Raw genomic sequence first — 214,282 nt, 5'->3', positions numbered from 1 at the left:
GTTTGTAAATAAGTTATAAGCAAAAGGGGCTTATAGGCTCTTGGGGAGCATGGCTAACAGGTTAGGAGGAAGGAGGAAAGAGAAGGGAGGAAGGAGGAGGCAGAGCAGGAGAGCTTGCAGAATGTGATAACTCTAGGCTGAGCATGCCAGGGGAAGGGAGAGGCTTGTGACCCACTGCTAGAGGACAGCTCAGCCTGGGGGGCTGGAGGCCTGGAGGCATCCAGATGATTTAACTGGCTGGAGGTGGTGTTTCCAGGGCCTCCTCCTTTGGGTCTCTGCTCTCGCCACTCCTAGCCCAAAGCCCCCTGGCCACTCGGAATATCACACAATTAGCCAGGTACTAGAAAAAATACCTTTTTATTAATTATTAGGAATAATCCATTCATTTAATGCAGAGTGTGTGGTGGGGAAGGTTGAGTGCTGTCGTGTGGATGAGGGGAAACGTGCACGAGGAGCAGTGGTGGGGAGGGGCTGGTCCCCCACTTTCCACAAACTACAAACAGCAACACGAACATAGAGAATGACTAATGAAAGGGTCCTCCCTCGGGGCTCTTTCCGTCCTGTTCCTCCAGCAGGAGTCCTAGGTAGTCCCTAGAGGTGCCAGGGCATCTGGAAATTCTGGGCTGGGAGTGGGGTGCAGTGTGTGGCCTCAAAGTTGTGCAGATACTTCCGGGCCTAGAGGAAGGGAGGGAGGCAGACAAGTTCAGGGCTGTGGTGACCAAGGCTGCTGGACAGCGCTCTCCACCCATCACTCTTTCCACCTGCCCACTCCCTGTAGGAAAGCTGTCGCTTCACCAAGCCCTGCATCAGCCCCCTGCCAGCCAGGCCTCCGCTCCCACCCCGCTTCCCACTCCTGCGCTCACCAGAAACAACGCCAGCTGTCGCCGTCCATCTGCGCTCATGTCCTCCCCTGCAGAGAGATGGCACTCACACACACAGCCCCGTCTGTCTGCGTATCCATCCCATTCCTGGCTCTTCCCAGCCTCCCTCCTGCCCAGGCTGTCCTTACCCACGCTCCAGGGAAAGTCAGGCCCGTGTTCTGCTTGGTAGGACCGGAGGACAGACAGACACCAGTCCTCCTCTACCTCCCATCGGCTGTAAATCGAGGCTGGTCAGGGAGAGGGATGAGGGCCTATCAGTGCCCTGGCTTTGACAGGCCCCTGTCCATAAGCCTCACCCGTTAACCTCTCACCTTCCTCTAGCTGGGAGGAGGCCTCTAGCCACTGTCTTACCACTCGAAGACCCTCCTCTGCCATCACGCGAGGATACCTACAGAGGGACCCAGGGGTAGGGCAGGATTGATTTCACTCTTCAGCCACGAGCCTCCCGCCGTCGCTGAGCCCACCGCCTCCGCCCCCAACTCCCCAGCTCTCACCGAAACTGCAGGAGCTTCAGCAGGAGGTCGTTGCCTCTGTTGGACATGATGTCCTCAGGAACCCTGGCGGTGAGAAGCAGTATGCAGGGAGAGGGCAAGTTGGGAAGGGTCTAGAAACCTGGGTAATTTCCTAGGCAGACTCTAGAATGCAGGAGAGGTAGAGGCCCTGGGCACTCACGTGGTGGTGATGATCTCATCCTTGGTTCTCCGGATCAGGAGCACAGGGCCCTGGAACCTTCAGGACAGAGCAGTGAGGAGGGAAGACTCCAGGGGAAGACAGGTGACAAGTGGCCCGCCCCCAGCCCTGCTACAGGGGCCCCTCATCTAGCCCTTCATATATAGGAGTGAGTCAGTCTAGGAATGGACATGGCTCAGTCTGGCCCAGGGGTGAGCTGGGGAGGTGGGGGTGGGGTGGAGATCCTTGCTGTTCCTGACCCTTTGGTTGCCAGATCACAAGGCTCAGAGTCTCAGAGGACCTAGGAAGGCCAGCTGGTCACTAGAGGGTGATAGGGTCACTCAGGGGATGTAAAGTAGTAGCCATTTACCAACTGAAGCACAGCAATACTAAGTGCAGTATGTAATGCCCGGTGGAGCTGGAGGGGCTGGCAGGGGTGAGACACTGGGCTGCCCTCACCTGCACAGCTGCTCTGAGTTGTTTAGATTGAGATGCTCCCTCACCGTCCTGGTCACCAGGCCCCCTACAGCGGGATAAAGGTGAAGGGATGGCAGAGACAGAGCCTTAACCCAACATAAAGGTCCCACTGTTCCTGGAGAGAGAAACTGAGGCACAGGCTAGAGGAACCCGATTCTCAACAATGACCTACAACCCACCCAAAGACAAGAAGAAGCACTTCCAGTTAGAACAGCCCTTAACTCCACACCACCCCTTCCCTGGTGGGCCTGGGAACTGCACTCACTCCAGCTGTCTGGCATGACCTTCAACGCCAAGGGCACCAGGTCATCAAAGGAGGCATCCAGAATCACAGCACTGATGTCTGGGTAGGACATGGCTGCCCACGTGGCTGGCACCAGGACAAGGGAAAGGAGGAAGACTGAGATGGCATCCTGCTGTTACCTCCGACCTGATCCTTCTTACTGTGTGATCCTGGGGGTCTCTCCTTAATCACTGCCCTCTACCCACACCCTGCCCCCAACCATCCAAAGAATGGAGAAAGAATGTGGAAGTGTATAGAGGACAGCAAGCAGAAAACATTTCCATTCCCCTGACCTCCCCACCCCAGGACACCAGTCTACTTTTCTTTCTCTCTTTTTAGGTCGGAGTCTAGGACTCAAACTCAGCATCCTGCTGCTTTTGTTTACTGGCTAGAGCTCTACCAACTGAGCCACTCATCCAGCCCCTCTGGTCTTTTTTTTTGTCCATTGTGGGGCTTGAACTCTGGGCTTGGGCACTATCCCTGCACAGTTCAGCTTCTCTCTTCCATAAGCCTTTCCTCCATCTCCCCCACCCTCTCCCGGAGCCATCAGTGTAGGTCCCCATCTCTCCTGGGCAGGGTCACGAATGTGTCTACGGTGGGGAGTGGGAGGGAGGCTGGTACCAGTGAATCCGCCAATGGACCAGGCGTAGACGACAATGTCCTGGGGCTGGAAGCCCAGGCGGTGAATGGCAAACTGGACCACCACATCCATGGCATTGGCCTCATTTTGTGGAAATGGCACCCCCTGCAGGAGGAAGGGCAAAGGCAGGAGAGGGGGGTCACCATAAGGCCAGCTCACCTGTCACCTGTGTCCTGGAATGGCCTCTTCCTGTAGCCATCATGCAACACACACACAAAGGAGGTATGGGAAAAGCATGGCAGGGCAGGCGGTCCACTCCAGAAGACAAGTGTGTACAGTGAGGCCCACTGCGCCCTCTGCCAGCCCTACTGTGAAGGAGGGGCTAAAGCTCCCAGACTGCCTTCCCACCCTCAATACCGACGGCATGTGAGTGGGGGAGCCCCACAGAGACAGACAACTCATTTGCTCCCTCCAGTGGCCAAGCAGAGGAAGAGAACCAGGATTCTGGAAAAGGAAGGGATACCAGAGAGGGTCTCACCGTGCTTCCAGCAAAGCCTGGATGATTCCAGCCCAGGACGGAATATCCAGCTGTAACACGGGGAGAAGGGAATGAAACTTCATGGCCCATGCTCCTTTCTGTCCATAGGGAAAGGACAGCAGAAGGTCTCTCTAGCTCAAGAGGCAATTAACTTCTGGCAGTCTCAAGATAACAGAGACAATGCCAAAGGAGAGACGTGTGAGTGTGGAGGGCAGGGGACGGAATAGGAGTGGGCGTAATAAAGTTAGGGACACAGCCCAGAGCAGGAATGTATGGCTCACAAAACAAATGGGGAGTGAACTTTTCCCTAGACCTTGCGTCGAGAAGAAATGGCTAAGGGAGGTCAAAGCACTCGTGCAGGACACCTTCAAAGAACATTCCAGTCCAAGGGGCAGAGATCGGAAGGCTGGGGGCCAGGGCCTACCTTCCAGGGGTGTGGAGACACAGCCCACCTCATAGAAACCTGCATTTCCTTCACAGCAGATCACCTAGGAAGGAAGCAAACAGAGAGGCTGAGGAGGTGCCAGGTCTGGGCTGAAACCCTCATGTGAGCAGCAGTGGAGGGCGCTATGAGAAGAGTTTGCAGGAGAGAGGAAGGGGAATAAGGGCTTCTGGTTCCATGGGTCATTAAGGTAAGAGGCAAAGTGGTCACAAATGCTCAGGAAACCCCACCCTCAGAGGAAGACCCCAAGTCAAACTGTTCCCCCACCCAGCATATGTCTCTTCTTCCTTGGGAGACCTCCAAGGAGATATCTCTCAGGATGTGACTACAGATTTTTTGGGGGGGGAATGGGGAAATGGGGAGAGGCGGAGCCCTGGGTCTTAGATTTGTTTTCTCTACACTTTCAGACCTGTGACTGTTTCTGTTGTATGGAATACTCATTGTTTTCCTTCTCGCTTTTGGGGCTCCAGTCTTATAGTCAGATAATTTCATGGTCTCCCAAGCTGAACTCCCATAGGAGAGGGCAGAGCTGGTACTAGAACCTAACCCCCTGGATGCTTGGCTCAGAGTTCTTTCCAGGACCATCTCAGGAGACTGCCTGGATCCAAGGACCAGCTCTGGGAAAGCTGTGATATGCCTTAGTTTTTTTGTTTGTTTATATTTGCCAGTCCTGGTGCTTGAACTCAGGGCCTAGACAATGTCCCTGAACTTTTTTTTTTTTTCTCAAGGCTAGCACTCTACCACTTGAGCCACAGCACCACTTCTGTTTTTTTTCTGTTTAGGAATCGAACCCAGGGCTTCATGCATGCTAGGCAAGCACTACCACTAAACAACATTCCCAGCCTTGTACCTCAGTTTTATCATCTGTAAAGTGGGATGACATAATGGCACCTTTCTTGAAAGATGGTTGTGAGGATTAAATATATCTTACAAATAGCAAATACTGCTCTGAGTGGTGACATTATTCTTTTTTGATCCTTGAAATGCCAACTTCTACTTCAGCTATTTCCCTATCTCAGGGTTTGTTTGTTGTTGTTGGTGGTGGTGGTTGTAGGGCTTGAAATTGGGGCCTAGGCTATGTCCCTGAGTTCTGTTTGCTCAAGGTAGCACTCTACCCACTTGAGCCACAGCTCCACTTCTGGTTTTCTGATGGTTTAATTGGAGATAAGAGTCTCATGAATTTTCCTGTCTGGGCTGACCTTGAACTACAATCTTCAGATCTCAACCTCCTGAGTCACTAGGATCATAGGTGTGAACCACCAGCACCTGACTTCTCAGGGTTTATCTACATAAAATGTCTTTAGGGTAGTGCTGGGAGATGGGGTCGTCCCCTTCTGTGGCTCCATACAAAAGGGAAGATTGGGATCTCCAGCCCCTCTATTGTCCTTTCTCCCCATGATCCATCTTTGGGCCCCCCTAGTCCCTCTCACCAGCTTTTGTCCCTGAGGCTCAGCGGTCCCCCGCCGGTCCACAAACATGGTGTCGATTTCATTGCCATCACAAGCCAGCAGCTTCGCTCGGCGACCGTTACACTGAGCAAGGGAGAGGCAAAGGCCAGGTGGTGAGGGGCAAGGGCCATATCTCTCGGGGAGATTGGGCCGGCAGAGGGGAGGCAGGGGGAAAATCTCACCTCTTCCACCAGACGAGCCTGGCCCTGCAGCAGTACGGGCATGAGTGCCTTCTGGAGCAGGTACACGGAGCCTGGGTACAGCATGCGGCGCCCCAGGGTATGAGCTACCAGGTAGCTGTGGGGAACACGGTTAGTGAATCCCCAATCCTCTGCTTTCCCCTTTAGGGATTTGCTGAAATAATACATATGCTAGTGCTTTTCAAACTTTTTGTTTTTAATTGCAAACTTTGTAGCTCACACCTATAAATCCTAGCTACTTACTCAGGAAGCTGAGATCTGAGCCAAATTCCAGAGACTCTCCTCTCCACTTAACCAGCAAAAAGGCAGAAGTGGAGGTGTGCTAGAGGTGTGGGGGACTGGGAGGATGGGGGGCAAGAATTCAAGGCCTAAGAGTTCAAGGCCCATTCAAACACCAATACATACATACACACAGAAAGAATTTGTAAGATGCCATCTTGTGGCTGAGGATGTAGCTGAGTGGCTTGCCTAGTATATGTGAGGCCCTGAGTTCAACCTTTAGTATGTCAAAAAAAATTATATTGTAGCCTGGTATGCAGATATGTACATGTATGTACACAGATGCTCCTTGGCTGATAAAGGGTTTATATTTTTATTTGTTTTGGTCATGGGACTTGAACTCAGAGCCTGGGCACTGTCCCTGAGTCTCTTTGTGCTCAAGATTAGTGTTTTACCACTCTGAGCCACACTCCACTTCCAGGTTTCTGGTGGTTCATTGGAGATAAGTCTCCCAGACTTTGCTGCTCAGGCTGGCTTTAAGCCTTGATCTTCAGATATTAGCCTCCCCAGCAGCTAGGGTTATAGGCATGAGCCACCAGCACCCGGCTAGGTTTATGTATTGATAAACCATACACTTAACACAACTAATCTACTGCACATCGTAGCTTAAGCATATAACACCATGTGCAGCACCAGTGGTTTGCCCTGGTGACCCCAGGAGCTAACTAGGAGCTACAAAGAGCACGGAGAGTACCATGATGTACACATCACTACCCCAGAAAAAAAAAATCAAAATCCATTTTTTTCCCTAAGTAGTGGTCCTAACCATGATCCTAGCCTCAAAATCCAAATTTCAAGCTGGGTGCCAGTGGCTCATGCCTGTAATCCTAACTACTCAAGAGGCTGAGATCTGAGGATCATGGTTCAAAGCCAGCCTGGGCAGAAAAGTCCGGGAGACATTTATCTCCAATAAACTACTAGAAAACCAGAAGTGGCGCTGTGGCTCAAGTGGTAGAGCGCTCGCCTTGAGCTGAAGAGCGCAGGGACAGCACCCAAGCCCAGAGTTCAAGTCCCACGACCGACCAAAAAAAAAAAATCCAAATTTCAAGTACAGTTTCCACTGTAGGCCTATTGCTATAGAAACTAAATAAGACTGTCATATAATTTTCAAAGTTTTATGAGATAATGCCTTGGTTTTTTGTTTGTGGGGTCCCCCCCTCCAAGTACTAGAGATTAAACACAGGGATCTTGGCACTTGCTAGACAGCACTCTGCCCCCTGAGCCACCATGCCAAGTCCTAAGATCCATAGTTTGAAAGACACCAGAGTAGACAAATTCTTGTCAGGGCAGAGACCTGGATGTAATGGGTTTGTTTGTTTGGTTTGCGTTTTTTGTTTTATTTTGTTTTGTTTTTTTTTGCTGGCCCTGGGACTTGAACTTGGAACACAGGCACTGTCCTTGAGCTTCTTGGCTGCCACTTTACAACCTGAGCCACAGCTCTACTACTTCTGGAGTTTTGGGTAATTTATTGGAGATGAGAGTCTTACAGAATTTCCTGCCTGGGCTATCTTTGAGCTGTGATACTCATATCTTAGGCTCCTGAGAAGCTAGGATTACAGGCATGAGCCACTGGTATCCAGCACGCACGTGTGTGTGTGTGTGTGTGTGTGTGTGTGTGTGTGTGTGTGTGTGTGTTTCATTTTTGTTTTGTTTTGAATGTTTTGATTTTGTTTAGTTTGAGTTTTTCTTTAGTGGTACTGGGGATTGAACTCAGAGTCTCATGCTTATTAGGCAAGCACTCTACCACTTGAGCCACACCTCTAGCCCCTGGCTGTTTTATTCACTCTTGTAGCTGCCACATAGGAGGTACTAAGAACATTATGTAAAGTAGGAGCTAATAAACACAGAGTGATTTGCATTACTAATCTAGTCAGATAAGACATAGTAGATATTGCCCTGAAAAAGATGATCAACCATGTCAGATAACCTAAGTAGACTTCATCTCTAGAACAGCATCCTCTCTCCAAATCCTCAAATCTGGCTTGCCCCTAGGACAAATCGCACACAACCAACCACTGAATCTTCCCCCTTCCTTGGTATCGTGTGTGTGTGTGTGTGTGTGTGTGTGTGTGTGTGTGTGTGTGTGTGTGTGTGTGTGTGTGTGTGTGTGTGTGTGTGTGTGTGTGTGTGTGTGTGTGTGTGTGTGTGTGTGTGTGTGTGTGTGTGTGTACCAACCACTGAATCTTCCCCCTTCCTTGGTATCGTGTGTGTGTGTGTGTGTGTGTGTGTGTGTGTGTTCTGGGGTTTGAACTCAGGGCCCAAGTGCTGTCAAAGCACTTCTTTTGCTCAAGGCCAGGTCACAGCACAGATCTACTTCTGGTGTTTTGATGGTTAATTGGAGATGAGTCTCATGGACTTTCCTGCCCAGGCTAACTTGGAACCACGATCTCAGATCTCAGTTTCCTGAGTTGCTAGGATTACAGGCCTGAGCCACCAGTGCCCAGGTCCTTCCTTGGTATTCTTCTACTTTTTTTTAGATAAGAGGCTGAGATTCAGTACTTGCCACTTTTACACATTGGCTAGTACTCTACCAACTGAGCGAAGCCTCCAACCCCCTTCCTTGGTACTTTTTTTTTTTTTGTCATGGAGCTTAAACTCTGGGCACTGTCCCTCAGCTCTTCAGCTCAAGGTAAGTGCTCTACCACTTGAGCCACAGTGCTACGTCAGGTTTTCTGAGTGGTTTATTGGAGATTAGAGTCTCACAGACTTTTCCTGCCCAGGCTGGCTTTGAACCAAAATCCTCAGAACTCAGCCTCATGAGTAGCAAGGATTACAGGCGTGAGCCACCAGCACCCGGCTCTTCCTTGGTACTTTTGAACCTGCTGTCTATTTGCCAGCAATTAAAAAAATCCAAGAACCAGACACTGGTGGCTCATACCTGTAATCCTAGCTAGGATCTAAGCTGAGATCTGAGGGTGGCAGTTCAAAGCCAGCCTGGGCAGGAAAGTCTGTGAGACTCTTATCTCCAATAAACCACTCACAAAACCAAAAGTGGACGCCGTTTGCGATGGCTCACGCCTGTAATCCTAGCTCTACTCAGGAGGCTGAGATCTGAGGATCTCAGGTCCAAGCCAGCCCGAGAAGTCTGTGAGGCTCTTATCTCCAATAAACCACTAGAAAACCAGAAGTGGCACTGTGGCTCCAGCGGCAGAGCGTTCGCTTTGAGCTGAAGAGCTGAGGACAGCACCCAGGCCCAGAGTTCAAGCCCCACGACTGAAAAAAAAAAAATTTTTTTTTTTAAATCCAAGAGCGTCTGATCCACTGTTAGGAAAGTCAGTACTGTCCTCGCTGAGACTATCAGTACCCATGACTAAGATTTAGCTGGCTTACCATGTGCTCTCAGGCCCCCAGGCAAAATGGGAGTCCTTCAGAAATGTCACCCTACTTCATCTCCTCAACAGTCCTATAAGGGAGTCTATTCACAGATATAGAAATAGAGGTACAGCATGGCCAAAAGCCAAGGTGGAGGAACCACAGAGCTGGAGGACCAGAGCCAGGATAGTTACACAGAGGTGCCCTAGACCCTGCATCAGCTGTAGAGATAATTCCTCCCCGCCCCAATGCACTGCTCCCTTTCAGCCTTGCTGGGGAAGCTTCTGCATCGGAAATGTTAAGTGTCCCAGTGCTTCACTTACTATCTGTGAGTCTCTTCTCTCCACACACAAATGTTTCTTCACCACAAACCATACACACAAAGCACACGACAGTAAGCCCAATAAGTGACAGCTATTTGACAATGAAGCACCTAGTCTCCAGGGGCCTGGTCGCATATCCCCTCCTCCCCAGCCGTGTCCCACCTGGTGATCTGACAAGGCAGCTTCTTAGCTCGGTTGAGGAGGGTGTCTGCTGTTCCCCGATGGAGGGGCTCTGGGCGAAGCAGGGCTACACCCCGGCGGGAAGGACCTCCTCGGGACTCCTTCCTGAGGAAGGGCAAAAAGTGAGAGATAGGGTTAGGAGCAGTGGGCTGGTTGGGTCTAAGGAGAAGGTGACACTGAAAGGTAGGCCTGGGGGCCTCTGAGAGGATGGAAGCAGAAGGACAGGATGGTGCAGAGATGATCAGACACAGTTCCAAGGGTGGGGAAGAGCTGAGAATGTGGCTTAGTGGTAGAGTGCTTGCCTAGCATGCATGAAGCCCTGGGTTCGATTCCTCAAAATCATATACACAGAAAAAGCCAGAAGTGGTGCTCTGGCTCAAGTGGTAGCCTTGAGCAAAAGAAGCTCAGGGACAGTGCCCAGGCCCAGTGGTCAAGCATCAGAACTGACAACAACAACCACAAAAAAAAACAAGGGAGGCGGAGAGCAAATATACTCACCGGCTGCTGGCTTCTTCCCAGTGGAAGTCCACTGGCCAGCTCCTGAAGTCAAAGTTGTAGTTGGCCAGCTGCTTCTGTGGTAGGCAGAGAAAGAAGAGGGAGGAAAAGGAATTGAGGACTGAAGAGGGATGCCCACCTCGCTCCTTAACACTTTGATCATCCAGAGGCCTGACCCTCCTCCCACATCATGGAAGACCAAGCAGAAGTCAGCCTGCCAGGGGCTGGGAACGTAGCTTAGTGGTAGAGTGCATGCCTTGCAAGCATGAGGCCCTGGGTTCGATTCCTCAGCACCACATAAACAGAAAAAGCCAGAAGTGGTGCTGTGGCTCCAGTGGTAGAGCGCTAGCCTTGAGCTGAAGAGCTGAGGGACAGTGCCCAGACCCAGAGTTCAGGCCCCATGACGGGCAAAAAAAAAAAAAAGAAGTCAGCCTGCCAGGTCTCACGTGGAAAGCTCTAGCACATCAGGAGCAATCTGTCAAGATAGAACTTTACTGTCTTCCCTCTTCCAGACAACAATCCTAATTTGGCTCTTCCAAAAATTGAAGGCTGAACTAGGTGCCCGTGGCTTAGCCTGTAATCCTAACTACTCAGGAGGCTGAGATCTAAGGATCACAGTTCAAAATCAGCTGAGGCAGGAAAGTCTGTGAAAGACATCTCCAATAAACCACTCACAAAACCAGAAGTGGAGCTGTGGCTCAAGTGGTAAAGCGCTAGCCTTCAGCTGAAGAGCTGAGGGACAGACAGCACCCAGGCCCAGAGTTCAAGCCCCATGACAGACCAAAAAAAAAAAAAAAATGAAGGCTGAGCCAACCCATGATGAGAACTGGTGCTTCTGAGCCAGGGGATTGGTCCACTGGCTGCTCACTATTCCTTCTTTACTGGGGTTCTCTACAGGGCACCATCTTAGAAACTCACAAGTTCCCTCAGCTGCTCCAACCAACAGTCCCCCAGCTGGCTGAGAGATGTCTGGCTCACAGTTGGCGTCTATAATACCCAGGCTTTCCTCCAGAATAAAACCTTGACTCTTCCTTCCAGCCTCAGAGCCACTTCTTTCCTGTGGCCAGGGACCAGCGTTGCCACACAGACCATCTGTGCCTCGGGTCACCCTCCAGAGTTGGTCCACATGCTTTCTGCATGTGGAGCTGTATCTTCATTCTGCTAGATTCCTCCCCCATCCCCACAGCTCCCAGCTCTCTATTTTGAGGTTGAGTTTTTTTGGTTGTTTTTTTTTTTAACTGCAAGAGAAAAATAAATTTGTTTTACATTTTCAAAAATAACTTGACTGAAAGAGAGCAATACAAAAACTATACAAAAATGAGCTGGGCATTGGTCTCTCATGCCCATAATCCTAACTGCCTAAGAATCTGCCAAGATCTAAAGATTGTGGTTCAAAAGCCAGCCTGGGTAGACAACTCTGAGAGGTTCTTATCTCCAATTAACCAGCAAAAAGCTGAAAGAGGAGGTATGACTCTACTGGTGGTAAAGAGGCAGACTTGAAAAAGTCTAGTGAGAACAGAAAGCCCAAGTTCACGAATTTGCACATGAAGTTCAAGTTCCAGTGTAGCCACCAAAATAAACAAGCAAAAAAACCTATACAAAAGTGTAAATAACAAAACAAAAGGAAGAAAAGCAAACTTAAGCCAGGCTTTATTCAGACTTATGGCCTTGCTCTGTAACTCTGCCAGGGCCACTCTTGCCTATTCCCTCAGGCATATAGATGAGGGTAATCATGCTACCTCATGTGGCATACGCGACATTCAAAATGCTTCCGATGGCGCAGGACGGACCATCATTACACAGCTCCATAAATGGTGTAGAATAGCCATTAATGCAATGATGGTGGCCTTAGCTGTTTGATCCCAGAAACCCCTTTATACTGGGAAGGAGCTTTATGGGCCCCTGTGCCCCCTTTTCAAAGATAATCACACTCCAGCACCGCAGGCCTGGCACAACTTAAAGGAAACTGTGCCCTGGCTTTTCTCCCTGCTGGCGCCACGCTGTGTTCCAGGCCAGGAGTGGACATACCTGTCCATCTTGTTTTGTCCCCAAACAAAGCTGGCATGGTGTTCCATTTGCAGCGCTAAACAAACTTTTATAGAACTGAGCTGCTGTGAAAGGGAGGAGAAAATGCTCTCCTAAGAAACGCTGTGGATGTTTCTATGTTTAGACACTTCTTGAGGCTGAAAGGTAGAGGAGGAAGAGAACTGTTCTAGAAGTGGTAAGGGAGGACAGATCACTCAGTGTGCAGGCAAAGGCCAACAAAGCATATTTTGCCCTAGCAGAAGCTGGTGTCTTGTATCCTAGGGTAGCAGAGAAGCTGCTCTTGGGGAGGGGGGAGCAATGTCTAGAACCTTCCACCTTTCACCCAACTTCTTACCTTGTTTTCTGCAGACTGGTTCCGATGTGTCGCTTCTAAGATGGTGATGAATTGCCGGTACTGAGGGTTGGTCCAGCGACCGATGCCTGGTAGAGAAGACAGTAAACGGCATTAGGAAAACTGGGAAGCTGGCTGCTAAGTCTTAGGAAAATAATTGGAGATGTGGAAGAAGGGCCTGGAAGAAGTAAGACACAAAGGAACTGAAGGCCTGCAGTTGGGGTGGGGCTAGATCCTCCTACCAACTAGCTAGACGATTCTTCTCCTTAGCTTCTTCAGGTTGTTATGTTTTTTTCTTTTTTGGGGGGGGGGGTACGGGAAGGGGTTGATCGTGGGGCCTGAACTCTGGGCCTGGTGCTACCCCTCAGCTCTATAGCTCAAGGCTAACACTGCCATTTGAGCCACAGCGCCACTTCCAGCTTTTTTTCTTTTTGCTTATGTGGTGCTGAGGAATCGAACCCAGGGCCTCATGCATGCAAGGCAAGCACTCTACACTGAGCCACCTTCCCAGCCCTCTTTTTTGTTTTTGCAAGTCCTTTTGCTTAAGGCTAGCACTCTACCACTTGAGCCACAGCGATGCTAAGGAATTGAACCTAGGGCTTCATGCATGATGGGCAAGCACTCTGCCACTAAGCCACATTCCCAACCCATTTGTTTGTTTTAAATAGACTAACAGCCTTCTACCTTGCAAAATGTTCACTTTCCTCAGGCTTAAAATGTTTTACAACCTTCCTACCTCCCCTGGCTGACACTGGATTTCTCTTTTCCCAGCCAGCCCCCTCCATGCTTTTTCTAACCCCTGCCATCTAGCTTCAATCTCTTGCCCTTGCCCATAATTACTTCCTCACTGAATCTGTCTTCCCTGAGTCTCTTCAATAGCTCCACTTTATGCTTCCTATAGCTCAAGATGACTCTATCTTCCTTGGCTTTCTGGACTCATCTTTGCCTCCTTCCAATCTGTGGGCTGTTTCTCTCCTACCCCCTTTCCCTTTCCTAAAGGCAGCAATTCTCAGTGCTGAGTCTTCTCTTCTTCCCCAAGATGGCATCCATTCTCCCTTGACTGTTGAGAAGGCTCAAAGGCTAACTTCATTCCTCACTGGCCTCACAGGTGTTCTGTGCCCAGCACTGTGCTATCACAGAGACATCAGGAAATAAGATACACAACTCCAGGTCCATAGAAAGCTTGAATTGTGACTGAGGCTGAGGTAGGACTGAGAAAAAACAATCCATAAGAGCTACAAGCAAAATAAAACCAGGATGAATTAGAATACTGTACTGTCAAGGGTACTGCCCAAATATATGATCATGAGAAAATGAAGCAAACTGCATAATGATTTGCAGTGATGCTGTTTATGCCAAAAATGTGAAATGCACAAGATAGCACTATATTGTTAATGGATTTGTACCATATTTCATAGATCCTAAGAATTTTTTTTCTTTTGTCGGTCATGGGGCTTGAACTCTGGGCCTGGGTGCTGTCCCTGAGCTCTTCAGCTCAAGGCTAGAGCTCTACCACTTGAGCCACAGAGCCACTTCCAGTTTTCTAGTGGTTTACTGGAGTTAAGAGTCTCACAGACTTTCCTGACCAGGCTGGCTTTGAATCACTATCTTTAGAGCTCAGCCTCCTGAGTAGCTAGGATTATAGGCATGAGCCACCAGAGCCCGGCTAGAAATAGTTTTCAATATTTAAATTACTATGCATCTTAGTATGCATGTTACAATGGTAGTTTAGCTCTCAAAAATTAGGTATCTAGCAAGTTACAAGGTCCTCCTTTTTTTTTTTTTTGGTTCTCGGCACCACCAATAAATAAATAAATAAATAAACAAGTTGGGGGGGGGGCTCACACCTATAATCCTAGCTACTCAGGAGGCTGAGATCTGAGGATTGCAATTTGAAGCCAGCCTGGGCAAGAAAGTCTGTGAGACACTCATCTCTAATTAACTGCCAAAAAAGACAGAAGTGGACCTGTGGTTCAACTGGGCTACTATACTCAGGGACAGTGCTCAGGCCCTGAGTTCAAGCTCCAGGACTCACACCAAAATAAAATAACAAACAAAACCCACTAACTTAGGTATATATTTCATAAAAGTAAAAAAATATGCATAGGAAAAAATCAGAGGATAACAGGAGAAGAGGAATAGAATGTGACACTGGGAGGAATCCAGTGGCAATTCTTTTTTTTTTTTTCCAGTTGTGGGGCCTGAACTCTGGGCCTGGGCGCTGTCCCTCAGCTCTTCAGCTCAAGGCTAGTGCTCTACCACTTGAGCCACAGCGCCACTTCTGGCTTTTTTTCTTTTTTTTGTTTATGTGGTGCTGAGGAATCGAACCCAGTGCCTCATGCATTGCAAGGCAAGTACTCTACCACTGAGCCACCTTCCCAGCCTCTCCAGTGGCAACTCTTAACTCCACTGTAATGTGTTATTGATAAAGGCATCAGAAGCAAGTATCACAAAGCAGTAGTACAGCAGGTCTTTTGATATTTGTTCTCTGGACTTTGCTGCACTTTTTTCTTTTTCTTTCTTTTTTTTTTTTTTGTGCCGGTCGTGGGGCCTGAACTCTGGGCCTGGGCGCTGTCCCTCAGCTCTTCAGCTCAAGGCTAGCTAGCGCTCTAGCACTTGAGCCACAGTGCCACTTCTGGCTATTTCTGCTTATGTGGTGCTGAGCACTCTACCACTGAGCCACCTTCCCAGCCTTTTCTTTCTTTTTTAAGCACCCAGCTATATGCTGTTTTTTTTTTTGTTTTTTTTTTTTGGTTGGTTGTGGGGCTTGGGTGCTGTCCCTGCACTCTTCAGCTCAAGGAGAGCGCTCTACCACTGAGCCACAGCACCACTTCCAGTTTTCTAGTGGTTTTTATTGGAGATAAGAGTCTCACGGACTTTCCTGCCTGGGCTGGCTTTGACCCACGATCCTCAGATCTCAGCCTCCTGAGTAGCTAGGATTACAGGCATGAACCACGGGCACCCGGCTGTATGCTATATTTTTGTACCTAAGTATTATTTATTCATGTGTAGGAATTTCTCTAGTGTAAATACATACATATGTTCATGGAATTGTTGTGGGGCATATTCATAGCATTTTATTAATTATTTTTTACTCATTATTACTTTTATGTTATTTTATTTTGTCAGTCATGGAGCTTGAGCTCAGGGGCTGGGTGCTTTCCCTGAGCTCTGAGTGGGGTGTGGGGTGTGCTCAAGGCTAGCACTCTACTACTTTAAGCCATAGTGCCACTTCTGGTTTTCTGATGGTTAACTGAAGATAAGGAGTCTCACCAACTTTTCTGCCTTGGATAGCTACCTCCTGTGTAGTTAGGATAAGCCACCAGCACCTGGCTACATCACTGTTTTTATTAATTTTTTTTTTTTTTTTTGTCGGCCGTGGGGCTTGAACTCTGGGCCTGGGCGCTGTCCCTCAGCTCTTCAGCTCAAGGCGAGCGCTCTACCACTTGAGCTACAGCGCCACTTCCGGTTTTCTGGTGGTTTTATTGGAGATAGGAGTCTCACGGTCTCTCCTGCCCGGGCTGGCTTTGAACCGCGATCCTCAGATCTCAGCCTCCTGAGTAGCTAGGATTACAGGCGTGAGCCACCAGCGCCCGGCTTATTAATTATTTTTTAACTAAGCCCTTCAAGGAAAAAAATCATGCCTTACATCAGTCACAACTGATTGAGCTTCAAACTATATTTGCAGAAAATAATATTTGCACAGGGGCTGGGAAAGTGGCTCAGTGGTAGAGTGCTTGCCTTGCTTACATGAAGCCCTGGGTTCAATTCCTCAGCACCACATAAGCAGAAAAAGCTGAATGTGGCACTGTGGCTCAAAGTGGTAGAGCACTAGCCTTGAGCTGAAGACCTAAGGGACAGTGCCCAGGCCCAGAGTTCAGGCCCCATGACCAGCAAAAACCAACAAACAAACAAACAGACAGACAAATAATATTTGCACAGCAATGGACAGATCCAAACCAGGATTTCTCTCCACCTACCTCGGAGACAGGCTACACCTGCCAGTAGCAGCAGCAATGTCCCAGCATAGTGAGAAAACGGCACCACTTTGGACAAACTCAAGTAACCTGGGAGGAGAGACAGATGATATGAGATTCTCTCCACAGCACTTCTCAGCTCTTCTTCCCCAGCTTGGCCCCAACCTCCATCCTAAACCCTCTCGTTGGAGTTTTCCCACCCTCAGAGGAAATGCCTGGGGAAAGGAGAAAGCCAAGCCATACTCATAGATCTCCCATTCTCTTTACAGAGAGGTTTGGCTCATCTGCGACAACATGCCCACTTCTGCCCCACCACCTTTGAAACACACTGACCTTTCCTGTACAAGTAGAAGAAGGCGAAGGGAGAGGAGTAATAAGAGATGGACCAGAAGACTGAAGCCTGCAGCAGAGACAGAGACAGGCAATCAATACACGCATACACACCAGTCCGCCATTTCCAGGCCTAGGCTCTGAGCAAGGTGAATGACCTGAGGAATATCACATTGAGTTCTACCGTGTGCATGACAGGACACACACAGCAGGTACTCAAGTATTTTTCAAAAATAATGTATCGGAATATAACAGAGGCTGGAAAAAATGGGTGCAGGTTCTATTTTATTCTTCAAATCATCTCTGGACATAATTCCATTACATTTACAGGCCCAGCCTCTCTGTCTATGCAAGTTAAACAAGCCTTTTCAATTGGCCCTGCTCAGGATAGCCCCTGGCCTGGTCCCCAAGAGATGCATGAACGTCACCATAGGAACTCTGCCAGAGAGAACAGCTGTCTCTGCAGCCAAAGAGGTTAGTTGCCAGGGAGGACAGGTCACTGGGGACTACAGGACTTAGCACCTGCAGATGGTCCCAAGAGTAAACATGTTTTCCACGGGACTCAGGCTGCCCCAGAGAAAGTTAGGCTGCATACATACCAAAGGGGAGTACCAAGCATGTTGTGTGTGCATGCCTCTGTGTGTGTGTGCGTGTGGTGTGTGTTGGGAAGGTCTACTTCAGAACCCCTAGCATCCCTCACCCTCCCAGGGGTGCTATATTCTCCCAGGCTGGGAGGGTTAAGCTCACGAGGGCAGCTGGGTCTGAAAAGATGCAGTGACTTGCAGATGCTGGGGAAGACTTACCAGTGCCAGGATGCTGTCAGCATGTTTCTCCAGGGCACGCGGCTGATAGTATGTATCCTGCCAACACAGATGGTCCGTTAGGACCCTGCCCATTGATTGACTAGCCCTTCCCCATCACTTTCCAAAGCCCTAGTGTTGGTCCTCTGGCTCTAGCCTCCTTGGCTCTCTCGCATGGGATATCTCTGGCCTCCACAGAAACCTCTCTTTCCTACCTTGACTCTGAACCTGATTTCCCATCCCTAACCATGAGAACAAACAGGGTGCTGGACTTGGAAGGAAAAGTGAAAGCAGCACTGGGTGACTCTGGCCCGTTTGTGGGCGTGTGCACATGGAGAGAAGGGTGAGGAAGAAAGCTTCCATGACAATGCTGAAGCAGAGCAATAGAAATGAGTAGGTTAATCAGAAAGAATATGGCTAGGGGTGGGCAGTTTGTAGAGGTTATTAAATCTAATTTGAAACTACCAGTAAAAAGGAAGAGAATGTTTAGGTGAACAGGCTATCACCACCCACTGTTTCGGGGAATGCAATAACCCTGGGGTGTCCAGACTAGATTTGGGGAGTGAGGGTCAGGGGATACATGCTGTGCAGATGTCATTTTGATATTCAAGATAATTAAAAGGAAGATACACTGAACTAGGAGAAGAAGAAAGGTACTAGGAAGTATGACAGCAAAATCCACCGGTTCCCTACACCCTGTGGGGTCTCTTATAGGACTTCAGACTCAATGGGGACCGGTATGAACCATGACCGACAGGGTGGGGGGTACACGCCAAGGAACGAGCAAGCACTGGTGGAATGAGAAGGAGGTGCTCCAACGGAAGTGAAGAGAGGAGGCGGTCAGACCACAGGCGTGACTTGAACCCAGGAAACAAACAACGCAGACTTTTCAGACAACTGGCTTGACAATCGGTCTCCCCTGATTTCCAATAATGGGCGCTTCTGGAGAGCAAAGGCCGTAAAAGGTTTGGACCGTACCATGTTCTTAACCAGGGGGGGAACCCGACTCACCCAGGAGCTGGAATGGGAGTTAGTGACTGAAGTTGGAGTTTCAGGGACGCTGGACGGTGACCGTTCGGAGTCCCTCTCCCGATAGATTTTGTAGAGCCGGGGGCCTAGGACACAGCTCAGCAGCTTCGCCATGGCCCCGGGTAGGGCCGCTGCTCTTCCAGCAGCAGGTCCCCCCCACTTTCCTGGCCCCGCCCTCCCCGGCTCGGAGGTGTTGCGTGCCAGTGACGTCAACACGTACCGGCTCCGCCTCGCGCCCCCGGAGACACTGTCTACGCTTCTTAAAGGAGGATTTTCGTGCAGTTGGAGCTACGGGTACAGCAATGGTCAGAAACTAGGTGTTTGGAACGTGGAGAGTTAGAAAAATTAGCAGGACACAGTGGCTTTTTTTTAAAGCCCTTAATATCAGCACATTCTGGAATGATAGTGAGAATGCTAAGTAAGATTAGAAGCAGCTACAAAAGAGAGGCATTTAGAGATCTCTGATTTTTTTTTTTAAGTGCAAGATTTTTAAATTCTTCTTTTGCTGGTCCTGAGTTTGAATCAGCTCGAGGCTAGTGCATTGTGTGTGAATGTGTGTGTGTGTGTGTGTGTGTGTGTGTGTGTGTGTGTGTGTGTGTAATTGGATACCTCAGTCCCATGGACTTTCCAGCTCCGGCTGGCTTTGAACCCTATTCCTCAGATTACAGCCTCCTGAGCAGGTAGGATTACAGGCGTGCACCATCAGCACCCGACTAAGAAGTGCAAGAGTTTTATAAAAGAAGACTAAAAAGCCAAGCACCAGAGACTCTTATCTCCAATTAATTACAGAAAAAGCTGGAAGTAGAGCTATGGCTCAAGTGGTAGTGTGCTAGTCTTGATGTAAAGAAGCTCAGGGACAGTACCTAGGCCTCAAATTCAAGCCCCAGGACTAGCAAGACAGTATTGGGATAGTGATACTTAAAGTCACAAACACATCCTAACCTTCATGAGGCAAATTTTCTTTATCATAGTCTATAAAGTTGATGAGTTCTATGAATTTTGACAATACAGTTAGAGAAATAGCAAATTTATAACATTGATTACACAGCATAAAGGACCTTGACCAAGATAGTAATCTTATGTCTTAACATATAGAGGTTTTGTTTTACTTTTGTTTTTTTTTGGGGGGGTCCGGTTGTGGGGCCTGAACTCTGGGCTTGGGCGCTGTCCCTCAGCTCTTCACCTCAAGGCTAGTGCTCTACCACTTGAGCCATAGCACCACTTCCAGCTTTTTTTTTTTTCCTGCTTATGTGGTGCTGAGGAATCGAACCCAGGGCCTCATGCATGCAAGGCAAGCGCTCTACCACTGAGCCACCTTCCCAGCCCCCCCCCTTTTTTTTTTGGTCAGTTGTGGGGCTTGAACTCAGAGCCTGCAAGCTGTCCCTGAGCTCTTTTAGCTCAAGGCTAGCACTCTACTGCCACACCGACTCCAGTGGAGTCTGCTTAGCATGGGAAACCATCTATCAGACCTAAGAAAGGGGCTTCAGAGACCTATCTCCGAGTTTTGGGACTTCACCGAAGTCTACCTCGGAGAATAGGGTTTCCAAGAGGCCTACTCCTGGAAAGGCTGACAAACCCCTGGGAAAGATGTGTTTCTGTTCTTGCTTTTCTTTTCCTCACTGTATAAGAGTGCCTATTAATCTTTTACTGTTTCTACTGCTCTTTGTACTTACTCATTGTCAACGTTCCCTTATTCAAAGCTCTTTCTTAAGAGTGTTGACAACTCCAATATCTGATTAGTGTCTTAAAAATATGACTAACTCACCAAAGTGCTACCCTGAAAGCCCTCTTATGGAGGCTAGTAGACAAATATAAGCAAATATAAAAGTATTGGGGGTTTCACGAAGTCATTTCAGCAGAAGGAATTGTTTGTAAGAGAGTTGCAAGAAGCTCTAGGCGCGGCTAGAACAGAAAGAATGTATGGCAATTGCTGAGATAACTACTTAGGAGAAAGAACTTCCTGTTACTCTCTTTCATTTACTAAGAGACTTGCTAGATCTAGGCCTCCGTGACCTTACTATTAGAGAAGGAACAGGAAAGATCTTATGGGACAATTAAGGCCTCTATAGAAATAAGGTAAAGGTTAGAAGGTGACAAACGTCGAAACCCATTATATTTCTTAGAGATAAGCCGGAAACAAGTAACTTTTAGGCGACCAGCTAGTGACTGCCCAAGAATGAAGCCCTGCAGCAAGATTATGTAACCTTTTGCCCTTTCTCATGGAGACTTTTGCTATAAAAGTTTGTTATCCTCTGCATTAAATCGCACTCAGCATCCACTCCTCTTGTATGTGAGTTGTCTGTTTGCCATCTCCCCACCTATTCCAGTTCCTCCCCTAGGTGTCCTCCGGTCATCCCGACAGAACCCGGCCCGAGGCACTCTACCACTTTGAGGCTTCCAGTTTTGTAATTGGAGATAAGAGTCTCAAGGATTTTCCTCCCTGGGATGGTTTGAACCTTGATCCTCAGATCTCAACCTCCTGAGTAGCCAGTATTAGAGAGAGAGAGATGAGCCACTGGTGCCTGGCTTTGTTTTACTTTTTTTTTTGGTCAGTTGTGGGGCTTGAACTCAGGGCCTGGGTGCTGACTTTGCATGATCTTAATTGTATAAAGCCACACCTTTCTACACAAGAACAACCTAGACCAGGTCCTTCCCTGCCCTCAGGACAGAACAATATTGGTCACTTTTTTCCCCAGTAGACGAGCCACTGAGTTTTATCACCCCAGCACTCCCATCCCCTCCGGAGGCCCATGTGACTCTAGGCTGGGGAGTGTGGGTCTTTATCTGTGCTGTGCTTCCTCCCTGAGAACACCAGGTCTTTAAGCAAACAGAGCTTAGCAGGCTCTTCCCATGGCAGTCTTATTCCTCCTCGTTCTGTACCTATCTGGGCTACCACTGGCTGATGCAGGTAAGGGTCGGGATGGGGATTCTCCAGCTATTAAAAAGGTTGAGGAGAAGGGACACCTTGTCTTCTCACTAGGAGCCTGGAGAGGCATCTTGACTCAAGAAGACAGACTTTCCTCATTTGACCTTTTCTGCCTGTAGTACTTGAAAAGACATAAAGGCACCCAGGGTCCAAGTTATATCATTTCTCTCTTCCTTTATTTGTTCATTGATTCATAAATTCATGCCAGGGACTCACTATATAGTCCAGGCTGGCCTTGAACTCCTGGATTCCAGTGCCATTTGAGCTCACCACCAGCCCATTCTCATTCATTTATTTATTCATGCATTCATTCATGCTGTTTCTGGGGTTTGAACTCAGGGCTTGGGTGCTGTCTTTAGTTTTTTTGCTCTAGGCTTGCACTCTACCACTTGAGCTACAGCTCTGCTTCTGGCTTTTTTGAAGAAGTACTTAATTGGAGATAAGAGTCACAGACTTTGCTGCTCAGGTTGGCTTTGAACCATGATCCAGTGATCTTAGCCTCCTGAGTAGCTAGGATTACAGGCATGAGCCAGCAGCTCCCAGATGCTTCCATTATTTTTCACATAGACTCTCTTCATGTTTTGCCCAGGCTGGCTGGACCATGCATGATCTTAATTGTATAAAACCATACCTGACCTTTTTTTTCTTTTGTCGGTAGTGAGGTTTGAACTCAGGACCTGGATACTGTCCCTAAGCTCTTTTGTTCAAGGCTAGTGCTGTATGACTTTGAGCCACAGTGCCATTTCTGTTTTTCTGGTGATTAATTAGCGATAAGAGTCTCACGGACTTCCCTGCCTGGGCTGGCTTTGAACCATGATCCTCAGATCTTAGCCTCCTGAGCAGCTAGGATTACAAGTGTGAGTCACCAGCACCCAGCCACACTTTTTTTTTTTTTTTTTGGTCAATTGTGGGGCTTGAATTCTGAGCCTGGGCTCAGTCCCTGAGCTCTTCAGCTCAAGGTGAGCGCTCTACCACTTAAGCAACAGCACTACTTCCAGTTTTCTGAGTGGTTTATTGGAGATAAGAGTCTCCTGGAGTTTCTAAGCCTGGGCTGGCTTTGAACTGTGATCCTCAGATCTCAGCCTCCTGAGTAGCTAGGATTTAGGGCATGAGCTATCAGTGCCCAGCCACACCTGACTTTTTTTTTTGGGGGGGGGTCTGGTCATGGGGCCTGAACTCTGGGCCTGGGCGCTGTCCCTCAGCTCTTCAGCTCAAGGCTAGCGCTCTACGCACACCTGACTTTTTAAGATAAGTCTCTAGAACTTTTTTGCCAGGACTGGTCTCAAACTGTGATCCTCCTGATCTCTGCCTCCTGTGGGATTACAGGTGTGAGCCCAACATCAGTCTTTTCTCTTTTGCCCTCAGATTATTTCACTGGCTTGGAGGGGGAAGGAAGGCCTTTATATTCTCTCTATCTCCCTTTCTTTGTAACTGTCCCCTCAGTAATGGGCTCCCCAGTCAAACTAGTACTGAGAGATCTAGAAGGAGAGAAAAATAGAGGTTTGAGGACAAGTGGAGGCTTGTTGATGTGAGGCCTTCTCTATCCTTATACAACCATCTCCTCACAGACAGCATCCAGGCCATCTACGTGACCTTGGGGGAGGCGATGGAGCTGCCATGTCCTTCTCCACCCACCCAACATGGGGACGAACTCCTGTCTTGGTTCTACAGCCCTGCGGCAGGTTCTTCCACAATTCAGGTGGCCCAAGTTCAAGTGGCCAAGTCAGGCCTAGATCTTGGGAAATCTGGAAGAGAATCCAGGCTCAAACTCTTGGGAAACTATTCTTTATGGCTGGAAGGATCCAAGGATGGAGATGCTGGGCGGTACTGGTGCATGGTGGTCCATCAGCAGCATCAGAGGTACCAGAATTGGAGGGTGTATGATGTCTCTGTGCTCAAAGGTAGGTGTGGAGATGAAGATGAAGGGTCACTGGGGGCTAGGGAAGCCCACACCAAGCCCTGAGAGGTCTCTCTCTCTCTCCCCAGGATCCCAGTTCTCTGCAAAGGCCTCCAACGGATCCTCCTGCTCTGTTCTCCTCTGCTCTGTGGTCCCTGCCAGGCGTCTGGACTCTGTGACCTGGCAGGAGGGGAAGGGTCCCGTGAGAGGACATGTTCAGTACTTTTGGGGTGATGGAGCAGCCCTGCTCTTGGTGTGTCCTTCGGAGGGGCTTCCTGGGCACAGAGGCCGGAGACCAAGAATCATTCGCTGTCTCTTGCCTCAAAACAAAGCAATCAATTTTAGCCTGGCAGGTAAACTGAGGGAGGAGATGGGAAAGGATGGTCCCTGTGGCACACCCATATGGTTAGGAGAAGAGGTGAAATAGGAGGCAAATCAGGCCAGGTTTGGGGGGAGAGGGGACACTGCTGGTGGAGTACATCAATGTTTAGAGCAGAAGGCCATTTTTTTTTTCATTGACCAAATTTATTACAGAGAAAGGAGGTTTTTGTTTTGTTTTTGTTGATCATGAGGCTTGAACTCTAGACCTGGATACTGTCCCTGAGCTCTTCAGCTCAAGGCAAGCACACTTCAACTTGAGCCACAGTTCTACTTCTGGTTTTCTGGTCGTTAATTGGAGATACGAGTCTCACAGACTTTCTTGCCTGGGTTGGCTTTGAACCTTGATACTCAGATCTCAGCCTCCTGAGTAGCTAGGATTACAGCCATGAGTCATTGGCACCTGGCTGAGAAAGGAATTTGTTAAGCCAGTTTTCTGAAGCAATTGACCAGCAGCTGAAATCTATGCTTCAGTATAGAAATATTCTATAGTTCTTTCCTTCCTTCCTTCCTTCCTTCCTTCCTTCCTTTCTCTTTTGTCCAGGACTCAAACTTTGTACCTGATGCTTTCGATTATTGGCTAGCACTCTAGGGGCTGGGAAGATGGCTCAGAGGTAGAGCGCTTGCCTTGCATGCATGAGGCCCTGGGTTCAATTCCCCAGCACCACATAAGCAAAAAGAAAAAAAAAAGCTGGAAGTGGCACTGTGGCTCAAGTGGTAGAGCTCTAGCCTTGAGCTGAAGAGCTGAGGGCGCCCAGGCCCAGAGTTCAGGCCCCACGACCAGACTCCCCTCCCAATAAAAGAAATGGGTAATCAGAGACTTTTGGGGTTATGTGTGGAATTCCCATATCAAAGAGTAAGAAAATAGAAATTACTGCTGGGGGAATTGTCTTTTAAAGAAAGGATTTATGACCTAGGTATAAGAATGGCCCCATTGATGGTGAAGGCAGAAGAAAATAATATGTAATTGTTCTGCAACCGAAGGCCACTGTAGAGGCAGGCATGGTGGCAAATGCCTGTCATCCCATGATCCTCAGATCTCAGCCTCCTGAGTAACTAGGATTACAGGTGTAAGCCACTGGTACTCGGCCTCCCTGTCTTTTTTGTCTTCCTTTCCTATAGCCTCCATGGATGTTTCTCCCAGCCTCTGTGTCCCTTCCTCGAGTTGGGATGTGTCCTGGGTCCTCATGCTCCTGTTCACAGTGGGCCAGGGATTTGCCAACTTGGCCCTGGGCATCATGCTCTGTAGACAGAGAGTCCAAGTGACTCAAGACAGAGGTAAGTCCTTCACTTGGATACCAGGGAAAAGGTCGGACTTCCCTCTGATCTCTAATGGAGGGGTGGGCTTGAACTCAGGGAATGGGCATCCCTGAGCTTGTTTTGCTCAAGGATAGTGCTCTTCCACTTGAGCCACAGCTCCACTTCGGCTTTTTCTTAGTAGTTTTGTTGGAGATAAGTCTCCTGGCCTTTCTCTGCGCGGGCTGGCTTTGAACCTCCATCCTCAAATCTCAGCCTCCTGAGTAGTTAGGATTACAGGCCACCAGTGCCCACCTATCTGAATTAATTCCATACCATCTGGCTGCTTTTCCCTAGAGGCCTCCATTCCTCACTTCAAGCCTGAGGTCCAGGTATATGAGAACATCCACTTGGCCCATCTCAGGTGAGGAACAGCTGTAGAGCAGAGGCTTAACTCTGGGACTGAGAAAGGAAGCCCTGGGGTGAGATTGGGGCTGGGGTTCCGGTGCCTGGGAAATGAATGGAGTTATCGTTTTAAAAATCTGACTCTGGGCTTTGCAAATCCCGCAGCCCACCGACCCATAAGACCAGGTGATCTTGGTGACATCAACTGCTGGGATGTGTGACCTGCTGTCTCCTGTGGCCTTCTGACACCTGAAAGATTCCCTGAAAAAAAACCTTGTCAAGCGAGGGAGGGGCAGTGTTGCCAGCGTGACTTTACAGCCCATCTGGCGGCCAGCAGTCACCCATCTTTGTGGGGGAGGGGATGGGAGAGGATTAGTCCATGATGTCACCCCAAAAAGGTGTGGTCTCCTGTCTTGAAGCAGCCAGTGGAGGGGTGGCCTTGAGCACCACTAACTACTATGGAATTGAGAGGCGCCTGGGGGAGCTGTTGAGGGTGAGAAGGGGTGGGTGTGTGCGTATGCACGTGTGTGTGTGTGTGTGCGCGCGCGCGCATGCATGTGTGTGTGCGTGCACATGCGTGCGCACCCACAGGGAGAAATTAGAACAAGCCAGAGATTTGAGCAATGGTAAGGGTATCAGTAATGGTGGGGAGATTGAGAGAGGAGGAAGGGGACTTGAGTCACAGGAAGAAAAACAATGTAGAAGGAGAGAAAAAGATAGAAGCATAAGCAGGAGGACTGAGGAATACTGAACATAGGAAGAAGATTCAACCTGTCTCTAAATTAAGCCAGATCTCCTCTCTTTCCGCCCTAAGTGTGATCCTCATAAAGAAAAAAAAATTGAGAGGGAACAAGCTCCTTTTTATTATTATTTTTTTTGTCAGCCATGGGGCTTGAACTCAGGGCCAGGGTGCTGTCTCTGAGCTCTTGCCCTCAAGGATAGCATTCTACCACTTTGAGCCACAGCACCACTTCTGATTTTCTGGTGGTTAATTGGAGATAAGAGTTCTATGGACTTTCTTGCCTGAATTGACTTTGAACCATGATCCTCAGATCTCAGCCTCCTGAGTAGCTAGGATTATAGGCATGAGCCACCGACACCCAGCTAACAAGCTCCTTTAACCAGCCTCAGACTTCTCTAGATGGGAGGAGGGAGAACTCAGTGAGAATGGGGGTGCTTGTGTTTGCCCCCCACTCCCACTGTAACACCCTCCTTATCCTAAGCACACAGGCTTCCTGTGGTTCTCCATTGGTGTGAATAGCTTATCGCCTGGGATTCCCTGGGAGCAGTGTCTCCTTGCATCCTGGTGTCACAGCCTCTCTCCCTGGGCAGAGGGAACATTCACAGGGCTGGCTATGAGGCTCCCCACTAGGGTCAATAATGCTGGACAAACCTAAGCTGGTGATGGGGGGAGGGCATCTCTGGAGACATGAGCAGGGTGCCTGGCCCCATCCTAGCCAGCAACTACACCAAGTATGCCTTGGAGTCTTGGCTCGAGCTTGGGCCTTTCTGCAGAATCACTTTTGAAAAATGTTGCCTACAACGTTCACACCAAGCGGCTTAAGCTCAGTTATTGGCAGGAAAGATGAGAATGATGCAGATGGAAAAAAGAGGGGAAAATGGTTCTTATTCCAGCACTCCATTCCAACCCATTAAGTAGCTACAGTTCATTCTTAGAGTGCACACCCATGCACACTTGAATGATAAACACACACACACACACACACACACACACACACACACACATACACAAAACATCCTGCACATACTACAACATTATCAGGTTCCTAGCCCTTTTATTAAATTTTTTTGTTTTCTCCTGTAATGGGGATTGAACTCAAGGCCTCTCATTCTTGCCTAACTTTTGTTCTTTCTTTTCTTTCTTCTTTCCTTTCTTTCTTTCTTTCTTTCTTTCTTTCTTTCTTTCTTTCTTTCTTTCTTTCTTTCTTTCTCTCTTTCTCTCTTTCTCTCTGTCTTTCTTTCTCTGTGGGGCTTAAACTCAAGGCCTGGGCACTGTCCCTGAGCTCTTTTGCTAAAGGTTAGTGCTCTACCACTTTGACCCACAGCTTCAATTCTGGTTTTTGAATGGTTAATTGGAGATAAGAGTCCCGAGGAACTTTTCTGCCTGGGCTGGCTTCTAACCACAATCCTCAGATCTCAGCCTCCTGAATAGCCACCAATACCTGGCCCAAATTACATCTTTTCTAGCAAGATTCTGTTCATAGTGCCCCTTCAATCCCCATGTTTGAGACCAACAGCTCCTTCAAAATGGCTATCCTGACAGAGTTCTGGGGCTGAGGCTGAGAGGGAGCAGCAGCACTTAGTTCTAGAAGAGGCAAAAAGACACAGAGCAGGTGTTCCTGAATGGATACCTGCAGGGGCTAGAATAATACCTATAGGACCCAGCTCTCAGGAGGGCTCTGGACAAAATCATGTCCATGCAGGTCTTTCCAGGGTTGTGGTGATGGAAAGGCTGGGGATCCATACAAGGCTAGTGGAAAAGGTGTCCTCCCCAGGTGAAGCTGACTGCAAGGAGGAGCAGGGTGGTGAGGAGGAGGCTGGGAGGCCACTGCAGCGAGGTGGCCGCATTGCACAGATCCTGCTCACAGCAGTGATGCGTCAACGTGTAGGAGCGAAGCCAGTAGGTGGTATGGCCCGGCAGAGGGCACTGGGCCCTTGGAAGGCAAGCTTTCCTCTCGATGACCTCATCATTCTGGTCTGTGGGACAAAGGAGGAATAGAGAGACAGAGGCAGCAGGAAGGGAAGGAAGGAGGAAGTAAGGAGGCACCCAGAGAAGGGTCATGGGATCAGAGTCCTACCTGAGATGCCAATGCTGGTGCCACAGACCTCGTCGTCCTGACACTCAGTGGGAACAGGGTAGCAGGGTTTGGCAAAGGTGCAAGTGTAACAGTGGAGCCGACCTCGGGCAGGGGAGGTGGTGAGACCTGTTAAGTCAGCAGAGAGGAGGGCAGGGAGGAGAAGGTGAAGGGTAGGTCCCAGATCCTACAGAGGAACACCCAGAGAAAGTTGACACACAAAGGAGGAAGAGAGGAGACATGAAATAAATGGAGGCAGGGATGGGAAAGTGGCTCTGTGGTAGAGTGCTTGCCTCACATGAGTAAGGCCCTGGGTTCAATTCCTCAGCACTACATAAGCAGAAAAAGCTGGAAGTGGCGCTGTGGCTCAAGTGGTAGAGTGCTCACCTTGAGCTGAAGAGCTGAGGGACAGTGTCCAGGCCCAGAGTTCAGGCCCCATGACCGACAAAAAAATAAAGAAAGAAAGAAAAAGAAAGAAATGGAGGCAGGCAGAAGTAGAAAAAAAAAGAGAGAGACAGAAAGGTGGGGAGAGAACATGCAGGGAAATAAAGGCGAGACAAGAGAGAGACACAGAATTGAAAAACATCCAGATATGAACAGAAGCCAAGAGAATATGTAAGAATGACACACAAAAGCCAGACCCTTAATGAAGTAGAGAGAGGACGTGAACAAAGTGGATGTCAACAGAGATAAGAAAATAGGAATGGACAAGGATCAAGGGACCCAGCACCAAGCAAGAGATGAGATAAAGGAGAGCAGAAAAACAGATCAAAGAAGCAGCAAGGGATGATTTGGAAAGCAAATTTCTCTTCCACCTTACCAGGCAGGCCTGAGGCCAACCCAAAGTTGATCTGCCCCCAAGTCCCTGGCTTTTCTCTTGGCCTTCTTGCCAGCTTACTCTCCCTTCCAGCCCTCAGACTCCTCCTCAAGCCCCAGCCCCAGTGCCGCTCTCCCTCATCCCCTAAGATTTCCCCAGACCACGTTTACCCAGTGCTCCACAGAGGAACAGGATACAGAGGAAGATGCTGGAGGTGCCCATGATGGAACTCGGGCGCAGGAAATCTGCGAGAATGTGATCAGCATTCAATGTGTGCAGCGTTTAAGCAAGATAGGGAGGAACCAATAAACAAACACTCCTAGAGAGAGAATCTGGGGGTGGCACGGTGACAATTCATCAGCCTGATACAGCAGGGCCCCAGCCCTCTGTTCTTGGCACCCAAAATCTCTCGCCCCTCCCTGTCCTTGCCTTGAGGGTCTTTTCTGTTCTCTCAGCGTTGGTAACTCAACTCTGTCTGCCGCTCCTGAGTTGCGTCTGTCGCCTTCTCTCCTGTACCCCACCCTCCTTCCCGCAAACTGTTCTCGGTTCTCTCTGCTCCCTGTTTTCCCTGTCTGTCCCTTCAGAATATGTCTGCTTCTCAAGGTCATACTCCTAAACAACCTTGGCCTAGATGGTTAGTGTGTGTGGTGCTTGAGTACCGCATCAATAATGCCCACTCACCCACCCCCACACCCCACTCACAAAGCCCAGCTGTGAAGGGGTGGCCACACCCTGCTGGCATCCCTTTGATCCCCCCCAAGCCTCAACATTCCTACCCCTCTCTAATTATCCCTCCCAGCTTTACTGCCTTGGAGGAAAGAATTAATCATGAGTGGAACTAGAGGGACAGATGCTTTTCCACTGGGGAGGAAGCAGAAGGACCAGGAAGGAAGCTCAGGTAGGATTCAGGAGGAGGGGAATATGGCAGGCTGGCAGACTGGGGTTGAAAAGATTGAGGACAGGGATGTCGCTCAGTTGTGGAGAGCTTGCCTAGCAGGTTTGAGGCCCTGGCTTCTATCCCCAGCTCCAAGGGAAGTACCTTAAAAGGGTAGGTGCAAAGTGGGGAGGCTAGAGGAGAAGAAGGGGGAGGACTTGGGTCTCTTGATATTCTCTCTCTCTCTCTCTCTCTCTCTCTCTCTCTCTCTCTCTCTCTCTCTCTCTCTCTCTCTCTCTCTCTCTCTGTCTCTGTCAGTCATGGGGCTTGAACTCAGGACCTGAGTGCTTTCCTTGAGGTTTTTTGTTTTTGTTTTGTTTTTTTCTTTGTTCAAGGCTAATGCTCTGCTCCTTTGAGCCACAGCTCCACTTCTGGTTTTGAGTGGTTAATTGGAAATAAGATTCTCTCAGACATTCCTGTGCAGGCTGGCTTTGAACTACAATTCTCAGATCTGAGCCTGCTGAGTACTTAGGACAACAAGAATGAGCCACCAGCACCTGACTTCTCTTAGTATTCTTAAAAATTACTGAAGACTCCAAAGAGCTTTTCCTTATGTGGGTTATATCAATATTTACTGTATCAGAACTGAAAACAGGACATTTAAAATAGCTGTTGGTTGATTCATTGAACAAATAAACAATTAAATGATTACACATGAACAAAACATAGTTTTGTGGAAAATAATTTTGAGTTTCCAACCTCATAGTGGCATTGCTGCGTTTTTGTGAATCTATTTAATGGCAGGTTTAATAGATGATGACTAGTTTTCTTTCCACTCCCTGTCCCTTTTTAAAGATAAACCAGTAAGATAAGTCATTTATTATCATTATCGGGTCTTACATATTGTACAAAATTATGTATACTATCCTTTTTATAAGTTTTTGGAACAAGGTCTCATTATATAGCCCAGGCTGGCCTAAAACTTTGACCCAACTGCCTCAACCTTTTTTTAAATGCTGGAATTACAGGTGTGTAAAACCATGCCCACTTCATGCCTTCCCCTTTTTTTTTTGCCAGTCCTAGGGCTTGAACTCAGGGCCTAGGCACTATCCCTGAGCTTCTTTTGTTCAAGGCTAGCACTCTACCACTTGAGCCACAGCACCATTTCCAACTTTTTCTGTGTTTGTGGTACTGAGGAATCGAACCCAGGGCTTTATGCATGCTAGGCAAGTACTCTACCACTAAGTTACATCCCAGCCTTTATTTCCTTCTTTTTGGTTAGTTGTGGGGCTAACTCAGGACCTACCTGCTATCCCTAAGCTTTTTCACTCAAGGCTAGTGCTCTACCACTTTGAGCCACAGCTGTACTTCTAGTTTTCTGGTGGTTAATTAGAGATAAGAATCTCATGGAGTTTCCAGCCCAGGCTGGCTTTGAACCTTGCTCCTCAGATCTTAGCCTCCTGAGTCACTAGGATTATAGGCATGAGCCACTAGTGCCCAGCTCCTTTCTTTTCTCTTTTTCTTTTTTTTTTTTTTTGGCAGTCCTGGGGCCTGAATTCAGGACCTGGTCACTGTCCCTGACTTTTTGCTCAAGGCTAGCAACTCTACCACTTAAGCCACAGCACCACTTCCAGATTTTTCTGTTTATGTGGTACTGAGGGATGAACCTAGGGCTTTTTCTGTTTATGTAGTACTGAGGCATGAACTCAGGGCTTCATGCATGCTAAGAAAGCACTCTACCTCTAAGCCACATTCCCAGCCCCTGCCCAGCTCCTTTTTAAAATTGAAGTTTTTATTTCAAAAAATTTGAAACAGGGCTGGGAAGGTGACTCAGTGATAAAGTGCTTGCCTCGAATGCATGAGGCCCTGGGTTTGATTCCTAGTCTTGAGCTGAAGAGCTGAGGGATAGCGCCCAGGCCTAGAGCTCAAGCCCCATGACTGACAAAAAAAAAAAATTGAAACATTTACAAAAATGCAGAGAATTAAACAGTACATATCCCCCAAAATCAATAATCATATACTCACGGTAAGTCATGGTTCATACATATCAAATTCCACACTCTTCATTTTGTATTAACTTACAGCATTGGATAATTTCAACAATAATTATTTCAGTACATATTTTTCAAAGATATATAAGCAAACCAACCTCATTTTATCTAAGCAAAGTGTCTTCCAAAACATTTAACCAAAACACCATTATTACATGTGTTTTTTTTTTTTTTTTTGGCTTGTCATGGGATTTTAACTCAGAGCTTGGGCGCTGTCCCTGAGCTTCTTTGCTCAAGGCTAGCACTCTACCACATTGAGCCACAGTCCTGCTTCCATTTTTCTGGCAGTTAGTTGGATATGAGTCTCATATTCTGGGCTAGTTTCTAATGGCGACCCTCAGATCTAAGCCTCCTGAGTAGCTAGGAATACAGGATTAAGCCACTAGTGCCTAGTTTATAGGTTTTAAATTAACTTTTTTATTAGTATTGTTTTTGTTGGTGGTGGTGGGGTTGTTTTGTTATTTTTATTTTTATTTTTTGGTCAGTTATGGGGCTTGAACTCTGGGCTTAGGCCCTGTCTCTGTGCTCTTCAGCTCAAGGCAAGCACTCTACTACTTGAGCCACAGTGCCACTTCCGGTTTTTTAGTAGTTTATTGGACTTAAGAGTCTCACAGACTTTCTTGTCTGGGCTGGCTTTGAACTGGGATCCTCAGATCTCAGCCTTCTGAGTAGCTAGGATTACAGGTATGAGCCACCAGAGCCTGGCTAGCCTCAGTTGTGTACAGGGGTGTTTCACTGTGACATTTCCACATGTATACAATGTATCAGCCTCAGTCTGGGCTGGCTACATTTCCCTTCTCCATTCCATCTGTAAGGATGCACTGATTTCCATTGCAGTGTATGCAAAACAGCCAGCCTCACACAGATCTAGAACTGCAATAAGGAAGCCCCTGAGTACCATTTGAAAGACAATTAGGGATCCCTAGGAATCCTTAAGCCACAATTTTAGAACTGCCACTAAGCATGGGGGAATTTGAGACTTCAGAAGATGCAAAGAGCTCCTCCCTGTACCCTGGAGCCCCAATGCCTGCTGGGGAAAGACTCTTCGCTACCATTTTATAGCCCTATAAAGCTCAAGGCAAGGGGGATATAAAGCTGACACAGCCGGACCTTGGAGGGGGGTGGGTGGGAGGGAGAGGTGTCACCCATACAAGCAGACAAGATGAAGCTTCCATGTGTCGGGGTCCTGTTCAGCACCCTTCTGGGGGCTGCTTTGGGTAAGGAAGAGGTCAATTCACCTCATTCACTGACTGGGCCTTGTCTTTGTCCTCTGCCAGCTGCTCTGCCACTCCCCCGCTCCCCCCCAACCAGGGCCTGGATCCAATGCCTTTTCTCTTCTGCCAGGAAACCGCATGCGATGCTATGACTGTGGTAGTGGCCCCAGTAACTCCTGCAAAGAGGCAGTGATCACCTGTGGCGAGGGAGAGCGCTGTGGCTTTCTGGATCGCAAACCCCAAGCAAGCCTGGCGCAGAGCAAGCTGTCTGGGAACCGTGAGTCCTCACTTCTTCCTTCTCCCCTCTTCCCTTCCCTGCTTCCAGACCTCACGGCAATCCTTCTGGCTTCCAGAACCTTTCAGGCTCAGTCTTGCTCTGAGCAGATGGTGCCACTGTTGGAGTAGGGCAGTCTGTACCCCTTCTGGCTCCTGGCACTTCAGCCCTGAGCAGCCTGTGGTCCTGGGCTCCCATCTCCCTCCTCTTTACTCTCTTCAAACCGTATCATAGTCTTCACTCACAAAGGAAAAAGCTCTTTGTCAATTAAGGCAGGGTCATACTGTTAAACCAAACTTCAACTTTTAGGCATTGGCTAAGGATCAGGGAAGTGTGTGTGTGTGTGTGTGTGTGTGTGTGTGTGTGTGTGTGTGTGTGTGTGTGTGTGTGTGAATTTTTTATTCTTTTGAATTAACAGAGAAGTTGCAAAAGTGGTTAGAGTTGCTATATATCTTCCACCCAACATCCACTAATTTGAACATCTCATATAGTGCAATTAGCAGAATCAGAAAGTAAGGGGCAGATACGGTGACAGACACTTATAATCCCAGCTACATAGGACCTGTAGGTAGGAAGATTGTAATCAAAGGTCAACTCTAGGCAAAAAGCACCAGATCATATCTAAAAAACAACTAAAGCAAAAAACAGGCTGAGGACTTAGTGGTAGAATACCAGAATACAAACACCAGTACAACCACACACACACACACACACACACACACACACACACAGACCACCACGATTCTACATTGCACTTATATCTCTAGTCCTTTTAGTCTTCTCCATTTTGTCTTTCATGGTCTTCACTTTTTGGAAGAGTTCTAATAGGTTTTTTAATGCTTTGAAATTTGTGTGTGCATGTGCGTGTACATGTGGAGTGTGTGTGTGTGTGTGTGTGTGTGTGTGTGTGTGTGTGTGTGTTGGTACTGGGGCTTGAACTCTGGGCCTCATGCATGGTGGTTTGTTTTTTTTGCTCAAGGCTGGTTCACTACCACTTGTGCCACATCTCCAATTCTGGCTTTTTGCTCTCTAATTGGAGTAGTCTCAGAGGTTGTCTGCCTAGATTGGTTTCAAACCATGATCCTCAGATCTCAACCTCCTGAATGGCTAAGATTATAGGTATGAACCACCAACACCTGACTGAAAATGTTTTTTTTTTTTTTGGTCAGTCATGGGGCTTGAACTCAGGGCCTGCGCACTGTCCCCTGAGCATTTGTGCTCAAGGATAGCACTCTACCACTTTGAGCCACAGCTCCACTTCTAGTTTTCTGGTGATTAACTGGAGATCAGAGTCTCACAGACTTTCCTGTCCAGACTGGCTTCAAACTGTGCTCCTCAGATCTGTCTCCTGAGAAGCTAGGATTACAGGTGTGAGCTACTAGAACATGGCTCTGGCTAAAATTTTTAAATTTGCTTTTTTGGTAGGTTATTCTAAAGACTGTCCCTCAGTTTGAATTTAGCTGCTGTTTCTTCATGGTAAGATTGAGGTCATATGATTGAGGTCATAAGAAATTGCACAGAAGTGATAACTTCAAGGATTAATAATACTTCAAGGAAGTGATTTTTGAGGGGGCAGAGAACCTCTTTGAGCTCCTTGAAAATACATCTCTGCCCCACAAAGGCAAATCCTAAAGCTAGGAGTCCAACATCCCAGTCTTATTCTCTCTCCCAGCCTCAGTGCCCCTGAGTCACCATCCAGCCTGTGTGGCCATCCATCATTGCAATCAAGTGGAAACAGAGTCAGTGGGAGACGTGACTTACACAACACAGAAGAACTGCTGCTTTGGAGACCTGTGCAACAGCGCTGTGGCAAGCACCGGAAGTCCCGCCTGCATCTTGGCTGTAGCAGCCACCACCCTGACCTGGCTCTTGCCAGGACTGTGGAGTGGGTAATGGGAGCAGGGTAGGGAAGGGAATGAGGGAGCTCTGAACATCCAAGGTGAGAAGTCAAACACTCCTCTGTGAGCCATTAAAATCTATTGACCATTCTAGAGCTGACTGAAAAATTCTTTTGTTGATGGAAAGTTGGAAGGAGTAATATGGGAGCATCCGGCTTATAGTTTTGAAGGGTTAAAGTACTTGAGGCAGTGACCATTTGTTGCTTGTTTCAGAGCAGAGCAACACGTGGTACTAAGCCACCTGATTGTGAGCCTTTATAAGACCTGCAAATCCTTAGCTCGGGGCTCTCCTCCTGGGCTCCACTGTGTTGGGGTATAGGACGAGGCCCGGGCTGCAGCCCATTTAAATAAAACAGCTGTACAGTCTGACTCTGGGTGGTCTTCTTGGTGGGGGTGCTGTGACCTTGGCATAACAGTTTATACGTTTCCAGTACACTGGTAGACTTAATCCCAAAGCTATATTCCTTATGTCAGGTGCCAGTGGCTCACACCTGTAATGCAAGCTACTCAGGAGGCTGAGATCTGAGAATCATGGTTCAAAACCAGCCCATGCAGGAAACTCTGTGAGACTTTTTTTTTTTTTTTTTGGTTGGTCATGGGCCTGAACTCTGGGCCTGGGCGCTGTCTCTCAGCAATTCAGCTCAAGGCTAGTTCTCTACCACTTGAGCCACAGCACCACTTCTGGCTTTTTTCTGCTTATGTGGTGCTGAGGAATCGAACTGGGCCTCGTTCGTGCAAGGCAAGCACTCTACCACTGAGTTACCTTCCCAACCCCGATGTGAGACTCTTATCTCCAATTAACCACCAGAAAACCAGAATGTGTTGTGGCTCAAAGTGGAAGAGTGCTAGAATTGTTTGAAAAAGCTCAGGGACAGTACTCAGTCCCTGATTTCAAGCAAAAAAGAAAGAAAGATTGGGGCTGGGAAGGTGGCATTTATTACTCAAAATGGAAAGAGGTGATAGAGGGTTTGGAGAATCAGCCCCATGCAGAGAGATCATCGGGTTCTTTCTGGGGACAGGAACAAAGCCCCATTCCACAGGCCCAGATTCCCAGTCCTTCCTTGAAGAGGGCACAGTAGAGTGCTGGAGACAAAGTGGGAGTGCTTGCCTTGCATGCATGAGGCCCTGGGTTCGATTTCTCAGCACCACATGAGCAGAAAAAGATGGAAGTGGTGCTGTGGCCCAAGTGGTAGAGTGCTAGCCTTGGGCTGAAGAGCTAAGGGACATGCCCAGGCCCAGAGTTCAGGCCTCGTGACCGACAAAAAGAGAAATACTACCTAAAAGAATGACACCTGGAGCAGGGGGGTGGGGGGAGATGAGAAGGGATGGGAAGGGGAAACAAAGAGGCAACAATGCTTGATAAGAAATGTACTCATGGGGCTGGGAAGGTGGCTCAGTGGTAGAGTGCTTGCCTTGCATGCATGAGGCCCTGAGTTCGATTCCTCAGCACCACATAAGCAGAAAAAAGCTGGAAGTGGTGCTGTGGCTCAAGTGGTAGAGCACTAGCCTTGAGCTGAAGAGCTGAGGGACAGTGCCCAAGCCCAGAGTTCAGGCACCATGACTGGCAAAAAAAAAAAAAAAAGAAATGTACTCATGGGGCTGGGAAGGTGGCTCAGTGGTAGAGCCCTTGCCTTGAATGGCAGAGGCCCTGGGTTCCATTCCTCAGCACCACATAAGCAAAAAGAAAAAAGCCGGAAGTGGTGCTGTGGCTCAAGTGGTAGAGCGCTAGCCTTGAGCTGAAGAGCTGAAGGGCAGTGCCCAGGCCGAGTTCAGGCCCCACGACCAGACCCCCCCAAAAAAAGAAATGTACTCATGGGCTGGGAAGGTGGCTCAGTGGTAGAGTGCTTGCCTCGCAAGCATGAGGCCCTGGGTTCGATTCCTCAGTACCACATAAGCAGAAAAAGCTAGAAGTGGCGCTGTGGCTCAAGTGGTAGGGTGCTAGCCTTGAGCTGAAGAGCTCAGGGACAGTGCCCAGGTCCAGAGTTCAGGCCCACGACCAACCAAAAAAAAAAAAAAAAAAAAGAAATGTACTCATTACCTTGCCCATGTAATTGTAACCCCTCTGTACAGTATTTTCAAAATTTAAAAAAAAAATGACACCTCCAAAGATAATAAAAAAAAAATCTGCCCTCAGCAATTCTTGGAAGATGTTAGTAGGGTTAGGCAGGAGACTCTTCCTTTGCAATGAGAATCTCTGAGAGAGGTAAACAGGACTTTATGAGACTGGCTGACTAGGTTTTTCCCCCTTTCCTCCATTTGCTACTTGGCTCCTGAAAGGATTATTTTGAGTCATGCAAAAGGAATTGTAAATTGTATAATAGGAGAGAGGATTGAATACACCAGTTAGCATCCAGGCTGGGTGAGACCTGACAAACTGAGAACAAAAGGCCCAGGACCTCCCTCCCCATACACTCCTCCCCTTCTTTGCCCCCCCCCCCCCGCCCCGCCCCCAAGAACTCTCAAGCTAGACTGACTGCATCTTCTTCCTGGCAGTACACCAGGGTGTGGCCCTAAATTTAGGATAAGGGTTGTTTCTTCAAACACTGGGGCCTGTGTGCCACCCTCGGATACTGGGAGAACCGAGGCCTGAAAAACCTGTTTCTCCTCTTACCCCAGCCTTCTATGGAAACTCCCTGAGGATTCCTTGGTAAGGGGAGAGAGGGCTGGAAGGGACCCTGACACTTCGGTCTGACAGTAAATACACAACTTGTCATACACAGACATTTATTACTCAAAATGGAAAGAGGTGATAGAGGGTTTGGAGAATCAGCCCTTTGCAGAGAGATCATCGGGTTCTTTCTGGGGACAGGATCAAAGCCCCATACCACAGGCCCAGATTCCCAGTCCTTCCTTGAAGAGGGCACAGTAGAGTGCTGGAGACAAAGTGGGAGCCCATTACGGCCAGGGGAGAATGTGAAGTGGTTTAGAGGGAAATGGGTAAGGACTCAGGAAAAACAGGAATGGAGGTTTCCACAGAGGTGGGAGGGATGGCCAGGGAGACCGCTTTGGGCTCTGTTGTCATTGAAGAAATGGGAAGGGACTTGGGAAATGCTTCAGGGGTGGGGAAGCCAGGCTCTGGGGACACTGGGAAAAAGGCTCAGACGAAGGCAAGTAGGAGGAGGCCCAGTCATGGAATAAGCCTCAGTGCAGCAACCAGAAGCCCAGGCCTGCGAAGGAAGTGAGGAAGACCAGGGCCAGGCCAGGAGTGGCGCGAGGGGCCAGGCTGTTGCAACTGTCCTTGGTGCAGCATGTGGTGTTATAGTTCAGGCCCAGCTTGTGGATGGTTCCATTGAAGGCTTCCATACAAGGCTCTTCTCGTGTGCCACAGCGCAATTTGCTGTAAAGCCACATCTTCCCTGGAGATAGGAGGGATAGGTAGGTAAGCAAGGATAGGTACTTGGCAAATCTATGTCCCTTCCACATTCTGGACACCCACCCACTTTATTCTTGTCCTTTAAAAAAGATGAGTCTAATCCTTTTTTTTTTTTTTTTTTTTTTTTTTTTTTTTTTTTTAATACTGATGTTGAGCTTGATTCCAGGGCCTGGGCACTGTTCCTTAGCTTTTTCCACTCAAGACTAGCACTCTACTACTTGAGCCACAGCTCCACTTTTGGATTCTTGTTATTCATTGAGGATAAACGAGTCTCAGGACTTTCCTATCTGAGCTGGCTTCGTAATTCTCTGATCTCAGCCTCCTGAGTAGCTAAGATTACAGGTGTGAACCATTGGTTCCTGGCAACCTATCTTCCTCTTGTACTTCCTTATCCCAAACCCCAATCTTGCTTCTAGCAATTACCAGCAACATGGCTATGGGTCTGTTACTGGTTTTGTTTTTCTTTAGTCTATCTTCTCAGTATAATACTGGCATTTATATTATAGGGCAATCGTGACCATTTACTGAAACAGTACATGTAAAGACATAGGTCAGTGACTGGCACACAATCATCTTTGGCCATATCACTACTGTAATTCTCTGTTGTGTCTCCATCTTTTTTTGTTGTTGGTTGTGGGGCTTGAACTCTGGGCCTGGGCACTGTCCCTCAGCTCTTCAGCTCAAGGCTAGTGCTCTACCACTTGAGCCACAGCACCACTTCCAGCTTTTTCTGCTTATGTGGTGCTAAGGAATTGAACCCAGGGCCTCATGCATGCAAGGCAAGCGCTCTACCACTGAGCCACCTTCCCAGCCCATTGTCTCAATCTTAACCTCAGTTTCAGACATCTAGTCTCCCACCTGCTCCCTTCAAATAAGGGTATGTTACCTAGGTACACATTTGTTGTTACACATTGATGTCCTTGTTCCAGGAGACAGGATTTCCGGTCAACACAGCCTAGCACAGGGACCTTGTAGCAGTGGTGACAGCGAATATCAGCTGGGGAGACACAAGTCAGGCTAAGGTTGATGGGGAATCTGAGCCACCTGGGGAGATGCTGAGCTGGGAGCGGGAGTGGAGCAGAGCTCAGGTACTCTGACTTGTTTGGTAGGACCTAGGGACAACGCAGGTGAGTGAGGCGGTGAAAGTGCAAAGTGGGCAGCAGGGGAGGGTGGAGTTGTGAAAAGCTCACACTGCAAATATCTTCTCTGCGCCATCTCATTTGGGATGAGTCAACAGGAGCACAGATACCAACAAAAACAGGAGGCTGGAGATAAGCTGGAGTGTGAGGAAATCGTGGTGAAAGAATAGGGGAGAGGTGTGTATGGTGGGGGGTGGAGTTCTGCAACAGAAGAAAAATCAAAAGCATGAGAGGAGGTTTACGGGAGTTACAAGGCTTTCAGAAACGGTTTAGAATGGAAGCTTCAAGAAAGCCCCTGGTGGCCAGGCTCGGCAATTGACTCCTCACCCCGTAGGGCTGCCAGGAGTGTGGGAAGAGACCAGTCCTGAATGTGCTCTGTTACCGCTCCCCAGGATGAAGGCATAAATGGGAGACATATCATCAGATTCTTAGTGCTCACACCCAAGTAGAAAGGAGAAATAGCGAAGATGATACCCTCAGGGTTCCTGCTTCCATGAATTCAAGATTTAAGCAGACGAAGTTGGGTAAAAAGGTCAGTCCAAGGGTGAAGAGGCCTGGTGGGTGCCACCCCAGAAAACCCCCCTCCCTCTAGAATCTCCTCTCTAGAAGCCTCAGGAAAACTCACTGGTTCCCTGGAAAGCTCTTAAGGTTACTGGAACCATCCAGAAGGCTTTGTATCCATAGTAAGAGTGAGGGTATGCCAGCCACAGAGCAGCAGGGATGCACTAGAAGGACCACTGTTGAATGTGTAAGTCCACGATGAAGTATGTGGAGTCCAAGGGGAGCTTGGACTTGAATGTTTATGTCTCAGAGGACACCCTGGAGAGTGTAAGAGACTGGAGGAGAGGTCAGGTAAGTGGAGCCCGGAGAAAGAGCTACCTATTGAAATGGGACTTGTTGGGGAATTAGCTGCCAATTTCCAGAAAAGGAGGCCCTTCAAGTAGAAAATAAGAGCTCTAATGAGTAAGGAAAGCAGGTCCTTCTTGGGAGTGAGAAGCAATGTGACATGGAGACCCTAGGTTTTTAAGAAATGGAGCAAGGAGCCTGTTGCAGAGTGTGTTGGTCCTGGAGGCACCAGAGAACTGAGAAAGGTGGGGCTGAAAGATGGTTCGGGATCTTAAGCAGTGGGTAGGTAGCATGGCAGAATGGGTAAGGCAGAGGATCAAGGTCTGACAGACAACCAGGTCCTTGGAGCTCCCAGGTACTCACCTGAGACCCAGCAGAACAGAGCAGACAAGGTGAGCAGCAGAAAGCCTTTCATGATGAAGGTCCTGAGAATGGTGGCACCCCCGGCAGCTAGCAGAGTAGATTTTCAGGGATCCAGCTCTGGGAGTTGAGTGGCCTTTTTGGAATTTATAATCCCAAAGGCCCCTCCCTTCCCTGCCTCTGCTGACACCTCCCTCCACATTTACACAGAGCTGACCAGAGAGAAAAAAGACAAGAGGTAGGGAGGGGCTGATCAGGCCGGGGTGGGAAGTAGGGTTGGGAGGGATGGAGGAGGGCCACTTCCATTTTGGTTCTTGGTTTCAGGACCACCCAGCTGAGAGCCCCAACTACCCAGTCCTCCAAAGGAGCATCAACAAAGGCCTCTGTGATTTAAATGACTATAGGAGTAGCGTCTGTTGATTCCTAGGAAATGGGCAATGGGATGAGGCTCAGGTTAACTGCCAACTTTGGGTCTCAGGGGGGGCCCTGATAAGATCCTTCAGGCAGAAATTGAGGATGGAAGAAGCCAAATTAATCTCGATTCAGTCTAAACTCGGCCTTCCCAATCCTTGATCAGCCACTAGATGAAGGTTTTGTGACTTCATGGAGGGTTTCTGTGATATCATAGAAGAAGGGGGCAACAACTATGCTGTACCTCTAGGAGGATCACACCTGCTGCCTCAGGCCCACAGAAGATTCTTTCTTGGGACCTCATCCTACTCAACTTGGGTGTGGCTCCCTGGGTGGGGAGGGACAAGTGTGGGCATGAAGATGAGGTAGAAGCTAAAATAAGAATGGGAGTAGTAATCATTGTAGCACTTAAATAACATTCCTATAAGCCAGCTATTGTTCCAGGCATTTTACATTATTTTATTCTCACAATGCCCTATGAAATAGATGTTTTTATCTCTATATTACTGAGGTTAAACAATTTGTCCCTCTCCCACAGCAAGTTCAGGAATTGAATTCAAGCAGCTGATCTCCAGAATTCGTGGTGCCCTCAGTCACGGCCACAGTGCAGGAGTTAAGGCCAAAGTGCTCGTGCAAGTGGCCCAGGGACGCTGTTTGAAGGCTGTGGGTTTTGCTTGTGAGGATTTCCAGAGGGATGGGACTGGTGGCCATGCCCCTGCTCTTATCTGAGCCCCCAGTCCCGAGAACTCCCACCCCCGACACCCCCAGTTTCCCTCCGGTTTCCCCAGCTGATTCACGCTCCCTCTCCCCACTACCTCTTGTCATGGCCTTGGCTCTGCAGCTGCTGCCTCTGCTGTTATGGAAGGCCAACGGGGACCCATTGGGTAAGCTATCCCTGAGAAAGTTGGAATGGGAGGAGAAAGACCAAGACAGGGTAGCAGCCCCCCCCCTCCGTGTGTGTGTGTGTGTGTGTGTGTGTGTGTGTGTGTGTGAAATGATCCGGGCAGAGTAAGGAAATGTCGTCTAACTAACCATGTCTGTCTCCCCCACCCTCCCCACCAGCTTCTCTGCAAGGCCACCCAGGGGACCGGGTGAATCTCTCCTGCGTGGGGGTCTTGCACCCCACCCGCTGGGCTTGGGCGCCTAGCTTCCCGGCCTGCAAAGGCCTGTCCAAAGGTCGCCGCCCTATCTTGTGGAACTCCTCCAGTGGGACCCCAACAGTGTCCCCTCTGCAGCATTTTGCTGGCCGCCTCCGCCCCCTAGGCACTAGTATTCGGCGGCTGGAACTGCTCTTGAGCGCTGGGGACTCGGGCACTTTTTACTGCAAGGGTCGCCAAGAGAATGAGAGCCGGACCGTGCTTCAAGTCCTGGGGGACAGGGCCTATTGCAAGGCCTTGAGGCCTTCCCACGGTAGGTGTACATACCACCAGGGGATTTAATTTGCTTGTACTTAACCTGATCGTGCCCCTGACCCCGATTCCCGCCCCAGGGTCTGTGTATCCCCAGGTTCTGATCCCGCTGATGGGCGCAGGGCTGGTGCTGGGACTGGGAGCGCTGGGCGTGGTCTGGTGGAGGCGCAGGTGAGCACGTGGGGCGGGGGCGGGTTGAGTCGGGGCGAAACCGGAGGTGGGAGGGGCAGGCCCCAAACCTTCGCAAAGGAAAGAACTAGCTAGATCTGGAGGCCCGAGCATGTGGACTTGGAACATGTGGAACGCTGGCTGGAGAACTAAAAACTAGAGGCTCCGAGAGGATCAGAGCGAGGGCGTGGGCAGGACTTTCTGTCTGGGAGGAGCCTAAGTTGTTTTGCTGGTCAGAGCCGGCAAGTGGCAGAATTGTCGTTGGCGCCGCCTGCGGCCGAGGAGAACCAGCGCAACAAGATGGGTGACTCTCAAAAGACTCCTACTCCCTTACAGGCGTTGCCCCCCGCATCCGCCTGGACCACTCTCCACATCTGGTGAGACTAACTTTCCCCCATCTCCCCTCTCCTACCCAAACATTGCCTGCCCTTTCATTCTCCAGTCAGAGTCCTGGCTGGAAGCAGATGTGTTGGTCACCTTCTCTCCGTCCCTCAGCTCTATCCCTCCCACATAGCTCTGTACGTGAATGTTGAGCCCCAGAGGCCCAGACTGGAGGGAGAACCCAAGATTCCAGGAAACCTGGAGCAGGAACCGGTAAGGGACTGGAGATTTTAAGGGGTTTGGCTAGAATCCTTGAGGAAAGTGGATCAAGAAAAAAAAAGCACCGAGGGGACTTTTGAGGCAGGACTCAAAGTTCTAAGCCAGCCGGTGTGACATGGTTTTGGAAACACTGGGCTCCAATGGGCTGGGCTGCTGAGATGGTTCTGCCTTCCTCCCCTGCTCTGCCCCCTTCAGAGCCTGCACTATGCCAATCTGGACCAAATGGCCCTCAGAAGACCCCGACGGCTGTCCGAAGTGGTCTCTGCTGATGCTGCCACTATCTATGCAGTTGTCGTTTGAAAGGAAGGCCTGGTTCTAAGGTTTCTAAGCTGGAATCTCCCAGCTCTCCACAACTCCCAGCCCCTTCTTGGATTGTCACCTAGAAGAAGGCACTGTGGAACAGAAACAATCTGGGAGTCTGGAACCTAGGCATCCTGGGTTCCCTGCTATCTTTACCATCACTCTTGTTCTTCAGTTAGTCCCCTCTCTCCTGTTAACTTTTCAGTCTCTCTCACCATGGATGTCCTCTCTAAGCCTGATGGAGCTCTGTCCATATCCCCATTTTTAAGACATCAATAACTCCAGATTGTTGCTCTTTCTTTTCCCTTCCCTTCTGGGTCAAGCTTTTTGAATGCCTCATTGGCTGAAATTGCTCATTTACTCTTCATAAGATTGCCAGTGGTGTCCTAATTGACATTATTATGGTTCTTTTTTGGAGGGAGGTCCAGTCGTGTGGCCTGAACTCTGGGCCTGGAGCGCTGTCCCTCAGCCCTTCAGCTCAAGGCTAGCGCTCTATCACTTGAGCCACAGAAACACTTGCGGCTTTTTTCTTTTTGTTTATGTGGTGCTGAGGAATTGAACCCACGGCCTCAGGCATGCAAGGCAAGTGCTCTACCACTGAGCCACCTACCCAGCCCTATTATGGTTCTTGTTTTTGCACTCATTTGGCTTGGCTTTTGATTATTCTTTTTTTTTTTTTTTTTTTTGAGACAGGTCTTTGCTATGTAGTCCATAGTCCATGCTAGCCCCAAACTTACTCTGTTGCCCAGGATAGCCTCTAATTCTTTTTTTTTTTTTTTTTTTTTTTGTGGGTCGTGGGGCTTGAACTCTGGGCCTGGGCGCTGTCCCTCAGCTCTTCAGCTCAAGGCGAGCGCTCTACCACTTGAGCTACAGCGCCACTTCAGGTTTTCTGGTGGTTTATTGGAGATAGGAGTCTCACGGTCTCTCCTGCCTGGGCTGGCTTTGAACCGCGATCCTCAGATCTCAGCCTCCTGAGTAGCTAGGATTACAGGCGTGAGCCACCAGCGCCCGGCTAGCCTCTAATTCTTGATCCTCTTGTCTCTGCATCATGAGGGCTGGGAATACAGGCATGTGACACCATTTCCTGCTGGCCACTACATTAAACTTTTGTTATCAGTATCTTCCTATTGCAATCCTTGTCCTTGCTCCCTGTCCCAACTCTATTCTAGCCAATCTAGATTTTGTTGTTGTTGTTGTTGTTTTTTTTTGCGTCCGGTCCTGGGGCCTGAACTCTGGGCCTGGGCGCTGTCCCTCAGCTCTTCAGCTCAAGGCTAGCGCTCTACCACTTGAGTCACAGCACCACTTCCGACTTTTTTCTTTTTGCTTATGTGGTGCTGAGGAATTGAACCCAGTGCCTCAGGCATGCAAGGCAAGCACTCTACCACTGAGCTACCTTCCCAGCCCCCCAATCTAGACTTTTTTCCTTTTTCTCTCTTACTCATTTTCTGGAGTTAACTCCTCTTCTGAAGTGCCTATTCACAACCAATCCTTAGCCAGAACTCTCTCCAGTCCATCTGGACCGTGACATCTGTCAGATCTAGGACATCTTGTCCAAATGGCTCTAGGCATTTTGCACATGGCAGGTCAAACCTAACTCAAAGTCATCAACCAAGACACTCCCTCTGCATTCTCTCTTGATCAAACCAATTGCTCAAGTCAGAAACAAGGACTCATGCAGACCTCTATCTCTTACCCCACACAATGAGCCATCAAGTTTTGTCACTGTATCTTAATGTCACTATTAAATATACACCTTTGCCCATGTACAGTACTGCCACCAGAATGTACTTCCCTCATTTCCTTTGTGGGTGATCCATAGCTCCACTTCATCCTCTTGTCTTTGCCCTCCTCTCTAAAGCCAGAAATACCCTCCCCGTGTACTAACCTGTTCCACACATGCCCTTATTTCAGAACCATAGTATTTCTTTCCTTAATCTTCAGCTCTGAGTGAAGATGCTAAAGAACTTTTCTTTTTCTTTCCTCTCTCTCTCTCTCTCTCTCTCTCTCTCTCTTTTTGGTCAGTCATGGGGCTTGAACTCTGGGCCTGGGTGCTATCCCTCAGCCCTTCAGCTCAAGGTAAATGCTCTACCACTTCAGCCACAGTGCCACTTCCTGCTATTCAAAGCAGGGCTCCAGTGGCTCACGCCTGTAATCGTAGCTAATCAGGAGGCTGAGATCTGAGGATCGAGGTTCAAAGCCAGCCTGGGCAGGGAAGTCCGTGACTCTTATCTCAAATAAATCACTAGAAAACCAGAAGTGGCACTGTGGTTCAAGCGGTAGAGCACTTGCCTGAGCTGAAGAGTGCAAGGACAGCGCCCAAGCCCAGAGTTCAAACCCTACAACTGACCAAAAAAAAAAAAAAAAAAAAAGAACTCTGTCCACTCTCCAAGTTTACCTCTGTTGTTCCATATGCACACCTATCAGCTTTGAATAGTCTCTCCCTTTCCAAAATATGCCTTTGCTCGGTGTAATTCCTTTTTCTAGAATTGCTTTCTCCTTCCCTCCTACCTACCTGCTTGGCTAATTCTTATTTATGCTTAGGACTCAGTTCAAATGTAATCTTTTCTTGGAAGTTATACCTGACCTCCTTTGCCTGCTCTTGCGTAAAGTTTGATGCTCCAGTGAACCTACTTCTTTTCTCATCAAAACAAGCTTCCTGTGAATTATTCCATCACAGCCTGTATTTCAGTCTGTAAGACATTTTCATGTGAGTTCCCTGACACCAGGGGGGCTGACTTTTTTTTTTTTAATATATTATCAAGCCTCAGTAAATGAGTGGATGAAAATGAATGTCCCTGGAAACATCATTTCTTCTCTTTCAAATAAAAAACTGGTAACTTAACAGTCCCTGAATTATCTGACATTTAGATACATTCAGAAAGTGACCCAACCCATGTTTTTCTTCCCTGGACATGCTTTCCATAATAGAGGGTACATCTTGTAACCTGTGACAGGGCTGGGCAATGAGTCACTAGGTGCCTACTAAGAGTTTTTTGAGCTCCTTCCTCGCACCGGCTCCACTACCACTTCAGTTTTCAGCCCCACCCCATCCCTTTGCTCCTTAAGACATCAATCACAGTCCAGTCTAAAAGGCCAATTCCATTTTATTGATTCTGATAGTCCAGAGGACTCATCCTATCCTTTGTCCCCCACTATGCCCTCCCCCTTCCTGGGGACCTCTCCCACTACTATCTACTCACTATCGTCTAACCCTTCTTCGTCTTCTATATGCTATGTTGCTATACTTCTGGCCAGAGAGAACTTCAGTGCTGGCCCTTCAACTGTGGGGGCGTGTGCTGAGAACTAGGCAGAGGGAGCTGAGCCCAGCACCAGCCTTCTCCAGTTCTGAACAGGACACAGGTACCAGGGTGACATCAGAGAGCTTCTGCAATGCCTGCAGAGATGACCGGGAAAGGGGAGTGAGACTCTGAGGTCAGAACCACACCCTCCCAAGCCAGCTCATAGTAGCTCCACCCAGGCATCTAGAGAAGGTATCATTCCTTCCTCCCACAGGGAAAGACGGAAACTTCTTTCTCAAGTTGGTGGTGATAGTGATAGAGAGTTTTGCCCTCTCTCACCTCCTGGCTATTGGGCAGGTCCCCACCTCCACGATGCAAGAGAAAAGGGGATGCACCAGGCAATCCAGGGCGTAGAAATAGACAGTCAGCAGCTGCATCATCTGGGAGGGTCAGAGAGGCATAGGGGTGATCTGTCAGCGCTGCCATTGCCTGGGAGAGAGGAAAGAGGATAAGCTTAAGTCTATACAATTGAGTTTGCCAGTCTTACCACAAACTAAGGGGCCTACTAAGAACCTGGGACAGTTACACTTGTGGAATGACAACAAACACATGCTACTGTCAGATGGTGTCTTTAGGTAAAAAGGGCATTACTTAGCTGGGTGCTGGAGGCTCAAGCCTGTAATCCAAGCTTCTCAGAAGGCTGAGATCTGAGGATCACAGTTCAAAGCCAGCCCAGGCAGGAAAGTCTGTGAGTCTCTTATCTCTAATAAACCACTCACATAACTGGAAGTGGCGCTTTGGCTCAAGTGGTAGAGCACTAGCCTTGAGCTGAAGAGCGCAGGGACAGAGCCCAGGCCCAGAGTTCAAGCCCCACGACAGAAAAAAAAAAAAAAAAAAAAGGACTTTGCTTCTGCTAATTTCTTCCTTGTGTTCATATATAGTTCTTCTCACCTGCAACCCTCTTCGCCCCCTTTCCAGTTTCCACCGGTCTATCCCATTCATTCTACAAGTCATAACTTAGATACTAATTCCCTTTGAGAAGTTTCTGGAAACTTCCGAACAAATTCCTCACCTTTGTTCTCAACTCTCCGAGTTCTCCGTCCCCTTACTTATCCTATTGTTTGCCAGGAATGCTCTTGTTTACTAAGGAGGTCTTTCACTCCAGACAGCTCCGTGAGATCTAGGGCTAGAGCTTATTTCCTGAGCCCCAGTTCCCCAGGGAACCACGCCCATTTTCATTGGCCCCACCCTTCTCCATCCCAGCCCCGCCCCTCCTCACCCTGACAGCCTTTTGCGAAGCCTCGCTGCTACCAGCCACCACCGTGCGGGGTCCCCCCATGCCGCAGAGGCCGCGCAAGTGGGAGGGGCCGGAGACGGGCACAGTGGAGACAGCAAAGTCCTAGAAAGAGCAAGAGGAGGCATTCAGGGCTAGGAGAGGGGCGAGGGGGTACCCCTCAAACACAGGCTGCTGACTCGCAGCTCTTCCTCCCCAGAAGGTCCCCCAGGCCGCCCCTACTTGCACCTGCGCCGCCCCCCGCCCCCAGCCGGCTCCCTTCCAAGGTTTTTCACGCTCCTTACCCGAAACGTGTCGGCCACGATCTCAGCTCCTCGATGATTGGTCCACTTGGAAAGGCCTACGAAAAACTCCCGGCCTGAGCCAGGAGAGACCAGAGGTTTGAGGGCTGGCTTGAGTTTGGAAACAATGGCTTGGACCGCCTGTTTTCCAAAACATGCTTTCTGGTGCCCAGCCCCCAGGGGTGCTGACCGCCCGCAGCCTCACCGGTGAAGAGAACGTCGGTGCCATCCAGCGTCGCGTTCTCATCTCCCATCTCTACGATTCGGAGCCCCAAATCCTGAAGGGCTTTGCGGACTCCATCAACCTTAGGGCAGGAGAATAGAGGACACGACTGAAAACCCAACTTCCAAATCTCCCCCCAAACTCGAGACATCCGTCTCCTCCGGTCTTTGCTCACCACGCCCGGTGCCCTGGCACTCACCTCAGGCCTCCGGGCCGGGCTCCAGGGCCGTGTGATTAGGGCCGTGTCCCCTTGGATCACCGCCGTGTCACCAAGCAGCGGTCCCAGCGGCAGCGATTCTTCAGGGGGCAGTTCTACCAGCTGCAGCCCTAGTCGCTGCCTCAGTTTACCCCCTAACACCCCATGTTCCCTTTGAGCTTTGGCTAGATCCAGAGCCGGAAGACCTGCCCCTGCACCTTCCCCCGACGCCAGGCTCTCGGGGACACCCCGGATCAGGGCATGGGAGCAGCGACCCAGCCCCTCCCCTGGCGTCCCCATCCCATCCACACAGACGCCCCTTCCGGCAAGGCTGATTACTCTCTTCTTTTTCACTTCACCCTGTCTTGGAGAGGAGACGAGAAGGAAGGGTAGCAGGGGAGGAGACGTTCAGAGAAGGGCGTGGGGGTCGTCTTCCTGCTCTCTCCAGGCGCCCCTCCCACTCGGCCCCACCCCCTCCAGACCTGGCTTTGGGGTCGACCCCGCTCCACCCGGCACTCTCGTGGATCAGCTTCTTTAAGAAGAGCCCAAGAAAACAGGACTGGGATCCCTAATCTCCAAAACACCTGTTGCCCCTGCGGCGGGGCCGGGAGAGGGGATGGTGGGAGAGGGAGGGAGGGCTCGGTGAGGTTCCCTGCCGGGCGCCCCTCTTGGCAGCCGCTAGGATGCGCTCACTCCCCAAAAATGCGGCGGCCCCGCCCCCTTAACCCTCAGCTGCTCGCTGCTGGAGGGACCCGAAGTCCGGCCAGGGACCCACCGGGGGCTCCGGCACAAGAGGAGAAAACTGGGGGACAGAATCGGAGCTTGGGAGACGGAAGTCCTGAATCCCCGAAGGAGAAGAGGAGATGGGACAGGGAGGGCGGAATTAGAGCCTAAGGAGTTAAGCATCCTCTTCACCTCCCGGGCTAGTTACGCTGCCCCTGGCGCGACCCAGTATAAACCAGACTTGAGTCCCGGAGGACTGGGAGAGGTCTAAACGGAACCCGAGGGGCGGAGAAACGGGGGGGGCGTGGTTCTGGGGTGCGGGCACCACTCTGGGCTCCTGGATCTGGTACTCCAGATGTCCATCTTCCACCAAAGTCCACCGCACCCAGCTCCGCACCCAAACAACGGGTTCCCTGCACACTTCAGTACAAGCGTGGGCCCAGCATATCCAAACTCCAGCCCCGATTTGGTCCCAGGGTCAGACTCACCTCCAGCACCACCACCACCTCCGCACTGTGATATCGCCTTGAGCCCCACCCCTAGAGGAGTTGGTGGAGAGAGTCCTAGTTTTCAAGCGAGGGACACCGGGAGCTTGGATTTGGAGGGGGTCCTTGGGTGGGCGAGCTCACGTAGTAAGATGGGGCGGGGGCGCGAAGGTCTGGCGACTCCCGGGCATTGTCTAAGCGGGACGGGGCGGGGCCTGCCTAGACCACGCCCATTCCGCCCGATCAGGCCGCGCCCACCCCACCAGGACTTCATCTCCCCACCACCCCCTTCTCCTCCCCCGAAGTTGGCACCGCCCCTCGAGCCACCGCTGTTCTGGCCCACCCAGATCTGTTTGGCCCTAGTGGCGGGGCTGCAAATGTGGCCTGGACCATAGGACAGAACTATGGTGAACTTGCACTAAGAAAATGGCAGCCCCCTATTTAATTCGTGGCTTTTACCCTGAGCTCTAAATTACTGTCAATGCCAACCCCACTCTATATTCCTTTGTGTGAAAACAACACTATATTTCATTCTGCATTTTATTACTGAAATACATGGTCTTACCCACCCCACCCCACAATAAAAATCTTACCCTTTTCCCCTTTTTCTCCTAACCCCTATCCCCCTACCTCTGCACAAGTGCCCCAGGTTTCTTTGCCTACTAGAAGTTTTGGAGTGTGTCCATTTGGATAGCAATGTGGAAATTACCCCGGGGCTCTCTGCAGAGCATGAGGGATGATATTGCCCTAGGAGGAACTTATTTGAGGGCCTTGGCCACTTGCTCATAGGCCAATTCTATCTCTTCGTCATCTGGACAAGTGGAGGCAAATTCTTCCCGAGCATAGGCATTGTTCAAGTACCGATGTACTCCTCGAAAAGCCTCAGGGATGGTGAATCCCCTGTACTTCTTACATACCACCTGGAGAGAGGAGAGGACAGACATGTTAGCCCCACAAAGGTCACTTTGGAGGCCATGCTATTAACCTTCCCTTTCCCCCCAAATTCACATAAAATCAACCTTTTTGTTCAGGCATGCAAGAACCTCTACATTTTAATTTTTTGGTGGTGGTACTGGGTGGGGTTTGAACTCAGGACCCTACATTTGTTACACAGGTGCTATAGCATTGAACCATACCTCTAGCCTTCAGATTTGTTTTTTTCCAGTCCTGGGGCTTGAACTCAAGGCCTGGGTACTGTCCCTGAGCTGCTTTTGTTCAAGGCTAGCTAGCACTCTACCACTTGAGCCACAGTGCCACATGAAATCATATTGGCTTTTCAACTCTATTCTCTTAATATTTCTTTCTTTTTTTTTTCTTTATTGGCAGTACTGGGCTTGAACTCAGGGCCTGGGTACTATACCTGAGTTTCTTTTGTTCAAGGTTAGCACTCTACCACTTGAGCCATAGCGCTACTTCTGGCCTTTTCTGTTTATGTGGTACTGAGGAATTGAACCCAAGGCTTCATGCGTGTTAGGCAAGCCCTCTACCACTAAGCCACATTTCCAGCCCTTAATATTTCTTTATCCCTCCTCTTCCCTTATTGAAATCCCTGCCATCAATAACCAGCCCCTTTCCAAACCACTAATTCCATGGTTTAACTTATTTCCTGACTTAAAAAAAGAAAAGAAAAATAGACTGGGAGTGTGGCTCAGTGGCATAGCACATGCCTAGGTTACAACCAAAAATTTCTCCTCCTGAATTTCCATAGTGATTTTTTTTTTCTTTTTCTTTTTTGTTGGTTGTGGGGCCTGAACTCTGGGCCTGGGCGCTGTCCCTCAGCTCTTCAGCTCAAGGCTTGTACCTTACCACTAGAGCCACAGTGCCACTTCTGGCTTTTTCTGCTTATGTGGTGCTGAGGAATTGAACCTGAAGCCTCATGCATTTGAGGCAAGTATTCTACCAATGAGCCACTTTCCCAGCCCTCCATAGTGATTTTTTGTTTGTTTATTTTTTATCTTTTGCCAGTCCTGGGGCTTGAAATCAGGGCCTGAGCACTGTCCCAGAGCTTCTTTTGTTCAAGGCTAGCACTTTATCACATGAGCCACAACGCCACTTCTAGCTTTTTCTGTTTACTTGGGACTGAAGAATTGAATCCAGGGCTTCATGCATGCTAGGTAAGCACTCTACCACTAAGCCACATTCCCAGCCCATCACAGTGATTTTTATCTCTATTTTTCATTTGACTTTTAGTCATGTATTATTACTTAACTTTCATGTGAATGTTTTGTTTTCTGATTTCAATCCTTGGTGGGCAAGGGTCATTCAACTAACTTCTTTTATCATTGTTTTTTCTTTTCTTTTTTATTTTTATTTTTGTGTGTGTGCCAGTCCTGAGCTTGAACTCATGGCCTGGGTGCCATACCTTAGCTTTTTAATTCAAAGCTGATACTCTACTACTTGAGCCACAGTTCCACTTCCAGCTTTTGCTGGTTAATTGGAGATAAGAGTCTCATAAACTTTCCTGGCTGGCTTTGAACCATGATCCTGATAGCTCAGCCTCTAAGTTTTCTAACATTACAGGTGTGGCCACCAGTGCCTGGTCCTTGTCTTTTGATGCCTATTGTTTACATGTTCTTCAATTGTACAGCCAACTGACATCAGGCCTATGACTCAAAAACTATACTAGTATTTTTTATGGGAAACAGCAATTTTCATCTTCCTCAAGAGGAAGTGGAAACTGAAGCATAAAGCTAGCTGCAGCTTTGACTTAGAAAGATTGCTCTATCTCATCTAGCTGACACAAAGACAGGAAGAACCTTCTTGAAAATAATCCTGGAATATGTTACTCCTGACCAAGCCCTGTGTCTGAATGTTGAGCAGCAACTGATGTGGACTAGATTGGGTCTCAGTGGTAGCAATGTATGGAGACTACTTGAAGAAAAAAAGCATCCTTTAGACTTGTCAAGGGGACTCCATGGAGTAACTCCTTAAGATGCCACTCCAGCTTCCATCTTCTCCCATGGTGACCACCTACCTGTACTATGTGGAGCTTCGGCAACAGGTTGCAGTCAGCCAGGGTGAGCTCATTGCCATCCAGAAATTTTCTTTGAGAGATACCTTCATCTTCTGCACTGGTCTCATCCACTTCTTCTGGGAGGGGGGATGTCAGGTAATTGTCTAAGATCTTCAGGGCTTTCAGGAGTCCCTTCTCCAGATCTGTGCAAGTGATTAAAACATTAGGAACACTGAACATTGGGAAAAGGCATAATCTGTCCTATAAGACCCATTAGTAAGGTAACTTCAAATAATAGCAAACAAGGCTGAGGAGGTAGTCCAGTGGTAAAGTGGCATGTGGAAGACCTGGATTTAATACCAAGGATTACCCAAAAAAGTGCTTAGCATAATAGATACAAGTGCTGCAGGCCAGACCTCAGTATAAGAATGCTTTGCCTAAGAAGGAACTGGTCCTGAGTTCACTTCCTAGTACTGTCAAAAAAATAAAAACAGAAACCGAAAACAGATGCCAGGTGATGGCAGCTCGTGATTATAATCCTAGCTAGTGATTATAATCCTAGCTACTCAAGAGGCAGCAATCTGAGGATCGCACTTCAAAGTCAACACAGACAGAAAAGTCCCTGAGAGTCTTATCTCCAAAAAACTACCAAAAAAGCTGGAAGTAGGTCTGTGGCTTAAATGGTAGAGTGCCAGCCTTGAGGAAAATAATCCTAGGACAGTGCCCAGGCTCTGAATTCAAGTCTCAGGATTGGCACAAACAACAACAACAACAACAAAAATAAAACCAAGTCACCTGGTACAACTAGCCTTAAAAAAAAAATCCAGAAAACTGACATTACTAGTGGCTATTATTATCTTTTCAAGGTGGAGTGCTAGATTGAACGTAGGGCTTCACACAGGCTAGGCAAGCTCTGGACTTCTCAGTTCTCTCCCCAGTTCTCTAAGCATTTTAGGAATAAAACTTATTTAATTCTCATATCAATACAGGAAATAGGTATTATTATACTCCTATTATAGATCTAGAAGTGCATTTATAGAGAGGCTAAATAAATAGCTCAGAGTTGGGTGTCAGTGCCTCCCACCTGTAATCTTAGATACTCAGGAGGCTGAGATCTAAGGATTGCAATTTGAAGCCAGCCTGGGCAAGAAAGTCTGTGAGACTCTTATCTCCAATTTACCATCAGAAAACCAGAAGTGGAGCTGTGGCTCAAAATGGTAGAGTGCTAGCCTTGAGCAAAAAGCTCAGGGACAGTGCGCAGGCCCTGAGTTCAAACTCCATGACCAAAAACACACACATACAAACTAAACAAAAAACAAACAAACAAAAATCAATGTCCCAAGAGAAGGAAGGGAAGAAGAGGGTAGGAACAAATGAAAGAGCTTTAAAGTCTCTGCCAATGAGAACGCAGGAAAATATAGGGGTAAAGCAAAAATGGAGGCTTGGAAGACATTTGCCAACATCTGCTCCATCTCAGCCCCTCCAGATGCCCCTGATGCTTCTCAACCTTAGGTCTTCTCCCTCGAGGACTCAACCTCTAACTCATAAAACTCACTGTCATTGAGTGCTGGGTTTGAATTCTTGATGTAGGCAGAAAATTTGGCAAATACGTCCAGTCCAGCTGTGTTGGACTCAGGGTTCAGAGGTGCCAGCTTCGGGTACCTGAAAGCCAGTGGAAGGAATACGGTTAAGATTCTTTCCCAACAGGAATGGAACATCAGCTAGTTCTCCTGTCCCATCCCTGACCCTCCCCCCATCTCTGTTTTCCACTCCTTCAACTTCTCTGTTCTCCCCTCTCCCCCTTCCCATGTGTCCCAATACCTGGGAGGGCACAGCACTGCCTCTAGAAATTCCTCAATCTTGTTGGTGTCTGTGTGTACTTCAGTGCCATACAGCAGGAACGGGAGCTGCCCTCCTGGACACAGCTTCTGCACCGTCTCTGTCCGCCTGGGGAAGGGACCAGGCATCAAGACAGGAAAAGAGGGTCAGGAAGAACTCGAAAGGATGGAGAGATGGAGGGGGAAAAAGATTGTTTAGAGGAACAAAACTGTGCCCACCTTTTGGTGTCAACCGTGGTGACGTTGAAGGTGACTCCTTTGAGCCACAGTACCATGAAGAGCCTCTGGGAGAAGGGGCAGTTCCCGATCTTGGCCCCATCACTGCCAGCCTGAAAGGCAGTCCCCAGCCCCCAAGTTAGACTTGGTGCATCCGACTTCTCCCAGGTCATTTCAGATTAGTTATGTTCACCTAGTCCTCCCCCACCCCTCTCTTTCCCTCCCTCCCACTAATAGCTACTCTCAGAACTATGCTCTTCCCTTTAGGCCTGAGTCAAACAACTCCTTTTCATCTCAGCAAAGGGAGAGATTAAGGAGAGATGGGAGAAAGCAGAGGTCTTGGGGAATCTTGAGGATATTAATCATAGAGACAAAGATATAGAATTATAGGCTAGAGTCTTAGACTCCTGAGTTCCTAACACAGGTGAAGTGGGGCCTGGGTAAGCCAGTGTTCATTCAGGCTCATTACATTTCCATCCAAGAGGTTTCTGGCAGCCGGGGGTGGGGACTCAAGGGTCTAGCCTAGCCCTAGAGATGTGGAGGGCTTTCCGGAAGGGGCTGCCTTCTAATTGGCAAGCAGTGACCTCATCCCCCAAGGGACACCTCCCCCTAGACTGGGTGTGATTCACGTCTCCGTGTCTCTAGCCTCAGCTGCTTCCTTCCTGGCAATCAAGTGGGGGCAGGGACCTAAGCAGCTGAGGCCTGGCTAGCTAGGATACCCCATTAGTCTCCTCTTTAAGCCCATGTTTCCCCACTGCTGGCTCTCTAAGTTACAAGATCCAGATAACTTCCACACAGGACACAGGCAAGAATCTCAACGCACCCAGGAGTAAAAATAGCCCCAAAGGCTAATGGGAAAGTGGTGGGGACCACACCTAAGGGGGCGGGCCCAGGCTCCAGTTGACTTCCCAGGACGTAGCTAGGGAGAGGGAATGGCTGACCAAGAAACCCTCAAGCATAAAGGAGAGAGAAACAGACACACAAAGGCCAGTCCGACAAAAGCGAGAAAGTGGAGAAAGGATGCAGCAAATTGTAGGGTGGGGAAAAAGAAAGGTGAGCAGAGTAAGGGAAGCTGCGGGGAAAGAGGGGAAGGAGAGAGGGAGGGGCAGAGACCAGGTCCAGAGACCAGAGAAAGAATGTTGCCCTGGAGGGGAGGGGACGGGCAGACTCAGGAAGGCTTGTAGCCTGCGGTTTCCATACTCCACAGCCAGGGCCCACCTCCACTCATCCACAGAGACCGAGACAGACAGGCCGAGAGCTGGGTTCAATCTTTATTTTTTCTGCATCTGTGCCTACCCCATCCTGCTTCTTGAACTGGATTCCCACCATTGGCTTTTCTTTCCACCCCATCAATTCTTGCCAGTTTTTTCCTTCTTCCATTCCCCCAGTCTTCCTGTAACACACCCTCTTCTTTGAATCACACACACACCCTCCTTCTTACTTTTATGAAAATGTTCTAGCTATTAGTTTCCTCTCTCCTTCCCAGACTCTATGGTGCAACTCCTTCCCATTTTTCTCCTCTTTCATCCCTGGGAAGATTTCACCTACTTCTGAAAACTCCCTTTTTTCTCCACCTTTACTCTCCTGTAGGCCGCTGGAAACTTGCAGGCTCTCTACAAACTTTTCAGGGTCGGATCTAGAGCTCTCCCGATGGGTCCACAAGGTGTCTTCTCCTCCCTTAACACCCCCTCCCCCAGATGGCACGTGGGGTTGGGGAGGGGGTCAAGAGGAAAGAGATTGGGGAGTTCCGACGGAAGCTGGGAAAAGGGAAAGGCTGGCTTCTAGGAATCCCGAGGGTGGCCATGGGAAGAGAAGGGCGTTCTTACCTTCACGAACAATTCGACCTGAGGCTGTTCTTCGGCCATGGTTGCGTCGGGGACCAGGAAGCGGCCGTCGTCGCTGGGGGAACTGGGAGGGGCTGGGCCGGGGAAGGCGGGTCTCACGGTCCAGGGATTCTCTCCAGACCCAGGGCTGTCCCCTTAGCGCCTTACGATTGTGATCAGACCCGTTCCCTCCAGACAAGGCCTCCCCACTGGCCCAGGGCACCCCACACCCAGATCCTCCAGCTCTGTCCCCTCTCGGGCTGGCTGTGGGAGCCGCTGACTCACCGGCCGGCCCCGCCCTGGACCTGGGGAGGGGACAGGAGGGGGCGGGACTGCACAATCTAGGGAGTGGGACTGGAAGGGAGGGAGGTCCTCAGGTCTCCCCGAGGCCCAGGGATGGGGGGTGTTCAGTAGGGGTCTTGGGAATAACTCCTTGTTTCTTTGATTTTTTTTCCTGAACACAGTATCTTTCCCCTGCCTCAGTTTCCCTGCTTCACTTCACTCACCAGGTTTATCCAGCCTCACACAGGAAAGGGGGACACACTAACAGCTGGAAAATATCAATTGAAGATGCAAAAATTATATATATTTACATATAAATATATATGATTCTGCATTTCCTTCAAACTCTGCTCCAAATTCTGGAATGCTAGGACTCAGAAGGAGAATTTAGTTTTTGGATTTTTTTTTTTTTTGGGTCCGGTCGTGGGGCCTGAACTCTGGGCCTGGGCGCTGTCCCTCAGCTCTTCAGCTCAAGGCTAGCACTCTACCACTTGAGCCACAGCACCACTTCCGGCTTTTTTTTTTCTGCTTATGTGGTGCTGAGGAATCCAGGACCTCATGCATGCAAGGCAAGCGCTCTACCACTGAGCCACCTTCCCAGCCCCAGGAGGAGAATTTAGAAGTAGAAGCTGGGACTGGAAATGGGGAAGGGTAAAAAGTAGTGCAGGGGATGAAAGTGAGGTCAGAAGGTCTAGTGATGGGGAAAGAGGAAGCTGAGCTGTGGGGCTTCATTGGCACCAACAGGTCCCCAGCTTTAATGCTTCCACTTCTGTCTCCCATTGGGGCGCCTTCCTGTGCCCCTTGACCTCTCTGATTGGTAAGGTTGCCTTGGAGATGGTGGAGTTATCTTAGCCCTGGGTTAGAGCTTCACTCACCCTAAGGTAGGTGGGATTGTAGCAGGTTCAATTTTGGGGATAAAGCAAAGGTCAGGTAGAAGAGTGGAAATAAGAGGACAGAAGAAGAATAGGGCTCTCCCTTTCCAGTAACCTTGATTTTGGAGGTATTGTCAAATTTGATGCCCTCCTGAAAGAGCTCCAAAATATATTCCACAGCCATAGTCTGAGCTCCACACTCCCCTCCTGTCCAATCATCCTTTCCGCCCCCGCCCCCCCTCAGTGCCAGTCCTAGGGCTTGAACTTATGGCCTGGGCACTGTTCCTTAGCTTTTTTTGCTGAACGCTGGTGTTCCACCACTTGAACCACAGCTCTATTTCCTGCTTTTTTTTCTGGTTAATTGGAAATAAGAATTTCAGGGATATTTTGGACTGGAGCTGGCTTTGAACTGGGTTTCTCAGCTCTCGGCCTCCTAAGTAGTTAGGATTATAGGCATGAGCTGCCAGCATCTAGCTAGTCAGGATTACAAAGGTGAACCACTGGTGCCCAGCTCCAATCATTCTCTTTTCTACTTATCATAGCAACCAAAGACCTATCATAGAAGCCAAACCAAGTTTGAAATGTAAGGAAAGGAAAGGCTAGGGGAAGAGTGGGGTGGAGTAATGCAACAGTACTACTGGAAATCAGCAGTTAGTGGTTTCCTCTGGTGCTTCCTCTTCTGAGGGGTTTTCTTCTCCCTGGGAGGAGGTTTATCTCTCTCTCCTCCCAGGAAGAGGTAATCTATTTATAGTGGTTCCTTCCTTGAACTGCAACAATTTGTCTACGGTTGTAGAATGAATTCCTAGTGTGTATGTGTGAGTCATCTTGGTGGAGACCCTCAGAACCCTTCCCATGATGGGAGTGGGGGCTGAAGCAATCTTACTTACCTATTCACCCTTCAGTGTCCATTCAAGGATCTGCCACTTCCACCTGTCCACTCCCCCCCCCTTTTACCCTCCTTCCCCCCCCCCCCAAAAAAAGATCTCTGGGAGAAACTCAGGTATATGGGGCCAGCTTTAGGCTCAAACAGGTTTGGTAGCCTTTCCCCTGACTGTTTTTTCTCCTACAGCTTTGTAAGTACAGCTGCCTGGATCATCAATATTGACTTTGACTGGCTGGTGTGGCAACCCTTGTATCTTGCCTGAACTATTTAGGTGGCAGGCTACGCTGCCCTCTTCTGGAACCACCCAGCAATGCCTCCTGGATTGGACAACAGGGGCTGTGAATCAGAGAAATTTCACTCCCACCTCATCTCTTTGCCCTTGATTTTCTTCTCTCGATAGGGTCTCCCCTTTCTTTTGGGCAAGCTTCTTTTGCCAGGCCGCTTCCGCTTCCCAATAAACCAGTCCCTTAATCTTTTCACACCCTAGATTGAAAGGTGTGTCCCTCCCTGCCACTCCCCAGAGCTGTCACCAGCCACCTGCAGGTTTTCATAGCTCTTGTTGCTCAACAATTTGCCATGGATAACCATTAACCCAGCCCTTAACTCTCGGCCCCTCCACCTTTCCTACTGGAGGGGATTTTCCAACTAGTAGTCAGTACAGCCAGGTCTTCTGATACCTTTCCTAACCTCTCCTCAAAGCTGAGAAGAAAGATTATTTAAGTGATTTATTTATTTATTTATTTTGCCAGTCCTGGGGCTTGAGCTCTGGGCCTGGACACTGTCCCTGAGCTTCTTTTTGCTCAAGGCTAGCACTCTACCACTTGAGCCACAGAGCCACTTCCAGCTTTGTTGTTGTTGTTGTTTGTTTATGTGGTACTGGGGAATCGAGCCCAGGGCTTCATGCATTTTAGGCAAGCACTCTACCACTAAGCCACATTTCCACCCCTATTTAAGATATTGTTAATAAGTATTTATTTCTAACTAGGAGCCAGTAGCTCGCACCTATAACCCTTAGTTACTTAGAAGGCTGAGATCTGAGAATTGTGGTTCATAACCAGTCCCAGCAGGAAAGCTTGTGAGATCTTCTTCTCCTCCTCCTTCTTTTTCCTCTCCTCCTCCTCCTCCTCCTTTTGTCATCCTGCAGCTTGAACTCAAGGCCCAGACACTGTCCCAGAGATTCTTTAGCACAAGGCTAGCATTTTACCACTTGAGCCATAGTGCCACTTCCAGCTTTTTCCGAATAGTTTATTGGAGGTAAGAGTCTCATGGACTTTCCTGTCCCTGGCTGGCTTGGAAACATGATCTTTAGGGGCTGGGAAGGTGGCTCAGTGGTAGCACTTGCCTTGCATGCTCGAGGCCCTGGGTTTGATTCCTCAGCACCACATAAGAAAAAAGAAGAAAAGCTGGAAGTGGCCCTGTGGCTTAAGTGGTAGAGTGCTAGCCTTGAGCTGAAGAGCTGAGGAACAGTGCCCAGGCCCAGAGTTCAGGCCCCACGACCGGACCCCCCCCCAAAAAAAAAAAAGCTCAGGTACAGCACTCAGGCCTTGAGTTCAAGCCCAGACCCAACACGTGTGTGTCCTCATAAATGCCTCCCTTGTCTTCACTCCTCCCTCCCCCCCCAACACTCATAATTAAGCTTCATGAAACAGAAACAAACTTTTTATTAAGTTCATCACTTGGAGCTTATCACCTGTTCCAGAGAAGGCACTAAATAGATGCTGAATGAATGAATGATACTTCTGTCATTAGGGGAATGCCCTGGGGTGGGGAGATGGTAAGGTCCGCTCCTGGATGGTGAGCAGACTCCACCCTCCTCACAGAAAAGTTTCTGCCCAGTTCCTATGTTACCTAGGCAACTGGCACACCTGGAAGAGGTCACATCTGCATCTGCTGAGGTCACATCTGAATTAGATGTGACCACACCTTTCTCCGCCCATACCTTAGATAAGGCCTAGCCCAGGCCCAGAAGCCCTCTTTCCCAGGTCTTTATCAGCCTCGGGGAGGGCCTACATGACCTGGTGCCAGCCAGAACGATGAATAGACCTACCCCTTACCTGAATACCACATGCATGGGGTGGTTCTTACTCGGCTACCTCTTTTTAAAAACCTAACAGTATTCACGTAACTCTATATGGGTTTAGGTGTTTTCATTAGATCTAGTATTTAAAAATTTGGTGTAATTTGAATATTTCCACCTGGGAGGGGTATGAAATGAATAGATCCCATCGTGTCTTTGTGGGGGTGGTCATAGCGTGCACGCAGGAAACAGGCAAAATAAGGTTAAAATAAGAGTCTTGTTTCTTATTTCCACTTGTTTATTTAAAACACTTATGTAGCTCTCACTTTGTTTGCCAGGCACTGTTCAGAGTTCTTTATAAATATTAACTCGGAGCAAATATTAACTCAGAGTTGTCGGCCAGAATTGAATTAATTTTGCTTCTCTCCACTCTCGGGGTGGGGGGAGGTGAGGGGGAAGTCTGGGGGGAGGGGGGAGTGTGGGCGAAGAAAGAAAAAGGCCTCCGTCGCTTTAAGATCGGCTATAGCTAACCCCTCCTCCTGGCCGCGGCAGACCCTACCCCAAGCGGAAGTCAAGCTCCGCCAGCGGTCTCCTCCCCGCCCCCCCCAGGTTCCGCCCTGCGTCAATCAAAACCCAGAGACACTGCGAATCTCAGACCCCGCTGCTAAGCAACGGCAAATGGCGGGAAGTTTGAAAGTTTAGGCAACGCCCCTAGTGGAAAAAACCAATCAGCGCCCAGACTCCTCAGCGGTTCCCGCCTCCTTCCCGCCTTCGTCGAATCTTTAGATAGGATCTGGGACTCTCTAACCAATAAGGAGAGTGAGAAGTCTGCGCGCGCATTCCGCCCACGCCCTGGAAGCGTCCTTCCCGGCGGCTTAGGACGGTTGGCCTGTGGGGCGGTCTCGAGCTCCTCCCCGTCGGGTGACGGAAAAGGCGGGAGAAGGCCGCGAGGAGGCTGCCGTGGTGGGTGGGGATAGAGCGTGAAGCTGTGATCGTGGGGCGTGGTTGGTAGCTGCGGAGAGGTTACCCTTCCACAGGTCTTCTCTCCGGACCTCCAAAGCTCCCCCCTTCCAAACTACTAAATCCGTGTGACAGAAATGAGGGTGGGGCGCCCCGGGGCCTCCTAGTCTTACTCCCGTGGAGCAGCCTGCCTCCTCTGCCGTCACCACAGCCCTCCGCGCCCCTGCTAACGAAATGTCCCTTTCTGCGTCCGCAGAGCCGTCCAGTCCATGGCTTCCTTCCGAGCAACCCCAGGCAGGGCTCCGCTGGGCCCGGGATCGAGGCCGGCCACAGCCAGCCCCCCTACCCCGGTGCTGGGGTCTGGAGAAATCAGAGAAGTCCAGGAGGAGGACGAAGAGGAGGAGCCGGCCGAGGTCTCCAACGGATGTCCGCGTGTTCGAATACTAGGGTTTGGGGAACGGGGCCAGGCACTCGCCTTCTACCCCCTGGGATTAGATAAAATGATTAACAGTTAATATAGCTTGGCAAAATCCTGCACTTGCCAGTGGTACAAATCATTGGTTTCCTTTTTTTCCTCGTGGGGCAGATCCATCTGTGTGTGCTGTGGAATTCGGGATATCTGGGCATTGCCTACTATGACACTAGTGATTCTGTCATCCACTTTATGCCAGATGCCCCCGATCATGAGAGCCTCAAGCTTCTCCAAAGAGGTGGGGACAGAGCCATGAATTCCCCTGCTTTCTAGAACTGCAAGTGTGTCTCATTCATCTGTCCTTACTTGACAACTTATGGTTGATTACTAAACACTTCCTCTTGTTTTTAGGAATCCATTTTTGTTGTTGTTTTGTTTTGCCTATAGGGCTTGAACTCTGGCCTGGCTGGGGAACTGTCCCTGAGCTTTTGCTCAAGGCTAGCACTCTACCACTTGAGCCACAGCACCCAGTCTGGCTTTTTCTGAGTAGTTTATTGGAGCTAAGAGTCTTTTGTTTATGTTTTTGTTTTGTTGTTGTTGGTCATAGGGCTTAAACTGTGGGCCTGGGAGCTGTCCCTGGGTTCTTCAGCACAAGGCTAGCTCTTAGCCAACTGAGCCACAGCACTACTTCTGACTTTTTCTGTGTATGTGGTACTGAGGAGTTGAACCCTGGGCTTCATGCATGCTAGGCAAGCACTGTACCATTGAACCACATTCCCAGTCCCTAGAGCTGAGTCTTACAGACTTTCCTACTCAGGCAGGCTTCAAACTGAAATCCTCAGATCTCAGCCTCCTGAGTAGTTAAGATTACAGGTGTAAGGCACCAGCACCCATTTCATTATTCTTTTTTTTTTTTTTTTTTTTTTGGGTCCGGTCATGGGGCCTGAATTCTGGGCCTGGGTGTTGTCCCTCAGCTCTTCAGCTCAAGGCTAGCACTCTACCACTTGTGCCACAGCGCCACTTCCAGCTTTTTTCTTATGTGGTGCTGAGGAATTGAACCCAGGGCCTCAAGCATGCAAGGCAAGTGCTCTACCACTGAGCCACCTTCCCAGCACCCATTTCATTATTCTTAAGTATTTACAGTATGTTAAGTGCTGCAGATCTAGTCCTGAGTATGTAAGTCATGACTCCTCAAGGGATTTAGTCTAGTGACAATCTTCAAGACATCCTTCTGTCCTAGCACTGAGACTTCTATAAATCCCATAGGAATAAGACTCATGCTCCCAATGAGTTCAGCACATCCTACTTTTAGGGAAAAATCTGAGAGGGAGAGAGCGTAGCCAAAAGCGTTTCCTCCTCCTTAAAAGATAAAGCTCCTTGGGGCTGGGAATGTGACCTACTGGTAGAGTGCTTGCCTAGCATGCATGAAGCCCTGGGTTCAATTCCTCAGTGCCACATCAACAAAAAGCTGGAAGTGGTGCTGTGGCTCAGGTGGTAGAGTACTAGCCTTGAGCAAAAAGAAGCTCAGGGACAGTGCCCAGGCCCTGAGTTTCAGCCCTAGGACTGCCAAAAAAAGAAAAAAAAAAGATAAAGTTTCTTTAACTGCTTTTGTCTGTCTTCTCTTAAGTTCTAGATGAAATCAATCCTCAATCTATTGTTACAAGTGCAAAACAGGATGAGAATATGACTCGGTTTCTAGGAAAGCTTGGTAAGGAAGAGGGAAAAGGAGAAAGGGCTACGTTATGGAATGTTCCAAGAGACTAGATAGAACTGGGAGAGTGGGAAGGAGGCACAGACTAAGGTACATGGAATAATGGTCCTCTCTTTGCCTCCCACAGCCTTTGAGGAGCAGAGAGAGCCAAGGAGACCTGAAGTCGTATATTTGCCAAGTGTGGATTTTGGTATCTCCTTTGTGCTTTGCATACCATCCTGATAGTCCTTCCCTGCTTTCCCAGCCCCACCCATCACCTGAGATCTACTGCCAGCCTGCGCGTGCGTGCGTGCATGTATGTGCTTGTGCATCTGCATGTGTGTGTGTGTATGTGTGTGTGTTGGTGATAAGAGTCTCATGGATTTTCCTGTCCAGTTTGGCTTTGAAGCACAATCCTCAGATCTCAGCCTCCTGAGTAGCTAGTATTATAGGCATGAACCACCAGGCTTAGCTTTTTATTTATTTTTATTTTTTTTTGGGGGGGGTCCAGTCATGGGGCCTGAACTCTGGGCCTGGGCGCTGTCCCTCAGCCAAGAGCTCAAGGCTAGCGCTCTACCACTTGAGCCACAGGTGCCACTTCCGGCTTTTTTCTTTTTTCTTACGTGATACTAGAGGAATCGAACCCAGGGTCTCATGCATGCAAGGTAAGCGCTCTACCACTGAGCCACCTTCCCAGCCCCTTAGCTTTTTGTTTTAAATCCTAACCTCACCTCCTTCATTCCCTATGACCTGTTTAAGACCTCTCTTGATCCTTGCTCTTTAATGACTTCCAGTGAAGACTTGGGATTTTTAGGGGTAGGAGCCTGCCTTGAGTGGAAGGAATGATAAAACTTTTTGAGCCCGGTGTCTCAGGCCTATATCCTAGCTACTCAGGAGGCTGAGATCTGAGGATCGTGGTTCAAACCCAGCCTGGGCAGGAAAATCCATGAGACTCTTATCTCTAATTAGCCACCAGAAAACTGGAACTGGCACTTTGGTTCAAGTGGTAGAGTGCTCGCCTTGAGCTGAACAGCTCAGGGACAGTGCCCAAGCACAAAGTTCAAGCCCCATGACCAACAAAAAAATAAAATTTAAGTAAATAAATAAATAAATAAAACCCCACACAAACTTTTTGAACAGCTTTGTTGGACTTTTCCCCTTTAAGTCATTTGTTGATATTAAAAAAGAAAAAGGACTGCCTTGGTGACCCTGATGGCCATAAGACACTTTGTAAACTTCCAAGGTTTGCAAAAAGTACAGGTAATGCTCTATATTAGAGTATTAGTGCTATTAGTTCCTCTATCAGTTAATCTTTTGGACCAACCCTTTGCCAATCTCAGATATCTTTCTCTCCTGAATCCTTTATCTGTCTTTCTTTTTCCTTGTGAAAATAGTGAAGAGAAGCCCCGCGCTGGTGGCTCACACCTATAATCCTAGCTACTCAGGAGGCTGAGATCTGAGGATCACAGTTCAAAGCCAGCCTGGGCAGGAAAGTCCATGAGATTCTTATCTCCAATTAACTACCAGAAAACTGGAAGTAGCGCTGTGGCTTAAGTGTAAAGCCCTAGCCTTGAGTTGAAGAGCTGAGGGACAGCACCCAGGTCGAGTTCAAACCCTACAACCAACCAAAAAGAAAAAGAAGAGTAAAGAGTCACAGTCATGATCTATTAAAAAGTTATTGTAATGTACCTCCCCCCACAGTTATTCTCTTTTTTTTCCTTTCTCAGATGGTGCTTTTAGCCAAATATCCTTCTCATATGTATGTACACACACATACATATTCATATATATGTATATATATACATATATATATATATACATAACATAAGAATTTAACTAAGAACATTAATTTTTTGTTTTTTTCTTTAGCTTTCCATTAACTGCCATGTTAGCTTGGACAAGTTACATCATTTCTCTTGCTTTTACTCTCTTGTTCTTAAAATGGAGTGAAAAAATACGCTACTAGACCTTTCCCTCCCCAACTTCCCAAATAGGTCTAGAGATAAGCAAACAACGTCTTCTTTCTGGAAACTACTCCTTCATCCCAGAGTCTATGACTGCTACTGAGAAAATCCTCTTCCTCTCCTCAATTATTCCTTTTGACTGCCTTCTCCTGGTGAGCTGGGTCCTGAGGGTAAAGGAGGGCCTGTGTGGTCAATTGGAGAAAGGCACAAATGTGTCAGCCCTAGGGCTATATTCTGGAAGGTTTTGGACCACTCCTGAAAAATAATAGTTTTCCCTAGTGTTGAGTAGATTCTAAGATACAGTGTTCCTTACCTATATGGGAGTTAGGTTCCAGAGACCCCTGTGATAGGTTAAAATCCGTGAAGTAGTAATAAGTGGACCTCAATATAGAGAGGGACGACTATACTAGGATTTATTGCTGCTGAGTAAACAGGAGATTTATACAATGTTAATCCCCTCCCAGGTTCGGGCTCTTGGAGGATTGCTCAAGTTCTTGGGCCGAAGAAGAATTGGGGTTGAGCTGGAAGACTGTAATGTCAGCGTCCCCATCCTGGGCTTTAAGAAATTTGTGTTGTAGGTGATTCACTCTACTCTCAACCAAAGTAAAGTGGGACTGGGAGGCTTAAAAAGTGAGCCTCAGGGCTGGGAAGTGGCTCAGTGGCAGAGAGCTTGCCTTGCATGCCTGAGGCCCTGGGCTCAATTCCTCAGCACCACATAAACAAAAAGAAAAAAGCCAGAAGTGGCGCTGTGGCTCAAGTGGTAGAGCGCTAGCCTTGAGCTGAAGAGCTGAGGGACAGCGCCCAGGCCCAGAGTTCAGGCCCCACAACCGGACCCAAAAAAAATAAATAAAAATAAAAAATAAAGTGAGCCTCAGGTTTGGGGATGGGGGCAGCAAGCCAGTGGGTGAAATGTGCTGGGACACACAGGATAAAAGGGGCAGTGAAGCTGTGGGGAGAAGATGGAAATAATATTCAGAGAGGGGAGACAAGGAGTGGAGTTTCGGAATAAACGCAGATCTCTCATATCCCAGCTATCTTATCTCTGTTTCTGTCCTCAGGACCCATCTGGTGAGCATAGATCAAGACACTTACAGGTGAGGAGGTAGAGGCAGTCTGCCATTCTGGGGAGAGAAAAGGATTGAGTCTAATGCTAATCATATTAAAGAGGCTTTAGTTTCCCCAATCCTAGGACTCTTAAGGTCTCTGTCACTAAAGGAAAAGAAAGGATGATAGGTGAAAAAAGATAAAGGGAAGGAAGGGAGAAAAGCATGAAGGTCTTTCTACCCTTTCTTCCAGCTTCCATGCGTCCCTTCCTTTCTTTTCTCTTTCCTTCCCTTTTCAGTGCTGGGAATGGGAATGGAAGGCCACGCCTGCTGCATGCTGGGCACATTCTTTCCCTTGATCTATGGCCCCAGTCTATCATCCTCCTTTTCTGAAGGGAGAAACTGCGGCACAGACAGATAAGGGATAAATCTTGCATCAAGATAGTCTCTAGGGTGGGGACTCGGCTCAATTGCTAGGGCAGTTGCCCATTGTACACAAAGCTCTGGGTTTAGTGCCCCCAGTGTGTGTTGGGGGAATATAATCTCAGGAACATTGTCCTAATCCTCATTCTGTTTTTTCAATCATCAATTCCCTTTCCCTTAAAAAAACCCAGATTATCCCCAAACTCTTCCATTTCTCCCTGACAGTGTTCTACAGATTTTTAAGAGTGAGTCTCACCCCTCGGTGTACAAAGTGGCCAGTGGACTGAAGGAGGGGCTCAGCCTCTTCGGTAGGTGTGCTCATTCTCCACATGCTATACAACCATGCTATACAAAAGCAGTTGGCTGCCAAGATAAATCTCAGCCCATCTCTTCCCCTTGCAGTCCCATTGCCAATTTTCTCTTTCACGTCAATCCAGCTTTCTGGATTGTAACTCCTCTGAGTTTGTACCTGCTGTGAATTTTACCTGCTCCTTTATCTCTCACTCAGGCTATACAGTGTTCTCTGCATCAGCTGCAACAACCAATTCTGTATTCATTCTTGGGTCTATATGAATGTTTCTTCTAGTTGGGAACCTGTGACTTTAGGAGGTCCTGCTGAAAGGAGTTATGTCACTATGGTAACTCCTAGTTGATTTATCACATACCTATGGCTTTAGAGTATATTAAGGACATGACTGCAAGTATCTGCAAGTATCTCAGTGGGTTGTATGTAATTTTTATGTATGTGTATTGGACTCTCGGTGAGTCATAGCTAGGCCTGTTCCAAGTGTTTTTCTGGCTGAGTGTTCCTGTGAGTGTCCATTCCATCCCACATGTCCATGTATGGTAATGCCAGACCAACTTTGTGGCTAGATGCCAACTTTGGCAGCTTTTTTACTGTATATCTGAATCCATAAGCCATCTTGCCTTATAAAAAGTACATTCCCTTCCCTCTTACCCCCAGGAATCCTCAACAGATGCCGCTGTAAGTGGGGAGAGAAACTGCTCAGGTGAGTGGGCTCAGACACACTACATACACACATGCCTGAGTTCTGTGTGTATACCATATACTGATGTCTACTTATTGTCTATAGACGCACACACACCACCCTATCTACTACCCTTTATTGAATACTGGCTAAATGCACTAATTATTCTAGTAGCACCATGTAGTAGCTGCTGTTGCCTTCAATTTATGTTTTCAGCACAGATATACAGTAACTATTGATGATACAGACTTGCATACACACAAGTAGCAGGAACAAGACCACAAACACTAGTATAACATAGGGTAATATCTTTTTTTTTTTTGTCGGTCGTGGGGCTTGAACTCTGGGCCTGGGCGCTGTCCCTCAGCTCTTCAGCTCAAGGCGAGCGCTCTACCACTTGAGCTACAGCGCCACTTCCGGTTTTCTGGTGGTTTATTGGAGATAGGAGTCTCACGGTCTCTCCTGCCCAGGCTGGCTTTGAACCGCGATCCTCAGATCTCAGCCTCCTGAGTAGCTAGGATTACAGGCGTGAGCCACCAGTGCCCGGCCTAGGGTAATATCTTTAATAAATAAAAAAATCATTTCATATGTCAACTGGATGTGAAAGTGCATACCTCTAACCCCAGCTCTTCCCAGGCTAAAGAAGGATTGAAGCTGGGCACTGGTAGCTCATTCATGTAATCCAAGCTCCTTAGGCGGCTGAGATCTGAGGATTACAGTTCAAGCCAGGTCAGGAAAGTCCATGAGACTCTTATCTCCAAAATATTACCAAAACATCAGGAAGTGGAGCTGTGGCTCAAATGGTAGAGCACTAGCTTTGAGCAAAAGAAGCTCAGGGAGCCGGGTGCTGGTGGCTCACACCTGTAATCCTAGCACTCAGGAGGCTGAGATCTGAGGATCATGGTTTAAAGCCAGCCTGGGCAGGAAAGTCTGTGAGACTCCTATTTCCAATAAACCACCAGAAAACTGGAAGTGACACTGTAACTCAAGTGGTAGAGTGCTCACCTTGAGCTGAAGAGCTGAGGGACAGCGCCCAGGCCCAGAGTTCAAGCCCCATGACCAACAAAAAACAAAAAACAAAAAAAAAGGAAGAAGCTCAGGGACAGCTTCCAGGCCCTGAGTTTGCCCTAGGACTCCCCCCTGCAAAAAAAGAAAGAGGGGGGGGGAGGGAGGGAAGGAAGGAAGGAAGAAGAGGGGGATTGTGAGTTTAAGGCCAACCTGGGATACATAGCAAAGCAAAAAGCAAAAACAAATACTTAAGGGGTCTAGTAATACAGAATGGTAGAATATTTGCCCTAGGTTCTGACCCTGGCAAAGCAAAATAACAAAACCAAACAACATCAAAAAGACCCACACCACATCTCAAAAATACTTTTCCAATGAGCTATTTTCTGATGACTCAAATTAGTTTTTAAACTCTGTATGTAGAATTCTAATTGCATATAATTGCCACACATAGTTTCTACAGGCACCTCAAAGTCAGATCATCCATACTGATGCCCTACAGACCTGCTCTTCTTCCTGTATCTTTAAAAAATTTTTATTTTTTGGTTAATGGCATTGCTGGCGGTATACTTTTCAAGCTATGAACTCTGGATTGATGCTTATCCTTCACTCCATATTCAATTATTCACTAATGTCTCTTGATCCTATCCCAAAATCTCAGCCATCGCTTTCACCCTCTTCCCACTGCTTCAGTTCTGGCAATCATGATTTCTAACCTGGAGCATTTGTCTCCAGATTGGTTTCATTACTTCTAATTTCTTCTTTTTCCATTCAATCCTTCTAAACTACCAACTATTCCAACACAGAGATATGAGCATATTATACACTTTATTTATTTATTTATTTATTTATTTATTTATTTATTTATTTATTTATTTATTTTGTGGTGCTGAGGAATCGAACCCAGGGCCTCATGCATGCAAGGCAAGCACTCTACCACTGAGCCACTTTCCCAGCATTATAGGCTTTTATTAAAAAACTTTAAGTAGAAACAAAATAACAGGATGAAGATTAGCATGTGTAGTGGTATGAGGTTGCAGTAGGAGGTTCAGGCTCACATTCTTACACTCCTCAGAAATCCTTTCCTATTTAATCCAGCTTGTATTCTATTCATTTCGGACTTCTTGCTATTGTAGAAATAGATCATACCCATGTTTATCATTTTTCACTCTGGAAAGTCTTTTGCCTGTTTCTTCCTTGTAAAAAAAACTTCAAGATTAGTCAGGTGCCGGTGGCTCAAGCCTGTAATCCTAGCTACTCAGGAGGCTGAGATCTGAGAATCACAGTTCAAAGCCAGCCCGGGCAGGAAAGTCCATGAAACTCTAATCTTCAATAAACTACCAGCAAACTGTGGTTCAAGTGGTAGAGCACTAGCCTTGAGCTGAAGAACTGAGGGACAGCACCCAGGCCCAGAGTTCAAGCCCCACAACCAACAAAAAAACAAAAACAAAAAAACAAACAAAAGCCTTCAAGATTCAAATCAGCTGATTTATTTTCTTTCTTTCCTTCCTTCTTTCCTCCTTTTTTATTTTTATTTTTATTTTTAACCAGTCCTAGAGCTTGAACTCAGGCCTTGGGCCCTGTCCCTGAGCCCCTCTCTGCCACAGTGTCATTTCTGGCTTTTCTGTTTATATGGTACTGAGGAATCGAGCTCAGGGCTTCATGCATGCTAGGCAGGCAGTCTGCCACTAAGCCACATTCCCAGACCTTCTTTCCTCCTTCTTGCCTCCCTTTCTCCTCCTTTCTTCCCTCCTTCCCTCCCTTCTTCCTTTACCCTTCCTCCCTTCCTTCCTTCTTTCTTTCATGCTAGCAATGGGACTGGAACTCGGCCTCACTCTCTCATTTGGCTTTTTTTTCCGGTCAAAACTGGCATTCTACCACTTTAGCCAACCTCCACTTCCAGCTTCTGTCTCTCAGATTTGTCTGCTTAGGCTAGTTTTGAACCTCAGATCTTAGCCTGCTGAGTAACTAGAATTAATTACAGTTGTGAGTTATCTGTATCTGGTCAACTATCAACTTTCTGATGAAAATTTTACAAGTACCTCTAAGGGGGATGGAGGTATGACTCAATTGGTAGGGTTCCTGCTAGCAAGTATAAAGCCCGGAGTTCAAATCCCAGTGCAATGAAAACAAAGACTTTTTTTTTTTTTTTTTTTTTTTGCCAGTCCTGGGCTTTGAATTCAGGGCCTGGGTACTATACCTGACCTTCTTTTGCTCAAGGCTGACACTTTGCCACTTGAGCCACAGCTCCACTTCCAGCTTTTTTTGGTAGTTTATTGGAGATTAGAGTCTCACTGAAGTCAATGTCTTGGCTGGCTTTAAACCTTGATTTTCAGATCTCAGCCTCCTGAGTAGCTAGGATTACAGGTGTGAGCCACCAGTGCCTGTTGTTTTGTCCATTATGGGGCTTGCACTTAGGGCCTAGGCTCTGTCTCTGAGCTCTTTTGCTCAAGGCTAGTGCTCTACCCTTTGAGCCATGGCTCCACTTCTTATTTTCTGGTGATTAATTGGAAATAAGTCTCACAGGATTTCCTGCCCCAGGGTTGGCTTTGAACCTCAATCTTCAGATCTCAGTCTCCTGAGAAGCTAGGATTACAGGTGTGAATCATCAGCACCCAGATATGCAACCTTTTTTTTTTTTTTTTTTTTTGGTAGGTCGTGGGGCTTGAACTCTGGGCCTGGGCACTGTCCCTTAGCTTTTCAGCTCCAGGCGAGCGCTCTACCGCTTGAACCACAGCGCCACTTCCAGATATACAACCTTTTGATGTGCACTTTTCTTGTGCTATATAGTGCTTGTGTGTGTGTGTGTGTGTGTGTGTATGTGTGTGTGTGTGTGTGTGTGTGTGTGTGTGTGTGTGTGTTTGTGCTGGTCCTGGGACTTGAACTCAGGTCCTGAGTATTGTCCCTGAGCTTCTTTTGCCTAAGGCTAATGCTCTACTTTCCAGCCAGAACTTCACTTCTGGCTTTTTGGGGATAGTTTATCAGAAATAAGAGTTTTATGGAGTTTTCTGCTTGGGATTGCTTTGAATTGCAGTCCTCAGATCTTAGTCTCCTGAGTAGCTAGAATTACAGGTTTGAGCCACTGATGCCTGGCTTTATTTACATTTTTCAGTTCCACTGTCATAGCAAGTTAGAATTAGTCATTAGAGAATCTTCTTGTTTCTGTAACTGTGAACTCTGTCCAGTGGTCATTTCTGTTACTTCAGTGCCTGACCCATGGACTTGTAGGTGGAGTACTCTGAGTAAACATAACATACAAATCCAAGCATACCATTCATATCATCTCTAAAAACTCAGAGTGAAGTGCTGGTGGCTCACACCTGTAATCCTAGCTACTCAGAAGGCTGAGATCTGAGGATTGCAGTTTGAAGCCAGATGAGATAGTAAAGTTTGTGAGAATCTTATCTCCCATTAACCAACAGAAAACGAACTGAGCTGTGGCTCAAGTGGTAGGGTGCTAACCTTGAGTAGAAAAGCTCAAGGACAGTGCCTAGACCCTGAGTTGAGGCCTCATAACCAACCAAAAAAAAAATAATAATAAGGCTGGAAATGTGACTTAGTGGTAGAGTACTTACCTAGCATGCATGAAACCCTGGGTTCAATTCCTCAGCACCACATAAATAGAAAAAGCCAGAAGTGGTGCTATGGCTCAAGTGGTAGAATGCTAGCCTTGAGCAAAAGAAGCTCAGGGACAGTGTCCAGGCCCTGAGTTCAAGCTCCAGGACTGGCAATGATAATAATGATAACAACAACAACAAAAACAACAACCCAGAGTGGAAACCTTTGCTAGCCTACAGGAGCACAATCCTTTTCCCACAACCCTCTGGAGGGGGATTAATTTAGAATAATCTCTGAGGTCCTCTCCAGGCAATTGGTAGGGTAATTGAAATACTCCAGTGCTTCAACTTTAAATCTCTAATCTCAATCAGGGATGAAAGGAAGGAATTCAGCCTGGCGCTGGTGGCTCACGCCTGTAATCCTAGCTACTCAGGAGGCTGAGATCTGAGGATCGCGGTTCAAAGCCAGCCCGGGCAGGAGAGACCGTGAGACTCCTATCTCCAATAAACCACCAGAAAACTGGAAGTGGTGCTGTAGCTCAAGTGGTAGAGCGCTCGCCTTGAGCTGAAGAGCTCAGGGACAACACCCAGGCCCAGAGTTCAAGCCCCACGACCAAAAAAAAAAAAAAAAAGAAGGAATTCTCTGTCCACGTGATCAGGTGATCATCATGTGGACAGGGTGTTTTGATCCCCTGATCATTACATGGACAGGGCATTTTAGGCATGCGGAAACGGCACTTTGATCGCGTGACAGCACGTGGACAGGACATTTTGATCACGTGATCACCACGTGGACAGGGCGTTTTAGGCACGTGGACAGGGCATTTTGATCACGTGATCATCACATGGACAGGGCATTTTAGGCACAAGGACAGGGCATTTTCATCAAGTGATCATCACGTGGACAGGGCTTTGTAGGCACGTGGACAGGGCAATTTGATCATGTGATCACCACGTGGACAGGGCGTTTTGGTCACATGATCACATGGACAAGGCACTTTGATCACGTGATCAGGGCACTTTTATCACATGATCATCATGTGGACAGGGCGTTTTAGGCACGTGGACAGGGCACTTTGATCACGTGATCAGCACGTGGCCAGGGCATTTTGATCACGTGATCATCACATGAACAGGGCGTTTTAGGCACGTGGACAGGGCATTTTCATCAAGTGATCATCACGTGGACAGGGCTTTGTAGGCACATGGACAGGGCAATTTGATCACGTGATCACCACGCGGACAGGGCGTTTTGATCACGTGATCACCACGTGGACAGGGCGTTTTACGCACGTGGACAGGGCACTTTGATCATGTGATCATCACGTGGACAGGGCATTTTGATCATGTGATCATCACGTGGACAGGGCATTTTGATCATGGATCATCACGTGGACAGGGCATTTTGATCACGTCATCACATGGAGCAGGCTCTTTGATCATGTGATCATCACGTGGACAGGGCATTTTGATCATGTGATCATCACGTGGACAGGGCATTTTGATCATGGGATCATCACGTGGACAGGGCATTTTGATCACGTCATCACATGGAGCAGGCATTTTCATCACATGATCATCATGTGGACAGGGCGTTTTAGGCATGTGGACAGGGCAATTTGATCACGTGATCACCACGTGGACAGGGCGTTTTAGGCATGTGGACAGGGCACTTTGATCACGTGATCACCACGTGGACAGGACATTTTGATCATGTGATCACGTGGACAGGGCTTTTTAGGCACGTGGACAGGGCACTTTGATCACGTGATCACCACGTGGACAGGGCGTTTTGATCCTGTGATCACCACGTGGACAGGGTGCTTTATGCACGTGGACAGGGCACTATGATCACGTGATCACCACGTGGACAGGGCATTTTACGCACGTGGACAGGGCACCTTGATCATGTGATCATCACGTGGACAGGGCTTTTTGATCACGAGATCACCACGTGGACAGGCGTTTTAGGCACGTGGACAGGGCAATTTGATCACTTGATCATTGCGTGGACAGGGCTTTTTAGGCACGTGGACAGGGCACTTTGATCACGTGATCAGCACATGGACAGGATATTTTGATTACGTGATTACCACGTGGTTAGGGCTTTTTAGACTCGTGGACAGGGCACTTTGATCATGTGATCACCATGTGGACAGGGCATTTTGATCACGTGGTCAGCTCGTGGACAGGGCACATTGATCACGTGATCACCATGTGGACAGGGCATTTTGATCACATAATCAGCACGTGGACAGGGCGTTTTAGGCACGTGGACAGACCACTTTGATCTGGGTTCAGATGTTTCATATGTGATATGCAGGCTCTGATATCATAAGTAGAAGGATGAACTAAGGACCCCACTGGCTTAAAGCTGACAGGGTACTTAGAAGACAACTAAATGTCACAGTATGCTTTAAGGAGCACTGTCCTGGCAGTCTGAAGAGCTGAGTTTGAGACCCAGATGTACTTCTTATTAGCAGTGCTGTGGATCTGTGAAGAGCCTCATTTCCTTAGCTATAAAATTAGGCAATTTGGCTTGACTAAGATCTGCTAAGGCATTAGCAGAACATCAAACAGGGACATCTAGATGTTTCACAAAATGTCTGCTTAATGAGGCTCATATGCTCTCCAAAAGTGGGACAGATATACATTGCTGTGACAGAAGCCCTCCCTCTATGACCAAGGAGAAAGTAGACATTTTTTAAATCCACCCTTGAATTAACTGGTTCTTGTTTCATTCTAGTTGGAGTCTCTGCCCCAGGGTAACTGATTATAGACTAAATGTGAGATGTGTATCCTCAGGCCCCAGTGTTTCCACACACTGGCTCTTTGATAAAATGTTTAATGGTTTGTTCTAATGTAGAAAAGAATCCCTGGGCTCAACTTCTAAGTTTCACATTCTTTTTTTTTTTTTTTTAATCGGTCCTGGGGCTTGAACTCTGGTCATAGGCACTGTCCCTCAACTCTTCAGCTCAAGGCTAGTACTCTACCACTTGAGCCACAGCACCACTTCCAGCTTTTTCTGTTTATGTGGTGCTGAGGAATCAAACCCAGGGCCTCATACATGTGAGGCAAGCACTCTACCACTGAGCCACCTTCCCAGCATCCCTGGCTGGCTTTGAACTACGATCTCCAGATCTCCTAGGATTACAGGTGTGAGTCACCAGTGCCCTCCTAAGAGACTCTTCAATAAACCACCAGAAAACTGAGATGGCGCTATGACTGGGAGAGCACTAGCCTTGAGCTGAGGGACAGCGCCCAGGTCCAGAGTTCAAGCCCCATGACCAAGGAAAAAACAAACAAACCCACCTAAGCAATAGTACCCAGACACAATGCTCAAGCCTTAGTACTGGTAAGACAGAAAGAAAAAAAAAAAGATCAGAGAGAGGGAGGGAGAGAGGAAGAAAAGAAAGAAAAGAAGAAAGAAAAAAGCCAGGTGCTAGTAGCTCACACTCGTAATCCTAGCTACTCAGGAGGCTAAGATCCAAGGGTGGGGTTTGAGCCAGCAAGAGACTCTCATCTCCAATAAACTATTCAGAAAAAAATGGAAGTGATGCTGTGGCTCATGTGGTAGAACACTATCCTTGAACAAAAGAAGGTCAGGGACAATGCCCAGAACTAGAATTCAAGCCCCATGACCAGAGGGGGGGGTGGGAGGGGGAGAGAAAAGACAATCTTCATTGATGCTTCTCAAATGACCCTCCCCTCCTCAAATATTTTTCCTTGCAGAGATAGCCTTTACTATGACTTACAGGCTTACTACACATGGAATAGTTAATGTAATTTCACAGGAAGAACTTGAAAAGACAAATATCTGTGCTATTACCCAGAGATACTTCACAGCTAAATACAGATATGCAAACTCGTACTGACTCACCCTCTCCCACTCCACCACAGAGAGAGCAACAGTGTTGGCACACAAATACTTTAACACACTGCTCTCCTAAAATATTGACAAGCTCCATCACACATCCACATGGAATAACAAATGGTCTTATCTATCAAAATCATCCTATACACAGTTTTGTTGTAACCATTTTTCTTTTTTTTTTCTTTCTTTTTTTTTTTTGGGGGGGGGGGTCCGGTGGTGGGGCCTGAACTCTGGGCCTGGGCATTGTCCCTCAGCTCTTCAGCTCAAGGCTAGCGCTCTACCACTTGAGCCACAGTGCCACTTCCGGCTTTTTTTTTCTTTTTGCTTATGTGGTGCTGAGGAATCAAACCCAGGGCCTCATGCATGCAAGGCAAGCACTCTACCACTGAGCCACCTTCCCAGCCCGCAGCCATTTTTCTTTTTTTTCTTTTTTTTTTGTCGGTCGTGGGGCTTGAACTCTGGGCCTGGGCGCTGTCCTTCAGCTCTTCAGCTTGAGGCGAGTGCTCTACCACTTGAGCTACAGCGCCACTTCCGGTTTTCTGGTGGTTTATTGGAGATAGGAGTCTCACGGTCTCTCCTGCCCGGGCTGGCTTTGAACTGAGATCCTCAGATCTCAGCCTCCTGAGTAGCTAGGATTACAGGCGTGAGCCACCGGCGCCTGGCTTCCCGCAGCCATTTTTCAATAAACACACATAAGCACCCACATAGATAGGACTCTGCCTTTGCCAGAATATTCCTATAACAAGTCAGAAATACATATTGCCACAATCCCCAAGGAGGGACTTCCAAATACATTTTAGAAACTTGAGACAAAGACAAGAACGAGTACAAGTGTAATTTCTAAGCTTTCCATCCCAACTCTCACTTCCAGGCTATGGTTCACACGTCCAACACAGGACCTCGGGGAGCTCAATTCACGTCTAGACGTCATACAGTTTTTTCTGCTGCCCCAGAATCTGGACATGGCTCAGATGCTGCACAGGCTCATGAGTCACATCAAGAACGTGCCTGTGAGCCCAAGATGGGGATCAGGGATGGGGGAAAAGAGGTTGAGGGCTGATAGTGGATGTTGTGTTTCTTGAGAGACATCCTGGCAGGAGAGGGGGAAGTGACTGTTTCCTTATCTGCCTTTAGCTTATTCTGAAACGCATGAAGCTGTCTCACACCAAGGTCAATGACTGGCAGGTTCTGTATAAGGTAAGACCTCCCCTTTCATTTATTTATTTTTTTTAATCTTGCTCTGGTAGCCTCTGCTAAGCCTCCAACACACGATCGTTCTACCTCTGCTCTCCTGAGTGCCACTACACTCCATGTAAGGCCTCCTTCTAAACTCTTGAAGTCCAAGTTAAATTTGGACTGTGTTCCTCTACACTGGTCACTCTGTCCAACTTTATCCTATTACTCTTAAAAACAGAAACACTGGCTGGGCGCTGGAGCTCACACCTATAATCCTAGCTACTCAAGAGGCTGAGATCTGAGGATTGTGGTTCAAAGCCAGCCTGGGCAGGAAAGTCTGTGCGATTCTTATTTCCATTTAACCACCAGAAAACCAGAAGTGGCACTATGGCTCAAGTGGTAGAGTACTTGCCTTGAGCTGAAGAGCTCAGGGACAGTGCCCAGGCCCAGAGTTCAAGCCCCACGACTGTCAAAAAAAAAGAAAGAAAAACAAGTGTTTTGTTTTTTTGTTTTTGTTTTTTCTTTTGGTCAGTTGTAGAGCTTGAAACTCAGGGCCTGGGCACTGTCCTGACTTTTTTCACTCTAGGTTAGTGCTCTAACACTCCAAACCACAGTGCCATTTCCGGTTTTCTGGTGGTTAACTGGAGAGAAGAGTCTCACAGACTTTTCTGCCCAGGCTGGCTTCGAATCATAATCCTCAGATCTCAGCCTCCTGAGTAGCTAATATTATAGGCATGAGCCACTGTCACCCAGCTAAAGGACCTCTCTCTTGCTTGGCTTTTTCACTGAAAGCTAACACTTTACCATTTGAACCATCCCTCTACCTTCACTCTCAGATTTTTATTGGTTAGTTGGACATGAGAGTCTAAACCTCCCAGATTTGTCTGCCTGACATGGCTTTGAACTGGGATCCTCAGATATCAGCCTTCTGGGTTGCTAGAATTGCAGGTATAAGCTACCAGTGCCTGGCTTAAAACAAAACAAAATAAAAACCCACCTTTGTATTGTGGAAAGTATCAAAAAATATTTACAGGCCAGGGCTGGTGACTTACTAGCTCTAACCCTAGCTTCTCAGTAGTATGAGATTTGAGGACTGAGGTTGGAAGCCAGCCTAGATTGACAAAATTGATACTCTTATCTCCAGTTATCCAGCAAAAAAGCCCCAAATAGAGGTATGGCTTAAGTGGTGGAGCATAATAAGCCTGGTGAGAGGCCCTGAGTTTGTGCCCCAGTACTGGCACATACATAAAAAAGAATTTAGAGCCGGTGGCTCATGCCTGTAATCCTAGCTACTCAGAAGGCCAAGATCTGAGGATTGTGATTCAAAGCCAGACTGGGCAGAAAAGTCCCTGTGAGACTCTAATCTTCAATTAACCATTCAAAAACAGGTAGTGGAAGTGCGGCCTCAAAGTGGTAGTGCTAGTTTTGGGCAAAATTGCTCAGGGACAGTGCCCAGGCCCTGAGATCCAGCTCCATGTCTGACAGGGGGAAAAAAAAAAGAATTTAGAGAAAATAGTATAATTAATCCCTTATATCACTATGTAGTTACAGCACTACAATTAATGCCAATCATGTTTTATCTATATTTCTTTCACTTTCACTTCTTATTTTTTTGAGTCAACATACATTTGTAACATGAGATTTTATGGTGATATTTCCCTATTTGCACGCAGTATACTTTGAACAACTTCATCTCCTCTGTCATATTCCCTTACCCTTCTCCTCTCCTAACACTTGGGAGGCCAAACATGATTAAATAATTGCTCTAGAGTTATCTTTGTTTGTACCATTAGCGTTTTAGAAAACATGTTATTTCCTTTTTAGATGTTCTTTTTTTGTCTTTCAGCTCTTCTCTGTCTTTGTTTGTGCTGGTTATTTTTTAGATAGTCTCGCTTCCTGTTCAGGGGCACCTGTATCTTAAGCCACCTATTTTTGGCTTTCTGTGCATCCTGCACCACCATATCCATCTTCTCCCTTTGAGATGGAGTCTTAAAGACTTCTCTGGCCCAGTGCTGGTAGCTTATGCCTGTAATCCTAGCTACTCAGGAAGCTGAGCTCTGAGGATTGAACGTTCAAAGCCAGACCAAGCTGGAAAGTCTGTGAGACCCTTATCTCCAATTAGCCACCAGAAAATTGGAAGTGGAGCTGTGGTTCAAAGTGGCAGAGTGCTGGCCTTGAGCAAAAGAGCATAGGGACAGTGCTCAGACCCTGAGTTCAAGCCCCAGGACTGACAAAAAAAAAAAAAAAAAAAAGACTTCTCTGCCCAACTTGTCCTCAGACTGTGATCCTCCAAATTTCAGACCTCCAAGTCACTAGGATTACAAGCAACTCTTTTTCTTTTTTCTTTTTCTCTCTTTCTTTCTTTCTTTCTTTCTTTTTTTCCAGTTGTGGGGCCTGAACTCTGGCCATGGGCGCTGTCCCCCAGCTCTTCAGCTCAAGGCTAGCACTCTACCACTTAAGCCACAGTGCCACTTCCAGCCTTTTCTGCTTATGTGGTGCTGAGGAATGGAACCCAGGGTCTCATGCATGCACTCTACAACTGAGCCACCTTCCCAGCCCTCTTTTTTGTTATTTTTACTTTATGTGCCTTCTCATGTTGGTTTTTGTTCTTCTCAGTCTGTCCATATCCCCTCTCCTTAGCTCACCTGAGTGGGGGTCATCTCCCTCATTGTGTTTCTCCTGCAGACGGTGTACAGCGCCCTAGGTCTGAGAGATGCCTGCCGCTCCCTGCCTCAGTCCATCCAGCTTTTTCGGGACATTGCTCAAGAGTTCTCTGATGATCTACACCACATCGCCAGCCTCATTGGGAAAGTGGTAAGTAGAAGGAAAGAGTCAGGGCACCCGAGGAGATAGGGAAAAGAATGGCGAAGAACGGAGGTGTGGGGAAGGTGGTGTGGGAGATGAGGAAGCTTGTGAGCCGATGAGGTGTAACAGAACATTGGGTGCGTTTGTAGGGTGCAGGTTCTTGGACGGCAAGGAAAAGGTTAGGGACAGGACAGAGGTGTGATGCTGGGTGATAAGAAGCGGACTTCTCCTTTATCTCCGCAGGTGGACTTTGAGGGCAGTCTTGCTGAAAATCGCTTCACTGTCCTCCCCAACATAGATCCTGAAATCGATGAGAGTGAGGGTTGAGTATGGGAGGTGCCTGTGAGCCCTGCAGTGGGGTGCGCTCCCCCCTCAGCAAGCCGCCCCCACAGCTGGGGGTCATCATAAAACGAGAGCAAGGTCCTCACTCTTCATACCCATGTGTCTTCCATGTTCCTAGAAAAACGACGGCTGATGGGCCTTCCCAGTTTCCTCACTGAAGTGGCTCGGAAGGAGCTGGAGAATCTGGACTCGCGTATCCCTTCGTGCAGCGTCATTTACATCCCTCTGGTGCGGGAAGGAGAGGAAGCGGAAGCCCAGGGGTCTTTTTGAGGTCCTATTAGGCTTATGGAGGCCATATTAGTAGCTAAGAGAACTTGTGGGGGAACGTCATCTTTGTGTCACCCCCAGAAGGAAGGCCTGGGGGATACATACAAGAGTCTTAGGTTTCCCCTAAGGAAAGAAGGTACCCCCCCAATTCTATGTCTTTACTCTTCCCAGATCGGCTTCCTCCTTTCTATTCCCCGCCTGCCATCTATGGCAGAAGCCAGTGACTTTGAGATCGAGGGACTGGACTTTATGGTGAGAGTCTCCACCTGCCCGGGACTGATTAAGGAAAACAAATCTGCAAGTGAAGGAAGGATCTTACTCCATCACCACTGCCCATTTTGTGATCTCCTCTGTGGTTTTACTTTGAGATCACCACCTCTGAGACAAAGGAAAAAAGTCAAGTTGGGGGTATTAAAGGCTGAGCGAGAGAGTGGGAGGGTTGAGAAGGATCAAGAGATGTAAAGCCCGGGGCTGGGAAGGTGGCTCAGTGGTAGAGCGCTTGCCTTGCATGCATGAAGCCCTGGGTTTAATTCCTCAGCACCACATAAACAAAAAGAAAAAAGCCGGAAGTGGTGCTGTGGCTCCAGTGGTAGAGCGCTAGCCTTGAGCTGAAGAGCTGAGGGACAGCGCCCAGGCCCAGAGTTCAGGCCCTACGACCGACCAGACCCCCCCCCCCAAAAAAAAGAGAGAGAGATGTAACGCCCATAGCTTTGAACTCTTGTACTCAGTTTCTCTCAGAGGAGAAGCTGCACTATCGGAGCGCTCGAACCAAGGAGCTGGATGCACTACTGGGGGACCTGCACTGTGAAATCCGGGGTGAGAGGAGTGAGGTTGGTGGGAGGTGGGCAGCTGGCTGAGTCTCCAATGGCCTCCTCTTCTTGCTTTGTCTCTCTCACTCTGCTCTACATCTTCCCCATCTCTGGCAGTCTCAGACTCTGTCTTAGTTTCTGCATGCCTGGCTCCAGGTTTCTTTGTGGTCTCTGTCTTTCCTGCACTGTGCTCTGGAGCTAACTCTCGGCTCCCTCCCTCACCTGCCCCCAGACCAGGAGACCCTGCTGATGCACCAGCTGCAGTGTCAGGTGCTGGCGCGGGCAGCTGTCTTGACACCGGTATTGGACCTTGCTGCCCGCCTGGATGTCCTCCTGTCCCTTGCCAGTGCTGCCCGGGAGTATGGTTACTCAAGACCCCGCTACTCTTCCCAGCTCCATGGAGTAAGAATTCAGAATGGCAGGTAAGAACAAAGGGGGGTGTTGATGGATACACAAGATGCCCAGAGGCCCCATTGTCTGAGGTGGAGATGGGGTTGCCCATCTGGATCCATGGGTCATATAAAGTGCCCCTCTGCCCACCACAGACACCCTCTGATGGAACTGTGTGCAAGAACCTTTGTGCCCAACTCCACAGAATGTGGTGGGGACAAAGGGAGAGTCAAAGTCATCACTGGACCCAATTCCTCAGGGAAAAGCATATATCTCAAACAGGTGAGAAGCCCTACATCCTGGCCCTCTACTGTCTTCCCCCGCCCCCCTGCTACCCCTGACCAGCCAGCCAACCCAAGTCCTCTGCTCTTCCATCTTGTATTCTCATTTTCTACCTGAGAACCATGTTCTAAGAGATCATGCCATGAGTTGAATTCCCATGACCCACCTCTAAATAGGTCCATGCTATTTCCAAATAGGCCTCTGCTCTGTCTAAAGCTGGGGTGGGTGGCAGTGTGTTGTATACCTTTGTTCTTCTGTTGCCCAGTATCCATCTCTCTCTCTATCATCCTTGGCCTCAGCTAAGCCTCACGTTTACTTTCACCCACACCACCAGTCTCTGTGTCCTGTCTCTTCTCCTGTTCAGGTTGGCTTGATCACTTTCATGGCCTTGGTGGGGAGCTTTGTGCCAGCGGAAGAGGCAGATATTGGGGCAGTGGATGCCATCTTCACCCGAATTCATAGCTGTGAATCCATTTCCCTCGGCCTCTCAACCTTCATGATTGATCTCAATCAGGTCAAAAGGAGCGAAGGGAGGAGAGATCAGGATGGGGACAATGAGGAAGGAACTGTCTCAGCAGTGCTCAGAATGTAATACCAAAAACACCTCTTGAGAACTGGGTCCTGGTGGCTCACACCTGTAATCCTAGCTACTCAGGAGGCTGAGATCTGAGGATCACACTTCAAAGCCAACCCAGGCAGTTAAGTCCATGAGATTCTTATCTCAAATTAACCACCAGAAAAAAAACCTGGAAGTGACACTGTGGCTCAAAGTGGTAGAAAGCTAGCCTTGAGGGAAAGAGCTCAGAGACAGTGTCCAGCCCCATGGTACACACACACACACACACACTCACACACACACACACACACACCACACACACACACGTAAAAACAATACCTCTTGAACCTTTGCTTTCTGTGAGGCAAGGAAAGAATGAACAGAATGTGGATCATTAGAGGCCTTGAATGCTAACGGTGCTTCCTTGTCCACCTTATGCCCACTAGGTGGCGAAAGCAGTGAATAATGCCACTGAGCAGTCTCTGGTCCTTATAGATGAATTTGGGAAGGGAACCAACACGGTGAGAGGGGATCTGGGGAGAGGGGGAGGGAGAGGGAGGAGGATGAAGACGCAGTTGAGTGTAGCCAGGCTTGGGAAACAACACAGATGTATGGGCAGAAAAGAAATAGAGAATGTGAGATGGGGCAAGGCCAGGGCAGATGTAGAAGGGCGCTGCTTGTAGCTCTACCCCTCCCTCCTGCCCTCCGTGCAGGTGGATGGACTGGCACTTCTGGCTGCCGTGCTTCGACATTGGCTGGCGCTTGGACCCATGTGCCCCCACATTTTTGTGGCCACCAACTTCCTGAGCCTTGTTCAGCTACAGCTACTACCTCAGGGACCCCTGGTACACTATTTGGTGAGGAAGCTAATCTACCTCAGGGACCCTTAAATGGAGCATTTCCCCAGTGTAAGGATTGGCTCCTCTATCAGAGCAGGGGTTCCCTAAGCAGGAGCCACGTTCCTGTCCTCCTCCCAGTCTGCACAGGAATTGCCCAAGCTTTTTCCCTCCTGGGCAGGAAGCAGGGTGGCTGATGACACACTGTCTGCCCCCCCCCCCCACTCTGCTTTTACAGATATTTTTTCTTTTCTTTTAAACTTTATGTGGTACAGAGGAATTGAACCCAGGGCTTCATGTATGCCAGGTAAGCATTCTACCATTAAGCCACATTCTCAGCTTCCTCCCTGCCCCCTGTTTTGTTCTCTTTTAAGACCATGGAGACTTGTGAAGATGGGGATGACCTTGTCTTCTTCTACCAGCTTTGCGAAGGGATTGCCAATGCCAGCCATGCCTCTCACACTGCCGCCCAGGCCGGCCTACCTGACAAACTCATTGCTCGTGCCAAAGAGGTGATGAGATTCTGTGTCCAACCACCTTCACCTCAGGGCTCCCCTTGTCCCTTCCCTTGGAGATCTGGACTTCTGGGCTCCAAATAGTCCTCTGTTCTTCTTCAACTCCCCATACCCCTCCTGCCTTCCATCTTGCTCCTAGGTCTCAGACTTGGTCCGCAGTGGAAAACCTATCCAGCCTGTCAAGGAGTTACTAAAGGAAAACCAAATGGAAAAGTAAGTATATGGCCCCAGATGTGCATGGTACTCATCAATGACACATTGCTTCTTTCTTAAATCCCTACATCATCAAGGTGATGGGTTTCTTTTTTTTGGGTCCGGTCATGGGGCCTGAACTCTGGGCCTGGGCACTGTCCCTCAGCTCTTCAGCTCAAGGCTAGCGCTCTACCACTTGAGCCACAGTGCCACTTCCGGCTTTTTTCTTTTTGCTTATGTGGTGCTGAGGAATCAAACCCAGGGCTTTAAGCATGCAAGGCAAGCGCTCTACCACTGAGCCACCTTCCCAACCCCAAGGTGATGGGTTTCTTATGCAGATTCTCTCCCTGGCTCGGGGACTCAGTTATCCATTCTTCTATAAGCCCCACCATTCTCTTTCTTCAGGTGCCAGGAATTAGTGGATAAGTTCCTGAAACTGGATTTAGATGATCCCAACCTGGACTTGGACATCTTCATGGGACAGGAAGTGCTGCCTGCTGCCACCACCATCCTCTGAGAGTCCTTCTGCCCTCCTGATTCCCGGAAGCCCCAGGGACTGCCAGGCCCTTTGTTTCCTTATCCCCTTCAGACCCAGAGTCCTCAGTTTGCCTAGAAAATTTGTTTCATAGTAGGAATAAAGTGGCTTTTTTTTTTGGATGAAGTTATTGTTTCCAAAACAGAACACGAAAAACTAATAAACATCAAGCAGTCCACAGAGGAATGTGCCTTATCTCAGTTTCAATACAAGGGTAATTCTGTAGGGAGACCTTCAGATTCTACCCCAGGGGTTTTATGAGAATAAATTACTCTGGAGAAGCCCTGCAAATACAGATTAGAGAGTCAGGCATGGTGGTGCATGCCTGTAACCCCAGTACTCAGGAGGATGGGGCAGGAGGATCAGGAGTTCATAATGAAATCCTGTCTTAGAACATACAAACTACTGTCCATTCCCCTCCCAAAACTGTTAAAAGTAGATTAGAGGCTATGTGGAGTGTCTTATGCCTGTAAAATAAGCTACGTGGAGACAGAGATTGAGAGGATCAGTTTGAGGGCAACCTAGGGGAAAAGTTAGTGAGACCACTTCTCAATAAATAATCTGGGTATGGTGGCACATTTCTGTCATCTCAGTTATATAGATAGAAGCATAAGTAGGAGGATTATGTCCAGGTCAGCCAGGAGAAAAAAACCCACAGGAGCCTACCTAAAAACAAAAACAAAAATAAAACCGAAAACTAAAAAGAGGTGGCAGGAAAAGCCCAAGTGCAGAGGGTCTGCATAAACTAGTTTAGGCCCTGAGTAAAACCTCATAATTACCCCCAAAAAACAGCAACAAAGAACAAAACAAACAAAAACAAAAAGATCAAAGGGGGGAGGGAAACCGAGGGCACCAACAGAAACATCGCAGCTCAGACTTCCTGTGTAACAGAGCAGAAAGATTGAAAGACAAGGCAGGGTGGGTGCAAGGCTGGGGTGGAAGGGGCGGGAGCAGCCCTGGCTGAGCCGGTGCGAGGCTCTGCCTTTCCCACCCCAGAGCCATGGGGAGCCAGGGTCCTGGTGGGCCGCCCCTGGTGCAGGTTCCCTACTCGGTTCTGCTGCTGCCACTGGAAACAAGCCGCCAAGACTCAGGAGCCCAGAGCTTCTTCCTTTGGGTAAGTTTTAGGCCAACAAGAGGCCTTGGGAAGCCCCTCTCCTGTCCTCTACATTTCCATCCAACATTGAGTCTTCCTTGTTCTTCCTCTTGCCCTTCAGGTCCTCAGTGGCCAGTCTGGGCTCTAAGTTAGAGACTACACAGTTAACTCCTGAGAGAAGGCCCTGGCCCTGCGTTCTGCAGGGAGTGTCAGCCTCTACTTCTTGTCTCACTCAGTTGGAGAGGATGCAGGCCCTGGAGAGAAAACAGGACGCCCTGTGGCAGGGGCTGGAGCTACTGGAGCAAAGCCATGCCTGGTTCGAAGACCACCTAAGGGAAGCACAGTGTCAGCAGCTGCATCTGGGGGCCCTGGGGGAGGTACGGAGCTCCTCCTCTGTGTGGATGGGGTAGAAAGGGAGAGGCAGTAAATGGACATAGTCTGAGACCATTCTGGAAAGCAGAGAGTTAATGGGTAGGGATCAGGAGATGGAAGCATCATTGGAATGACAGGATGGCCCCAAGTGTTAGGTTGGGGTTCATTGTTGGAAGAGGCCAGTTTGCATTCCATTCAGAGGGAGGGTGGGGGAGTGGCCTGGGGTGTTCCAATAGGGCAGGGATAGTCCAGGAAGATCCATGAGGAACAAGAGTAGGGGGGCATTGTATTATTTGAGGGGATTACAGTGTTGTGCTTGTACTAGAGCTGGTCCTGGGCTCTGTCCCTTAAGATTTTTCCATTCCAGGCCAGCCCTCTACCACTTGAGGCACACCCCCACTTCTAGCTTTTTGCTGGTTAATTGGAGATGAGTTTGACAGACTTTTCTACTCAGGCTAGCTTTGAACTGCAATCCTCAGATCTTAGCCTCTTAAGTAGGTAGATTTACAGGTATGAGCCACGGGCACCTAGCTTTGATGTGGGGTGGTGACAGATGAATGGCAGATGGACTTCAAGTTTTCACCATGTTGTCAGCATCCAACACCTCCTTTAGAATTTTCTAACAGATTTGCACTCAGATTCTGGCGGCCCTCAGTTAACCCAGATTCAAAAAATGAACATGTGTCTGCAGAATCTGATTCGGAAGGTGAGTTTATTGTTTTGAGTTTAGGCTTTGGGGAGTTGATGGGACAAGAGAAAGGAGTGGGGATCAGCACTGGTTTAACAGAAAACAGCAAATCTCCCTCAGATCTCTCCACATCCGTTAAACAAGGCTAGTTCCCAGGCTACCCAGTACCAGAAGGAAAAGTCAAAGCAGCAGAATTTGTGGCAGCAACAGGTAAACTGGGGAGGTGGGGAGCCCTGGCCCACGGGGCGTGGGATACAGGATGTGCAGTCTGTTTCTCTCCTCTTCTCCAGGCGTTGTTAAGGAAGCAGAAAGGAGTCATTCAGCCCAAGGGGGAGATGGCTGGGCCAGGCGGCTCCCAGGGGTGGAGGGGCCCTACCCTCGTGTGAACCTCCTCCACTCCTGCCCCTCGGAAGAAGGCGGCATCAGGACCTTCTCTTCTTGTTCTTGTCTTACTCCACAGCTTGATGGCTCCGGGATGTGTTACAATTAAATTCAATTTTAAATCTAGACATCTTGGTATAAAGTGTATCTATCCTCTGCTCCTAAAAAACTTCCACCTTTTCTCTTTCTTTCTCTCTTTTTTCTCTTTCTTTCTTTCTTTTTCTTTCTTTCTTTTCTTTTCTTTTTTTTTTTGTCAGTCATGGGGCCTGAACTCTGGGTCTGGGCGCTGTCCCTCAGCTCTTCAGCTCAAGGCTAGAACTCTACCACTTGAGCCACAGCGCCACTTCCAGCTTTTTCTGCTTATGTGGTGCTGAGGAATCAAACCCAGGTCCTCATGCATGCAAGGCAAGCATTCTACCACTGAGCCACCTTCCAGCCCCTCATTTTTTCTTCTTGATGCCTTGATTTTTACCTATTCTACATGCAAAAACATGTGCAGGAAGAAGAATTTATCCAGAATCCTTCCATAGAGAAGACATGTTCACTGAAACCATCCTTTTATAATCCCCCGCTATCCCCCTTGTCAAGAACACTTCCTAGTGCCTTGCTCCCCCTTCTAGCCCTAGACTGCTCCCCATGTGTCTTCCCTTTACCTGAGTCTGGAAGAGCATGACGCCTTGGTGGAAAAAGGTATTCAGGAGAAAAGGCATTTTCTCAAAAAAAAAAAAAGTCTTTGATTTGGTCTTCATAAAGGTTAGGGAAGGTGCACTATGGGAAATCCATTGCACTCTATCCCAGGTCTATGTCCCAGGTCTTAAGAAAGAACAGAGACAAGTCTGCCAGAAGGAAAACCCTGATCTCCGCTAGAAGAGAGAACCCTGAAGCTTGTGTGACCCTCTCACCCATGGGACAACTTGAACACAGTACTGGACACGCACTTCCTCTAAGGGTTGTGTTACCAGGAGGCCAAGCACAGCAGAAACAGCACCTCTGCAACTATATCCCACCAAGAATTGCCCATTCCTCTTCCAGCCCTTCCCTGAGTCACCAAGGCGGAGGGATGAGACAGAGGCTTAGCCGAAGGAAGGACAGGACTGGATTCCGAGGCAGCGGCAGCAAGCTGATCCTGGGGATAGAGGGAGCAGGTCAAGGTATGCTAGAGCTGTCCTGAAGTAGCCCTCTATTTGCCTGGACTCTCTTGAGGCCAAAAGTGGGGTACCTCACCTGCTCTGCTGGATCTAGTACCAGGAGCCGGAGGAAGGCATGGGTCGGGGGCACTGGGCTGGCTCCTGGGCCTGCCGCACTCATCGCAGTCACCGTCACCATCACCACGGAATTCGGAGCTGCTGAGTCTGGGACCTCCAGCCACAGGCGCCCTGAGGCTGACTCATTCAGTCCCAGGTGAGCCCTGGAGAGTGAATTCCAACTCTTTGAACCCAGAGCCAAGGGGCAAAGCCAAGTGAAGGGGCCTGAGAGGGTCAATGGACCCTTCCCTCTGAGGGTCAAGGGGAAGGGGACAAAGGCAGGACTTAGGATAAGGGCCTGGGCCCAAGCCCTGCACCCTCCAACACATGGTGGGGGTCAGAACTCAGCAAGAAGAATCAGGGCACTCACCTGGTCAGGTTGGAGGTGATGGCAAAACTGGGGTTGACAGATATCTGAAGATCAAGATCCTGAGGGCCGGAGAAGCTGGAGACGTGGAGACTCAGTGGGGCCTTGCTGCCTGGGACCAAGAAATCTGGAGGGCCGTTCAGCTGTGGGAAAGTGCCGGTCAGGAGAGGGGTTATCCCAGCGCTCTCCAGCCTGCCCCTTCCCCTGCCCCTTCCCCTTGTGTCTCACCTCCAGAAGCACTGGGGCCACAGTACAAGGCTGGGGTGCAGCCCTGTGCAGGCTCTGACCCTCTCCATTCTGGCCAATAAGTTCAAGGGAAAAGGGGTGCGAGGTGGGCAGTAGAGTGGGTGGCAATGAGGCTGTGAGGAGGCCTTGCTCCGGGGGTCCAACAGGCTCCAAGGACACCCGGCCCAGCTCAGTGCCCTCTGGGACCCTTCGGAGAACAGCATGGGAGAAGTGTGCATCACTAAGGTTACTTCTGGAGTCCAGCCCTATCACTTCCACCAGCATCTGGGTCCGGAGACCTGAGAAAGTGGACAGGAAGAGGGGGAAGATCCTGAGACACAGGGAGAAGAGAAGGAATGGCTAGATCTTGAAGTGGGTGATGGTTACGTGGAAGTATTATACGAAATCCATCAAGCTGGATGCTCCAGTGCTCTTTACTAAAAAAGATGCATGCAAATACATCTATGGATGCACATACACTTATAGATATGTGCGCACATGTAACAGGCATACATAGAGAGAGCTGGGGGAGGGTGATCAGGGAAGAGGTACCTGCAACTGGCTGAGTCAGGGGGTAGAAGCCAGGATGAGGTCCGTCATCCACGGGGATCCCAAAATAGAAGAGGAAGTCCAGGGAAGTCTGGGCTAAGGAGGGCCGAGGCAGTCAGAGACCTTCCTTGGAGGATGTGGGCCAAAAATGCTCTGTGAGGCCTAACTGTCCCCTTTCCCTTCCCAGGAACATCTTCCTCCTTACCTTGCACCCTCACCCGGGGAGTGCCCTTAGCTGCCATCTTGATCTCCCAAGTCCCTGTCTGTGGGGGGTCGGTCATGGTCACCATCCAGAACTGCCCAAAGCGGTGAGTGTGACCCAGAGGGCCTGTGCCTTCCTCCTGGCTTTGAGAGACCCCTGGAGATGGGGACCAGACATTGTCATGTGAAGCAATTCGTTTCCCTTAGCACATCTCACCTCTTGTTTTCCATTCTCCAATCACCATTTTTTTCTTCTATGCTTTGACTCACACACAGACGTACCTGAAGGGCTCTTAATCCAGAAGCTGCTAATTTCCCCGTGCATTCGCACTGTGAGCTTGTGAAGCAGCCCGTCCACGTGGAACACAAGCGTCCTCCCAGGTATAACGACAGGAGGCTCCAGGGGAAGAGTCACCTTGAGGGACAGGCAGGACCACAGGGCGGAGGAGAAAGCAAGGTTTAGAAGAAGGGGGTAAGACTTCTTGTCTTATTCCTGAGGGGGTAGGGGACCCAAAGTGGAAGAAAAGTTGATTGATTTGAAAGAGCATTTTGGCAGGTGGATAGCCATGAGTCTCAGAGAAAGAACGAGAAACTTCCTTTCCCATTCTTCTGTCCAACAGGCCACAGAGCCACCCTTTCTCCTTTAAGACACATCCAGCATCCCTCGGAGATGAAGGCCCCAGCCTCTGGCCTTCACTTACCAGAGTAGCTGTGCTCTCCCCAATAATGGTTGCCACGTCCTGGATGTGCTGGTCTTTGGTGAAAATCACCTCTCCTCCTGATGCCCGTGCCACTGCTTCGTATGGCTCAAAGCGCAGGGGAGATAAGACCTCCCGACGAGCTCGCCCCTGAACTCTTGATGGATCTTCAGTCACCAAGAATGTCACCTAGGGCCAACAGTGGCATCCAATATACAAGCATAAGTGAGGACCCCTTCTGCTCAAGCTTGCTGTGATTATGATAGGGTCTGTCTATCTCTGGCTGCTATGGCAGGTCTCTCACGGACAAACCCCTGGCCCTCAGGAGCTGATTTCCTCCTCGTAACTGTTACTATTTCACAGAAGAGTGCTGACAACGACTTTTTTTTTTTTTCCTGCTAGACCTGGGGCTTGAACTAAGAGCCTGGGCTCTGTCCTTTAGCCTTTCTGTCCTCAAGGTTAATAACACTCTACCATAAAGCCACAGTGCTACTTCCAGCTGCATCTGAGTAGTTTATTGGAGATAAGAGTCTCACAGACTTTCCTGCCTGGGGTTGGCTTTTAACCATGATCCTCAGATCTGAACCTCCTGAGTAGCAACGATTACAGGTGTGAGCCACCAGCACCTGGATCTTTCCTTGTTCTTTGACGAGTTTATTGGGTAGATTCAAATATGGATTCAGACCAGACCTGTAATGCTAGCTTCTAGAAAGCCAAGATCTAAGGATCTCAGTTTGAACTCAGCCCAACTCTGTGAACATTTTATCTCCAAATAATGGGCAAAAAGCTGGAAGTGAAGGGGCTGGGAAGGTGGCTCAGTGGTAGAGCGCTTTTGCCTTGCATGCCTGAGGCCCTGGGTTCGATTCCTTATCACCACATAAAAACAAGAAAAAAGCCAGAAGTGGTGCTGTGGCTCAAGTGGTAGAGCGCTAGCCTTGAGCTGAAGAGCTGAGGGACAGCGCCCAGGCCCAGAGTTCAGGCCCCATGACCGGACCCAAAAAACAACAACAAAAAAAACAAAAAAAAAGAAAAAAGCTGGAAGTGAAGGTATAGCTCAAGTGGTAAAGTGCCAGCCATGAGTGAAAAAGCTAAGCAAGAGGAAGAGGACCTGGGACTGGGAAGGTGGCTCAGTGGTAGAGCGCTTGCCTTGAATGCCTGAGGCCCTGGGTTCGATTCCTCAGCACCACATAAGCAAAAAGAAAAAAGCCGGAAGTGGCGCTGTGGCTCAAGTGGTAGAGTGCTAGCCTTGAGCTGAAGAGCTGAGGGGACAGTGCCCAGGCCCAGAGTTCAGGTCCCACGACCCGACCCCCCGCCAAAAAAAAAAAAAAAAGAGGACCTGAGTTCAAGCCCCAGTACTGGCACAACAACAACAAAAACAAAAGCAACAATAAAAAAAAAACCAAGCCAAGCACTGATGGCTTACACCTGTAACCTAGCTACTCAGGATGTTGAGATCTAATGATTACAGTTCAAAGTGAGCCTGGGTAGGAAAGTCTGTGACTCTTCAATTAACTACCACAACACCAGAAAAGCAGTAGAGTGCTAGCCTTGAACAAAAAAGCACAGGCCCTGAGTTCAAGCCCAATGACCAACCACAACAACAACAAAAAAGAAACAAACAAATATACATTCAGCATCATTCAGGCTAAAACTTCCATTCTTTTTTTTTGTTTTGTTGTGGTTGGTCGTGGGCTTGAACTCTGGGCCTGGGCACTGTCCCTCAGCTCTTCAGCTTAAGGTTAGTGCTCTACCACTTGAGCCACAGCACCACTTCCAGCTTTTTTTTTGTTTATGTGGTGCTGAGGAATCGAACCCAGGTCCTCATGCATGCAAGGCAAGCACTCTACCACTGAGCCAACTTCCCAGCCCAGAGACTTCCATTCTTGACTATTGTTAAAGTTCTATCCGGTTTGACCATCATGGTGTGGTGTGACATTAATAAGACTGCAGTGTTTCCTATCCTGAGGTAGCTAATACTGGGTCTCCCACTGGCTGTTGCTTACCCTGCAGCGCCGCTCCTGAGCCAGGGATTCCACCCGGTTGGTGAGAAAAGCATCCTTTGGGGAGGCATCAGTAAAGACAAAGATGTCTGAGAGTGGAGGTGTGTGCAGCAGGGCTAGCTGTAAGAAAAGAAAATGAGTGATGTTTAAAAATGGTGGAAGCAGAGGAGTGGATAGAACCAGGGAGGGCAGATTAGAAAAGAATATGGCCCTGGAATCCTGGTGTGATGCTAGCAGAACTAAGATCTGAAGGAGTGCATGTGAAGTGGAAGAGGGGAAGGGTGTCTAGGTCTAACTCCCCCTGGTGGCAAAACCTGGAAAAGGCATGATAGAGAGAAGAGGAATAGAAGGCGGTCAAACCTCCAAGGCAGACAGGCACATCTCAGGCTCATCTCCACCCCCCAAGGCGTGGATCTCATTGAGTTGCTGCCAAAAGCTATCAGGATCACTGGTTGTAAAGACAGGTCCAAACCCTGGGCAAAGGGAAAGAGGGTTGAAATGAATGAGGACAATGTATCCCAAGTTCCTACCCCAGTCCCAAGGTGGACAAATATTGAAATAAGATTCTATGTTCAGCACACCTCAACCTCTGGAAAAAGAAGTCTCTTTATTTTTATAATTATGTTTCTCCTTTTATACCTCAGGCATGGCTGATGCCCCTGGTGAGAAAGTGAACCTCCATTCCCCTAAAAAATGGTGGCACTTCCTGTGATCCTGAGGAATTATTTTTATTCAGTATATGTGCTTGTATAAAAAACTACTAGGGCCAGACACTGGTGGCTCACGCCTGTAATCCTAGCTACTCAGGAGGTTGAGATCTGAGGATCACAATTCCAGCCTGGGCAAGAAAGTCCCCGAGACTCTTATCTCCAAATAACCACCAGAAAACTGGAAGTGTGTGCTATGACTCAATGTGGTAGAGCACTAGCTTTGAGCAGAAAAGCTCAGGGACAGTGCTCAGGTCTTGAGTTCAAGCTCCAGGACTAGCAGAAAAACAAAACAAAACAACAACAACAGAAAACAACTAGGCCCTCAGTTTCCTAATTAAAAAAGAGCCAGAGAAAGTAACAGTGCTTAGGACAAAACAAGTAGAATAATGAACACCATGCTAAAATGTTATTTATGTCATTATCAGACTTCAAAAACAAAACAAAACTGGGCCTCAGTATGTAGCATAAACTGGCCTGAAACTGGAGATCCTCCTGTCTCATCCTCCCAAGTTCTAGGATTATAGGCATGAGCCTATATATCCAGGTCTATAAGATCTAGAAGACAAAATTAACTTAAACTTTCCTTTCCTTTAGGTATTCTTATTCCAGGAGGCATTTTATTTGATTACCATTTCAATCATGGGAATGAGGCAGATAAAAGCAAGGACTGACTCCTTTAATGGATAATGAGATTAAGCCAAAGAAAAGTGAAATGGCAAACCCAAGGACACATAATAAGACTGGTAGGCCCATACATTACATTACTAGGAAAGAATACAAGATGCTACCTCACACATTTCCCTGAGAAACAGAGCCACTAACCTTAACCTTCATTCTGATCTCTGCCTACACGAAATGAAGAGTGAAAGTAGTTTATTAAAGCTAGGCACTGGTGGCTTACTCCTGTAATCCCACCTACTAAGAAGGTTGAGATTTGAAGATCAAGATTTGAATGAAGCCAGCCTGAGGGAAAAAAAAGTCAATGAGACTCTTTTTTTCCAATTAATCAGCAAAAAGTGGGAAGTGGAGGTATAGATCAAGTGGAGGACCCACCATCCTTAAGCAGAAAAAAACAAGTGGGAGTGTGAAGCCAAGTTCAAGCACTAGTGCCAACATGAAGAAAAGATAGGAGGGAGGAGAGAAGAGAAGAAAGAAGAGAGAGGAAAAGATGGTTGACTAGTATAGAAATCTAAGAAAGCAGAGGCCATGCACCTGAGCAAGAGTCATGCATTAGACTTTTAGAAAGTGCTGCCATTTTACAAACAGTACTAGAGGCTTCTTGTTTTTTGTTTGTTTTTTATTTCTGTCCTGGGCTTGAACTCTGGGCCTGGGCTCTGTCCCAGAGCTTTTGTGCTCAAGGCTAGTGCTCTATCACTTAAGCAACAGCTTCACTTCTGGCTTTTTTAGTAGTTAACTGGAGATAAGAGTCTCATGGACTTTCCTGTCCAGGCTGGCTTTGAACCATCATCCTCAAATCTCAGCCACCAGAGTAGCTAGGGTTACAGATGTGAGCCACCAGTGCCCGGCTAGCTTCTTCTTTTCTATATATACACACTAGAGGCTCACTCACCATTTTCTTGAGGAAGTAGAGCAATGAGACCACTTCCTCCCCTGAGGCCTTCACCCCTTGCCCTGGACTTTCCTTCCCTCTTTGTCCTGGCCAGATCCCAGCTACCTGGATCATGGAAAGGCACCAGGACGTAGTGGTTGGGCTCCATGGGGCTGCCTCGTCGCTGCTCCACAATGTGGCGAGTCTGGATTTTGGCAGCGTTGATCTCCTCCCCCATGCTGCCCGTGGTGTCCAGGACAAAGCTCAGACTGGAGGCTGGGGTGATGTCCAGAAGCCTAGGAAGCAGGCCAGAGACCCAGTGAAGAAGACACATTGGATCCCTGCCCAGTTTCTCATTTCCACCAGGAACATCAACTCATCTCAAAGAGGCCAATCACCTGGAGAAACCGTTGTCTCCCAGGCGGCTTCGGAGGAGATTGAAAGCTTGGATGGTGGACAACAGGGCCAGGTTTGCAGCCTGTGGGTGGAACATGTGGTGTGGGGAGAAGCTGGGCGAGGTGCTGTCCTTGTTGATGCCTCCGCGGGGTGGCTGGGTGCGGCTCTCATCCAATCTGCCCCCGTGGCTACATTTCCCTGGGTCGAGGAAAGAGATGTAGACCAATGGAGATCACCGAACACGGCCTCCTCTCTGGGCCTTCGTCCACCCACCCCACTGCCAATAGCCTCTCGTTCTAGTGATAATATGGTAGATGGGACAAAGGCCTCAAGGACTGAGATACTGTGTAAGTGATGAAAGAAAGTGAGTCTCCTCTTGTTCCAGGGAGACTTCCTGACAGGTACCTGGAGGTTTAGGGGGATGCGTTCCAAAGTAGCCAGACGTAAGAAGCGTGACGGTCAGCAAATTGTTAGGGCAGCTCAGCTCTGAACAATCAGAACAGGTAATAGCACGGGCTGGAAAGAAAGGGCAGAGCTGGAGTCAAAACCTTGGTTGAAGCGGGCACTGGTGTCTCACTCCTGTAATCCTAGTGAGTCAAGAGGCTGAGATCTGAAGATTGCAGTTCGAAGCTAGCCTAGGCAGGAAAGTCTGTGAGACTCTTATCTCCAATTAACCACCAGAAAACCAGAAGTGGCACTGTGGCTCAAGTGATAGAGTGCTAGCCTTGAGCACAAAGAGGCTCAGGGACAGTGCCCAGGCCGAGGTCAAGCCCCACAACTGACAAAAAATAAATGAACAAAGAAAAAAAAATACTTGGCCATCTCTAGACTTTTATTTTTGTCCACCAATTACCAATTTCTTCAGATTTTACTATGAGCTGGAACAAGGAGAAAGTCCACAGGAACCCTGATCTGGCTCACTGGGGTTATTGGGCTGGCAGCAGGAACGGGTGTTTAAGATTGTGGTAATAAGGTGGGCTCCAGTGGTTCACGCCTGCCTGTAATCCTAGCTACTAAGGAGGCTGAGATCTGAGGATCCGCAGTTCAAAGCCAGCCCGGGCAGGAAAGTTCCTTAGACTCTTTTTTTTTTTTTTTTTTTTTGGGTCCGGTCGTGGGGCCTGAACTCTGGGCCTGGGCACTGTCCCTCAGCTCTTCAGCTCAAGGCTAGTGCTCTACCACTTGGCCACAGCGCCACTTCCAGTTTTTCTTTTTGCTTATGTGGTGCTGAGGAATCGAACCCAGGGCCTCGAGCATGCAAGGCAAGTGCTCTACCACTGAGCTACCTTCCCAGCCCCTCGTTAGACTCTTATCTCCAATAAAGCACTCAGGAAACCAGAAGTGGCCTTGTGGCTCAAGTGGTAGAGCCCTCGCCTTGAGCTGAAGAGCTCAGGGACAGAGCCTAGGCCCAGAGTTCAAGCCCCACTACCCACCACTACCGACAAAAAAAAAAAAAGGGAGGGGGGGCTGGGAAGGTGGCTTAGTGGTAGAGCGCTTGCCTTGCATGCCTGAGGCCCTGGGTTTGATTCCTCAGCACCATATAAGCAAGAAGAAAAAAGCCGGAAGTGGCGTTGTGGCTCAAGAGGTAGAGTGCTAGCCTTGAGCTGAAGAGCTGAGGGACAGTGCCCAGGCCCAGAGTTCAGGTCCCACGACCGGAAACTGCCCCCCCACACTCCCGCACCCCCCGCAAAAAAAAAAAAAAAAAAAGATTGTGGTATTAAACCCAGGAAGAGACAAGTGTAGTGGCACATTTCTGTAATCCCAGCACTTAGGAGACAGTGGCTCACACCTATAATCCTACCTACTCAGGAGGCTGAGATTTGAGGATTAGAGTTCAAAATCAGCCCAGGCAGGAAATCAGGAAACCACCAGAAAACCAGAAGTGGCACTGTGGCTCAAGTGGTAGAGCACTTACCTTGAGCTGAACCACTCAGTGACAGTGCCCAGGCACCACAACTGACCAAAAAAAAAAAAGTCTCACAAACGTTCCTGCTTCAGGCTGGCTTTGAACTGTGATCCTCAGATCTCAGCCTCCTGAGTAGCTAGGATTACAGGCATGAGCCACTGGGTGTCCAGCTCTGTGAGACTCTTATCTCCAATTAACCACCAGAAAACTGGAAGTGGTACTGTGGCTCAAGTGGAAGAGCACTAGCCTTGAGCTAAAGAGCTCAGGGACAGCATCCAGAATTCAAGCCCCATGACTGACCCCCAAAAAAGAAAAAGAAAACAGAAGCAGCTTCCAGGGACCTGAGTTAATCGGGAGGACAGGAGGACTGTGGGAAGCAGCTGTGAGCTGGCTCTGAGGGCTGGAGACCTGATCTTGGCTGTTACTCCCTGCATTGTGCTGGGGAGGCCAGGGGACTGCCTAATTGGACTAGGGGACCGCGCAGTCCTCACAGAGACGACTGGACAGCTTATAGAACCTCAGGGAATGACACCTCAGGTCGGCTGGAGGAGGTGAACGGTTCCTTGGGCTTTCTCCTTACCCTGGGCTCATGGTCATACCTGGTGCCACAGTCCAGAGTGTCTTGGTTGGCCCAAGGAGGTAAGGATGTGGCTCCTGTATCCCCAGCTCTACCCAGTTGGTGTGACTGTAGAAATCCTGGTCCCAGAAGAAAGAAAAAAAAAAATAAGGCACTTACTTGTCTGATGTAGTTAATCACCAGTCCTAACGTGCCACTCCTTTAAATTCCTACCCAGAAAGTCTTCTCCATTCCCTGCTCCTGTCAGACACCTTGAATCCACGTCGCTACCACAGCTCTCTCTATTGCCCAGAACAGAGATATACCCATGTGGGAAATTGGGAAATGTTTTATCTTGGAGAATAAATCAAAAGCCTCTCAGTACCCACGTCTCCAGGGTCCTGCAGGTGATTGAGCCAAATCCCCACCTCGCCCATCTTATCACCTCTCTCTCCCCACTCCCTCTTCTGCAGCTCCAGTGGTCTCCTGTTGGGATATTCTTGGATGAGGGGCTTTAAAAGCATAGACAGCCAGGTGCTGGTGGCTCATGCCTGTAATCCTAGCTATTCAGGAGGTTGAGATCTGAGGATTGTGGTTGGAAGCCAGCCTGGGCAAGAAAGTCCATGAGACGTTTATCTCCAATTATCCACCAGAAAACCAGAAGTGGCACTGTGGCTCAGAGTGGTAGAGTGCTATCCTGAGTAAAAAAGCTCAGTGATAGTGCTCAGGCCCTGAGTTCAAGCCCATGACAAAAGCTCAGGGTAAGCCAGGCTCAAAGACACAAATGATGCACATATGCAGAAACTAGACCTAAAATACACTTGGACATGATAAAGTATGCAGGACTCTAGGCATTCACAAACTGAAAGACCAAAGGATACTCTTAGGAAAGGAACACACAAGTGCAATTCCTATATGCCACTTGATCATATAAAATAATATTCATCAAAATGAGCTCCAGGAAATGGAAATAAGAGGGTTTTTTTCTTTTTTGTTTTTGTTTTCTTTCCTTCTTGTCTTGTTTGTTCATTTTTCTGTCTTTGGGAGAGTAAGAGGAAAGAACAGAAATAGAAGGACAAAAGACTTGATAGAGAACAAGGGAAAGAGTGACATTGTCCAAAAAGAAATGTACTCTTTACCTAACTTATGTAACTATAGCCCCTCTGTACATCACCTTTATAATAACAATATAAAAAAGTTAAAAAAAACAACTCAGAGACATTTCCCAGGACCCAGGAAATGAAGAACAAAAACAAAAAAACAAAAAAACATGGGACATGTTTTTCCAAAGAACATCTGACATGTCAGCAGTGTTCCTGGTCTCAACAATTATCACACGCAATGACCCATGAGATGTGAAAAACACAAGTTGCCACGTACTGGTGGATCACACAATCCTAGCTACTCAGGAGTCTGAGACCTGAGGATTGTGGTTCTAAGCCAGCCAGGCAGGAAAGTCAGTGAGACTCTTATCTCCAATTAACCATAGAAAAAGCCAGAAGTGGAGCTGTGGCTCAAGTGGTAGAGCTCTAGCCTTAAGCAAAAAGAAGGTCGGAGACAGTGCCCAGGCCCAGAGTTCAGGCCCAAGGACTAGGAAAACAAATAACAAAAAACATGGGACATGTTTTTCCAAAGAATGACTGTCATGTCAGCAGAGTTCCTGATTGACCTCAACAATTACCACATGCGATGATCCATGAGACCTGAAAAAATAGCTTGCCAGTGCTGGTGGCTTAGAGCTGTAATCCTAGCTACTCAGGCTGCTGAGACCTGAGGATCTTGGTTCATAGCCAGCCTGGGCAGGAATATCCATAAGAGTCTCAACTCCAATTAAACACCAAAAAGTAGAGCTGTAGCTCAAGTGGTAGAGTGCTAGCCTTGAGCAAAAAAGCTAAGGGACAGGGCCCAGGCTTTGAGTTCAAGCCCCAGGACCAGTAAAATAACAACCACCAAAAAAAAAAAAAAAACCAACACACATAGATTCCCCATGACTAAAAGAAAGTTTAAGATACAGCTTCATTGTAAGACTCAACGTCTACAAAACTACTTTAAAAAGCCATAAGAAACACTATAATTCCTTTTTTTTTTTTTTTTGGTGGGTTGTGGGGCTTGAACTCTGGGCTTGGGCGCTATCCCTCAGCTCTTCAGCTCAAGGCAAGCGCTCTACCACTTGAGTCACAGCACCACTTCCAGTTTTCTAGTGGTTTATTGGAAATAAGAGTCTCACGAAGTTTCCTGCCTGGGTTGGCTTTGAACTGTGATCCTTAGATCTCAGCCTCCTGAGTAGCTAGGATTACAGGCGTGAGCCACTAGCACTTGGCTCACTACAGCTCCTTTATACCAGAAATGGTCCATTTTACCTCCACTCAATTTGTTCTATCATTTCTAAATGACTCCATGTTCTTGACCACATACATGGTGTATACATATATATGTATGTACAGATCTGAAGGAAGCTAGGAGGGGGCACAGAATCAGAGGGAAACAGGGAAAATATACAACAGAGGGGCCCATCAGCTGCACTGGACATTGATGAAAACAAACTAAGCAACTCAAGGGCAGCAATGGGAAGGAGGGAATGAGAGGGAAAGAGGGAACAGCTTACACTAAGCAAAGGAAAGAAATGCACATATTGTGTTGTCAAAGTTCATAGAATTCACAAACATTATAGACCATGATAGTGACAATTTGCCTTGTGAAGGTTAAAATGTTTGTGACTTTAAATATCATAATCTCACAATACTGTGAAATTGGTAAAATGTATGTAATCACTTAGTCTCAATAAAACATTATGTAAAAAAAAAAAAAACCAGTCCATTCTGGGGGGAATTAAGGAGGCATCATAACGTTTAGGACAGACCCCTCTTGCCATTACTCCCATTCTTCTCACCTGTAAGGCATGAAGTGCAGCGCCCAGGCGCTGGCGGGCCAGAGTGTAGTCATGGGCTCTGGCTGCCACCACGGTTTCCTGCAGAGCCTCTGTCATGCGTGTGCGTCCCTGGTCCAGCCGTTCAGCATCAAAGTGCAGGTCAGGGTCATTCTTGGTATTTGGCAAGAAGTCCTGGGCTGCATTGGCCCGTGACACCTCACGTAAGGCTGCTCGGAACTGCCGGGAAGTATACTCAGGTCCAAAGTAGGCAGCAAAGAGGTGGTCAGTGATGATGGTTTTGCCCTGACACAAGTGGAGGGATAGGGGATTCCATCATTGCTCACATCACCTTAGCAACTGGTACTCAAGTATGGATGGACTCAAGGGTACCCCACAAGGGAGGGGTACATCTGGACCTTTTTTTTTTTTTTTTGTCAGTCATGGGGCCTGAACTCGGCCTGGGCGCTGTCCCTCAGCTCTTCAGCTCAAGGCTAGCGCTCTACCACTTGAGCCACAGCACCACTTCCAGCTTTTTTCTGCATATGTGGTGCTAAGGAATCGAACCTAGGGCCTCATGCATGCGAGGCAAGCACTCTACCACTGAGCCAACTTCCCAGTCCCGCATCTGGATCTTTCTGAGGAGGCGGCACTCCTGATTTCAGGACCAGGACTACTGGGCATTGTTGTTATAGGAGTTGGGCTAGAGTGGGAAAGAGAGGGGGTCCAAAGATGGGTGGCCAGGAATGCTCACCAGAAAGTCTTCTAGACGAAGGGGCGGCCGGTCAGGGAGTGGATGCTCCAGGAAGAGCTGTAGGGTGACATTAAGCGCTGCCTCTTCAGTCATGTGCTGGTGGCTGATGGAGTCAGGGGCAGCCATGAGGTTCCAGACATTGGTTAAGAAGGCAGACGTAGGGGGCAGCAGCAGCTGCAGCAGAAGCAGGGTTGAGGGCTGAAGGGCCCTGGTAAGACAGGGGCGCTTCCACAGAGAGCAAGGCTGAGACATGGACCTGGGGGACAGAAGGCTCTCAAGGGAGAAGGAATCAGTGGCCGATTCCAGGGCAGGCCCTGTTCTGTTTGTCCCCAAGGCACCTGTTTTGGCAGACTCCGGCTTTGTCTCAGATACATTTATTCCAGCCTGGTTCCCCGCCCTGTCCCACTGAGTCACCCTGCCCACCTGAGGGCCTTACCAGGCCAATAAGGACACACACACCCTGATTACCTGAGGGCCTTACCAGGCCAATAAGGATATTACCTGTCTAAGACTCCTCCTCCCAGGCCTCCCTCATTCCAGGAGTCCCCAATGTTCCCAGGGACCCCCTTATACATAGGATATGGGTTCCCCTCAGCTTCTCTCCTACCTGGTTGCTGGGTCTCCTGGTCAGGGCTGGCTGAGGCTTGGCATCACAGGGCACTTAGGTCAGAGTTATAATTAACTGAATCTCAATGTGGGGGGGGAGGGAAGCCCCAGCAAAGGGGCAGGCAAGACAGGCAGCCCCTGGCCCTCCATTCATGCCCACCCAGGACCACAAGCAGCAGGCTGCACAGGATGATACCAGGGCGGGCCTCCGGGCAGTGGTGCAGTGCCGAGGTGAGGAGGGCTGGGGAGGAAAAAGGGAGGGAGCGGCAGAGCAGCATGACTCAGGCCTGGCACAGTGCCAGGGACAGACCCAGACAGACGCATCCCTCTACCATCACCCGTGCCTGGCTCAGGGCCTGCAGTGCTCCAGAGGGGCACACCGGCAGCTCTGAGGATCCGGAAGGCAGCCTTCTGTGTCTGCTCTGACCCCCGACCACATGCACACACAAGAGATGAATTTGTGGCAAAATATTTTATTGCTGCCCTCCCAATGGTGGACCACTGGGGCCTGAGGGTTGGAGCGGGGTGTGTCACAGCATCTTCTGGAATAGGGCGATGGCCTCATCCACCTTCCTGAGCTCTGCCTCTGTCTGTTGCAGCTGGGGGGAACAATGAGAGTGGGCAGCGTGGTGAGAATCCAGTCCTAAGAGAGGACCCGATCACCAGGACAGAGAGGGGTCCAAGCCGAGATGGGGAGCTCAGGAGCCGTGCACCTGAGGTTCCACCCGCAAGTCCCCTACCCAGCATTCCTCTCCCTTCCACCACGACCCTGACCGAGACCCTGGGTCTCTCTTTTTCAGAGTGGGCAGTGCTCAAGGACAAGGGACCTTGAGTAAATGCCCTGCCGAGCACCCCATTCAGGTAGGAAGGACTGGCTGCCCAAAGGTCATATAATCTTCACTTACAAAAGGCCAGCCGGGCGCCAGTGGCTCACGCCTGTAATCCTAGTTACTCAGAAGGCTGAGATGTGAGGATCACAGTTCAAAAAGCCAGCCTGGGCAGGAAACTCCGTGAGACTCTCATCTCCAATTAACCACCAGAAAACCAGAAGTGGCGCTGTGACTCAAGCCTCAGCCCCACAACCAAAAAAAAAAAAAAAAAAAAAAGGCTAGCTAGGTTCTGGTAGCTCATGCTCATAATCCTAGCTACTTAGGAGGCTGAGATCTCAGGATCCCGGCTCAAAGCCAGTCTAGGCAGCTGGGCAGGAAAAGTCCATGAGACTCTTAACTCCAACTAACCACCAAACAAAAAGCCAGAAATGGAGCTGTAGCTCAAGTGGTAGAATGATATCCTTGAGCAAAAAAGCTAGGGGACAGGCTGGGAAGGTGGCTCAGTGGTAGAGTGCCTGCTTTGCATGCATGAGGTCCTGGGTTCGATTCCTCAGCATCACATAAGCAAAAAGAAAAAAGCCAAAAGTGGCGCTATGGCTCAAGTGGTAGAGCGCTAGCCTTGAGCTGAAGAGCTCAGGGACAGCGCCCAGGCCCAGAGTTGAGGCCCCACAACTGACCCAAAAAAAAAAAAAAAAAAAGCTAGGTGACAATGGCCAAGCCCTGAGTTCAAACCCTAGGACTGGCATGTATGCACGCACACACACAAGCACACGAGCACATACACATCCCTAACTCTGTCTACTAGCAAGGGACACTGGAAGAATGGAGTCAGCTGGACTGAACTTCATCAACACTCTCTACACTTCAGTAGTCTTACTGTTATCTCTGGTCCTTGCACTTTACCCACTGATTCTCTTGGAAAATCCCGGAGGCAGAGGGTGTGCAGGGGGCCATACCAGGAGGCAAGCTTGGATTTCTGGGGTCAACCCAGTGGGCTATGGAAGTAGAAATAGGTTGTAGACTTGGAGCTCGACCACATGCGGGTCCTAACTCAGCCCCTGAAGTGAGTTTTGATGTTCTGGGTTGCAGGGTCTGGTCTACTAGGAGTGAGGTTCTAAGTCTATTTCTGTCCAATCTGCTGCATGACCAGGAATGGGGTCTTGGTCCCTAGCTGTCCTCATGTGTACAGGGAGGGGACTCCATGCTCAAGGCACCAGGGATCTGAACTCCTCCATGGATTGTCCAGGGTTGGCAGAGTCCAGCGTCAGAAGCAGGATTTGAAGACAGAAGAGGCGGGAGCCCTCCCACACCTGTGCAGCACCTAGCACACACCTTGGCGTCATCTGCCTCCTGGACTTCGAGGGGAACCTTGACAGAGTAGCCGGAGGCGGTGCGGCGCTCCCGCAGACGCTGGGCCTGCCTCTGCGCCTCACTTCGTTTGGCCTGCAGTTTGCTCAGTTCCCGGGCTGGATCCACTAGTCCCTGCAGCTGCAGGTGGATGGAGCAGCGGTCAGAGGCCAGAGCCACGGCGCAGCCCTGGGGTGCAGGGGCCCCCAAGGCCAGGACAGCCACCACACCCGCGCTGGCCAGCGCCTGCACATATCCAGACACCGCGGAGGCCACAGCACCCGTGGCCTCATCAGCCACTTCCAGGAAACCTGCAGGGGAGGGAGGAAGGTGAGGCCTGGCCCCAAGGATTCAGGACACTTGGTAGCTGCAGCAGGACTCTCAATGGGCAGGGGGTCTTGGGGGCCTGAAGCTCACAGTCGGGCCGGATCCGGGTCAGGTTGTAGTCGGCACGTAGGGAGCGCACAGCTCTAGTGATGCTTAGCGCGAGTTCAAGGGAGGCTTCTGCTTCAGTGTCCTTCCAGGAGCACTGTGGGCAGAGAGGAGAGGAGGTGGTGAAGGAGGCTGTGGAGTGGACCAGAGCCCTCTCCAGATCACACTCCATACCTCTGCAGGCTCTGGATAAGGGGTAATGCAAAGGCTAGCGGGAGCTTGTGGTGTCCGTCGGGGAAGCCTCTGGAACAGCTCCTCCGTCACAAAGGGCATGAAGGGTGAGAGCAGCCGCAGGCCAACGTCCAGACAGGTGTAGAGGGTCTGGCGGGCGCTCTCAGCTGCCGCCTGGTCTGCTCCATTCAGTACTGGCTTTATGCACTCCTAGAGAGGGATGGGGAGGCCCAGGGCTCAGGGTGGGGGGGTCTAGTCTCAAGCTCTCATGTGCCTGTGAGGACTGAGGAGAGATCAGGTTGACTCAGCCTCAGAGCCGGGCACAGGCACAGCTGCTCCCACGCTCCACCCCACTGATCTGCTTCTCACCAAGTACACGTCGCATAGCTCATAGAGCCAAAAACTGTACTGAGCAGTGGTGATGGCTGGGAAATCATAGGCCTGGAAACCTTCATTGCTAAGCCGCACAGCCTCGGTCAGCCGGCTGCGGATCCAGCGGTCCACCAGGCTCTCGTGGCCTCCAGGCTGCAGGGAAGAAGACTATCAGCAGCAGGCCACCACAGGCCTGGGGAGAAGGAATCAGACTCCACAGGGTAGGAACCGTGGGCGACTCTATATTCCTACTGGGGCCCAAGGCACCCAAGCATGTGCCCAGGCCCTGGCCACCTTGGGAGGACCAATGCCTCCAACTGTCTGCTTTAATCTATCCCACTGGCATTGGGGCGAGGCCCTTTTGGCTATAATCCTGTCATAACCTTGGAGTCTGCTTGGTGCCTAAAAGGTAGAGATGCAGCCCATGTGACATGAGAATTACCAACTTTACCACCCACTAGGCCCTCACCTTGGAGGTGGGTGAGGGCACAAAACCCTTCCCAAGGCCACGGAGGGCAAACTTGGTGGCGTTCCAGAGCTTGTTGCAGAAGTGGCGGTAACCCAGAATCCGGTTCACATCCAGGTTGATGTCCCGCCCTGGGAGACGGGTGAGCATGAGTCCTTCCAGTCCTCCCTCCTAGCCAGACCCACAGGGACCCAGGGCAGAGGGTGGGTGGGCCCCAAGGAAGGAGGCTACAGTAGGTGAAAGGGAGGGGAGGTGTGCAGGCCATACCCTGAGATGTGTAGGCACAGAGTCCAAAGCGGAGGGCATCAGTGCCACACTCAGGAATCCCTACCGGGAAGTCGGCTTTCTGCAGTAAGAGGCAAACGGAGCAGTGTCCCTGGTCAGCTCTGCCCACCTTCTGCTGGGCTCCACCCCAAGGCCCTGCCCTCCATACCTGCCCTTCTCTAGCTTTCTCCACCTCACTGGGATCCAGGTTGCTATTCAGTAATTGGTCATGAAGGCCCTGAAAGGGAGGAGCGGTCAGGTAGTCAGACAGCTGTGCCCACAGCCCCACAGCCGTTCTCAGCTGGCCCAGCACCTGCCTTACCTGCAAGGAGACTCCATGGATGACGTCCAGGGGGTCGATGACGTTGCCTAGAGACTTGCTCATCTTCCTGCCATGAGCATCACGCACGATAGCATGCAGGTAGACCTGCAGAGCAGGCAGTGGGGAGGCCACCAAGGCTGAGTCCTCTCTTCCAGTCTCAGTGCCCTCCACCAGGCTCTACTTCTCCGACCTCAAGCCCCTCTGTGCCTACAAGCTTTATGTCACTTGCTGGCACTCCCACCTCACCCCGGGCCAGGACACAGGAATTGCTAAGTGTAGCTGAGGCCCCACAAATCAGGCTCACCCAGAGCCATCCTGAAGCCAGTCTGTGTTCCCACCCATGGGGAGCCTGAGAACAGGTAAGGAGAGTGGAGGCTGTGGGAGGCGTGGTCACTTTCCTACCTCTCTGAAAGGCAGCCTGCCAGTGAGCTTTAGGCCGAGCATGACCATCCGGGCCACCCAGAAGAAGAGGATATCATGACCTGTTTCCAGCAGTGTCCCTGGGTAGAACACACTGAGGTCTTCGGACTAAAAGCAGAGCAGGGTGTGAAGGGCAGCCAAGTATCCCCACTTCCAAGACCTCACCCCAACCCAGCCGAGACCCAGGAACACACCTGATTGGGCCAGCCCAAGATGGAGAAGGGGAAGAGACCAGAAGAGAACCAGGTGTCCAATACATCCTCATCTGAGAAGAACAGAACAAAGGTCACTGATCAGAGGCGGTTGTAGAGAGGGTCAGAGACTCAGCTGTCCCCACCCACAAGGCCCTGCCTTGCCTTGCTGGAGGCTGATCTTGTCGGGGGATACTCCAAACTCTTTGGCTGCCTTCTCCCGCGCCTCTGCCTCACTGCGTCCACTCACCCAGTATCGCCCATCAGGGTCCTGTCACAAATGGAGTGAGTACCCAGAGGGGTGCCTTCGCCTTGCCCTGTCCCCTTCCCCAACCGACGGCTCAACAAACCATGGCGCCCACACATGTTTAGCCCGGTGCCATCCTCACCTCCCCAGGGGGCACTGTGGGATCATCAACAGTAACAAAGTAGGCTGGAATGCGATGGCCCCACCACAGCTGCCGGGAGATGCACCAGTCCCTGCAAATGGCGACATGGGGAACCAGGGAGGCCGTGAGGAGCCCCTGCCTGGGCCCCTTACCCTCGCTCAGCTACACTCTTCCCCCTGAGAGGGTCTACACACCGGATGTTGTCCATCCAGGAATGCCATGTCCGTTGATGGGCCTCAGGCAGGATACGGAGGTCGCCCCGGGTCACAGCAGCGCTGGCAGCCTGGGCCATCTCCCCACAACGCACGTACCACTGCGGCCTTAGCAGAGGCTCCACCACATCCTTGGAACGGCTAGAGGTACAGGTGGGGTAGAGAGGCCAGGCAGTCAGCCCGAGAAGCTCCCACCCACCCTTTCCCCGGCCCCCGCCCCGCCCTGGCCCCTGCCCTCACTTGCAAAGCGGCACCACCATGGGGTTGTCCTCAACGCCACGGAACAGTCCCTGCTCTTTCAGGGCTGCCAGCACTGCCTTCCTGGCCTCAAACCTGGGCATGTTCTGGAAGAGAGGACTGTCACGGTGATGCCTAGATACCCCTCAGCCTCCTCCAACTTGGACCCATACCCTGGCAACCTTACCAGGAAAGGTGGGGGCACGTTTACGAGGGCCCCACGGGAGTCCATGATGCTGATGGCTTCCAGCCCATGCCGCTGCCCGACCTCATAGTCATTCTGGTCATGTGCAGGGGTGATCTTCACAGCACCTGGAGTACACGGAGGGGTGCCAGGTCCCAGGTGACTGAAAAGCTCCTTCCCACACTCACCCTCCATGCTGAAGGATATGGCGCCAAGACCTCCATAGCCACTACTTCACTAATAAGTTTCCTAAGACCCAGCCCCAGTCCTGCCTGATCAGGGGAAGATTATTTTCTCTTTGAGAGAGGAGAGGGAGGGCTGAGGTACACCTTGTGGGCTTCCCTCCTTTAAGAGCACCAAGCAGGCCCCCTGCTCACCTGTGCCAAACTCCATGTCCACAAACTCATCGAAAACAATGGGGAGGCTCCGAGACAGGAACGGGTGGATCAGGCTCTTCCCCTTCAGATGCTGGGGACAGAGATGATAAAAACGCACTAAGAAGCCAGGTACCGGTGGCTCATACAAGTAATCCTACTCAGAAAGCTGAGATCTAAAGATTGAGGCTCAAAGCCAGCCCAGACAGGGAAGTCCAGGAGACATTAATCTCCAATTAACTACTCAACAAGCCAGAAGTGGTGCTATGGCTCAAAGTGGTAAGCACTAGCCCTGAGCACAAAAAGTTCATGGAAAACACCCAGGGCCTGAGTTCAAGCTCAAGACTGGTGTGTGTGCGCACATGCGCGCACTCAGAGGCACGGGACCCTGCTAAGTTATAATGTCAGTTAACTATCATATGGCAAAATATACTTTATTTTAAAAACAAAAAACTGCACACAGGACTGGGCCTGAGTCTGATTAACCTGTAACACTCAAACACCCCTGAATGGTGTGACAACTTCATCTTCAGGGCTGGGAAAGGATCTAGAAGATGAGTTTCGTACCCAATCTTCCTGGGGCATAGCCATGGGCCTCAATACCCACCTCCCTTGCCCCATAAATGGGGGAACCTTTTGAGAATGGCATCTTTTCCCAGCCGTGAGCAGCACCCTACCTTACCTTATACCTGGGATCATTGGGGTGCACAGCCACAGCCACGTCTCCCAGCATGGTCTCAATCCGAGTTGTTGCCACCACTACCTCCTCGTTGTGGTCTGGAGGGACGAAGGCTTTGTGGTTTCAGCCCTGGTTTGTTTCCCTTAACTCCAACCCACTCAGCCCAGATCTTGGTGCCCTTGGCTCTCACCTGAGCCTTCCACCTTATAGGCAAAGGACACAAGGACCCCAAACTCCACTTTCTCCTTGTAACCAGGTACTGAGAGTAGGGTTCGGCCCGTCAGCTCTTTTTTATCGACCTATACGTAAGATGGACATTTAGAGTAGTGGCCCAGTGGCTGGGGTGAGGGATGGAGATGAAAGGCTTGGGAGTAGGGGTGTACCTCAATATCAGAGATCGCGGAGTTGAGTGTGCAGGACCAATTAACCAGGCGGGTACTGCGGTAGATGACACCTTCTTCATGAAGCCGGACAAAGGCTTCAGTCACAGCTGTTGACAATTTCTGGGCAGAATAGGGAGAGGTAAGAGAACTGGGTCTTCGTACTTGGCAGACCCCCACCCCAGGGAACAGGACCCAGTGATATGTGGCTGGTCCAGAGTCCCAACAGGTGACACACTTTCCCTGAATGGGAGAAGGGCTTATAGGAGCATTAGGACAGGTGTCAAGCCTGAGGATTCTGGGGCATCAGGGCAGCCACACAGCAGGAGTCATGAGCTGGGCAAAGCATCCTGGGAGCTCAGGCGCCAGGAGGAAGGTGGTCTGATTCCATCCACGTGGGGAACTCTAGAGCTCTTAAGCAGCCATCTGGTGAGATGGGAGGTGCTAAAGATCTCTGTGGTGTCCTAGCAACCGGCATCTCCTAGGGGTGTTTATACGTGTGCCATCCCTTGTCCCACTCAAGAAGCCTCTCACTCCCATCCCAGCAGAGACCCTGCCTGCTCACTGGGTCCATAGTGAAACAGGCTCGATCCCAGTCCAAGGAGCTGCCAAGCTTCTTTAGCTGGTGGTAAATCCGGTCGCCCTTCCTAAGTAGACAGAAAGACCAGGATCAGCACTCAGGTCTGGGCTTGAGGGAAGCATGACAGGATGCTGTGAGCATCATTCACAACCCTAAAATTGACCAGGGCCTGGAACCAACTGACCCCTGGGATCTGTGGGACGGTATGGGTAGAACCCTGCAGGCAAGGTCATGGTAGGGATGGAGAGGCAGGGCTTTGGGGCCTGCAGTAATGAATGTGGTGTACTCACTCCTCCTTCCACTTCCAGACCTCCTGAAGAAAGGCCTCTCTGCCCAGTTGGTGCCGGTTCAGCCCCCGCTCTCGCCATAGTTTCTTCTCCACCACCACTTGGGTGGCAATGCCTGCATGGTCACAGCCTGGGTTCCACAGGGTGGTCTCCCCACGCATGCGGTGCCTATGGGAGGGTGTGAAGACCTGAGTGTGAGCCAGGTGCTAGAGCCTGGCAGCAAAGAGCTTCTAGGCAGGGAGACAATAGATGTGCAGGGCAGACTTGGAACCCTAGAGTTCTAAATCTAATCAGGGGGAAGATTCACAAGAATAGCCAAGCAATCCAGAAAAGAGCAAAGAGGAGGCTCTGGCCCAAGTAGATAGCAAATTGTGAGGAAATTATGCTTAGTGAAATAGGGTATCATCAGGAAAAAAGTAACAAATTAAGAAAGCAAAACAGTAGGGGAAATGGATCAAAGCAAAGTAAGCATCTGTGAAGGGCAGCAGTCCATATTAATAGGTAAGGATAAAGGATTGTGTAAGTTTTTTTTGAGATAAGCTAATTATTTGAAAAAAACCTACAGACACAAATAAATTGTATACACACTGAAGTACTTAACAATAAGCAACCAAAACTACGAGAAAAACATAGAAAGTAAGTTTCCAAAAATTGGGAGGGAAAAATAAAAGGAAAAAATAACATGTGAATAGGAGGGGACTTCTGTAGTAAGATACAAAAGCTGTATTCAAAATAACATTATTGAGAAACTGGCTAGATTCAGGCTAATGCCAGAAACTACCTCCCAGTAGAATTAAAAGACATGAGCACTAGTCCATTTTGGATAAAATGAAAGTAATGTTTTAGGGAATTAATCAACTGGAGACAGTAATATTTTTTGGGTGTGACATCCTTTTAGAATTACTAGGTACAGCCAGGCTGCTGGTGGCTCACACCTGTAATCCTAACTATTCAAGAGGCTGAGATCTGAGGATTGCAGTTCAAAACCAGCCCAGGCAGGAAAGTCCCTGAAACTCTTATCTCCAATAAACCACTAGAAAACTGGAAGTGGCACTGTGGCTCAAGTGGTACAGCACTCGCCTTGAGCTGAAGAACTCAGGGACAGCACCCCGGTCCAGAGTTCAGGCTCCATGACTGATAAAAAAAAAAAAAAAAAAAAAAAGAATTACTAGGTATACATAAAAGTGGTGGAGAGGACTGGAATATAGCTCAGAGGCAAAGCATTTGTCTAGCAAGTACAACATCCTGGGCTGGATCCCTAGTAACAAAAAAGAAAAGAAAAGACTAAAAAAACTCCACAAAAACCCAAACAACAAAAGCAAAAGTGGTGGAAAGAAAATTACTACAGCCAGGTGCCGGTGGCTCATATGCCTGTAATCCTAGCTACTCATGAGACTGAGATCTGAAGATCATGGTTCAAAGCCAGCCCCAGAAGGAAACTCCGTGAGACTCATCTCCAATTAACTACCGGAAGTGGAGCTGAGGCTCAAGTGGTAGAGTGTGAGCCTCAGCCTGAAGAGCTCAGGGACAGCTCCCAGGCCGAGTTAAAAAAAACTGTAACATTCATACATTACTTTTAATGACTCATGATTTACTGGGTTCAATCCTCAGTACCAAAAAGGAAAAGACTAAAAACCAAAAAAACAAAAACTCAAAGAACAATAATTAAAAAATGATGGAGAGAAAATTACAAAAAACTATAACATCCATACCTTATTTTTAATGACTCATTCAAATGGCTAGTCATGATTTTACCCTGCTATGTTCAGACCTTGCAGATAGAAGTATGCTCAAGAATTGGTCCTTAAGGGCTGGGAAGATGGCTCAGTGGTAGAGCGCTTGCCTTGCATGCCTGAGGCCCTGGGTTCGATTCCTCAGCACCACATAAGCAAAAAGAAAAAAGCCGGAAGTGGCGCTGTGGCTCAATTGGTAGAGTGCTAGCCTTGAGCTGAAGAGCTGAGGGACAGCGCCCAGACCCACGACCGGACCCAAAAAAAAAAAAAAAAGAATTGGTCCTTAAATGCCAGAAAATACCCAAACATATTTAATGCACTCCAAGATCGTTATTAGGTATAACTATTAAAGAAATGAAACACGTGGCTGGACCGATGGTTCAGTGGTAGAGAGCTTGCTTATCAAGCATGAGACCCAGCAGTACAAAGAGGAAAACTATAACCACAATAAAAGTAGTTTCACTAGAAGCACCTCTTGAAAGTTCATATAAACTTGATTCACACACACACGCACGCAAGCACGCACGCACGCACGCACATATGGCAGCCAGGAGCTGGTTGTTCATGCCTGTAAGCCTAGCTATAAAAGAGGCTGAAATCTGAGAATCCTGGTCAGTCAGCCTGGGCAGAAAACTCCATGAGACTTTTATCTCTAATTGGCCACTTAATAAGTAACCAGAATTAGAGGTAGGTCTCAAGTGGTAGAGAACCAGCCTTGAACAGAAAAGCTTAAAGATAGTCCCCAGGCCCTGAGTTTAAGCCCCAATACTGGCACACACAAAAAAAGTTAGGAGATGGGTACTGGTAGCTCATGCCTGTAATTCAACTCAGGAGATTGAGATCTGAGGATTGTGGTTCAAAGCCAGCCAGGAAAGGAAAGTTCATGAGACTGTTATCTCCAGGAAACCAGAAGTAGTAGAATGCTAGCCTTGATCAAAAGAGCTCAGGGACAGCACCCAGACCCCAAGTTCAAGCCTCATAACCAATACAACAACAAAAAAGTCAGGACTATTTGTAGAAAAATACCCCTATTCCTGGAGTAAGGAGAAGGAAAAAAATATATATAGTTAACAACTCAATTACTTGCTTTTTATAATCTTCTATTTGATAGAGTCATTTAAGGTTTTATTTCAGCTCATTTTTTGGTTATCTTTTCCCTCATGCTAGAGTTTTTTTTTTTTTTTTTTGTCGGTCGTGGGGCTTGAACTCTGGGCCTGGGCGCTGTCCCTCAGCTCTTCAGCTCAAAGCGAGCGCTCTACCACTTGAGCTACAGCGCCACTTCCGGTTTTCTGGTGGTTTATTGGAGATAGGAGTCTCACGGTCTTTCCTGCCCGGGCTGGCTTTGAACCCAGATCCTCAGATCTCAGCCTCCTGAGTAGCTAGGATTACAGGCGTGAGCCACCAGCGCCCGGCTCATGCTAGGGTTTTGAACTCAGAGCCCAGGACTTGCTAGGCAGGTACTCTTAACACTTCAGCCACGGGGCTGGGAAGATGGCTCAGTGGTAGAGTGCTTGCCTTGCATGCCTGAGGCCCTGGGTTCGATTCCTCAGCACCACATAAGCAAAAAGAAAAAAGCCAGAAGTGGCACTGTGGCTCAAGTGGTAGAGCGCTAGCCTTGAGCTGAAGAGCTGAGGGACAGCGCCCAGGCCCAGAGTTCAGGCCCCATGACTGGACCCCCAAAAAAACAAAACAAAACAAAACAAAACCCAACACTTCAGCCACATCCCCAGCCCTTTTTTGCTTTAGTTGTTTTTCAAATAGGGTATCAAACTTTTTCTGAGGCCAGCTTTGAGCTGTGAACCTCCTTAACTATGCCTCCTGAACAGCTGGGATTGCAGGCATGTACCACCATGTTTGGTCCTCAAATGTAATTTTTATTCTAAAATGTTGATGTAAATCTATTCCATTGAAAGGAGCTGGGCATGGTGGTGTGTATTTGGGAAGCTGAGACAGGAGAATCATCTAAGAGCTGGAGAGTAGCCTAGGCATAGAGTGAGATCTCAGCTCCAACAACAACAACATCGAGAGAGAGAGAGAGAGAGAGAGAGAGAGAGAGAGAGAGAGAGAGAGAGAGAGAGGGAGAAGGGGGAGGAGGAGGAGGAGGGAGAGGGAGAGGGAGAGGGAGAGGGAGAGGGAGAGGGAGAGGGAGAGGGAGAGAGAATATGAAGGGAGTCTATATGGAAGGAAAAATCTATGTAACTCAGACTGGTAAGAAACACAAGATCCTCCTATCTTCATCTCTGTATGCTGGGATTATAGATATGTATTATCATGCCCTGTATAAAGTTATTAATTTCCATAGGTGTATGGATATGTAAATAAAATAAGAAAGATTGGAAAGATACATATATCCAAGTGACAATACTTATTTCTCTTTTTCTCTTTTGTTGGTGTGGGTCTTAAACTCTGAACCAGGTGCTGGTGACTCACACCTATAATCCTAACTACTCTGATAGTTGAGTTCTGAGGGTCTCATTCCAAAGCCAGATTGGACAGACAAATCTTAGAGACTCCTATTGCCCATTGACAAGTAAAATTATGGAACTGGCTCAAGTGGTACAGAGCCAGCCTTGATCGAAAAAGCTGAGCGAGGCCTGAAATTTAAGCTCTATTAAAAAAAAAAAAAAGTTGCAGGGAGCCAGTGGCTCACGTCATAATCCTAGCTACTCAGGAGGCTGAGATCTGAGGATTGCAGCGTAAAGCCAGCCCGGGCAAGAAACTCTGTGAGACTCTCATCTCCAATAAACCATTAGAAAACCGGAAGTGGCACTGTGGCTCAAGCGATAGAGCATTCACCTTCAGCTGAAGAGCACAGGACAACACTCAGACCCAGAGTTCAAGCCCACGACCGATTAAAAAAAAAAAAAAAAACAGTTCTCCTGGACTGGGAGGTATACTCAGTGATGGCATGTATATTTCATATGCAAGAGGTATTGAGCTCAATTTCTACCACTATTAAATAAAATGTAAAATAATGTTTTTTCTTAGTAAACAAAGAAGGGAGAAGAGAGGGAGCTGGTCTAAGTGCTATTCAGGATGAGATTACTTGACTAGAAGAGGCAACTAAAAAGCAGAGGGAGTCTGGAGAGAGAGGTGGAGTGCCACTGGGGGGCAGAACAAGGCCAGCACAGGCCTGGTCAGGAAAGAGGAGCCAGGGAGGGCAGAGGGCACCAGCTGGAGGCAGACAGGAGCTCACCATCGAGTCAGGGAGTCCTGGATGGCGTTGGTGAGCGCATGACCCAGGTGCAGGGAGCCTGTCACGTTGGGGGGTGGGATGCACATCATGAAGACCCCTCGGGGATTTGGTGCTGACACATTAGGACGCTGATGACGGAGAAGGATGGGCACATGCTAAGGTCTCATGTCACCTCACCTAGCCCCCTCCCAGGCCATGGCTCCTTTAGCCCTGCCCTTCCCCACTCCATACTCCTTAGGGCCTTGGCGACAGTGACTGCTCACCCCATATTCCGGCTTGAAGAAGCCCTGCTGCTCCCACCAAGGGTACCAGGCAGCCTCCACATACTGAGGGCTGTAGGAGTCCGGCATGGTGCCACTGACATCTGGGGAAAGGAGGGGAGAACTCAGTGCTGAGGCTGGGTGCAGCCAGCACAAAAGAGCCTCTGGCACAGGCAGCTGAATGATCTGCAAACCCTTACAAAACCTGGAAGATGCCAGGACAGGGCAACAAGGGGAGAAAACTTGGGAAGGAATAGCTAAGGGGGCGGGGGGTGGTTCCCTCCTAGTACCTTTCTTTTCCCCAGGTGGGGTTGGGAGGTCATAGGTAATGACTCCAAGCTCCCGCTTCTCCTTCTTCTCTTGTTTCGGTTTCTTCTGCTTGGGAGGGAGAGAGTAGAAGCTAGACATCTACCACCCCACACAGAACCCAGCCTTCTCCCAACTCCTCCTGTGGCCTCTCACCTCTCCAGGGGGTGGCTGCTGCTGTTGGTTCTTCTGCTTTTGTTGGAATTTCTCTAGCTTCTCCCGTTTCTTTGCCTCTTTTTTGAGTTGAGCAGCTGTCTTTGGGGGTGCAGGGACCTCAGGACCTGGAGAGAGGCACAGAAGTTCAGACTTAGCCTGCTGGCAATCCTCTACCAATAGTGCTATTTCAGCTGCCCAAGGCTTGTGGTGAGCTGACCTCCTACCTCCCACTCCCATAGGACCCAGTGATTCACTCATTCCTAAGATAAACAAGAGTGTGGGTTGGGAGCTGGTGGCTCACACCTGTAATTATAGCTACTCAAGAAGTTGAGATCTGAGGACTGAGGTTCAAAGCCAGGCCAGGCAGGAAACTCTGTGCAATTCTTCTTCTTCTTTTTTGGTCAGACCTGGGGCTTGAAGTCAGGGCCTGGGCACTGTCCCTGAGCTTCATTCCCTCAAGACTAGCACTCTACCACTTAAGTCACAGCATTACTTCCAATTTTTTCTGTTTATGTGATACTAAGGAATTGAACCCAGGGCTTTATGCATGCTAGGCAAGTACTCTCCACTAGGCCACATTCCAAGCCTCATCTGTGAAATTCTTTTTTTTTTTTTTTGTCAAACGTGGGGCTTGAACTTGAGGACCGGGCGCTATCCCTGAGCTCTTCAGTTCAAGGTGAGTGCTCTACCACTTGAGCCACAGCGCCACTTCTAGTTTTCTGGTAGTTAACTGGAGGTAAGAGTCTCACGGACTTTCCTGCCTAGGCTGGCTTTGAACTGTGATCCTCAGATCTTAGCTTCCTTAGTAGCTAAGATTATAGGAGTGAGCCACTGGTGCCCAGCTCATCTGTGAAATTCTTTTTTTTTTTTTTTCTTTTCTTTTCTTTAAAAATCAGTCCTAGGGCCTTAATTCTGGGCCCGGGCATTGTCCCTGAGCTCTTCAGTTCAAGGCTAGCACTCTATCACTTAAGCCACAACGCCACTTCCAGCTTTTTTCTGCTTATGTGGTGCTGAGGAATCGAACCCGGGGCCTCATGCATGCGAGGCAAGCACTCTACCACTGAGCCACCTTCCCAGCCCCTCATCTATGAAATTCTTATCACCAATTAACACACACACACACACACACACACACACACACACACACACACACACACACACACACACACACACACACACACACACACACACACACACACACACACACACAGAACGTGGGTTACATGGCAGACCTCAGAAAAGCCCTTACCCCCAACCCCCTTCACCTGGCTGTTGAGAGAGAGACTTGGACCCTGAGTATAGAACCACTTCTCCCAGCACGGCTCGGAACTCTGGCTGCCGGACACAAGTGATAAACCAGCGAGTCACATTACCCCAGATCCGGCGGGCAGAGGGGTCCAGGACCTGTCAGGGAACAGAAATAACTATCATTCACCCTACAGTGAAGTCTAACAGAAGTGCTCTGGTTCCTCCCCCCAGACTCAAGTGACTTACGTATCGGAAAGGTAGCAGCAAGGCTGTCACAGCAGCTAGGTCAGCCAGAGTGGGGGCATCTCCAGCCAGGTAGGTGTGCAGTCGAAGCCACTCCTCCAAGGGGCTCAGGGCCTTACCCAGGGCCCCCAGTGCAGCCTAACAAGAAGAGAAAGGGGTGTGAAACAAAGCTTGCCCACTTCAATCTCACCCCATCCTATGTGGCTTCCCTTCTCTCCCCAAAATCACCATCTGAGGCCAGTTCCTTCTTCATACAAATGATCATAACAAAAATACTTCTAGCCGGGCCAGGCGCTGGTGGCTCACGCCTGTAATCCTAGCTACTAAGGAGGCTGAGATCTGAGGATCACAATTCAAAGTCAGCCCAGGCAGGAAAGTCCATGAGACTCTTATCCCCTTAATTAACCATCAGAAAATCAGAAGTGGCACTATGGCTCAAGTGGTTAAGTGTTCGCCTTGAGCTGAAGACCTGAGAGACAGTACCATACCCAGAGTTCAAGCTTCACAACAACAACCAAAAAAACCCAAACAAACAAACAAAAACCTTCTAATCTGGGCACTGTTGGGTCATGCCTGTAATCCTAGCTACTTAGGAGCCTGAAATCTGAGGATCAAGGTTCAAAGTCAGCCTGGGCAGGAAAGTCCATAAGACTCTTATCTCCAATTAACCACCAGAAAACAGGAAGTGGTGTTGTGGCTCAAAGTTGTTGAGTGCTAGCCTTGAGTAAAGAGCTCAGGGACAGCACCCAGGCCTCAAGTTCAAGCCCCACAACCAACCAAAAAAAAATCCAAAAGAACAACAACAACAAAAAAATCTCACTTTCTAAGTGGAGATGTTGCTCAGTGGTAGAATGCGTGCATGGCGCGCAAGGTGCCCTGAAAAGTATAGCTGTTATATGTAAATCTATGTATTTTTGATTTATCCAACAACTCCCTACTGAACACTTTTTGCATGGAAGTTGGACTAAGGATTATATGAAGAAACCTAGTAATTGCAGGATTTAGAGCATCAACAAATATTTCCCACTTAGGGAACAACAAATGAGCAAATACGTGAAGCATTATTCTATTTTTTTCTGAACTTTTATGAAGAAAAACATGTTGGCTGAGAGTATAACTTGAGGAAAGGCACTCACTCTATTTTAGCTGGATGATCACAGTATGAGGAAGCAAGCCCAGATATACATGTCAAATTCATTTGTTCAGTCCCTCACTGCAGAAATACTAAGCATTCACCATATGCTGCTACTCTTCAGGAGGCACAGTTTTTTTGTGTTTTTTGGTTGGTCATGGGGGCTGAACTCTGGGCCTGGGTGCTATCCCTCAGCTCTTCAGCTCAAGTCTAGCATCCAATCACTTAAGCCACAGTGCCACTTCCGGCTTTTTTCTGTTTATGTGGTGCTGAGGAATTGAACCCAGGGCCTCATGCATGTGACGCTAGCACTCTACCAGAGCCAACTTCCCAGCCTAGAGGCACAGTTTTGTTCCTTTTGGCTGGTCATGGACCTTGAACTCAGGACCTGGACACTGTCTCTGAGCTGTTTTAAGGCTAGCACTCTACCACTTGAGCCACAGCTCTAATTCCAGCTTTTCCGTGGTTAACTGAAGATAAGAGTCTCATGAACTTTCCTACCCAGATTGGCTTTCAACTGTGATCCTCAGATCTCAGCCTCCTGAGTGGCTAGGATTACAGACCATGATACCTTGCAGGAGACAGAGTTTTAAGTACATTAAGGCAAAGCCCTACTCTAGTCTTTTCCTCTATTTTCCTGTCTCATAATTCATTCCAATCCTTGCTTCCTTCTTCAGAATGTCTCCCTCCAGGGTTTGTCTTCTCTTCTCACCTGGGAGTCCTGAGCAGGGCTTCGGAGTCCCAGAGCTGGTAGTGTTGCCCCACAAGCAGCTGGTATGAGCTCCGTGTCTGCATAACTGACCCACTGTTGGACAAGGACAGCTGCCCGGCTACCTCCAGGGCCTCCTAGACCTGCTGGCCACAGGAGCTGAGCCACAGCTGTGGCCCCCCACACCCAGAGGCCACCGGGTCCCTGCTCCAGGGCAGGCAGGCGAGGTGGGGGAAAGGGAGTCCGGCTGGTAGGGGGTGGCTGGAGACAGATGCGAGGGTGGGGTCCTCCCCAGCCCGGGCCCTCTCCAGCCTCCCCATAGCGAGCCGCTATGAGGGCTCGGAGGCTGGGGAACGCATCTGGATGAGGGGAGACGTAGAGGATGGACATGGTCTTGCAGAGGTCCGAACGAGACGGAGAGACCTACGGAGGAGAGGCAGAGAGACGCTGAGGGACCGTGGAAGTCCGACACTTCAGGAGAAGGGTCCCTCAAGGCGCTGCTCGGTCGCAGCTGTCTGAATGGGCCTCGGATGCGGAGGGTGGCGGTGACAGGGGGGAGCGTCCTCTGGATTTGGGGGCCCGGGGAGCAGGCCGCGCGTACGTACTGGAGGGAGGCGGTCTCACGGAGCTGGGAGTCCACCTGGCAGCTGGTTTCTGCCACGGCTGGACGGGTGGGGAGGCCGGGGCAGAGGAGCGGGCCGGCGGAGATGGTGGGCGGTTCTCCGGAGACCCCAGCTCACTGCGCCGCCACAGGGGCAGCCTGCACCCACGTGTCCGCCGCCCCCCCTTTGTGACAGCGAGCGTTTCCGGGACCGCGGGGCCTGGCGGGGGCGGCCGTGCGCCCGCCTGCGATGCGCGCACTTGCCCGCCCGGCCTGCCTCGGGCACCGGCCGCCGCCGCCCGCCCGCCCGCCCGCCCGCCGAGCTCACGAGAGAATGCGCGGGGCGCAGGCGCGGGGCGTGAGGATCCCGCTCCCGTACCCCACCGGCGGCGCCACGCTCCGGTCAGGCGTCGGCGAGGACACCCCGAGGGGTCCTCGGGCCGGGCCGCTGCGGGCGGGGCCGGCCGGCGGCGGGGCAGCCAGCGCGGGAGGAGCCGGCCGGCTAGGATGCTGGCATGTCCGCGAGGTCCTCACAGCCTAGAATGGCTGAGTGGGGAACTTAGCTGCAGAACAAAGGAATGACTAAGTTAACTGCCAAGCCCAGGTGGCTCACGCCGGTAATGCCAGCTGCTCCGGAGGCTGAGCGCTGAGGATAGCGTTCGGAAGCCAGCCCAGGCAGGAAAGTCCTGAGACTCTACTCTCCATTTAACCAGCGAAGTGCTAGGAGAGGTGTGGCGCGAGGGGGCTTGAATTCAACCCCAGAACGGTACACAACATCCCCCCCCAAAAAAAAACAAACCCCCCACAAGACTTAGTAACCTCCCCACGGTACAAGTTTCGTCATTTGTATTTATCATTCAGAAAAACTTAGCTGGAGTCTGGTGGCTCATGCCTGTAACCCCTAGCTACTCAGGAGGCAGAGATCTTGAAGATCGGTTCAAAGCTAGAACTGGAATATCCATGAGACTCCAATAAACTACCAAAAAACTCAAAGAGGGGCTGTGGCTCCAAGTAGTAGAGTGCTAGCCTTGAGCAAAAGACGCTCAGGGGTAGTGCCCAGTTCCAGGGTTCAAGCTCCAAGACCAGCACACAAAACCACGGATTTGGTTGGATTGAGAAATTAAAGTATCAAAGGCATCTTCATGGTAGAACTCTTGATCATCTCTGGGTTTTATATCCAACACAAGTTAATAAATAATAAATGCCAAGGGTATTTTTGTGTTTCATTATGTTGTCATGTTAATGGAAAGACATAGAGATGGAAAGATAGTAAGCACTTGAGTTATGGATACAGTGTAAGCAAAAGGCTTGAGAACTTGTGAGTAGGGCCACAGTTCAAGAAGGTAAGTCCAATTGAAGTGTTCCTTATATACATTTTGACAAAGGCAGATAATGCTAGGGACTTTTAAATTTTGACTGGAAATGAAGAATACCAGATCTTGGAGAATTGAACACCTTTTCCACCACACTCATCGCATCCCACCCTCCCTCAGCCTCCTGCTGTCAGAGCACAGACCACAGAACCAAGACTCAATTTTGCATCATAAATTTTATTCCCGATGCGGGACAGATGCCTTCCATCCCCCAAATGCTGCCCTAGAAAGACCTGAGGTTCCCAAATCCACGGAAGGAGTGTGAAAGGCAGATGCTGAGTACTGGGAAGGCTTTGTTGTTCCCCAGGCTCTTTATCCCCCTTAACAGGGGGAAGGATAGTTGCCCCCATTATTATACTATTATTCTTCTCACCCACCCAATCCTTTAGTTAAAAAAACAAAACAAAACAAAAAGCAACTATTAAAAAAATCAAGTGTGGGGGGGATGTGTCACTAGCTGGGACATGAAGTTAGAAGGTCACCAATGGACAAGGGAGGGGAAAGGGAGTAGGAGCCATCACTGTTTTTGCTGCAGGGCTTCCTTCCTTGCTGCATCCTGTAGCAACTGTGTGTCCACTTCATCTGCTGGCAACTGTACATAGCGGACCACTGAACCCCGGATGAAGCAGTTCTTCACTGATAACTGTACAGAGAAATATGAAAACATCCTTTTAAAAATGTCCTCCATAGACTGGGAATGTGGCTTCGTGGTAGCGTGCTTGCCCAACATGCATGAAGCCCTGGGTTCCATTCCTCAGTACCACAGAAACAGAAAAAGCTACAAGTAGAGCTGTAGCTCAAATGGTAGAGTGCTAGCCTTGAGCAAGGACAGTGCCCAGGCCCTGAGTTCAAGCCCCAGGACTGGCAAAAAAAGAAAGAAAAAAATGTCCTCCATGCTAGGCACTGGTGGCTCATGCCTATAATCCTAGCTACTCAAGAGGCTGAGATGTGAGGATCGAGGTTCAAAGCCAGCCCAGGCAGGAAAGTCAGTGAGATTCTTATCTCCAATAAACTATTCAGAAAAGGCCAGAATTGGCACTGTGGCTCAAATGGTAGAGCACCTTGAGCCAAAAAAGCTTAGAGACAGTGCCCAGGCTCTTAGGTCAAGCTCCAGGACTAGCAAACACCCATGCAAACACCCACGCAAACACCCATGCAAACACACACACACACACACACACACACGTGTCCTCTGACCACTCCAGTTGCAGGCTTCCTGCTTTTCTGCACCACCCCAACTCACCATGTGAGGATATTTCTCAGGATCTGTCACACTGATGTCAGTTAGTTTGATGTTGAGATACTAAGAAAGGAAGATAAACACTTTTATTAGCCCTAGAGACAAGATATCAGTATCCAATCCTTAAGCTCTCTCCACTCCTTCCCTAAACTCTTGAGTCCTTGGTATCTCTCACCTGATCCACAGAATGGAGGGTTCCACAGATGCTGTCAAAGGCAAAGAGAGGGAAGAACCAAATTAATTTATACTAAAATCAACATAGAAGTGACTTCTAGCTAAAATAATGTGGTTGGGACAGTCAGGCCTTGAAAAAGCCAGTAAAAGAGCTGGGAAGGTGGCTCAGTGGTAGAGCGCTTGCCTTGCATGCATGAGGCCCTGGGTTCGATTCCTCAGCACCACATACGCAAAAAGAAAAAAAGCCAGAAGTGGCACTGTGGCTCAAGTTGTAGAGCGCTAGCCTTGAGCTGAAGAGCTGAGGGACAGCATCCAGGCCCAGAGTTCAGGCCCCACAACCGGACCCAAAAACAAAAACAAAAACAAAAACAGAAGATTTCATGATTTCCCCCTCCAAAGCAAACAGTGTAACACAGTATATGTACTTGGAATATGCTAAAGGTTGCTAATCGTTTTTCCATAAAATAACTGCTCTTGTCATTCTTTTCCTTTCTGGCATTAAACAAAAACAAAAAACAAAGCAGGCACCAGTGGCTCACACCTATAATCTCAGCTATTCAGGTAACTGAGATCTTAGGATCATAGGTCAAAGCCACCCTGGACAGGAAAGTTCATGAGACTTTCATCAACAAGCCAGAAGTGAAGCTTTGTTTCAAGTACAGACCACCAGCCTTGAGCAAAAAAGCTAAGGGACAGTACCACCTAAAAAAAAAATTTCAGGGCTGGGAAGGTGGCTCAGTGGTAGAGCGCTTGCCTTGCATGCCTGAGGCCCTGAGTTTGATTCCTCAGCACCACAAAAGCAAAAAAGAAAAAAGCCGGAAGTGGCGCTGTGGCTCAAGTGGTAGAGCTCTAGCCTTGAGCTGAAGAGCTGAGGGACAGCGCCCAGGCCCAGAGTTCAGGCCCCACAACTGGGCCCAAAAATAAATTTAAAAAAATAAAAAAATAAAAAAATTTCAGGGGCTGGAGGAGTAACTCCCAGTAGTACAACACCTGATTAACAAGCCAGAAGTCTTAAGCTGAAGCCCAGCCACCCTAACACTCCTGAAAAAAAACTTTGAATTAGGGCTAAGAGTGTAGTTTAGTGGTAGAGCACTTGTCTAATTGTGTTTGTTCCCAAGAAACTGAGCCAGGTGCTGGTGGCTCAAGCCTGTAATCCTAGCTACTCAGGAGGCTGAGATATGAAGATCGAAGTTCAGAGCCAGCCCAGGCAGGAAAGTCCATGAGACTCTTATCTTCAATTAACCACCAGAAAACAAGAAGTGGCACTATGGCTCAAGTGGTAGAGCGCTAGCCTTGAGCTGAAGAGCTCGGGGACAGCACCCAGGCCCCTCGACTGACCCCCCCCCCCTCCAAAAACAAAAAAAGAAAGAGAAACTGAGAGGGCCCTTTGTGCTTGAAACTTAAGATTAGGGAATGCTCAGGAAGAGAAAATTTATGCATTCCTTGCTAATTTTTTATTTTTGGCCAGTCTTGGCTATTTAACTCTGGGCCAGCTCCTTTTGCTCAAGACTAGCACTCTATCACTTAAGCCAAGGTGCCACTTCTGGCTTTTTCTGTGATTACAGATAAGGGTCTCATGGACTTTCCTGCCCAGGCTGCCTTCAAACCATGATCCTCAGATCTCAACTTCAGGATTATGGGTATGGGCCACAAGTGCCTCGTGGATTTTTTTTTTTAAGCCTCAGGTAGCTGAGATTGAGATCTCAGGAAAATCCATGTACTCTTTTTTTCTCTATTTTTATTTTTTTATTGTGAAAATACCGTACCATTACAATTACATGGGCAACATAATGTGTACATTTCTTATCAAGCATTGTTGCCTTTGTTTCCCCTTCCCATCCCTTCCCATACTCCCCCCCCTCCACCCCCCGCCCCATGATACTCATCTCCAGTTAACCACAAAAAAGCTAGAAGTGGAGCTGTGGCTCAAATGGTAGAGTGCTAGCCTTGAGCAAAAGCAGCTCAGGGAGAATGCCCAGGCCCTGAGTTCAAGCCCCAGGACCAGGAAAAAAAAAAAAAAAAGCTGTCATGTGTTAAATAGCAGTAATATAATGTCTAATGTCACATAGGGTGAATTTGGTAAAAAATGTATTCAGAGCAATGTCTAGTGGGTAGGATATCTTCATAATTTATTTTTCTTTATACCCTTACTATATACCCATCCTATATTAGACAATAGGTATAGCTATGCACTTATACACTGTCCTGATTCTATTATAAGAAGAAAATACATTTCTCTGAAATAACAATTTGTAAAGCATCCCAAAAGAAAAGAGTGTGGCCGGGTGCTGGTGGCTCACGCCTGTAATCCTAGCTACTCAGGAGGCTGAGATCTGAGAATCACGGTTCAAAGCCAGCCTAGGCAAGGAAAGTCCGTGAGACTCATCTCTAACAAACCACTAGAAAACTGGAAGTGGTGCTGTGGCTCAAGCAGTACAGTGCTCGCCTTGAGCTGAAGAGTGCAAGGACAGTGTTCAAGCCCCACAACCGACAAAAAAAGAAAAAAACAGACTGTGACAGGAAGATCAATATGACTAGAAGAACTAGGAAGTCTCCCAAAGATACAGTACTTAATCCAAGTCCAGAATGATTAGGAGCCATGATCCAATTGAGTTCTTGCTTAGCTTACTTTTCACTCAAGTCTGGTGCTCTACCACTTAAAACCATATGTATACTTCTGGCTTTTTGTTGGGTATTTGGAGACAAGAGTTTCAGGCCAATTTCAAACCATACTACTCAGTTCTCAGCCTTCTGAGTAGCTAGGATTATAGGCATGAGCCCTTCAGTGACTGAATAACCCATTATCTTTATTAGTATTATTACTACTACTTTGGCCAGTCCTGGGATTTGAACTCAGGACCTGGGTATTCTACCTGAGTTTCTTTTGTTCAAGGCTAGCACCTTACCACTTGAGCTACAGCGCTACTTTCTGGCTTTTTTTATGTGGACCTGAGGAATCGAACCAAGGGCTTCATGCATGCTAGGCAAGCACTCTACCATTAAGCTACATTCTCAGCCCCCCATTATAAGTTAATAATGAATGGATATTTGTTTCTGATTATTACAAATAAACCTATTAAAGGCCAGGCACCAGTGGCTCAAGCCTGTAATCCTATTCAGGAGGCTGAGATCTGAGGATCAGAGTTCAAAGCCAGCCCAGACCAGAAAGTCTGTGAGACTCTTATCTCCAATAAACCACCAGAACAACCAGAAGTGGCACTGTGGCTCAAGTGGTAGGGCACTTGCCTGCCTTGAGCTGAAGAACTGAGGGGCAGCACTCAGGCCCAGAGTTCAAGCCCCACGACCGACAAAAACAAAACAGACAAAAATAAACCTACTCAGAAAAAAATTTCTCCCACCTTACAAAGCCTTCCAATATTTGTCAAATTAAATGTCCATTTCAGGACACTGGACACACCCATACTCCACAGACTCCTTAGTACCTACCTCAGGTCATTCTTGAGCTCCACGACCACATCCTTGCCCACCAAGGACTTGAAAAAGGAGTAGAAGAGCTAGTGGGCAAAGTGGGGAAATGATTACTTGGAAGAGGACATGGTAGGGAGGAGTGTTCCCCTGCCAATATTTTCAAATACTGCTACGTGCATCCCCCACTACATCTCAGGTAGTTCTCCAAATTTTCCAGCAGCTGGAGAAAGGAGGCTGAGATCTGAGGGTTTCAGTTCGAAGCTAGCCTTGAGCAAAAAAAACTCAGGGACAGTGCCCAGGCTGAGTTCAAACCTCAGACCCAGCGTGCACACACACACACACACACACACACACACACACACACACACACACACACACACACACCTCAGACCCAGCGTGCGCGCGCACACGCACGCACACACACACACACACACACACACACACAAAATTTCCCAGCCAAGGCTCGGTTAATAAAGATGAGGCTGAGGCGCATAGGATTCTGCACACCTTACGGAGCTGCTCATTTAAAGCCCCTGAGACACTACCCTGCACCCCTGAGACCCCGGCCGGATCTCTCGCCCATCGTCCGCCCGGGTCCCTCCCCATGCTGGCAGTGAACTGCAGGGGTCCCAGGAGCACTGCTCGAAGCCAGGCCTCCCCCAGGGAAACGCTCCTCCGGGGCTGGCTTTCCTATCTCCTGCGGTCCCCACAGACGCTCGGATTTTTGTTTTTCCCTGTTAGGGGATAAAAAAAAAAACAAGGCCAGCTGCTTCCAGAAGCGTGTTCAAAGAACTCCAGCCCAAAGGGACAAAATCACTCTCCGGGCCCGCCGCTAACAGTCGGAACCGCCCGAGCCCGGACCGGCGCTCCCGCGTGACGTCACCGTACCCACCATGGTGCTGGCGCCGCGCGCTGTGGGCCGGACCGGGAAGAAGAGATCTGAGCGCCACGGGCCGGACACCGGGTGGCAACCCGCGCAGGAGCCCGCGCGTGGGGCGGGGCGGGATTACGCAGGCGCAAAGGGAGAACCACGGAAAACTCCGAGTACTGACGGAGAGCGCGCGAAGATTTGTAGGCCGGGAGAATAGAGCCGAATGGCCGGTGGAGCCCGGGGAAGGGGCGGGGCTTCCTGTCTTCGGACTTCCGGGGGTGGCGGTAAGGACTCGCTGCGCACGCGCGAGCCAGAGCGCCTCTGCTCCGAGGTTTGTATTTTCATTGTGCTTTGCGCAGTGGGATTTGCTAGCAACACCTCGCCCGCTCCCTTTCACGTTTGTGAAAAACTCGTAAGGACTGTACTCTAAAATGTGTTGGGAAAGGTCTGGGAACGTGGCTCAGTGGTAGAGTGCTCGCCTAGCATGCACAAAACCCTGGGTTCGATTCCTCCGCACCACATACACAGAAAAGCCAGAAGTGGAGCCGTGGCTCAAGTGCTAGAGCCCTAGCTTTGAACAAAAGAAGCTCAGGGACAATGCCCAGGCACTGAGTTCAAATCCCAGGACTAGCAAAAAATAAAATTAAAATGTGTTGGGAAGTCACATACCAATGGGTCACACCTGTAATCGTAGCTACTCAGGAGGCTGAGAGCTGAGGATTACGATTTGAAGCCAGCCTGGGAAGGAAAGCCGGTGAAACTATCTTCAATTAATTACTGAAAAGCTGGAAGTGGAGCTGGGGCTAAAGTGGAGAGCTCCAGTCATGAGCTGTAAAAGCCCTGAGTTCAAGCCCCAGTATGGGCAGACACACACGGGAAATTGAGGTAGGGTCCTCCAAATTTTTTGTCAGAGGTTCTCAGTATTCTCCCAGCTTCTGTTGTGTTTTTGTTCTGGTTCTAGAAACTGAAGCCAAGGCCTTATCCATGCTAAACAAATTTGCTAATAAGCTACACACCCACATCCCCAGCCTACTTTTACCTAGACTATCTTGTAAAAAGGATTAAAACTAAACGTCTGTGCATCAGGGATAGCAATATTTCACTTCCAAACCTTACCCCTTTTCAAGCTGAAAAATATGCAGTTGCATTCACTTCCAAACTCATGTTCCTCAGGCTTTGAAAAATAGGTGAAATTGTAATAGGTGAAATTGTAACAGATATTTAAAAACTGCTTTTGCTAGGAGCTGGAGATGTAGTTTAGTGGTGGAGCATTTGCAAATATATAGAAACAGACCTATTTCACTCATTTCTCATCTTGCCAAAAGTACTCATTTCTCAGGAGTTTGAATTTGTAGAAGAAATATTTTCTGCATGTGAACTATATAATAATGGATTCTTGAGTGCATAGACAGTGGATCCACAGTATCTACTCTCAGATCCCATCTATAAAAATCAGGACAAGGGGCTGGGAAGGTGGCTCAGTGGTAGAGCGCTTGCCTTGCATGCATGAGGCCCTGGGTTCAATTCCTCAGCACCACATAAACAAAAAGAAAAAAATAAAGCAAGCCAAAAAAAAAACCAGGACAAGCAGCACTTGCTCCCATCCCCCAGCTAAACCCAAAGTACTTGGATCAGCCTATAATGTATATTAGCAGTAACCATAGTTAGCAGCCATTCCATTTGGACTAAAGATGCCTGAGCGAATATTATTTTGTTTGAAACAACAAGTTCATGAAACTCCAAGTACTTTGCCCTTACCAGTTTAATAATTCCCAGTGAGCTCACAGAGAACACATGCTGTCCATGAATTCTCTGTCTCCTTACTTTCCAAGGTATACTCATAGCCTAAAGATACCAGAAGTAATTTCCTTTGGGAACACATTTACTGAGTGACAAATAACCATCCTCACAGCAAGGAGAAAGTCGGGGTGGCTGGAAATAAATAACAGACATTCAAATTCTTCAAGTGGTTCAAAGAGATGCCTAGTTTTCCTAAAAGTTCATTTCAGAGTCACAGTCACAGATATTGGCATATGAAAAGATGGTATATGAAACTCCTCCATCAAAACTCAAAAGGGATGGTAATTGAAGTTCAGTCAATTGAAGAACCATAACAATGTCTGAAGATGAGGGTATAAATTTCACTTCGAGACACCCTAGCATTCTCCAGTTCCAGACAAGGTTAATCTACTTCTTCAATGGTAGGGCCAGAAGCAGCCCTTCCAGGTGTATACCCTGTCCCACAGGTAGGTCCAGTGCATCCTCCCTGGTAGAGTTTTGTGATGATGGGGTTACACAACTGCTCCAATTCCTTTCTCTTATGATCAAATTCATCTTTCTCAGCTAGTTGATTGGCTTCCAGCCAGGAAAGGACCTCATTGCATTTTTCCAGTATTTTCTTTTTATCAGAATCACTAATCTTTCCCTTCAAACCTTCGTCACTCACAGCACTCTTCATGTTGAAAGCATAGGATTCTAAGGCATTTTTTGCAGCGATTTTGTCCCTCTGGATCTCATCTTCAGCTTTATATTTTTCTGCATCCAGAACCATACGTTCAATCTCCTCCTTGCTCAGGCGGCCCTTGTCATTGGTAATGGTGATCTTGTTAGCCTTCCCAGTGCTCTTGTCCATGGCTGTGACATTGAGAATACCATTGGCATCGATGTCAAAGGTCACCTCGATCTGAGGAACTCCCCTAGGTGCAGGAGGTATTCCAGTCAGGTCAAAGCGTCCCAACAGGTTGTTGTCCCTTGTCATAGCTCTCTCGCCCTCATATACCTGGATCAATACCCCAGGCTGGTTGTCTGAGTATGTGGTGAAGATCTGAGTCTGTTTAGTGGGGATGGTGGAGTTGCGCTTGATCAAGATAGTCATCACCCCCCCAGCTGTCTCCAATCCCAGGGAGAGGGGAGCTACGTCCAACAAAAGCAGATCCTGCACCTTCTCAGACTTGTCACCCATCAAAATAGCTGCCTGGACTGCAGCTCCATAGGCTACTGCTTCATCTGGGTTGATACTCTTGTTGAGATCACGGCCATTAAAATACTCCTGAAGTAGTCTCTGTACCTTCGGGATGCGGGTGGAGCCCCCTACTAAAACAATATCGTGGATTTTAGACTTATCCATCTTGGCATCCCGAAGAGATTTTTCCACAGGCTCCAGGGTACCCCTAAACAAATCTGCACACAACTCTTCAAAACGAGCCCTAGTGATGGATGTGTAGAAATCAATGCCTTCATAAAGTGAGTCAATTTCCAGGTTGGCCTGGGTGCTGGATGACAGAGTCCTCTTGGCCCTCTCACAGGCAGTGCGCAGCCGCCTCACAGCGCGCTTGTTCTGGCTGATGTCCTTCTTATGCTTCCTCTTAAATTCCTCCACAAAGTGGCTCACAAGTCTGTTATCAAAGTCCTCCCCACCCAAGTGGGTGTCCCCAGCTGTAGCCTTTACCTCAAAAATCCCATCGTCTATAGTCAGGATGGATACATCAAAGGTGCCTCCACCCAGATCAAAGATGAGGACATGTCGCTCCCCCTGTCCACCTTTATCTAAACCATAGGCAATGGCAGCTGCAGTGGGTTCATTGATGATTCTCAGCACATTGAGGCCTGCGATCACACCTGCATCCTTGGTGGCCTGGCGTTGAGAGTCATTGAAATAGGCTGGCACGGTGATCACGGCATTGGTGACAGTGTGGCCCAAAAAAGCCTCTGCAGTCTCTTTCATCTTGGTCAGTACCATTGAAGAGATCTCCTCAGGGTAGAAAGCTTTCTTCTCCCCTTTATAAGACACCATCACTTTGGGCTTCCCTCCTTCATTGATCACTTGAAATGGCCAAAGTTTCATATCTGACTGTACAACGGGATCGTTAAATTTCCTGCCGATCAGACGTTTGGCATCAAAGACAGTATTCTGCGGGTTCATGGCTACCTGGTTCTTAGCCGCATCTCCAATGAGCCGTTCAGTGTCTGTGAAGGCCACATAACTGGGGGTGGTGCGGTTGCCCTGGTCGTTGGCAATGATCTCCACCTTGCCATGCTGGAACACCCCCACACAGGAATAGGTGGTACCCAGGTCGATGCCGATGGCTGTACCCTTAGCAGCAGCCATGGTTTTCCTAGGCCTGTAGACAAAAAGTGACATAATTTTGCGGAGGACTTTTTAAATTTTATTTACTAGGTAGCAAATTGTTTTTATTATAAGCCACCTATTGATTATTCTGTTTTTGTAAAAAAAAAAAAACACACAAGTATAAGAATAATAAACATATCTAAGACTCACTAGCACTTATAAGAGGGGAAAATGCCCGAAGCAGAGAACCTGTAGATGTGTCTTTCTTTCTCTCTTTCTCTTTCTCTTCTCTCTCTCCTTTTTTTTTTTTTGCTGGTACTGGGAATTGAACTCAGGGCTTTTTTGTCTTGTTTGACTTTTGTTTGGCTCTTTAACTCATGGCTACCACTTAAGCCACATCTCCCATCTCCACTTTTGGCTTTTTGCTGGTTAAACAGAGGTAAGAGTCTCACTGCTGGGTCCAGGTGACTCACATAATCCAAGCTACTCAGAAAGTTGAGATCTCTGAACCAAGATTTGAAGCCAGCCTGGTGAGGAAAGACCATGAGACTCCTATCTTCAATTAACCAGCAAAAAAGTAGGAAGTGATTCGAGTATGCCTGTAATCCTAGGTACTCAGGAGGCTGAGATCTAAGGATCACAGTTTGAAGCCAGCCTGGGCAGGAAAGTCCATGAGACTCTTATCTCCAATTACCCACCAGAAAACCAAAAGTGAGCTGTGACTCAAAGTAGTAGAGCATTAACCTTGAATAGAAAAGTTCATGAGCAGCACCCAGGCCCTGATTTTAAGCCCAAATACTGACAAAAAAAGTGGGAAGTGGAGCTATGATTCAAGTGGTAGAGCACTAGCCTTGAACAAAAAAAGCTCAGTGCCCAAACCCTGAATTCAAGTTGTTGTTGTTTTTAATGTCTTATAGCTCACAGACTTTTCTGTCTGTGCTGACTTCAAACCATGAGCCTCAGATCTCAGCCTCCTGAGTAGGTAAGATTACAGGTGTGAGCCTGTAATCTTGCAATTGCAAATGTTTTCTTTTCTTTTCTTTTCTTTTTTCATGGTGGGGTTTGAACTCTGGGCCTGGGCGCTGTTCCTAAGCTCTACAATTCAAGATGAACACTCTACTACTTGAGCCACAGCACCACTTCAGTTTTCTGGTGGTTAATTGGAGATAAGAGTCTCACAGACTTTCCGGCCTGCACTGGCTTTGAACCATGATCTTAAGATCTCAGCCTCCTGAGTAGCTAAGATTACAGGCATGAGCCACTGGCACCTGGCTTGGCAAATGTTTTTATTTATTTATTTATTGCCAGTTGTGGGGCTTGAAGCCTGGGCACTGTCCCTCAGCTCTTCAGCTCAAGGCTGAAGCACCATTTTCGGCTTTTTCTGCTTATATGGTGCTGAGGAATCAAACCCAAGGCCTCATGCATGCAAGGCAAGCACTCTACCGCTGAGCCACCTTCCCAGCCCCCAAATGTTTTCTTTATACCTAATTTCTGAGCTTCATCTAGAGATTCATATTTTGGCACCTCTTACAGAGAAAGGTTAAAGATTTCTGCATAAGAAGGTCATAACAACTTTAACCTCTATCTGATAAATAGCTTAGACATTCTAGTTTGCCAAACTAGAAAAAGCACCAAATAAATACTATTAAATACCTCCTCCCAGCAACGTAATAGTCCTTATTCCTTGAAATTACCTTTATAATTGATTTGCTTTTATTGTAGTTTGTGTTTTCCCACAGTGTAAAACCTAAGACACGTATGTAGTTCTCCAGATGTAAGTATAGAAGTTTACTTCAAGATAAACTGCAGTTAGCTGGGTGCCGGTGGCTCACGCCTGTAATCCTAGCTACCCAGGAGGCTGAGATCTGAGGATCACGGTTCAAAGCCAGCCAGGATCACAGTTCAAAGCCAGCCAGGGAAAGGAAAGTCTGTGAGACTCTCATCTGCAATAAACCACTAGAAAACCGGAGGTGGCGCTGTGGCTCAAGCAGTAGAGTGCTTGCCTGGAGCTGAAGAGCTGAGGGTCAGCGCCCAAGTCCAGAATTCAAGCCCCACGACCGACCTCCCCACCAAAAAAAGACAAACCATGGTTACTATTGTGTTTCCTTTATATTACTGTAATGTCCACTGATGCCATGCAGTTGGACAGGCTAAGTGGCAGCACAAAGCAACTGTGGGATTTTCCATGGCTAGACTGGCTTTCTGTTCAATCAAACGTGGCCCCACAGACAAGAATGAATGTGCTAAATAAATGGTTATCTCAGCCTAGTTGATTAAAAGTTGCAGAACTATGTCAAAGGAATTTTTTAGACAGGATCTTGATATGTTATACAGGCTAGGTTGTTGGGTTCTAACTGGGGGTCCTCTTGCTTCAGCCTGTCAAGTGCTAGCATTACAGCATGTCTTACCCCCTTTCTCCAACACAATCCCTTTCTTCACCATTAATTAAAAAGAATTTTGCTTTTGAGACAAATCTATGGATTTGATTACTCATAAAAGTGGAATTTCATGTGTGCTTTTGTGGTCTGGCTTATTTTACTTTGAATAAATGTCCTCAATTTTCATTCATGTAGCCATACTATAACATATATTGGAACATCTATTCCCTTTGTGTGTGTGTGCGCGCGCGTGCACATGTGTGCGCGCGTGTGCACATGTGTGCACGCACACACACATGTGCTTATATTGTGACTTGAAGTAAGGGGCCTCACACTCTCATTGTTCATACTTGGCACTCTACCACTTGAGCCATGCCTCCAGTCCAATATTTTGCTGGTCAGTTGAAGATGAAGCCCTGAGGATTTTTTCTGCCCAGGCTGGCTTTGAATTGTGCAAGATCTGTTTATGAGTAGTTAGGATTCCAGGCATGAGCCACTAACCAGGCTGGAACTTCAGTGCTAAGGCTGCATAATGTTCAGACCATCTTTTTGGGGTTTGGGTTTTTTTGTTGTTGGTGGTGGTGGTAGTGGTGATGGTCCTGGGACTTGAACTTGGGGCCTGGAAACTGTCCCTGAGCTTTTTTGCTCATGGCTAGCACTCTATCATTTTGAGTCACAGATCCTCTTGATTTTCTTGTGGTTAGAGATAAAAGTCTCACGGATTTTCCTGCCCCAGCTGGTTCCAACAGTGATCCTCAGTTCTCAGCCTCCTAGGTAGCTAAGATTACAGGCCTGAGCCACCAACACTGGGTTTTTGTGTGTCTGTGCATCTGTGTGTGTGTGTGTGTGTGTGTGTGAGGGGAGGGTGGTCATAGGGCTTGAACTTAAGGCCTGCGCACTGTCCTTGAACTTTTTACTCAAAGCTGGTGCTTTACCACTTGAACCAAGCTCTACATCAGGCTCTTTGGTGGTTAATTAGAGATGAAGGTTAGGGCTGGGAAGGTGGCTCAGTGGTAGAGCGCTTGCCTTGCATGCATGAGGCCCTGGGTTCGATTCCTCAGCACCACATAAGCAAAAAGCAAAAAGCCAGAAGTGGAATTGTGGCTCAAGTGGTAGAGCGCTAGCCTTGAGCTGAAGAGCTGAGGGACAGTGCCCAGGCCCAGAGTTCAGGCCCACAACCGGACCCAAAAAAAAAAAAAAAAAAAAGGAATGAGATGAAGGTTGTATGGACTTCCTGCCAGGAATGGCTTCAAACCAGGCTTCAAACCACTACCGCATATTTTTTTTTATTGTAAATTCATCTCTGCATGGACATTCAGATTGTGTCCATCTTTCAGGTATTGGAAATGAAACCAATAATGTGGGGGTACAAATACAGTGAGACTTTGCTTTTATGGCAAAGTGATTGTTACACTGCATTGACACCAGTACTCTCAGCTACTAAAAGGAGATAGGAGGAAACTCGGTATATATTCTCAATTTCTTTCTTTCTTTCTTTCTTTTTCTTTTTTTTTGGTTGGTCTTGGGGCTTGAACTGTGGGCTTGGGCACTGTCCCTGAGCTCCTTTTGCTCAAGGCTAGCACTGTACCACTCAAGCCACAGCCCCACTTCCAGCTTTTCTGTGATTTATTTGGAGATAAGAATCTCACAGACTTTCCTGCCAGGGCTGTCTTTGAACTGTGATCCTCAGATCTCAGCCTCCTGAGTAGCTAGAATTACAGGTGTGAGCCACCAGTGCTGGGTTAACTGTCCTGTTTCTGTGTCTGTATTTTATCTATTGTGGTATCATACTTGTCTCCTGCTAAGATTAGTTTTTGTTATGGACCACATTAACCTCCACTTGTGTTTTGCTGCCTTCCTTCCTTGCTCTCCTTGTATGAATCCATAGGATATAATTCAATCCACTCTGAAGATGATTGCTAGCAACCCAATTAAACACAAGATTTCTTTTCCTTTTAAATTTATTTATTTATTCATTTATGCTGTGCAAGCGTTTGAACACAGTTGCCCATGGCTCATTATAATCCTAACTACACATGAGGCTGAGTTCTGAGGATTGGACCCAGCCTGGGAAACAAGTCAGGGAAATACTTATCTCCAATTAACTATTAAAAAGCTAGAACAGGAGGTAGGTCAAGTAGTAGACAAACAAGGATCTGAGTTCAAGCCTAGGTTTGGCACAGAAAAAGAGGGGGGGAGGGAAGAAGGAAGGAAGGAAGGAAGGGAGGGAGGGAGGGAGGAAAGGAGGGGAGGGAGGGAGGGAGGGAGAGGAAGAGAAAAAGACAAAGCCAGGCAGGTGGCTTGCTCCTGTAATCATAGCTACTCAGGAGGCTGAGATCTGAGGATCACAGTTCAAAGCCAGCCTGGGAAGGCAAGTCTGTGAAACTCTTATCTCCAATAAACTACAAACAAAAACAAAAACAAATAAAAAAACCCACCAGAAGTAGTGCTGTTGCAGTAGAGGGTTTGCCTTGAGCAAAAGAAGATCAGAGAGAGCTCCCAGAAAGGGACAAGATCTCTTTAAGAAGGTTAATTTGATCTTGGATTCATTATGAGCTGTTAGGAAACGGAGTCATGTCTGTTAGGAAAGATTTAGCAGACCAAAGGAGAGAAAGAAGGTAGAGACCTCAGCAGACCAGAACAAGCTTTAATAATTGCTGCAGAAGGACTTCAATGTAACACTGAGCAGCACAGGAGAAACAAAGAGCTGGGCAGGAAGGGGGTCTGAAGCTTCAGTACAATTTGTCAAGAAAACATGTGGAGGTAGGGTCAATAGTAGCAGTCACAGATATTATAAGGAACATTTAGGATTCAGATCAAAAGGCCATACTGCCATCTACTGAGGCTGAAAAGAAAGGCTTAAATTTAGAGAATGTGTGGGTGGGGGGGAAGGGGTAATAAGGTTTTTCCCAAGAACTGTTCCAGGAAGAGTTTCAGATAAGGGGAGGGGGAGGGAGCTCTGTGGGCTGTGGGAGCAACATTGGGAATACACACACACACACACACACACACACACACACACACACACACACACACACATATGTGGCTTAGTGGTAGACCTCAGTACCACATACACAGAAAAAGCCGAAGTGGCACTGTGGCTCACATGGTAGAGTGCTAGCCTTGAGCAAGAGAAGCTCAGAAACAGTGCGCTGAGTTCAAGCCCCAGGACTGGCAAAAAACAAACAAAACGGAAATTTCCCATCAGTTGGGCCACCAGACCCATCTATTTGTGTGTGTGTGTGTTTGTGTGTGTGTGTGTGTGTGTGTGTGTGTGCCAGTCCTGGAGCTTGAGCTCAGGGCCTGGATGTTGTCCATGAGCTTTTGTGCTCATGGCTAGTCTATACCACTTGAGCCACAGCTCGAATCTCAAGTTTTTCTGGTGTTTAATTAGAGTAGAGATAAAAGTCGCAGGGGAATTTCAGCCCCTGAGATGGCTTTGAAATGACATCCTCAGATCTTAGCCCCCTGAATAACCAGGATTTCAGGCATTAGCTACCGAGATTGGGCACTGGGCTTTGTCCTTCCAACAGCATAGCAAAGAAAGGTCTTAAGCTCTCCCCTGCGCCCCTACCTCAGTTCCTAAACTATGTCCACACTTTTTTTTTTCCTGGCTCCCATTACCTTGGCTACCCACTACTCCTACATCAAAATTAAAACAAAGGGAAGTTTCCGGCATTTTCCCAAACAAGGACATGCTGGGTCATATTTCTAGATACCGACTCCATTTCAATCAGCGTACCCGCCACTCACCTGTTTTCACGCCGCCTGCGCTCCAGTTTGGAAACCTTGGGGTTACAGAACCACCGAAACGACCAAACTGCTCAGCCGGTGTTCCCCCACCCCCCACCCCGCCCTGCCCTGCCAACTTTGAGTGGGCTCCAGTCTTGGTTCACTGAATCCTAAATTAGCCCGTGAGGTCAGGGACCGCGGGCCATTGTAACGCGAAGAAAGGGGGCGGTGTCACCAGACACGCCCTGAACCGGTGGGTCTCCCCGCGACCCCACCCGAGGGCTCTTCCCCCGATCCGACCAGCCCACCCCCCCCATACAGATCCCTGCTAATCCCCGTGTCCCTAAACCCTAGCCAGACCTTTCCTTTCAAAACTATGGGGCAGAACCAATCATTTGCCTGAAGGGAAACAAACCCTTCTCGCCACACCCCTCCGCTCCTCCCACCCGCCACACCCCCCTACTACGGGGTCTCGGGTTTCCAGAGAACTCTAGAGGCCTCGGGAGAGTTCGGCCCCGGCGAACCCCCTGGAAGATTCCAGGCCCGACTGACTCACCAGAATCCCCGATTGGCCTAGGAGGGAGCAGGCGGGGCTCCTACGGGACATAAAAGCAGAGCTGGCTTAGCGCTTCCCATTGCGAGCTCCAGCCAGCCCCTGGGAGCAGCTTTTCCTGACGCTATTCCGAAGCTGAGCCTCGAGCCGCGCGTCCTCACTCGATCCGGTCCCAACCCAAAGCGGAGCATCCCGCGCAGATCCGGTCCCAACCCAAGAGCATCCCGCATACCGACTCGAAGCGGAGCCTGAGCGCGCAGCCCCCCGAGATGGCGCAGAGCACGGCGATCGGCATCGACCTGGGCACCACCTACTCGTGCGTGGGGGTGTTCCAGCACGGCAAGGTGGAGATCATCGCCAACGACCAGGGCAACCGCACCACCCCCAGCTACGTGGCCTTCACCGACACCGAGCGGCTGATCGGAGACGCCGCCAAGAACCAGGTGGCGCTGAACCCGCAGAACACGGTGTTCGACGCCAAGCGGCTGATCGGCCGCAAGTTCGCCGACGCGGTGGTGCAGGCCGACATGAAGCACTGGCCCTTCCAGGTGATCGGCGAGGGCGACAAGCCCAAGGTGCGCGTGAGCTACAAGGGCGAGACCAAGACGTTCTTCCCGGAGGAGATCTCGTCCATGGTGCTGACCAAGATGAAGGAGACGGCCGAAGCCTACCTGGGACACCCGGTGAGCAACGCGGTGATCACGGTGCCCGCCTACTTTAACGACTCACAGCGGCAGGCCACCAAGGACGCGGGCGTGATCGCGGGGCTCAACGTGCTGCGGATCATCAACGAGCCCACGGCGGCCGCCATCGCCTATGGGCTGGACCGCACCGGCGGCGGCGGCGGCGGCGGACGCGGCGGCGAGCGCAACGTGCTCATCTTCGACCTGGGCGGCGGCACGTTCGACGTGTCGGTCCTGACCATCGACGATGGCATCTTCGAGGTGAAGGCCACGGCGGGCGACACGCACCTGGGCGGCGAGGACTTCGACAACCGGCTGGTGAGCCACCTGGTGGAGGAGTTCAAGAGGAAGCACAAGAAGGACTTGAGCCAGAACAAGCGCGCCCTGCGGCGGCTGCGCACGGCCTGCGAGAGGGCCAAGAGGACCCTGTCGTCCAGCACGCAGGCCAGCCTGGAGATCGACTCGCTGTTCGAGGGCATCGACTTCTACACGTCGGTGACCCGGGCGCGCTTCGAGGAGCTGTGCGCCGACCTGTTCCGCGGCACGCTGGAGCCCGTGGAGAAGGCGCTGCGCGACGCCAAGCTGGACAAGGCGCAGATCCACGACGTGGTGCTGGTGGGCGGCTCCACGCGCATCCCCAAGGTGCAGAAGCTGCTGCAGGACTTCTTCCACGGGCGCGACCTCAACAAGAGCATCAACCCCGACGAGGCGGTGGCCTACGGGGCGGCCGTGCAGGCGGCCATCCTGATGGGCGACAAGTCGGAGAAGGTGCAGGACCTGCTGCTGCTGGACGTGGCGCCGCTGTCGCTGGGGCTGGAGACGGCGGGCGGCGTGATGACGCCGCTCATCAAGCGCAACTCCACCATCCCCACCAAGCAGACGCAGATCTTCACCACCTACTCGGACAACCAGCCCGGGGTGCTGATCCAGGTGTTCGAGGGCGAGAGGGCCATGACGCGGGACAACAACCTGCTGGGGCGCTTCGAGCTCAGCGGCATCCCGCCGGCGCCACGCGGCGTGCCGCAGATCGAGGTGACCTTCGACATCGACGCCAACGGCATCCTGCAAGTCACCGCCACCGACAAGAGCACCGGCAAGGCCAACACCATCACCATCACCAACGACAAGGGCCGCCTCAGCAAGGACGACATCGAGCGCATGGTGCAGGAGGCCGAGAGGTACAAGGCCGAGGACCAGGTGCAGCGCGAGCGCGTGGCCGCCAGGAACGCGCTGGAGTCCTATGCCTTCCAGGTGAAGAGCGCCGTGGATGAGCCGGGCCTGCAGGGCAAGATCGCCCAGGCCGACAAGAGCAAGGTGCTGGACAAGTGCCACGAGGTGCTCTCCTGGCTGGACGCCAACACCCTGGCCGACAAGGACGAGTTGGAGCACAAGAGGAAGGAGCTGGAGCAGGTGTGTAGCCCCATCCTCAGCGGGCTTCACCAGCAGGGTGCGGGCGGCCCCGGGGGGTCTGGCTCTGGGCCCACCATCGAGGAGGTGGATTAGAGCTGCTTCTTTGCTCCCATCTTGTCGTCTATGGGACAGACTCTTGGGACTCGGGAACCTCGTTGTCATGCCTTAGGTTACCCAATTTGTCCCCTACTTCTTGAGTTTATTCTAATGCTGTTATAACCCAGTAGCAATAGTTAACTTATATGTTTGTATTATAACCAGTGTAATCTCTATCTATAGTGTTATAATTTGTTATAAAAATAAAATATAAAATGTTTTGAAAGTCGTAGCTTTATCAGCAGATTGTTCCAGGGTTCCCGTGGCACGTGCTGCACTGTCCTTTCTTAGAGAGGTAGAGATCCTCTCTTCTGAGTTTGTGTTGGGAATAGTGGAGAGTCAAGACTTTTATTTTTCATTTTCTTTCTTTCCTTCCTTCTTTCTTTCCTTCTTTTCTTCCTTCCTTCCTTCCTTCCTTCCTTCCTTCCTTCCTTTCTTTGTTTCTTTGTTTCTTTCTTTCTTTCCTTTCTTTTTTTTGGTAAAGGCGATGTACATAGGGGTTACAGTTACATAAGTAAGGTCAGGAGCACTTTTTTTTAAATCAGTGTTACTCCATCACTGATTTTCTCCCATTAATGCCCTCACTATCTTTCCCCCAAGTTGTAAAGTTCATTTCCAGCACAATGTCTACTGATTATCACTGTTGCATTGGCTCACCCTCAGTCCCACTAATTCTGTGACTCTCCTTCTCTTCCCCAAATCAGATAAACTTATATACAAGACAAAGAGTACTGAAATAAAAACAGTGACAACAGGGAATAAACCAAAGGAAGAAAAAAGAGAATAAAAAAAAAAAAGAGGGGCTGGGAAGGTGGCTCAGTGGTAGAGCCTTTGCCTTGCATGCCTGAGGCCCTGGGTTCGATTCCTCAGCACCACATAAGCAAAAAGAAAAAAGCTGGAAGTGGTGCTGTGGCTCAAGTGGTAGAGTGCTAGCCTTGAGCTGAAGAGCTGAGGAACAGTGCCCAGGCCCAGAGTTCAGGCCCCACGACTGAACCCCCCCCCCCAAAAAAAGAAAGAGCTGTGCACTGGTGGCTCATGCCTATAATCCCAGCTACTGAAGAGGCTGAGATCTGAGGATCGCAGTTTAAAGCCAGCCCAGACAGGAAAGTCTGTGAGACTCTTATCTCAAATAAACCACTAGAGGCTGGGAAGTTGGCTCAGTGGGAGAGCGCTTGCTTTGCATGCCTGAAGCCCTGGGTTCGATTCCTCAGCACCACATAAGCAAAAAGAAAAAAGCCAGGAGTGGTGCTGTGGCTCAAGTGGTAGAATGCTAGCACTGAGCTGAAGAGCTGAGGGACAGCGCCCAGGCCCAGAGTTCAGGCCTCACGACCGGCCACCCCCCCAAAAAAATCAAATAAACCACTAGAAAACCGGAAGTGGCGCTGTGGCTCAAGCTGTAGAGCGCTTGCCTTGAGCTGAAGAGCGCAAGGACAGTGACCAAGCCCAGAGTTCAAGCCCCATGACCAACCAAAAAAAAAAAAAAAAAAAAAAAAAGATATAACTACAAACAGTACACAAAATAATTAAAGAAAAAACTTGTTTCCAATGCTTCCATCAGAAAGAATGACATTGTCCCATCTGTAAGGAAATGGAAAGACTTGGAAAAAATTATATTAAGTGAAGCAAGCCAGACCTAAAGAAACATAGGCTGCATGGTTTTCCTCATTTGCAATAACCAGAATATGTCTAGTATATTTGTAGCAGAGGACCACAACAGCTCCATAGCTATGTGCCTATGCATATATAAAATGATGATTAGCAAAATGAGCTCCAGGAAATGCAAACAAGACTTTGTTTTCTAAGTTGAAGTTAATATTTTTGGATGAACTGCTAAACTTGCTGTTCTAGTTTTTAAATATGGAGGTGCGTTTATACTGTTACCTGTTGTTCCACTTTCTTTTTTCTTATATTGAACTCATCAATTTTTATTGGTTATTTGAAAATAAACTTAAATAATTTGATAGCTTGTGTGACTAATTTCTTTTTTGCCAGTCCTGGGGCTTGAACTCAGGGCCTGGGCACTATTCCTGAGCTTCTTTTGCTCAAGGCTAGCGCTCTACCACTTGAGCCATAGCACCACTTCCAACTTTTTCTGTTTATGTGATACTGAGGAATCAAACCCATGGCTTCATGCATGCTAGGTAAACACTCTTCCAGCCCTTGTGTGGCTCTTTATTAATGTCAGAAGGATATATGTAACTTGCCTTACAGTGTATAAAACAGTGTTATTTTGTCCTGGTAGAAGCGGTAGACTGGAGAGCTAAGGCTATGTTGCATTGTGGACCATTTGAGTTAGGGAAATTCTATTACTTGAGTAAAAATAAAAAGCCATGCTGTGGTATAGTATAGTCAGTGGTAGAGCACACTTGACTAGCATATACCAGGCCTTTGTGTGTGTGTGTGTGTGTGTGTGTGTGTGTGTGTGTGTGTGTGTGTGTGTGTGTGTGTATGTTTTCTTCTTGTAGTTGTTGGTCATGGGGCTTGAACTGTGTGCCTGGACGCTGTCCCTCAGCTCTTCAGCTCAAGGCTAGCACTCTACCACTGGAGCCACAGAGCCACTTCCAGTTTTCTGGTGGTTAATTGGAGATAAGAGTCTCAGGGACTTTCCTAGCCTGGCTGAGTTATGAACTGCAATCCTCAGATCTCAGCCTCCTGAGTAGCTAGGATTACAGGCGAGAGCCACCAGCACCCAGCTTTTTGTTGTTGTTGTTGTTTGTTTGTTTTGAACAAACAAAATGCCTTGCTGCAATAGTGGGTCCAGACAAAGTTAGACATACACCTCGCAGAATGGCCTCAAGGTGATGAGCATATGGAACCATGTAAAGTGGCTTCAAAAGAGGTGGGAGTTTAGGGGTGTTTCCTGCACAAATGAGAAATGGTGAGCAGATAATAGCACAACTCTTCTCAAACTACGTACATGTGCCTTAACTTCTATGATCCCTAGTTGTCTTCTTTACTTTCATACTTATTTTTTGAACTTAGGGCTTTGCAAGTTAGGCTTCTAGCCACAAAGTCACATGCAACTCTGGGATGGAACCCAGAGCATTGAGCATTTTAATTCTACCCCTGAGCTGCACCCTCAGCTCCAAGTTCTTACCCATTTTTTACATGTGTGTGCTGGGCTTGGGTCTTGAACTTAGAGCCTGGGCACTGGCACTGTCCCTGAGTCCCTGTGCTGCTTCTCTCCCCCCACCCCACCCCCCAGCTCAATCTACCGCTTGAGCCACAGTTCCACTGCTGGCTTTTTTGGGGGTAGTTAATTTGGAGGTAAGAGTCTCAAGGACTTGGCTGGCTTTGAACCTCGTTACTGAGATCTTAGTCCCCTGAGTAGTTAGAATTACAGGCAGGAGCCACCAGGGCCCAGCTCCGTGTGTGTGTGTGTGTGTGTGTGTGTGTGTGTGTGTGTGTGTGTGTGGCACTCTATCACTTGAGTCACAGTTTAGTGCAATGCCTGCCACTTTGGGCTTTTTTTTTTTTCTTCTGGTTAATTGGATTTTTTTTTTTTTTTTTTTTTTGGTTGGTTGCGGGGCCTGAACTCTGGGCCTGGGCACTTCAGCTCAAGGCTAATGCTCTACCACTTGAGCCATAGCACCACTTCCTCTTCTGGTTAATTGGAGATAAGAGTCTCATGGAATTTCCTGTCCAGGCTAGCTATGAACCATGATCCTCAGATCCTCAGCTCTCAACCTACTGAGTAGCTAGGATTGCAGGCATGAGCCACTGATATCCAGCTGAGCCCAGGTGGTTGGGCCACTCTCAGTGACAGGATAAAGTATATCTGAAAACAAAATAAAGAAGCTCAGGGATAGTGCCCAGACCCTAAGTTCAATCTCCAGGACTGTCACACAAAAAAAGAAAGAAACAGAGAGAGAAAAGGAAGAAAGAAAGAAAGAGAGAGAGAGGGAGGAAGGAAGAAAGAGAAGGAAGGAAGGAAGGGAGGAAGGAAGAAAGGAAGGAAAGAAGGAAGGGAGGGAGGGAGGGAGGGAGGGAGGAAGCCTTAGCTTAGCATCAGGGGCTCACTCCTGTAATCACAGCTACATAGGACTGAAATGAGAATCTTAGTTCAAAGTCAGCCAAATCCATGAGACTTCTATGTTCAACTAACCAGCAAAAAGTCAGAAGTGGAGGTGTAGCTCAAGTGATAGAAATGCCAGCCTTGAGCAAAAATACCAAATGAGAGTACAAGGCCTTGAGTTGAAGCCCCAGTTCCATCCCCCCTCCCTCCAAAATTCTTAAGGCAGAAATAAGAAGCCTTCAATCCTCACCCTACTGACTTCTCCCCCAGTGTCCCTGGTCCACCTGGTCCACCTGGCTCTCTCCTAAGGCATCCAGTGCAGTTCAGCCGGCCCTCCAGGCCTTGCTTTTCCTGTCTAAATGGACATACGGACTCCTACAGCCTGCCATGCAAAATGCATCCACTTACCTCTACCAGATCCAGAATGAAAGGTGAGGGTACCACCTTGGGGAGAAGGCCAGGGCCACCAGGTATGGTTGGAGAGGAGGCCAGAAACTCAGAATCACTCTTTTATCTCTCTAAATGCTCTACAGGGACAAGGTGGTGGCAGAAGCCAGAGGACTCACTCCTCTTCCAGGCCACCTGATTCGGCCCAGCTAGTGCTCGGTCCCCACTTACCTCTGGTGATAGGGACTTCTCTCTCCTCTGCCACCCAATTTGTCTAGCTCAGTAGCAGCAGTCACCGAACATTCCAATGTTTCTATCTGAGCTCTGTGTAGTGACGCATGCCTGTGGACCCAGCATTGGAAGGTGGAAGCAGGAGGGTCCTGACTTCAAAGCCAGCCTGGGCTCATAGCTAGGACCTCCATCTTTCAAAACAAAACAAAACAAAATAGAAGAAAGAAACTAAACAAGTTGGGAAACCTCGGGTACTGGCTTGGCTGCCCACCTCATCAGACGGCACGCCTCACCCCTCCCCTCGTCCTAATCTGTCTTGGTTCATCAGGCTTGGGCACCTTTGTCCCATGTTGGCCCAGCCAGGAACTTTATGGAATTTTCTGGTCTGTAAGGCAGAGAGTGCCCTGTCATTCCTAGGAACACTGCTCAACTAACTCCTCAACCAAATCTCCCTGACGCCCAGCCCCACCCTAGAACATCCAGCTTAGCCAGGACTCCCTCCCCTATCTAGAAGATTCTGTGAACTATGTGTCAGCCTTGAGACAGGATTTCCTCCCCTTTTCCCATTACTGACAGAGCAAGTTCATCTATAGGGACAGGTGGGGATGGCTGGAAAAGGGAGCAGCAGCTGGGAAGGAAAGTTCCTGCCTATTCACACACTATTTCCATTTCATTTCTTTCTAGAAGTAATCATTCATATGTTTGGGCTCACTGCCTTTTTTTGTTGTTGTTTTCAGTTGTAGGCTTGAACTCAGGGCCTGGGCGCTGTCTCTGGGCACTTTTGCTCAAAGTTAGAGCTCTACCACTTTGAGCCATAGCTTTACTCCCAGTTTTGTTTGTTTTTGTTGGTGGTGGGGCTTGAAACGGTAGGCCTGAGCATTTTCCCTCAGCTCTTCAGCTCAAGGCTAGCGCTCTACCACTTGAGCTACCGCACCACTTTCCATTTTCTGGTGGTTTATTGGAGATAAGAGTTTCACAGACTTTCCTGCCCCAGCTGGCTTTGAACTGTGATCCTCAGATCTCAGCCTCCTGAGTAGCTAGGATTACAGGCGTGAGCCACTGGCGCCGGCTTTCCACTTCCAGTTTTTGAGTGGTTAATAATTGGAGATAAGAATCTCACAGGGACTTTTCTGCTTGGGCTGGCTTCCAACCTCAATCCTCAGAGCTCAGCCTCCTGAGTAGCTAGGATTACAGGCTTGAGCCATCAGCATCCAACTGGGCACACTGTCTTCTGATGGAAAAAATAACTAGAGAGTTAGAGTGGCAGAGAAAGCTTTATTAACAAGTCTATCCTGTTGGAAGATGGCAGGCTCTTGCCTATTTTTGTTTTTTGTTAGTCATAGGGCTTGAACATAAGGCTTGGGCACTGTCCCTGAGCACTTTTGCTCAAGGCTAGTACTCTACTACCATGTTGAGCCACAGCACCACTTCCAGTTTCCTGGTGGTTAATTGGAAATAAGACTCTCACAGACTTTCTTGGCCTGGATGGATTTGAACCATGAGCCTCAGATCTCAACCTCCTGAGTAGCTAGAGAATCTTTAGTATGAATTTGTGTGTGTTCACGTTTGTTGGAGGGTATTGGAGATTGAATACAGGGCCTTGTGCACTCAGCTTTTTCAGCTCAAGGTTGGAGCTCACCACTAGAGCCAGAGCTCAATTTCCATCTTGTTTTTCTCCCTGAATTGGAAAAACCACTCATGAAGTCTGCCTCAGATCTCCTGAGTAGCTAGAATTAAAGGCATGAGCCACCAACCAGGGCCCAGCTTGAACTCAGGGTCTTGAGCTTGCTCTGCTAGCACCCTACCACTTGCACCACACATCCAGCCCTGATTTTTTTTGGGTCTGGTTGTGGGGCCTGAACTCTGGGCCTGAGTGCTGTCCCTCAGCTCTTCAGCTCAAGGCTAGTGCTCTACCAATTGAGCCACAGCGCCACTTCCGGCTTTTTTCTTTTTGCTTATGTGGTGCTGAGGAATCGAACCCAGGGCCTAAGGCATGCAAGGCAAGCGCTCTACCACTGAGCCAACTTCCCAGCCCCAGCCCTGATTTTTACTGGTTAGTTTGGAGATAAAGTCTCACAGACTCTTCTGGCTGCTGGCTTTTCTGATGACAGTTGGCTCTGAACTGTAATCCTCAGGATTGCAGCCTCCTGAATAGTTAGATAGATGTAAGCCACTGATAAATGGCTGGAGGTATGTTTTGTTTGGTGTTAAAGGAAGGCATGTGGAAGGTATGTGTGTTTCAGACAAGCAGGTGCCTCATTTGTCCAAAAACCAGACTTTCAGAATGTGGACAGTATACATCTTATTGACATAGGTCGAAGAGTGCTGAGTGGATCAAAGTTGAGACTTGAATGGAAAGTTTCTGTGTTGATTAAAACAACCTGTTGTAAAAAATGAGAGGCAAGTGGGAGCAATCAATACCAGCTCAAGGCTTTATTGGGGGGCAGACCTGCCAGGCTGCTCCAGGCAGGAATGGAGGCAGCAGCCATGGACAGGTGTAATTGAATTTAAACAAAGTATTAGGGGGCAGTCACATAGGTCACATGGGCAGTTCTGAGAAGAGGTGTTATGAAGGTATGATGTGGACTACAGGAATTGGGGGGAGAGCACTGTCTGAGAAGGAGTGTAGCAAGACTGTTGCAACTGGGGCAGGGATTTGTAAGTCACACCAGGAAAACAATACAGCATCAGGGATATAGAAACTTTACAATTTTTTTGCAAACAGGGAGGGACACGGGGCAGGGCCTTAATCAGCAAGCTGACTCTGAGACCTTAGACTTGTATTGTGTGTGTGTGTGTGTGTGTGTGTGTGTGTGTGTGTGTGTGTGTGTGTGTGTGTGTGTGTATGTGTGTGTGTGTGTGTGGTGTGGACAAAATGTAGACCTTTGTACCTTCAGGGCAATAGCACTTAACACTGAACTCCATCCCTAGCCCCCTCCACACACACTTTTTTTTGAGACAGTGCTGGGCAGGAATTTGCAATTTTTCTGCCTCAAAAGTGCTGGCCCTGCCAGGTGCTGGTGGCTCAAGCCTGTAATCCTAGCTACTCAGAAGGCTGAGATCTGAGGATCTCGGTTCAAATCCAGCCTGGGCAGGAAAGTCCATGAGACTTTTTTTTTTTTTTTTTTTTTTGGTCCGGTCATGGGGCCTGAACTCTGGGCCTGGGCACTATCCCTCAGCTCTTCAGCTCAAAGCTAGCTCTCTACCACTTGAGCCAGGCCACTTCTGGCTTTTTTCTTTTTGCTTATGTGGTGCTGAGGAATTGAACCCAGGGCATCAGGCATGCAAGGCAAGTGCTCTACCACTGAGCCACCTTCCCAGCCCCATGAGACTCTTATCTCCAATTAACCACTCAGAAAACTGGAAGGAGCACAGTGGCTCAAATGGTAGAGCGCTAGCCTTAAGCTGAAGAGTTGAGGGATAGCGCCCAAGCTCAGAGTTCAAGCCCCATGACCGACAAAAAAAAAAAAAAAAGAGTGCTGGCATTACAGATCTATACTACCATGCCCAAACCAGCCTGTGTCTAGCTTTGGTTGTAACCATGTTTCTGGCATGTGCTCTTCCAGGTGTAGCCATCTGTAATTTGAGATTAGGGAGTGCTCAGGAAGGGAGGATGTATGCATTTCCTGCTGATTTTAGCTTGTAGTTTTTCTGTAAGTCGTGGGCTTCAGTGGACAGCTAATCTTTAAGAGACCAGGCAGGAACAAGCAGAAATTTCTGAGAATTGGGACATAGGAGCACTTTCACTTTTTCCATGTCTGTCCACTCGTTTCCACTTTATTAGATATTTATTTTCGTGGTGGTGAGGGTTGAACCCAAGGTCGTCTGCATTCCTCTTTTTGGAAAATAAAACTATCAGGTCAATGAGCCAGTGTAAGAACAAGATGAGCATAGATGGGTCCAATCACTGCATCTGTAATCAACCTGTCTTCTAGGCGCCTATGTCAAGCTACCCATACTCTTGGGTAGTTTGTGCTTATCTTTAAAAATAAAAAGTTGAGGGGCTGGGAAGGTGGCTCAGTGGTAGAGCGCTTGCCTTGCATGCATGAGGCCCTGGGTTCGATTCCTCAGCACCACATAAGCAAAAAGAAAAAAGCCGGAGTGGCGCTGTGGCCCAAAGTGGTAGAGCACTAGCCTTGAGCTGAAGAGCTGAGGGACAGCACCCAGGCCCAGAATTCAAACCCCACGACTGGACCCAAAAAAAAAAAAAAAAAAAAGTTGAAAGCCAGGTGCCAGTGGCTCATGCCTGTAATCCTAGCTATGCGGGAGGCTGAGATCTGAGGATCACAGTTCAAAGCCAGCTGGGGCAGGAAAGTCCGTGAAACTCCTACATCCAAAAAACCACCAGAAAATCAGAAGTGGCATTGTGGCTCAAGTGGTAGAGTGCTAGCCTTGAGCTGAAGAGCTGAGGGACAGCACCCAGGCCCAGAGTTCAGGCCCCACAACCGGATCAAAAAAAAAAGGAAATTAGACCTAGGAGTAGATGACCCTGACCCCCAACAAAAGAAGGAAAAGGAGCTAGGCACCAATACTGTAATCTTAGCTACTCAGAAGGTTGACATCCAGAGAATGGCAGTACAGGGCCAACTCAAGCAGCAATCTTTGAAATTCTGTCTCCAAAAATAATCAAGTGGTAGAATGCCAACTGAGCAGGGCAAGGCCCTAAGTTCACAAGCTCAGGTCCTGCCAAAAGAAAAAGGGATATACTTTTTTTTTTTTTTTGGTCAGTCTTGGGGTTTGAACTCTGGGCCTGGGCGCTGTCCCTCAGCTCTTCAGCTCAAGGCAAGCGCTCTACCACTTGAGCTACAGCGCCACTTCCGGTTTCCTGTTGGTTTATTGGAGATAGGAGTCTCACGGTCTCTCCTGCCAGGGCTGGCTTTGAACCACGATCCTCAGATCTCAGCCTCCTGAGTAGCTAGGATGCCAGGCGTGAGCCACCAGCGCCTGGCGTAGAAAAAGGGATATACTTCTGAACACATACTCTATAACGTATACTAAAGCTTGTCCTAAGCTTGTCCTAGTACAACTGATGACACCATCTTCTGAACTAGATGTGAATTCTTTTTTATTTTTTTTTTTTTCCGGTTGGTTGTGGGGCTTGAACTCAGCCTGAGCTCTGTCCCTCAGCTCTTCAGCTTAAGGTGAGCACTCTACCACTTAAGCTACAGTGCCACTTCTGGTTTTCTAGTGGGTTATTGGAGATAAGAGTCTCATGGACTTTCCTGCCCAGCCTTGCTTTGAACCATGATCCTCAGATCTCAGCCTCCTGAGCAGCTAGGATTACATGCGTGAGCCACCGGCAGCCGGCTTAGATGTGAATTCTTTTTATGCCATAGTTTCACTTCAAGACCTCTTGCTTGCTTGACTGGAGCCCTACCAGTTGAGCCACATTCCCATTTCTACTTTTTTTCGTGGTTATTTTAGAGATGGAAACTGGAGGTCTTTTTCTGACCTGAGCTAGCTTCAAATGGTGAACCACTGGATGTAGATAAACTAGATGTTAATCTACCTCAGAGATGAGCCTACAGAAATGTACATAACCTAGTCAATTTACAAGTACTTTGCTGTTCAAAAGAAGAGGAAAACAATCTTAACAAGGAAGGAGATAAGCAGGTCTTCCCCTTCCTAGTTGTTTTCTATGATGCTGGAAATTTCCAGGGTTCCCCATTACTGAAGCCTTTGCAATCTGATTCTTAGAAATACCTTCTTCTACTCAGACCAGTTGTTTCTTTTGCTTTCTGCTGGATAAACTTAAATTACACCAGCATTTAAAACTCAATAAGATTGGAGCCCGGCGCTGGTAGTTCACGCCTGTAATCCTAGCTACTCAGGAGGCTGAGATCTGAGGATCGGGGTTCAAAGCCAGCCTGGGCAGGAAAGACTGTGAGACTCCTATCTCCAATAAACCACCAGAAAACTGGAAGTGGCGCTGTAGCTCAAGTGGTAGAGCGCTCCCCTTGAGCTGAAGAGCTGAGGGACAGCGCCCAGGCCCAGAGTTCAAGCCCCACAACCGACAAAATAATAATAATAAGAAGAAGAAGATTGGGGCTGGGAAGGTGGCTCAGTGGTAGAGTGCTAGCCTTGAGCTGTAGAGCTGAGGGACAGCGCCCAGGTGGAGTTCAAGCCCCACAACTGAGAAAAACAAAATACAAAAACAATAGGATTGCCTGGTGGCTCATGCCTGTAATTCTAGCTACTTAGGAAGCTGAGATTTAAGGATTACAGTTCAAAGCTAGCTCATGCAGGAAAAGCCTGTGAGACACTTGTCTTCAATTTACTACCAAAAAGCTGGAAGTGGAACTGTGGATCAAAGTGGTAGATTGCTAGCCTTGAGCACAAAAGCTCAGGGACAGCGCCTATGCCCTGAGTTCAAACCCCAACACTAACAAAAATAAATGCATAAATAAATTGCCCAATAGGATTGAGGAGTAAATTACATAGCTCAAAAAAGTATATGAGGGCTGTGAAGGTGGCTCAGTGGTAGAGTGCTTGCCTTGCATGCATGAGGCCCTGGGTTTGATTCCTCAGCACCACATAAGCAGAAAAAAAAAAGCTGGAAGTGGTGCTATGGTAGTGCTATGGCAAGTGGTAGAGCGTTAGCCTTGAGCTGAAGAGCTGAGGGACAGCGCCCAGGCCCAGAGTTCAGGCCCCATGACCCAACAGACACACACACACACACACACACACACACACACACCGCCAAAAAAAAGAGTGAAAGTCAGTTGTTGGCAACTCACAGCAATAATCCTAACTATTCAGGAGGCTAAGATCTGAGGATCATAGTTCAAAGCTAATGCGACTCTGATCTCCAATTAGCCACAAAAAAGCTGGAAGTGGAGGTGTGGTCCAAGTGTGGTACAGTGTCAGCCTTTTGAGAAAAAGGTAAAGCCAGTGCACGTGTTCACACAAGTGTGTGTACACATACTCTCTCTCTTTCTCTCTCTCTCTCTCTCTCTCTCTCTCTCTCTCTCTCTCTCACACACACACACACACATACACATACACACACACACATGAAAAGGAAAAGGAGAGGAAAGAAGAAAAAAATAAAACCCACAGCATCAGGCTGAGGCAGGCTCTTTTCCCCCACTTATTGCTGTGACAGCCAGTGTTCTTGGCATACTCTCCAATTCCTGGTCCCTCTTAGAAATACCTAACAATCCTAGCTTTGGAACTGAACTTGATTCTTTCCATCATACAGCCCAATAAAAAACTAAATTAAACAAAGTTTTCTTAGTTCTGGTTTTTTTGTTACTCTTTATTTATTTCTACTTTTTATTTTTATTTATTTATTTATTTTGGTTAGTCATGGGCTTGAACTCTGTGCCTGAGTGTTGTCCCTGAGCTCTTCAGCTCAAGGCAAGCACTCTACCACTTGAGCCACAGTGCCACTATTGGTTTTCTGGTGGTTAATTGGAGATAACAGTCTCATAGACATTCCTGCCCAGACTGGCTTTGAACTGCAATCCTCATTTCTCAGCCTCCTGAGTAGCTAGGATTACAGGTGTTAGCTACCAACGCCTGGCTTTATTCATTTATTTATTTGAGACAGTTTCATTATATGGTTCAGACTGGCTTTGAACTCTGGATCCTCCTGCTTCAGCTTCCTAAGTATTGGGATTACAGATGTGCAACATTATACCTGGTTTTGAAGGCTTCTTGAATGCTAAGTATACACTCTACCCTGAACTATATATCTATCCTCTGCCCTCTTGGAAGTCTTACAGTCAGTTACCCTAGACAGGAAATAAACCTGATTCTGGGTTTCTTCTTTGACAAATAGCTAGACAAGAGGAAAGACACTTTAGGATCCATCTCTAGAACCCCCCCAACCCCCCACAAATTATGATATGTTTCCCGTGCTGGAAGTGTGCTCAGCAGTACATGTGACTGCCTGACAAATGGATGGCTGGTGTTCAAATTCCAGAACCATTAAAAAATTTAAAATTAAAAGTTCAGGTTTCCATCCCAATCCATGGAAAGACTTCACAAAATGTAGGTTAACTTTAGTAATACAAATCAGTGTAGTTCACTGATTCACTGATTCAAAGAGAAAACATCCCCCTGGATCTTATCTTTTCCTGCTTTCCTTCCTTCCTCTCTCTCTCCCTTCCTTCCCTTTCCCCTTTGCTTTCCTTTCCTTTCCTTTGGCACACACTAAGCAGTCATGCTACCACTTGAATCATGCCTTCCCCAAGATCTTTTTCTGCTACACCAGTACCAGATTTAGGCCTTATCACTATATCTACCCACCAGGCAATAGAGATAGAGATGCCCTTTGCTTCTTGGGAAGAGGGCATGGCTCCCAAGGTAGAGTACCTGTCTAGCAAGCTGGAGGGCCTAAATTGAAACCCAATACTGCTAGCTAAAGAAAGTATTCTCAATTGTTTTTCTGAAGGGAAGGAATGAGGTAAGTTGAACTATCAGTGGTAAGAGCTGATGGCAAGGAGGCTTCTGGCAGGAGACGTGAGTCAGGGTCTCTGGAAGTGTTGATATAGAAGGTAGCTAATATGGAAATTTGAAGGACTCTCCAGACAGTTGCATAGAGTAATGGAAAATTCTTGAAGTTTGACCAGCTTGACTAGATTAGGGTGATGACTCATTAGAGAACTACATCTAAATGTAAAAATAGTTTTGAGCTGTGTACTTTCACAGAGAGGATTGTTAAAACAATATATTTGCAACACCAGTTTAGATCAGCGAATTATAAAACAGCTGGATATCCTTGTAAGTAAGAGCAGTCTTGATAGTGGACAAGTGTGGGCTGGGAATGTGGCTTAGTGGTACAGTGCTTGCCTAGAGCATGGTTCAATTCCTTAGTACCACATAAACAGAAAAAGCTGGAAGTAGTGCTGTGGCTCAAGTGGTAGAGTGCTAGCCTTGAGCAAAAGAAGCTCAGGGATAGTGCCTAGGATCTGAATTCAAGCCCAAGTACCCTCTCTCTCTCTCTCTCTCTCTCTCTCTCTCTCTCTCTCTCTCTCTCTCTCTCTCTCTCTCTCTCTCTCTCTCTCTCTCTCCTCTCTCCCTCTCTCCCTTTTTTTTTGGTGTCATTCCTGGGGCTTGAACTCAGGACCTGGGTGCTGTCTCTTAGCTTTTTCGCTCAAGGCTGGCCTTCTACCACTTCGGCCACAGCTCCACTTTATGGCTTTTTTGGGTTAGTTTACTGGAGCTAAGAGTCTCACAGACTTTTCTGTCCTGGCTTGATTTGAATCTCTATCATCAGATCTGAGCCTTCTGAGTAACTCAGGATGACAGGTGGTGAGCCACTGGCATGTGGCTGTATTTTCTGTACTCTTGGATTAGTTACTGTGAGCATTAGTGTTGTTTTAATGTTCACATTTTTATTTCAGGCCTTTAACAAGGGGTGTCTGTTCCCTTCAAAGGATAAAGAAAAAATAGCCATACTTGTCACTCAGACCAAGAATCCTAGCTACTCAGGAGGCTCAGATCTGAGAATTGGAGCCAGCCCAAGACAGACATATCTGGGACACTCATCTCTGACTAACCCACCCCTCACAGAAAACAAAAAACAAAAAACAAAAAAACACAGAACTATAGGCATCGCTCAAGTGTTAGAGTTCTGGCTTTGAGTGGAAAAAAACCCACCTCTGAGTTCTCAGCTCCAGCACTGGTGCCCTAACACTTGCAGTAAATTGCTACATGTATTGCTAACAGATCTGGAGCAGCAGGAAGTTAGTACCTAGGTTAGAAATCAAAGAGGGAAGGAAAAGGCTAAGCACAGGATATAGGAACACAATGGAGGGGGTGCACTTGTTCAAAATATATAGCTTGTATCTGTGGAATTATCACAATGAAAGTCATTCATACTACTATTAATGCATGGAAATAAAACAAAATTTGAAAAAGGCTAAGTGAGAAAATTATGAAGGGGCCCAACTCCTCCTGCCTCCTGCCTTACAGGATGAACCCTGTTTGCTTCAAACAAGCTTTGACAAGTTAGCACACACACACACACACACACACACACACACACACACACACACACACACAGAGTCTCCCTTGAGGCTTACTAGCCCTTACAGTTAATCGAACAATGGTGAAAGCCCCAGGAAGTTGCTGGAACAGGCAGTCTCTGAGACTAACCCTGGTCTTACCCCTTCCATCGGAACCAGGAATTGAGAAGGTAAAAAGTTGGGAGGGAAGGGTGAGAGAAAGGGACAATCTAAAGGCCTTAAAACCCCCAACCCCAGGTAATGACCAATGCAGTCTCTCTCCCTCTCTCCTCTCCCTCCCCCCTCCCCGTTCCTGCCCAAAGCAAAGGGGACACACTGCAGACATTGGGGGCGACCCGGTGAGTGCTGCTCACCAATACCCCCCCCAAACCCCCCGCCAGGCCCGGGAGGAAAAAGTTCCTTCCTCACAGCAGGGGACCTGTAGAACTACTTCATATCATTCATTTCTTTTCAACATGAAAAGTCTCCCATCCCCAGGTATCCCAAGCAGTTATTTAACAACGATCTAAAAACCAAACTCTATTTCTTATTTCAAACCTAAGACACCCCCCCACCCCCTGCCCAACCCCAACCCCGGCTGCACTTCGGCAGCGGGGCCATCGGCCGACCATTTCCCCGCTCCATGGAGAAGCTCCAGCACTTGGGGGGCGGATCCAATAGTGATGTAAACCTTCATTCTCCCTTAAACCCCCAAAGTTGCCAGAGTCCCCCGAGCCATCGGCCCCTCGACAAACAAGCCTAGCGCTGTCAGATCCGGAGCATTTCACTCTAACTGGACGCGAGCCAGCATCGCCGCGGACGAGACAAACAACCCCGACCCGCCACACCCCACCGCTTCACGCTCCCACCCCCGCCATACTCCACCGCTCCCCGATCCCGGACTCCAGCGAACCCCAGAAGCATCTGGAGAGTTCCGTGGCGGAGAACCCCCTGGAAGATTCCAGGCTCGACCGGCTCACCCAGATCCCCGATTGGCCGAGGCGCGGGCAGGCGGGGCTCCTCCGGGACATAAAAGCAGAGTAGGCGTCCGGCTACCCATTGCGAGCTCCAGCCAACCACTGGGAGCAGCTTTTCCCAACACTATTCCGGAGCGAAGCAGCGAGACGCGAGCCGCGTCCTCACTCGATCCCGTCCCAACCCGTAGCGGAGCAGCGAGCCGCGTCCTCACTCGATCCCGTCCCAACCCGAAGCGGAGCATCCCGCGCAGAGCCTGAGCGCGCAGCCCCCCGAGATGGCGCAGAGCACAGCGATCGGCATCGACCTGGGCACCACCTACTCGTGCGTGGGGGTGTTCCAGCACGGCAAGGTGGAGATCATCGCCAACGACCAGGGCAACCGCACCACCCCCAGCTACGTGGCCTTCACCGACACCGAGCGGCTGATCGGAGACGCCGCCAAGAACCAGGTGGCGCTGAACCCGCAGAACACGGTGTTCGACGCCAAGCGACTGATCGGCCGCAAGTTCGCCGACGCGGTGGTGCAGGCCGACATGAAGCACTGGCCCTTCCAGGTGATCGGCGAGGGCGACAAGCCCAAGGTGCGCGTGAGCTACAAGGGCGAGACCAAGACGTTCTTCCCGGAGGAGATCTCGTCCATGGTGCTGACCAAGATGAAGGAGACGGCCGAAGCCTACCTGGGGCACCCGGTGAGCAACGCGGTGATCACGGTGCCCGCCTACTTTAACGACTCGCAGCGGCAGGCCACCAAGGACGCGGGCGTGATCGCGGGGCTCAACGTGCTGCGGATCATCAACGAGCCCACGGCGGCCGCCATCGCCTATGGGCTGGACCGCACCGGCGGCGGCGGCGGCGGCGGACGCGGCGGCGAGCGCAACGTGCTCATCTTCGACCTGGGCGGCGGCACGTTCGACGTGTCGGTCCTGACCATCGACGATGGCATCTTCGAGGTGAAGGCCACGGCGGGCGACACGCACCTGGGCGGCGAGGACTTCGACAACCGGCTGGTGAGCCACCTGGTGGAGGAGTTCAAGAGGAAGCACAAGAAGGACTTGAGCCAGAACAAGCGCGCCCTGCGGCGGCTGCGCACGGCCTGCGAGAGGGCCAAGAGGACCCTGTCGTCCAGCACGCAGGCCAGCCTGGAGATCGACTCGCTGTTCGAGGGCATCGACTTCTACACGTCGGTGACCCGGGCGCGCTTCGAGGAGCTGTGCGCCGACCTGTTCCGCGGCACGTTGGAGCCCGTGGAGAAGGCGCTGCGCGACGCCAAGCTGGACAAGGCGCAGATCCACGACGTGGTGCTGGTGGGCGGCTCCACGCGCATCCCCAAGGTGCAGAAGCTGCTGCAGGACTTCTTCCACGGGCGCGACCTCAACAAGAGCATCAACCCCGACGAGGCGGTGGCCTACGGGGCGGCCGTGCAGGCGGCCATCCTGATGGGCGACAAGTCGGAGAAGGTGCAGGACCTGCTGCTGCTGGACGTGGCGCCGCTGTCGCTGGGGCTGGAGACGGCGGGCGGCGTGATGACGCCGCTCATCAAGCGCAACTCCACCATCCCCACCAAGCAGACGCAGATCTTCACCACCTACTCGGACAACCAGCCCGGGGTGCTGATCCAGGTGTTCGAGGGCGAGAGGGCCATGACGCGGGACAACAACCTGCTGGGGCGCTTCGAGCTCAGCGGCATCCCGCCGGCGCCACGCGGCGTGCCGCAGATCGAGGTGACCTTCGACATCGACGCCAACGGCATCCTGCACGTCACCGCCACCGACAAGAGCACCGGCAAGGCCAACACCATCACCATCACCAACGACAAGGGCCGCCTCAGTAAGGACGACATCGAGCGCATGGTGCAGGAGGCCGAGAGGTACAAGGCCGAGGACCAGGTGCAGCGCGAGCGCGTGGCCGCCAGGAACGCGCTGGAGTCCTATGCCTTCCAGGTGAAGAGCGCCGTGGATGAGCCGGGCCTGCAGGGCAAGATCGCCCAGGCCGACAAGAGCAAGGTGCTGGACAAGTGCCACGAGGTGCTCTCCTGGCTGGACGCCAACACCCTGGCCGACAAGGACGAGTTGGAGCACAAGAGGAAGGAGCTGGAGCAGGTGTGTAGCCCCATCCTCAGCGGGCTTCACCAGCAGGGTGCGGGCGGCCCCGGGGGGTCTGGCTCTGGCTCTGGTTCTGGGCCCACCATCGAGGAGGTGGATTAGAGCCGCTTCTTTGCTCCCATCTTGTCGTCTATGGGACAGACTCTTGGGACTCTGGAACCTCGTTGTCATGCCTTAGGTTACTCAATTTGTCCCCTACTTCTTGAGTTTATTCTAATGCTGTTATAACCCGGTGGTAACAGGTGACTTTTTTTTTTTCGTGTTATTTACTCATATAACCTCATTTAATTTTAGTATTTTTTCTTGTTATAACTAAGCGTATCAACATCGCCACCTGGTGTCCTATTTTTTGCTTTGCAACACTACCACGTTAGAAAATAATTGTTTTTATACTTTATGCAAAATAAAAAATTTAGAACTCGATCTGTCTGCCTGTTTTATGGGGGGAGACAATGCATTCCTAGAATATATGCATGTCCTAGTGTAAGGATGACAGAATAGGCGCAGGACTGGTATGGGGAGGTGCACATGCTTTCAGTTACAGCTCTGGGTGTTTCTGTTAGAATTTAAAAGGTAGGCAATAAATGTGTTTGACAGAAAACACAAATTGCAGATCTCCATTATGATAGAAGTGAAGTTATTTATTAGAAAGTTATTATTGTTTCAAAGGTGTTGGGAAGGAAATGTAGTTAGTGGTTGTCGCTTAATTGCCCCCAGGAAAGGCTGGGCTGGCCTCTAAATGGGAGCATGAGTCTTTATTCTCACAGCCCTCTGCTTCTGTTTTCACTCTGGTTTTAGAGTTGTCTAGACTTTTGGTGATAGCCACAGGGTGGACATAAGGACTGTGTTCATACTACTTCTGCCTCAGTAAATACCAAACTGGGTAACTTAAGTACAAATTTTATCACTTCCTTTCAAAGCATATTGTCTGAATGGCTTCACTTAAAATTTTTTAATAATGTTATAAGTAGAAATGTGAAGTAGACATGCCGTATTTTCAACCACGGCTGTCTTAGCTATATTATCCAGATGGGTGTGTGGAGATACTGAGAAGGGAGTGTGACAGAATGAGAGCAATTGGCTGTTCGCACTGTCTTCATCCTATCACCCTTCATATATTCTGAAACTTTTCATAGTTGAGCTTGTAGAGCCAGTGATGTGAGCTGAATGCAAGCAAAAATAGGAGCAACAAGTGAAGGTTCAGGGTGCAAGTCATATATTCCACCCTGCCCTAGACCTCCTGGCATTTGCTTGTTCTTGTTTGGTTCTAAGGGGGGAAAAAGGTTTTTATGTATTCAATCATGGGGCTTTAACTCAGGTCCTGGGCACTGTCCCTGACCTTTTCTGCTCAAGGCTAGTGCTCTACCCATTGAGCCATGTCCCTACTTTCAGCTTTTTTGGTGGTTAATTGAACACAAGAGTCTTAGGGACTTTCCTGCCCAGACTGGCTATGAATCACTAAGCTCAGATCTCAGCTTCCTGAGTAGCTTGGATTACAAAGTGACTCACCAGTGCCCACCACTAGGGTTTCTTTGTTTATTTATTGGTGCTGGGACTTGGGCACTGTCCCTTAGGTTCCCCCCAAGCTCTGAAAAAAAAGCTAGTACTCTACCACTTTGAGCCAGTGTTCCACTTCCAGTTTTCTGTTGGTTAATTGGAGGTAAGAGTCTCACAGATTTCCTGCCTGGGCTGGCTTGGAACCACAATTATATCTCAGCCTCCTGAGAGTATTACTGGCACGAGCCACCAGTGCCTGATGATCCTGGAGTTTTAACTCACATGGCTCTACTGTAGAGCCAAACCTCTAGCCAGCCCTAAGTAATGGTTCTATCCTGGATTTTTTTTTTTTTTTTAATGTGCCAGTTCTGGATTTTGAACTCACAGCATGGGCCCTGGCCCTGAGGGCTTTTGCTGCAGGCCTAGTGCTCTACCACTTCAGTCAACTCCACTTTCAGCTTTGGTGGTTAATTGGAAGTAAGATTTTCCTGACCAGGCTGACTTCAAACTGCTAACTTCAGATCTCAGCCCCCTGAGGAAGTAGGGCTATAGATGAGCTGTTGGCATCCAGCTAATGATTTTTTGCCCCCTGGTCCTGGGGCTTGAACTCAAGGCCTGGGTTATGCCCCTTAGCTTCTTTTTGCTCAAGTCTAGTGATCTACCACTGAAGCCACAGTTCTACCTTTGGCTTTTTGAAGTGAATTGGAGCTAAGAATCTCATGGTTTTTCTTGCCAGGGCTGGTTTCAAACCTTGATTCTCAGATCTCAGCCTTCTGAATGAGATTACAGGTGTGAGCCACAGGTGCTCATCTTCCCAGTTCAACTTTTAGGCCATATACTTGCCTTTTATTTAAAAAAAAGAAAAGAAAAAAGAGAAAGGTGAATCTGGAGGGAATGGGGGTATAGTTGCTTAAAGTTACATAGCATTTCTGTGTTAGATATTTTTTAAAAAGCTTGGAGAGCCTTTGTATAATAATAGTAACATTTAACAGCATGGAACTATACAGGTATTTTTTTTTAACCAGTCCTGGGGCTTGAACTACGGGCCTAGGTGATGTCCCTGAGCTTCTTTTGCTCAAGGCTAGCACTCTACCACTTGAGCCACTTGTGGCTTTTTCTGTTTATGTGGTATTGAAGAATCAAACCCAGGGCTTCATGCATGCTAGGCATGCATTACATTCCCAGCCCTACAGGCAATTTTTATGAGGCAAACTTATGAAACGATCTGTTTTCTAGTTTAAACAACACAACAACAAAAAACTCTTTAACATGTGCATTACAGAATGCAAATACAAGAAAGGAAAGAAAAAAGTCAACGCAGCCACAAGCAGTTCAGTTGGACATGACTGTCTAGATTCTCCCTGCACACACACACCGCTCCCTTTTACAATTGGTACAACTTATATATACACAGCTTATTGCATGACATTGGCCAATAAAGCTTCAGGCTCAAGAAGGTTAATGAGGTCGGCAGGAATCGAGGTGCAAATTTAAGATTTTGCTGGATTGTGAGACTAAGGTCTCTGGGGTGAGGCGTACTGCCAGGCGAGGGCCAGGACAGTCTCTTCCAGGACTAAGCTCCACTGCGGGAAAGAACGGAGCGCTCCTGTCTCATGCCCGCGGGTCCTTCAGGCAGGGGGTGGGATGGGGGTAGACTTTCTCTCGCCTGACCCGCCAGAAAAAACTGGAGATTCATGTTTATGAGTAAAAACTCATTTAAAATGCCCCTGGAGTGTTTGCTCAGAGTATGTGGAACCTTTTTCCTAGTTTATCACTTGATTTTATTTCTATTTGGACGTGTGATGCGGAAAATGTTGTGGATCAGGACAGGCATATGAAAAGATAGCTACGTCCCGTCAGGACCCCGGCATGGTCCGGGGTATAAATACCTCTGGCGCGGCGGGGATGATTCTCTTGGTACGGCGGGCTTGTTCACCTCCTGTTGTTTGTCTGCTAAGCCCTGGGAAGGAGCCGCACCTCTCGCGCAGTGTCCCACGTACAGGTACCTCGTGGTCCCGCTTGGTGTGGGAGACAGGGAACGGCTCTGGGGCTGAGCGGGATGAACCACCATTGCAGACTAGAGTTTCTGATGTCCACGTGACGCCACCCTTGGAACTGACCCGGCCCGGGGCGGGGGGGAAGCCGGCCGGCGCTCGTTCCCGCCTTGCCGACTCATTGGTTTCTTTCTTAGGGCCTTGATCGTCGTGGGTGGGTCCACTGCACGGAGGTAAGCAGATGGTGCGAGTGATTTCGAGAACTGGGGAACGGCTAGCGGTCGCCACCTTTGGGGAGGACGGGGATGATGATGACTCCTGGTGACTCTGAGTGTCTCGCTGACGCCATCACCGCAGCGCGCTGATTGCCCCTCTGATGGCCACACGGTTCTTGGGACCTGGACTTGGGGAAGCTGGTGACTAGAAACACCTTGCTAATTAAGGGATTGTGTCTCATATCTCCACTTAGGGGTTTTAAGATGCCCGCTGGTGTGTTATCCTTGGAAAAAAGGTGAGTGTATGAGGGAGAGTTCTCCACGTGCCTTCTGCCGATTATTTCCCCAAACTAGCCTCTGCCTGTTTTTCTAATTGCCAACTTTAATTTTATTATGAACCTATTTTGTTAGTGACCCACCTGGGTTGTACTAATGGAGTAATGTGTGCAGTGTGGAGTTAATTCCGCCCTTTTTCGAACTTTCCCTAGCCTTTTCTGAATTAACTTTGTGTGTGTGTGAGAGAGAGGAGGTTGAACTCAGTTATCCCTGTTTTGCTGGTTAATTGGGTATAATTTGTTTCCTTGGGCTAGCTTTGAATGGAGAATCACAAGTCGGATTATGGGTATGAGCCACCCAACACAAGACCTATCTATCCCTTGGGTTCTTTTTTATAGGGCTGTTGTCTTTGAACAGTAAGACTTCCCAGAATGTTTCCCTAAATTGGGAATGATGATTTCACAGACTAGAGTCTCTGACACTGGTCTTGATGTCAAATGGAAATACTGACTCAATTGGGGAACTTGGTTAAACTCTCTGGGAAGGCCCAAGTGTTGCCTTTTTTTAATTGCAAGGTTGAAGATAAAACACAGAGCCTCTTGAATGTGAGGCAAAGGCTCTAACAAAGAACTACTTAGCCAGCTAGTTCTTAATGTCTTTTCATTCTTTCTAGAATGAGGTATCTGGAGACCCACAAGGGGGAAGTGCCCCTTTGTAGAGATTTTGCTGTAACCTGAGGACTGGAAGTCTAAAATCTGTTGAATGTTAAATCTACCACTTGGGAGACCTGGAATGGCCAGAATGCCTAGGGTGATGCTCCTGCTGTCAGCACCAGACTGTTGTGGAGTATGTGCCCTGGCTGTGGTGAGTCTTAATTTTGTGTATTTCAGCCTCAGTGGTAATTCTTTGGGATATGTGTATATCCTGGGTCTAATACATTTATCTCCCCAGGCTGGCTTCAAACTAATCTTACTATTTTCTAAACCAGCTGATTACTCTGAATCTTTGTTTCTACTGTTGGTTGTCTTCATGGTTCTGATGTTCCTTTTATGAAATTTCAGGATTTTCCTGGTACAAAGGATGGTGACTATCTTGTTTCAGTTTGCTTTTCCTGATAAACCTGTGAACACCTATCAACTAGACAAAACTTCCTGCAACCAGTGCTGTGGTTAAAGGGAATGGTGGGGTCTTATCCAAAAGATGACAATAAAATCTTAACCAAATAATTCATTGTTTGGTCTCTAGAAATAGGATTATTTAGAGATGAATGGAAATTCATAATCATCTCATGAATAACAATTAGGTTTCTTGACCCCTAGAGTACACTATAAAGTCAGATCAGAGCTAACATTAATGTTAAGGATTTCAGCCAGGTACTGGTGGCTCATGCCTGTAATCCTAGCTACTCAGATGGCCGAGCTCTGAGGATCACAGTTCAAAGCCAGCCCAGGCACAAAAGTCCTGAAACTTACCTCCAGTTAACCAACCAGAAAACCGGAGTAGTGCTGTGGCTCACTGGTAGAGCACTTGCCTTGAGCTGAGAGACAGTGCTCAGGCCCAGATTTCAAGTCCCATGACGAAAAAGTTAAGGATTTCTAGGTTAGGTGCAGTGTTGTACTGAATGTTAAGGTTTTCAGTGAAGGCAAAGTAACATTAACACAGTCTAAGCCTTTTGGTGAGGCAGTCAAAGAATGTTTATTTCTTACTCTTGGGGTCTGAATGATTTTGGGATAAGAATCAGGCTGGAGCCACCAAGGCTGCAAGACTTGACATTTCTAAAAACTTTTTTTTTTTTTTTTCTAAAACCTTCTTACAAGCCAGGTGCCAATTGTTCATGTTTCTAGAGGTTGAGATGTTAGAATTGTGCATCAAAACCAGCCTGGGCAAGAAGTCTGTGATATTCCTCCAACTGACCACCCAGAAGCCAGAAGTGGGCCTATGCCTTTAAGTGGTAGAGCACTAACCTTGAGCAAAGGTTAAGAGACTGCCCAGGCCCTGACTTCAAGCCCCAGTACTGGTACAAGGAAAAGTTGCTCTATGATGTTAGATGAAATAGTTAGTGGTTTGACATCAACATAGGCATTTAATAACAGTTGATAAAATACTGAGCAACTCAAGTGATTGCCAGAATTTCACATTTAGTATTTCCTAATCAATCACACAGATAATAGTGAAGCTACTGTGACCAAGCCTACTACATATTTCCATTCTACCTCGTTTGGCCAGTACTAGGACTTAAACTTGTACTCCCAGCCCAGTTTTTTTTTTTTTTTTTGTCCAGTCATGGGGCCTGAACTCTGGGCCTGGGCGCTGTCCCTTAGCTCTTCAGCTCAAGGCTAGCACTACCACTTGAGCCACAGCGCCACTTCCAGCTTTTTTTTTCTGCTTATGTGGTGCTGAGGAATCGAACCCAGGGGCTTAAGCATGCAAGGCGAGCGGTCTACCACTGAGCCACCTTCCCAGCCTCCAGCCCAGTTTTTGTGTATATGGTGGGGGGTATTTTTTTGTGTTTTTGTTTTTTTGGTGTTGCTTTGGGCTTGGGTGCTACCAGCTCTGCTTTTAGGTTTTTTTTTTCCATCCAGCATGGGACTTGAACTTGTCCTGGGCATTGTCCCTGAGCTCTTCAGCTCATGAGTGCTCTACCACTTGAGCTACAGCAACACTTCTAGTTTTGTGTTGGTTAATTGGAGATGAATCTCATGGAAGTAGAGCTGTGGCTCAAGGCGTAGAGAGCTAGCCTTGACCAAAAGGAGCTCAGGGACAGCGCCCAGGCCCTGAGTTCAGGCCCCATGACAGGTACCAAGCGAAAAAACAAAAAAAAAAAATGTTGGAGCCGAGCGCTGGTGGCTCACGCCTGTAATCTTGGCTACTCAGGAGGCTGAGATCTGAGGATCTCGGTTCAAAGCCAGCCTGGGCAGGAGAGACCGACCATGAGACCCTATCTCCAATAAACCACCAGAAAACCGGAAGTGGTGCTGTAGCTCAAGTGGTAGAGCGCTCCCCTTGAGCTGAAGAACTGAGGGACAGCCCCCTGGTTTAAGCCCCATGGCTGACAATTTGGGGGCTGGGAAGGTGGATCAGTGGTAGAGTGCTTGCCTTGCATGTATGAGGCCTTGGGTTCGATTCCTCAGCATCATAAAAGCAGAAAAAGCCAGAAATGGCACTGTGGCTCAAGTGGTAGAGCACTAGCCTTAAGCTGAAGAGCTGAGGGACAGCGCCCAGACCCAGAGTTAAGGCCCCACCACCGACCAAAAAAAAAAAAATCAGACTTTCCTGACCATGATCCCCCAGATTTCAGCCTCCTGAGTAGTTAGAATTACAGGTAAGACCTACCATTTTAAAAGCTCTCACTAACTGGCAATGTATTTTTTTAAATTTATTTATTGTTGGTTGTGGGGCTTGAATTCAGGATCTGGACACTATCCCTGAGCTATTTTATAGTTTAAGGCTAATGCTCTACCACTGTGAGCCACAGTAGTACTTCCAGTTTTTGAGTGGTTACTTGGAAATGAGTCTCACAAGAACTTTTATGCCAGGTCTGGCTTTGAACCGCAATCCTCAAGTCTCAGACTCCTGACTAGGATTACAGGCATGAGCCATCCGCACCCCACTTGTCAATTTTGCATAAACTGGTAATGTAAGGTTACTTTTGCAGAGAGGACTGTGACTTAAATTGTCACCACTGAAAATGTACTTCATAATAGAAGGTCCCATACATAATTGGCTTTTTAATTTTTTTTAATTTTTTAATTTTTATTTTTTATTTTACTTATTTTTGGGTCTGGTCATGGGGCCTGAACTCTGGGCCTGGGCGCTGTCCCTCAGCTCTTCAGCTGAAGGCTAGCGCTCTACCATTTGAGCCACAGCGCCACTTCCAGCTTTTTTCTTATGTGGTGCTGAGGAATCGAACCCAGGGCCTCAGGCATGCAAAGCAAGCGCTCTACCACTGAGCCACCTTCCCAACCCCATAATTGGCTTTTTTAAAAAAATGAACTTAATTCTCTTTTCTCTTGAAATTTGCTGCCTATTTTTTGATGCTTCTAAAGACTGACTCTCGAATCTTTTTTTCTTTTTCTTCTCTTTTTTTTTTTTTTTTTAATGGTCCTGGGGCTTGAACTCTGGGGCTGGGTGCTGTCCCTGAGCTTTTTTTTTTTTTGTCCCAGAGCTGCTTTTGCTCAAGGCTAGCACTCTACCACTTAAGTCACAGCGCCACTCCCAGCTTTTTTTTTCTTTTTCTCTTTCTTTTTTTTTTTTTTTGTAATGTAATGGAGAAAGAGTCTCATGGACTTTGCTTCCCAGGCTGGCTTCAAACTGTGGTCCTCAGATCTTAGCCTCCTAAGTAGCTATGATTACAGGAGTGAGCCACCAGCACCTGGCCTGACCCTAGCATCTTAACACAGGCTAAACTGTTTTTAATGTATTTTTTCCTATACTTAGATTTTATTCTTCCACACACATTTCCATCATCCTATATTAAATTTTTGTTTTGTTTTGTTTTTTGGGTCCGGTTGTGGGGCCTGAACTCTGGGCCTGGGCACTGTCCCTCAGCTCTTCAGCTCAAGGCTAGCACTCCACCACTTGAGCCACAGTGCCACTTTTATGCCAAGGTCACAGGACCCCCACCAAGAAGACCACCGAGAGACTCTACAGCTGTTTTATTTAAACGGGCTGTAGCTCGGGCCTAGTCCTACACCAACACCGCGGAGCCCAGGAGGAGAGCCCCAAGCTAAGGATTTGCAGGTCTTATAAAGGCACACAACCAGGTGGTTTAGCACCACATGTTGCTCTGCCCTGAAACAAGCAACAAAATGGTCACTGCCTCAAGTACTTTAACCCTTCATTCCCTACTCCCCCTCCCCTTGACTTATGGTCCTGAGACACAATCTTGTGGCTCCGGCCCAAAACTAAACTCGATCTTGAACAGGTATACCAATAACAACCAGTCCATTTTTCTCTTCTTGAGGCGTATGTGGAGTGGTTGGGTAGGATGCTTGGAGACTTCCCATGTTTCCCCACGGTCCAGGGCAAAGGGGTCAGCCAGTCTGGCGTGGGAGCAGTGGATCCAAGCAGCAATGCCATCCACCTTAAGGGCAGTAGGTGTAGCCAGTAGCACCATGTAAGGTCCCTTCCACCGTGGTTCTAGAGATCTCAAGTTGTGCCTTCGAACAAACACCCAGTCCCCTGGTTTAAACAAATAGGGGGTAGGAATCGAAGCAAAATCATATAATGCTCTAAGCTGGGGCCACATACTCTTATGTACCAGCTATAAACAGTCAAGCTTACACAGAAATTCAGTATCATCTAAATCAGCAAGCAATTCAGTCTGAAGGCTAGGGATAATGGGTGGAGGATGTCCATATATTATTTCAAAAGGAGTGAAGCCAAGCTGATAGGGTGAATTTCTTACTCTAAACAGGGCAAAAGGAAGGTGTGATACCCAGTCTGTGCCAGTCTCCAAGGCCAATTTAGTTAAGGTCTCTTTTAGAGTCTGATTCATTCTATCTGCCCTGAACTCTGGGGTCTATAAGCACAGTGCAATTTCCAATCTGTTCCTAGTGCCGCGGCTCTTCCCTGACTTACTTTTGAGACAAAGGCCGGCCCATTGTCCAACCCAATGGTGGATGGGAAGCCATACCTGGGTAGGATTTCTTCCAGGATCTTCTTAGCCACGACTTTTGTGGTCTCATGCTTTGTTGGATAGGCTTCAACCCATCCTGAAAAAGTGTCTACAAAAACTAGCAAATGGGGCTGGGAAGGTGGCTCAGTGGTAGCTTTTTGGTGGTAAATTGAAGATAAGAGTCTCATGGACTTTCCTGCCTGAGCTAGTTTCAAACTGAGATCCTTAGATCTCAGCCTTCTGAGTAGCTAGGATTACAGGCATGATCCACTGGCACCCCGCTCTGATGAGATTTTTTTTTAATTACTTAATAACCTAGTTGGGATCTAGGAGTCCCAATGGGCTGAGTAAAAGCTAAACTACTCTGCAGGGACACCCCAGACTCTAGAACTCACATATGGTGCTCCCCTGGATGATCACCATTGGGAAAATGAAGCAGAAAAAAAATACAGGGAAATATATTTCCACAGGAATGAGCCAACAGCACAATAACAAATGACTACAGCTAAAATATAACAGTACACTGGATAGAGAAATGAGGCTGAGAACGTTCCAAGAGATAAAGGAATTAACCCCTATTTGCATGAACTAGATATCAAAGAAAAAAGGTAAAAAGAAATGAACTCAGCCAGTAATCCTAGCTATTCCAGAGGCAGAGACCTGAGAATCACAGTTTGAAGCCTGCCTGGCCAGGTAAATCAGAAAGACTTACCTCCAAATAACTGGCAAAGAGCTAGAAGTAGAGGTATGGTTCAAGTGGTAGAATGCCAGCCATGAGTGAAAAATTGAGCTCAAGGCTAGAAGTTCAAGCTCCGGTATTACCACACTTTCATGCACATGTACACATATACAGATAACAAAAAATCAGGCACTGGGGTATAGCTCAGAAGTTGTGCTAAGCACAAAGGAAGTATGAATTCTAGGGTAGAAATAAACAGAGAGCCAGACACCGGTGGCTCATGCCTATAATCCTAGCTATTCGGGAGGCTGAGATCTGAGGAGCACGGTTCAAAGCCAGCCTGGGCAGGAAAGTCCATGAGACTCATCTCCAAATAATCACCAGAAAACCGAAAGTGATGCTGTGGCTCAAGTGGTAGAGCAGCCTTGAGCTGAAGAGCTGAGGGACAGTGCCATGCCCAGAGTTCAAGCCCCACAACTGACAAAAACAAAACAAACAAAAAAACCCAGAGATACAAGAAGCACAACAAACAGGTAAAAATAGACCAATTGAATTCAAATTAACGATCTGCAAGACTCCTCCTCAATGTGGAGCAGGGAAATCAGTTTAAAAAAAAGGCGGGGGGGAGAGAAAAGGAAGTTTGGAAACATGAAGGCTAGAATAAAATGTGCCACCTTGGGCTGGAAATGTGTAGTGCTTGCCTAGCATGCTTGAAGCCTGGGTTCCATTCCTCAGCACCACATAAACAGAAAAAGCCAGAAGTGGAGCTGTGGCTCCAGAGCTAGAGGGCTAACCTTGAGCAAAAGAAGCTCAGGGACAGTGCTCGGTCCCTGAGTTCAAGTCCCAAGACTGGGAAAAAAAAAAAAGTTCCACCTTGTCATGGCTGATTTGGAGTTGTGCCCCCAGACTGGCTTGTAACAGCTATAAGTGCCAACTTTACCTCTGCCCAATGACAGATGAAGGCATCTGGGGCATCTGCTTCCAGCACATCAGGACCTGGTTAGTTTGTTTATTGTAGTGCTGTCTTTTCCTTAACAGCTTTAATTCCATGGTTTCCTTCCTCCCTTCCTTCCTTCCTTTCTTCCTTCCTTCCTTCTGTCCTTTTTTTTTTTTGGGTGGAACTAGGGCTGAATTAAAGTAAGCACTGTCCTGCTGAGTCAGAATCCCAGCCCCCCATGATTGTCTTTTGATGGTCCTGGTGTTTTCCCAAAGAATAAGGAAACCAATTATTCCAAAGGTTAAAGTACCTGCTGACTCTAAAAATGTTAGATTTTATTGCCTCAGTCAGGTGAATATCAGGTGGAAATGGGTCACATTTCAGGCTGGTTATTGCCTGCCATCAAACCACTTTAAAAAAAAAAAAATAGTGGGGCTGGCAAGGTGGCTCAGTGGTAGAGCGCTTGCCTTGCATGCCTGAGGCCCTGGGTTCGATTCCTCAGCACCACATAAGCAAAAAGAAAAAAAAATCCGGAAGTGGCGCTATGGCTCAAGTGGTAGAGCGCTAGCCTTGAGCTGAAGAGCTGAGGGACAGCGCCCAGGCCCAGAGTTCAGGCCCCATGACCGGACCCCCCAAAGAAAAAAATAGTGAAGATAAGGATGTCAGCCACTATTTTTCAGTTGCATGATAGGTAATGGGCCTGGGGGGTCACTCAAGTGGTAGGAGGAGGCCCCAGTTAGTTCAAGTACCACCAAAAAAGAAAGAGAGGAAGGGAAGGAAGGAGGGGAAGTAAACAAGGGAAATTATCTCCAAACGGTATTAAAATAAGGTAGATACCACCCCAGTTTGGAAGCCCTCCCATTTCCCAGCATCACACGGGAAAAGGCATCTCTCTGCAATACCTTGATTCCTTCTGAAACAGGCTGAACAACTGCTATTAAAAAAAAAAAAAAAAAAGGCTGGGAATGTGACTTAGTGGTAGAGTGCTTGCCTAGCATGCATGAAGCCCTGGGTTCGATTCCTTAGTACCACATAAACAGAAAAAGCCAGGGGCTGGGAAAGTGGCTCAGTGGTAGAATGCTTGTCTTGCATGCATGAGGCCCTGGGTTCGATTCTTCAGCACCACATAAGCAGAAAAAGCCAGAAGTAGTGCTATAGCTCAAGTGGTAGAGCGTTAGCCTTGAGCTGAAGAGCCGAGGGACAGCACCCAGGCCCAGAGTTCAGGCCCCAGGACTGACAAAACAAAAAAACAAAAACAAAAACAAAAAACAAACCCCAAAACAAGAAAACACCACCTTTTCAGTCAAAAGTGGAGGTATGGCTCAGATGATAGCCAGCCATGAACAAAAAAGCAAAAGGTTCAAGTCCCTGTACTGGTATATACACAGGCACATATAAATTTAAGCTACAAGGGCTCACACTGAGGCAGACAAATTGGAGAGTCTCTTATCTTGAATTAACCAAAAAAAAGCCAGAAGTAGAAGTGTGGCTCAATTTGATGAAGCACCAGCCATGAACAGAAAAACCCAAGGGAAAAGCTAAGAATCAAGCCCTAGCAACAAACAAACCCACCATAAAACAAAAAACAAAACAAAACAAAAAAATCCGTGTACCGGTGGCTCGTGCCTGGAATCCTAGCTACTCAGGAGGCTGAGATCTGAGGATCATGGTTCAAAGCCAGCCCAGGCAGGAAAGTCCGAAGGGCATTGTAGCTCAAGTGGTAGAGTGCTAACCTTGAGCTGAAGAGCTGAGGGACAGCACCCAGGCCCAGAGTTCAGGCCCCACAACCGGACCCCCCCCCAAAAAAAATAGCCACTCCCAACAGATTATGTTTTTGTTGTTGTTTTGTTTTGTGATACAAAGTTTTTGTGGTGCTTGTGAACTCAGTTGAGTGCACTAAGCAGTCACTCTATCTTTTTTTGGCATTCCTATTATTTTTGAGAGAGGATCTTGATTTTGCCCATGTTGGCTTGTACCATGATTCATCTATCTAAAATTCCTATGTAATTTGGGATGACATGTGCACACCACCATAGTCAGGTATTAGTTAAGATAGGGTGTGGTGAATTTTAGGCCTGGCCTGGCCTTAATCTTGATCCTTCTGATCTCAGCCTTCAGCATAGCTAAGATTACAGTGTGATTACACCTTACTCAAACAGGCCAGTTTTAACTGGCATAATAAGGAAGTCCCTTAGCTTTAGCTTGGGAAAAGAAAGTAGCTTTGAAACCACCAGTCTACTTTTCTGATTTCCTCAGCTCCTTTATACTGATAAAACCACACCTTTCTCTTCAGCTCATCAGAATAGTCATTCTATAAAATAGAACAGTCATGCTATTAAAATAGAATAGGTATTGCCTGAATATAGAATTGCAAATAAAGCCTGACTAGATTTTTTTTTTTGGGCGGGGGGGTCCGGTCGTGGGGCCTGAACTCTGGGCCTGGGCGCTGTCCCTCAGCTCTTCAGCTCAAGGCTAGCACTCTACCACTTGAGCCACAGCACCACTTCCAGCTTTTTTCTTTTTGTTTATGTGGTGCTGCAGAATCGAACCCAGGGCCTCATGCATGCAAGGCAAACGCTCTACCATTGAGCCACCTTCCCAGCCCATGACTAGATGTTTATGATAAATGCTTTTGCCTTTAATGCAACACACATCCCTTATAAATTGGTTAACGGAAGAATATAGCAAAGTTAGCCAGGTTCTAGTGGGTCACATCTTTAAAATCCTAGCTACTCAAGATGCTGAGACAAGGAGGATCAAGTTTCAAAAGTGGCCTGAGTAGAAAAGTACAAAAAACTCCATCTCCAATTAACCAGCAAAAAGCTGGACTAGCTCATGTCTGCAATCTTAGCTACTCAGGAGGCTGAGATTTGAGGATCACAGTTCAAGGCCAGCCTAGGGAAGAAATCACATCAAATCTTATCTCCAATTAATCATCAACAAGCCAAAAATAGAGCTGTGGTTCAAGTGGTAGAGCCCTAGCCTTGCTCATAAAAGCTCAGGGACAGTGCCCACATGCAGAGTTCAAGCCCCAGAACAGCACAAAAAAAGCTGGAATAGAGGTGTGGCTCAAGTGGTAGAGCAGCAGCCAAACATACAAGCTGAGAAAGCTCAAATTCCTGAGTTCAAGCTCCACTGCAAACACACACACACACACACACACACACACACACACACACACACACACACACACACACACACACACACACACACACACACACACACACACACACACACGAAAAGTTCCTAAAGCGAAACATTGTAGTATGCTCACTTCTCCTCCACCTCCCTTACTTGAGCTGCACTTTCCCCCAATACTTCCTTCTTTGTTGTCCTGTGTTTGCCAAGCTGTTGATAAAGTCTCCTTTTGTGAAGTTTATATACATGCACAATGAATATAATAATGTACAGGTGTGTGTGTGTGTGTGTGTGTGTGTGTATGCACAAGCACATGCAAGTGGGGGGTTTGTTGAACTCAGGACCTGGGTGTTGTCTTTTAGCTTTTTCACTCAAAGCTGGAACTCTACCACTTAAGCCACAACTGTACTTCTTGACTGTTTGCTGGTTAGAGTTCCATTTGCCTACCCAGGCTGGCTTTGAACTTTGATTCTCAAATCTCAGATTCTTGAGTAGCTAGGATTACAAGAGTGATCTACTGGCACTTGGCATGTATGATATTTTTGTTTGTGTGCTAGTTCTGGGGCTTGACCTCAGGGCATTGGCACTGTCTCTGAGCTTTTTTTGGCTGAAGGCTAGTGCTCTACAACACCACTGCCAGCTTTTTTGGTACTTAATTGGAGATCAGAATCTCACAGACTTTCCCTATGTAGCCCAGGATGGTCTCAAGTCCTCCTGTTTCAGCCTCCCAAGTACTGGGATTACAGATGTGCACCATACCTATACCATACTTAATAAGAGACAGTTTAAAGAAGAATCATGGGTTGAGAATGTGGCTTAGTGGTAGAGTGCTTAGCATGCATGAAGCCTTGAGTTTGATTCCTCAGCACCACATAAGCAGAGAAAGCCGGAAATGATACTGTGGCTCAGGTGGTAGAGTGCTAGCCTTGAGTTGAAGAGCTGAGGGACAGCGCCCAGGCCAAGTTCAGGCCCCATGACTGACAAAAACAAAACAAAACAAAAGTATATCATCCCCATAGACCTTAAGATCTGGTACTACAAAAGAAAAAAAAAAGAAAAAAAGAAAAAAAATGTGGTACCACAATCTCCTGACTTGCACATTTGGAGCAATAGGAAGTATGATTTTTTGGCTCCAATCCCGCAGGAAGTGTGAACTTGGGTTTGGAATTTTCCAGAGACTATCTATGTCCTTTCCTTCCTTCTTTTGCAGTGCCGGAGATTGAACCTCACACATGCTAGGTAAGCACTCTACCACTGAGCTTCATCCCAAGCTCGGGTTTTCTTTTTATTTCTTTCTTTCCCTCCTTCCCTCCTTCCCTCCTTCCCTCCTTCCTTCCTTCCTTCCTTCCTTCCTTCCTTCCTTCCTTCCTTCCTTCCTTCCTTCTTTCCTTCCTTCCTTCCTTCCTTCCTTCCTTCCTTCCTTCCTTCCTTCCTTCCTTCCTTCCTTCCTTCCTTCCTTCCTTCCTTCCTTTCTTTTGGTGGTACTGGAGTTTGAACTCAGGGACCCACAAGTGCTAGGCAGGTGTTCTACCACCTGAGCTGTACTCAGCCCTTTTGGCTTGGATTCTTTGTTGGATAGGGTCTTACATTTCTGTTCCAGGCTGTCCTCAACATGAGAGTCTCCTACCAGTTCCTTGGGATTGCCCACGGTGAACCACACCTGACTTGTTTGTTGAGATGGGGAACTTGCTAACTTTTTGCCTGGGCTATCCTTGAACTTCTCACCTCTGCCTGTGGAATAACCAGGACTACATTTACACCACTCTGGTTTTATTTGAGGGGATTTCCCTTATTTTCTGCCAGCTAAGCCTTGTACTAGAATTTTTTTTAACCCTTTTATCCAGGATTGTGTGGGGCTCAACAGTACAGGGCTGACATCTCACATGCCTCAGGAACCAGCTACCATTTACAAGCACTGGAAAGAAAAAAAAAAAAAAAAAGAGCAAACTCTCAAGTTCTGAACTTGTAGCTTTGTGCTGGGCCTCCAAGTTGCTCTGGTTATCATGGGTCACCCAGTCAGTGGAGATGATGTCCTTGACACTCACTTTGCTAAGCAAAGGGTTCTTGGCCCACAACCACCTGCTGCTTTTGCTTCACCTCACAGTAGCTCTTGAGCAGATATTCTTAGTATCATTGTCTCTATTTTTTTTTTTTTGGTCGGTTGTGGGGCTTAAACTCTGGGCCTGGCGCTTTCCTTGAGCTCTTCAGATCAAGGCAAGTGCTCTACCACTTGAGCCACAGTGCCACGTCCGATTTCCTGGTGGTTTATTGGACATAAGAGTCTCACCAACTTTCCTTCCTGGGCTGGCTTGAACTGTGATTCTCAGAGCTCAGCCTCCTGAGTAGCTAGGATTACAGATGTGAGCCACCAGTGCCCAGCTTCATTGTCTCTTCTATTATCACTTTTTTCTTCTTTTCTTTCTTTCTTCCTTTATTTCTTTCTTTCAGTACCAGGGATTGAACCCAGGGACTTGAGCTTGTTAGAGATGTGCTTTGCCATTTGAGCCAAGCACCCTCTCCCCCCACCCCATACTTGCCTTCTTTCCCACTATGCATGATAAATAAAATGGTCAGCAATACTCTATCAGGCTGGGCACCGATGCCTCACACCTGTAGTCCTAGCTACTCAAGAGGCTAAGATCTGAGGATCATGATTCAAAGCCAGCCCAGGCAAGAAAGTCCATGAGACTCTCATCTTTAATAAACCACTCAGAAAATGCTGTAGGTGGTATTGGAAGTGGTAGAGCGCTAGGCTTGAGCCAAAACAAATCTCAGAGATAGCACCCAGACCCCGAGTTCAAGCCCCAGGACCTGTACAAAAAACAAACAAAAAATCCTTGTCAGGTATGTAATGTTCAGCGTTATTAGACCTGCAGCTGACGACCTAATGGCTGCAACACAGCCCTGCCTTACTTCTGCTTATCTATCAGCAGTCATTACCCTCTCCCTCCTTTTTGTTTTGTGTGTTGGTGATGAAACCACAGCAGCATGCAGGCTAAGCAGGTGACTACCGCTGAGCCCGTCCCCCATCTGTGGCTGCTCCTCTGCGTCCTGCAGGCCTCTGGATATGTCCCTTGGGTGACCCTGGGACATCATTATACTGTGAGAGTTGGTCATTGATGGGGAAAATTAAGCATGGGTCTTGCCTTTCTTGTATAAATCATGCTTTTGGGTAACCAATTAGCTTGGAAAGAGGGAAAGACCATTTTTCTTACTGAAAAATTCTGGCAAATAGCCAGGTGCCAGTAACTCAGGAGGCTAAGATCTGAGTGAGGATTGTGATTTGAAACCAGTAAGACAAGAAAGTCCATGAAACTCTATCTTTTATCTCCTTGAGATAAAAAGTGAAGGAATAGCACCCAGGTGAGTTCAAGTCTTAGTACTAGTGCACATGCACGCATACACACACGCGCACACACACACACACACACAGAGGAAAGGGTTGGCTGGCTAGTAAATGAGGAAGAAACTAGAGAATTTCAGTCACCATTTTGCAATTTCTCATGCAATAACTGAATCAGGCAACTGAATCAGGCTGGCAGTGGAAAGTTCCAGTGGAGGCAGGGCTCAGGTTGTAACTATCTGAAGCCACTGCTGTCTCTGTCAGCCCAGAGGCTCAACCAGCCATCACGAATGTTCTAGCTGGGCAGAGGGAAACACGCTGCATCCATGAAGGAATTTCCTCCAAAATGGACTCCCTGCAGCTTGATAACTGGAAAAATGAGAGATGGAGGCAGAAGTTTAATGGCATCAAGGAGGTGACATGACAAATCCACGGAGTGGAATATTCCGTAGAACAAATGACTGTTTGCTAGAGGGCATTAAAAACAAATCAGTCAAAAGAGGCAGAGGTGGCAGGTTCCTGTAAACTAAATGAGACTTAAGGCTGGGAATGGTCTTAGTGGTAGAATGCTTGCCTAGCATGCATGAAGCCTTGGGTTTGGTTCCTCAGTACCACACAAACAGAGGCCCAGGTAGCTCAAGCCTGTAATCCTAGCTGCTCAGGAGGCTGAGATCTAAGGATTGCAGTTCAAACTAGCCTAGGTAGGAAAGTCCATGAGACTCTCATAGCCAACTAAGAAAAAGCTGGAAGCAGAACTGTGGCTCAATTGGTGGAGTACCTGCCCTGAGCACCAATGCTCAGAGACAGTGCCCAGGCCCTAAGTTCAAGCCCCATGATTGGACAAAAAGGAAAAGGCTTAATTTCCTGAATGGGTGAGTGGGGAACAGAAAATGTTTCTCTTGTTCTTCTTACTTAAACTAAAATACACTAAATTATATCAGATAATATACACTAAATATAAATATATATACTTTAGGGACTGGGAAGGTGGCTCAGTGGTAGAGTCCTTGCCTTTTAGGCATGAGGCCCTGGGTTCAATTCCTCAGTACCATATAAGCAGAAAAAGCCAAAAGTGGCGCTGTGGCTCAAGTGGTAGAGCGCTAGCCTTGAGCTGAAGAGCTGAGGGACAGTGCCCAGGCCCAGGTTCAGGCTCTATGACGGACCAAATCAAAATACAAAAAAACTTTAACTATACTAAAATAACCCTTCACTAGAATTTAAAAAAAAAAAAAAGGAAAGGAAAAGAGGAACAAGAAGAAAACGAGTGTTGGGGACAGAGTTCAGTGGCATAGTTCTTGCCTAATGAATGTCAGGCCCTGGGTTTGATCCCTAATAGGGGGCGAGAGAGCAGGGGACAAAAAAGGAAATGTGCAACACTTTGAAATTTTATTTATTTTGTGTGCCTGTACTGGGCTTGAATTCAAACTTCCTGCACTTGATTGAATTTTTCTGTTCAGGGCTGGCACTTTACCTCTTAAGCCACAGATCCACTTCTGGCTCTTTGCTAGTTAATTGGAGATAAGAGTCTCATGGACTTTTAGCCCCAGGTTGACTTTGAAATCTTGAGTCTCAGTTCTCAGCCTCCTGAATAAGTAGGATCACAAGCCTGAGCCAGCGGTGCACAGCTTTTTTTTTTTTTTTTTTTTGAGACAGGGTCACCTTATGTATCCCAGGCTGGTCTTAAATTATCTTCCTCCATCTGCCAAGGGCTGGAACTATAGGCATGAACCATAGGTTTGGTAACATCCGATCTGTTGTCCCAGCTACTGAGAAACACAAAAGCAAACCTCTAATTACAAATGAACTGACCACCATCCTTCTGTCCTTAATACTTAAAAACATTTAAACTTATTAGTTTCTTAATTTGGGGAGGTTTGAACTTAGAGCTTTTTACTTGCCAAAGCAAGCACTCTACAACTCAAGTCATACTCTCAGTCCATCTGGCCTTCAAATTAAAAACAACAAAAAAATTCTTAATTTACCTTAGCATGGTTAGGTACACAGTTCTACCATGTGAGCCACACCATGAGTCTTTTCTGTTTTAGCTTATTTACTTAACTATTTTCTTTGTGCATGTGTGCTGGTATCATACCTCTACTTTTGCCTTTCTACCGATTAACTGGAGTTAAGTCTCACAGATTTGTCTGCCAGGACTGTCTTTGAAGCAGGATCCCCAGTAATGCTGAGTAGTTAGGACTGAAACATGAGCCACTGGCACCCAGCTTTAGCTTATTTTTATGTAACATCTGTCCTTTTGCAGCCAGTTTTGACTCTGATCCTCTTTAAGAGTGCTTCCCTAGTAGATGGGATTACAGGCATGAATCACCCTGGCTTGTTTCTTGAGCTGGAATCTTGATAATTTGAATCTGTAATCCCAAGGAGTTGGAATTACAGCTATCATGCCTGGTCCTATGTATGATTTTTTTTTTGAACAGGGAATTGAACCCAGAGTCTTTATATACTATGTATATGCTCTACCATGGAGCTACTCCCATGTCCTTTTGTGTGTGGTTACAAACTGCACATGCTAAGCAAGTACTCTACCATGTGGGCTACCCCCAACAACTGTTTTCCTTTTGTTTTGGGCACAAGTCTTGCTACTACATCTCCATCTCCTCAGGCTGGCCTCAAACTCTTGTCTCCACCCTGCCTCTGTCTCCTATGACTGTACATTACTTTGCACATACTGTGTAGGCACTGTGTTTTTGTTTTTTGCCAGTCCTAGGGCTTGAACTCAAGGTCTGGGTATGGTCCCTGAGCTTCTGTGCTCAAGGCTAGCACTCTACAATTAAGCCAGAGGACCACTTTTGGCTTTTTCTTTTTATGTGGTATTGAGGAATCAAACCCAGGGCCTCATGCATGCTAGGCAAGCACTCTACCACTGAGCCACCTTCCCAGCCTGTGCTTCTTTTTCACATGGAGAAGTGCCAAGGCTCTCCCACTCAACAACAGGCTGCAAACATCTACTTCTGGATGAGTTGTGATTTCTCATATCACTTATCATAGGAAGTACTTACTTTGGGTCAGGCTAGCTTGGGATAATTTTCCCATCTGATTTTATTTATAACTGCTTATTTTATGGAGGATAGGAAGATAACAAAAGAACAGGACTGTAGAGGTAGCTCAGTACTACAGCTTGCCTAAAATGAGCAAGGCTTTAGGTTGGATCCCTAGCACCATAAAACAACAATCAAATTTAGTTTAACCAAGCATGGTGGTGCCATCTGTAATCCTAGCACTCAGAAGCCTGAGGCAGAAAGACACGAAATTTAAGGCCAGTCTGAGCTACATAGTGAATCTACACTAATCTGAGCTACACAGCAAGACAGTATCACAGGAAAACAAATAGAACAAGAGAAAAAAAATTAGGTTTCAAAGTGTCTTACAGAGCTCCCTTCTTGCAGCTATGAAAATTAATCTGGTTTCCTGCTTATAAGAAGGAAGTCAGAAAGCCAGGCACCAGTGGCTCACAGCTATAATCCTAGCTACTGGGGAGGCTGAATTCTGAGGATCCCAATTCAAAGCCAGTCGAAACAAGAAAGTTCATGAGACTCTTATCTCCAATTAACTACCAAAAGCTGAAAGTGGAGCTGTGCCTCAAGCTGGTACTTAACTAGTCTTTTTTTTTTTTTTTTTTGTCGGCCATGGGGCTTGAACTCTGGGCCTGGGCGCTGTCCCTCAGCTCTTCAGCTCAAGGCAAGCGCTCTACCACTTGAGCTACAGCGCCACTTCCGGTTTTCTGGTGGTTTATTGGAGATAGGAGTCTCACGGTCTCTCCTGCCCGGGCTGGCTTTGAACCGCGATCCTCAGATCTCAGCCTCCTGAGTAGCTAGGATTACAGGCATGAGCCACCAGCGCCCGGCACTTAACTAGTCTTGAGCACAAAAGCTGAGGGACAGTGCTTAAGCTCAAAGTTCAAGCCCCAGAGCTTAAAAAGAAGAAAAAGAAAAGAAAAGAAAAGGGCTGGGAAGGTGGCTCAGTGGTAGAGTGCTTGCTTTGCATGTATGAGGCCCTAGGTTTGATTCCTCAGCACCATATAAGCAGAAAAGGCCAGAAGTGGTGCTATGGCTCAAGTGGTAGAGCACTAGCCTAAGGGACAGTGCCCAGGCCCAGAGTTCAGGCCCCATGACCAAAAAAGAAAAGAAAAGATAGAAAGAGCTGGATGCTGGTGGCTCATGTCTGTAATCCTAGCTATTCTGGATGCTGAGATCTGAGGACTGCAGTTCAAAGCCAGCCCAGGCAGGAAAAGTCCGTGAGACTTTTTTTTTTTTTTTTTTTTTTTAAATATCCGTGAGACTCTTATCTCCAATAAACCACCAGAAAACCAGAAGTGACACTGTGGCTCAAGTGGTAAAGCACTCGCCTTGAGCTGAAGAGCTGAGGGACAGGGCCCAGACCCAGAGTTCAAGCCCCATGACCGACAAAAAAAGAAAAGGAAGGAAAGGAAGAAAGAAAAGAGAAAAAGTCAGAGAGAAAGCAGGGTGATATGCTAGATTTAAATTTTTCCCATAAGTAGACCAACTACCTTTCCAAAACACAAGTAAACATGATGAAAACAGAAAACATGATATGCATTGATAGAACCACAGAGACTCTACGAATGCTCATCCTCCTTCATTAACAATTTTAAGTTCTTAATACTTTGATTCATAAATAGTGAGGGGAAGGGAGCAGGAGGTATGTACTTAGTTTCTTACCCTGAAACTAAATCTGGAGCTCTTTACTAACTCTTTACAAAGCTGGTATCTTCCTCCAACCCTTCTCAGCAGCTTGGCCTTCCCCCTTTTCCTGAGTTTACATTTATTCACTTCTCTAGGCCCAGCTAGCCCTGCCTGAGAAAGGAGCAGCCATTTTCTTGGGAGGGCAGAAAGGGAAGCAGCCTTACCCAGTGTAGTGGAAAGGAAGCACTCCCAGGGGAGGGCAGGACTTCCTGTGGGGGGGGTGGGGGAAAGCTGAGCTTTTCATTCTAATGGGGGTGATTTCCCTGTCAAAGTGAAGTTGAATTGGCAATTGGTAGAGTGCAAAAAAACGTGGAGCTGTCCTTCAGGCATTCCCAGCAGACCTTCTACACAGCTGTGGTCCTGAAGGCAGACTCTGGAACCTTCTGTCCCAGGGGCAGGACGCAGCTCAGAGAGTCCCATAGACACTGATTTTGACCATGGAGATGCTCTCTGTGTAGTGGTTCAGGCCTTTCTCATACAGGACGTACAGCTGGGGTGACTCCTCTTCTCCATTCCTGCTATTCTCTAGGGCTGCCAGGGATGAGTAGCCACTGGGTCCTGGCCACAGCTGTACTGTCTCTTTCTGCCATGAGGTACCATTGCTGAGGCTCCAGCGCAGGGTCAAGTTCACTCCTAGGGAGAGGCAGGAGTCAGGAGAGGCAGGACATTTGGTCTTCCCAAGGGCTTGTTTAGACAGGGGCAGCCTGGTTCACCCCACCCTCAGGTACTCACTGGACTCTGGATGGGCTGGATTGGAGAAGAAGACAATGCCGGAGTTGGTGGCTACAGCTCCTGCTGCCACCACAGGATCCACAAGCTCACGGTCAAAGGTCACATCCCGAAGCCTCAGCGTATCACAGGCATCGTAGCTGCGGAGGACAATCCGGCAGTGGCAGTGGTAGTTATTCTGATTCCGGGCATTGATGATGACGGAACCATCTGGAAGCTCATAGGGCTAAGGGAAAAGAACAGTCCTATGAGAGGATCTGGTGAGTGGAGGGTGGAAGAGAGCAGGGAAAATGCCTTGTCCCTGAAGGGACCCAGACCTGGGCTTGTGGGAGGAATGGTGTGCTAGAGGGTAGGGCAGGTAAAATGGTGGGCAACTTGCTGTGGACTCCTCACCTGGCATTCATCAGGGTTGAAATCATTTTCTCGCTTGGGCTGGCCATACGGGATGCCACTGATCCCAGTCCCGTAGCGCCAGGTGGCACCGTGGTCATCGCTGAGGAGACAGAAGACCCCATCTCGCTCTAACGTGCCATGGCCACACACGATGAGCCGGCCCTTCCATGGCTCCCGCTGTTTCTGTGAGAAGGAGAGGCAGGTGTCACAGAGGGAGACAGGCTAGGGCCCAGGGAGAGAACAGGGAACCAACCACCTCCTAAGAGTAAGGATACATGTGGTTTCTTTCTTAAGGGTCCCAGAAAAATCCCACAAATGTAGACTGCATAAACCTCATAGACTGCTGCCCAAATTGTTTTTTTTTGGTGCTGGTACTGGGTCTTGAACTCAAGGCCTCACATACTTCGCTTTTCCTGCTCAAGGCTGGTACTCTACCACTTGAGCCACATTTCTACTTCGACGTTTTTGCTAGTGAATTGGAGATAAGAACCTCTTGGGTGATACTTACTAGACACTATGGTGAAAATGAACTATGCAACTTGTGAAGGGGGACCAGGAGGGGAAAACTGGGAGAAAATGAGGGAAGAGGTGACACCGTTTAAAAATAAAAATTTTAAAAGGAATCTCTTGAATTTGTCTGCTCAGGCTGGCTTACAACTGGGATCTTCAGATTTCAGCCTCTTAAGTAGCTAAAATTACAGGTATGGGTCACCAGTATCCAGCCAAATTGTCTTTGTGTGTGTTGGTAGTGGAGTTTGAACTCAGGGTCACATGCTTGCTAGGCAGGTACTAGAATCATGACCCCAGCTCTTTTTTTGGGGGGTTGGGGAGGTCTGGTTGTGGGGCCTGAACTCCGGGCCTGGGCGCTGTCCCTCAGCTCTTTAGCTCAAGGCTACTGCACTACCACTTGAGCCATAGCACCACTTCCAGCTTTTTTTTTCTTCTTATGTGGTGCTGAGGAATCAAACCCAGGGTCTCATGCATGCAAGGCAAGCGCTCTACCATTGAGCCAACTTCCAGCCTGACCCCAGCTCTTTTTATTGTAGTATTTTTCAGATAGAGTATGGCAATTTTGTCTGGGCCAGCCTCAGACCTCCATTCTTCTATTGCCATCTCCTGAGTAGCTATGATTTCAGATGTGGCCACCATACCTACTTAGTCTGTGATGACTTCAAACAAATCCATCTATGTCTACCTTCCACAAGAAGCTCTTTTTTGGGGGGAGGGGGGTCCGGTCGTGGGACCTGAACTCTGGGCCTGGGCACTGTCCCTCAGCTCTTCAGCTCAAGGCTAGCGCTCTACCACTTGAGCCACAGCGCCACTTCCGGCTTTTTTCTTTTTGCTTATATGGTGCTGAGGAATGGAACCCAGGGCCTCAGGCATGCAAGGCAAGAGCTCTACCACTGAGCCACCTTCCCAGCCCCCCTCTTTTTTTTTTAAAGCACAAATTCCTTAGGTCTTTCAATGTGTGCTGCTAAACATGATGTGCACAAGAGGGCCCAAACTGAGAACTTAATGTCATCGAGTTTTATGCTGCAAAAGTTACCCATAGATTGCGGGGACAGTCCTGCTAACAACTCCCAACTGGCAAGCCAGTGGCATAGTTTCACCTTTACCTGGTACCTTGTTCCTCCCAGATGTTTCTTCTTCCAAATATCCCCACCCAAGACAGAAAACCTGAGTTTATGGGATCTTCTCTTTAGGAGGAATCCATTTCAGGGTATCTCCTAGATTTCCCCAGGCAGCCCCTTCCATTCATCTCCCAGGACAGAGACCTGAATGCCAGAGCCTGGTCCTGGGGCAAACATCTCAGTGCCAATATCCAAGGAGAGATTGCGGGGTGGGCTCCAGGAAATGCCATCATCCTTGCTCCATACCAACATGGTGGAGGCCACCTGGCAGCGGACCTTGTGAGCACAGAGGCTGTAGAGAAGAAACACCACTCCTGTGTCCATGTCACTTACTACTGCCCCCAGGTTCAGTCCATCCGGGGCCTCCCCGTCGTCTATAATGAACTCTGTAGTAGACCAGGTGCTACCTGTTCAAAAAATAAGGGGAGGGGGGAAAGAAATGCAGAGTGAGTATCTTGGAGGTACACCTTCTATCATAACTTCTTCCTAACATCTTTCCTTTCCTTAGAAATCCAAGGCTATGTATGATTGGCCCAGGGAATTACAAATTCTGCCTCACCTTACTATTCCGGTTCAAACCATCTAGTGATAAAAGCTCCTATTCCTGGTATTTCTCCCCTCAGGGCTTTTTAAAAAATTATTATTCTTTAAATTGTTTTCTTCCCTGGGAATTACTGGCACTTCGGTAATCCTAGCTACTCAGGAGGCTGAGATCTGAGCATCCTGGTTCAAAGCCAGCCCAGGCAGGAAAAGTCCTTAAGACTCTTATCTCTAATCAACCACCAGAAAACTAGAAGTGGAGCTGTGGCTTGAAGTGGTAGAGTGTTAGCCTTGAGCAAAAAAGAGCTCCAGGACCTGAATTCAAGTCCCATGACTGACAAAAACAAAATAAAACACATTATTCTCTTCAAATAGTTGTATAAAGGGGTTTCCATTTATCATTCTACTTGCCCCTACCTCTCCACCACACCCTTTCCTCATTTCCTAGTTCAGTTTTACATAGCACATTGAATATTAAGACTACAGGGCTGGGAAGGTGGCTCAGTGGTAGAACGCTTGCCTTGCATGCCTGAGGCCCTGGGTTCCATTCCTCAGCACCACATAAGCAAAAAGGAAAAAAAGCCGAAGTGGCGCTGTGGCTCAAGTGGAAGAGCGCTAGCTTTGAGCTGAAGAGCTGAGGGACAGCGCCCAGGCCCAGAGTTCAGGCCCCACGACCGGACCAAAAAAAAAAAAAAAAAAAGACCACACCAACTCTTTCTTTTCCTTCCTTCCTTCCTTCCTTCCTTCCTTCCTTCCTTCCTTCCTTCCTTTCTTTCTTTCTTTCTTCTTTTTTTCTTTCTTTCTTTGTTTCTTTCCTTCTTTCTTTCTTTTTTTCTTTCTTTTGAATATCAGTACTGGGGCTTAAACTCAGGGCCTTGCACTCTCACTTGTATTTTCCTGCTCATGGCTGGGGCTCTATCACTTGAGACATCCCTCTAGTTCTGGCTTTTTGCTGGTTAACTGGAGATTAGAGTCTCCTGGATTTGTCTGTCTGGGCTGACTCTTAACCTCTATCCTCAGATCTCAGCCTCCTGAGTAGCTAAGATTATAGGCATGGGCCACTAGCACTTGGGCAAACCTTTCCTCTGCCTGGGATAATCTTCACTGTTCAGAATTACCTAATTCCGCTCTTTGCCCAGATGTCACCTATTTAAAACTTCAACCAAATGGCAGCACTTGTTCTGCTCCTTGATCTATTTAATTTTTTCTCCATCGATCCGATCACCTCCTCAACCCAAATAATCAAGTTTATTTAATTAGTATACTTATGGACTAGCTCTTGCCAGGAGAATATAAGTCCTTTGAAGGTAGACAGAGAATTTTGGTCTATTTTGTTCATGGCTGTATCTACAGAATCTTTAATCTGACATATAGCAGGTGCTTCAATAGACATTTTTCCCTCCTAAGGGGTTGGCCTTAAGGGTCTCAGGCTTTAGCCCTCCAAGTTTCTCTATCCTTATTCACCCCGGGAACCTTTATACCTTGGTCCGTGGACCTCCGCAGGGCGATGAACTTGGCCCCCTCATCAGATGCAGACAGTTTTCTGGCCTCAGAGAAAGCAAGGAGAGTGCCCCGAGGAGTGGCTGTAATGAGCGGGATTCGGAAGGTGTCCACCGAGCCGATCTGCTTCCCGCTCACCCACAGCAACTGTTCCAGGGTCACCAGCGGCTGCACCTATGCGAGAGGAGGGGGCTGTCAACGCGGACAAGCGGGACTTCAGGCTTTCGGACGGAGGGCAAGCGACTCCAATTGAGACTCCGACCAGGGATGGGGGTAGGGATCCCAGGAAAAGGGGGGGGGGGAAGAGTCCGAAAGAGGGTTTGGACTGAAGATGGCAGGGAGCAGGGACACTCGGGAAGGGGACCACAAAGAAGGAAGGATTTGGAATAAGGAAGGCAGGGATGAGGACCCGGGAGTCCTGCCGGAGTTAGGGGGTGTGGGGGGACAGCGGACAGAGCCCACCGGGCGGTGACTCACCATACTGAAGTCGTTCCTAGTCCTCGCCTCCAATCCATCCAGAGTCAACAGCAGAGGGATGATCGCGACAAACACCCCAACTCTACAGCCTCCCCAGAGACACCGGGTCCGAGATCTCCAGGATCCGCCCTGGAGCGCGCTGACCGAGGGCTCCCGCATCCTCTCTCCCCAAGACCCCGGCCGAGACCCGGACTGGGGCTGAAATCAGTCACCTGACCCGGGCTCTTTAAATGCTCAGAGGCCACCCTGAACCTGCCCCACCGGTACCTCCCTCCCGCCGCCAGTGTGCCACTCTAATTGGTCCTCAAACATCCCCCCGCCTCCCTTCTGGCAGAGCCTGTGAGATGGCCCTGCTGACTGGCTCTTTTTGCCGGAGCGCGTGACCCAGACGGGAAGTTTATTGGCTAGGGCAAAGAAGGCGGTCTCATTCTATAGGAGCTTTTGATTGGCTATGGTTTCAGAGTCCTACTCACAGGGGGCGAGGCCTATTTTAAAGCAATGGGCTGAGGGCTGGGAAGGTGGCTCAGTGGTAGAGCGCTTATCCTGCATGCTTAGGCACTGGGTTCGATTCCTCAGCACCACATAAGCGGAATAAAGCCGGAAGTGGTGCTGTGACTCAAGTGCTAGAGCGCCAGCCTTGAGCTGAAGAACTGAGGGACAGCGCCCAGGCCCAGAGTTCAGGCCCCACCACCAAACAAAAGCAACTGGCTGGGTTAAAAAGCAGCATCGTGGGGCATTGGGGGTGGGGAGGATAATAAAAAAAATCGATTTATTGAGAAAACAAAATATTAATCTTTAATAATACCTATTTACTACAAAATCAATATTTTTTTTAAGGCAAAGTGTGACTGGGGATGGGGGGGGGTCTGTACAGGAGGAATCAGTCAAGGGAGATTCATTTCTTCCTCTTTTTGTTTCCTGGGGGCACTTCGTTCTTTTTGCCTAGAATCTTCAGGAGAGACTTGGGCATGTAGTAGGGCCGGTCCAGGGAGCCATCGTGACGTTCTAGGTCTTCCACTGAAAGGCAACATAAATCGGTTACAGCAGATCCTAGGATCCACTCTCCCCAACACTAGGGAAATGGGGGACTGGGAGATTATCTGTCAAGTTTCTAATCCTGGCTGCACCACCACCAGCTAGTTTCGTTTTCATTTTTTTCTCCTCCCACCCCCACAGAGGTTTGTAAAGCTATTGGCCAAGTTATGGAATCTGTTTCTTTATGTAAAGTGGAGTCAGTGGTATATTTCAGCGTGGTAATGATGATTAACAAATATAAAAATGCCTATCAGCCAGGCTCCAGTAGCTGAGGATCAAGATTTGAAGCCAGCTCAGGCAGGAAGTCAGTGAGACTCTCTTATCTCAAATTAAACACAAAATAAGTCCGCAGTAGAGCTGTAGCTCAAGTGATAGAGCACCAATCTTGATTGAAAAAGCTAAGGGAAAGTCTCAGGTCCTGAGTTCAAACCCCAATTGTGCACACACACGTCAATTGCTTAGCACACAGCTGGCAGTGTAGCTAAGTGGTAGACCATGAGGAGTAATCTAATGCAACCACAAAAGCAACCAAAAAAAAATCTGAATGAATAAAATCCTCTTACTATATCCTCTTTCTGGGAAGTGTCTATTCTGGTTAATTTATACCCTAGATTTCCTAGAGAAAGAGAGCATAGGCCATCAGCCTGAGAATTCACTTCTTTTTTTCCCAAACCTCTGGCTTTATTTATTTATATTTATTTATTATTTTTGTCAGTCGTGGGGCTTGAACTCAGGACCTGGGCACTCTCCCTGAGCTTCTTTTGTTCAAGGCTAGCACTCTATCACTTTGAGCCACAGCACTACTCCCAGCTTTTTCTGTTTATGTGATACTGAGAGATGAAACCCAAGGCTTCATGCATGCTAGGCAAGTACTCTACCACTAAGTCACATACACAGCTTTTTATTTTTGTGTTGGTTGTGGAGCTTGAACTCAGGTGCTGTCATTGAGCTCTTTTTGCTTAAGGCTAGCACTCTACCACTTTGAGCTATAGTATCAGTTCGTTTTCTGGTAGTTAACTGGAGATGAGTCTCATCATAGACTTTCCTGTTCAGGCTTGCTTTGAACCATGATCCTCTGTCTCAGCCTCCTGAATAGTTAGAATTACAGGTGGGAGCCATGAGTGCCCAGCAACCCCTGGCTTTAGAATGTCAGAAGAAGCTGCTCCTAGCTCCTTTGGTTCTCTACAAGCATCAAGTTTCCTAAAAGGCTTAGAGGAAATGGCTTGGGGTGAGGGTGTGTCACTCACAGAAACACAGGAAGAGTGTGTCTACACACATGCCGAAAACACTGAAGAAGCCACTGGCGATGACATAGGCTCCCACAATGGAGGTCTACAAGACACAAGGCTGGTTGGGATTGGTCTGTTCCTTAGGGGAGTTAGGGGATACATCAAAGAGGCCAGTTACTCACCATAATGGGTAGCCAATAATAGTTGAGGTGGGGGTTCTCAAAGTCTTTACCCAATCCCTTGATTTGGCCAGAGAAAAAAAAGAAAGACAAGACCCCTGTGGGAGAGATAGGGATGTTAGGGATGCTCCTTTGAGGTCACCTGTTCAGCTGCCTAGCACCCCTAAACCCTGACCCTTACCAACACCTTCAATGAAAGTCCTGGTCCTTACCGACACCTCCAACCACCAGCAACTTCCCAAAGAGCAGGAGCAGGTCTGTGACTTTATCCAGGACAACCACCCTGTGTCAGAATTTAGGGTAGATTGTGGGTGAGATTTCTGGGAGTGGAATTGGCTATATTATTTGCAGGGAGAGCGAGGAAATGAAAATGATGCACATTTTAAGATGGCAATATGCAGAGCATTAAACCAAACACAAGGCATTCGGGGCACAGAATGCGGTGAAGTCAGATTTGGGTGAGAAGGGTGGGGGACAGCCTCACCTGACAACATTCCGCATGAGCAGCATGAAGGCATTTTTGGCTGAGACACAGAAATTCTTCCCATAGATGGCGATCTATGGGAAGTGGGAAAGTCAGAGTTACCTATGATGAGCTTACTTGGACCAGGTTATGGGGTTTGACCACTGTGCTCACCATGATGTACGCATTGCGGTTCAGGAACTTGATGAACTTTTCCAGACACCACAGACAGCACTTGAAGCAGCACATGATGCAGCGGGCCATTGGGTTCTGGGCTCCTAGGAGCAAGGAAAGTCCATGCTTGATTACTGGCCCCTGTATCTCCTCCACTCCCAAGAATCTAGTTGCTCAGTCTGGCCTTCTCCAACTCTTGATGGGCTCACCTCTCAGCTTGTGGTCAATGTACTCTAGGATGATCCGGGCTATTTGCACAAGGCTCAGGATGAGGGCTCCAAATGCCAGTGATCCTGTGTGGTAACTGCAGGGGAAATTAGGTCATTTGGGGTAGCCTAGCACCCTAGAGTCCCTATTGTTCCTAACTCCCAGGACTCTGCCCCTGACTTACCGGAGTGTGCGGATGAAAGCTGCGCTCAGGGGGAAGGTAGGGATATCCCGAGGCTTGTGGAAGGCCCAGTAGAAGGAGGCAAAGGCCCCAGCCAGGACACATTGGCCTAAGGCCAGAACCCAGTTAAGGGTCCAGAAGAGCCCTAGGATCCCATAGACTTGTAGGTTGAAGAGAGAACGTTGTACTAGGCCTGTGGATGTGTAGCCCTGAAAGACGCACATCAGCCCTGGACAGGTGTAGTTTGTAGACTGGGCCTGGAGGTGGCAGGGAAGACAGAGTAAGATGAATATGGCTTCAGAGGGCACAGTATGGCTCCCTGATCTCCCTCCATTCCCAGTGGTCCCCAAGGTGGAGGAGTCTGTTCTTTCTCTAGACTTGTTTCCAGGTATAGACTATGTACTGGCTAGTGTATGAAGGGACTTCGCTTCCTGGCCCAGGGCTGGCCCCCAAAACTCCCCAGCCACCTGTGTGTGGGTAGCGTGACACTGTCCCTTTCACTTTCTCAGCCACCTTCTCCAGGGCCCAACTTCAGTTTTACCCAGGTTATCTGAGAACTTGCTCCTCCTGCCTCTGAGTTCAGGGGTGAGAGATGTTTGCCACTATACCCGATAGCCCATGACTTACACAAAGCCGGTGATGCTGGACTGGAGTTACTGCTTATATGGTAGAGTGCCAGCCGTGAGCCAAAAAAAGCAGAATGAGACTGAGCTCAAATATGACTCACACCTGCAATCCTAGATACCCAGGACACTGAGATTTGGAGGATCAAAATTTGAAGCCAGTGTGGGCAGAAAAAGACTTTATTTCCAAAATAACAAAAAGGACCAGAGGCTTGTCTTAAGTGTTAGAATACCAGTCTAGCAAAGCATGGGGCCCTTTAAAATGTAATCACCAAATCGGTTCAGTCCTCTCTCCCTTCCCTTCCTTCCTCCTCTTCTTTTCTTTTCTTTTTTTTTTTTTTTTCCCCAGGGTCTAGGGCTTGAACTTGGTCTGGGCACTCTCCCTTAATTTCTTTTTGCTCAAGGCTAGTGCTCTATCACTTGAGCCACAGTGCCACTTCTGGCTTTTTCCTGTGTAGTTTATTGGACATAAAAGTTTCATGAACTGGGCTGGGAAGGTGGCTCAGCGGAAGAGCGCTTGCCTTGCATGCATCAGGCCCTGGGTTCGATTCCTCAGCACCACATAAACTGAAAAAAAAAAAGCTGGAAGTGGCGCTGTGGCTCAAGTGGTAGAGTGCTAGCCTTGAGCTGAAGAGCTGAGGGACAGCGCCCAGGCCCAGAGTTCAGGCCCCACGACTGGACCCAAAAAAAAAAAAAAAAGTTTCATGAACTTTCCTGCTCAGCCTTCCAACTATGATCCTCAGATCTCAGCCTCCTGAGTAGCTAGGATTACAAGTGTGAGGCACTGGTACCTGGCTTCTTTTCTTTCTTCTTTTTTTCTGTTCTTTTTTTTCTTTTCCTTTCTTTTTTTCTTTTCTTTTCCATCTTTCTACCCATACTGGAGCTTGAACTTAGGTTCTTATACTCTCATTTGGCTCTTTTGTTCACAGCTGATATTCTACCACTGGAATCATGTCTCCAGCCTGGCTTTTTTGCTGGTTATTCTGGGGATAGAATCACACAGACTTCTTTTGCCTGGGCTGGTTCCAAACCATGATCCTCAAATCCCGGCCTCCTAAGTAGCTAGGATTATAGATAAGAGCCACAAGTGTTCAGCTTTTTCCCCCCCTCTAGTACCGGGGTTGAACCAAGGACATTGGGATTTCTTGGTAAGTGCTCTATATGTTTGAAATTGTGTAAGAAAAATAAACCACATTATACTCTGGAGATCACTGCAGGTAGGTGTCAGTCCTCACTGATAGAAGGTGAGTTAGTAGCAAAGGAGAACTAGGTCATCCTGAGCTTGCCATTCACAGTGCTAACACACAGTAGGTCTTGTGCTAATCTAAAAGAGCTTCATTTATAATTTTTTAATTAATTAGAATGTGGTTGCCAGGTATGGGTGGCTCATGCATGTAATCCTACGTACTCAGGAGGCTGAGATCTGAGGATCATGGTTTGAAACTGGCCCAGGCAGAAAAGTCCGCTTGAGCCTCTTTTCTCCAATTAACCACTCAAAAACAAAAACCTAAAACAAAAACAAAACAAGGAAAAACCCCAGAAGTGGCTCAATTGGTAGAGGGCTAACCTTGAGCACAAAGAGGCTCAGGGACAGTATCCAGGCCCTGAGTCCCTCCACAACCAAAAATAAATAAACAAACAAATAAATAGAATGTGGCTAACGCTTGCTGCAGGCATAGCTCATAGTTCCAGCTCAGAAATGGCAGGCCCTGGGCTGGGAAGGTGGCTCAGTAGTAGAGTGCTTGCTTGCATGCATGAGGCCCTGGATTCGACTCCTCAGCACCACATAAGCAGAAAAAGCTGGAAGTGGCGCTGTGGCTCAAGTGGTAGAGTGTTAGCCTTGAGTTAAAGAGCTGAGGAACAGCACCCAGGCCCAGAGTTCAGGTCCCACATTCAACAAAAAAGAAATGAAGAGAAATGACAGGCCCTGCAAGCTTTGAGCTCAATTTGTTCTGACCAGTTTAGTGCCACACCTTGGGGGCACTTTGGGGAGACAGCTCCACCCTCAGGTCCTCCTGGGAGTCCCACCTCCTGGTTCCAAGGAAGGTAGATTTAAAAACAAAGAAACATAAAAAAGCAAAACAATCCAAGCAGTTACAGGCTCTTATCAGAGTCCCGGCATTATACAAAGGACTTTATGTACCCAGTGTCATTTAACCTTTTCAGCCACATCGAGGAACATGAGTATGATTAAGCTCCATTTCCCAGAACACAAGGCCAAGGGCTGAGGGTGAAGTAGTTAATGGCCCATGCAGTAGAGGAAAGTCCTGCTGTTCAACCTTCCTGTCTTCCTCCTTCAGGCCATGCCTTCTGCTGCCTCATTTTCCTTCCCACAAAATGGGTGACTCAGCCAGGTGGAGGGAGGTGGCCAGTTATATGACCTTAAGCCAGCCCCTTGCCCTCTCTAGGCCTCTGTTACCTCTGTGGTATGGGGGACCTGGGCTAGTTGGCCTCTAATGTCCCCTCAGCCTTGTTGAAGTCCTCTAAGTACCCTTCCACTTTCTCTTACCATAGGATCGCAGGATGCATTCACTGGTGCATTCTCACATCCAGGGGCACTCTCATTGGACACCCAATAGATATACTGGGGTTGCCCGGATGTGGCCAGGTACCCAGAGGGGAGTCAAGGAAAGTATAGCCCCACAGTGACTCCACAGATCTTCCCTTAGGACCCATTCCTGGAAGCTAGTGCAAAGCGAGCTGGAATACAGCCTGTGCTTAAACTCAAGGCCTGAGTGCTGTCCCTTAGCTTTTGTGCTCGATGTTAGTACTCTACCACGTTGAGCCATTGCATCATTTCTGGCTGTCTAGTGGATAACTGGAGATGAGAATCTCACAGACTTTCCTTCCTGGGCTGGCTTCGAACTGGGATCCTCAGATCTCAGCTTCCTGAATAGCTGGGATTACAGGTATGGGGCACCAGCTGCCCAGCCTTAGCTTCTCTTTCTTGACTGTGACCCAGCACTAGGCTGTGTCTGCCCAAAGAAAAGTACAGGCATGCACTTCTTCATCCCCTGTCCTGCCCCGAGAGCACGAAGACAGAGGGTCCAGCTAGGAGGACAAAGGATACAGAGCAGTCATGGCCCAGTAGGCAATGCAAATGACCAGGAGGACAAAGGTGACGAGTGGGTAGAACAGGGTTGACATCATCTGTCCCACAGCTCTGTGAGGAGAGAAAAATAATCCACCATTAACACAGTTCTAGCCTCTAGACCCCCAGGGTCAAACTTGGCAAGAGCCCCTTGTCCACCTTGGCTACCACCTGTCTGTTACCCTAGGCTGGGAGCAACCAGGCAGCAACTTCATCTTCCACATCTGTATCTCCAGCACCAATTGTGGGGCCACATACTCCTGAGGTGCTCACTGAAAGAGCTGAATAATCTGGCACAAGAGATGTATGCTGGGGCTGGGAATGTGGCTCAGTGGTGGAGTGCTTGCCTAGCATGCATGAAGCCCTCAGTACCACAGTACCACATAAACAGAAAAAGCTGGAAGTGGCGCTGTGGCTCAAATGGTAGAGTGCTAGCCTGAGCAAAAGAAGCTCAGGGACAGTGCCCAAGGCCCTGAGTTCAAGCCCTGGAACTGACAGAGGGGTGTGTGGGGTGGAGCAGTATGCTGGGAGCATATGGCTCACCTCTGTAATCCTAGCTATTTGGGAGGCTGAGAGCTAAGGATCATGGTTTGAAGCCAGCCTGGGCAGGAACATCTTGAGACTCTTAACTCCAGCTAACTACCCAAGAGCCAGAAATACAGCTGTTGGTCAAGGTAGAGTACTAGCCTTGAGTGAAAAAGCTAAAGGACAGTGCCCAGGTCCAAAGATCAAAATCCAATGCCAGTATAGACACACACACACAAACACACACACACACACACACACACACACGCACGCACGCGCGCACAAGCATGCACACGCACACACACACACGCACACACGCACACACGAGAATGTATAGAGCAGACTAGGGGCATAGAAGCTATCTGGGTAGCCTCAGGAGCATCAGGGAAGAGAATTTCCAAAGTGTAGTCTTCTGACAAGATTTAATAGCTACTGATAAGGAGTAAGCTGTTGCTCCTCCTTTCTGCCTAGAGCCCTACCATTTCATCCAGTGACCCCATAGCTCCTACAGGGACCAGGTCCATGTTCTAGGCACTTGGTAGACACCCATAACCTTCACTATAACCCATAATGTAGGGACTGACATTATACCCATCTTATAGATAGGGAAAGGAAAATTGAGGCTCTAAGAGGTTGAGCAAGGTTAATCACTTCACTATTGTGTCCTTTTCTGGGGCTTCCTATCACCTCCTCGGTACTCTCCCCGACCAGCCTGCACTGCAACCCTCAGCTCCATTTTTTCCTTCAAACAGGCCCTTACTTGCTGGCCTCCTGCAGAAGGGCGATGGCGATTCGAATCCGCTGCCTCAGGAAGATAAGCAGGAGAAGCAAGATGCCTTCAATCACGGCCAGCAAGATCACTGCAGAGGGGGACAGTGGACAGAGTGCCTGGGTCAGAAGCAGGGTGGGCACAAGTCCTTGGTGGCTGGAGGATGGACGGAGCGAGCACTCACAGGCGGCTAGCCAGGTCTCCTGCACACTCTTGTAGGCACTGAGGTTGGTGGTGAAGCCTAGCTGGTAGATGGAGGCACCCTTGTCTCGCAGCACCCGGTACTGCTCCCAGCAGTGGTAGATACCGTAGGCCAACACAGCTAGCACCCCGAGGATCAGCACCAGCACCAGGGGCCCGGCCATCAGACGCAGAAGCAGGATAAACAATAAGCTCAGGACCAGAGCCACGCCTAGGGCACTGCAGACAATGTGATATAGATGAGGGTCATTCTGGGTTCCTAAAGTATTTCCTGACCCCATTTCTTTTATAAAGCCTAGGATCCACTCCTAGCTCTTTCTCCTCATTTTCTCCTCCTCCTCTTCCTCCTTTATTAATCTCAGCTTCAGACATGGGACTAAGGGAAAAGTGGATCAAGGAGGGAAGAAGGAAAAGATGGAAGAAAGAGAGGATGGGGGAATTTGGTGACTCACACAAGGATCCAATACCAGGACCGGGCAAAATCCTCAAAGATCTTAACTGTGATGTCTCGGGCATTGATGCTGTCCAGAAGCCCACTGGAGGGGAGGGATAGAGTCAGGTGGTGCTGTGGCTAGAAAGGAGTGTAGGATGGATGTGGGGCGGGGAGGTGCCTACCTGATCCCTTGAGAAACGCTGGTGTTATGGATCCCAGGGAAATCAGGCAGCGTGTAATTTACATTGGGCAACGGAAAACAACGTCCCAGAGCTGGAAGGGAGAACAGGGGCTGCTGCATGGTAGGACTCTCTGTCCTTAGCCCACAGGGCAAGGGAGTGATAGACTTTGCTTCTCAGGGGCTGGAGGTGCTGCTCTTGGTTCTACTGCCAAAGCAGTAGTTCTTGCCCTGTGCAGTCTGGGCCACTTCCCCCTCCCTCCCCCCCCCCCCCCCCGCCCCTGCTCTGCCTCCTCTCTGGCCTGCACTGCTACAGTATCTCCAACCCCAACTTTTCAAGACCAGGGCACTGCCCAACTGCCTTATCTGTGCACTCCAGGTTACTCTGCTGGTCAGACATCTCTAGAGGCTCTGTCCTGGAGAGCCACCATCCATGCTCCCTGGCCAGGCTACTGGGTGCTTCCACTGAGTACAGCTCCCCATCCCCTCACTTCTACATCTCAGCTTTTGCTGAGCCTCTCTCTGAGCTTCTGTTCCATCTCACCTCCTCCAGGAAGCCTTCAGCCCTGCATCTCCTCACACTCGTTAGACACCTAAAGGCACCTATGCAGAGCTATTTCTAGCAGCATTATCCTGGTGACAAGGTTGCTAAGTGGCCATTTTGCTATTTACATTCTAAAGATGAGGAAACAGTGCAGATAGGTTGAATAATTGACTCCAGACCAGTCAGCTAGACAGTGTCATAGTTTGAATCTAGATCACTCTGATTTTGGAACAACTATTTCTCATACTTTATATCGTACTTATATTGAAAGCTAAGTATCTTTCCTCATGCTGCAACCTTTTTTTTTTTCTCCCCAGTCCTGTGGCTTGAACTCAGGGCCTGGGCACTGTCCCTGAGCCTTCCTGTGGCTTGAACTCAGGGCCTGGGCACTGTCCCTGAGCTTCTTTTGCTCATGGCTAGCATTCTACCATTTGAACCACAGCACCATTTCTGGCTTTTTCTGTGTATGTGGTACTGAGGAATTGAACTCAGGGTTTCATGTATGCTAGGCCAGCACTCTACCACTAAGCCACATTCCCAGCCCCTCGTGCTGCAATTTAAATAATGTTTCCTATTAGAAATTATAAGGAAATTAAAACAAACAAACAGCTCACAGAAGGGCGCTGGTGGCTCATGCCTGCCTGTCATCAAAAATACTTAGGAGTCTGAAATCTGAAGATTGGGGTTTGAAGCCAGCCTGAATAGAACACTCCCTGAGACTCTAATCAGCAAAAAGCTGGAAGTGCAGGTATGGTTCAAATGGTAGAGTACTAAGCCTTAAACAAAAAAGCTATGCAAGATTATTAAGGCTCTGAGTTCAAACTGCAGTACTGGCAAAAATAAAGTCCTCATAAACAGTGGTGGCACAGGCCTGTGATCCCAATATTTAAGAGGCTAAGACAGGAGGATTACTATGTAGGCATCCTGGGCTACTCTTATGTATGTGCGTATGTGCGTGCGTGCGTGCATCCATGCGTGCGTGTGCGTGTGTGTGCCATTACTGGAGTTTGAATTCAGGGCCGGTGAACTGTTTCTGAGCTTCTTTTGCTCAAGGTTAGCACTCTAACACTTGAGCCATAGATCCATTTCTGTTTTGTCTTATTTTTTTAGTTTATTGAAGGTAAGAGTCTCATGGACATTCCTACCCAGGCTGGCTTTGAACCAAGATCCTCAGATCTCAGCCTCCTGAGTAGCTAGGATTAGAGATGTGAGCCATCATACTGGTGTGAGCCTAGCTTTGACTCTTTCAAAAAAAATTACAGGGCTGGGAAGGTGGCTCCGTGGTAGAGTGCTTGCCTTGCATGCATGAGGCCCTGGGTTCGATTCCTCAGCAGCAAATAAGCAGATAAAGCTGGAAGTGAGGCTACGGCTCAAGTGGTAGGGCACTAGCCTTGAGCTGAAGAGCTGAGGGACAGCGCCCAGGCCCAGAGTTCAGGCCCCACGACCGACCAAAAAAAACTACAGCTGCTGTTAGAGCATCATACAGGATCATCCTTTCCCATCACTCCAAGCTCTCCTGTAACCTTACAACCACCTTTGCTCCTTCCACCCAGAATGTAGCTCAAACTTGCTCTGTCCTTGCTCTGGCCCACTGCCTGGTGCACAGTAGGTGCTCAGTAAGCATTGATGGCTTGATTGCATGGTCACATAGCAGAGAGAGAAAGAAGACCTGGTGCCCATCCCAGTTTTGCCACTGACAAGCTATGTGGCTTTCCTCTCGCTGGTCCTGCTTTCCTCGTTTGAGGAATAAAAATATTGGCTCTGATGATGAATGTACCCTCACCTGGAGTGGAAGGGAGGAGGAAACTGGGACAGAGCTCCTGTTGTAGGCTTTCCAGCACTATCTAGGGATAGAAAAGGGATGATAGACACACTGATGTAAAACAGAATGAAGAATCAAGCTCTTCTTCATCACCACCACCACCACCACCACGGGTGGGGATGTCTGTTTACCCTTCTTAGGAGAGCCAATCAGTGATCACCAATCAACTTCCCCGCCCACCCCTGCCCATTGTGGGCCCTTCTGGGCGGCAGTGATGATGTTGGAGTCAGTGCTTACCATATTCTGGGGTACTCCTGGCAGGCAAAAGTTTTTATTTCCTTTGGAGAAGACCTCCCCGACTGTCAGTGACAACTGGTTACTCTCCACAGCCCACGGTGTCTCTGGACAGGAGGACACACATACCTGGGGGCAGAGAACATGCTAAGTAGCTTCTACTTGGAGATGCATGGAAATGGGGGGCAAGTCCCAGGCTCTGACCTGGGGCGTGGGGCACTGTAGGCTGTTCTGGGCGACCGTAATGATGTTGGCACTCAGGATGCAGCTGAAGATGTTGAAGTACAGGACATAGGGTTTATCTCTGCAGGAAGGGAGGAAGTGTGCACTTCAGGGTGTGGTTAGGTGTTAGGGGAGAAGAAGGACTACTAGGGTCTCTTCCCTAGATTACAGTGGGTCCTGTGTGGCCCTGTCTCATCCAGCTCCTGGTCCCAGCTCAATTAGGGAAGCAAGGAAGACACCTGATGACATCCCAGTCATTCATATTACAACAGTTGAGTGGCAGCGAATGTGGTGTAAAATCTTCTTCCAGCTTAACAGCTTTGAACAAGTCTTAAGGGCTCTGCCTCAGTCGTACCATATATGAAACAATAACCTTTAACTCAAGAGGCTTAAAAGTGTGTGTGTGTGTGTGTGTGTGTGTGTGTGTGTGTGTGTGTGTTATACTGCCTGTCTAGAACATAGTAAATGTTATATGATTATTAGGTTTTTTTTTTTCTTTTTTGGTGATGGTCTTAGGAGATAAAAGTCTCACAGACTTTCCTGTTCAGGCTGGAAAGTCAAACACCTTTCCTTAGATCTCAGCCTCCTGAGTAGCTAAGATTACAAGTATGAATCACCAGCACTTGGCAAGGGTTTATTTGTTAGCCATTTCCTGCATGTAGGGTAATAAGTAATAAGAGTTTCTAGAATCACCTTGTGCTTCAGGTAAGGGAATCAAAGCTCAGAGAGGTCAAGTAAGTGACCGGAGGCCATACACCCAAAACTTAAAACTAGTCAAGGATCCAAACAGTAACCTGTGTGAACTCTAAGCTCATACACTTAATCATGACTCTATACTTAACTCCCGGTCCTGGGGGTGGGGGACTCAAGCCACCTGACCAACCAGAGATGGCTCTCAATATGGCCTCCAGTGATTGGAATGGGGGAGGGGGGATGCTGAGGGTGGAGTGGAAACAATGGGGAAAGAATGCAGAAGGAACAAGCACAGTTCAGTGCCCAGGCTGAGGGGGTCTTCCTCCACCTATTCCACATCTTGCCTCTCTCCTGCCCCTTTCTTCCCACTTTTTTGTTGTTGTTAGTTGTGGGGCCTGAACTCTGGGCCTGGGCACTGTCCTTGTGCTCTTCAGCTCAAGACTAGCGTTCTACCACTTGAGCCACAGTGACATCTCTGGTTTTCTAGTGGTTTATTGGAGATAAAGAGTGTCACGGGCTTTCCTGCCCGGGCTGGCTTTGAACCGCGATCCTCAGCTCTCAGCCTTCTGAGTAACTAGGATTACAGGCGTGAGCCACCAGGGCTCAGCTTCTTCCCACTTTGGTACTCACTTGTTCTCTCCCATCCCGCAGTAGGCTCCGGTGGAGTTCCTGGGGTAGAGGACTTGCCGAGGGTCTCCATACACCCAGGCTGGAGACAGACCACACAGATGCATCATGGGAAGGCAGAGACTTGGGGAGAAGCTCTAAGGTAGTCCCCACCTGGTTTACTGCCCCTACCCACAGCCCCAACTCTGGGCAACTGGGAACTCACCCACAATCCCTACCACGATGTAACCCAAAATGAAGAGAAAGAAGAGGACGCAGCAGATGACATCCGTGCAGCTCCTGAGGGAGAAATGGAGGTCTGAGCAGGGCAGAGGTGGGTTGGGAACCTCTGAGGAGGAAGTGCATGGGTTGGTCTGGAGAACTGGGGAATCCCCGAGAGGGTGGGTATCAGCAGGTTTTATTTATTTGAGAAATGTTTTTTTCCTGCCAGGTGCTGGTGGTTTACACCTGTAACCTTAGCTACTTAGAAGGTCAAGATCTAAGGATCCAAGTTCAAAGTCAGCCTGAACAGGAAAGTTGTTGAGGCTCTTCTCTCCAATTAACCACCAAAAGGCCACATGTGGAGGTGTGACTCAAGTGGTAGAGAGCCAGACTCGAGTAAAAAAGCCAAGGGAGGGCTGGGAAGGTGGCTCAGTGGTAGAGCGCTTGCCTTGCATGCCTGAGGCCCTGCGTTTGATTCCTCAGCACCACATAAGCAAAAAGAAAAAAGCCGGAAGTGGCGCTGTGGCTCAAGTGATAGAGCACTAGCCTTGAGCTGAATTGCTGAGGCACAGCGCCCAGGTCCAGAGTTCAGGCCCCACGACCGGAGCCAAAAAAAAAAAAAAAAAAAAAAAAAGCCAAGGGAGAACATGCAGACCTGATTTCAAGCTCCAGGACTGGCATAGGAAAAAATAAATAAAAGGAAAAGTCCTTTTTCTGAGTGGGTATCTTTCTCCTGAAGTAGAACAGAAAAGACCAGTTTGAGCTAGAAGTAGAGCTCAGTGGTAAAACATGTAGAGCTCAGTGGTAAAACATGTGCTGATTGCAACGAGGCTCTGGGTTCAATCCTTAAAACCACCAAAACAAAGCCAAGAAAAGCACAAAAGGGCTTAGCTGGCTAAAATTACACACACACACACACACACACACACACACACACACACACACACACACACACACACACACACACACACACACACACACACACACACACACACACACACACACACACACACACACACAACACACACACACACACACACACACACACACACACACACACACGTGCCAAAATCAGGAAATAACTCCCCCACTGCCCCCCAGCATCTGTAAGCCTCTGCCAACTCTCCAAACAACAAATGTCCCAGAGAACCACTCAGCCAGGACAGAATTTTTCTGTTTCTTCTTGTTTTACAACAGGTTTCTTACTAACAGGTCAGCGAACATCAAGCAAAACCATCATTCCCCCCTTCCCCCAGGGCAGTGCCCAGAACTCACCGGTTTTTGATGGGACCTCGAAAGGAAGGATCATATTTGGCTGGTTTACCTGGACAATATGAGAATGAGGCAGAGGGTTTCTCTCCCATATATATATATATATATATATATATATATATATATATATATATATATATATATATATATAAATGGTCTTGGGGCTTGAAGTCAGGGCCTCATTCTTTCTTGGCTTTTCCCTCAAGGCTATCTCTGTACCACTTGAGCCACACCTCCACCAATGTCTTTTTTACAAGTTAATTAAAGATAAGAGTCACACCTTTGTTTTCTTTCTTTCCTTCTTTCTTTCTCTTTCTTTCTTTCTTTCTTTCTTTCTTTCTTTCTTTCTTTCTTTCTTTCTTTCTTTCTTCCTTTCTTTCCTTTCCTTTCCTTTCCTTTTTTGCACAGGTTGGCTTTGAGTTATGATCCTCAGATCTCAACTCTCTGAGTACTTCTCTATGTCTGGTCCCTTCCTTACTTCAACCCTAGGAGGACCCAGCACAGGGGCCAGCAGAAGGAGGAAACAGAGCCAGTAGTAGGATCCAGACCTGGTCAGCTGCTCAACAGCTGTCTGCCAGGAACTCTACCCCATCAGACAGCAGGGCAATAAGGCCTTTATGGGTTTTCAGTTCATACTTCAAGGCCATCTGACTGGAAAATGGCCTTGGTCCTTATCCCCATACTAGTCTTTTTCCAGAGGGCTCTGGCCAGCTGGGATCCATGGCTTTCCAGCACCCATTCTTATCCCTAATCTCTGTATGTATATCCTCATTCTGGAACCTGCTCTGAACCATCCAGATCTGAGTCCCTCAGCTCCCAGGCCCTCCTCACAGCTGTACCCACTTCTTGCCCCAGGCCCCAGGCAAAGAAACTAAAGCCAAAGAGGTCCACACCTGCAGGGCCTGGGGAGGGAGGGAGGGAGGAAAGCGCCTTCGTTGACTCTCATTCTGAAGGGATCTTAGTCCTCTGGCCACCACGAAATTCTGGGCAGCCAGTCAGGGTGACACCTGAGCTGGCTGGCCGTTGAAGTTGTGGCCACGTTTCTGTTCCTGGTCTTCCTTGAGTACATACAGGGAGGAGGTGGAGCCAGGCAGCCAGGGTCCCTTGTGGGCACCCAGGAAGAAAGATAGAGAGCTGGGCCAGAGACTGAGAAGGGGTAGGATCCACTTTTCCAAAGAGCCCTGGACTCTGTTCCATCCTGGCTCACCGAACTGAGGTCAATGATTGACCCAAAGCTGCTCCAGGAAGTTTTCTGGAGCGCTCTGGCCCCTTCCCCTGTTTGCCAGGGAAAGTCAGCCCCACCTCGAGGAGGCCGCTCCTCCCTCAGGATTATGGTCCCTCTCCACCCAAGGGATCTGGCCGGCAAGCTGTGGCTCTCACAACTTGGGGATCCTGGAGGCTGAGCTGTAGCTCTAATTTCTTAGGACCCCTGGGACAGACTCCCAGACCTTTTTCTTCATGCATTCTGGATGTCTCGCTCCCCCTCTTCACAGGAATCCTACAAGGCCCTGCCCCTGTTCCTCAAAGACCCCAAACAGACCCAGGAGCAGGGCTCAGTCTCCTCCCAACGGGCAGCTCAGGGTCCCAGTCCCTCACCAAGACCTGAGTGGCAGGCCCCTAGCACCTTCCTCCTCAAAGACCCAGAGTCCAGGCTGGAATTCCTCCCTTGCACAGGACCCCTGGCAGACACTCCTAGCCTTTAAACCTTAAGTCCCATCCCCTCTTCTGCTCAGGACCCCAACCCTGCCACCTTCCATCCTTGTTTGCCAAGGCCCTGTCCTCAGGGGCCCAAAGCCCAGGTCCGAAATCCCTCTACCGCCTACAAAGCCATCTCCCACTGTATACCCAGACCCCAGCCTCACTCTGCAAATGGCTCCCAGTTGTGGCTCCCAGGTCCTGAGCCCCATCGCCCCAGGACACCAATTTCATCTCCTTTTATTGACTCTTGTTTCCTGGTCCCTCACTCAAGCACCCAGAGCTCTCCTTAGTTCCTCGGCCTGGATCTAACCTCAGCCACCATTGTCTGCAGTCACCAGCCAGCCTCCCGCCCTCCAGAACACCAGCCCTTGGCCCCAGCCTCTAGCCTCACCGTAAGCCTCGTTCTCATCCTGCTTTCCACCCATGGCTCAGTCGCCGGAGTGATTGGAGCCTGGGAGACCTGGCGTCTCACCTGCTACCTGCCCCGCCTTCCCAACACGTCATAGCTCCACCCCTGCCTGTGGTCCCCGACACACTCCAGTTCCTCCTTCGGATCTCCACAACTCTAAGTAAGACCAGGCAGCTCGCTGAGAAGGGACTGGAGCTGCTGGCTGGGAAAGTGTCACAGCTGTAAGGACTTAAGAGTCTTCGGGAATTCTGCAAAGTATCTCTCAATGGCAATGCCCTCCAGCCAAAAAAAAAAAAAAAGTTCAGATTTGTCTTTAAGCCCTTGACTAGAACTTGCTGCCTGTGTCCCCCACCAGGCAGCTTCCCCCTCCACTGTGCCCCTGGAACCCACAATCCCTCAGGCTGTGTGCTTCCTCCTCCCCTCCCCACAATCACTCAGACAACTTTATTACCAAACCCAACATTTATTGAGAACAAAGAAAATGAGTTGGCACAGAGGCCCAATTCTAATTCACCAATCTAACTAACGTGGGGATGAGGGTGGCCGGCCCTGGAGTCACTCTCAGAGCGGAACCAGCTTTGGATGAGGGGCTTGCAGACCTCCAGGGTCTGTTTGGGGGGGGGGTCTCTGGTAGAGGAATGTCTAAAGGGCAGTGGGAAAAATGGCAATGCCCCAAATTGGGGCTGTGAGCATCAGATAGCAGAGGGCTGTTGAGCTGGTGGCCACCAGTGTCAGAGAAGGGAGGGTGTGGTCCATTTTCAGGTGTTGACAGGGGGCAGGGAGCCGAGCTCTGGTAGTAGCTCAGGGTGGGGGTCCAGGCGGGCCAGCCGGCTCTGCTCCAAGGCAATGGCCTCAGCTGAGTGCTTGCACTTCTCAGAGCCACACTGACAGGTGAAGTATTTGCTTTTAATGTCCCAAAAGCGGTCACCATAGTCAAACCTGTTAGAGGAGCACAGGATCTTGTGGGATCTTGACCAGACACCAAAAACCCACCCCAAAGATCCTGCAGATCTCCGTCCCCAGGAGAGACGCAGGCCCTTCTAGATGGTCCTCAAGTCCTTGTAGATTCTAAAGGTGAAGCTTCAGCATTGCCGTGCAAACTCATTAAAAATGTAAGATGTGGGCCCCTCAACTAAGTGAGCCAGAATTTCTGAGGCTCAGGGCTTTTTTTTTTTGTTTTTTGGTGGTGACTAGAATTGGACCCAGGACCTTGAACATGGTAGGCAAGCATTCTAATGAGCCTACAGTTCCTTTTTTTTTTTTAAAGTGCTGGTACTGGAGCATGCACTCAAGAGGCTTGTGCTCTTACTCTTTTGTTCAAAATGCTCTACCACTTGAACCATACCTCTACTTCCAAAGTTTTTGTTAGGTTAATTGAAGAGTCTCTTGAATTTTTCTGCCAGGGTTCCCTTTGAACCCTAACTCTGGGATCTCAGCTTCCTGAGTATAGGATTATAGGCATGAGCCAATGGTGCCCAGCCTAAAATTTTTGATAGAAAGGTCTTCCTAAATTGCCAAGCTGGCCTCCAACTTGTGATCCTCCTGCCTCTCCCTCCCAAGTCGGGAGATCACAGGTGAGCAATGCCACACTCACATAGGCACTGTTTTTTTTTTTTTTTTTCTATTGGAATGCTGTCCCTGTAACTCAGGGCCTCAAGTTCTTGCTAAGCTTTTTCACTCATGGCTACTGGTCTATCACTTGAGCCACACTTTCAGCTCTGCTTTTTTGCTGGTTACTTTAGGGATAGCATCTCATAGACACATTTGCTCTGGCTGGCTCTGAATGTGATAACCACATCTCAGCCTCCTGAGTAGCTAAGGTCTTAGATTCTATTTTAAGAAGCCCTCCAAAGGGCATACTAATCTTTCCCAACCCAAGCCTCACCCTAGTTCCTCCCCAGTCCGAATGTCTCGGGAACTGAAGAAAGCAATGCGTGGAAATCGCAGGTCTTGGTGCAGCATGAAGACCCGGACAGGGATGATGTTGGGATCACACAGGTGGTTGATGAAGCGGCTGATGTTGCCGTAGTAACGAGCATCGATGCAGTACACCTCTCCATCCTGAAGGCAGAGGGAGAGTGCTCTCTTCACAGTTACCCTCACTCTGCCTCCTTGGCCAATCTTCCTCTCACTGGCCACCTAGTCCCACCACCCAGGTTTCCACCCGATGACTTCCCAGAGTCTCCAGAAACTCATCCAGTGGAAGCAGAAGGGACAGAGGAGGTGTCACCTGCCCACCTTGTTGTCTAAGTCGAAGAGGTAGGAATCATCCTCTCTGACATCAGCCTCAGCATCCGAGATCAGCTCCCCGACGTACCTGTTGGACAGGAATCATGGTTCTGAAGGGGAGCAGGTTGTTGGGAGGTGGCTCCAGACCCTGTCTCTCCTCACAAGCCCAAAGAATCGTCTTTCACTTCTCAGCTATTCACCACTATCTGCCAAGTGCCAGGTTAACACCACAGGGGCTACAGTAAGTGATCTAGGGCAGAGTGGATCCAGAAGGAAGTGAACATCATTTGGGAAGGGGAAATGCCAGGAGCAGGAATGAGGCATCTGTGGGACACAATCCTGCCAGCTGAGGTGCTTAGGTGTTCCTTGGACGGTCTGAACATAGGCAGGACTGGTGCGTGTGAGGGGAAAGCCTGGAGGCTGATGGGGTCAGGAAGACCTGAGGGAAGTGAAGGGGATGAAGGGGAGGATTTGGAGACAGAGCAAGCCTCTGTGGTGAGAGGATTAGTACCCAGGGGCTGTTGCCAGGGAAGTTTGCTTGTATGTAGACACTGGGAGGTTTGTGTAGGAGGAACCGCCCAGCAGGTGGTTGTAAAGAGTGGCCACACAGTAGCAGAGAAGGGCCAGACTGCAGGAAGAGAGGGAGGATGAGGAACTCTGGGGTAGGACAGTAGAGGGAGGAGCTGGTGAAGAGCAAGAAGGAATAGGAGGGGCAGCAGCAAGGGCAGCATCATGCTGCAGGCGGAAAGATGCCAGGAGAACCAAGACTGAGACTCAGCAGTGAGAGGGTGGAGTGAACAATTGTCAGCAGAGGGGAAGGCAAGGGCAGGTTTTAACACAGACAAGGAGTGAACAGACACTGGAGAGGTTAAGACCCAGGAGGACGGGGCTACATGTGTGAGAGGTTGAGAGGACATGTGATAAGAGAGAAACCAGACAATCCTCTGAAAGGCAAACACGGGCTTCCCCACGTAAGGTGATAGAAAAGTAGTTATTATCATCTCCACAAGAAAGATGAGCTCAGAGGTTCAGTAGCTTGCCCATGAACACACAGTAGCACAGCAGGCCTCAAAGGCAGGTCTATCTAAAACTGCCACTTGCCCCATCTGGGAAGGCGGTTGAGAGGGGAGAGGGGGAAAAGGTTTGAACAGAGGGGGAGGAAGACCAGGCAGTGGTGATAGGCAGTTCTGGGGCATGGGCACCGTGCAGATAGCCCATGCTATGGGACAGGGGTCAGAGGGGGCTGGCTGGAGTGGGCAGAAGGGATACGACCATCAGGGAGGAGGGCAAAGGGAGGCCTGGGAGAAGGTACCCCAAGCGAACTCACTCGCAAATGAAAGTCCCCTGGGGGATTGTCTGCAGGGCGCGGACCCCCCAGCCCATCTTGGCTGTTCGGTAGAGCTGCAGTCGAACCCTAGGGAAGGAGAGAGGGTGGTATTGAGTGCAGGGACCCTGACAAGCCCCAGGGGAGGGAAGGCAAGAATGAGATGGGTGTAGGGGGCTGCAGGGGTGGGTGTCTCACTTGATGCCACTCTGTACCACACGGTTCTTGCAGTTTCTCCAGCAGGAGCAGGCCTGGTTACACTCAAAGATCAGGGGGGGCTCGATCTTGTTAAATTCCTGGAGCAGCCGCCCATCCTGACAGGGTGACAGGGAGAATAGGGGCGGTCTCTGTGTGGATCTCACCTCAGCAACTGGGGATCCCCAAGACTCCACAGGAAGAGCCACTGCTGACCCAATCCAGAGCCAGGAGGAGAGGTATGAGGGAGGCGGAGGCTCTGAGGTCAGAGACCAGGAAATGCAAAGGCATCCAAAGGCATTTGTATACACCTGGGCAGAGCCCCAGCTCTGACCTGGCAGCCTCCCAGGAATGTTGTCTTACTCTGCCCTCTTTGTCACTTCCTGCCGTTGGGCAGAGCCCAGGGAATTCAAGTTTGAGGCCAGTTCCTCTGCTGGAATGGAGTGGCCAGGTGATCTCAGCCAGGAAGAGGGGCGGGCGGGGGGCACACACATACCTTGTCGTACCAGCAGCGGATGCTGAGTTGGCCACATAGGCAGTTGGAGCTGGAACAGTCATCCACACAGGTGCAGTGCTAGGTAGAAGCAGAGGGTAGTTCAGCCTCTGCACCCACCTCCACCCTCAAGCACTGTCTTTCTCTGGATCCATGTTCTAAGACAGTGGTTAGTGATGGTCCCAGGATGAGGGGGAATCCAGATGCGGCAGGTAACAGTGGTCCCCATGAGCTTACATGCACAATACCATTGTGTAATCTAGAAAAGGGGCCCATTTTCCTGCAGACACCCCTTACTAGACCTTGTGCCTGCCCCCACTCTTTAAAGAGGACAGCTGCCTTGTTAGTCCCAACTGGCTCAACTGTACTCAGTGCTTTTGGGTATTTTTTTTTTTGGCAGGGGGTGAGGGTAGGGGGGGTTGGGGTGGGGTGGGGGTCGGGGGAGGAGGGGGGATGGAGAGCCACCACACACCTGCAGGTGGGTGATATTTCGGTCGATGTTCATGGTGGATGTCTCACAGTTCTCTGAGATGTACTTGTAATCCTCAGGGCAAGGTTCTCCATCCACACCATTCACACAGGGAATTGGCACATTCTCATAGCCTCGAGCCACATCCCTGCAGGACGGGGAGCATGGAGAGAGGGCTGTAACATCCCCTGGATGAGAGGACCTTCCTTATGTATGTTGGGAAATGGAGGTTCTGGGGTTCATTAGAGTAAGGATGCCAGATAAACCGTGGGATACTCAGTGAAACTTAAATTTCAAATTAATAGGGAAAAACATTTGAGTATAATTACTTCCCAAATATTGCGTGGGACATTCTTCTACTGTGTAGCTGTTCATCTGAAATTCTCTTTTGTGTGTGCATGTGAGGTTTATACTAGGGCTTGAACTCAGGGCCTAGGCTGCTGTCCTTTAGCTTCTTCACTCAAGGCTGGTACTGTACCACTTGAGCCACACACACTTCTACTTCTAGTTTTTTTTATGTTAATTGGAGATAAGTCTTACAGATGTTCCTGCCCCAGCTAGCTTTGATCCTTGATCCTCAGATCTCAGCCTCCTAAGTATCTAGGATTATGAGCCATGGTGACCAGCTCTGAATTCTTCTTTTGTGATGTCTATGTTGCTCAGACTGGCTTCAAACTCCTGAGGTCAAGTCATTCATCCTGCTGCTTCATTCAGCCTCACTAGCTAGTTAGTATCTAGGACTATAGGTCCACTTGGCTCCACTTGAAATTCTTTTTTTTTTTTGGGTCCGGTTGTGAGGCCTGAACTCTGGGCCTGGGCACTGTCCCTCAGTTCTTCAGCTCAAGGCTAGCACTCTACCACTTGAGCCACAGCGCCACTTCCGGCTTTTTATCTTTTTGCTTATGTGGTGCTGGGGAATTGAACCCAGGGCTTCATGCATGCAAGGCAAGCGCTCTACCACTGAGCCACCTTCCCAGCCCCTCCACTTGAAATTCTAATCTTATAGTTCTTTTTTTTTTTTTTTTTTTTTTGTCGGTCGTGGGGCTTGAACTCTGGGCCTGGGCGCTGTCCCTCAGCTCTTCAGCTCAAGGCGAGCACTCTACCACTTGAGCTACAGCGCCACTTCCGGTTTTCTGGTGGTTTATTGGAGATAGGAGTCTCATGGTCTTTCTTGCCCGGGCTGGCTTTGAACCGCGATCCTCAGATCTCAGCCTCCTGAGTAGCTAGGATTACAGGCGTGAGCCACCAGCGCCCGGCTCTAATAGTTCTTTTTTAAAAAAAAAATTTTGGGGGTCGGTTGTGGGGCTTGAACTCTGGGCCTGGGCACTGTCCCTCAGCTCTTCGGTCAAGGCTAGTGCTCTGCCTCTTGAGCCACAGCACCACTTCTGGTTTTCTATTGGTTTACTGGAGATAAGAGTCTCATGAACTTTCTTTTCTGTGGGTCGTGGGGCTTAAACTCTGGGCCTGGGCGCTGTCCCTCAGCTCTTCAGCTCAAGGCGAGCGCTCTAACACTTGAGCTACAGCGCCACTTCCGGTTTTCTGGTAGTTTATTGGAGATAGGAGTCTCACGGTCTCTCCTGCCTGGGCTGGCTTTGAACCACGATCCTCAGATCTCAGCCTCCTGAGTAGCTAGGATTATAGGCGTGAGCCACTGGCGCCCAGCCTTTAAAATCATTTTTTTTTTTTTGGTCAGTCTTGGAGCTTGAACTCTGGGTCTGGGCGTGGTCGCTGAGCTCCTTTAACACTACTGCTCTACCACTTACATCACAGCTCCACTTTTGCTTTTTTCTGTGATTAATTGGAGTTAAAAGTCATATGGACTTTTCTAAGCTGGCTAGGATTACAGGCGTGAGCCAGCAGCACCTGGGCTACCTTCTTTTGTGACACTATTCGCTGTGTAGTCCAGGCTTGTCATCTAGGATCCTCCTGGCTCAGCCTCCTGGGTGCCTAGCTCATATCTTCAATTATCTGCTCTATTTGTCAACCCTAGAAAGAGAGGGGTCTCGGACATTTCTGGGGCCTGGCCAGGGGCGGGGGAGGTCTTGGGAGAGATGGCAGTGATAGTTCTGAGTGCAGGAGCTCACCGGCAGATGATCTTCTCGGTGCGGATGGCCCGATTTCCCACCCCAAGCCGCAGCTTGCGGTTGAGCTGAAGCGCAAACCATACATCGGAGCGCTCAGGCGTCAAGTCCCACGCTGTGTCCCCTTCTTTGTTCCGCAGCTCGGGGTTGGCCCCACGTGACAAGAACAACCTGGGGAGGGGACATGGAGTTGTAGACGGGACCTGGACTCTGGGAGGCAGGGTGAGGACATGGGTGGGGCAGTGGGGGCTCACAGAACGCAGTCGTGGTAGCTCTCCCGAGCGGCAATGTGCAGGGGTGTGTCCCCGTGGTAGTTGACAGCATGCAGGTCACAGCGGGCATTCAACAGGACCTCAGCAATGGCAGCGCTGCCAGTGAAGGAGGCCCAGTGCAGGCAGATGTTTTCCTCCTGTGGAGGTGTAGGGTGGACATGGGGTATAGGTAGCCTCTACTTTGCTCAGGGGACGGGTTTTCCCACCTTCTCCCAACCCCGACCGGTGTCACTCACATTGTCGGTAAGGGTGACATCAGCACCCCGTGTGAGCAGCATGCGAATCACGTCAATGTGCTTGTGTTCTGCTGCCCAGATGATGGGGGTCCACCCGCCACTGTCCTGTGGGTGGCAGAGAGTGAGGGAGCAGAACCTGACCACGCTCACCAAAGTGTACATGCTCTGGAGCTAGTCTGAGTGTGATTCCCAGCTCTGCCTACAAGCTATAGGGGACCAAGGGCAAGCCCCTTAGTGTTTCTATTTTTCTTTGTTGGTTGTGGGGCTTGAACTCTGGGCCTGGGCGCTGTCCCTCAGCTCGTCAGCTCAAGGCAAGCGCTCTACCACTTGAGCTACAGCGCTACTTCCGGTTTTCTGGTGGTTTATTGGAGATAGGAGTCTCACGGTCTTTCCTGCCCGGGCTGGCTTTGAACCGCGATCCTCAGATCTCAGCCTCCTGAGTAGCTAGGATTACAGGCATGAGCCACCAGCGTCCAGCTGTCCCTTAGTGTTTCTGGGCCTCAGTTTCCTCATCTATAAAACAGGATTAATAATGGCCATGGCCAAAGACTGCAAAGACAATTAAATGAGCAGCTTTTTTTTGCAGGATACTGGGGTTTGAATTCAGGGTCTGCTGCTTGATAGGTACTCTATCACTGGAGAAACACTTTGACCACTTTTTTGCTTTACTTTAAAAATAGGGTCTGGCATTTTTGCCTCTGACAGCGATCTTAACTGAGCCTTTCAGGTGGCTGGAATCAGCTGTGAACCACGCCTGATTTGTTGGTTAAGAGACATTTTGGTAACTGCTTAGGCTGGCTTCAAATTGCTCCACTCTCTTCAAGCTCTGTCTCCTGAGTAGCTGGGACTACAGGCATGAGACACTACACACGGTCCTTTTTTTTTTTTTTTTCCTTCTAAAACACATTATTTCCTGGGTCTGACCAATGGAAGTCCTAGAAGGAATAACAGCCCAACAGCAGTAACTGTCCACTGGTACACAGACTTATTACTATAAAGTATTTCTCACACAGAGGAATCAGTCTCTGTTACAGAAATGCTAAGATTCGGAGCCCTGGGTAAGCCATGCTCTGAAAGCTTAGAATGCTCTCAAATGCCATGGGTCAAAGTCACACGAGCCTACTACAAGGGGTTCCTGTAGACCAGAGATGGAGAACAGTGACAATGGTAAACTAAAACACAGCCGACATGTGTAAACTTGGGAGTGCATAGACACTTGCTGAGATAAAGGCAGGAACTCACTGTTCGGAAAACTGATAAAGAGAAAGCAGCAGGAGAGATACAAATGAAGAGGAAAGAGAGGGGAACACAATGAGCAGTGTGATACAGGCTGAAGGGCAAGAGATCAGAGGGAGGCAGGGGGTCAAAGCCTGAGGCTGGGCCAAGGAAACCATGCAGACCTGGGCATTGACGTCCACCTGTCCTGTGCTCAGCAGCAGGCTGACCATCTCCAAGTTCCCAATTTTGGCTGCGTGGTGGAGGCAGGTGGAACCATCCTCCTCCTGAGAGAGAAACAGGAAGATGAGTCCTCCGGCTGGCACCGAAGCCTTGTCCCTAATTCCTGCCCTCTGATGGCTGTTGTACCTTGCTGTAGACACAGCCGCCACGCTGTACCATGTAGCGTGCCACATCCAGGTGGTTGTTCACCACGGCCTCCATCAGGGGCGTCCGCTGCTGTTTATCCACAGCATTGATGTTGGCTCCAGCCTGTGAGGGAGGGGCATGAGGGCTGGCACGGGGGAAAGGAGTGGAAGGGGAGACCTCCAAGGGCCTGGTCAATGAGGCGGAGGGTAAGGCCCGGGCTGACCTGCAGCAGCACATGGCAGATTTCCAATGAGCCCTTTTGGGCAGCTGCATGCAGGGCTGTGCGCTTGCTCTGCTGGTCACTCTGGAAGTTGGGGTCCAGGTTGTCTACTGTAGGGAGAGCCCATCACACCAGGGGAGGGAGGGACAAATGGTAAGCAAGGTAGGGGTGGGGTGGCACCTCCTCCAGGAAGACTTCATAGGGCCCCTGCCGGGCATTCTCTGCACTAGTCTTCACCAGGGCGCTCAGCAGAGGGCAAGTGCAGAGCGGCTCCTTAGTACTGCTCACTGTGCACTGGATGGGAGCGTGGCCTCCACCCATGCATCCCCACTGTCCCGTCAGCACAGGTTAGGTTGTCTTTCCCATTGCACTAGGTCCTCAAGGGAAAGGTCTGTGCTCCTGGACTGAGCCTGGTGCCTGGCACGGAGTGGGTGCTAGTGAAGGCGGGCGGAGGGGCACTCACACAGCATCAGGATCACTTTCTGCAGCTCCCCCTGCTTCACGGAGAGGTACAACTGCCGGGGGTGGAAACGGAGCTTCTTCCGCCTGCCAGGAGAAGGAGGGGTAGAAGGTAGGCTGTTCAGATTTGAGCATCGACGGCAACACCTGCTGCTCTGGCCCCAGCCCTGGCCACTGTGCCGACAGCAACTAACACTTACCTTTCTGACTCCTGGATAACCAGGGCCTTCTCCAGAGCCTCCCGGCCTGGCCCGGGTGGCAGTCCCACCGCTGAGAGACAGCCCCCATTGGGCAGGGTGAGAGAAGGGCCCGAGCTGTCAATGGTGTCAGCCAGGGGATCACAGGGTGGGCGCCGGGGCTCTCCATGCCCTCTCATCCGGGCGCTGTGGGAGAAAGTTCTGAAGTCTGGGGGTGGAGGGTCGGGTGGGGAACAGAAAGTCGGGCAGGGTAAGGCTAATACCTGGGCTGTGAAGTATCTGCTCTGCCTGGGGCGTCCTGGGCCAGGGGTGGGGGCGCAGGGGCTACTGTTCCAGCTGGAGGGGTTCCTCCATCGCCCCGTGGGATGGTCACCTCCTGGGCTTCCGAAGCATCTTCTCCACAGTGTGGACAGAAGACCATCCCATTGAGCTGGGACACACAGGCCTTGTGGAAGCGGTGGGCCACCCGGAAGTCGGGGTGACATTCCAGGAAGGTACCCTACAACAGGGAGAGAACCTGGTCAGACTGTCCACCAGGGGAGGACTGTTTACTGCAGGCAGGCTACCTGTCTGCCCTACCAGTCACTTACTGCTGTGCAGAAGTAGCCACAGCCTGGGCAGCAGTGGTGTTTGACCATGCGGGCACGGTGGGTCTCACAGAGCACCATCAGGGCCACGCGGCTGGAGGGCCTCATGGTTTCCCGTTTGAGGATGGCGGCATTGCAGCCTGACAGCTATTGGGAGGGACCAGAGTATGAGGCTGGGGCCTAGAGTTCCTTCTCCCAGCCTCTCTCCTTAAGTCCATGGGCCCACCTCTCCATCCACACTCTCGGTAGCCATGCACTTGTGCCCTGCCCGTTCGCTGATTCGGTCAATCTTGGGTGCTTCCATGCGACAGCTGCAGAGGGGCAGCTCCTCAAAGCCGCGCTCTGTTTCCAGCGAAGATGTGTCATTGGACACCCCTTGGATAAGAGGGAAAAAATGGCGCTGAAGAGGCCCTTCCCCTCCCCCACTGGAAGGCTTCTTTTGCTTCTACACTCCCTCTCCCTCCATGCCCCAGAATCCCATTCTGCCATAAACACTCCGGCTCTGGCCGGGTTCCCCTCCTTCCCTTTCCCTCCAGCCCAGAGGGCGCCCCCTAGTGGCTCCATGTCCCAGCAATTGGCAATTACCAGCGTGGTTGGGGGAGAGGGTCCCCTCGCTGGGCAGCTCCAGGGACCCCAGAGGGACTTCCATGTACTCACTGGGGCCTGAGGAGCCCACACCATTCACTCCTGACACAGAGACAGAGAGAGTGAGAGTGCGAGCTCACGGG

At 48.8% G+C, this 214,282-nt stretch overlaps 19 protein-coding genes, 1 long non-coding RNA gene and 2 other non-coding genes across 47 annotated transcripts in view; 10 read left to right on the top strand and 12 right to left on the bottom strand.

Moving 5' to 3' along the window:
* Nucleotides 1–338: 338 nt before the first annotated feature.
* On the bottom strand, nucleotides 339–18,797 carry Abhd16a (abhydrolase domain containing 16A, phospholipase). Of its 2 annotated transcripts, none has more exons than XM_070024132.1 (20): nucleotides 18,603–18,797; nucleotides 17,595–17,651; nucleotides 16,795–16,861; nucleotides 16,465–16,551; nucleotides 12,488–12,573; nucleotides 10,111–10,184; nucleotides 9,595–9,717; nucleotides 5,501–5,615; nucleotides 5,301–5,402; nucleotides 3,853–3,916; nucleotides 3,429–3,478; nucleotides 2,932–3,055; nucleotides 2,293–2,397; nucleotides 2,010–2,073; nucleotides 1,554–1,610; nucleotides 1,376–1,438; nucleotides 1,193–1,269; nucleotides 1,010–1,108; nucleotides 848–910; nucleotides 339–676 (listed from the first exon to the last, which is right to left on the bottom strand). In XM_070024132.1, exons 1-20 carry the CDS (start codon nucleotides 18,732–18,734, stop codon nucleotides 525–527), a joined length of 1,761 nt encoding a protein of 586 aa, XP_069880233.1. In that variant the 5' UTR covers nucleotides 18,735–18,797; the 3' UTR covers nucleotides 339–524. The 2 variants fall into 2 exon arrangements, with proteins under 2 accessions (XP_069880233.1, XP_069880232.1); XM_070024131.1 differs by having other exon boundaries at nucleotides 339–675; nucleotides 864–910.
* Nucleotides 18,798–21,450: 2,653 nt separating this feature from the next.
* Ly6g6f (lymphocyte antigen 6 family member G6F) lies at nucleotides 21,451–26,618 on the top strand. 2 transcript variants are annotated; one of them, XM_070024133.1, is made up of 6 exons: nucleotides 21,451–21,528; nucleotides 23,115–23,447; nucleotides 23,533–23,796; nucleotides 24,944–25,099; nucleotides 25,415–25,481; nucleotides 25,628–26,618. In XM_070024133.1, exons 1-6 carry the CDS (start codon nucleotides 21,471–21,473, stop codon nucleotides 25,650–25,652), a joined length of 903 nt encoding a protein of 300 aa, XP_069880234.1. In that variant the 5' UTR covers nucleotides 21,451–21,470; the 3' UTR covers nucleotides 25,653–26,618. The 2 variants fall into 2 exon arrangements, with proteins under 2 accessions (XP_069880234.1, XP_069880235.1); XM_070024134.1 differs by lacking the exon at nucleotides 24,944–25,099.
* A 382-nt stretch (nucleotides 26,619–27,000) lies between these two features.
* Nucleotides 27,001–29,396, bottom strand: LOC138828240 (lymphocyte antigen 6G6e-like). The gene is made up of 3 exons (XM_070024136.1): nucleotides 29,266–29,396; nucleotides 28,282–28,407; nucleotides 27,001–28,180 (listed from the first exon to the last, which is right to left on the bottom strand). Exons 1-3 carry the CDS (start codon nucleotides 29,315–29,317, stop codon nucleotides 27,954–27,956), a joined length of 405 nt encoding a protein of 134 aa, XP_069880237.1. The 5' UTR covers nucleotides 29,318–29,396; the 3' UTR covers nucleotides 27,001–27,953.
* Nucleotides 29,397–33,167: 3,771 nt separating this feature from the next.
* Nucleotides 33,168–35,486, top strand: Ly6g6d (lymphocyte antigen 6 family member G6D). Its single transcript, XM_070024135.1, has 3 exons — nucleotides 33,168–33,237; nucleotides 33,365–33,511; nucleotides 35,181–35,486. The coding sequence occupies exons 1-3, from the start codon at nucleotides 33,183–33,185 to the stop codon at nucleotides 35,399–35,401; spliced, it is 423 nt and encodes a 140-aa protein (XP_069880236.1). The 5' UTR covers nucleotides 33,168–33,182; the 3' UTR covers nucleotides 35,402–35,486.
* A 2,643-nt stretch (nucleotides 35,487–38,129) lies between these two features.
* Nucleotides 38,130–41,665, bottom strand: Ly6g6c (lymphocyte antigen 6 family member G6C). The gene is made up of 3 exons (XM_070023387.1): nucleotides 41,128–41,665; nucleotides 39,666–39,776; nucleotides 38,130–38,762 (listed from the first exon to the last, which is right to left on the bottom strand). The coding sequence occupies exons 1-3, from the start codon at nucleotides 41,177–41,179 to the stop codon at nucleotides 38,548–38,550; spliced, it is 378 nt and encodes a 125-aa protein (XP_069879488.1). The 5' UTR covers nucleotides 41,180–41,665; the 3' UTR covers nucleotides 38,130–38,547.
* Nucleotides 41,666–42,358: 693 nt separating this feature from the next.
* On the top strand, nucleotides 42,359–46,854 carry Mpig6b (megakaryocyte and platelet inhibitory receptor G6b). Of its 3 annotated transcripts, XM_070024128.1 has the most exons (5): nucleotides 42,359–42,419; nucleotides 42,598–42,945; nucleotides 43,449–43,489; nucleotides 43,608–43,706; nucleotides 43,908–46,854. In XM_070024128.1, the coding sequence occupies exons 1-5, from the start codon at nucleotides 42,359–42,361 to the stop codon at nucleotides 44,010–44,012; spliced, it is 654 nt and encodes a 217-aa protein (XP_069880229.1). In that variant the 3' UTR covers nucleotides 44,013–46,854. The 3 variants fall into 3 exon arrangements, 2 of the variants coding, with proteins under 2 accessions (XP_069880229.1, XP_069880230.1); XM_070024129.1 differs by lacking the exons at nucleotides 43,449–43,489; nucleotides 43,608–43,706 and adding an exon at nucleotides 43,025–43,115; XR_011372217.1 differs by lacking the exons at nucleotides 42,359–42,419; nucleotides 42,598–42,945; nucleotides 43,908–46,854 and having other exon boundaries at nucleotides 43,162–43,489; nucleotides 43,627–43,706.
* A 244-nt stretch (nucleotides 46,855–47,098) lies between these two features.
* Nucleotides 47,099–50,686, bottom strand: Ddah2 (DDAH family member 2, ADMA-independent). Of its 6 annotated transcripts, none has more exons than XM_070024124.1 (7): nucleotides 50,457–50,686; nucleotides 49,249–49,605; nucleotides 49,032–49,131; nucleotides 48,830–48,903; nucleotides 48,531–48,650; nucleotides 47,591–47,740; nucleotides 47,099–47,406 (listed from the first exon to the last, which is right to left on the bottom strand). In XM_070024124.1, the coding sequence occupies exons 2-7, from the start codon at nucleotides 49,543–49,545 to the stop codon at nucleotides 47,290–47,292; spliced, it is 858 nt and encodes a 285-aa protein (XP_069880225.1). In that variant the 5' UTR covers nucleotides 49,546–49,605; nucleotides 50,457–50,686; the 3' UTR covers nucleotides 47,099–47,289. The 6 variants fall into 6 exon arrangements, with proteins under 6 accessions (XP_069880225.1, XP_069880224.1, XP_069880228.1 ...); XM_070024123.1 differs by having other exon boundaries at nucleotides 49,249–49,609; nucleotides 50,457–50,675; XM_070024127.1 differs by lacking the exon at nucleotides 50,457–50,686 and adding an exon at nucleotides 50,021–50,090.
* A 333-nt stretch (nucleotides 50,687–51,019) lies between these two features.
* On the bottom strand, nucleotides 51,020–57,550 carry Clic1 (chloride intracellular channel 1). The gene is made up of 6 exons (XM_070024121.1): nucleotides 57,287–57,550; nucleotides 55,464–55,573; nucleotides 55,228–55,353; nucleotides 54,962–55,068; nucleotides 53,428–53,609; nucleotides 51,020–51,373 (listed from the first exon to the last, which is right to left on the bottom strand). Exons 1-6 carry the CDS (start codon nucleotides 57,323–57,325, stop codon nucleotides 51,212–51,214), a joined length of 726 nt encoding a protein of 241 aa, XP_069880222.1. The 5' UTR covers nucleotides 57,326–57,550; the 3' UTR covers nucleotides 51,020–51,211.
* Nucleotides 56,450–86,137, top strand: Msh5 (mutS homolog 5). 7 transcript variants are annotated; one of them, XM_070024116.1, is made up of 25 exons: nucleotides 56,450–56,513; nucleotides 62,554–62,710; nucleotides 62,884–63,007; nucleotides 64,337–64,417; nucleotides 64,548–64,610; nucleotides 66,394–66,515; nucleotides 66,828–66,937; nucleotides 67,422–67,457; nucleotides 68,055–68,137; nucleotides 68,794–68,839; nucleotides 78,126–78,264; nucleotides 78,389–78,451; nucleotides 81,116–81,244; nucleotides 81,479–81,557; nucleotides 81,696–81,805; nucleotides 82,016–82,096; nucleotides 82,573–82,660; nucleotides 82,886–83,075; nucleotides 83,199–83,325; nucleotides 83,690–83,839; nucleotides 84,328–84,402; nucleotides 84,595–84,738; nucleotides 85,092–85,229; nucleotides 85,372–85,445; nucleotides 85,830–86,137. In XM_070024116.1, exons 2-25 carry the CDS (start codon nucleotides 62,567–62,569, stop codon nucleotides 85,939–85,941), a joined length of 2,508 nt encoding a protein of 835 aa, XP_069880217.1. In that variant the 5' UTR covers nucleotides 56,450–56,513; nucleotides 62,554–62,566; the 3' UTR covers nucleotides 85,942–86,137. The 7 variants fall into 7 exon arrangements, with proteins under 7 accessions (XP_069880217.1, XP_069880215.1, XP_069880216.1 ...); XM_070024114.1 differs by lacking the exon at nucleotides 56,450–56,513 and adding an exon at nucleotides 62,209–62,300; XM_070024115.1 differs by lacking the exon at nucleotides 56,450–56,513 and adding an exon at nucleotides 62,345–62,374.
* Nucleotides 86,138–86,825: 688 nt separating this feature from the next.
* Nucleotides 86,826–92,281, top strand: Sapcd1 (suppressor APC domain containing 1). Of its 6 annotated transcripts, XM_070024107.1 has the most exons (11): nucleotides 86,828–87,073; nucleotides 87,289–87,429; nucleotides 88,038–88,130; nucleotides 88,212–88,322; nucleotides 88,403–89,644; nucleotides 89,736–89,894; nucleotides 90,148–90,263; nucleotides 90,497–90,701; nucleotides 91,066–91,186; nucleotides 91,356–91,460; nucleotides 91,700–92,281. In XM_070024107.1, exons 1-5 carry the CDS (start codon nucleotides 86,960–86,962, stop codon nucleotides 88,496–88,498), a joined length of 555 nt encoding a protein of 184 aa, XP_069880208.1. In that variant the 5' UTR covers nucleotides 86,828–86,959; the 3' UTR covers nucleotides 88,499–89,644; nucleotides 89,736–89,894; nucleotides 90,148–90,263; nucleotides 90,497–90,701; nucleotides 91,066–91,186; nucleotides 91,356–91,460; nucleotides 91,700–92,281. The 6 variants fall into 6 exon arrangements, with proteins under 6 accessions (XP_069880213.1, XP_069880208.1, XP_069880210.1 ...); XM_070024112.1 differs by having other exon boundaries at nucleotides 86,826–87,073; nucleotides 88,257–88,322; nucleotides 90,148–90,701; XM_070024109.1 differs by lacking the exon at nucleotides 90,497–90,701.
* Nucleotides 89,449–103,264, bottom strand: Vwa7 (von Willebrand factor A domain containing 7). The gene is made up of 17 exons (XM_070024104.1): nucleotides 103,119–103,264; nucleotides 102,512–102,767; nucleotides 101,782–102,063; nucleotides 98,935–99,031; nucleotides 96,838–96,948; nucleotides 96,435–96,630; nucleotides 96,163–96,332; nucleotides 94,138–94,250; nucleotides 93,781–93,897; nucleotides 91,781–91,966; nucleotides 91,362–91,494; nucleotides 91,084–91,236; nucleotides 90,882–90,974; nucleotides 90,333–90,628; nucleotides 90,108–90,247; nucleotides 89,718–89,901; nucleotides 89,449–89,619 (listed from the first exon to the last, which is right to left on the bottom strand). The coding sequence occupies exons 2-17, from the start codon at nucleotides 102,761–102,763 to the stop codon at nucleotides 89,449–89,451; spliced, it is 2,694 nt and encodes an 897-aa protein (XP_069880205.1). The 5' UTR covers nucleotides 102,764–102,767; nucleotides 103,119–103,264.
* A 306-nt stretch (nucleotides 103,265–103,570) lies between these two features.
* On the bottom strand, nucleotides 103,571–121,046 carry Vars1 (valyl-tRNA synthetase 1). 2 transcript variants are annotated; one of them, XM_070024102.1, is made up of 30 exons: nucleotides 120,843–121,046; nucleotides 120,241–120,660; nucleotides 118,400–118,534; nucleotides 118,171–118,309; nucleotides 116,906–117,030; nucleotides 116,734–116,821; nucleotides 116,447–116,547; nucleotides 116,184–116,311; nucleotides 111,258–111,422; nucleotides 110,953–111,034; nucleotides 110,391–110,510; nucleotides 110,198–110,306; nucleotides 110,011–110,105; nucleotides 109,332–109,422; nucleotides 108,958–109,082; nucleotides 108,774–108,877; nucleotides 108,516–108,674; nucleotides 108,322–108,412; nucleotides 108,098–108,203; nucleotides 107,936–108,006; nucleotides 107,724–107,849; nucleotides 107,322–107,426; nucleotides 107,169–107,237; nucleotides 107,003–107,081; nucleotides 106,739–106,866; nucleotides 106,267–106,422; nucleotides 105,901–106,107; nucleotides 105,712–105,823; nucleotides 105,280–105,605; nucleotides 103,571–103,716 (listed from the first exon to the last, which is right to left on the bottom strand). In XM_070024102.1, the coding sequence occupies exons 2-30, from the start codon at nucleotides 120,625–120,627 to the stop codon at nucleotides 103,648–103,650; spliced, it is 3,798 nt and encodes a 1,265-aa protein (XP_069880203.1). In that variant the 5' UTR covers nucleotides 120,628–120,660; nucleotides 120,843–121,046; the 3' UTR covers nucleotides 103,571–103,647. The 2 variants fall into 2 exon arrangements, with proteins under 2 accessions (XP_069880203.1, XP_069880204.1); XM_070024103.1 differs by having other exon boundaries at nucleotides 116,734–116,818; nucleotides 120,843–121,045.
* Nucleotides 121,047–122,368: 1,322 nt separating this feature from the next.
* Nucleotides 122,369–128,172, bottom strand: Lsm2 (LSM2 homolog, U6 small nuclear RNA and mRNA degradation associated). The gene is made up of 5 exons (XM_070024101.1): nucleotides 127,947–128,172; nucleotides 127,073–127,140; nucleotides 123,627–123,657; nucleotides 123,455–123,514; nucleotides 122,369–122,854 (listed from the first exon to the last, which is right to left on the bottom strand). Exons 1-5 carry the CDS (start codon nucleotides 127,947–127,949, stop codon nucleotides 122,729–122,731), a joined length of 288 nt encoding a protein of 95 aa, XP_069880202.1. The 5' UTR covers nucleotides 127,950–128,172; the 3' UTR covers nucleotides 122,369–122,728.
* Nucleotides 128,173–129,671: 1,499 nt separating this feature from the next.
* Nucleotides 129,672–138,209, bottom strand: LOC138828227 (heat shock 70 kDa protein 1-like). Its single transcript, XM_070024100.1, has 2 exons — nucleotides 138,126–138,209; nucleotides 129,672–132,046 (listed from the first exon to the last, which is right to left on the bottom strand). Exon 2 carries the CDS (start codon nucleotides 132,031–132,033, stop codon nucleotides 130,108–130,110), a length of 1,926 nt encoding a protein of 641 aa, XP_069880201.1. The 5' UTR covers nucleotides 132,034–132,046; nucleotides 138,126–138,209; the 3' UTR covers nucleotides 129,672–130,107.
* A 550-nt stretch (nucleotides 138,210–138,759) lies between these two features.
* On the top strand, nucleotides 138,760–142,339 carry LOC138828226 (heat shock 70 kDa protein 1B). The gene has a single exon (XM_070024099.1). The coding sequence runs from the start codon at nucleotides 138,927–138,929 to the stop codon at nucleotides 140,841–140,843; it is 1,917 nt and encodes a 638-aa protein (XP_069880200.1). The 5' UTR covers nucleotides 138,760–138,926; the 3' UTR covers nucleotides 140,844–142,339.
* A 14,008-nt stretch (nucleotides 142,340–156,347) lies between these two features.
* On the top strand, nucleotides 156,348–158,934 carry LOC138828225 (heat shock 70 kDa protein 1B-like). The gene has a single exon (XM_070024098.1). The coding sequence runs from the start codon at nucleotides 156,685–156,687 to the stop codon at nucleotides 158,611–158,613; it is 1,929 nt and encodes a 642-aa protein (XP_069880199.1). The 5' UTR covers nucleotides 156,348–156,684; the 3' UTR covers nucleotides 158,614–158,934.
* A 2,984-nt stretch (nucleotides 158,935–161,918) lies between these two features.
* Nucleotides 161,919–163,713, top strand: LOC138827772 (uncharacterized). Its single transcript, XR_011372181.1, has 5 exons — nucleotides 161,919–162,010; nucleotides 162,200–162,235; nucleotides 162,472–162,513; nucleotides 163,167–163,357; nucleotides 163,555–163,713. It is a non-coding gene; the product is annotated as an uncharacterized lncRNA (long non-coding RNA).
* Nucleotides 162,307–162,369, top strand: LOC138828539 (small nucleolar RNA SNORD48). Its single transcript, XR_011372287.1, has one exon. It is a non-coding gene; the product is annotated as a small nucleolar RNA SNORD48 (small nucleolar RNA).
* Nucleotides 162,940–163,006, top strand: LOC138828538 (small nucleolar RNA SNORD52). Its single transcript, XR_011372286.1, has one exon. It is a non-coding gene; the product is annotated as a small nucleolar RNA SNORD52 (small nucleolar RNA).
* Nucleotides 163,714–180,800: 17,087 nt separating the features above from the next.
* Neu1 (neuraminidase 1) lies at nucleotides 180,801–186,482 on the bottom strand. Of its 2 annotated transcripts, none has more exons than XM_070024095.1 (6): nucleotides 186,199–186,482; nucleotides 185,703–185,895; nucleotides 183,826–184,088; nucleotides 182,051–182,233; nucleotides 181,661–181,883; nucleotides 180,801–181,561 (listed from the first exon to the last, which is right to left on the bottom strand). In XM_070024095.1, exons 1-6 carry the CDS (start codon nucleotides 186,355–186,357, stop codon nucleotides 181,335–181,337), a joined length of 1,248 nt encoding a protein of 415 aa, XP_069880196.1. In that variant the 5' UTR covers nucleotides 186,358–186,482; the 3' UTR covers nucleotides 180,801–181,334. The 2 variants fall into 2 exon arrangements, with proteins under 2 accessions (XP_069880196.1, XP_069880197.1); XM_070024096.1 differs by having other exon boundaries at nucleotides 184,015–184,088.
* Nucleotides 186,483–186,966: 484 nt separating this feature from the next.
* Slc44a4 (solute carrier family 44 member 4) lies at nucleotides 186,967–203,267 on the bottom strand. The gene is made up of 21 exons (XM_070024094.1): nucleotides 203,191–203,267; nucleotides 201,105–201,153; nucleotides 199,834–199,907; nucleotides 199,632–199,710; nucleotides 198,291–198,390; nucleotides 198,090–198,215; nucleotides 197,814–197,874; nucleotides 195,491–195,581; nucleotides 195,328–195,411; nucleotides 194,859–195,094; nucleotides 194,666–194,765; nucleotides 193,360–193,452; nucleotides 192,799–192,901; nucleotides 189,670–189,923; nucleotides 189,488–189,582; nucleotides 189,279–189,382; nucleotides 189,126–189,199; nucleotides 188,854–188,924; nucleotides 188,645–188,739; nucleotides 188,481–188,565; nucleotides 186,967–187,215 (listed from the first exon to the last, which is right to left on the bottom strand). Exons 1-21 carry the CDS (start codon nucleotides 203,222–203,224, stop codon nucleotides 187,094–187,096), a joined length of 2,130 nt encoding a protein of 709 aa, XP_069880195.1. The 5' UTR covers nucleotides 203,225–203,267; the 3' UTR covers nucleotides 186,967–187,093.
* A 384-nt stretch (nucleotides 203,268–203,651) lies between these two features.
* Ehmt2 (euchromatic histone lysine methyltransferase 2) overlaps nucleotides 203,652–214,282 on the bottom strand; it is a 19,224-nt gene continuing 8,593 nt past the window's right edge. For 2 of the 4 annotated variants that reach the window (XM_070024086.1, XM_070024084.1), the window contains 19 exons: nucleotides 214,140–214,241; nucleotides 213,781–213,929; nucleotides 213,558–213,701; nucleotides 213,231–213,466; nucleotides 212,971–213,153; nucleotides 212,775–212,857; nucleotides 212,315–212,421; nucleotides 212,092–212,214; nucleotides 211,908–212,009; nucleotides 210,508–210,612; nucleotides 210,254–210,408; nucleotides 210,003–210,170; nucleotides 207,922–208,066; nucleotides 207,453–207,530; nucleotides 206,960–207,075; nucleotides 206,765–206,851; nucleotides 205,447–205,525; nucleotides 205,094–205,269; nucleotides 203,652–204,147 (listed from right to left, as the gene is read on the bottom strand). In XM_070024086.1, the coding sequence (XP_069880187.1) occupies nucleotides 203,967–204,147; nucleotides 205,094–205,269; nucleotides 205,447–205,525; nucleotides 206,765–206,851; nucleotides 206,960–207,075; nucleotides 207,453–207,530; nucleotides 207,922–208,066; nucleotides 210,003–210,170; nucleotides 210,254–210,408; nucleotides 210,508–210,612; nucleotides 211,908–212,009; nucleotides 212,092–212,214; nucleotides 212,315–212,421; nucleotides 212,775–212,857; nucleotides 212,971–213,153; nucleotides 213,231–213,466; nucleotides 213,558–213,701; nucleotides 213,781–213,929; nucleotides 214,140–214,241 (2,519 nt within the window). In that variant the 3' untranslated portion in view covers nucleotides 203,652–203,966. The remainder of the gene's footprint in view (nucleotides 204,148–205,093; nucleotides 205,270–205,446; nucleotides 205,526–206,764; nucleotides 206,852–206,959; nucleotides 207,076–207,452; nucleotides 207,531–207,921; nucleotides 208,067–210,002; nucleotides 210,171–210,253; nucleotides 210,409–210,507; nucleotides 210,613–211,907; nucleotides 212,010–212,091; nucleotides 212,215–212,314; nucleotides 212,422–212,774; nucleotides 212,858–212,970; nucleotides 213,154–213,230; nucleotides 213,467–213,557; nucleotides 213,702–213,780; nucleotides 213,930–214,139; nucleotides 214,242–214,282) is intronic. The other 2 variants (XM_070024087.1, XM_070024085.1) reach the window with 1 other exon arrangement.

Source organism: Dipodomys merriami, unplaced genomic scaffold (assembly GCF_024711535.1).
Source record: "Dipodomys merriami isolate MVZ:Mamm:240054 unplaced genomic scaffold, mDipMer1.0.p SCAF_16, whole genome shotgun sequence".
NCBI classification, from domain to species: Eukaryota; Metazoa; Chordata; class Mammalia; order Rodentia; family Heteromyidae; genus Dipodomys; species Dipodomys merriami.
Note: the sequence above shows the minus strand (reverse complement) of the source record. Positions and strands in the feature narration are given on the sequence as shown.

What these genes read in the sequence shown, in the direction of transcription:
- Ly6g6d (XM_070024135.1), top strand. Translation starts at nt 33,183, where the DNA reads ATGAAGCTTCCATGTGTCGGGGTCCTGTTCAGCACCCTTCTGGGGGCT. An exon ending in CCTTCTGGGGGCTGCTTTGG is followed by an intron (nt 33,238 to 33,364) that starts GTAAGGAAGAGG and finishes CTCTTCTGCCAG; the next exon opens with GAAACCGCATGCGATGCTAT. An exon ending in GAGCAAGCTGTCTGGGAACC is followed by an intron (nt 33,512 to 35,180) that starts GTGAGTCCTCAC and finishes TCTCTCTCCCAG; the next exon opens with CCTCAGTGCCCCTGAGTCAC.
- Vwa7 (XM_070024104.1), bottom strand. Translation starts at nt 102,763, where the DNA reads ATGTCTCAGCCTTGCTCTCTGTGGAAGCGCCCCTGTCTTACCAGGGCC. An exon ending in TGTGCCTGTCTGCCTTGGAG is followed by an intron (nt 93,898 to 94,137) that starts GTTTGACCGCCT and finishes CTTTTCTTACAG; the next exon opens with CTAGCCCTGCTGCACACACC. An exon ending in GGGAGAGCACAGCTACTCTG is followed by an intron (nt 91,495 to 91,780) that starts GTAAGTGAAGGC and finishes CTGTCCCTCAAG; the next exon opens with GTGACTCTTCCCCTGGAGCC.
- LOC138828227 (XM_070024100.1), bottom strand. Translation starts at nt 132,033, where the DNA reads ATGGCTGCTGCTAAGGGTACAGCCATCGGCATCGACCTGGGTACCACC.
- Slc44a4 (XM_070024094.1), bottom strand. Translation starts at nt 203,224, where the DNA reads ATGGGTGGAAAGCAGGATGAGAACGAGGCTTACG. An exon ending in CCTCCTCCCTTCCACTCCAG is followed by an intron (nt 195,582 to 197,813) that starts GTGAGGGTACAT and finishes TCTCCCTTCCAG; the next exon opens with CTCTGGGACGTTGTTTTCCG. An exon ending in GGAGACCTGGCTAGCCGCCT is followed by an intron (nt 194,766 to 194,858) that starts GTGAGTGCTCGC and finishes CCCCCTCTGCAG; the next exon opens with TGATCTTGCTGGCCGTGATT.
- LOC138828240 (XM_070024136.1), bottom strand. Translation starts at nt 29,317, where the DNA reads ATGGGCACCTCCAGCATCTTCCTCTGTATCCTGTTCCTCTGTGGAGCA. An exon ending in GTTCCTCTGTGGAGCACTGG is followed by an intron (nt 28,408 to 29,265) that starts GTAAACGTGGTC and finishes CTGACTTAACAG; the next exon opens with GTCTCACCACCTCCCCTGCC. An exon ending in CACCAGCATTGGCATCTCAG is followed by an intron (nt 28,181 to 28,281) that starts GTAGGACTCTGA and finishes TTTGTCCCACAG; the next exon opens with ACCAGAATGATGAGGTCATC.
- LOC138828225 (XM_070024098.1), top strand. Translation starts at nt 156,685, where the DNA reads ATGGCGCAGAGCACAGCGATCGGCATCGACCTGGGCACCACCTACTCG.
- LOC138828226 (XM_070024099.1), top strand. Translation starts at nt 138,927, where the DNA reads ATGGCGCAGAGCACGGCGATCGGCATCGACCTGGGCACCACCTACTCG.
- Mpig6b (XM_070024128.1), top strand. Translation starts at nt 42,359, where the DNA reads ATGGCCTTGGCTCTGCAGCTGCTGCCTCTGCTGTTATGGAAGGCCAAC. An exon ending in GGCCAACGGGGACCCATTGG is followed by an intron (nt 42,420 to 42,597) that starts GTAAGCTATCCC and finishes CCTCCCCACCAG; the next exon opens with CTTCTCTGCAAGGCCACCCA. An exon ending in TGGACCACTCTCCACATCTG is followed by an intron (nt 43,490 to 43,607) that starts GTGAGACTAACT and finishes TCCGTCCCTCAG; the next exon opens with CTCTATCCCTCCCACATAGC.
- Ly6g6c (XM_070023387.1), bottom strand. Translation starts at nt 41,179, where the DNA reads ATGAAAGGCTTTCTGCTGCTCACCTTGTCTGCTCTGTTCTGCTGGGTC. An exon ending in TCTGTTCTGCTGGGTCTCAG is followed by an intron (nt 39,777 to 41,127) that starts GTGAGTACCTGG and finishes GTGTCTCCCCAG; the next exon opens with CTGATATTCGCTGTCACCAC. An exon ending in AACAACAAATGTGTACCTAG is followed by an intron (nt 38,763 to 39,665) that starts GTAACATACCCT and finishes TCCTATCTCCAG; the next exon opens with GGAAGATGTGGCTTTACAGC.
- Vars1 (XM_070024102.1), bottom strand. Translation starts at nt 120,627, where the DNA reads ATGTCCATCCTCTACGTCTCCCCTCATCCAGATGCGTTCCCCAGCCTC. An exon ending in CCTGTTTCACTATGGACCCA is followed by an intron (nt 110,511 to 110,952) that starts GTGAGCAGGCAG and finishes TATTCTGCCCAG; the next exon opens with AAATTGTCAACAGCTGTGAC. An exon ending in ACGTGCCCCCACCTTTCCTG is followed by an intron (nt 108,878 to 108,957) that starts GTAAGGTTGCCA and finishes CCTCTCTTCCAG; the next exon opens with AACATGCCCAGGTTTGAGGC.
- Neu1 (XM_070024095.1), bottom strand. Translation starts at nt 186,357, where the DNA reads ATGCGGGAGCCCTCGGTCAGCGCGCTCCAGGGCGGATCCTGGAGATCT. An exon ending in GCGGAGGTCCACGGACCAAG is followed by an intron (nt 184,089 to 185,702) that starts GTATAAAGGTTC and finishes TTTTTTGAACAG; the next exon opens with GTAGCACCTGGTCTACTACA. An exon ending in TCCAGCCCATCCAGAGTCCA is followed by an intron (nt 181,562 to 181,660) that starts GTGAGTACCTGA and finishes GCCTCTCCCTAG; the next exon opens with GAGTGAACTTGACCCTGCGC.
- Msh5 (XM_070024116.1), top strand. Translation starts at nt 62,567, where the DNA reads ATGGCTTCCTTCCGAGCAACCCCAGGCAGGGCTCCGCTGGGCCCGGGA. An exon ending in AAGAGGAGGAGCCGGCCGAG is followed by an intron (nt 62,711 to 62,883) that starts GTCTCCAACGGA and finishes CTCGTGGGGCAG; the next exon opens with ATCCATCTGTGTGTGCTGTG. An exon ending in TCATTGCTCGTGCCAAAGAG is followed by an intron (nt 85,230 to 85,371) that starts GTGATGAGATTC and finishes TCTTGCTCCTAG; the next exon opens with GTCTCAGACTTGGTCCGCAG.
- Clic1 (XM_070024121.1), bottom strand. Translation starts at nt 57,325, where the DNA reads ATGGCCGAAGAACAGCCTCAGGTCGAATTGTTCGTGAAG. An exon ending in AGGTCGAATTGTTCGTGAAG is followed by an intron (nt 55,574 to 57,286) that starts GTAAGAACGCCC and finishes ACTGCCTTTCAG; the next exon opens with GCTGGCAGTGATGGGGCCAA. An exon ending in CGAAGCTCCACATAGTACAG is followed by an intron (nt 51,374 to 53,427) that starts GTAGGTGGTCAC and finishes TCCTCTCTCCAG; the next exon opens with GTGGTATGTAAGAAGTACAG.
- Sapcd1 (XM_070024109.1), top strand. Translation starts at nt 86,960, where the DNA reads ATGGGGAGCCAGGGTCCTGGTGGGCCGCCCCTGGTGCAGGTTCCCTAC. An exon ending in CCCAGAGCTTCTTCCTTTGG is followed by an intron (nt 87,074 to 87,288) that starts GTAAGTTTTAGG and finishes TGTCTCACTCAG; the next exon opens with TTGGAGAGGATGCAGGCCCT. An exon ending in ATCTGGGGGCCCTGGGGGAG is followed by an intron (nt 87,430 to 88,037) that starts GTACGGAGCTCC and finishes CACCTCCTTTAG; the next exon opens with AATTTTCTAACAGATTTGCA.
- Ly6g6f (XM_070024133.1), top strand. Translation starts at nt 21,471, where the DNA reads ATGGCAGTCTTATTCCTCCTCGTTCTGTACCTATCTGGGCTACCACTG. An exon ending in GCTACCACTGGCTGATGCAG is followed by an intron (nt 21,529 to 23,114) that starts GTAAGGGTCGGG and finishes ATCTCCTCACAG; the next exon opens with ACAGCATCCAGGCCATCTAC. An exon ending in AATCAATTTTAGCCTGGCAG is followed by an intron (nt 23,797 to 24,943) that starts GTAAACTGAGGG and finishes CCTTTCCTATAG; the next exon opens with CCTCCATGGATGTTTCTCCC.
- Ddah2 (XM_070024124.1), bottom strand. Translation starts at nt 49,545, where the DNA reads ATGGGGACGCCAGGGGAGGGGCTGGGTCGCTGCTCCCATGCCCTGATC. An exon ending in CTTCGCAAAAGGCTGTCAGG is followed by an intron (nt 47,741 to 48,530) that starts GTGAGGAGGGGC and finishes CCTCTCTCCCAG; the next exon opens with GCAATGGCAGCGCTGACAGA. An exon ending in ACCTGCCCAATAGCCAGGAG is followed by an intron (nt 47,407 to 47,590) that starts GTGAGAGAGGGC and finishes TCATCTCTGCAG; the next exon opens with GCATTGCAGAAGCTCTCTGA.
- Abhd16a (XM_070024132.1), bottom strand. Translation starts at nt 18,734, where the DNA reads ATGGCGAAGCTGCTGAGCTGTGTCCTAGGCCCCCGGCTCTACAAAATC. An exon ending in GTCCATTGGCGGATTCACTG is followed by an intron (nt 2,398 to 2,931) that starts GTACCAGCCTCC and finishes TCCTGGTGCCAG; the next exon opens with CCACGTGGGCAGCCATGTCC. An exon ending in CTGAAGCTCCTGCAGTTTCG is followed by an intron (nt 1,270 to 1,375) that starts GTGAGAGCTGGG and finishes GTCCCTCTGTAG; the next exon opens with GTATCCTCGCGTGATGGCAG.
- Lsm2 (XM_070024101.1), bottom strand. An exon ending in CCCTCCATTCTGTGGATCAG is followed by an intron (nt 123,515 to 123,626) that starts GTGAGAGATACC and finishes TTCCTTTCTTAG; the next exon opens with TATCTCAACATCAAACTAAC. An exon ending in CTGAGAAATATCCTCACATG is followed by an intron (nt 122,855 to 123,454) that starts GTGAGTTGGGGT and finishes TTCTCTGTACAG; the next exon opens with TTATCAGTGAAGAACTGCTT.